Source organism: Hemicordylus capensis, chromosome 5 (genome assembly GCF_027244095.1).
Source record: "Hemicordylus capensis ecotype Gifberg chromosome 5, rHemCap1.1.pri, whole genome shotgun sequence".
In the NCBI taxonomy this organism is placed as follows: domain Eukaryota; kingdom Metazoa; phylum Chordata; class Lepidosauria; order Squamata; family Cordylidae; genus Hemicordylus; species Hemicordylus capensis.
This window is the reverse complement of record NC_069661.1, coordinates 258,122,501-258,373,210: the sequence shown is the minus strand read 5'-3', so window position 1 is coordinate 258,373,210 and position 250,710 is coordinate 258,122,501. Positions and strand designations below refer to the sequence as shown.

Here is a 250,710-nt window from a genome sequence, read left to right as displayed (position 1 = left end):
TCAACATCATGGCCAGTCGTGGCTACTCCACTGACGGGCCAACATTTTGCCCACAGTCTGGTCGAGGAGCTGGCTGGGACCGGCCTCAGTGGCCAAGCAGCAGGGAGGGGCTACCCTCTCCTGGAACTGGAGTTTGGCGGGCTGCAGTCTGACGAATGTCTGCGGCAAGAGATGGAGTTTCAAATGGAAACCGCGGATTCGCCAGCCCCCGTTTCCATGTTACGTATGAACCGGGCCCGAGTGTCAAAGGCCGGGCTTTCTTGGGCAGGGGTGGGGGCAGTGAGGAATGCTGGCGGATGTGCTTCTGGTGACTAAGTGCTGGAGAGGAAGATCTGGCTGCTGTCATGGCCAGTGTTGGCAGGATGTTGGTGCGACAATCTCTCTGGACAGGCCAGGAAGCCGCTTTCCGGAGCTGGGACTGAGATTTCCTCCTGCTCCAAAGCAACTGAGCTGAAAAGCTCCTGAAGATCCCCCCTCTGCTCCTCCACTGGGGGTTACAGCCTTCTGAAAGTGCACATTAGAAGCCCCATGCCTTCAGCAGCTGCAGAGCAGGCAGAAACCAACAGGTGAAGCTTTCCCAGCCATGGTGGCACAGTGCTGATTTCTGGAGCTCATGCAGCTGTTAAAGGCACAGAGGCCCCGCCCAGAAAAAGGTGCTCCCTGCCCTGCCCTGCCCTGCCATGTCCCTGCAGAAGCGAACAGCCGGCAGCAAACACCGCCATGCCTTTCTACCCAGCTGCCTCTGACCCTTGGCTGCGGCATCTTTCTCGGCCGTGGCCTTGGCCATTCTGTTCTCCCACCACATTGCGGATGCACAAGCAGCAGCATCTTTATGCTCATTTTGTTCCTTGTTCGCTTGCTAACCAAAGAGCAATCTCGGGCTCAGGGCATCTTACCTTCCTTCGAAGGCCTAGAAAGGGACTCTCCTCGTTCAGCAACAAGAGCCCTGCACAGTCTTCCTGAACAATCCAGCAGCAGTAGCAGCTCATGCTGAGGAGCCGGGGTGGGGGGTGGGGGGCACCACACGGAGTGCAGCTGCCTCCGGCTCCCAACAGCTCTCATCCCACCCCTTCCCAGCATGAATGAGAGCTGCCCCTTCACTGCCTGCAGGCTGGCCATTCATCGGTAGAGCTGTGCACTCACCTGACAGATGGCCAGCCTGCAGGCAGCACAGCTCTCATTCATGCTGGCAAGGGGCAAGCAGAGCTTCTCAGAACCAGAGGCGGTTCCCAGGTCCAGGCACCCTCCTGGCTTATTAGAACTTGCAAAGCATTTGGCAATGTCACGTCTTTGATCTATTTGTTTGTTTGTTTGTTTGTTTGTTTGTTTATCTAGTAAATCCACCTCCTGACTCCAAGGGCTCTAGGCAGTGCCCCCAAACCACCTAGAGCCTGCTGTTTAAACAGCAGTTTAAAGATTTAAAACATTCAGAGATTACTAAAAGCCTGGCTGAAAGAAATGTGCCTTAAGGGCTCTGTTGAAGGCTGGCATAAAGCACACCTTAGTTGCTAAATAAATATACCTTTTATGAGATTAACTGGAGGTGAAAACTGACCAGAACAGAGGCAAAGTCAAGAGATCAGATGTCCAAGGCAAGGCAGGGCTGGGAGAGGGGATCAGGCTGGACCCGTGTGTGTGTGTCACACACACACACACACACACACACACACACACCCCACTCAAAAGGCAGGGTTGGCAGGTCTGCTTGCGGGCGGTTCGAGCTGCTCTTTGCTGTGCCTGACACACACGGTCCGGTCCGGAGTGTGAATAAAGCCAGAGGCTCTGACTCTGAGGAAGTCCTGCATTTATTATGCCGCTGCTTTGTGAGGAGCCACACAGCCCCTCGGCAGCCACCCTTGGCCTGGGAAGGCGAGCAGCTGCAGCCCTCTGCAACATGGGAGCATGGAGAATCCACATCACTGGACGTGGAGCAAGCAGTCACAGGCAGGCAGGGCTTGGATGACAGGTGGCAAGGAAGCGGCGGGCGGGGGAGTGGGGGCCCTTCAAGAAACACACAAGAACCAGCCCCCATCTCCCCCCACCCCCAGTCCCAGTCAACTCATCGTCCCCACAGCCTTCTGAAAACAGCAGCTGGGCTGGGAAGACCCCTCTGGCCCTGGGGTGGTCTGTGCTCCTTCCTGCCCCCAGCCCACCCTCATGGACTATCCCATGCAGTTTGCACAGAAGTGATGATCACCATACACTGTTGTTACATGCCACTGTCCGCCCGAGTCCTGCCATCTCCTTTTGACCCTTCCTCCCCTTACCAGCAGGGAAATGACTTGACTAACAAGCCAGAGGTTGCCGGTTCAAATCCCCACTGGTACCTCCATCGGGCAGCAGCAATCTAGGAAGATGCTGCAAGGCATGATCTCACACCCTGAGGGAGGAGGCCATGGTCAACCCCTCCTGTATTCTGCCAAAGACAACCACAGGGCTGTGTGGTTGCCAGGAGTTGACACCGACTTGACGGCACACTTGACCTTTACCCCTTCCCCCTAGGGTTGCCATATTCTGGCTTTCCAAATCTGGGTGCCTAATTTGCATATTATGTAAATTGGCTTGGAAATAATTTTTGAGCAGAAGAATGACTGCCTGTTTTGCTCCATAGCTCCGCTTCTGCAAGGACTAGCGGTTAGCGTTTTTTTTTTTTTTAAATGAAATTTGAAATCCAGGCAAATCTGGGTAGGCTCAGCCATCTGGGTGAGATGCTTAAAATCCAGGTGAAACCAGGAATTTGGCGGGGGGGGGGCCTGGCAACTCTACTTCCTCCTCCTCCTCCTCCTCCTCCTCCTCCTCCTCCTCCTCCTCACTACGATCCAGGCGGACCCGGCTGGCTAACAAGCAACTCCTCCAGTGGCCACCTGGGGGAAAACAGTTTATGGGCAGCAGCAGAGTAGTCATGTGTGGGGCTGCTGCCAACCCCATTCTGGAACTGGGCAGGAAGATCTCCGTGTGGAGGCCAGAGTGGGCGGCTGCCAGGTGGGGAGGCAGGCTGTGCTGAGCCATTCCGGCTGGCCCCCAAGTTCTGGGCAGGATCCAGAGCTTCTCTGGCACGCCTGGCAATGGAAGCCAGCGGGGGGAATCAAGAGGGCTGGATGGCAGCACCTCCTCCAGGTTCAGAGTCAGTTCCTGAGGAGCAGCAGTGGCCTTCATGCCCAGAGGAGTCCGGCTGAGCCCTGTGGAAGGAGGTTGCGGGACGAGGGGGACCCACCCGGGCCCAGTTCAGCAGCCAAGCTCTTCTGAGAAAGGCTGGGACTAGGGGGACCTGAGGCGGCCTTGGCCGTTTGCTTTTCTGGCAAGTGGCCCCCAAGCATGAAGTGATCCCCCAACAGCCAATGCATGTGAGAGAGGCAGAATCCCAGAATCCCTGGGAGGCTCAGGGTGGGTGGGTGGGTTGGGGCTTGGCATTCTCCCAGCGGCCGCTCGGCTCCAACAGTGGAGCCGCCTGCCTTGCTCTCCTCTGCTAGAGGTTTCCAAGCAGAGAGGCTGGGTGGCTGACAGGCGGGGGTCCTGCAGAAGAGCCCTGCAGGGAGCAGGCGGTGGACTAGAAGGCCTCCAAGGTCCCTTCAAATTCTCATGCACTGCAAGGGACCCTCCTGCTGCCCCCTTGAACGGTGCAGCTTCTTGAGTCACCCACAGCCCATGTGAGGGGAAGGGTTATCTGCAGGGCAGAAGCTGGTGGGGAGGGGCGGGCTTCTTCTCTGCCCCGCTGCTCCCCTTACACAGAAGAAGAGCTGCTGAGAAACAGGATTCTGGCAAGCATGATTGCCAGGGACCGGATGCATGCGCACGGATCAAGCCACCTGGAGTGGGGCGAGTGGAGTCATTCAGGAGCCCGGAGGGGAGGATGACCTCACAGGTCCCTCCGTGGTGTGGGGGCAGGAAGAGGCAGCTTGGAGGAAACTGCCCGGCTCAAGGAGGCCAGCTGTCCATTGAACCAGGCTCAGGGAGAGAAGGACAAAGGGAGCTGGAAGGGGGAAGTCACACACACACACACACACACACACACACACACACACACACCGGGGGGGGGGGGGCTCACACGATGTGTCTTTTCATCCCAGAGCCTGGGGCTGTTCCAACAATAATCTCCATCTTTGCCCATCACACAAGGACAACGAGGGCCACCCTTCCCTTCCCTTCCCTTCCCTTGCTCTCGCCTCCTCCTGAAGGAGCCGCCTGCTCCGCCTCAGAGCTAGAGGAGGCAGTGCCACCCCACTGCCAGCGTCCACAGGGGCAAGGGGAAAGAGCCTCCCCCCCCCGCATCTGCTGTGGTGGGTTTTGCAGCAGCCACAATCAGGCCTTCAGGCTGTCCCAGACTGCAGGCAAAGGCCCAGCAAGGCCTGCAGCAGAAACCTCTTCTTCCCCGCGGCTTCCCTCTTCTTGTTCTGTGGAACTCAAAGGCTTGCTCAGTGTTTGGTGGCTTTCCGCTGGACTCCAGGAGGGTGTCATGCAGCTGCTACTGCTGGTGTCTGCAGAGGGAGAGCGGTGGCACACAGACACAGTTCTGGCTTGTGATGATGACAGACAAGCTTAACCCTGCAGTTAACTTCTGCAGGGCTGTACAAGTGGTCTCTTTTCAGATCAAGGTGAGAGCTAGCAGTTTGCAAAGGGAACTGATTTGTGAAAAGGAAACTAGGTTTTGACCACCTCTTGTGGCTGCCTTCGTCCAGTGCAGTCAGCCTGGCTTTCCCTGCACTCCCCCAACATTGCTGTGGGTGCTGGGTGGGAGCACCCCATGGAACACGCAGCACAACTGACTGGGCCTAAAATAGGTCATGGTCAGGACCCTGACCTACAGACTGCAGTGACTCTGCAAACCATCCACCCTTCTGTGGACACATGCTTCCCCAATCATTCTGAAACGCTTTTGCAGTCACAACACTGTTGCTGTGCACAAGGTACAATTATCCCCATTTTACAGCGGGGAAACCGAGGCCAAGGCCTAGTTCTCACCAACAGCACTTTTAAGGTGGTAAATCTGTTTTGCACCACTGTATAGCATTATGAAAGAAAAGCAGGCTGGGTGAAAGAGGTCGAAAAATGTAACCAACAAATGCAAGATCTAATAATAACACCAGACTTAATCAGCGAAAGAGCAAAGAAAATTAAAAATTGGACTGCACCAGGCAACGATCAACTGCATGGATTTTGGCTTAAACCACCTAACAAGCCTTCATAAACAACTATCAAAACAGTTCAATCACATTTTGCAAGGAGTTGATATTGAACAATGGCTAACAACTGGGAAAACTCTTCTCATAATGAAAGACCCAGCAAAAGGTGCAGTTCCAAGTAATTATAGACCGATAACCTGCCTGCCAACCATGTTCAAATTATTAACTGGAATAATAGCAGATGAAGTCATGCAACACTTATTAACTAACAAACAGCTTCCAGTTGAACAGAAAGAAATTGCCTGAACACCAGAGGCACAAAAGACCAGCTGCTAATTGAAAAAATGATTTTAGAAAATTGCAAGAGAAGAAAAACAAATCTAAGTGATGCATGGATTGACTACAAGAAGGCCTTCGACTCATTGCCTCACACATGGATACTAAAATGTTTAGAAACAACTGATGTCAACAAAAACATTCAGATATTTATTTAAAAAAAGCAATGAGCATGTAGAGTACACAGTTAACAATCAATGGCGAGACACTTGGACAGGTTAGCAGTAGAAGAGGCATTTTCCAAGGAGACTCAATATCCCCTCTGTTGTTTGTAATTGCCATGACTCCACTTTCACAAATACTAAACAAAACAGGCCTCGGATACCAAACATCTAAAACATCAATTAAATCAACCATCTGCTGTACATGGACGATCTGAAGTTGTATGGAAAGTCCCAGTCAGAAATCGAATCACTGCTACACACTGTCCATATATTCAGTAGCGATATAGCAATGGAGTTTGGACTAGACAAGTGTGCTGCATTAATAATGAACAGAGGGAAAATAAGAAAAACAGAAGGAATAGAACTGCCCAATGGAAGCAACATCAAGAACCTGGAAGAGAAAGAACCTTACAAATACCTGGGCATTCTCCAGGCGGATAACATTGCACACACTGAAGTTAAAAGAAAAATGGGAAGTGACTACATCAGGAGAGTTAGAAAAATCCTCAAGTCCAAACTCAATGGCGGGAACACCATACAAGCCATAAACACCTGGGCTATACCTGTTATCAGATACACTGCAGGAATAATAGACTGGACCCAGGCAGAGCTAGAGACGCTAATCGTAAGACCAGGAAAATAATGACCATCAATCAAGCTCTGCACCCCCGCAGTGATGTCGATAGGCTATACCTCCCTCGCAGCTCAGGTGGAAGAGGAATGCTGCAAGTCCATCAAACAGTAGAGGAGGAGAAAAGAGGCCTTGAAGAATATATCAAGGACAGTGAAGAAGATGCACTTCAAATGGTCAATAACCAGAAACTATTCAACACCAATGAAACCAAGCAGGCCTACAAGAAAGAACAAGTCAAGAACTGAGTGAAAAATAAGCCCCTGCATGGTCAATATTTGCACAATATAAGTGGAAAATCAGACATCACCAAGACCTGGCAGTGGCTTAAGAATGGCAACTTGAAGAAAGAAACAGAGGGTTTAATACTGGCTGCACAAGAACAGGCACTAAAAACAAATGCAATAAGAGCAAAAGTAGAAAAGTCAACAACAAACAGCAAGTGCCGCCTTTGTAAAGAAGCAGATGAAACAGTGGACCACCTAATCAGCTGTTGTAAAAACATCACACAGACTGACCACAAACAAAGGCATGACAAGGTAGCAGGGATGATACACTGGAACATCTACAAAAAAATACAGGCTACCTGTAGCCAAACATTGGTAGGACCATAAAATTGAAAAAGTTGAAGAAAATGAAGATGCAAAAATATTATGGGACTTCCGACTACAAACAGACAAACATCTGCTACACAATACACCAGATATAACTGTAGTCGAGAAGAAAGAAAAACAAGTTAAAATAATCAACATAGCAATACCAGGGGATAGCAGAATAGAAGAAAAAGAAATAGAAAAAAATCACAAAATACAAAGATCTACAAATTGAAATTGAAAGGCTGTGGCAGAAAAAGACCAAAGTAATCCCAGTGGTAATTGGCACCCTAGGTGCAATTCCAAAACAATTTGAAGAGCACCTCAACACCTTAGGGGCCACAGAAATCACCATCAGCCAATTACAAAAAGCAACTTTACTGGGAACAGCCTATATTCTGCAACGATATCTACTGTATAATAACAGCAACAACATTGATAATAAAATCCAGCCATCCCAGGTCCTTGGGAAGGACTCGATGTCTGGATAAAACAAACCAGTCAATAACACCTGTCTGATTGTGTAAACAAGAAATAATAATTCAATTTCTATACCGCCCTTCCAAAAATGGCTCAGGGCGGTTTACACAGAGAAATAATAAATAAATAAGATGGATCCCTGTCCCCAAAGGGCTCACAGTCTAAAAAGAAACAGAAGATAGACACCAGCAACATTCACTGGAGGGATACTGTGCTGGGGATGGATAGGGCCAGTTACTCTCCACCTGCTAAATAAAGAGAATCACCAAGTTAAAAGGTGCCTCTTTGCCAAGTTAGCAGGGATCAGGGATATACTGTATAGCAGTTTCCTATGTTGGAGAGGAGTGCTCACACATCAAGTCTCCCTTTCATATGCAACCAACCAAGGTGGACCCTGCGTAGCTAAGGGGACAAGTCATGCTTGCTACCACAAGACCAGCTCTCCAAAGGTCTTTTAGGGACATAGGAAGCTGCCATATACTGAGTCAGCCAGCCTTTCCAGCTGAACTGTGCACCTGCACAGTTCGGACATGGACGTGGACGTCATGTCCATATCTGAACTGCACAGGTGAGCAGTTCATCTGGAGAGGCCCGGAGCGGCTGGCTGTTTCTGCTAATGCATATATTCTTACAGTCTTGTGAGTTGAGTTGCTGTTTGCGCCCTCAAGAACCCACGTGTTTAAAATACTGTGTGTGCCACTCTGTGTATGTGTGCGCGCGCAGGGGGATGATGCTTAACTTGCAGTGGTGGTGGTGGTGGGCGCTCCCAGGACCTTGAGGACAGGCTCCCCACTTACCTAGGTGCTTGTTTTGAGCTGGCCTGGCTTTTCTGCTTGTTGCTTGCTGATGGCCATTTCTCTGGGCAAGGCACGCTTTGGAAACCTGGCATCAGCCGAGAGCTGCTGAAACAAGAACTGCTGGCTGCAAAGCAAATGCAGTGGCCACTGGTTGGTCTTGTCAACTGGCGCCCAGCCTTGCTCGGGACACTCCCTGGGACGGAGTCGGGGACATCACGGACTCCCAGGGGTGCCCCAGGAAAGGTCCGCAAGCTCGTTGGAAGCTTCTGGGTGCAACACCGGAGAGTCCCTTGCTGTGGAGACGGGTCCTGAATACAGGCAGTGGCGGCTGGCTCTAAGGAGCCAGTGGCGCTCCAAAGGAGGCACAGCTGCCTCTGCTCCCTGGCAGCTCTGTTTGTGCCTCTCTCTCTCGTCCCGCTCTGCACCATCCGGATGCTAACAAGAGCCATGCTGCCTGCCTGCAGCCTGGCCAGTCATCAGGTCCACACAGCTCTCTACCTGATGAATGGCCAACCTGCAGGCAGCATGGCTCTTGTTAACACCGGAGAGGGGTGGTGAGAAGAGGCACAACTGGAGCTGCCAGCAATCAGAGGCATCTGCACCTCATTTAGCCCCCCGCCCCGCCACCCGCCAGCTCTTTAGGAGGAGCTGCTCTTGTCTACAGCAGTGAGAGCCACATACCTGCAGACCTGATTCCCCCCCCCCCCCCGCATTCACCTGGATGGGAAAACAGGGGCCTGTGTGCCGGTATGGAGCCCTGCTTTTGTTCTGATCGCTATTTCACCATGTTGCATGACAGAGCCGCAGCCGGGCAGTGCTGGTTTGCTTTGGGGAGCGCGGGGTGGGGGGGGAGGCTTGCTTTTTCAATGGGCACACTTCCAATTTCTGCTGCTTCTCTTTCATTGGACTTCTACAGCTAGTCCTATGGAGCCAAAATAGCTGTGCCCTGGAAAGAAGGGTGGGTTGTGGGAGGAGGGCAAATGAGCCGTGGGCTGTGGAGAACCTCATCTGGATGCCCCACAACATCCCTCCTAGCCATCAGTGCTCCTAATGGAATAAACTGCCGTCTAGAAAGGCTCTGAGGGAGGAGCCGGGAGCAAGCCTGGAATATGCCTACTGAACACGCGCCGTCGTAGCCATTTTCTCACTGGGCGGCCTGTTTTCCCCTTTCCAGCTTCCATCCATTGTGTTCTTGCAGCGGCACCAGAGAGAGAGAGAAATTGGCGCAGAAAGGACAAAGTGCATTTGGGAGCAGCGGGTGGCGGGCAGGGGGCGGGGAGGGACGTTTAGATGACTGGAAAACTGCATATTCCACGCAAATGCCCCCGCCCGGAACATGAGCAGAAATGAGCTCCTGGGGAACCTTTTGTATATGTTGATTGATGATGAAGCACTCTGAGGATGTAAAGAGTGCCTTTCCTTGAAGTAACCACAGGGGCCAAGCAATGGGGGTGGGATAGGGGCCAGCTACTGGGGCCCTCGTCCCTCTGACACAGTCTTGGTTATAGATTTGATCTGGCAACTACACTGAGTTTTGACACTCATAAAATTACAGCACTTGGGAGCCAGATTTGTACAATGCCCCAAACGATATACTTATTTGTGGCACTTATACATTGAAAAACACACATTTAGAGGACAGGGAAGCATGCATTTTGGAGTTAAGGCTCCCAGGTGCTTCAGTGGTCCATGCCAGCAGGATCAGCCCAGACACTTTGCAGCCGGAAGCGGTGGCCCTGTGCAGCCGAGGAGTGGTTGCTGTTCTTGAGGTCCATCCACTTCCCCAGCAGCAGCAGCACCTCCTGGAACATAAGCAGCTGCCTTCTGCTGACCGAGTCAGACCCTCGGTCCATCTCGCTCAGCATTGTCTACACAGACGAGCAGCAGCTTCTCTAAGGTTACAGGCAGGAGCATCTCTCAGCCCTATCTTGGAGATGCTGCCAGGGAGGGAACATGGCACCTCAGATGCTCTTCCCAGAGTGGCTCCATCCCCTGAGGGGAATATCTGACAGTACTAGTCCCCCCTTCAAATGCAAACCAGGGCAGACCTGCTTAGCAAAGGGGACAAGTCATGCTTGCAACCAGGAGACCAGTTTGGGTGACAAGAGAAGCAAGGCAGAGAAGAAACAGGAAAGGACAACCAACCAGAGAGAAAAAGGCGGAGAGGGGGAGGCCCAGGTCACTGAGTGCTAACATGTGAGCAGAACTTGAAGGCTTCGCATTGAGGTCCATGCCTGTCGGGGCAAAGCGAAGGGTTTTCTTGTGTGCACAATGGAGCCAGCTAGCCCTGCCTGCCTGCCTGCTGGCCACCAGAAGAGGCTCCTTCACAGTGATGAGCTTCCAGGCGGGCAGGACCCCTAGCTCAGGGGGTAGAGCAGCACATGCTTGGAACCCAGGAGGCCAGGTCCCTCCCGGCCCGTCCCACCATCAAAGAGACCTCGGGGAGCAGTGCGGGTTAGGGTGAGACCCCTCTCTGCCTGGGATTCAGTGGAGCCCCCAAGAGTGGTCTGTGCCTCGGTCGGAAGGAAGCCTCCTCTGCCCTCTGTCGTGAGCCGCTGTCCCACCCGCCTGCCCACCCACCCGGCAAATACGGGGTGTGGGGTGAGGTTTGCCAGAGGCTCCTGGCTGATGGCGTTTCTCTCCCTCTTGCTGCTTGCCTTTGCCTTTTGAGCATCGTGTGGTTTGAACTGAAGGCTGAAGGGGACGGAGCTAGAGAAGGAAGGAAGCCGCAGGAAGTGAGCTCAGCAGCCCAGCGGGAAGGAAGGGCCAGGCCAAGCTGCAGGGGCTGAGCGGGGAGAGCAGCTGGCTGGGCTGTTGGGCAGGGCAGGAAGTGCCGAGCGCCTGAGACGAGTCGCGCGCGGGACCCCCTGCCTGCTGCCTGTGTCCTGGCAAGGCACCCCCTGGCCTGCTTCCCTGCAGCCTGCCTGCGCTTCTGCCCGCCCAACAAGGCCGTTGCTCCGTGTGCCGACCCTGAGGGAGGATCGGCTGTTGTGCACACAGGACAGGGCCTTCTCTGCTGTTGCCCCAGGCTCTGGACTGCTCTGCCAGTGGGGGTCTGTTCTCCCCTGTCTGTGGCTGCTTTGAAAAAACAACGGAAAACGCTTTTATTTGTTCAGGCTTTGACCCTTCAGGGGATGCCCGCCCTGCCTGCTCTGTTTTGTTTTTGCCACTGTTGCTTTGCTGTTTTTATGGTTTTAACTGATTTTGTTCTTTTAATGTAATCTGGGATTTTACTGTATTTACTTTTGTAAACCGCCTTGGGGTGAGCTCTATGAGAGGCGGTATATCATTTGAACAATAAGTAAATGCATCCCTAAAAAGGTGTGCCTCTCGTAACCCAAGCGGGCAGCGAGGGGCCCTTCTGGGTGTCTTCCTGGCAGTGCCCTCCAGGCACTTGGGCTGTGCGCTGCGCGGCTTCCACACCAGCGGAGCCTTCTTCGGCACAGCACTGGCCAGGCTCCACCCCACAGTGCAATACTGGCCGAGCCTCCCCCTCTTCTGGCCCTCTGCTTATGATGTATTCACTGTCCCCGCTAAGGCGTGCACACATGCGCGTGCTCACACGTTTCTGGATGTCCGCTCCGTTCATTTTAGATCTCGTTCAGGTTGAGTCAGAAAAGCTCCACTCTGAATGCCTGTGCACAGACAGTGCCTTGATGATGCCGCCCAGAACAAAACTCATTCTGCACAGAGATGAAAACAATGAGAGGGACCACTGGTTGTATCTGGGGAGGAGACTGCTGGTCTGGTGGCAGCAAGCAGGACTTGTCCCTTTAGTTAAGCAGGGTCCACCCTGCTTGCATCTGAATGGGAGACTAGAAGTGTGAGCCCTGCAAGAGATTCCCCTCAGGGGATGGAGCCGCTCTGGGAAGAACGTTCTAGGTTCCAAGTTCCCTCCCTGGCAGCATCTCCAAGACAGGGCTGAGAGAGACTCCTGCCTGTAACCTCGGAGAAGCTGCTGCCAGTCTGTGTAGACCAGGGCTGCTCAACTTCAGCCCTCCTGCAGGTGCTGACCTATAACTCCCACAATCCCTGGCTAGGAGGGGATTATGGGAGTTGTAGTCCCAAAACAACTGGGAGGCCAAAGCTGAAAAGGCCTGACGTAGGCAATACTGAGCTAGGTGGATCCATGTTCTGACTGGGAATATGGCAGCTTCCTCTGTTCCTCTGTTCATGTGCAGACACAGCAGTTCCTCTGGGGTGCAAGTGGCTGGCTTGATGTCAGCACACTGAGCCACAGTTCTTTGGGTGTTCGCCGTCACCCCTACCCAAACAATATTTATGTACATGCTAATGTAATGTAAGTACTAGTACAGGATTAATGTTATTACAGTATTAGTGCTAAGCTGATGAGGCATTAAGTCGTAAAACAATTCAGCTTCTTAAAAAGTGGAGCAACAGCATCTCTCCCCGCCCACAAAAATATATCTAAAAAGCCGCAGCTGGAAAGGAAAGGAAATGGCAAAGGTGTGGGTGTGCTCACTGGAGGGCAGAGGTGCGGCTGTGGGGCCCGGCCCTCTCCCCTCCGTCCCTGAGTGCATCAAAGGCATCAAGCCTAGCCAGAGAGACGGAACAAACAGCAGCACTTCCCACAGTCCACCCATGCAGCTGCAGCGCTGCTCCAAAACTTGTCTGGCTTTATGCATTAATACAGGTTGAAACAGAGAGATGCTGCTGTTATGTGAACCCCCACTAAAGAGCAACCGAACAAGGTGGGGCATGACTGTCCTGCTGAGAAGCACACCAGGCTGGCCCGTAAGGAGCTGTCTGCCTGTCTGTCGTGATGCCCCACACGCAGCCTTTTCAGGCTTTTCATCCGGCACGGAGAGGGTTGTGTTGGGGGAACATAGGAAGCTGCCCTATACTGAGTCAGGCCCTTGGTCTATCTAGCTCAGTATTGTCTACACAGACTGGCAGCGGCTTCTCCAAGATTGCAGGCAGGAATCTCTCTCAGCCCTAACTTGGAGATGCTGCCAGGGAGGGAACTTGGAACCTAGATGCTCTTCTCAGAGTGGCAGCTCCATCCCCTGAGGGGAATATCTTGCAGTGCTCACACTTCTAGTCTCCCATTCATATGCAACCAGGGCGGACCCTGCTTAGCTAAGGGGACAAGTCCTGCTTGCTCCCACCAGACCAGCTCTCCTCTCTTCAAAAAAGAGAAAGGGAAAGGGAGCTTCCCCTCTGGCTGGCTGAAAGCCCGGCTCGGACTGGCCCACAGGGCAACAGGGCATATTCCCGGTGCGCCCCAACTCCCACCCTTAATTCCGCATTCTGCTCAAAACCCGGCGCCCTCCCCACATACATTCCACCGCCCTCTCAGGGCCCCCAGTCTGGCCCTGCTGAAAGGGCGGCATCGCCACACACTCCCACCCCTCCCAGAAGTGGGGATGGGCCTGCACGGCTGTCAGCCTTGTGACTGGGCTTCCTGACATGTTCCTTGGAGAAGTAGCAAATAAAAGAAAGCAGCATTGCCTGCAGACCCCTCAGGCTGCCTTGGAAGGAGTCAGCCAGGCCCTTGGTCAGTCCAACCAGTTCTTTCGGGGGGGGGGTGTCTCAGGGCTAACTGTCTGTGACCTCTGCGCCCCAGATGTTGAAGATGCCCAGACACCAGCTTTTGCTTTAGGGAAGCTGCTTTGGGGAGTATGAGAGGCACCAAACAGGCTGCAGGGCATCGCCATTTCTCTGTCCATAGTTTCCCTGCTCCAGATTGACCTCCCAGTTTGCCCCACTCCAGGCAGGGTTTCCAAGTCCTCTGTAAGGCGTGCTTTTTAATACACCCATTTGCCAGCCGCCTTGGGTAGAGGAGTTTTCCTCAGCCTGCTGCTGGAGATCTTTGTTACTGGAGCTGCCAGCAGCAGAGGAGCCCAGACTCAGAGCCACCTGCATGCAGACCATTGAGTAAGGGGGTCCCTCCTCCTCCTCCTCCTCCGGAGGAAAACCAGCCTGCAGTGGTTGCCAGAAAGCGCCCACCATTTGGGAAATGTGAGGATGGAAGCCTAAAGCAGGTGCTGGAAGGAACCCAGGCCAGGCCTCCTAGGCACTTTCCAGATTAGACCCTGCAATGGGGTCAAGACATATCTGTGAAGTGTGCTTCCATACTTCCTGTGTTGTGTACGCTGTCCGCAGGGTACCGTTCACATTTCAGATGCCTTGTTTCAGATTCAATCGCTGCGATTTATTGCTAGAACGTTGTATGTCCAGCATGAAAAGGTCACTGTATTTTCCGCTTTTTAGTTTTCATGAGACTACTCCCCCTGCTGGTAGCTTTGCTATTTATGTTTTGAATATGGGTTGCCTGAAACAAAGCATTTTGCCACTGTTGAGTGGGTAAGCTGGAAAGTACCCTAGAGGGCTGGGCTGCTACGGGTTGCACAAGGAGGCCTATGTTGTATTCTATCCACTAATCTTTTTTGTTTTGTTGTTGAGAAGTTTGTCCCAGTGGGGATCTTGTGGAGAAGGTGGGGTGTGGTGGGGTGGAGTCAGAAAGGAAAAGAGAGGGGAAGGAGAAAATGGAGTTGTTTCTGAATAAATTCTTAGTTAGATCTACATAAGATTATTTTATGAGGGAAGCAGCTATAAAACATTTGGCGACGAGATTTTGAACCAGCTATGCATGTGAGCCTGCAAAGCTCGTGAAAATTCCTGCATCTTCCTTTCATTGCATGACTGGGCCTACATTCCTGAACTGCTGTTTTCTACTACTGCTGCTGCTGATTGTTTCTCCTGGGCGCTTTCCAGATTACCCACTATAACTGTGGCGAAATGCTTCGGCTTGTCAGGATTGAATTTAAAACAACCCCCAGATTCTACAATGGGAAAATACAGCTAATTTTTGGAACGGACATAAAGAGTTATAGCACTAAATCTCAGCAATAAAATCTGAAACAAGACATCCGAAATGTGAACAGCACCCTGCTGGGGTGTGTAGGGACTGCAGTGTCAAAACACAGGAAGTGCAGAAGCACACTTAGCAGCGATGTTGTGACACTGTTGTAGGGGTTAATCTGGAAAGCACTCAGCTTCCTGACTTGCACAGTCTCTAGTGGTCTAGTGGTCACAGTCTCTTTTTCCTTCTCTGTCCTGGACTCTGTTATTCAATAGATACCCATGCACAGAGGTGCTCTTACTCCTGGACCTCCTGGAGGAAGTCCAGATCCTCCACACTCCCTGGAGGCCCCCAAATCCTCTTTAGTCTGTTCCGGGTGGTGTGTTCGCTGCACCCCACCCCGCCGCTGGCCTGCGCTGCACCAGGTGGCTGCTTACTCTGAAAGAGGCCTCAGTGTTCACAGCTTTGGACTTGTCTTTGGCCTATCATCAAATTCCTCTGCTCAAAGGTTTTCACAAATACGCAGCCTTCATTACTCCAGACCGTCTTCGCCCCAACACACACACTTTTCAATTCAAAAAACTACCTTTTAGGGATGTGCAAATGGATTCAGGTACAAATTGATTGCCCTCTCTCCTGCTGTTACTCCCTTGCAACTGGTACTCAGAGGCATCCTGCCTTTGAGGCTAGTTTGTGATGATGTCATCCACCCTGTTCCAAGATGGCGGACATGTAAACATTTGAGGCACAAGTGGGCTAACTTGTGAAGTTCCTAACTGATTTCAACCAAATTTGCTGCAGCTGTCAGGACACCTAGGGAAAAAGGAACGGTTGTGCCATCGAGTCAGTGTTGTCTCCTGGCGACCACAGAGCCATGTGGTTTTCTTGGTAGAATACAGGAGTGGTTTACTATTGCCATCTCCCACACAGTATGAGATGATGCCTTTCAGCACCTTCTTATATCGCTGCTGGAGTTTCCCATATTCTGGGAAACACCATCGGGGATTCAAACCAAAAGCTTCCTGCTCCCTAGGCAGGTTGCTTCCCCACTGCGCCATTAGGTGGCACGTAGGGACACACAGGGATGCCCAAATGGCATGGTGTGTGGTGATGTCATCCACCCCAATCCAAGATGGCAGATGTGTGAATGTTTGAGGTACAAGTGGGCTAACTTGTGGACTGTCTAACTGACTTGAACCAAATTAGGTACAGTTGTAGTGAGTGACAGAGAGGGACACCTCAGTGGCATAGTTTGTGATGATGTCATCCACCCCAATTCAAGATGGTGGATGCATAAACTTTGGAGGTGCAAGTGGACTAACTTGTGAACTGCCTCACTGAACTGAACCAAATTTGCTGCAGCTATAGGGACACAGAGGGTGGGACACCTCAATGACGTAGTCTGTGATGATGCACCACACGGATGGTGTAAAACTGGTATAGAAAAAGTGACAGACACTACAAGAAAGGGTGAGGATCTGACTTCAAAATTGGTTCAAGGGAAGCCTTCTGGATATTTCCGTTATGGGTCTCAATGAGCAATTAGATCTATCTTCATATTTATAATAGATCTATTGAACATACATTTGAGAGACTGTTTCTGATTGTTAATATATAAATGGATTTTATCCCTTTAAGATTTTTGAGTCTGACCAGCAGATTTCACACAGCTGGTATATATGGGTCTTTGTTGAATGTGGGTTATTCAGTATCTCATAGACCTTTGAAGAATAAGGTTGTTGAGGAATTTGGTGAGATACAACATGCTTTGAGAGTATTATATAAGTTGTGTGTTACACATGTATGAGAAGAACAGTTTAGATAAGTTTGATTGGTGAGATCTTTTTAAAAGTATTGTACTGAGATTTATCATCGGTGAAGGTACTAATGAGCTATCTGTAGGGGGAAGAACCTTTTTTAGATTCAGTTGCTTTGTAATAGAATGTTATCCTATGGAAAGTTGGTTTTGTTACTCATTCATAAGATGTTTTGTAACTATTCTTTTTTAGACATGTGAATCATATGACTCAATATTAGCCCTTTAAGGACACTTAACATTATTTGAATATGATATTCTGTAAAGGAGTATGGAGAAATTTGTCTGTTTAAAATTAGTTGGTACTAATTTGATGTATATGGGTGGATATATATATTTCATAGGAAGCACTGCATTATACTAGAAGATTTAAGGTTCCTTCTATAGAAGATGTATTTCATATCTTCAAATGTCTTTTTCAACATGGTTTTGTTTCAATGAAGATGTGATTGAAATTGGTGGGAGACAATATGGACCCTTGACAAAGCAGTTCGAAACAGCTTATCACCGCTGTGCTGTCATTGTAATATCTATTATAGACTACCCAATTCTTCTTTTTTGAATGATTGTCATTTAGTGTATAATGTTTTGTTTAGCATTTCTGCCTTGCATGATCCATCATTATCTCTAGGTTTATATGACATCATAATTTAAAACATAGTTTACGTTTATATATTCATTCCTTATGTCCTTTTTTCTAATTGTATCATTGGATCCGTTGGGTTGTGTTCTGGATTTGTAGTTTGATGATGTCATCCACTGTGATTCAAGATGGCAGATATGGAAGCGTCTGAAACACAAGAGGTCTAACTGGTGGATCGCCTGATTTGAACCAAATTTAGTCCTGTTGTAGGGATAGTGAAAAGAAAGTAGGCAGATTAGTTCTTACTAGAACAATTTGTCAGACTATCAAATTGGCCGTTGCTGAAAGCCCGGCTCTCTCTTCTTTTGACACAAACAGACACCCTAGTGTAATCATTGATGCTTCTGAGTATGGTTTGGGTGCTGTATTGACCCAGCATAAAGGGGACAGGGAAGTTAAAGTTGCTGTTGCTTCCAGAGTGCTTACTGCTTCAGAGAAGATATATTCTGTCATTGAAAAAGAACCTCTAGCATGTTTCTGGGCAGTGAGGCAATTCAGGACTTACTTGTGGGTCAGAAAATTCACTTTATGGTCAGACCATGAACCCCTATGTAGTTACCAGCCACCCCTCCCCTAAAGAGTTAACTGGAAGTGAACCCTGTCCTGACTGACAGGCTGGTGAACTCCAGGGATCAGCCAATCAGCACACCAGATGGGTGGGATCAGTGTTCCTTCTAAAAGGGATTCCAAAATGTTGTTGACTACAACTTCCAGAATCCCCAGCTGCAATGGAACACAGGAAGTTGCCATATACTGAGTCAGACCATTGGTCTATCTAGCTCAGTATTGTCTTCACAGACTGGCAGTAGCCTCTCCAAGGTTGTAGGCAGGAATCTCTCTCTCAGCCCTATCTTGGAGATGCTGCCAGGGAGGGAACTAGGAACCTTCTCCTCTTCCCAGAGCGGCTTCATCATCCCCTGAGGGGAATATCTTTCAGTACTCACACTTCTAGTCTCCCTTTCATATGCAACCAGGACAGACCCTGCTTAGCTAAGGGGACAAGTCATGCTTACTACCACAAGACCAGCTCTCCTCTCCAATGGCTTTTGCTTGGGGATTCTAGGATTTGAAGTCAACAACATCTGGGAATCTCTGTAAGAGGGAACACTGGGCGGGACCTATAGAGCCGCTGGGAGGAAGAGAAGAGTTCTTTGTTAGAATAAGCTGGGCTGGAGCTGCAGAGGGACACATGTGGTCATGAGTACTGGCTGTAGGTGAATGTCTCGGCAGTTCCTTGAAAGACAAGAGGGCAGGAAACTTAAATTCTCATCCAGGGTTTGGTGAGTTCAAGACAAATGAAGCCAGGACTTTGGCTTCAGCTAGTTTAATCTAGTCTAGTTTAGTTTAGTATTTGGAATGCAACTGCAGATTGTTTATTTCGACTTCCACTTGCAGGCCAAGAGTTAATCCCAGAAGATAAGGATGAAGGAGTGATAATTGTGCAAATAGCTCCATCTGCTCATGAAGTGATCATGTCTCCTGAATGGAAAGCAGCCCCCAGTGCTGATCAAGTGCTTACTGAACTTAAACCTTACATAACTAATGGATGGCCACCCAAAAACAAGGTACCTGAACATCTTCAACCATACATGCAGGTAGTGAATTAGCTGTCCCTTCTCAATAAGCTGGTGCTGAGGGCTGATCGTTTGGTGGTGTCAACCTCCTTACAAGCAAAAGTGATAAAAATTGCCCATAAAGGTCACCTGGGCATGAGCTTGACTAAAAGCCAAATTGGAGAAATTTTTTGGTGGCCAGTTATGGACAAACACATTGAAGATGTAACCAGGCACTGTATGACTTGTGCTGTATCTGACAAATCACAGAAGAATTTTACCATCCTCTTGACTCCGGTAGGGTATTGCAATGGTCCCTGGGGAAAAACATGCTCTGGCTATAATGGGGTCTTTTGATACCAACCCACAAAACAAAGATTTGTTATACAGTAGTGATGGTGGATTACTATTCCAGGTGGCCAGAAGTTTCATTTGCTGACAACATTACTACAAACAAGGTGATCCAGTTCATGGCTGAAGTTTTTGCAATAGAAGGTCTTCCTAAAGAACTGGTGACTGACAATGGGACACAGTTTACCTCATTTGAAATGGAGGATTACGTGCATAACCATGGGATGATACAGAAGACTCCTTCCTTGTACTATTCTCAAAGGAATGGCTTAGTGGAAAGAATGAACAGGTTGGTGAAGGAAAGCTTACAACTGGCTACTATGCAGCAACAACCCTGGAAAGAGGCAATCCATGAAACTCTATTTGCCTGTTGAACTACTCCTCATTCTACTACTGGAAAATCAGCTTTTGAACCGCTGAGAGGATGCAGAGCTACCACCAAACCTACCCAAAGGCAACCACTGATAGGGCTTTGCCATCTCACCCCGAGGATTCAGATATTCATGATTTAGTAAGGGAGAAGCACCAGAAATATAAATTTTATGTAGATAGGAAAAGGGATGCAGAACAACAGACATTTCAGATGGGGGACTTGGTTTGAGTACAGCTGCCTTATAAAGTCAGAAAGGGTTGTTCCTGACATTCTGGACCAAAACAAATAATTAAAATCCTAGGTGATTCTGTGCTAGTGGATGATGGGAAAGAAATGGAACAGTTTGAGACTTTCCAGCAGGGGCGAAGCAAGGTTGGAGTGGGCCCAGAGACAAGATTTTAAAATGAGCCTCCCCACCTCACTGAAGCTCAGCTCATGAAATAAAGAAATCTTAAATGAGGCTGAACAGTGGTAGCAAAAAGCATATATATACCTATGTGCCACAACAGAACATCATCCTAAATTATTTTTTAAAGGTTTTGTAAATTGTGGACGATGCAAGTCATTTAATGGTACTAGAGAAAGACAGGCTGTTCTGGTAGCTCCAGGTTTTAACACTCGCATCCATTTCAGAGGATGAATACAACTAAAGGAAGCCCGGGTGGGTGTGTGGCTGGGGAAGTCAGTCATGTGACTTGCCTCTGGGGGGGCCCCCAAGGCAGTAGACCCCCAGACAACTGTCTCCCCTTGCCCTATTATAGTTACGCCCCTGCTTTCCAGCATGCCTACTATGAACCGCCTAATGGCTCAGCTGAGAAATGGCTTGGTTATCAAGCCAGAGGTTGCCGGTTCGAGTCCCCTCTGGTATGTTCCCCAGACAATGGGAAACACCTATATCGGGCAGCAGCCATATAGGAAGATGCTGAAAGGCATCATCTCATACTGTGTGGGAGATGGCAATGGTAAACCCCTCCTGTATTCTACCAAAGAAAACCACAGGGCTCTGTGGTTGCCAGGAGTCGAAACCGACTCAAGGGCACACTTTACTTTACTATGAGATTAGAGCGAAGGGAGTCTAATCTTGAGAGGAACTGGAGAGGAATTTGATTTTGCCTCCAACTTTGATCTCACTGATGAGGCTAATGAAAGTGGTGGACAATTCTCTGTACCAGAAGGAAAACAGAAACTGCTCCTGTGCCAGAGAATCCAAGGATCAGGAGAAGTATGCATGACCGGAGACCACATAAAAGACTTCAAGACTTTGTCACTGAATTTTTAAATTAATTCAATTCTGGTTGCTATAAAGGGGAAGGATGTGTTGTATTATATCCAGGAATTAAAATGTTTTGTTGTTGAGAAGTTTGTCCCAGTGGGGATCCTGTAGAGAGTGTGGGGTGGGATGGAGTCAGAAAGGGGAAAGTGGCGCCCTGAATAAAGTCTTGGTTAAATCTACATGGCATCCCTTGGTGTTTCTGAGGTTATGACGGCTTCCACCTCCCACAAGCCCCATTTCCCTTCCTGCCCCGCTGCCATCCTTTCCTAGGAGCTTCTCCCCCACGTCTCCTGTGGCAGCCTCTTGGTGAGAGAGTCTTCTCCAGAATGGATTGCGGTTCCCATGGTGACCTTGCCTGGGATCAGACCGACTTCTTCCTTCTGTCTCCCATCCTCAGCAATGCGTGGAAAACCCGGCCACATGTTAGAGATGGATTGATTCCCCCCCCACCACCACCACCACCCCCCCACGCTTCCTTCCAAACCTGGCTCACACTTTCCAACAGGTGTGAATCACAGCCGTGGGTGGGCGGCCTGACTCAGGGCCGGGAGAGGACGGCCAGCGGCTCCCTGCACTGACTCCTCCGGCTTCCTCCTGCCTGCCACGCGGGCCCTGAGCTGGCACACGGCACAGGCCAGAGATTCCGGGGGAGGCTGGGAGCTGCAGATGGGAACCGCTCTCTGCGCCTGCACCCTGGCAAGAGCAGCGCTTTCACTGGGGGGGGGGGGTTTGGTCTTGTTTCCTTGGAGACCCCCCCTCCCCCGGCTCCATTGCATCAGGGAAAGTCCAATGCCTCCTGACAGCCACAGAACCCCTCCCTCCCCGGCCCCCCAACATGAGCGCCTGAGAGGGCTCACTCCTCACACGCGGCTCTACTGGCATGTTTGTAAAAAGTGTGGGGACAAGAGGAAAGTTCCCTTCACTTCTGGGCCAGCTGCAGGGCCCCCTGTAACAGGGACTCCCCAGTGTTGTTGACGACAGCTCCCAAATGCCATGGCAGCTGGGGATGATGGGAGTTGTCGTCAACAACATCGGGGAGTCCCTGTTACAGGGCACTACTCTGGCCACCTGCGTCACGGGCATTTTCTGCCCAATGGGTGGGTGTGCCAAGCAGATGGAGGGTACAGGCAGCCACAATGAATTGCAGCTGGGGATGATGGGAGTTGTAGTTCAGCAACAGCAGCAGCTGGCAAGCCCAGGGTGCCTTCCCCGCTCTGCCATTCCCCTTGGGCATTTGGCTGCATTGCCACCCCACACACTGAGCAGAACATGCCATTGGCCCAGAAGGCCAGGGGGTTTCCTCTCCAGCCACCCGCCCCCTTTCCCAGGTCGTGACACTTGGCCATGATGGCCGGCGACACACAGGCACACCCCTACCTGGGCACAGCAGGCAGTAGAGCTCTGCTGCTGCCCACCAGAGGCTTGGGACCAAGAGAGACGGACTCTTCCCTTTGTGCCCTGCTTGGGAACGACCCCACAGATGCCTGTTAGGCAGGGCCAGCAGTCTCGGTCCTGCGCCTCCCGGCTGCCATTTCAAGCCGGAGGTCAGGCGGGGAGACGCCCAAGGTCCCTTCCGGCAGCTGGAGTGCCAAGGCTGCTGCCCACCTCGGCTGCTGCGCTAGAGGGACGGTTGGACTACCCTGTCCCTGACCTAGAGGTGGCCCACTCGTCCTCCAAGGCTAGACAAGCTATTCGGGGGCATGCCCACTGGCCCCTGCTCCCTTGCCGACCTCCTGCACTCTCTCGCGCCGCAAGCAGAACCAGCCTGCCATCTCCTGCCGTCCATCTGGGGGAACAGCCTCCTGGCCCCTTGCTTGAGCCACCTTTGGGAAGGGCCATTGGCCATCACCACACAGACACACACCCGGACGGCAATGTGCTCCTCCGTAGCTTAACGCCTCTGCATGGCATGAGGGAGAAATCCTGGTGGCCACACCTCATTCCTATGCATTCCATCCCTGACTTGCCTTTCTGTCTTGAGCCTCCTGGGACTCCAAGTGGTCTCCGTGCAACTTATTTCAGGCTTCGGCCAGCATGAAGTACAACAGATTCAAGCACAGTTTCAGTGCTGTAGCATGCAGCAGCAGAGGGAGGCAAGGCGGTGTCCAGGGGGTATGGGGTTCCCCAGCATGGTCACCCAGTCAGTCATGACTTCAGCAAGGTGGAGTGGAGCTCTCATGTGGTGGGACCAACTGTATTCCTCTCTCAGTCCGTTCAAGGAATTGTCCATGGTGGTCCCTCCACATATTATTAACCTCCCCTCCTACTGGCTAAGCTGAGAGGTCCCGAGAGGTCCCAAGGGCTTCATGGCCAAGTGGGGATTAGACCTGGCTCTCCTGGGTCCTCCTAAGCCAGCCAGCCCACTCCCCACTGCCTCCCATGGGCTCACTTGGCTAAGCTTTGCCAGTGAAAGACCATCTTGGAGCTGGAAAAGGAGGTCTCTGCATCTTAGGCAAGCCAGTCTCTTGGCAGTCCTCTAAGCTGGACCCCATCATCCCAAAGCCAAGGGAACCTGTGGGGGCTGGAGGCCAGTAATGGCTTATGCGGACAAGCCAGGGGGCATCAAAGGAGGCTGCTCAGGTTGCTTCTCCCTCCCCCACCCTGCCTGAGAGCCAGGCTGGCCATTCATCAGGCTGGCTGTTGGTCAGGTAGAGCTCTGCACAGCTCTACCTGATGAATGGCCAGCCCACAGGCAGTGCAGCTCTTGGGCAGGGTGGGGGAGAGAGGAGCAACCTGAGCTGGTGCCAGGAAGCAGAGAGGCAGCTGCACCTCCCCGGGCTTGGTCAGATGAGCTGCCGCTCCTGCCGGAGGCTCCCGTGACCCTGCACCCCATCTCTGCAGCACAGAAATGCAGAGGGCAGCCCTTGGCAAAGCGGTGGATCCGGAGGGACCAGGGCGCTTTCCAGGCTAGCTGCTCAACAGCAGCAAAATGCCTCCATTCGGGCATTTGAAACATAAACAGCAGGGGGAGCAGTCTGGCGGAGGCTAACAACCCGGGAAAACAGCAACTTCCTTCCACCGGATACCCGACGTCCTAGCTCTGTATCACAGCAGTTCAATCCGAAACAAGGCATCGGAAATGTGAACGGCACCCTGCTGTCAGCGTAGGGGCTGTGGTGTCACGACGACACAGGAAGTGTGGAAGCCCACTTCTGAGATACGCCGTGACCCCGCGGCAGGGTCGAATCTGGAAAGCGCCCAGGCTCTCGCGGCGGGAATAATGCAGCAGCATGCAAACTGGCTGCAAAGTGGCTGGAGCCAGAGAGGGACAAATGGCCACCCGCACTGCAGGCTATCGAGGCCTCACCTATGGGGGACACCACCTTCCTGGCTTCTAGGAAGAACTAGCCTCTGCCGAGAAGATGTGTGTGGTGGCTGGCTGGCTGGCTGGCTTTCTGGGCGATTAACTAAGACCGGCTCAGCCAAGAGAGCCAGTGCAGTCCGGCAGACAGCAAGCTGGCCTCGGCCCCACAGGCCTGGCTCCATGTCCCGCCCCTGCTGTCGTGTCCTGAGACAGGGTCACCCTACTGCTGCAGCAGCACTGCCTCACCCCGAAATCTCAAGGCGGTGTACAGAACTTAAAACAATCAATGAAACTCAAGCACACCACTTAACAATCATCACATTTTTAAATAGTTTTAGCAAAAGGCCTGAGAAAACAGGTGTTTCTTCAGTGATTTTTTGAAGGCAGTCAGAGATGGAGAAGCTTTTATACTGCCAGGGAGCACATTCCAAAGCCCTGGGGCAGCCGCAAAGAGGGCCCCGTCCCAGTTGCCACCAAACGGGCTGGGGGCAGCGGTAACTGAACCTCCCCATGTGATCTCAGGAAGCTGTGAAATTCATGACAAAGAAGGCGAGCTCTTAAATCCGCTGGTTTAGCTCCTCTCATCAATAAAAGGGGGGTGATGCCTGAAGCCTCCCTTTATTTGGGAACAGCTCCACAACCCAACAGAATATCCTGATCCTACTCTAGCAGCGCTTCCAAACCCATGGGATTAGAGGCGTATCTAGGGAAAATAGCGCCTAGGGCAAGCACTGAAATTGCGCCCCCATCCAAACATCTGACACCCATCTTTCAGATAACTTTACCATAATATCAGCTCAAAAATACTAGTCAAGCTCGTTAATCTTTTAATCTTTCAAAAACTATTTAGCAGTAGATGTAGCCAGACCAAAAAATGCTCGAAAGCAAAAAATTTCAGTATGCTGGGGCTCATGAAATACTCAAATACTGTGGAAGTGTACTTGGAAAACTAAACAGAAGTGCCTGTCTAATTCTCTACTATGCATTGTAGCATCACTATTACATAAGTTTTAAAAATAAATTGAAAATTTGACTTTTCTCAGATACTAGGGCCTTTCAGAGGCCATTTGAGCATGCGTGGTAGCCATTTTGTTTTTGGGGGCCATTTAAATTTTTTTTTCATTTTAAAAAATGGTGCCCTCCCTTCAAGTGGCGCCTGGGGCACGTGCCCTGCCTGCCCTACCCTAGATACGCCCCTGCATGGGATGCCGTGGTTCCAACTCCAGTGTGGCAGAACCTCACCCTACCACTAGCTGCCTTCTGCATTGTCTGTTTCAGACTGTAAACTCTTTGGGGCAGAGACCCGCCTGTTTTCTGCTTATGCAAACCACCTTGCCTACTGATAGTTGGTACTTGCCCACGGAACCGTGGAGAGCTGTGGAAGAAGAGTCAGTGGCTTTTGAAGCAGGACCGTGCTGGAGTCTTCAGGCCTCTTTGCAGAAACGTGTTTCTACAGAAGTTGGGTCTTATCCCAGCTACAGCCCGGGAAGGTGTTCAGCCCGCCCAGACAAGGCCACACAAGCAGCGGTGCCACCACCAGTTCTGACGCGCAGGCGCTCTCCGTGACAGCTCCACCCAAATGGCCACACACCCCACGTAGATCGATGCAATTATGGGGGGGGGGAGTTTCAGGTATGAGGAGTCAAGAATAGCCTCCTAACCCCACAGAGCTTGAACCTCCTCTGGCTCTTCACCCAGGAGAGCCATCTGGCTTGTCAGCCACAGTGGGCGGAGGGCTCTCCTCATAACAGGAGACAGAAGAGCAATGGTAGCCCAGTCTCCAGTTGTGTAGCCCACGGTTGCGAGAGCAGGAGCTGCAGGCCACTTCCACGGAGAAGGCAGAGGGCTCTGCTGCATCCCTGCTGAGATGGCCCCCTGGGCTGGGGGAGTGCCCGGGCTGTGCCCCTGCTGGCAACGGCGGATTGAGCGTTCTGCCGCCTGTAGGGGAAAAAAGATTTGCTGCCCCAGCTCCACGATGTGGGTGGGGGGGCAAGTTAAATCTCTTTTTTAACCTTTTTAAACTGCAGGAGGGATGGCAGCGTGGCAGGGAGGGTGGCGAAGACGGGGGGGCGGCAGCGCTCCAGCGGCACTGGTGGGGGTGAGGGGAGACCAAGGGGGGGCAAGAGCTCCTTCCGTGGGCCGGCCTGCCACTCAAATGACAGGTGGGGCCATTTTCAACCCCTTTGGAGCTCTCTGTGCAGGTGGGCCCATGGAAGGAGCTCTTGCCCCCACCTCCCCCTCCCCCACCTTGGTCTCCCCTTGCCCCACATCCCGCCACCTGCCCCACATCTCAGCCACTAACCCTGCTGCACAACAGTGGCTTTAAAAAGCTTTTTAAAAGTTAAGTTGCCTCCGACCCCGCCACCCCACCCCACCCCAATTTGCCGCCTCTCAACATTTGCCACGGTAGGCAGCTGCCTCCTTGGCCTGTTCCTCTAAGGCCGTGGAGGGGGCCTCCCTCCAGACAGCGGGTATAGCCAGTTTCCCAGCACCACCTTTCTCTGGCTGCTTGGGATTCACCCCACACCTCTGCGGCCGAATTGCTGCCCCCCCCCCCACAATGGCTGCTATTTTTAGCTGCTCTGCACAAAGAAGACAGGAGGGAACCCGGCAGAGGCTGCATTTGGGGACTTGCTGGAGCCTCTACTGAAGGGGAAGAAAGCGGGGAGCCAGGAACTGTGCTTCATGACTCTCCCGCAGGGGACAGTGTGCATGCTTAGCCCCACAGGGAGAGCCCCCTAGGTGCCCTCCAACTCGCCCTTCTTGCCCCCAGCTGCTCACATCTCTCCCCCCTCATCCTCCCCTGTAGCACCTCCCGTGAGAACCACAGCAGTAGCCGTCCCTCCTCTCCCCACGGCCCCGGGTGGCCAGCACTGCAAGAGGAATCCTCGCCTCCTTCTGCTAGCCTGAGATGCAGATCGAGCTAGCTCCCTGAGAACCCCCAGTCTGTGCATGCCCAGAGGCCCCCCCTTGGTGGCAACTTCAGCACCAGCATTGGCAGCAGCTGCCTGGTGGGCCACCCAGGGTTGACCTCCTGGGGTCTAGGTCCTCTCCTGTGAGCAGGCTGAGGACAACCCCTGGGACAAGAAGAAAGCAAAGCCCGTGGAGTGAGGGAGGGACGACGGGGACAGAGGAGCCCAGCCGAGGCAGGCGGAGGGCACGGCGGATCCACTGGAGGCAGCCGCATCTCCATTCCCGTCCTGTCGTGCGCGAGCAGGAGAACCTCCCGCCGGCTGCTGCCCTGCAATGCACCAGACCTGCCCCACTCCAGCTTGGCCTCTCCGAGGGCACCCAAAGGCTGCCACCGGAGTCTCCCCACCGTGCTTTGTGGCTGGGGGAGTGCCGCTCAGCCCTGCTCCGGCCGGACCCAGCGCCCTTCCCCACTTCAAGGCCAGGCAGAGCGCAGCCAAACTGTGCAGCAGCACCCAGGCCTCTGCCTTGCTGGCAGCAGACCAGAGAGCCTTCCTCCTCCTCCTCCTCCTCCTCCGCACCCCTGGCATGTAGCGGCCGCTGCCGCGTCCTCCTCCTCGTCTCCCTTGGCTGGGCGCTTATTAAGAGAGAGACTTAATAAGGGGGAAGCAGCCAAGCACAGCCACCTCCTGGATCCCTTAATGCGGCTCCCAGCCAGCTTAAGCACCCGCTGCCAGCCCAGACTGATCCCAGTGGGGCTGCCCCTCAGCCAGCTCCTGCCCATGTGACCCACACACACACACGCACTTTGATTTATCACACATGCACTGCCAGGCTTGCTTAGGAGGACTGAGCTGTCCCTTCTTCTCCCAGCCGGGAATGAGGGGAAGGCCTTCTGCATGTGCCCAGAAGAGCTCTTGAACATTCTGCTTCTGAACTTGGCAGACACTAATTTAGATTAGGTTGTGCTGATCCACAGCTTTTTACTGATCCAACTCTGATGCCTTCAGAAGAAGGCTAGAAAGCAGAAACCAAGGAGGGGAAAGCTCTGTTGGAAATTCTCTGTGGTGAGAGAATCCCTTTCTCATTATAGCAGAGTGCACAGAGGCACAACACAGCGGAATTTGCTTAGGCATGTGTGTGTGCTGAGAGTCAAGTAACTTGGAGCCAATTCATAGTTTCCAATCAACATATAAGGCATTTATTAAGGAACTCCATTCTAGATAGGAAAGTGAGGAGTTAGGATCTCTAATCTACCTATCTAGCTGGATGCAGATGGATTCTGCATCTTCTCTGCACATATGGTGCAGGGAGAGAGGCTTACCATGTTGCAAGGTAGAAGGGCAGGTAGGGAAGAGAGAGGAGAGAGGAAGTTGATCCCTAAGAGTAGCAATCTACATTTCAAAGGGATAGCATCAGAGCAGTGGAGAAGGGATGACCAATGTCTTGACTCTCTAGCCCTCTGACTCACTAGTCTGTCCTCCACTGTCTGAGACAAGAGACAGCGCAAAGTCCTTTAACTTCCAACAAGCTCTAGTCCCATGCCAGGAAAAAGGACAGGGGGGACGTCACCTGTTTACCACCAGCCAGGAGAAGCCTGTGCCTGCTCACCTTCTGCACCCCAGGTTTCTGTCAATGGCCCAGGAGGAGTCAGGCCAGTCAAGAGATGGCAGCCCTCCGTGCAGGGGAGAGCAAGGAGGAGCTTGTTCCATAGGGCTAGCGAGGCATCACGGGAGGGCTACTGTGCACTGGCGCAGCTGCACCCCAGAGCCACACAAGGAACCCAAACCCCATCGCTATGCAGTGGTGCAGGATGGAGGAGACACAGAAAGGCGTTTCATACTCAGTCAGCCAGACCCTTGGTCCATCTACACAGACCGGCAGCAGCTCCCCCCCCACCAGGTCTTCGGGCAGGAGTTTTTCTCATCCCTCCCTGGAGATGCTGCCAGGGATCAAACCTGGGACCTTGCTCATGCGAACCAGCTGGCCTGCTACTGACTTATGGCCCCATCCCCACGTAGACTCCCTTGTACCAGCCAGCTGCCCTCCCCGACTGAAGCATGTCAGTGTCGGCAGGATCATGATCAAGAGTCCTTCATCATCTCTTGTTCTCATTTCCCTTTCCCATACCAGCTCTTGAATTCTGAGAGCAAAGCACACACTCTCTGTGGAGCCCCCGGGCATGTCCTCCTTCCTCTTCCAGGTGGACCAAGAATTCTTGCAGGCCACCTGATGCAAAGGCCGTCTTAGCAGGGTTACCCCTGTGCCCTGAAAACCCGCACCGGCTGACTTCTGTGAGACCAGCAGGCCGGCCACCAGGTCTGCTTTGCTCTGTTCTGTTAGCAACCAGAGGTGTGGGTGGCTAGGCCCCTTCTTTGTCATGGGGGAGCCCTAAAACAAGTTTCTTCCCCAGTTCAAAAGACGGAGGCATGATTGCCAGCGTGGCAATGACACCCTGCAGTGTCCAAAGTCCAGTCTACTTGGCCAGCAAAGCAGGTTCTGTGGGGAACTCCCTTCTGTGGCAGCAGGCAGCTCATGCCCAAGACCCTTCTGCTTGGCCTGAGAATCACACAAGCAAGTTCCTCTGGGCTGGACGAGGCCAGCTTGGTCTAGCTAGACCAGCACCTCCTTCCCCATTCCAATAGTGCCCCCCCCCGATGAAGCAGGGCATGAAGACAACAGCCCTCCCTTGTTGGGGTCCCCAGCATTTGACAGAGGTACACTGCCTTGGTCCATGGAGGTTCCATTGAGCAAGTGTGGCTTATGATTGCTGATTAGCCCACCTGTTCGTTCTCATCGTCTCATCGTCTAAACCTCAGGTACAGGGGTTAAGCAAAAAGCATCCAGAGAGATTAACAAAACGGCAAGCGAGCCAAACAGCTTGAGGCATTCCTTGCCATTCCCCCATTCAGGGGAATTCTTTGCAGCAGTGATGACAAACCATACTGAAGTCATCCAGAACCCTTTTCAGAGAAGGCACAGAAATCGGGGGCTCCCATTCGCAGACAAAGTTTTCCAATGGAAAATCCCAAGTGCAAGCCCCAATTCAGCAAAGATTCAGTATCACTGAGCAACAAAATTTGCTGCAGGAACCATTTTCATTCCAAACTTTCATTCAGTGCTTGGGGGTGGGCGGGGCGGGGGGGGGCACTGCTCTGTTTCTGCATGGGGCCCACAAGCTCTGCAAACTCACCATCCTCTGGAGCAAGCTCTCCTTTTCTTTGCTACCTCTGCTCCCCCACTTCAAATGGCCCAGTTCCTCAGCAGCCTGGCCTGAACTAGTCTCCAGAGCCACACGCAGAAAATACCACCCGCCGTGGCTGGTGTCTGACCAAGAGACTATCTACAGCCAGGGCAGGGGGTGCCTAGAAGGGGCTGGAAATTGACGGGACTCACATGGTAGCAGAAGATGCACCTGAGTGGATTTTGAACCACCAGCAAAGTCTGCTGTTTTGGATCCTGCCCCCCCCCCCCGACTCTAAGCCACTCATTAAAGATAACTCAAAAGACACAGACTCCTGACTGCATTTGAGTAAGTATCCCCTTCCCAGGTCCAGGAGAAGCAAAACCCACTGAGGAGCAAGTCTTCCTGATGTGAGGGCGGCTGCAAAACCGAAGTGGTCCTAACAGGGCGCAGAAGTTTCTTCCTGACATAAGCTGGCGGGCCAGAAGGCCAGAGGCGGAGATGGAGAGGGGTGCCTGCTCTTGCAGTGATGAAGAGCAGCAGGACAGGGTGGTGTCGGGGGGAGGGGCCAAAGTCCCTGAGGGCCCCTGAGGGAGAGGTGTCCCCCCCCCAACTGGGTGACGCCTTGCTCCTCTTCACACCTCTCTGAAGAAGATGGCAGGGGACAGGGAGGGTCCCTGTTCTTCACCTGTTGTCCCAGGGGCCCCCGGGCCAACCTCGCCACGCCTCTGGCAGGCCAAGCAAGAGTTGCGGTGAGGAGGAGGAGGAGGAGAGGATGTCTTCTTCAGGGCTGCTCCTGCCTGGGAGTAGAGCAAGTCCAGGAGCAGCAGCAGCAGCCGCCGTGGGGAGGAGCTGGCTGCTTGCCGGGCCTCCTCATCTCTCTTTCCTGGCCTGCCCCGCCCATCTAGAGGTTTTAGAGCAGCACCAGCGGCTGCCAGCCCTGGGGTTGTGCTGAAGGCTCTCCTCCCTCCCTTTTGTGCCTGATGTGATGGAGGCTCGGAATATGCACAGGGCCCAGCGGTTTGTGGGGCTGCCAGGGACCCAGGGAGAAGGGCTTGCTCTGGGTCAGTGCACAGGTGGACACGGACTCAGAGAAGTTGGGAAAGAAAAGAAGGCACAGGTGGTGTGCTGGGCTGTTCCCGCTCCAGGCAGCGTCTCTTCAGTGGGGGAGGGAGAACTGCCCTCTGCACATGCTCAGTACTACTCTCAGGGCTCTTTTTAGCTCACCTGGTCAAGTGTCAAAAGTAGTAGAAAGGCTGTCTAGGCTTTTGAAAATAAAAGATAAAGTGTGCTGTCAACTCCTGGCACCCGCAGAGCCCTGTGGTTGTCTTTGGTAGAATACAGGAGGGGTGGACCATTGCCAACTCCCATGCAACATGAGATGGTGCCTTTCAGCATCATTTCCTCTATCGCTGCTGCCTGATAGAGGTGTTTCCCATAGTCTGGGAGACACACCAGCGGGGATTTGAACCGGCATTGTCTGGCTTGCTAGTTAAGCCATTTCTCCACAAAAATAAGCTAAACACAAACCAATACAACTGGATTCCAGGCGGGCTCAGCCGTTGTGAGCCTTGCGGAGATGTGCCAGTCCTCCTTGGCTGGGAGGAGGCCTGGGACCGGCAGGTGTACAGCAGGGCGCCTGGCTGCAAAGAGGCCCCCCACCCCATCTGGGGGAGGGGGAGGTCAAGCCAAGAAGAGCAAAGCACCAGATCCAGCAGGACCTACCTTGGCAGCTCCCGGCCACATGGGCAGCCTCCCGCCTCCGGCTCCTCCTCGCCACTGGAGAGGGCTGCCAGGGGTCCCCGGCTGGCCTCCGCGAGCCCAGGAAGGCACCTCTGACCGTTCTGGATCCTCTGCTACAGGGAGCGGGGAAGCAGCAGCTGGAAGGATGGTCCTGCGGGGCCAGGGTCCAGTCCAGCATGGCTGGCAGGCGAAGGACCCTCCCGAGAGGCTGGCTGGAGTCAGGCTGCTGCTGCAGGAATCCGCTTCTCCTCCCACCCGCTGCACAAAAAGGCCTTTCAGTGTGGGCTGGGAGAGGGCCCGGCATGCCGCAAGAGAGACGCCTCCCGGCCCCAGCCCTGCTCTCGGAGCTGCTGGCCCTGGTGGGGCAGGACGGCCGCTCAGCCACCCACTCGGCCCAGGCTGCAGGGGGCTGCGGGTGGCGGCATCGGCACTGGGCCCAGAAAGAAACCGCCTCCGTCTCCCTGGTAAACTCCAGCGAAGGCCAAGAAGGAAAACTCCCAGTTCTGCCCGGTGGTGGCCAGGGCACAGCTAAGGGCGGCGGGGCTGTGTCCAGCCCTCTCCCCAGCAGCCCCCTGGAGTGAGGGACATAATCAAGAAAACAGGAAGGAGGGATCTGGGGGGGCTCTCAGGAGCTGGGGGGCCTGAGCTCTTTGAACAAATCCACTCAGTTTTAGCTACACCCCCGCTGGTGGTGGTGGGGTGTGTGTGTGTGTGTGTGTGTGTGTGTGTGGTGTGTGTGTCAGGTGCTGCAGAGGGTACAATGATGCTGCCCCTTTCCCCAAGAGTTTTATTTAGTCCACAAATCATGCACGAGGCTACAACCCTAGCCTGGACCTTTTGTGTACCTGGAGAATGCCCAGGCATCACTGGGGAATCCCTGACCACCACCACCACCACCACCACCACCACCACCACCACCACCACCACCATGACTTGGACGTGCTCTTCCTCTTCGTCCTCCTCCTCCTCCTCCTCCTCTTCATTATCATGACTGCCAGCATGGCAATGACACCCTGCAGTGTCCAAAGTCCAGTCTACTTGGCCAGCAAAGCAGGTTCTGCGGGGAACTCCCTTCTGCGGCAGCAGGCAGCTCATGCCCAAGACCCTTCTGCTTGGCCTGAGAATCACACAAGCAAGTTCCTCTGGGCTGGACGAGGCCAGCTTGGTCTAGCTAGACCAGCACCTCCTTCCTCATTCCAATAGTGCCCCCCCCCCGATGAAGCAGGGCATGAAGACAACAGCCCTCCCTTGTTGGGGTCCCTAGCATTTGACAGAGGTACACTGCCTTGGTCCATGGAGGTTCCATTGAGCAAGTGTGGCTTATGATTGCTGATTAGCCCACCTGTTCGTTCCCCCTCATCGTCTAAACCTATTTTCAAACTTTCCCAAGCTGCCATAGGAAGCTGCCTTCTGCCGAGTCGGGCCATTGGTGGTCCATCTCGCTCAGTGTTGTCTACTCGGACTGGCAGCAGCTGCTCCAAGGTTGCCGGCAGGAGGAGGAGTCTCTCTGGCCGGGCGCTCCCCCCCACCTTCCGCTGGCTGGGCCCCCCTGCTGCTGCCGCCCCTAGCTGCCTTCGTGCTGCCGAGGGGGCAGGCGAGACGAGCTGCTTTGGAGCAGGCAGGAGCGGCCGCGGCCTCAGCCGCCTTTGCGCAGGGCGGGCGAGGCGCCAGCGGGGCAGCTGCTTGCTGGCTTGCTGCTTGGAGGAGGGAGGCTCCTCTCCCTCGGACTGCCACAGAAAGATGTGCGCCGCTCCAGAGGGCTGCACTGGAGTGGGCAGCCGCCCCGGGGTCCTGGGCAAGCATAGCCTGGCCTTCCGGCCGTCAGGCGAAGGGCCTGTGAGGTTCTGGGATAGGGCGCCCACAGCAGTCCTTGCCCAGCACCGCCCCCCCCCCCCCGGCCACCCCACACCTTTGGCTTTGCACAGACATCAGGAAGGGTGCTTGCTTGGGTTCCTGCTGCTGTGTCTCAGAAGGCTGCGGCCAGTGCTGCTGCTGCTGATAAGGACAGCCAGGGGGTGGGGGGTCAGGCCCCTCTAGTCAGGCATCCTGTTTCACACACACTGGCCCACCAGATGCCACTGGGGAGCCCACAGGAACGAGGTGAGGGCACGCCTTCTCTCCTGCTGTTGCTCTTCTGCAACGGGGATTGAGAGGCATCCTGCCTCTGAGGCTGGAGATGGTCCACAGCCACCAGACTAGTAGCCACTGATAGACCTCCATGAATTTGCCCAAGCACCTTTTAAAGCTAGTCACCATCACCACATCCCTAGGTTAATTATGCCCTGTGTGAAGAAGTATTTTCTTTTGATAGCCCTAAAGTACTTGGCAATCAGTTTCAAGGGAGGGCCCCTGGTTCTGGTGTTGCCGGAGTGGGGGGGAAATTCTGTCCATGTATAATTGTATATACCTTGATCATGTCTCCTCATAGTCGCCTCTTTTCCAAACTAAAAAGCCCCAGATAGCCTTGCCTTATAAGGAAAGTGCTTGAGGCCCCTGGCCATCCTGGCTGCCTTCTTCTGCACCTTTTCCAGTGTTACAAAGTCCTTAAGATACAGTGACCAGAACTGCATGTGCAGTACAGTACTCCAAATGTGGCCACACCATAGATTGGTTTAAGGGCAGTATAATATTAGCACCCCACCCCCCAATCCCCTTCCTAATGATCTCTAGCATGGAATTGGCCTTTCCCCACAGCTGCTGCACACTGAGTTGACACTTGCAACAAGCTGTCCACCCAACATCTCTCTACTGGTCAGTCACTGACAGTTCAGATCCCAACAGCACATATGTGAAGTTGGGTTTTTTTGCTCCAACATGCATCACTATACTATACTATTTGAACTTCATTTGCCATTTTGTCACCCACTCCTCCAGTTTGGAGAGATCCTTTTGGAGCTCCTCACAATCTCTTTTGGATTTCACCTCCCTAAATAGTTTTGTGTCATCTGCAAATTTGGCTACATCACTGCTTACCCCAACTTCTAGATCATTTATGAAGAAGTTTAAGAGCAGTACCGATCCCTGGGGGACCCCACTTCCTACCTACCTCCATTGTGAAAACTATCCATTTATTCCTGCCCTCTGTTTCCTGTCCTTCAACCAGTTACTGATTCACACATGAACCTGTCCCCTTATTCCATGACTGCTAAGTTTATGCAAGAACCTTTGGTGGGGAACTTTGTCGAAAGCTTGTTGGAAGTCCAAGGATTCTATGTCAACCGGATCACCTTTATCCACATGCCTGTTGACACTCTCAAAGAACTCCAAAAGGTTAGTGAGGCAAGGCTTGCCCTTGCAGAAGCCAGGCTGGTTCTCCTTCAGCAAGGCCTGCTCTTCTATGCGTTTAACAATTTTCAGAAAGAACTGCAGAAAAAAACTCCTTGCAGAAAAAACTGCAGCAGCCTGCCAGAAGAGGCCCTCCTCACTGGGACAGCAGGCCTGCACTCCCGATAGCTCCCCCCCCCATCCATAAGCCAGCCTGTGGCGTATGGCTGCTTGTACCTGCCTACTAATCAAAAGTTGCTGCCTTCTCCTCTGGGAATGGAGTCATAGCTCATTGATAGAGAATCTGCTCTGCATGCAGAGGGGCCCAGGTTCAGTCCCTGGCAGCATCTCTGGGTAGGGCTGGGAAAGACCCCTGAGCCTGAAACCTTGGAGAGCTGCTGCCAACCAGTGCAGGTGATCCTGAGTTAAATTCACCAAAGGCTTGACTCAGTATAAGGCAGCTTCCTATGTTCCTATGATCAGAGGAGCCTGGCTTTGAGCTGGGGTTCAATATGGCATGTTGCTTTATCCTGTGCATGTTTACTCAGAAGTAAGTCCCACTGAGTACAATGGAATTTACTCCGAAAGAAACACTGCCATAGTTCTAAAATCTGTTTTCAGTGCTAGGAAGAAGTAATGCTGACAAAGACGCACACACACACCACCCCTACCTACCTTCCTTCTGTATCCTGGGGGCGGGCAAAACAAAGGCTGGGATTTGCTGACCTCTGGGGTGGTTTGCTGTAGATCAGCAAGGGTTTCTGATGCCCTTTTAGCCCCATTGAGACATTCTGTGGCATATGCTACAGAGGTCTGCACACATGTTGTGGATGCTTTTATGGGAATGACTACACCTATGTTTATTTCAAAAATGAACCTGGGTACAAACCCTCTCAAATGCAGGGTCAGATCGGAAAGGGACTACTATTGTTATGTGTGTTGTGGACCCTAACGTATGTGCATATAGATATGTGTCCACTGTACACATATTGTTCATGCATTGAACATAACGTGTGAATGGGGCTATTGTTTAACCATCAGGACCAAAAAAGGTCTGCAGTCCTATAGTGCTGCCTTGCCTGCTGCTCTGTGGACAAATCCAGCTGTAAAATGGGGCTTGATGCAGAGGAGGGGGCTGCTGGCACAGCTCTTCAATGCCTCAGCCAGAGGAGGGTCTTTCCTGGCCCAGTTTGGAGAGAAAAGCTGCCAGGGACTGCAGCACCTGGGACCTTGTCCATGCAAAGTAGGAGCTGCTGTTGTACCATTGAGTTATGGTGCTGCTTGAAATGATGGGAGATCAGCACATGAAATTCCCTTGTACTGAGTCGGACTCTTGGTCCACTGAGCTCGGGGTTGTCCCCGGCAGACTAGTAGCAGCTCTCCAGGGTCTCTTCATGGACCCAACACTGTGTGCCTTGTAGAGATGCATCAGACAGAAACTCATCAGGTGCATTTCTAGCCAGGAAGCTGTGCCTACTGGCTTTCTGCCTGGCTGCAGCCTGCATTACAAGCAGTAAAAGGAAATGTGCTACTAGGGACATGATGAGAGTGACCTGGAGTTGTAGAAACAAAGAAGAGAAATGTCAAATAGAGACAGGGCAGTAATCATGGGTGACTTCAACTACCCACACATAGACTGGGTACATTCACATTCAGGTAATGACAGAGAGGCCAAATTTCTAAACGTGCTAAATGACTGTGCCTTGGCACAATTAGTCGCGGAGCCAACCAGAGGGATGGCAACTTTGGATTTAATCCTGAGTGGTGCCCAGGACTTGGTGCAAGATGTCACCGTTGCGGAACTATTGGGTAGCAGTGAGTGTGATCCAGTTCAGCATATATGCAAGTGGAGAACTGTCAAGGAAGTCCAACACAGATGTGTTGGACTTCAGAAGAGGAAACTTCTCAAAAATGAGGAGAGTGGTAAAAAAGGAAGCTAAAAGGGAAACCCAGGAGGGTCAAATCACTCCAGAAAGCATGGAGCTTACTTAAAACCACAGTACTAGAAGCACAGTTGGAATGATATGAGGCCAGACTGACTCCATTTTGTGTCTGACTCCATTTTGTGTGCAAACAAGTCTCTCACTCCCCCGCTTGATTCTTTGCAGTTTAAAAGTTGACAGCTAAGGGCTTTGATCAGAAAGGCTAACAGAAGGTTACAAGAATAGCTATAACGGACATGCGGGGTGATGCAGTGTCTGGAAAAAAGAGGAAGTAGGCAGTTAGACATTGCTACACGACCCCATGCCCCACAGCCAGTTGGATGTGATTGAGAGCCAGCGTGGTGTAGTGGTCAGAGTGCTGGACTAGGACCAGGAAGACCCAAGTTCAAATCCCATTCAGCCATGATGCTTGCTGGGTGACTTTGGGCCACCCACTTCTCTCTCAGCCTAGCCTACTCCACAGGGTTGTTGTGAAAGAGAAACTCAAGTATGTAGTACACCGCTCTGGGCTCCTTGGAGGAAGAGCAGGATATAAATGAAATAATAATAATAATAATAATTGTATTAACATGCTCTTTTGAACTTGCTGATATTAACACAAATATTTAGGGAGCATTAAGTAATGGTTGGGAGAAAGGAGGCGGGGAAAGCTTGTCATGTGTAAAATGCTGTAATTATTCAAAGAATGTATTAAAAACCCCTTTGAGGAAGGAGGGGTGCACTTTTGCTTTGTGAAATTATTCCCAAAGTGCCACCTTTGCTATTCTGCAGAATAAACTGGTTTTTGGTTTGGACCTCCACTCTCTTGGTGTGTTAATTGGACTTGCACGCCAGGCAAGAGCCCGGCTTTCCGGTATAACAGGAATGTATAACAAGGAGGAGGAAAGGTACCACTAAGTTCAGGAGGACGCCAGTGTGGCTAACAAGTAGAGTCAGGGAAGCTATAAAAGGGAAGAAGACTTCCTTCCAAAAATGGAAGTCCTGCCCAAATGAAGAGGACAGGAAGTAACATATACTCTGGCAAAAGAAATGCAAGGAGACAATAAGGGATGCAAAGAGAGAGTTTGAGGAGCATATAGCTAGAAGTGCCAAGGGGAAAACAAACACCTTTAAATATATCAGCAGAAAACCTACCAGGGAGGCGGTTGGATTCTTAGATGATGCGGGCGTAAAAGGGATTATTAAGGAGGACAAGGAGATTGCAGAGAAGCTGAATGAGGTCTTTGCATCTGTCTTCACGGTTGAGGATATTGACCATATACCCTCTACGGAACTGAGCTTTTCAGGTTTAGCAGCTGAGGAACTGGGCCAGTTTGAGGTGACAAGGGAAGATGTTCTAAATTGTCTTGAAAAACTAAAAATTAACATATCACCAGGGCCAGATGGCATCCACCCGAGTTCTGAAGGAACTCAAATGTGAAATTGCTGATGATCTAGCAAAAATATGTAACTTGCCACTACAATCAAGCTCTGTACCAGAGGACTGGAAAGTAGCCAATGTGACTCTGATTTTCAAAAAGGGATCCAGGGGGGATCTGGGAAATTACAGGCCGGTCAGCTTAACTTTGGTGCCAGGTGAATTGATGGAAAGCATACTTTAGGACAAAATTGTTAAAAGACTTCACATATATGCTGTTCACAACTTCACATATATGCTATTGGGATCTGAACTGTCAGTGACTGTCCAGGAGAGGGATCTTGGGGTTGTGGTGGGCAGCTCATTGAAAGTGTCCTCTCAGTGCGCGGCAGCTGTGAAAAAGGCGAATTCCATGCTAGGGATCATTAGGAAGGGGATTGGAAATAAAAATGCGAATATTATAATGCCCTTATAATCTATGGTGTGGCCACATCTGGAGTACAGCCTTCAACTTTGGTCACTGCATCTTAAGAGGATATTGTAGAACTGGAAAAGGTGCAGAAGAGGGCAACCAAGATGATCAGGGGCCTGGAGCACCTTCCTTATGAGGCTAGGCTACAGCATATGGGGCTCTATACCTTGGAAAAGAGGTAACTAAAGTGAGATATGATCAAGGTCTATAAAATTATGCATGGAGTGGAGAGGGTGGACAGAGAGATATTTTTCTCCCTCTCTCACAACACTAAAACCAGGGGTCACCCCATGAAACTGGAGATCGGGAAACTTAGGACCACAAGGGAAAGTCCTTTTCTACACAGCACGTAATTAATCCATGGAATTCGTTGCCAGGCGATGTGGTGATGGCCACCAACTTGGCTGGCTTGAAAAGGGGCTTAGACAGATTCATGGTGGACCGGTCTATCAGTGGCTACTAGTCTGGTGACTGTGGGCCCCCTCCAGCCTCAGAGGCAAGATGCCACCCAATCCCGGTTGCAGCCAGGGGAGCCACAGCAGCAGGAGATAAGAGGGCCTGCTCTCCGCTCTTGCCTGGGGGCTCCCCAGAGGCGGCACCTGGTGCGGGGCCACTGCGGGAAACAGGAGGCTGGGCTAGATGGGCCTCCTGGAGGGGGGGCCTGATCCAGCAGGCCGGCTGTTCTCCTGCTCTTATTCCTGCCGGCCAGGGCAAGGCAAGGCGCGGCTGCATCGAGCCTCGGGCGACATGGCAGAACCTGCATCACGACTTGTGCCGCCGCCGCCGCCCCCGCCAGGAGCTCCCCTGGCGCGGCAGCCCCGCCTGCTCGCCACTTTCAGCTTGCACGCTGGCCAGAGAGCGGGCGAGCGGGCAACCGAGCGAGAGCAGCTCCCCGCCGCGGCCCATCTGCGAGCCGGGCTCCTGTCTGGCGCCACAGGCGACCTCCCCGCGCCCGCACTTCTCTGCCTCTCGGAGTCTGCACGTGCATCGCCGACACCAGCAGCAGCAGCGTCTCCTCCGGCGAAGCAGAAGGTGGGACTGAGGACCGGGGCGGGGGGGGGGCGGGCCGGGTCGGTGGGGGGCTGCGGGGCCGTTGCTGCCCTGGCGGAGACCGGGGAGGGAGGGCTGGCCAGCGCAGCCGCTTCTCTCCTCCGCCCACGCCCAGGAGAGCGGCGCCCTGTTCCGCCTGCGGGGCGGGGGGTCGGGGTCTCTCCCCGCGCGGCTCCTCCTGCTCCGACCCGCTAGCCTGAGCCGCTCTTCTGCACCCTCGTCCCCTTTAAGAGCGCCCCCGCCCCCACCCCTTGAGACTACAACTCCCAGCCCCACTCCAGGGTCACGTGTCGCGGCAGCCGCTTCTCCTCACGTGACTCGGAGGCGCTGCTGCTGCTGGAGTCAGAAAACGCTTGCCCCGCGAGGACCACCTCCTCCTCCTCTTCCTCCCGCTGCTGCGGGGGAATTACCCCGGAGTCTGCCACGATTGGGGTAATTGCGCCCGCGGGGGGCGGGGGTGGCTTTCTCTCTCATGGCTCGCCCTGGGAGTGGGGGGGCTGACTCGTCTACGAGTCCGGAGGAGGAGGAGGCGGCACCACCAAGCGCTCTTCGCCGCTTGCCCGCTCGCCTCTCGAGGGTCGCTGCTGCTGCTCCGCGTCGACCGCGGGTCCGGCGTCCTGGAGATGCAGCTGTGGGTGGGGCGGGCGCTTGGATGGGCAGCCAGCGACTCTTGCAAAGAGCAGCAGCAGCAGCCAGGCTTGCTTCTGAGTAGACCTGCCTGCCTAGGATTGCACCGTGCGGGCGGATCTTAGCTAGATGCAGCAATAGCGCGGCGTGGGGCGCGGGCAGCCGCTTCTCTCTCCTTCTCTTCCTCCTGAGAGCTGTGCTGCCTGCAGGCTAGCCATTCGTCAGGTAGAGCCGTGCGGTTCCTCCTGATGGCTAGGCTAAATTGGTTTCCTTGTACTTTTAAGTCATTGCTTCTGGAACATGGGTTATTTATTGGAGAGGAGAGCTGGTCTTGTGGTAGCCAGCATGACTTGTCCCCTTTAGCTAAGCAGGGTCTGCCCTGGTTGCATTTGAATGGGAGACTTGATGTGTGAGCACTGCAAGATATTCCCATCAGGGGATGATGGAGCTGCTCTGGGAAGAGCATCGAGGTTCCAAGGTCCCTCCCTGGCAGCATTTCCAAGATAGGGCTGAGAGACAAGATTCCTGCCTGCAACCTTGGAGAAGCTGCTGCCAGTCTGTGTAGACCATGCTGAGCTAGATAGACCGAGTGTCTTGACTCAGTACATGGCAGCATCTTTATGTTCCTATGTAGCCTGTTCCCAGAGGCGTAACTAGGGAAAACGGCGCCCGGGGCAAGCACTGAAATTGCGCCCCCCCCACTCTCCTTCCCCCCCCGGCTGCCCCCGGAAATATGGAAATGTGTCACAGCCATAGTCAAATGTGGGTTGTGGGCTGCATCCGTGCAAGTATACTGGGACAGGAAAAAGGAAACATGAGGCTACAAGGCTCTTTAGAAATATATATTTTAAAGAAATGTCTTGCATACTAACAGCCTAAGTTTGCAGTCCTCATGGCCAGAAAATAAATGCTTTTAAACATAGTAATAGGTTTTGTGTCCCAAAATGGAAAAGACAAGACAGGTATTCTAGTCTTTTCCATCATAGATATTCTAGTCTATTCAAGATTTATACTTATATTATAATAGAGACTTAAATTATAATAGACATATATTCTAGTCTATCATAGATATTCTATGTTTATTAATTCTATAATAATGTCTATTTGTAGCACACTTTACGTTGGTTGTATTCCTGGGAAACTCAATGGCCACATTCAGCCACCATTATTTGAGCCATGATCTCCTCCTCTTTCTGCTTCCCTCTCATACACAGTCTTAATAAATAACCTCCTGGTTTAATTAAATCACCGTTTGCCTATGCACCTGAACAGCAAAACTGAGGTTTGGGCCCTTCATATACCAGAATTGCAAACCACACTGTGTGATCCTAGTTTGGAGGGCTTACTCAGCAGTTTATTGGATTTAAGCTGTGAATGTGAATGCATCCAATTGGATTGAACGTAAGGGCAAGTTATGGTTTGATTACGTAGGAAGCTGTCTATAGAGTCAGATATTGGTCCACCTAGCTCACTATTGCCCACACTGACTGGCAGCAGCTCTCCAAGGTTTCAGGCAGGAGTTTCTCCCAGCCCTACCTGGAGGTAGGGATTGAACCTGGGATCTTCTGCATGTTATTTGCAATTACATCTGACTTGCTTGAAATAAATACACATAAATAAATACCCCCCAACATACATCTGACTTGCTTGAAATAAAAACACAGGCAAATCAAAAAGATCATGAATAAGTAGGGGTGAGATTTTTCTTTGTTTTAAAAAAGCCTTCCCAATTTCCTCTTATTTTTAAAACTCTCTCAAAGGAAAATATAAGTTTAATATGTAAAACAAAATACACATTGAATGAAAAACCGTGATTAACTTTTAAAAAACTATTAAGTATGTAATTAGAAGGATTCCATTACATTAAGATACCAATTTCTTTAAAGCCAGAAATAATACCTACTGAAACTTTAATTATTTAAACAAGGAAAAAGGCATGTTATCTTCCCTAACAAAGATTAAAATCAATTTAATTGGTTCTCCACTGCCTTGACATGATTCTCGCTGTGAGTCAAGCAACCAAAAAGGGAAATTAATATCGCAGCTGTTAATCAAGTGATATTTGTGCACTCTATCTTATTAAAGCTACAGGGGCAGAAAGAAAAACTTCCCATTGCTACTTTTTGGACCAATTTGTTCACACTGTATTAAATGGGATTTCTCCCCCTTCAAAAATATAGATGCTGTAATTATGTTTTGGAGACAGAACATCTACAATATGCACCAAATGAACAAGGCTGAAAATGTTGTAGACTGTATGTTGCTAATAAAAATCTGCTATAAAGAAGAAACCTAGTATTAATCCAGACAGACTGAATATTATTCAAAAATTATATTGAGTTCCAAATTAAATTTGCCACCCCACCCCCAATGCTAAGGGATGATCCAGAAGTTGTAATTACTAGCAGAGCTGCAAAGATCTTGTGTACTAGTACTACTAGTTTCCTTTTGCAATCCCACCTCTGCAAAAGGAAAGTCATGCATGCAAGCCAGGAGAGTGACTTGTGGCTCCACTTGCATTGCATGAGTTTCGTTTTGCAGAGGTGGGATTGCAAAAGGAGACTCGGGCAATGCAAGTGGAGCCACAAGTTGCTCTCCTGGCTTGCATTGCGTGAGTTTCCTTTTGCAATCCCACCGGGACTCACACAATGCAAGCCAGAAACACAATGCAAGCCAGAAACACAATGCAAGCCAGAAACTCACACAATGCAAGCCAGGAGAGCCCCACTGGCTCCACTTGCAGGCAGCTACCCTCGGTTTAGGGGTGGGGGGCGGGGTGAAGCCTGCTATGCAAAGCACAGAAGAGCTAAAAGGAGGACGTTATGCAAGGGAGTAGGGGCATTCTCTCACACACAACACACACACAGGGGAGAGAGAGATTTTAGCAATGAAACTTACTTTGTTAATGCAGAACAGAAGAATAAAATGCAGCCAGAGGGCAGTGTGGTGGGCAAACGGCAGGCAGGCAGAGTCGGAGAACGTCCACAGCAGCAGCTGCTCTCTCAACTAAACCAAGCTACTCCACTCCTGCGTGCAGCAAGCAGGGAGGGAGGAACTGAGACAACCGGCATGGTGGGCATGTGTTCTCCAGCAGCCAATGGGAGCTCCCGCCCACCGGAGAGCTCCGTAATGACACACACACAAAAATAAAAATCACACACAAAATTTTTTTTGCCAAAGGCAGGGGACTGGCAGGGGCACTTTTTGGCGCCCCCTCCCAAGTGGCGCCTGGGGCACGTGCCCCCCCTGCCCCCCCATCGTTACGCCCCTGCCTGTTCCTCCTCCTCCTCTGGGGCAGCCCTTCAGATATTTGAAGGGGGCTCTCCTGTGCTGAAGGCTCTCCTGTCTCCCTTGAGTCTTCTCTCCCCCCTGCCCCCCCTATAGTTACTCCTCTGGTCCCCAGCATCTGACACCTGGAGGTAGACTGCCCCGAACATGGAGGTTCTATGTAGTCGTCATGGCTAAAAGCTGTTGCCAGAGCCTGTGTGAGGCATTTGACTTTGGCGCCCGGTCAGATTGCCTTGTACCGTGCCCACCCCCCAAGTAGCCTGGCTTCCTGATCGGAATAATCTCTCTTCTTTTCAGCCCCGCCTTGGGCAGTGGACGGGCTCTCTGCACGTGGCACCCCGAAGTCTGGACTGCGTGGGTCGGTCATTGGACTCCCCTGCCTTGAAAAGGTGCCTTTGGGCCACCTTCTGGCGCTACCATCCGGCTCTCTTCCGTGGACAAAGTTCTGGGCCCCCACGGCGGTGCCTTCCCCCCTGACAGAGGTTGGCGGTGCCTCTGCTGCTCTGGTGCCTGCCCTGGCGGAGGGCTCTGGGACCCCACCGTGGCTATGGCTTCGCAGGGGCTCCTTGCCCTGTGCCTGCTGACGGTGGCTGGGCTTGGGGCCGCCAGCCCGCCTCCCAACGTTGTCCTTGTGTTTGCTGACGACCTGGGCTTTGGGGACCTCGCCAGCTATGGGCATCCCACCTCCGCCACGCCCAACCTGGACAAGATGGCGGCCAGTGGCCTGCGCTTCACGGACTTCTACAGCAGCAGCCCCGTCTGCAGCCCCTCCCGGTACGGCCCCCTCTCCCCCCCCCCGCCCCCTCGCTGTAGGGCTTCTTTGGAGCCTGGGTTTCATTAAGGGGGCTTCGAGTCAGACCAGAGTGGGGGACCACAGCCTGGCCCTGGACCCCAATGCCTATTGTGGCTGCCGTATTACAGACATGGGTGTCCTAGAGCCGAGGCTCCCGACCTCAGCTCTAGGAGAGGAGAGCTGGCCTTGTGGGGGCAAGCAGGATTTGTCCCTTTAGCTAAGCAGGGTCCACCCTGGTTGCGTATCAAGGGGAGACTCCATGTGTGAGCACTGGAAGGGATTCCCCTTGGGATGGAGCTGCTTTGGGAAGAGCTGAAGGTTCCCAGTTCCCTCCCTGGCAGCATCTCCCAACGAGACAGGGCTGGGAGAGAGACTCCTGCCTGCGACCTTGGAGAAGCCGTTGCCAGTCTGGGTAGACGATACTGAGCTAGATAGACCAGTGGGTCTGACTCGGTATGTGGCAGTTCCTTATGACCTGTGCCCCTCCGGAGGGCTCTGCACTCCAGCTCCCAGCCTTCTCGGCTACAATTTATTCTCTAGGGCAGGAGCTCTGGAGCACTCTGTGCCCCCCTCCCTCTGCCCCCGGGGCTGGGACCTTTCAGCAGTGACAGCAGCTTGCTGTGGGGGTGGGGGTGGTGGTAGGGGTTTGGCGTGGGGCCATACCTGGGGTGGCCCTCCAGACCCAGCACGCTTCATCCCTGCTCTCACACCTGCAGGGCCGCCCTGCTGACAGGACGCTACCAGACCCGCTCTGGCGTCTACCCGGGCGTGTTCTACCCCGGCTCCCGGGGAGGCCTCCCACTGGCCGAGGTGACCCTGGCAGAGCTGCTGAAGGGGCGGGGCTATGCCACGGCCATCGTGGGCAAGTGGCACTTGGGACTAGGGCCTCATGGGACGTTCCTGCCCACGCACCAGGGCTTCGACCACTTCTTGGGCGTGCCCTACTCGCATGACCAGGTGAGGCGTGGCCGGAGGCTCGGTGGGCTTGTGGTGGGGGAGATCCTGGGAGGTGCTACAGTGGGTGGGCTGCGGCTGAAGCTCTGGGGAGGCTGGAACTCGCATCTGCCTGCACAAATGTGTCTCTCCTCCTCCTCCTCCTCCTCATGTTTGCCCTCCTTGCCGTCATTTCTGCTGTTGGCATTTGGGGCGGCTTTAGACGATGCCACGCTCCGAATTTGTCAAGTTAAAGCTGAACTTGATTGCCTTAACATTAGGTTGGGAAGACAGTAAGATCGTTTGGAAGCATGGTCCTCAGACGTGAATGACAACAAAAACCAGGTTTCCCTTAAAATGGTTCAGATTAGAACTGGCCTCACCCCGGGTGGGAGGCGGAAAATGAGGCGCAGCGGTCTCTGCTGCCAGGCAGCCTCTTTGCCTGAGAGCCGGGCTGCCTTCGGCCTGGGCATTTGCCAGCAACACAAGCTGCCTCCGTTGGCGCCCCCCCCCCCGCCCTTAGGACAAGCTGCTACCAGGGAGTGAGTGAGTGAGTGGTTCCCTTTCTGCTGTGCTTGCTCCCCCTTCCTCTCTCCGAGCTTGCGGCGCCGAGCGTCAAGATGAGGCCCCTGGATGGGGACCCTGGATGGGGACCTGGTGCCATTCCTCGAAGAGTGTGAGTGGCTGCCTCTCTGTGTGCCTGGCTCGCCATGCTCCTCCCGCTCTGAGACTGGCGTCTCTTCCGTTGCAGGGCCCCTGCCAGAACCTCACCTGCTTCCCTCCCGACACACGGTGCTTTGGGATCTGTGACCAGGGCGTGGTCCCCGTCCCCCTGCTCTGGAACCAGAGCATCCTGGAGCAGCCGGTCTCCTTCCCCCACCTGGTGCCCCGCTACAACGCCTTTGCCCGGGACTTCATAGCCGACTGCGCACGGCGGGGCCAGCCTTTCTTCCTCTATTATGCCTCCCACGTAAGTTCTGGGGGAGGAGGAAGGCGGCACACGGGGTGGGTGTGGGGGGCTGAGCAGACCCCCCATGTCAGGTTGGGGAGTAGAGGAGGAGAGCTGGTCTTGTGGTCGCAAGCATGGATTGTCCCCCTTGCTAAGCAGGGTCCGCCCTGGGTTGCACTTGAATGGGAGACTGCATGTGTGAGCACTGGAAGATATTTCCCTCGGGGTGGGTCCACTTCGGGAAGAGCATCTGCATGCAGAAGGGTCCAAGTTAGACGGCTCCCCATTTCCAGATAGGGCTGAGAGAGACTCCTGCCTGTGACCTTGGAGAAGCTGCTGCCAGTCTGCATAGACGATCCTGAGCTGGATATGGACCAGGGGTCTGACTCAGTAGAAGGCAGCTTCCTCTGTTCCTGGGACTGGGGCAAAGAAAACAAGGAAGTTGTCTCTTGTTCCTGTGTACCCTTTGTCTGATCTATCAGGGCTCTGCTTCTGTTTATTTGATTGATTGATTTTATATACTGCCTAATATATACTGCCTAATATAAAATCTCAAGGCAGTGTGTACACAATTAAAAACATAATACAAAATATAAGCATTTAAAATTCATAAGAAGATAAAAATCATAATAGATAAAAACACATTAATTTTTTAAAAATTAGATTTCAGTTAAAAGCCTGGGGAAATGGGTACGTCTTCAGGGTCCTCCTTACCAAAAAAAAATAGAGAGAGAGAGAGAGAGAGAGAGAGATGCTCTTGCTTCAGCAGTATTTACACTTGCAATACTGAAGAAGAATGTGAAGACAAGGCGGACTGCTCCTCCCTGACTGTTCTGGTGTGAGCTGCTAATGCTGGCCAGTAATTTTATCTCCTCCTTCTTCTCCCCCCCCCGCCCCCCCGCCCTACCCCAGCACACCCACTACCCCCAGTTTGCGAGCCAGGAGTACACAGGCCAGTCACCCAGGGGGCCCTTTGGAGACGCCCTCCTGGAGTTTGACGGATCTGTGGGGCGCCTCTTGCAGGCCCTGCACGACAGCGGAGTAGACCAGAACACGCTGGTGTTCTTCACTTCTGACAACGGGTGAGTGTCCCATCTGTAGCAGTGGTGGTCAAAGTGGGACTTGAAACTTTGCCCAAGGGCCGAGGAATTGGGAATGGGGTGGGGGAGAGACATCCAATCTAACTTGCACCTAATTCTGTGCCCGGACCCAGAGTGCTTGCGAGGAGGTCGCTTACAATCGCCTCTAATCAGCTTCTGCAGCAAGCCTGGCTTGCCCTCTTGCTCTTTCTCTCCAGCACTGGTGGGTTCAATTCCAGTCTGTTCTTGGAGAGTGATTCAGTTCTCAAGAGAGTTCTCAGCTTAACTCTCCCAGTGATTTCTCAGCTCTATTTTCCGCAGCTCTTTTTAACTCAGCTCTTCTCTCCAAGCCTCCCACCCAAATCCATCCCTTTTTTGTACATGCAACTCCACTCACCTTTGGTGGGGGACGGGTTTCCCCCCTCAAATCAGAACTAACAAAAACCAGACAGAATTCATAATGTAAAGCAAGCAACAAAATGGAGGATTAACCTTCGTCCTTCAGAGGCCGCATTTGCTTCCCATCCCTAAGTGTAGGCCTGGGAGAAGGAGATGAGACCAGTGCAGGCTCAGGACCATGGAGTCTTGGGGTTCCAGCCAGAGGGGTGCGGCCGAACTCAGTGGTGCCGGCAGATACTGTGCAGGCCCTGTAATTTGGAGAGCGGGGCTGGTCTTGTGGTTAGCGAGCCTGACCGGATCCTTCTGCTGAGCAGGGTCCACCTTGGGTTGCATTTGGGTGGGTGAGTGCATGTGAGCAGTGCTGTGTCTGCTGCAAGCGGTTCCCTTCGCAGGTGGGCCCAGAGCTCAGTGGCGGAGCGTCTGCTTGGCATGCAGAAGGCCCCAGGTTCAGTCCCTGGCGGCAGCAGCAGCAGCAGCCTCTCCAGGAAGGGCTGGGGGAGCTGCTGCCAGTCAGTGCAGACAGTACGGAGGTAGATTGGACCAGGGGTCTGACTCCGCATAAGGCAGCTGCCCTGTGTTCCTACCTGTGGGTGTTTGGAGACGGGGCGTTGCAGCTTCCCCTTGAAAACCTGGTGACTGGGGTGGCGAGACGCTCGCCTGGCTTGTCCTGATGCCCCCCTCCCTGCTCTTGCCGACAGCCCCTCGACCATGCGCATGTCCCGGGGGGGCAGCTCTGGCCTCCTCAAGTGCGGCAAAGGGACCACCTATGAAGGGGGGATGAGGGAGCCCGCCGTGGCCTACTGGCCTGGCCGCATTGCCCCAGGTAAGTCTGCTCCTCGTCGCCCGGAGGTCCCCAGGGCCACCAAGCTGCGGTCGTCCCAGGATGGCCCCCGCTGGCATTCGGCCTGCCCCGTGACCAGGGGTGGGTGGGGTCTTGGAAACACGCCCTTGCCAGGAGGACCAGAAATCTGCTTTTTCAAACAGCCGATCATCTCCCTCAGGGATGTGCCTCTAAATTGATCCACATTGTCCTTGGCCTGTCCTGGGGGTGGGGGGCAGGTGTTGATTTCTGGGGCTTGGGATGGGACGTAGCCTGGATGCCTGTCAGTTATATGGGGTGGCGGCGGGTGGGGGGTTACCCCAGCCGCTCTCTCTGAGCCCCTTCTCCTCCCCCCTCTGTGTGTGTGTGTCTCTGGGGCCAGGCGTGACCCATGAGCTGGCCAGCACTCTGGACCTCTTCCCTACCCTGGCGGCTGTGGCAGGGGTGCCTCTCCCCAACATCACGCTGGACGGCTACGACCTCAGCCCGGTCCTCTTTGGGAATGGAAAGGTGAGCAGGTGTGGGGCCAAACAGAGGCTCCGTTGGGGCTGCACGCGGGCGACTGCTCTCCTGCTGGGCTCTGGTGCGCTGCGTGGCTGCTGCCTCTGGTGTCCCAGGCTGGCAGGGGTTGCCTCTGGGCTCCATCAGTCTTCCTGCTCCCATCTGAGGGCCAGCAATGTGCCAGGCCCAGCCCAGAGCACGCCTTGACCCAGGACCAGGAGGGCTGGGGGGAGAGGGGTGGCTGGAAGGGGAGGATGAAGCCGGCTGGCCAGCTCTCTTCCTGGCCAGGCTCCTGTGCCTTAAGCAGCTGCGAGACGGGCAGGGACTGGACGGGCAGAGCCTTCTGCAGATCCCTGCACTTGTGCATGGCCTGGTCTGTGGATGTGAAAGGAGGGAAAAGAAGTGGAGGATTTGGAGGAGGAAGAGAAGGGGAGCCTGGCATGGAGATATGGGGGGGGGGCCCTGCTGTGCCAGGCAGCCAGCCATTGCGCGCTGCAAGGTGCGCCCCCTGCAGGCCAGCTGAGGTGCAGTTCCCACCTGCAGCTCCCGAGACGACTGTGCCCAGGATCATGTGGAGGCTTCCGGGCTGCCCCCAAGTGAGCGAACGCCTGGGTGGCTTGTGCAGTAACGCCTGCCCTGGAGAGGGCCAGCAGGCAAAGGGCTTCTGAGCGGGGAAAGGAGGGGCTTTGCTTTGGGATGGGGGGGCCTGTTCCTTCGAAGGCAGTGCTGGGCATTGCGACCAGGGTGGAAGCGCCTCGTGGGCGTCCCAGGGGCTCCCGCCCGACGGGCTGCACTCCCCCCCCCGCCCGCCCGACGGGCTGCACTCCCCCCCCCCCGCCCGCCCGCCCGCCCGTCCTGCTTCTGCTGCAGAAAGCGCTGTGGGAGTTTCCCCGCCGCACCCGTGAGGTGGAGCCCTGCCCTGAGGGCCAGACTGCCCCGTGCCCGAGAGACGTGGCTCTGCCCGCTGCCGCCCCCCCCCCCACACCTTCTGGGGACAACTGGCTTGAGCAGGCGCGGGTGGGATCTCCTCACGGCCAGCATCCCTCGGCCCCCTCAGGCCGTCCCCTCTGGGAAGCGGGATATATTGGTGGGGGTGCGCCGAACATGCCGGCAGCCTGTGTGTGTGTGGGGGGGAGAGTCCTGCTTCAGGAGACATAACCGGGGTGGGGGGGGGGCGTGGGGCAGCAGCAGCCACCGTATGGCGGGTGGCGGCCCGGAACCTGAAGCCCCTGCAAGCCACGAAGCCCCTGCAGGCCACCAAGCCCCGTGTGAGAGCCGGGGGTGGGTCTCTGCAGGGGCTTCCACCTCCGGGTCCCTGTTGTGCCTCCGGCGTGACCCCTCCCTCGATTCTGGTCCCTCCCGCAGAGTCCTCGCCAGACCATGTTCTACTACCCGCCAGCCGCCAGCCAGCTGCTGGGCGCCTTTGCAGTCCGCTACGGCAAGTACAAGGCCCACTTCTTCACGCAAGGTGAGCCCCCTCCCCCTTGAAGTGAGTGGGCCCCCCCCCGGGCCCCTTCCTGGACCAGAGTGGGTTGCCACTGACTCCCCCCCCCCGCCCCGCCCCGCCCCGCTTATGTGTCTCCAGGCGCCTTCCTCAGTGGCACGACCCCCGACCAGGACTGCCACGGACTGACCCCGCTGAAGGCCCACGAGCCCCCGCTGCTCTTTGACCTGGAGGTGGACCCTGCTGAGAACTACAACCTCCTCCGGGGGGCTGCTGTGAAGCCGGAGGTTCTGGCCGCCCTCAAGGAGGTCTGTCTGCAGAAGGCGCGTTTTGACCAGCAGATGGTCTTTGGGGAGAGCCAGCTGGCACAGGGCAGCGACCCCTCGCTGCAACCCTGCTGCGCTCCCCAGTGCAGCCCCAAACCTTCCTGCTGCAGGTGCCCGTCTGCCTCTTAGCCCCCGCGGCCTCCCCAGCCTCCCTTCCTCCCTCCCTCCCGCTGCCTGCACATGCCGGTGAGCTGCTGCTGCTTCCACTAACAGACGCCTCTCAAGCCCTGGTTTTTCTCATGGGGAATTGACCGGCCGCCTGTTTGAGGCGATCAAGCCGCTCGAAGGAGAGGGCCGCCCCTTCTGCTCGTGAAACCTCCGCTTGCGCGCTCCGTGCAGAAGGCGCCAGTCTGCCGATTACGCTGCTTCCTCCGGTGCCGGTCCTGATGCGGCCGTGCTCATAGGCCTGATGCCAGCAGGAAGCCCTGAAGGAAAGGACCAGCCTTCGCCCCAGGAGGCCGTGCCTGTGCAACGCATCCGCCCTGCAAAATGCAGCAGGCTGCAAGGCCCTGTGTGTGTGTGTGTGTGTGTGTTGGTGGGGGGCAGCTGGTGTGTGGGCTCTGGGGCAAAGAAGACACGCACCACTCCCCTGCAGCTCTTCACGGCCAGAGGCGGCTCTCCCCGGAGCACCTCGGACCTGGCCCTGCAGAGGGAAGGGCTCCTCCACCCCACCCACCCCACCGTCCAGGCAGGCAGGCATTGCTCAGGGTTCCTTTCCACACGCCCTCTCCCTCCCCATGTGTGGCCTGAAGTCTCCAGCACGGTGCGTGAGGCGCTGCTAGCGAACGTTGCCCTTGTCCACCCTGTGAAGACTTCTCTTTCCAGAATGTTTACAGGCGACTCTAACAACTGACCTGCTGGCTTGGAGCAGAGTTGTCCTCCAGACCCGACTCCCGCTTTCCCTCAGGGGCCAGCCTGCTGCTTCTGGCAGGGCACGGAGGCCGCAACCCTCTCCTCTGTCCCCAGCCCCGGGAGGTCCACTTCTGCCGTGGCTGCCCTCCATGAATGTCTCGAATCGATGGGTGATGCACGTGTCCAGCACGGTGTCTTCCTGCAGCACACTGCATGCATTCTGCACTGCCGAAACGATTTCCATTTTCTGTCCTGCCAGCCAGCCAGCCAGCCAGCTCCGTTGGGTAACTCCAAGTACGAGAGGAAGGGACGTCATCTGTGTCCTCTCTCTAAGTCAGGATTCCCAAACTCTGAGTCCCCAGAGGTGGTTAGACTACGACTGCCATCATCCCCAGCCACAATGGAAGGGCCTTGTGGCTGTGGATGATGGGTGTCATAGTCCAACACCACCTGGGGCCCCAGAGTTGGTTTTTTCACTGACCTCGAAGATCTCTCTTCCAGGTGGCAAATGCCAGCTCAGACTGCGGCATTTGAGGTGTGGAAATGGGGGTTAAAGAAACAAAAAGTCCCAGTGCATGTCACGTGGCATTTAGTTATGGTAGCTGACATCTAGACGGAGCTATTCAGCAGTTTTACTCTGGAGGTCTTCCTCCATTAGTGTCTCTTGATGTGCCAGCAGCCTCAGTTAACTGAGGCTGAAGTTAAGGCCATGCCTTATTCTGGCCAGATATAAAGTTCTCCATTACATTTGGAGGCCTTTCCAGATGGGCATCCCATGAACAAGGCCAAAGTATTTGCAGCTTGTGTGTCTGTCTGTGTGCATAAAAGGGCTCAAGGGAAGCCCTGCACAATCCGTTCAATGGGGCCTGTGCTGCCTCTCTCTGCTTCGGAGATGAGAGCAGGCGCTGGTCTTCCGGTATGATGCAACGTGATCTTGCCACCTCTTTGCTGCCGGCCTCTAAGCCTGAGAAAGGCTGCTGGGTGACTCTGAAGTGTGCTTCCTCCTCGGGGGGGGCGGCGGGATAGCTGTTCCTAATAAAAGGTGCCACCAGACGTGCTGTGTCTTCCTGGTTCTGTGCGGTGAGTTCCTTGATTCTGGTGGCTCTTTGCACCTGGAGACGCAGCCGCCTTCACACCCACACCTGCAACTGGCAACTGGGGCATGGTTCACCCTGAAGCCACAGGGCGGAATTGCTTACTTGCACCCCCCCTTCACTTCCCACACGTATGCTGTGGAAACTTGGGCCAGTGTCCACACCACAACTCCTGCACTTCTGCTCTGGTGCTGCAGATCAGAACTGCTTCCAGGAGAAAGCGCATGAGCCGTGGCTGGTCTCCTTTGGCCCAGGGCCTTGGGCAGTGCAGGCTGGTTTCTGGCAGCAGTGGGAACAAAGTGAAGTAGCACACCCCACTGGCCAAATCAGACCGGGGGCAGCAGCAGATTCCAAGCAGGCTCGGCAGGGGGTCTTCTGGAAATGCCAAGTACTCAGATTTAACCTTGAACACTGAATGTGGTGAATATGGAGAAGCGCTTCTGCTTCAAGGGAGGTTTAGGGGGGTTCCTTATGCATCCTGACTTTGCCCTTGTGGCGATATCGAGAGACTACTGAACATGCTAGTTTACATTGTGACCTCTACAAGAATGATTGATCAACACTTATTTTGCCTTATCCTGTGATGTTTCCTGGTTATCCAGATGAGTCTCACTTAAAAACTTCATTGTCAAATTTTAATTATAAATATTCCAATACAGTGGCTAAATTTTGTTATATTTTATGTACATTACGTTCTGCTGTGTGTGATAATGTTTCTGGTCAATGACCGAAATGGAGGAGGAGGAGGAGGAGGATGAGGATGGAGCGCCTCTGTGTGGGACGAAACACTTCAGGGGTGAGGGTAAAGTGGCAAACTCCCCCCCCCCCGAGAAGAACTGAGTATTCCTCGGCTTCCAAAAGCATGAGATTCAGGCAGACCCAAAATGAAGAGTAGCACACTTCAGCAACAAGGGTTTATCATCACATTTAAAAGAGACACAGGATTATGCAATGCAAGCAATTGTCTCTTCATAAAGTAGATTGTGAAAGAGAGAGTTTTCATTCAACCCTGCATCTCGGATCCCGAGCAATATGGTAAAGGAAGAAAAAATAACTTCCCTCAAGTGGCTCACTAACCTGGTCCTAACTTGTGCACGCACATGCACATGCACACACTCACTCACTCACTCAAGGCTGAAGGGACAGCTGCACTTTGCAGAAGAAACTCCTTTCTGGACCCCTTGTGTTTTCCTGCCCCTGCCCCCTCCTCCCCATCCTCTTTAGTCTGTCCCAGGTGGTGTGGTTGCCCAGTGGGGTATGATGCTCCTTAATTTGCAAGGTTGGTGTGTGTGTGTGTACGTGTGCGCGCGCGCGTGCTCCAAAGGCCTTTAAGTCCAAGCTCCAGAATTACCTAGGTGCATCTCTGAGCATAAGAACAGTCCTGCTGGATCAGGCCCAAGGAAGCCCATCTAGTCCAGCATCCTGTTTCCCCCAGTGGCCCACCAGATGCTGCTGAAAGCCACAGGCAGGAGCTGAAAGGAGCATGCCCTCTCTCCTGCCGTTACTCCCCTGCAACTGGGACTCACAGGCATCCTTCCTTTGAGGCTGGAGGTGGCCCACAGCCCTCTGACTAATAGCCAGTGATAGAGCTCTTCTCCATGAAGTTATCCAAACCCCTCTTAAGGCCAGCCAGGTTGTTGGCTGTCACCACATCTCTTGGCAGAGAATTCCACAAGTTGTCAGTAATCATTACCTAACAGGTCACATGCTAATGGTTGGTACTAGAGATCTCTGGATCATTTTGCTTAAAGTGGAGAATGAGCTAATGAACAGGTCAGTCAGAATCCCTGCTTGAAAACTGGTGGCTCTCCTCCCTAGGCTTCCGTGTCTGAGACAGAAGCGTATCATTTTTAGTTTGGCTAACCTTGAAGTGCAGAACACACATGTATACACCTATTTATGTGTTTATTACATTTATATAGGCACACAGGAAGCTGCCTTTTATTGAGTCAGACTATTGACCCACCTAGCTCAGTATTGTCTACACAGATTGGCAACGGCTACTCCAAGGTTGCAGGCTGGAGTCTCACTCCGTCCTGCTTGGGAGATGCTGCCAGGGAGGGAACTTGGGAGCCTTCTGCCTGCAGGTGGGCAGGTCCTCTTCCCAGAGGGGGCCTCTGTGTTCCAGTGCTCACACTGTAGTTTTCCATTCAAATGCAAACCAGGGTGGACCCTGCTTAGCAAACGGGGCCATTCATGCTTTCTACCAGAAGACCCGCTCTCCTGCCAAACGAGTCTGGGCAGTTCTCCTCCCACCAAAAACAAGTGTCTCATGGTGGTTTACAGAAATATAACAACAATAAAACCACAATTAAAACCAAACAAAGCAGTTAAAAATAATTTTAAAATCAACAACAGTAAAAGCTACCTTACAGGTGATCAGAGGCTTGGTTCAATAAATGCACCTTCACAAGAGCTCTTTTACAGGCCGCTAGAGGAGGTGGTGGTGACACCCTCCCTTACAGCAACAGGGAGCTCAGGCCAGAGACTCCAGGCTGCGAGAGAAGACTCCCGGCCCGGCCCTGAACTGCTGGCAGACGAGCTCCCCGGAAGAGCTTAATCCGTGGTGGGGGTCCTGGAGTCGGAGGCGCCCTCTTCGTTCCCCTGGGGGCCCCAAGCCAGACGGGCTCCTGAGAGGTACGTGGACTTGACGAGGCGTCTGTCGCCATGAGTTGGTCTACCTGGGTGTATATTAACCAAAGCCATTCAAAATACTTGTAGTAATTAATGAGGGCTGCCAAGTTTAACTGATGAAACCCTTTCGTCATCTAAAAGGGGCCCCTGAGTAATCGGGCAGCAGATTTGGTTTTTTAAAAAAAAGTTTTAATACAAGGGTCTCTAAAGACTGCAGAGGTCAAGGCCTGTCTTACAAGAGCCCCCCACCCCCCAACACACACACACAGAGTTATCCCCCCCCCGCCCGCTGACATGGAAGGGTGGGCCTCTTCTGAGAAGACGCTGCCTCTGGCACCGGCACCTGCATTCTCGAAAGGCAAAGGGAGTGTGCTTCTCGCTCCCAGAGTGTTTTTCCCCATATGCAAATGTGAAACATTTGAACTTTCTAAATGAACAGACTCAAATTCATCTGATCGAATATTTCTTTAATTGGATGACAGACCTATAATATATACCAAGTTCAAAATGCATTTTAGAAAACAATTGATCCCCGAAGGCAGAGGTTCTGTTCCCACTTGCCTCCCCACAAGGCAGCCAGGGACAATGGATGGATGGATGGATGGATGGATTGAATTTATATACCTCCTAGTATAAAAATCTCTAGGTGGTGTACAAAATTAAAACATAAAATATAACATTTAAAATTCATAAAAAGATAAAAATCAGATAAAAACACATTAAAAAGACATTAAAATTTAAAAATTGAATCTCAGTTGAAGGTCTGGGAAAACAGGGACATCTTCAGGGTCCTCCTAAAAGCAAACAGAGAAGGAGAAGATGCCCCTATTTCAGCAGGGAGCGCATTCCAAAGCCGCGGGGCAGCCACAGAGAAGGCCCAGCACTTGTTTCCCACCTGCGGGTCGCCGGCTTGAAGTCGTAGCCTCAGCAACGTGTTCGTGAGGCATGAGGCGAGAGGAGGGGAAGACTCTCCTCCTCTGCTCCTTATTGGCTGGCTACGCGCTGAAGCTCAGTGTGCCTCCCCGCCTTCAGAAAACCAGCATTCCCTTTGAAATGAATGGGACAAGCCATGACTAACTTAGGCTGGGTGTGAGCCCGTGACTGGAGTAGCCTGTCGCATAACTGTAGCATTTGAGTCGTGTGTGCGCGTGCATACATTCCTGAACTTAAGGTTTGCAACAGAAGGGGTACGCACTTCTTTTAAAGACTGGGGAAGCCTTGCACTCAGGAGCTTGGACTGGCTCGTCTCAGCAGCCCAGGAGAAGAGCATTTGCCTCCTCAGAACCTTCCAGGAAGGGCCTGGGAGCTGAGACCCTGCTTCTGCATCTGACCGGGGTGTCTTTGGGGGGGGTGAGGGAGGGAAGAGGGGACCCGGTCCAAGCCGGACTGGACCGGGACCTTCTGCTGCCTGAAAGGGTTGGGCAGTGGGGCCTGAGTGCTGCATCCAACCTGCATCCCTTGTGAGGCTGCAGGAGGTCCTGGGGAGGAGGGCAGGCCGCTTGCTGCACCCCCCAGCTGCTGCTGGGGAGGGTTGTGGGTGCAGCTGGGCAGGCTCTGGATGAGAGGACAGTGTGGCGGGTGGGGGGGGGTGTCCAAGTCCCGGTAGACCAGCCCAGCAGCCAGGCCTGGAATGGGAGGTCTTCCTTCCAGATGCTCATAGCACTCGAACCAGGGCTCATCCCACGGCACTGATGGCCAGGAAGTAGAAGACCGAGGAAGGCAAGTACTTCTTCACACAGTGCATAATTAATGGGTGGCATTCTCTGTCAGGGGGTGTGGTGATGGCCACCAGCTTGGATGGCTTTAAGAGGCACTTAGACAAATGCATGGAGGTCAGGGCTGTCAGTGGCGGTGAGTCTGGGGGCCACCTCCAGCCTCCGAGGCAAGATGCCTCTGAGGAACCCCAGTCGCAGGGGAGCAACAGCAGCAGGGGAGGGGGGGGTGCAGCTTCATCCCTTGCCTATGGGCTTCCCCGGAGCATCTGGTGGGGAGACAGGGGGCTGGGCCGTGGGCCTGTTCCAGCCAGGCTAGGATGCTCAGGCTTCCAGAAGGTCTATTGTGTGGACATTCCGTGGGCCCCGTGATGCTCACCGCTCCTCATTGAGTCGTGCCTCAGAAGCAACCTAGTTCTCAGTGTTCATCGGGGCACAGGGTGGCTAGAGCTGCTCCCCCCGAGCACCGTTCCCGGGTAGAGCCCCCCGCCTGAGCCCCACATGATGGGCGGCCCCTTCGTTCTTGCGGGCCCTCGATGGCCGAGGGCAGACCCCGTCTCCTAGCAACACAGAAGGAGAACCTGCTGATGTCGACACCCGGGTGCTGAGGCACCTCTCGAGGATGTGGAGCCGGTACCCAGAGCCGCAGCTCATGATGGGCGCCCCAGCTGGGCTGCTTCTAGGGCTTGTGGCCATGCTAAGGCTGTTGGGGACACATGGCTACGAGCCAGAGAGTAAGTGTGGCCTGGGCTTTGGGGGCGGCGGCGGTGGTGGTGTGAGGGCCCACTCCCCTCTGGTTCCCTAAGAGGGGGCTCCCCTACCAGCCCCCCTCTTGTAAAAGTCCCCCCCCGCTTTAAAGGAAGGCTGGCCTATCAATCCTTCCAGACCTCTCTGGGTCATGGAGAGGGGACTTGGGGCCGTGCCATGTTGGGAAGGGGTCCTAGAGTGGCAATTGTCACCCTGATGCCTGTTCTCGGATGGATTGGGTCGGGAGGGGGGAGCTCAAAATGAAGGCGTCCCCTTCCACCCTGGGGGGAGTCCCTGTGATTTAATCCCTTAGCGAGTGGCTTGTTTTGGCTCGGGTTTGGGACGCAGGAGGAGGCGGCTGATGGCAAGCTGGCTCTAGAGTGGGGGGTGGGGGTCTCAACCTCAGGTCCCCAGGCAGAGTTGGACTGCAGCTCCCGTCACCTCAGCCACAAAGGGCCAAACCCTTGATGTGGGCCAAGAAGATCTGGGGGCCCAAGGCGGAGAACCCCCCTTCTCTAGAGAACTGGGCGCCAGAGCAGGAAGCTGGAGAGCTTTGCTGGGAGAGGGGCATGGCCTCAGCCAAGACCCTGCCGCCACCAGGGCATAGACATCTCGATTTCGGGGGGCGGGGGGGGTACGGGGCACATGGGAGGAGAGCTGGCCTTGTGGTCGCAAGCACGACTTGTCTCCTTGCTAAGCAGGGCTCACCCTGGTTTGCATGTGAATGGGAGACTACATGTGTGTTCTCTGCCTAAGCCCCAGCCAGCCGTTGGCGCTCTTGGGAAAGGTGAAGGAAGAAGCCCGCTATGCTGGAGAAGAGGGAGGGGGAGGCATTCAAGGTTTTAACTCCCACCCTGGTGGAGAGTTTGGAAAGGTGTTTAAAATATCTGAATGTGGAATACATTACCTGCATTAAGAAATATGGAATATACCCCCTTGGTTCAATGGCAGTTCATCCAGACAGGGACAGGAAAGCAACGTTTTTGATAGTGGGTCCCCAACTGGGGCGGCAGTCCTAACCACACAGACTAGCAAGTCAACCTCACGGCAGTAGCGGCTGGTCCTTACGCCAGTCGGAGGTCCTCATGGGCTCTGCTTCCCCGGCAGTCGCTGGGGTTCCTCCACTCACTCCCACCCTGCATAAAAACTGTGCGGCCGGCAGGCTGGCCATTCATCAGGTAGAGTTGCATGGTTAACTGCATTGCTCTACCTGATGAATGGCCAGCTGAGTCAATACTGTCCCATTGACCTTAGAGGGACTTCTGAGTAAACATGCAATAGGACCAGGCAGCAATTTGGTTAGGCTGTGCTGGGCCCAAGAGGTGGCTCTTTCCTTCCTTCCTTCGTCTACCACCTCTTACAGAAGTCTCAAGGCGGCTTACAAGGGCAGTGGCGGCTAAGCCTTTGGGGAATGGCAAGGCCAGCAGTATTCTGCTCTGCCGCTTACTCTCCGTTGAGTGCAGGGAGGTCCTTAAATGCCCTACAGGCGGCTGGAGAGATCCAAGCTGCACTTGTCCTAGCTGGCCACAGGGTGTCACCCTTGACTGCCAAAACCAGAGCTGCCAGCTGTGTGTTTTGAGGGCCCTGGTGAATCCCGGCCCGCCTGCCAGGGTGCCTTGGGCCTGAAGAACACAACGAGAGCATGGCGTGTATAAAGGGGAGGGGGGCGGTGGGGAGGACGGTTCACCATGGGGCCACTCCCTATCTGCACCATGCCCCCCCCCCAATCCAGGGCAAGATGCAGAGAGCACTCCTCCCACCTCACGACAAATGATACTCTGGGCGGGTGGCACCTTTGCCCCCTCCCCATTTGTTCCCCTTTTGAATACCATTTGTATGGCGTGTGTCGCCCCTTCCGTGGCGCGGATGCACAGTCGGCACACGTGGTTCACTTCTGTCTGAGAATCCAGAAAGTGCTGGGGCTCTTGGAGGCGATCTGGTCCCGTGCTTGGGCGATGGGGGAAGTCCAGAGACTCAGGGCTGGAGCGACCCCAAGAGACGGAGGTCCCTCTGCTTGCAGAGCGCCAGTGAGGGAGAGCACCCCCCCACCCCGAGCATGAGTTCTAGCATCATATCCATGTGCACACATGCAGTTGTGTTTATTCCTGGTGGTGTCCTGGGGCGGCCCTTCCATGAGGCAAGGGGAGGCAGTTGTCTCGGGCAGGTGATTGCTGCGGCAGCAGCGAGGAGGACACAAGATGCTTTTAAAGAGAGGAGGGGGAGGGGTGCACGGAAGCGGGGGCCGCAGCATTTGGCCTCCTCCTTCCTCTGGCACACAGAGGCCGTGAACTGCCCCTGGAGCCATGCCTAGGCAAACAAAGACCAACGTGTTCCCTCTAATCTTAAAGAAGCTTCTGCCATGACAAGGGTGACTGACATGCCCCCTCCCAAGCCTGACGCCTCAGGCAGCTGCCTGCTCCTCAGGGGAGGGCGGGGGGGGGGGCTGCTCATGGCTCTGTTTGCTCATTGGCTTAAGTAGGGATGGATTCCTCACCTCCCTCATCCCAAAGTTGGAGGTGGCTTCCGATTAGCCGGAAACACTAACCATCCAGTCAAACAGCAGCAGCTGTTCCGGGCAACAGCCTGTGCCCCCAAAGCAACCGCCTGACCAGGTCAGCCTTGCCCTGCCCTCCCCCCAAACGCCAACCACTGGCACGCCTCCTGGGGGAGCTCAGCTCTCAGTTTCAGGGCCACCACCAGAAAGGCCCTGCTAGTCCTTCCTTCCTGCTGCTGACCTAACTCCGCTGGTTGTGGGAACACTGAGCACGGCCCACCTCATAGATCTGCTGCGGGTGGGGCCAGGCTCCTGAGTGGCCCCACAAAGAGACTGTCTTCCTTTTCCTGGCCTGCCCATCTACAGACAGCTGAGCTGAGTTTCTCCAAGGGGTTGGTGCTGGTTTTTGAATGCTCCCTGTTTTAGCTGCATATACTTGTACAGGTCTTTTAATGGCAATGTTATTGATGCTTTCATGATTTTCAGTTTGTCCCTAACACTTTGTTGGTTGCTTTGAATATTTTATAGAAACGTGGGATAGGAATTTGTCCAATCCAGTAAAACGGGCAGCAAGATGAGGTGCAGGTGCCTGCTTGGCTTAGCTGGAGTGGGCATCAGGGGTATTTTTGCCCTTTCCAGAACCCCTTCCCATGGCCAAGGCTCACTCAAGGCCCCAGAACATGTGAAGTGAACAGCAAGGAAGAGGGCACCTCTGAACATGTGAAAAGTGCCTTTTTATCGCTATTCAGAAACCAAATTACTCCCAGCTGGGATTTGGAGACCCATTTCCAGAGCCAAACGTGTGGCTGACAGTCCGAGCTGGGCCCTGGGCTTTGCATTTGATCACGGAGCTTCCTGCCCCCTGCATCACGGTGTCCCCTTTGGCCCTCTGAGCCACGGATCCTTACTTCTCTGGAGGCTTCCTCCAGCATTGGCACGGCCATTTCCTCTTCCGTGAGCTGGCCTGCGTTGGCTCACTCTCCTTCCTAACCTTCCTTCCTTCCTTCCCCTCAGCCTGTGGGAAACGGCCCCTGGCACCCAGCCATGGTGGCAACGTGCGGATTGTGGGGGGCGTCGACGCCTTGCCCGGAGCGTGGCCCTGGCTGGTCAGCATCCAGATCCCCACTCCCAAAGGGCCCCGGCACTCGTGTGGTGGCTCCCTCCTCTCCAACAGCTGGGTCCTCACTGCCGCTCACTGCTTCAAGACCAATCGGAGGTGAGCCAGAAGGCGGCAGCCTGGCGGGGAGGGGTGGCGGCAAGGGCCCCTGGGGGTAAGGGGACCCCCGGCGATGTCACCGAGTGGGGCTGCATTCCTGCCAGGGGCCTGCTTGGCATATTCAATGCTTCTGGCTGGATCACTGTAGCACGCTTTACGTAGGGCTGCCCTTGAAGAATGTTTGGAAACTGCAGCTAGTGCAAAATGCGGCAGCTAGGATTGTATCCGGAGCTGCCTGCTGGCATCACATGACGCCCTTTTGGAAAGAGCTACATTGGCTGCCAATTTGTTTCCGGGTCCAATTCAAGATGCTCTTTTTGACCTTGACTCTTGACTCTTAAGGGTTTGGGCCCGGGATACCTGAGGGACTGCCTGCTCCCAAGGGTGCTGCCCGCCTGACAAGGACACCGGGGAGGGCTCTGCTCCAGGTGCCGCCTAAAATGAGGGTGCCGCCGACAATGTCGTGCACGGGGGTGGGGTGGGGTGGCAGGGCCTTCTCAGTCACATCCCCCCCCCCCCAGGCTTTGGAAGGCTCTCCACTCCTCAGTCTCCATCGCAGTTTTTCGGAAGCAAGTGAAATCTTGGCTTTTTATTCAGGCTTTTCTTAGTCTTGTTTTTGTTGCTACTGCTCTGTATTTTATGGTTTCTTAAACTTTCAATTAGATTTTTATTTTTATATTCACATTTAATATTTGTATTGTTTTAACTGTTTAATTGCTTGGTATGGTTTTTAAATGGTTTGAGATTGTTTTAATGAAAGGTGGTATAAAAACCTAACCATAAATAAATAAAATAAACATGCAGAATGCCTCTCGGTCCAGGAGCCAAGCAAACAAGCCAGGAAGATCTCAGATCTTTAGGACCAACAAGAGAAAGTCCGTTTTATTTATTTATTATTTATTTATTCGATTTGTATACCGCTCTTCCGAGCTGGCTCAGGGCGGTTTACAATTTACACACAGGACATAGTTCACCTATGGAATTCCTTCCCATGGGATGGTGGTGACGGCCACCAGCTTGGATGGCTTGAAAAGGGGCTTGGACAGATTCATGGAGGACAGGTCTTATTAATGGCTACTAGTCTGGTGGCTGTGGGCCCCCTCCAGCCTCAGAGGCAAAATGCCTCTGAATACCAGTTGCCGGGGAGTAATGGCAGGAGAGAGGGCCTGCCCCTTTCAACTCCTGCCTGTGGCTTCCAGGGGCATCTGGTGGGCCACTGTGTGAGAGAGGCTGTAGGACTAGATGGGCCTCCTTGCAGGGCCTGATCCAGCAGGGCTGTGCTGATGTTCTTATCTGTCCGGTTAGCAGGGCAGGGTAAAAGAGGGCCCCCCTTCAAGGCAGGCTCCACTTCTGGCAGCCCCCTTTTTAGCACACTGCTGGGATGTGGCAGCTTCCTCAGCCATGCCCCCGAAACAACTTGATGACGCTTGAAGCAGAGAGCTGTGTTTCAAGCAGGGACCCCTTGGGAAAAACCTCTCAGTGTGTGAAGACTTCTCAACCACGCCGGCCTCCGCAGGGTGCTGCTCCTTCCCCAGCACAGGGATGGAGGCTTCAGGAGAAAGTGGCCCCTGTCTCATGCAAGGTGCACGGAGTGCTGGGAAGCGCAGCCCTCCCCAGAGCCTCCTCTGGGGGAAATGATGCTGGGAAGGACCACACTGTCCTCAGCCCTCTCTGTGCACATCACGTTTCCTCAAGGAGACTAGGCACAGCACAGCACGGCGAGAATGGCTGCCTCTCCATGGGGCCAGGAGGGCTGGGCAGAGTCGGTGGCCAAAGCTCCCCACAGGCCTAACCACCACTGAGGCAGAGAGGGAGGGAGAGACAGCTGCGCCTCCTTTGGTGCTCCACCCACCCCGAGGGGCTTATTAGGATGAGCTGCTGCTGCTTGCAAGGCCCTGCCCATTTCCGGGCTTCCAAAGCTGCCCCACCAGCTGGCGCAGACACCTAGCGGATTCTCCATCTGTGGCGTGGCCAGAGGTGGCTCGTGCCAGACCCCCTTGCATCCCAAGGCTTTCCAACTGTAGGCACCTCTGCAGGCGGTGTGTCCCCTGCGTGCCATCTCCGCTGTGCTGCTCGTCACTTACACACTTGCTTGGTGTCCTTGTCCAGCTGGCCCCAAGGTGGTCCTGGTGCATTGATGCAACCAGTGTGCCAAAATCTGCACGGAGCCAAAGGCAGTGCTGCTGTCCCAGGGGTGGGGGGTTGGTCACATCTCACATCCTTCCCAATGTTCATGAGCACCTGAGTGGCACTTACTTTGGAGGTGAGGTGCACACTCAGGTTGCACGTCAGGCCTTGTAGTTTGCACAAGCAACACTCTTTGGGCCATGTTGGCCCGAATCCCAACAGGGTCCTGGGGGGCTGGGGCTCAGGGGTTTTGAGGGAGGGCAGTTGGGGGAGCCGGGCAGAGCTCTGCTAGAAAGACGCCTGGAAGCCTCCTGCTTGCTGATCACAGTGTCCGTTGCATGTGCCTGCAGATCGCTGGCTCATTGGAGGATTGTGGTGGGGGCCACGGACCTCTCCCAGTTGCCGAGCTCCGTACAGACGCCGAAGGTGCACGGGGTGATCATCCACCCAGACTACAATCCCCGCACGGAGGCCAACGACATTGCACTGATCCAGCTGGACCAGCCTGTGCTCTTCACCAACTACGTGCAGCCAGCCTGCCTGCCTCACGCCACGAGGGACTCCAGGAGCTCCTTCTCCAACTGCTACATCAGTGGCTGGGGCACCACCGCCCAGAACAGTGAGGGAGTGAGAGTGGGTGTGGGGGGCGGCGGCGGGCAGGGGCTGCTTGGGCGGCGGGTGGAGAGGAGGACTCTGGGCTTGCCGCCACATGCAGGGCAAGGGCAGAGAAAAGAGCCACTGAGGACTGCGGGGCCCAAAGCAGGAGGTTGACCTATAGCTTTGGAAACCCAAACCACAGAGTCTTGCCAATGTGGACTTCGTGTGTGCCGGATTTCATAACTGTATGCCCATCAATTCAGGAGGTGTAAAAGGAGGGCCTTGATCTCCTTCCCCACATTTGTGGCAAGTTTCAGGGCTCTAGGACCAACCAGTAGGGATGTGCAAAATGTTTCGGGCACAGAACGATCTGTGCCCGAAACAGCGAATTTCGGGTGATTCGGGGCCGAACGGAATCACCCACAAAAAGATCCGAGAAATTTCGGGCACGAGCCGAATCACCTGAATTTCAGGCCCGAAAATTCGGGTGATTCGGACCTCCATTTTTTTGCCTTCTTTCCCCCCCTCCGTTTTGAGCTATGACGTCTATTTGAATTTCCCGCCTTTTTGCATCCCATTGACCAATGCAAAAAGGTTGGATGTGACGTCTGCTCGAATTTCGGGTGCCAGGGGCAAAATAGTGGGGTGGGGTGGTAGTTCCTAATGGGTGGAGGTTACCACCCCAATTGCAGAGGGATTGGGCAAAGGGCTGATTTTTGGTGAATTTCTGAAGTTTTAGTGTCTTTGGGGCAGATAGTGGCATAACATGGGATCTGTGCCAAAAGGATGGGGTGGGGTGGTAGTGCCTAATGGGTGGAGGCTACCACCCCAATTGCAGAGTGATTGGGCAGAGGGCTGATTTTTGGTGAATTTCTGAAGTTTACGCATCTTCAAGGTTTTCCCTGTGAAGGGTGTATCGCTTCACGTTGGGGGAAAAGGGGTGTCCTAGAGCGGGGTGGGGTTGGTGGTAGTGCCAGGTTGGGGCAAGGAAGCTACCTGAATTTTTTCAAAGGATTTGGGCAGAAGGCTGATTTTTGGTTAATTGTTGAAGTTTTCGCGTCTTTAAGGTTTTTCCTCATAAGAAGTTATAATGGAGTTTTCATCAGCCCCATAAGTGCACTTAGGGGGTGCTGGGGTGGCCCAGAGCGAGTGGTGGTGTAGTGCACATAGGGTGCCAACCACCCCCATGGGTTTCTAATCCATGGGGTACAGGGTTCTGTTGTTTGATGTTTTCTGAGTGTGGATTCTATGATAGCAAATGAGATTATCAATGAGACACCATGAATCCACTCTAATTTGCTATCATAGAATCCACACTCAGAAAACCTCTGAAACAACAGAACCCTGTACCCCATGGGTTAGAAACCCATGGGGGTGGTTGGCACCCTATGTGCACTACACCACCACTCTCTCTGGGCCACCCCAGCACCCCCCAAGTGCACTTATGGGGCTGCTGAAAGCTCCATTATAACTTATGAGAAAAAAATGAGGAAAGACACGTAAACTTAAGAAATTCACCAAAAATCAGCCCTTTGCCCAATCCCTCTGCAATTGGGGTGGTAACGTCCACCTATTAGGCACTACCACCCCACCCCACCCCACTCTTTTGACCCAGATCCCACGTTATTCCCCCCATCTGCCCCAAAGACACTAAAACTTCAAAAATTCACCAAAAATCAGCCCTTTGACCAATCCCCCTGAAATTTGGGTGGTAGCCTCCACCCATTGGGAACTACCACCCCACCCCACTATTTTGCCCCTGGGACCCGTTTTTTACCTGAATCGATTCGGATTCGGATTTAATCCGAATCCGAACCGAATCAGGGTTGATTTGGGTAGCCCATATTCGGGCACAGAACAGAACGGGGGTGATTCGGTTCGGGTCCCGAACTGAATCACCGAAATGCACACCCCTACCAACCAGTGATTTTTGGAGAACCCCCCCCCCATTTCCCCATTGAGCACTATGGGTGTTTTTTTCTTTCCAAAATTTGTTGGAATTAGGATTCAAATTCTGAATCTGATCCGATATCGCCAGAACCTGATATTTTCAAATGCAGATCAGGTCGAATCTGAATCCAAATTTTCTGAACATGCACAAGCCTATTAGGAAGACCACCTATGTTAACATAAGGAATATCTTTACAGAGGGAGAGAGAGCAGAGCTCAGGGGTGAAGCACTTGCTGGCAACATCTGTAGGGAAAGCCGAGTCTGAAGCTCTGGAGTGCGACTGCCAGTTGGTGCAGACATTCCTGAGCTAGGCGGACTCAGAGCCAGCGTGGCGTAGTGGTTAGAGTGCTAGACTAGGACTGGGGAGACCCCAGTTCAAATCCCTGCTCAGCCATGAAACTCACAGGGTGGCTCTGGGCCAGCCACTTACCTCTCAGCCTGACCTACCTCACAGGGTTGTTGTGAGGATAAATAGAACCTTGTATACCACTCTGAGGTCCTTGGAGGAAGAGCAGGATACAGGCAAACAGGATGTTCCCTTTGATGGAGCTTCCCATGGCCCCCTGTGTATGAATCCAGTGCGGCGCTGCTTTTATCACCCAGGGCACGATGCACAGCAGCCAAGCGGCATCAGCTCCAGTGCTTGGGAACAACGGCAGGAGCAGCTCTGACATGGGGCCACGTGTGCACGCAGTGGCTCCTGTTCCCGTGGGCAGCGCAGATGGGCTGTGCAGAAGCTGTGCAAGTGCTTCCCCCTTCCATGGGCGGGGGGGGGGGGGGCTTTTGTGGTATGCAAGCCAGCAGAGCAGGGCTTTGTCAAGGGGAGGGGGCCGTAGTCCCAGGTTGAATCCCTGGCAGCATCACCAGGTCGGCCTGGGAAAGACTCCTGCCTGACACCTTGGAGTGGTGCTGCCAGTCAGGGTAGATAGTACTGAGCTAGAAGGACCAAGGGTCTGAGAGCCAGGCTAGGAACATAGGCAGCTGCCCTATACTGAGTCAGACCCTTGGTCTCTCTAGCTCAGCATTGTCTTCACAGACTGGCAGCGGCTTCTCCAAGGTTGCAGGCAGGAGTCTCTCTCCACCCTATCTGCAGATGCTGCCAGGGAAGAGGGAACTTGGAACCTCAGAGATGCTCTTCCCAGAGCGTCTCCATCCCCTCAGGGGAATATCTTACCGGCTGCATCAGGCTAGAGCCAGCTTGGATCTGCTCCCCTTACCTACTCACTTAGCTGGCAGCGGAGGCTTCCTTCCTTCTCCCATTTTGCTTGTGGAGGGCCCAAGAGCATGGAAACCTCTCCACTGGTCTGTGTGTGCCACTGACCGACTGCTCTGCCACCCAAACCACATTAGGACAGAAGAAGCACGTGACTGCCGTGGGTCATTCAAAAACGAGCCTGGGGGCACTCGTCTGTTTATTTATTTAGCATATTTGTATCCCGCCTAGAGATTTTGGTAGTGGGCGGGATACAAATATGCCAAATAAATAAGTAGTGTTTCCGTGCTTGCTTTGGAATGATCCGTAGCAGTCACTGGGGGGAAGTGGGTCAGGATCAGGCACGAGGGGAGGGTCTCTAACCCTTTCCTCCGACTGCTGTCTTGTTCTGGATCACCCATCACCACCCAGGGCTGCTGCTGCTGCTGTTGTGTTGAGTCCTTGGAGTGGAGAAGAAGGATGGGGAGGGAGGGAGGGAGGGAGGGAGGGAGGGAGGAGCTGGCAGGAGCAGGCCTGGAGGAGGAGGAGGAGGAGGAGGAGGTGGTGGTGGCGGCAGAAGCTCCTCCTCCTCCTCCTCCTCCTCCTCATCATCATCATCATCATCATCTCCTCCCCTCTTTCTGCCCCCAGGTGTGAAGACATCCGATGTCCTGCAGGAGGCCAAGGTGAACCTACTAGAGGTTGACAAATGCAACAGCAGTGAGTGGTACAACGGGGCCATGAGCCCCTACACCCTGTGTGCGGGATACGAGGAAGGAGGCATCGACAGTTGCCAGGCAAGGAGGCCCAGCCTGCCCCTTCCCCCCGGCTCTAACTAGGGCTTCTCTCCTGACAGCTGGCAGGGCTCTCTCTCTCTCCGCCCCCCCCCCTCAAATAGGAATGGCTTGAGCGGAAATGCTGGCCCTCTAATGCAGTCCTGTGTGCTGAGACTAGCAGCAACCAGGCTAGATAAGATGAATATTTTTTTAAAAAAAATGTAGATTGAGGACATTGTTAACAGATGCTGGTGATAACAGGCCTGCTTTGAAAAGGCCACCTGTCCTCTCTGGGATCGGGGCAGCTCTGGGGCATAGGAACATAGGAGGCTGCCATCTACTGAGTCAGACCATTGGTCTATCTAGCTCAGTATTGTCTACACAGACTGGCAGCAGCTTCTCCAAGGTTGCAGGCAGGAATCTTGTCTCTCAGCCCCATGTTGGAGATGCTGCCAAGGAGAGAACTTGGAACCTAGATACTCTTCTCAGAGAGGCTCCACCCGCTGAGGGGAATCTCTTCCAGGGCTCACACTTCTAGTCTCCCATTCAAATGCAACCAGGGTGGACCCTGCTTAGCTAAGGGACAAGTCATGCTTGCTCCCACCAGACCAGCTCTCCTCTCCCTATGCGATTGTGCCCAGTGTGTTGGGGGTGAGGGGGAGAAAGCCCTCGGATGGTGGCAGCAGCAGCAGCAGCCACGGACTCAATTGTCGCTCTGCCCCCCCCCCATTGTTTGAGATGCATCTCAGGACAGATCTCTTGCCCCGGTTAGCCTGCTGAGAGATGCTGAGATTTCAGCTGTGTGTCCTTCCTCCATGGCCTTTCCTTACCTGCCCTCCCTTCCTCTTCCTCCTGCGTCTTTGTATTTAGATGGCAAGCTTGCAGGCTGGGTTTAATCGTACCTATATGTGTGTCTAGTGACCACCTTAAGTGGCACAGCGGGGAAATGCTTGACTAACAAGCAGAAGGCTGCCAATTTGCATCCCCGCTGGTCTGTTTCCCAGACTATGGGAAACACCTTTATCGGGCAGCAGCGATATAGGAAGGTGCTAAAAGGCATCATCCTCTCACACTGTGCTGGAGAAGGCCATGGTGGCCAGCCCCTCCTGGATTCTACCCAAGGCCACCCCAGGGCTTTTCTGTGGGCGCCAGGAGCCGGCACCGACTCGACGGCACAACTTGCCCTTTAGTGCCGTGCAATTAGGCATTTCAAGAAGAGTGCAGTGATGGCTGGGGCCATCCAGTTTGCCTTCTGCTGGAAGAAGGAGCCTGACTTGGGAGCAGGGACTCCTCCCGATGCCACGACCAGGATTCTCCCTCCCTGTTGAAGGGTGAGGGAAGTGGTGCCTGCTGCTGTTTCCCGAGATGACGGGAGAGGAGCACCATGGAGAGGGCGGAGGGGAGAGCGAGCAGGGGCAGCCAGACGGGGCCGGGATCCCGCTCACCGCTGCCAGCCAGGCCCCAACTGCCATGGAGGCCTGGGGGGGATGCTGGGGGCCCCAGCGGCTTCACCGCAGTCAGCATCCAGGCAAACAAGAGCTGGGATCGACATGGCAGGTGTGCTGGCGGGGAGGAGCCGTTTTTCACTCGCCCGCAATCCGTGCGTCCAGCAGCTGCAGTGGCGAGGGAACGGGGTGGGGGGGCGGGGGGAAATGCCCCCCTCCCTCACATTCTGTCCGGGGCCACCACCAGCCTTCCTACACCCCTGGATGCATCAAAAACCAACAGCTTCCTAAGACGCTGGTATTCCATGTTGGTCTCTAAAGCATCCCTCAGAAGACCACCCATAGGCTGACGCTGCTAAAAGATTCCTATCGTCCTTCTGAGGAAGATTTTACTGAGCATCCTCCATAAAGCTGCCATTCATGGGCCTGCCGGCCGGCCGCGTCCAGCCTGGTGCCCAGTGTGCTCCTCATGGCAGCAAAGGATGATGGCCCTCAGCAGCCTCAGCCTGGCTGATCAGGGTGGTACAGAAATGTCCCAGTCCTGAAAGATGCCGGTGGGTGGTGGCACTCCTGACCTTGGCCCAGAAGAGCGAGGGGACTCCTCCCTGCAGGCAGGATGGCCCAAGCGCAGGCGGCGGCAGCTGCTCCCGCCTTGGGTCTTGCCTGCCCCACACGCCAGCGTTGCACCCCCCCCCTCGAGCCCCATTGACACAGGCCTTTCTTCCTTCCCTCTGCAGGGAGACAGCGGAGGGCCCCTCATGTGCAAAACCGACCCCAACTCCCGATACTACGTGGTCGGCATCACCAGCTGGGGGAAGGGCTGTGCCCAGGCAAACAACCCCGGGGTCTACACCTCCACGCAGCACTTCCTGGAGTGGATCCTGGGGAAAATGGCGAGCCAGATAAAGGGAGGGGTCCAAGAGGAGACGCTGCCGCCCGGCCCGGCCTCTCTCTCCCACCACCCTCCTGGAATCACACTCCTTCCGAACAGAAGGCCAACGAGGGCTACTGCAGAAGAGCCCCCCCCCGAGGAAGTGGCCTCGTCCACTCCCCTCAAAGCCACCACCAGGTTTCGGCTGACCAATGCTCCTTCGGACGCCTCGGAGAAGGTTGCTGGACTTCCGCAGTGGCCCATGACGCGCAAGATGCCCATGAGCAAGGAGCCCGAGCCCACCATCCACGTGGGCCCCCCCTTCGTCCCTCTGCTGGCTTCACCTCCAGCCATTGAACCCCCATTTGTCCCTCAAGAGAAAATGGTCACCCTGGAAGCCCCATTTTTCCCCCAGGAATCCCCTCCCACACCTCCAGCCCCTCCATTAATCCCTAAAGATATCCCTCCGACGCTCCTCGAGGCCCCCTTCGTCCCTGCAGAGCTGCCTGTCACGCTACAGCCCCCCTATATCCCTCAAGATAACATCTTCACTACCCCACAGCCCCCGTTTCTCCCCACAGAGCCCCCATATGTCCCCTCAGAGCTGATGTTAACAGAGAGCACCCCCAATTTTTTAAAGGGTTATCCCGGGCTTCAGGCCCCAGAATACGAACCCCCGTACATCCCCTCCGAAACCTTTCCCACTCTGGACCCCCCTAACAATTCTCCAGAGAAATCTCACACACGGAGGCCCTTAAATGACCCCCCCGTGACAGTTGTCGTTGTGAAGCCCCCCACTAGCCACCCAGATCCCTCTACCTTTTCTCCAGAGGCACTAACCACACTGGACCCCCCTAACGTTTCTGAAGGAACATCTCCCACACTGGACCCCCCTAACATTTTTAAAGATGACCCCCCCACACTGGATCCCCCTAATGTTTCTGAAGAGACACCTCCCACACTGCCGCCCCCCTACATCCCCCCAGAAACACCTCCCACGCTGGAGCCCCCATTCATCCCCACAGAGCAAAGAGTCACTCTGGAACCCCCCTACACCCCCGAAGTGTCACGTCACACTCTGGAGCCCCCCTACACCCCTGAAGAGTCACATCATTCTCTGGAGCCCCCCTATACCCCTGAAGAGTCACATCATTCTCTGGAGCCCCCCTACACCCCTGAAGAGTCACATCATTCTCTGGAGCGCCCCTACAGGCCCATAAAGTTATCTTTCACTCTGGAGCCCCCGGTCAGACCCACAGAGATCCCTTTCACTCTGGAGCCCCCCTACACCCCCAGAGAGAGACCCTTCACTCTGGAGCCCCCCTACACCCCCAGAGAGAGACCCTTCACTCTGGAGCCCCCCTACACCCCCAGAGAGAGACCCTTCACTCTGGAGCCCCCCTACAACCCCCCTGAGGTGCGCCCTACTCTGGAGCGCCCATATACACCCCCAGACGTGCCTCCCCCACTGGAGCCCCCCTACATCCCCCCAGAGAAACCTCCCTTTCAGCAAAGCCAACTTTCTGGAAACGCCTTAGACTCCCCTTGGAAGTCTAAATACTTCCCGCTACAGACAGGTGCCCCCCTCCGGATCTCACGGATGCGCGCCAAGACCCGCCGGCACTCTGTGGAAGGGGCCCCCTTGGACACCCGCTCTGATGTCCAGCAGCCCCTGCCAAAGGCATCCAAATAAGGCAGGCCAGGCAGAGGGTCCGTCCCGCTTCCAGCCCACCACGTGGCTAGCCCTCAGGCTGCCCTGCCATGGCCCGGACCCCACACAGCTGTGCTGCAGAAGGTGCAGTCTCACATCCCAAAAACTCTTGCCCCACATCCCATAACTCTTGCCTCCCTAGTCCCATGGCCTCAATCCGCCCTCTGGATTTCCAAGACTGCCACAGACAAGCTAGGGGGGAACGCAGGCCACGGCAGATGCAGGCCTTGTTCAGGTCAACCAAGAAGGAGTTCCCATCTGAGAATGGATGGTTTGATGCATGCCCCCCCCCCCCGCCCTGGGCAGCAGTGTCACCTGCGGGAACGACAGAACAACAATACACAGGGTGAGGAATCTCTCTGCTTCCGCCTGGTTTGTTTCACGGAGAGTCCTGGGGTTGCTCGAGAGCTCCTTCAGAGCAAAAGGACGAGGGGGGATCCATATGTCCCTGGGATTCCCGACAGAGCTCCACACAGGCGTCCACAAGTCTGTTCTAGCAATAGAAATGCCTTCAGGCCGGAGAGGTTGTTGTGTGAGTCTGTGCACGATGGGAAAACATCTGAGATTCTCATGGCACCTTAAGGAGGAACAGATTTCCTGTGGCAGAAGCCTCCCCGGGTGGGAACCCACCTTGCCAGATGCCATGGGCAATAGCAATAGCAATAGCACTTACATTTATATACCGCTCTATAGCTGGAAGCTCTCTAAGCGGTTTACAATGATTTAGCATATTGCCCCCCAACATTCTGGGTACTCATTTTACCGACCTCGGAAGGATGGAAGGCTGAGTCAACCTTGAGCCCCTCGTCAGGATCAAACTTGTAACCTTCTGGTTACAGGGCGGCAGTTTTACCACTGCGCCACCAGTGGGCAGATATTATCTACCTACACAGATGACAAAAAGGGTGTAAATGGTGGGGCTTAAAGGTGATGGGCAGTATCTTGTGGTCAATCCAGTAGCAATCCATTCTAAGGGGCCAGCCAGGGGGCACCAGCCGTTGCTCCTCTCTTTCCCACCCCACCTGAGAGCTGCACTGTCTGCAGGCTACCCATTTGTCAGGTAGAGCTGTGTGGATAACTGCACAGCTCTGGCCAGTCTGCAGGCAGCACAAATCTTGGTTAATCGCACAGCTTTACCTGATGGATGGCCATCCTGAAGGCAGCTGAGGAGCAACCTCTGGTGCCAGCCTGGCTCCTTAGAATGAATCACTACTGGGTCAGTCTGTGGCATTTCTATGCAGCTCCCAAATGTATATACAACCTGATGTTGTATATATCACCATCCCACTTGTGAGGCTGGGTGGCACAGCTTCCTCGGGCGGCAGACTGGCCCAACTGCCTCCCTGGTCCCCTCCTGGCAGTCGCGGCTCTGGCCTGCTCACCCGCTCCTCCCTCCCAGCCGCCTGCCATCCTGCCCTTTCAAAAGGTCAGGGACACTGGAGAGGCAGGAGGCGTCTTGAATCATCCCCTCCCTCTCCAGCTTCCCTGACCTCTGCCTCCCCCAAAGGCGGGATGGGCCACAACCAGGAGAGAGAGCAGGCCGAGGATGGTAAGTGGGGCAGAGGTGCCGCTAGGTAGTTTTGGAGCCTAGACCTAATGGCCATTTCCCTGCCTCTTCAAGATAAGCATCACACACACACACACACACACACACACACACACACACACACACACACACACAGTATTTTTAGTGCAGGGGTTATTGTGGAGGAATAGCTGTCTATCCCACCACTTGCCACCCCGTGTGGAGGATTCGCCCTGCTGCTAACACGTGACCCGGATCTCCCCGGCAATTTCCAGTTTACCCGCTGCTACCAAGTAGACCTTTAGGCTTTGGGCTGAGTCAGTGACAACAGCCTTTCAAACTTCTGTGGCAAAACCCAACTTGGGTAGAGTGGTAAGGCCTAGAGGCATGAGGTGGAGTAAAGAAAAGCTACCATTTTTCTTTTAAAGATAAACAAGTAATTTTACTTTGCAATTAGTTTAATTTAAATTTAATGTTGTTACACAAGTTCAAAAAGACAAAAACAAAAACCATCAGCCATAAGAGCGGAAAGGAGAAAAGGAATGGTTGGAAAACGCATCCAACTAAACAATTCTAAACTGGTCCCTGATACAGAATCCTCCACAGTTTCCTTCCTTCCAGCAACTCCGGCTTGTTCTTTCTCTTGTCCTGGTCACAGGACAGGACTGGGGTTCAAGCCAGCTTGCTGCTTCTGTGATTTCAGCTCTTGCGACGCCACCGCACAGTAGTGGTCTGCAAGCAGGTTTGACGTTGAATGTGTTTGACCGTTTGGGGTCAAACCGAACCACCCCCTGTTTGGTCTGACTTCGGACTGAACCCCATTGGGGGTTTGCGACCCCCCCATTTTTGTAACCACTTACCCCTCCGGGGTACTTCCTCTAGATGTTGGTGGCGTTCCATGGGTGTTCCCACTCCCCCTGCTGGCCTCCTTGCCACCCTAACTGGCCATTCAGCTGGCTCTTCAGCCCGTTTGGGCCTTTCCCCTCCAGCGCAGTGGCCATTTTGGAGGCCGCCACACCTGCGCAATGGGCCTCTGCGTGGCCTGCGATGACCCAGGTTAGGGTGGCAAGGAGGCTGGTGGGGGAGGGAGGCCCTGAACCCCCCCTGCCACCTAGAGGAAGTCCCCCAGAGAGGATAAATGATTAAAAAAATGTGGGGGGAAGGAATTCGCAACCCCCCGGACTGAACCAAATGGGAGTGGGGGGGTTTGAGGGGGTGACAGATTGAACTGACCCAGTCTAGTTCAAGTCTGGTTTGGACTCGAACCAAACCTGGCCAGCCGGTTCCATGCACACTCCTACCGCACAGATTCTCCCAGCCTGGGGTAGCAACTCTTCAGCTTTGACTGGCCTCCACTTGGACTGGACTCCATTCCTTCAGCTTTCCAACATTTTCTTCTTGTCCTCCTGGCTTTGATTGACTCTGATTCACCAGCTCCAACTGTGACTTCAGCTCTGATTCTTTAGGACTCAGTGAAGCTCGTCTCATGATCAGTGAGAAGAGCTTCGGGTGGGTCTGCAGGGAGAGTGGGTTAACTTACCCCTCCCTGCAGATGATCGACAAGCTGTCCCTGGGCAGCTGGATCGGCCACCCACACGATAACTGGCTCTGTCACGGATCAGGGGCCGCCTGGCCCCCGGAAGTTCCAAAATGCCCCACGCAGTTGCACAGGGCATTCTGGGAAGGCCCCCCCGCTGCCGATGCCAGGAGGCTTGTTTTAGCCTCCCGGCCAGGGGTCTCCTCATGAGTTGCTGTGGTGCGGAACCGTGGTGCGGCAACTCATGTTCCAAAACATGGGATTAGTGGAGTGCGTTTAAAATGGGTTTAGCAGAGTGCGCTTAAACCTCTTTCCCCTGCTAACTGGGCAAAGAGGCACCTTTTTAATGTGGTGATTCTCTTTATCGAGCAGGGGAAAAGTAACTGGCCCTATCCAACCCCAGCACAGGACCTCCCGTGACTGTTGCTGATGTCTATCTTATGTTTCTTTTTAGATTGTGAGCCCTTTGGGGACAGGGAGCCATCTTATTTATTTTTTATTTCTCTGTGTAAACCGCCCTGAGCCATTTTTGGGTGCTATAGAAATCAAATTAATAATAATAATAATAATAATAATAATAATACACATGAATACTAATATGGATACTCACACATGGATACTAAAATGTTTAGAAACAACTGGTGTCAGCATAAACATTCAGATATTTATAAAAAAAAGCAATGAGCATGTGGAGTACACTGTTAACAATCAATGGCGAGACACTTGGACAGGTTAGCATTAGAAGAGGCATTTTCCAAGGGGACTCACTATCCCCTCTGTTGTTTGTAATCGCCATGACCCCACTTTCACAAATACTAAACAAAATAGGCCTTGGATACCAAACATCTAAAACATCAAGTAAAATCAACCATCTGCTGTACATGGACGATCTGAAGTTGTATGGAAAGTCCCAGTCAGAAATCGAATCAATGCTAAACACTGTCCGTATATTTGGTAGCGATATAGCAATGGAGTTTGGACTAGACAAGTGTGCTGCATTAATAATGAACAGAGGGAAAATAACAAAAACAGAAGGAATAGAACTGCCCAATGGAAGCAAGATCAAGAACCTGGAAGAGAAAGAACCTTACAAATACTTGGGCATTCTCCAGGCTGATAACATCGCACACACTGAAGTTAAAAGAAAAATTGGAAGTGAATACATCAGGAGAGTTAGAAAAATCCTCAAGTCCAAACTCAATGGCGGGAACACCATACAAGCCATAAACACCTGGGCTATACCTGTTATCAGATACACTGCAGGAATAATAGACTGGACCCAGGCAGAGCTAGAGACGCTAGATCGTAAGACCAGGAAAATCATGACCATCAATCATGCTCTGCACCCCTGCAGGGATGTAGATAGGCTATACCTCCCTCGCAGCTCAGGTGGAAGAGGAATGCTGCAAGTCCATCAAACAGTAGAGGAGGAGAAAAGAGGCCTTGAAGAATATATAAGGGACAGTGAAGAAGATGCACTTCAAATGGTCAATAACATGAAACTATTCAACACCAATGAAACAAAGCAGGCCTACAAGAAAGAACAAGTCAAGAACCGAGCAGAACAATGGAGAAATAAGCACGTGCATGGTCAATATTTGCATAATATGTGGAAAATCAGACATCACCAAGACCTGGCAATGGCTTAAGAATGGCAACTTGAAGAAAGAAACAGAAGGTTTAATACTGGCTGCACAAGAACAGGCACTAAGAACAAATGCAATAAGAGCAAAAGTCAAAAAATCCACCACAAACAGCAAGTGCCGCCTTTGTAAAGAAGCAGATGAAACAGTGGACCACCTAATCAGCTGTTGTAAAAAGATCGCACAGACTGACTACAAACAAAGGCATGACAAAGTAGCAGGGATGATACACTGGAACATCTGCAAAAAAATACAAGCTACCTGTAGCCAAAAATTGGTGGGACCATAAAATTGAAAAAGTTGTAGAAAATGAAGATGCAAAAATATTATGGGATTTCTGACTTCAAACAGACAAACATCTGCCACACAATACACCAGATATAACTGTAGTTGAGAAGAAAGAAAAACAAGCCAAAATAATCGACATAGCAATACCAGGGGATAGCAGAATAGAAGAAAAAGAAATAGAAAAAAATCACCAAATACAAAGATCTACAAACTGAAATTGAAAGGCTGTGGCAGAAGAAGACCAAAATAATCCCAGTGGTAACTGGCACCCTAGGTGCAATTCCAAAACACCTTGAAGAGCACCTCCACACCATCGGGGCCACAGAAATCACCATCAGCCAATTACAAAAAGCAACTTTACTGGGAACAGCCTATATTCTGCGACGATATCTATAACAATTGACAATAAAATTCTGGCATCCCAGGTCCTTGGGAAGGACTCGATGTCTGGATCAAACAAACCAGTCAATAACACCTGTCTGACTGTGTAAACAAGGAATAATAATAAGGGGAGGGCTCCTTTGGCAGGCTAGCCGGGCTCACCCTTGAGCCCGGTGGTTCTCCTGATGGAGGAAAACTGGGCTGGGCTCCCTTCCAGGACACTCCAGCTCTGACTAACTCTCTGCTAGAGCAGCCTCCTATATATCCACACAAATTGTCCTAACACTTCTTTTTAAACAATCCAATCCGTTTAACACAAAGTTCCCTCCATTTTTTGAAATTTCCCTGACCTCCAAAATTAAACTGTCAAACAGCTCTTTCTGGCCCTCGTGGCCCTGCGAGTTTTTTCCATGCACAGGGATTTGCAAGCATATTGGCACAGAAGCCCTACTTGCAATAATGAAGAGGTTTGTGCATATTAAGACAATTTTACAAGGGCTTATTTACAAGAAGGGGTTTGGGAATCTCAATTCAATTCAGTTACCATTCAAGGGTTTATTTTACCAAAACCAAGAAGAGGTCTAGGCCTCATTCCTCCTCAGTTCTTGAGGGCCCAAACAGCAACCGAACTCACAAGAATGTAAGTGTGTAAAACAAGTATATTTATGCAGACATGCATTAGCAGGAACATTTCAACATGTAGCAGAACATATTACCTTCCCACGTATTTCTCTCCCCACTCCTCACTCTGCGTCATGCTCTCTATCATGTTTGTGTAACACATGAGAGGGTCCAGTGATCCAGAGAAACTCATTTTTCCAAGGACACCCAGACAGCAGAAGCCGAAGCCGAAGCCGAAGCCCAGTCCAACACAGAGTGAGGGCATCTACCCAGCAGGGCTTATTCTCAACGGTTCTTCAAACTGCAAAAGAAGCCAGAGCTGCACGCCGCACCCTCACCCGCCACTCACAATCTCCCAAACAATTGCTAGAGAAAGAAAAACAACAGGGAAGGAAAACGGAGAATGACTAGAGAAAGAGACAAAGAGGGAGGAGGGAAGGGAGGATAGGAAAGGAAGAGAAGAAGAAAGAAGCTGCCTTGCAAAAAAAAAGAAAGGGATTAGATTATTTTCTTTCCCCAACTATAGTTGAGGATTGAGACATTTCGCCCCACATCTATTTCTACGACTCTGCTCCTGTATTAAATCCCCATGTTTCCAATGTGCCCAGATGTGTACAATTATCTCTTTTAGTCACCAGCCATTCTACAGCTGTGTGTGTTGTTGATGGGGAAGGGGTTGGAAAAGAAACGGGGACTGAGACCCAGCCATCCACCCCCTACCAACACTCAGAAAACAAAAGTTGAAGCGCCTGTTGGGATGCCATGTGACCTGGTGCCCTGCATGGCCCTGTGGAGTCCAGAGGAGGGCACAGCATCCCTCCTGGGGGGCTTCCGTTCCCTTCAGGGGGCAGTAGAGGTGAGAAGGGGCCAGCCTGGTCGGATCCCGGGGGGTTGAGGGGCCAGGCAGGGAGAGCGGCAGGAAACCGCTAGGCTGGGTTGGAGACAGCTAGGAAACCGGAAGCCCGGTCAGGAAGGGAGCGGGGCTGGAAGTCAGCTCGAAGCCCTGCCAGCTCTGCCCGCCTGGGGCATTTAAAGGCAAGGCAGCTGAGGAGGAGGAGGAGGAGCTGCTTCTGAGTAGGGGAGCCGGGAATTCCCCGGGAGAGGGAACCGGCGGAATGCAGCAAGCCAGGAGGAGGAGCAAGCCATCACCACATCCTGTGGCAGGGAATTCCATAAGTTAGTTATAGGCTGTGTAAAGGAAATCCTTATTTATTGTATTTATATTTATTTAGTTGCTTAGTTAGTTATTGTTAAACCTTTACACTGCCTTTCATTAAAACAATCTCAAGGCTGTTTACAAAACATTTAAAATATAAAACCATAAAAACTGCACAATAAGAATAAAATGGAATATAAAAACATTAAAACTAATTAAAAGTTTAAAAGACATATATAATATAGCCATAAGATACAAAGCCACAGCAAACAAAACACTCATTTAAAAGCCGGGGTAAAAAGCCAAGATTTTTCTTGCTTTCTAAAAACTGTGATGAAGACTGTGGAGCAGAGGCCCACTGGGAGAGCTTTCCAAAGTCTGGGGGCCATGACTGAGAAGGCCCTGTCCCACGTGCACGACAGGTGAGCCTCCCTCATTGTCAGCAAGCGGAGCAGGGCCCCCTCTGATGACCTCATCGAGTGGGCAGAAACCCTTGGGAGCAGGCAGTCCCTCAGGTATCCAGGGTCCAAACCAGCCGCTTGAATTGGACCTGGAAACAAACTGGTAGCCAGTGCAGCTCTTTCAAAAGTGGGGTAATATGGTTCCCGCAGGAAGCTCCAGATAATATCCTGATTGATCGATTAAGTGCCGTCAAGTCAGTGTCGACTCTTAGCAACCACATACTGTAGATAGATTCTCCCCAGGATGATCTGTCTTCAACTTGGCCTTTAAGGTCTCTCAGTGGTGCATTCAGTAAGCAACTCTGCTTCCTCTTACTGTATTTACCCGAATCTAAGATGAGGTTGGGTTTTTTTACTAGTTCTTGTCTGTTAATATGTGGGGTGGGTTTCCATCTTAGATTTAGAGTCTTTTGGGCAATACAAATATAACCTGTATTTAGCCTCTGTCTTTTAAGGCATCATCTTGTATTCAGAGTCACCTTCTATTTGGGTAAATACGGGTAGTTTACTTTCCTGGGAAACTTACAGATGGGAGTGAGATGGATGCTTTCTCTGAACGGTTTCATGGTTAGCAAAAGCCACATAAACTTTCACCTGGCAATCATCTTTCCACAATATGTAACCCTCAAAAATTCATCTCCTGGACTTTAATCACTATTTGAACTGCACTCCCCTAGAAACGCTAACCGTTCATATTGCCCACCATTGCAGCGGATCTTCTGGGCAGGGGGTGTCCATATTCCACCTGAATCACATCCTCCCTCGCTCTGGCTGTGATTGGTTCAGTGTTAGCAAGGGTAAAGTGATGCATATTGGACACTGATGGGATATGAGCTGTTGGTGACTGACCAGGAGGGAGATCTTGGGGTCGTGGTGGACAGCTCATTGAAAGTGTAATCTCAGTGTGTGCGGTAGCTGTGAAAAAGGGATGAGTTAGATCTTCCTGTGCTGGATGGGGTTACACTCCCAGAAGGAGCAGGTACACAGCTTGGGAGTGCTCTTGGATCCAGGCCTCACCGTAGTATCTCAGGTGGAGGCTATGGCCAGGAGCGCTTTCTATCAGCTTTGGCTGATTTGACAGCTGCGTCCATTCCTTGAACAGAACAATCTCAAAACAGTGGTGCATCAGCTGGTAACCTCCAGGCTCGACTACTGCAATGCGCTCTACATGGGGCTGCCTTTGTACGTAGTTTGGAAACTTCAGTTAGTTCAAAATGCGGCAGCCAGATTGGTCTCTGGGGTAACCTGGAGAGACCATATTATGCCTGTTTGAAAACAGCTGCACTGGCTGCTGATATGTTTCCGGGCAAAATACAAAGTGCTGGTTTAGCTTTAAAGCCCTGAATGGCTTGGGTCCGGATTTCAAGAGCATCTTCTTCTGTATGATCCCCATCGCTCGTTGAGGTCATCTGGAGAGGTCTGTCTCCAGTTACCGCTGGTACGTCTGGTGACAACTCGGAACCGGGCCTTTTCTGTAGCTGCTCCTGGTCTATGGAATGCATTCCTGGCAGATATCCGCAGTTTAGGCTCGCTGTTGGCCTTTAAGAGAGCCCTAAAAGCTTATTTGTTTGGCCTGGCCTTCCAAGGCTTGTAAAGTGTTGTTTTTTAAAAGTATTTTAATGGGTTATTTAAAAATGGTTTTAATTATTTTTGAATTGTTTTTATATTGTTTTTAGCATTGTGTTTGAATTGTGAGTTTTATGTCTTTTTAAAAAGTTGTTGTACACCGCCCAGAGCCTCTGGATGGGGCGGTTTATAAATGTAATAAATAAATAAAAATAATAATAAATAATTCCATGCTAGGAATCATTAGGAAGTGGATTGAAAATAGAAATGCTATAATGCCCTTATACAAATCTATGATGCAGCCACATTTGGAGTACTGTCCGGTATACAGTTCTAGTCACCATATCTTAAGAAGGACATTGTAGAATTGGAAAAGGTGCAGAAGTGGGCAACCAAGATGATCAGGGGCCTCGAGCACCTTCCTTTTTGCGGCAAGGCTACAGAAAACATGTGGAGCTTTTTAGTTTAGAAAAGAGGCGACTGAGGGGAGACATGATCAAGGTGTATAAAATGATGCGTGGAGTGGAGAGGGTGGACAGAGATATATTTTTTCCCTTCTCTCACAACACTAGAACCTGGGGTTACCCCACGAAATTCAAGGTTGGGAAATTTAGGATCAACAAGAGGAAGTACTTTTTCACGCAGCACATAATTAATCTATGGTTCAAGTTCACGTTCTTTTATGTTACATCCACAAGCCAAAACAAAAGAAAAAGGTTACAATTATACAACAGTAAATAGAGTATATATAATTAGAACAGGTTAAAATTAAAATTAATTTAAAAAAATTAACAAAATCAGAAATATATTGATAATAAAAATTAAAACAATAAAATGTCCTTATTAACCATCCGGTGACGTATATTTATGGCAGCAGCACAGAATTTAGCCACATTAGATGTAATTACAAACGCTGAGTCTAAAAGCAACAAAAAACAATAAAATTGTTCTTGTTGACCCGGGAATTTACAAAGCAAGGGTGTGATGAAGGATTCATGAATATCCTTATAGAACAGGCAGAATAATAAAACATAATTCATCTATGGAATTCTTTGCCATGGGATGTGGTGATGGCCACCAGGTTGGATGGCTTTAAAGGGAGCTTAGACCAATTCATGGAGGACAGGGCTACCAATGGCTACTAGGCTGGTGGCTGTGGGCCAACTCCAACCTCAGAGGCACGATGCCTCTCAATACCAGTTGCAGGGGAGCAACAGCAGGAGAGGGGGCATGGCCTCATCTCTTGCCTGTGGGCTTCCCAGAGGCATCTGGTGGGCCACTATGTGAAGCAGGAAGTTGGACTCGATCGGCCTCCTTGGGCCTGTTCCAGCAGGGCTGTTCTTATGAGCATTTCTTTTCTTCTCCCTTGCACAACAAATAAACAAACACGAAGTATCCTTCACCAGGCCCTGCGCTCATGGTATATATCAAGGGAGCTAGCACTGCCTTGAATTTGGCGAAGGCAAATTTCATTGATATTCTCGAGGAAAACTTCAAGAACTGCACCATGTTTTGTGTGATGTCATACTGCCTGCATGCTGATTGGACAGCACAGAGTTTGTGATGTCATGCAGCAAGAGCAGTGGAGGTGGAACGCGGCACCTGGTGCCACAAAGAGAATGAGGAGGTTGTTCCTCTTTCTTCTGGCCCTCATCACAGTCAGGCTTGCACTCACCGCAGAGGACTCCTGCAGGTAAGTGGCAATCCTTAGGGAGGGCTGAGCTTGGCCAATGCCACCAGCAACCCATTGCAAAGGTGCTCTTACTGGGAAGGGGCAGTAGATCTCCTAGACGGTGGGCGATGGGGCTGTAAGCTGCAAGGAGCGCCCGCCAGGGGCTGCCAGCCTGGTTCTGATGCTGCCAGTGCTGAGCAGTAGAGCACATGCATCTCGGCCTGAGACCTCAGAGAGTCGTTGCTAGCTGGAGGAGACCGTCCTGGGCAAAGCAGAACAGACGGCTGAGTTCGCAATGACAGCTTCCCTGGGGAGCCGAGCGTGTTAGACCCAGACACCCCCTTGCACACGGCACATTTCCACCCGAATCCCAAGCAGGGTGGCTTCCAAAGGAAACTCTGTTAGCCTAGAACTATGACTGCTGTTCCTCTTCCAGAAGGATTTGTGGAAGGCGGCCCTTGGCTCCCAGCTATGAGGATTCCATCGGGGTTGCAGGAGGCACCGACGCGCTGCCAGGGACCTGGCCCTGGATGGTCAGCATCCGGGCCCCTTTCCGGTCAGGTTACCAGCATACCTGTGGAGGCTCACTCATCACCACCAGATGGATTCTCACTGCAGCCCACTGCTTTAACGAAACCAGGTGAGTCCAAGCAAGTGGAGCCTAGCTCCAGGGCTGACCTTATGGCAGGGCAATCCCCTGCACCCACCCCCCGTTGCTCCCATTGAAAGTAACTGGGAGGCCCCCCCACCCTCCGCAAGCTTGCAAGCCAGGCAACTTGGAAGAGGAGGAGGAATCTCAGCCCTCTCTTCAGCCCCATGGGTGAGCGTCATGCTCTTGGAAGGAAGCTTGCCCTGGCCTGCCAGAGGATCCATGGGCTTTGGGGACTGGGCTCTGGCAGGCAGAAATGAATGTAGCACCGTGAAGACTAACATTGTTTCCTGCTCCATTGCTCAAGGACAGAGCTCCAGCTTTGCAGAGAGAAGGGCCCTGCAGGTTCTCACGCCCTGGCGGCATCTCCAATAGGGCAGGGAAAGGCCCTTCTCTGCCCGAGACCCTGGAGATCCGCTGCCAGTCAGTGCAGACAATACTGAGTTAGACGGACCAAGGGCCTGACGTGGTAGAAGGCAACAGCGGTCTGTTGTCCTAGGCAATGGCCGCATTCACATGAAATGGAAACCCTGGGTTCAAGGGACCTGCGGTTCCACCCCACCCTGCTTTGCAGACAGTCGGCATTGCAGAGAGGACTGCAGAGAGGAGGGAGAACTGGCTGCATGGGCTTCCTCCTGGCATGAAGGACCGCCCGGGCAGCCCATCACAGACAGAGGGAGGGAGGAGCTTCCTCCCTCCTCTCCAGTTGCAGCTCGCTGTAAGCCCAGTTCTGCCTTTGGACGTAACGCTGCCAAATGCAAACCTCAGGTGGGAGCAGTGAAACTCCCTACAACCTGAAGGCTCGAATTGTAGTTTGGGAAGGGAAACTTCGGGTCGCTTTTCTGAGGGAACCGTGGTTCCCCGCATTCAGACAGACAAGCAATTCAAGCTCAGGCTCCTTCATCTCCCATTTTCCGTTATGTGCGGAAGTCGCCAATGTCACCATCAAGCTCACACTGCCCTTAAAGGAACAGAGGAAGATGCCATATACGGAGTCAGACCACTGGTCCATCTAGCTCAGTATTGCCTGCCCAGACTGGCAGCGGCTTCTCCAAGGCTGCAGGCAGGAATCTCTCTCCCAGCCCTATCTCGTTGGAGATGCTGCCAGGGAGGGAACTGGGAACCTTCTGCTCTTCCCAGAGAGCGGCTCCACCCCCTGAGGGGAAGATCTTCCAGTGCTCACACATCAAGTCTCCCATTCATATGCAACCAGGGCAGACCCTGCTTAGCTAAGAGGACAAGTCCTGCTTGCTACCACCAGACCAGCTCTCCTCTAGATCAGCTCTCCACCCGCGTTCTGTGAGGGGAAAGCCCCAAGTGTCTTCCTCCAGTTCCCTGGTGCTAGTAGAACTCCACTCAAGGAAGAACAGGGAAGGCACCCTGCATGGCTGCTGCTCTCGGTGCTCTCCCTGGGCCTTTGTGTCATGATACAGGCAGGCAGCTGTCCTTCTGGTGGGGCGGGGTGGGGCGGAGGCTGCTGCTTTGTGTTCCCCCTGTTGTTTCATTTTTAGTTTCTGCACCACTTCCAGAGAAAGTTCTTGGGGTGTGTGTGTGTGCATATACGTAAATAGTTGCTTCTCTATGCTAAACACAGACATGTTTAGGAAGCTCCCCAGGTACCTGCCTGCCCATTGTCCTCACAGATCCACCAGTTCTTGAGTTGTGTGTATGGAATGTTGGCAGACACACATCACCCTCACTTGCCATCTTAAAAACCTCAGAGCCCAAGATGGGGCTGTGCAGGCTTAATTCTTGATTACTGGGGTCACCAAAGCAGAAACCAGTGGAACTGCCACCCTAACAGCATCCCCCAGTGTGCCCCTTGGCATTCTCCGGTACAAGTGCCTCATGCCCAGGGACTCCTGCGGGCATCTGTGGCAAAATGATCTGTTGCCAACTCTGTCCTGACAGCTAGCCGGCCAGGCGGGGAGCCACAGGCTTCTGTGGCACACCCACACCTCCAGGGCTTCTCGCATATATTTTTATTTGTTTATTTTATTTATTGATTTGATTTGATTTATATACCGCCTTTCCTAAAATCTCTCTCATATCATATATCCTATCATAAAGATGACAGGCATTTGTCTTGTAACAAACAACAGTGCTTCTGTGGTGCATCTCTTGTCTGCTGTGCAGGAAAGGTGTCCTAGAAGAAGGGCCTTTGTAAGACAGTGTTAGCAAGGGATATATATCACCAGAAGGGTCCATGAAGACCAGAGCAAGTGACCGGCCCCTGGCCATCTCAGTCCAGACCTCTGCTCCCGGCCTGGTTCTTAGCCCCAGCCCTTGGGGCTAGCCTTGTATCTAGTAGGGAGGAGAGCTGGTCTTGTGGTCGTAAGCATGACTTGTCCCTTTTGCTCAGCAGGGTCTGCCTTGGTTGTATTTGGATGGGAGACCATATGTGTGAGCTCTGTAAGCTATTCCCCCTGCAGGGATGGGCCCGTAGCTCAGTGGGAGAGCCCCTGCCTGCTTGCATGTAGAAGGTCCCAAGTTCCCTCCCTGGCGGCAGCTCCAAGATAGGGCTGAGAGAGATTCCTGCCTGCAACCTCGGAGAAGCTGCTGCCAGTCTGGGTAGACCATACTGAGCTAGATAGATGAATGGTCTAACTCAGTAGATGGCAGCTTCCTGTGTTCCTATCTTGTTTATTGGTTTGTGAGCTGCCCAGAGAACATTATGGTTATCTTGTGGGGTGGCTATATAGATGCAGTTGTTGGTGGTGTTGGTTAAGCCCTCCCTTCTTCCCTCCCTACTCTAGCCCCCTAACAAGCTGGCAGTTGATGTTTGGTGCTACCGAGCTCTCCCGGCCTGGCCCCGATGCCCAGGTACGCTCCCCGAAGAGAATGGTGAAGCATGAGAACTACCAGTCACACCAGGAAATCAATGACATCGCCCTGATAGAGCTGGACACGCCAGTCCAGTGCAATAATTACATCCAGCCAGCCTGCCTGCCAGGGAGTTCTGTGGACGTGTCCGCCTTGACCGACTGCTTCGTCGCTGGGTGGGGCTACACCCGAGAGCAATGTGAGAGTCCCCCTGGCCTGGGGAAAGATGCCAGCATGAAAGGCGCCCTGGAGGTCCCCCGTCCCAGCCTCCCCCCCGCTCAGGGCAGGAAATGCCCTCGGCACCCCTGACACCCCCCTAACCGGCTGCCCAGCCTTTGCTTGGAAACCTCTTGAGGAGGAGAGCCCACTACTGCATGAGGCAAACAGTTCCACCGTCCCACAACTCTCTGCAGCCAGGACATTTACAGTTAGGAGAACTACAGGGAGGACAGAAAGCAATGAAACTGGCAGGTGTCCAAAGCCCAGTCTCTAGTGCAGTGGTCTTCACTCATTTTCAAGCGGGGGCCACTTGGGCAAAAGGATCTTCCACGTGAGAGCCATTCGCCCCATTGTGCTGCTGGCGCCCACACAGTCCTGCGCTGTTCTCAGTGCCGGGAGGGCCCTTTAGGAGAGAAGGAGCCCGCTCTTAAGACTGCCCAGGGGGAAGCACTGGGGAGGCTCCAGCAGGGGGAGAACAGCTGGCCCCCTCCATTCCCAGTGGCTGTTTCTGGTGTCTCTCTCCCCCCCCCCCCGCCACCTAAAAAAAAAAGATTGTGAGCCCTTTGGGGTCAGGGAGCAATTTCATCTATCTATTTAAACCTCTGTAAACTGCTCTGGGAACTTTTTGCTGAAAAGCGGTATATACATATCCGCTGTATTCATATTCTCCCAAGATGGCTCAGAGGCTCAAGGGCTGCCCCCCCCCATCCGCCCTCACCCCTGTGCTGAGCAAAGTGTATCACTGCACAGTGAAAATGGTCACCTCCTTTTGCTAACAGCCTTCTCCTTACAGCTGTGGCTCCATCTGACATCCTGAAGGAGGCCAAGGTGGATCTAATTCCCACCGACACCTGCAACAGCAGCAGCTGGTACTATGGGAGCATAAGAACCAACAACCTGTGTGCAGGATTTGAGGGAGGAGGCATCGACACTTGCCAGGTCTGTGAATGGAGGGGGTGGGGGGGGCACCATTCCCTTCCCTGCCAACATGTCCCTGTTTCCCCATTCACCTGAATGGGGAAATAGGGACATGTTGGCAGGGATGCATTCACGTCTTCAGTCCTTCCTGGAGCTTGCTTTGAAATGCAGAGTCTTTTCTCTTGCCCTAGCCAGGGCCTGAGGAGCTGGGGCTGAGCTGGGGAATGCAATGGACAAATGCCAAGAAGGAGCAATTAGCCCTTGGGAAGGGCATCTGGAGAGCAAGTTCTCTGAATGGCCCAGCTGAGGTCCGGTGCCACAGGACGTCAGCTGTGTCTTCTAGGAGTCAGTGGGAGAGGCATCCCTCTGATTGCAATGAAACGAAACAGGACCCTCTCCCTTAACAGCTGCCACCTGGGCCAGATCAGAGCCCCAAATCAGCCACAACCCTCGTCCTAGCTGCCGTTTGGCCTTACGATGCATACGTGTGCATGCATGATGCTGCCATCACAGCCGGGAGCGCACCAAGAGCTCAAGCTGTTCATCCGGCCTTTTTAGGACTTCTGGGAGCCCCTGTGGTGGATTCCCAAGCAGTGGTGCCTCTGGTTTTCTTCATCTGTGTGCGGAATGAGTTCTGTTCTGGGCGGCAGTATCCAGGCACTGTGTGTGCACCTGCATTCAGAGGGGGGCCTTCCTGATTCAACCTGAGAGGGATCTAAAATGAACTGAGCAGGCATCAGGGAACTTCTGAGCACAGGCCTGTGTCCACGCCTTAGAGGGAACAGTGTTCCCAAGGCCTTTTAAAAACAATTTGCAGCCTGGGACACTTATACTGAAGTAGAGCAAAAGTTAACAGAAATTGCAATTTTCTAAATCTACCTCTTTAATAAATTGAATAAAAATGTATGTGATTAAAACAGTAAGTGGGTTTCCTTAAGCAATTACAACAGGAGTATGCTTATCATTAATAACAAATAAAAATCCACATAGTTTAAAACTGTTAAGCATTTTCATTAACCAACTGCAACAGAGTATTGTTATTTATAACAAATAAAAATCCACATAAACTGTAAACTGTCTTCATTAAGCCACCACAACAGGAGTACTTCTAGTTCATAACAAAAGTTTTGATGCCTTTGGAGAGAAAGATGGGCTTTAAAACTTTTAGAAGCTTTTAACCTAGTCTAAAAGCTTGGCCTAGCCACCTTAAGTGGTGCAGCGGGGAAATGCTTGACTAACAAGCAGAAGGTTGACAGTTCGAATCCCTGCTGCTACTATATCAGGCAGCAGCGATATAGGAAAATGCTGAAAGGCATCATCTCATACTGGGCGGGAGGAGGCCATGGTCAACCCCTCCTGTATTCTACCAAAAAACCCCACAGTGCTCTGTGGCCACCAGGAGTCAACATCGACTTGACAGCACACTTTACCTTTAAAAGCATGGCAGCTTGCTGTGATCAGGGCAGGCCGAGGCAAGCAGAAGAGGGTGGTGGAATTCCCCTCTCCTGCCTTGCTCCCCTGCAACTTGCATGCAGTGAGTGGCACACTGCCTCTGAATTAAGCATGGAAACGTTCTTGAACAAATGTGCCCATTTCACATATCAGAAACACAAAGGCTTAGGTAAAGGACAGTCAGAGCAAAAGTACAGATAGACAAGTCTATCAATGGCTACTAGTCTGAGGGCTAGAGGCTACCTCCAGCCTAAGAGGCCTCTGAATACCAGTTGCAGGGGAGAGGGCACGCTCTCAGCTCTTGCCTGTGGGCTCCCCAGAGGCATCTGGTGGGCCACTGTGTGAAACAGGATGCTGGACTAAATTGGGCCTGATCCAGTCAGGTTGCTCTTCAACCATGGCTCTGAATCTCACACATAGCAAGGCGGTCAGAAGGAATTCATAGCAGAGAGAAGAACAGTGACATCATTTCTTATTTATATCATGGTTTTCTGCAACACATTCCCAAAGCCATTTAAACAGTAGGGACATTAAAATCAAATTTACAAAACCGTAAAATTACTTATACATGCCAATGCAGAGCAGAACAAATCGAAAAGCTTAGTTGCAGAAAAGATGGGTTTCGAAACTTGCAGAAGCTTTTAACCCCATCTAAAAGCGTGGCTGCTTGCTGTGAGATCAGGGCAGGCTCAGACTCTGTGTCCCACCAGAAGAGGCCAGCCAGATAACCCGGGAAGTCAGCGAAGCACTCTGCATGCCTCCAGCAATCTGAACACTAAGCTCTCTCAAGGTAAATTGCAGACAGAGAGAAGGCTTATTATGTAGAGCGGAAAGAAATGCAGTATCTTCTTTAGCTACCAACCATTACTCAGCCACAGTAAACAATAGGGAACAGACAGGAAGATATTTATGAAGACTTGTAAAAGCGCCTGCCTTAGGCAAGTTGCAAATTTACACAGAGACTGAAGCAGAAGAGATTCAGGTCAGGCCTCTGTTTTGCAAACAGAAAAATTTGGGGGAGAAGGGACTGTAGCTGGGGGGGAAAGAGAAACGTATGGGGGGCTGACAGCTCCCAGCTATGGGCTCTATGGTGACAAAGCACGTGTTTCCGCACCACCATTTTGAGAACTCCTTCCAGACATGAATGGTCCTTTAGCACAAAAGGAAAAGACCAAGAACAAAATAAGGGGAAGCAACCCACCCCCACCCCCTGCCCAAACCAAGACAGGCAAGAGGGTGAACATGCACAAATACTTGTAATAAAAAGTACTTACGAGAACAAATGAACAAGCAAGTGTGCAGCAGGAACCCAGCAAAGTACTTTGGCTATCAGCTGCCTAAATGGGAAGCACAGTCAAAACCCAAAAGGACTCCTCTCTGCCCCTCAAGATGTGCTGTGTATTCTCTACAGTGAGACCCCAGCAGAAGCTACTGTGCTTGGCAGCACCTCTGCACATGTGCAAATGCTCCAAAACATGGCAAACATTTGTAAAAGAAAAAATATTGCCATCCAGTCCATATCTCAGTATGATCCTGGGCACCACACTCGTGCAGGTGTGGGAATTAGTCCGGGTGGGAATTTCTGATGAGCAGGCAATGGGGGGCAGGGATGTGGGGGTTTCCAGAGAGGACAGAAAGTGGTGCTCAGGGGTAGAGGAAGGCAGGGAGGGAGAAGGTGGGGAAATGAAACTTTTTCAATAGGAAAGCAATTTTTCAAATGGAAGAAAAGTTGGGGGAGGCAGAAAGAGAGAGATCATCCATAGTGACTCTGGTGAGCATTTATCATCCTTGCTCACACAGTAAAACTTCCTGTCTACAAACGTACATGTCCCAGAGGAGGGCACATATCTCTCTCTCTCTCTCTCTCTCTCTCTCAGATGACAAGACCTAGGATGCCAGCTTTCGCTTTCTCCCTCTGTTCTAGAAGAGTGTCAAGGGAGATTTTAGTATGCATGCAGCTATGTAACTATGGGTCCTTAACACCATCTGGGGAGGGGACCCACCCAAACCTGGGACCCAAGTCAAATGGTTTTTTGATTACAACTCTCATCATCACCAGCCACAATGGTGGAAGGGGTCTATGGGAGTTGTAGTCCAAGAACTTCTGGAGACCCAAGGCTGGGAACCCCAACCCACAAGCTAGCCTCAGTTTTCCCCCTCATGATACTGGGCATGCAGTCTGGGCTAGACCCCAGAGAAATGCACCCATTTCCTGCCCCCTACCAGCCCCCACTCCTGTGCTGGGGCCCTGCCTGGGGACAGGACAAGAGGCAGGCTGAAGGCTAAGTGTTCCCAGCAGGCAGGGTTCTGGGAATAAAGAAAAAGAGCCCATAAACGTGGCCTCACAGCAGGGGCTAGCTTTCCCTTATTAAATTGCACGTTTCCTTCCTCTTCCTGCAGCATCTGAGACAGACGCCGAATAATGATGGGGTGACATGCAAAATTATCTAAATGTAGCAATTAATTAATGGGCAGATGGCCTAACCACTATTTTTAAAAATTAGCTAGCTGTCCTTATTTTAGCTACATTAACAATGGTGACTTTGCAATCTTGACTGTATTCTGTGTAATTCAAAGGTTTGTTCTCCCACGCATTGGGAGTTAGTCTACTAAAATGCAGAACCTTACTGATTTTCTGTTTTTAATTCAGGAGACTCAGATAGGGTTGCCATATTCAAGCTTTCCTAATCTGGGTGGCCTAATTTGCATATTATGCATATTAAGAAGAAACTAATTTGCATTTTATTTAGTTAGTTAGTTGACAGATTTGTATATTTCCCCCTCCTTCTCTGCCCTCCTATGTGATCGGATCCAGAGTAAAATCTGGGCAATCCAGACAGCGCATTTGAAATCTGTGTAAATCTGTGTGGAATTTAGCAGCCGGATGGAGGAGCTGAAATCTGGAGGCTGCCCTAAATTCCGGGGGACATGGCAACCCGAGACTCAGAGGATGCTGAGCAAGCAAATGCTCTTTCTCTTCTTCCCCTGGGATGGCAACAGTCTGGCTATGCCCTCTGCATCATTCCTGCTCTCTTGGTGTCATTCTCTTTTCTGATGGGTCACATAAGAATATAAGAACAGCCCTGCTGGATCAGGCCCAAGGAGGCCCATCTAGTCCAGCATCCTGTTTCGCACAGTGGCCCACCAGATGCCGCTGGAAGCCACAGGCAGGAGCTGAGGGCATGCCCTCTCTCCTGCTGTTACTCCCCTGCAACTGGTACTCAGAGGCATCCTGCCTTGGAGGCTGGACGTGGCCCACAGCCACCAGAAAAGTAGCCGTTGATAGACCTCTCCTCCATGAAGTTATCCAAACACTTCTTAAAGCCATTCAGGTTGTTGGCTGTCACCACATCTTGTAGCAGAGAATTCCACAAGTGAATTATGCGTTGTGTGAAAAAGTACTTCTGTTTGTTGATCCTAGATTTCCCAGCAATCAATTTCATGGGATGACCCCTGGTTCTAGTGTTATGGAAGAGGAAGAAGAATGTCTCTCTATCTACTTTCTCCACACCAGGCATGATTTTATAGACCTCTGTCATGTCTCCCCACAGTCGACTTTTTTCTAAACTAAAAAGCCCCAGGTGTTGTAGTCTTGCCTCGTAAGAAAGGTGCTCTAGGCCCCTGATCATCTTGGTTGCCCTCTTCTGCACCTTTTCCAGTTCTACAACGTCCTTTTTAAGATGTGGTGACCAGAATTGTACACAGTAATCCAAGTGTGGTCACACCATAGTTTTGTATAAGGGCATTATAATGTTAGCATTTTTCTTTTCAGTCCCCTTCCTCATGATCTCTAGCATGGAATTGGCCTTTTTCACAGCTGCTGCACATTGAGTCAACACTTTCAACGAGCTGTCCACCATGACCCCAAGATCCCCCTCCTGGTCAGTCACCGACAGCTCAGATCCCATCATCGTATACTTGAAGTTGGGGTTTTTCGTCCCAATGTCCATCACTTTACACTTGCCAACACTGAACCGCATTTGCCACTTTGTTGCCCACTCCCCCGGTTTGGAGAGATAGCAATAGCAATAGCACTTACATTTATATACCGCTCTATAGCCGGAGCTCTCTAAGTGGTTTACAATGATTTAGCATATTGCCCCCAACATTCTGGGTACTCATTTTACCGACCTCGGAAGGATGGAAGGCTGAGTCAACCTTGAGCCCCTGGTCAGGATCGAACTTGTAACCTTCTGGTTACAGGGTGGCAGTTTTACCACTGCGCCACCAGTGGAGCTCCCTTTGGAGCTCCCTTTGGAGCTCCTCATAATCCGTTTTGGATTTTACTACCCGGAAGAGTTTGGTATCATCTGCAAATTTGGCCACCTCGCTGCTTACCCCTGCTTCTAGATCATTTATGAATAAATTAAAAAGCACCAGTCCCAGTACAGCTCCCTGGGGGACCTCACTTCTTACTTATTTCCATTGTGAATACTCTCCATTTATACCTACCCTCTGTTTCCTGTCTTTCAACCAGTTAGCAATCCACACATGTACTTGTCCCCTTATCCCATGACCGCTAAGTTTCCTCAGGAGTCTTTGATGAAGAACTTTGTCAAAAGCTTCTTGAAAGTCCAGGTAGACTATGTCAACTGGATCACCTTGATCCACACACTCGTTGACACTCTCAAAGAAGTCCAAAAGCTTTGTGAGGCAAGATTTACCTTTGCGGAAGCCATGCTGGTTCACTCCCAGTGGGGCCTGTTCTTCTATGTGCTTTACAATTTTATCCTTGAGGATGCTTTCCAGCAATTTGCCTGGAACGGACGTTAGGCTAACTGGCCTGTTATTTCCCGGATCGCCCCTGGATTCCTTTTTGAAAATCGGTGTTACATTTGCTACACTCCAGTCCTCTGGTACAGAGCCCAATTTCAGGGATAAGTTATATCTTTTAACAAGGAGATTGGCAATTTCACATTTGAGTTCTTTGAGAACTCTTGGATGGATGCCATCTGGCCCTGGTGATTTGTTAGTTTTCAGTTTTTCCAGACAGTTTAGAATATCATCTCTTGTCACTTCTATCTGACTCAGTTCTTTAGCCTCCATCCCTAAAATGCCTGGTTCAAGAAAAGGTATATGCTCAGTATCCTCTGCCATGAAGACAGACGCAAAGAACTCATTCAGCTTCTCTGCAACCTCCATATCCTCCTTAATAATCCCTTTCACCCCCTCATTGTCTAATGGTCCAACCATCTCCCTGGCAGGTTTCCTGCTTCTGATGTATTTAAAGAAGTTTTTGTTATTCCCCTTGATACTTTTGGCTAAATGTTCCTCAAACTCTCTTTTTGCCTCCCTTATTGTCACCTTGCATTTCTTTTGCCAGAGTTTGTGTTCCTTTCTGTTCCCTTCATTTGGACAGGCCTTCCGATTTCGGAAGGAAGTCTTCTTCCCTTTTATGGCTTCCTTGACGGTACCCATTAGCCATGTTGGCATCCTCCTGGTCTTAGTGGTAACTTTGCTCCTTTTGGGTATACAATCTAACTAGGCTTCTAGTATTCACTTGCATTTTCTCCCTGAGACAGGATTTTTCTTGCTCATGTTTCAGACCTCTGCTTATGCTTCCTTAGAAGCACTCTCTGGTCCATCATCTCTGCTTAGTAGATCAAGGGGCTTGCACTACAATTCCCATCATCCCCAGGCACAATGGCCAAAGGCAGGGGATGGTGTTATAGCCCAGAAACGTCTGGGGACTCAAGAAGGGAAACCGCTGTATTATATTAAGAAATGTAAAAAAAGAGGCCACCACAAATAATGCTTTTAAAATACGTTCCTTTAAAAACAAAACAATGAAAAGTGATTGTGCTTCGCATGCACTCAAGAGCTGTGGAAAGGTCTGTCCTGGCAGCACCTCCTCTGCCTCACCGCTTCTGCTCTCTGGCAGGCAGCCTGCTTGTGTTCCACCCACCCCTCCTTTTCCAGACTGGTCAGGTGTGCCCCCGCATTCCATGAGAAGCCCACACCTCAAAGAGGCCAACCGTCTTGCACGGCACCCTTGGCCTCATCCCCCACTTGCCTGGACAGGCTGCTGTTTCTCAGAACTCCCCTGAGAAAGATGGCGGCTGGCTGGCGGGTGCCGATTCTATTTGCCTCTGCTCCTGTCCCAGGCCCCCCTCATGGCTCCTTCTCTCCCTTCCCACTGCAGGGAGACGCCGGTGGTCCCCTCATGTGCAGGAGAGACGAGTCCAAGCTCTTCTGGGTCATTGGAGTCACCAGTTGGGGGACCGGGTGTGCCAGGGCCCGGAAGCCGGGGGTCTATACGTCCACCCAGAACTTCTACGAATGGATCCGCGGCCACGTCAAGGAAGATATCGCCCCCAGAACCACCACACACCTGCCGCCTCTGCAGCCACCGCCAGCGGGCCATTTGCAAGCACAACCACCTCCCCAATTCCAAGGAGAAGACGGGTCCAAGACATCAGGCAAGACCGCACGCCAGGATGAAGCCCAGCAGCCTGCATCCAGGGCCTCCTCTCAGGCCAGGACCTCCACCCTGAGGCCTGCAACCAGCTCTCCACCCCAGCCCCAGCGACCAGCCCCACCCAGATGGAAACAGCCCCCAAAGCGCAACAAGCCAGTTGTGTCAAGTGTTGGCTACTTCAGCAGCTGGGACGAGAGTTGGCCCAGGTTTGGGCACAGCATACAGTTCAGCTCAGCAAGACCAACCCAGCGCAAGCCCAAGGGCCATTAGCACAGCACCAGGCACTTTATTAACAGGGTACAAGTTCTTGTTTGCAAGCAGAGTATTTTACAATGGAACAGTTAGAAGTAGCCAACCTATGTAGCACTTGATAAAATAGCCACACTTAAAAATAAAATAAACAGATACAAAAGCTATGCATTGGACTTGAATTTCATTGGTGGGTTAGGTGTCACAGATTGCAGCTGCTTCAGCGGTAGTGAACAGAAGCCTATATAGTTAGGTACTATAGTGAACAGCCTCCCCTCCCTCTAAAGAGTTAACAGGAAGTGAACCCTTGTCTTGACTGACAGGCTGGTGAACTCCAGGGCTCAACCAATCAGTATGCCAGGTGGGTGGGAACTAGAGAGAGGCTGCTTGGAATTCTGGGAACAAGAAAGGAAGTCTCTGCTGGAGGAGCAAGGGGACATGTGGGAATGGAGTTTGTTGCAGCAGGATGGCTGCATTTCTTGATAGATCTGCAGGAGGCTTGAGTCTCATCAGGGGTTTGGTGAGTTCAAGGAAAAAGGGGAAGCCAGGCCTTTTGGCTTTGGGAACCCAGCATAGGGAACAGTTTGTTTAGTCCAACTGTGCATCAGGGATTTGTTTTGCTTTCTGTGTGCTTTGCATTTCTTAAATATCTGTTATTTGCAACTAAGTACCAAAGATTTTACTTCGAATAAGATGGTGTAAGGGCGATGAAATACGCATTTCCACACTGCAAAGCTTTTTCAATGACCTTCTTTAATGCGCAATAAAAGTTAAAAGTTTAAGAGTTTAAAACATTTAAAAAGTCTAAAAACATTCAAAGTTTAAACATTCAAAATCTTAAATTTTGAATGTTTTTAAAACTTTTAAAACTTTTAACTTTTACTGTGCATTAAAGAAGGTCATTGAAAAAGCTTCAAAGATTTTACTGTATGCTGTCCCAGTATAATTCGCGGTGCTGTTGAAGATATTCTTGTAACCAACTAAGTATTTTTAAATTTACCTAACCAACCAGAAGCCTCAGACGGAAGCAGTATGAGTGGCGCCCCTGGTGGCGCAGTGGTAAAACTGCCGCCCTGTAACCAGAAGGTTACAAGTTCGATCCTGACCAGGGGCTCAAGGTTGACTCAGCCTTCCATCCTTCCGAGGTCGGTAAAATGAATACCCAGAATGTTGGGGGCAATATGCTAAATCATTGTAAACCGCTTAGAGAGCTCCGGCTATAGAGCAGTATATAAATGTAAGTGCTAGTGCTAATTTAATAAAACTGGTTTTTAAAAATTGTTTTTCCCTTTTTACAAGCTTCTGAGTTGGTTTTTAACTCAAGAAAAATGGGGGCAGAAATGGGGATTTCTCTGGTGCAAAAGCATCCTCAAATGCTCAGCAGCTATCAGTTTTCTCATCACATGTAAGCATACACATGAAAGGTTGTTCAACAGCAAAATTAAGAGAGCTTTCCGTGTGATATTTCCACCCCAAATCTCAGGGGAGTTCAGGCTCTATCAATAAGGGGGTGGTGGTGACAGCATTTTAAATCTACCGGAAATACAGAAAAGTTTGGATGGTTTTAAAAGGGGCTTAGACAAATTAATGTAGGAAAGATCCATTAGTGGCTACTAGTCTGGTGGCTATAGGCTACCTCCAACCTCAGAGGCAAGATGGCTCTTAATACTAGTTGCAAGGGAGCCACAGCAGGAGAAGTGGCCTGCCTTCTGATGGGGTGTGTGAGGAGAAACATTAAAACCCTCACACAGCAGGGTATGCTCTGGTGGTAAACATGCTTAGCCCAAGAGATTATCTGCAGACATCTTCAAAAACAAAGATTTATTAAGAAACTAAACCATCACAAACTGAGAGTCATTGAACAACATACCCAAACAGGCAATAGCCTTCAACAACTAGACAGTTCTGACTGACTCTAACTGACCAAGAGAGAACTATTAACATAACTTCTTGTGCCTCTAGTGGCCAGGGAAGGTTCCTGCAGTGCTAGGAGCCATGCTTTAGAATGGCCACTTCTAACACCACCATCTCTTGCTAGTGGGCTTCCCTGGTGGGCCACTGTGGAAAACAGAAGGCTGGCCTGGATGGGCCTCGGGCCTCATTCAGCCAGCTGTTCTTTTGTTCTGTGTTCTTATAGATCTTAGGAGCAGGGGAATGGGGTGGAGGGAGCTAGAGCCTCCCTTACGTTTGGCAGGGGTGTGTGGGTTCAGTAGCCCTCTTCTCTCCTCCACCCTTCCTCTTCTGCTCTGTCCCCATCTTCCTTTTCAAATCCAGGGAGCTCAGGGTGTGTGTGTGGCAGGAGTTCCTCATGCCTTGGCACATTGCTGGGTGTGTGTGCGTGCAGGTGGCATCCAGTGTGGCAAGGCACCACCCACCACCAGCTGGGGAGGGGAGCAGATCTCCTGGGAGTGGCTTGGGGATGGGCCCTGGCCTCCAAACCGCTTTGGATCTGGACCCTGCCTCTTGCTACGGTTGCAGGGCAGGAATCCACCACAGCATCCCTGGCAGAGACGTGTCTAGCCTCTGTTGGAAAACACCCAAGGGAGAAGAGCCTGCCGCTGTGTGAGACAGGCTGCCCGACTGCCCAGCAGCTCCTCTTGCAAGCAGCAATTCTCCTCACAAAGCACATTCCTCCTCCTGTGCGGCAGCCCTTGTGGGGAGACCCTTGGCCTTCTCTCCCCCAGGGCCACCATGCCCAGCTCAGAGGACTTCTCTCTCAGAGACCCCTCGCCATCTTGCTTGCCCTCCTCTCAGGAGTGGCCCAGGGCTTGTGGTGCTGGAGCGGAGGTGCCCAATGCTGCCTAGCCCCATGCCTCTGGTGGGGGCCAGCCCTCTTTCCAAGCCAGCCCCCCTTGGAGGCATTGTGGGAGGGGCAGGAGGCTTGGCAGCAGCTTCCTCTGCTCTCCTGGGGTTTCTTGCCAGCTTGGCACGGAGGGTGCAGGGAGGTGCCGCTTGGGAGGGTCCGGAGGCTCCCAGGGGCTGTGCCGCCATCTCCCTGCCCCCCCAATCATCCCCTTTCTGAGGTGTTTGTCTCATGTGGCTTCAAGAGCTGCCCCTGAATCCATTCTGCTTTCTAGTGGGCACTTCCCTCCGGCAGCTTGGCTCATTTCCACGGATGTCATGGCAGTTCTGTTGGCGCATTTTCTCTTCTCAGGGTGTACATCACATCAGGAGTAAAGTGGAACCTCCAGCCACCAGCCCTACCTGCATCTTGCATCCTCTGAGCCATGAGAGTGAGGCCATTCTCTCTGAGCAGGAGGGATGGGATAAAGCTGGACCTTGGAAGCAAGAGGTTAACTTGCAGCTCTGTGTGTGTGTGTGGTGGCAGTGGTGGTGTTGGCGGCTGGTGTGGCATGGCCACTCTTGGCAAAGGGCTCCCTTTGTTGCCATCTTAAGCCTTGCATGCTGGCAAGATGACATGCCCTGCAGGAATCACACTTTTGGCTTTGTTTTTAATGTCCCGCTCTGTTGTCTAGACTGGACTTGTGTGAACAAGTCCATCTTGTGTGAACTTGTCCATCTAGACTGGACTTGTGTGAACCTGTGACTTGGGGCCTGGGTAGGATGGACTTTGGCCGAACTTCCAGGGGTGCCATTTCTCCATCCCGGAGAAAAGAGACCACAGCAGATCATGCCAAGCAACTCTGTGTGATGTCATACTGACTGTGTGCTGATTGGACAGGGCTTGGAATCACATGTTTGTGATGTCATGAACAATGGGAACAGGCAATGGAAGCTTGCCCCTCTTGCCACGTGTAGGATGAAGAGCCTGCCTCTCCCTCTTTTGGCCCTTCTCGTATTCGCCTCCCCATCTGCCCAAGGAGAAGAATGCCCGTAAGTGACACCACAATCTGGGGGCGGAAAGGTGAGAGGGGCCCGCACTTGGACCGGCACCCAGAGTGTGGGCAACCCTGCCCTTCCCTGCCTTCTAGCAGGCTCTCGTTTCCGATCGCACATTCCCACCATCAAGATCCCTGCTGTTCCTCAACACGCAGAGTCCCTTGCCTGGATCTTTCCATTCCTGATTTCCTTGGTTCCTCAGCCCATCACCAGGTTCTTCTGACTTGCATCCTGACTGTGTGTTGGGACTGCACAGAAAGTCTATACATAGGAACATACATAGGAAGCCACCATATTCTGAGTCAGCCCATAGGTCCATCTGGCTCAGTATTGTCTACACAGACTGGCAGCGGCTTCTCGCAGCCCTATCTTGGAGATGCTGCCAAGGAGAGAACTTGGAACCTAGATACTCTTCTCAGAGAGGCTCCACCCGCTGAGGGGAATCTCTTCCAGTGTTGCTCACACTTCTAGTCTCCCATTCACATGCAACCAGGGTGGACCCTGCTTAGCTAAGGGGACAAGTCATGCTTGCTACCATCAGACCAGCTCTCCTCTCCTCTCTTCTCCTCTGGGAAGCCCAGGCAGATGTGAGAGGTGCTTGCTGGGCTTGCTCTCCTGGCCCCCTTGCTCCCCGGCTCTCTCCCTCTTATTTTTCCTAGCCCTGGCTCTGTGTGTCCATCTACCTGGTCAGTTAGAGTGCTCTGACAAGCTGCTCTTTGCAGAGCTGCGTCCCTGTACTCTGACAGGCTCTGCTAAAGAGCTGGATCTATTCCTATAAATAAGCGAGTCATGGGCTATATAGAGCGTGAAGATTTAGAGCCCCCAGACCACTACATGCCAGGCACAGGGGAGCAACAGTGGGAGACTGCGATAGCCACCATGCCTCCCTCATGGTTTCCTCTGGGTGGCCCACTGGAATTAGGGTTGCCATGTTCTGGCTTTCCAAATCCGGGTGCCTAATTTGCAGATTATTAAATTGGCTTGAAAATAATTTTGCACATGCGAATTAGCAGCTGCACTTTCCAGTTTATTTATATTTGCTTTGGATAAATACCAACAATAGTTGGGGAAGATATCTTTGCCTGACCATTTTATTAACACCAGCAATAGAACAAGTAATAAATAAATGCACAGCTTTTTAATTAAGGCTGCAATTCTGTACACACTTATTTGAGTGAAGACAGGGGCATAGCGAGGTTGGAGTGGGCCCAGAGATGAGATTTTAAAATGGGACCCCCTCAAAATCCAGGGCCTCCGCCCACCCCAGGCCCCTAAGGATTTCAGTCTGATATTTCAAAATAAGTATGCTGTCTGGAAATACATTTCACTGAATACACACACACTCCTCAATATATAGTGACAGACATTGAGTACTATATATTTGTGCTGCTTTTAACGCCTAGAACACACTAGAAACACTAATTATTAAAATGGGCCCCTCGCTGCAGATTAGCAAAGGAGACTTTCAACCATGCAGGGTGAGCCTATGTCTGTTTTCTCAGAATTCTGAACAAATTCAGTAAAGTTTCATTCCAGGAGGTTTTTCAGAGGAGGCTTTTAAAGCCCTTTAACACACATCTCCTCTGGAATGGAGGTGCTGCATTCACAGGTGGGCCAGATTGACCCTGGAATCCTTGCGAGTTATTGGGGAGCAGTTCACACGCAAGAAAATAAAAATAAATAAAATAAAAGCACCACACATGCTTCACAGTTCTCAATCAGACCTTCTGGGTTGCAAAACAACTTGAACATAAGTGCATTTAAAAATGAATGAATGAATGAATGTAGTAAATATAATATTGTTTGTTCCAGAAGTTTTTATAATTTTTCTGCCATGAAACAAGCCAATTATAGGAGTTTTCAGTTAGTTTTTTTAAAGCCAGCAAATTTTCCCAGCTGTTTTAAATTAAATCTTCAGAGACTTCTCAGTCTCTCCCCGCCCCCCATATCAAAGCCCTATGGCAAGCAGATCCCTATATATGGGGAGGGGGTGTAACAAAGGAATTCACATTCTACCTGGCAAATGCTGGGCTGGGCTGGGCTGGGCAGAGGGTCTGCTGCAGAGAACTGTAGGGGCCACTCTGCCTGCCTGCCTGCCTGCCTGCCTCCTTCCTTGTTTGGGGCCTGCAGGCCTACTCCAGTTCAGGCTTCACTGAGGCCCACACGGAGGCCTCCCTAGAAGCCCCGCCCACCCGCCAATCAGCTGAGAGGCGCCAGGGAGAAGGGCTCTAGCTAGCAGCTGGGCTGCTGCTTCGATTGCCGGCCAGGAGGACAAGCAGGAGAGAGGCAAACAGGGCAAGTGGCTGAGGGGCCTTGGGCAGAGGCGTAACTAGGGAAAACGGCGCCTGGGGCAAGCACTGAAATTGCGCCCCCCCCGCCACCCCCGGAAATATGGAAATGTGTCACAGCCATAGTCAAATGTGGGTTGTGGGCTGCATCCGTGCAAGTATACTGGGACTGGAAAAAGGAAACATGAGGCTACAAGGCTCTTTAGAAATATATATTTTTAAGAAATGTCTTGCACACCAACAGCCTAAGTTTGCAGTCCCCATGGCCAGAAAATAAACATAGTAATAGGTTTTGTGTCCCAAAATGGAAAAGACAAGACAGGTATTCAGAGGCGTAACTAGGGAAAATGGCGCCTAGGGCAAGCACTGAAATTGCGCCACTGTCCAAGCAGGAATGATGGGACTTGTAGTCAACAATATTTGGAAATCCTTGTTAAAAGGAACACTGTACCATCTAGACATGGTTGTTGATCAAAACCTGAAAACATGAGCCATCTCTGTAAAAGACCTAGAACAACAGTCAGGAGTTCTGTGAGGATTCCAAGTGTCATTTTCTCTGTCTCATCTCATTCTTTTTTAAAAAACATGACTTTGTCCTAGAGGATCACCTGCCCAAATAGCCACTAGCAAAATAGGGGAAGAAGAAGGTGGTGGGGTGTGTGTGTGTGTCTATAAACCAGTGAATGATTCCTGCCAGCCTTTGTCTTATGATGAGTGTTGGCTCATGATGGGGTATATGTGCATTCACCACACTAGTGCTTACTTTGACACCAAGAGGGAGGAGGATACATTAGTTTGCCACACTAGACAGAGGCATTTGCAACAGGAGCAGATAGCCAAGTTCTGCCAGGGCCAAAACCAGCCCCTGCCAGACTAAGAAATCATTGTAATTTGCCCCTTCCTGTCACAAGCAGTGTGCTGTTCTTTTATTATTGACTCCAACTCTCAGATATCCCAGTCATGGATGGAAAATTCAGGGTCAATTTACAAGAGACACATTTTCTACATGGAAGTTTCTTCTGTGCAGGTGCTGTGCAGAAACCCATGTGTCGTGATCAATACATATGTAACTATTCCGCCAGGGGCATAGCAAGGTTGGAATGGGTCCAGAGACAGGATTTCAAAATGGGCCCCCAGACCCTCCAAGTCCAGGGCCTCCACACACCCCAGGCCCCCAAGGATTTAAGTCTGATATTTCAAAATAAGTATGCTGCCTGGAAATACTGAATACACGCATGCACACTTCACAGTATATAGTGATATACATTGAGTACTATATATTTGTGCTACTTTTAATGCCTAGAACACACTAGCAATGCTAATTATTAAAATGGCCCCCTCGCTGCAGATTAGCAAATGATATTTTCAACCATGCAGGGTGAGCCTATGTTTGTTTTCTCAGAATTTTGAACAAATTCAGTCAAGTTTGATTGCAGGAGTCTTTTCACACCAGGCTTTTAAAGCCCTTTAAGACACATCTCCTCTGGAATGGAGGTGCTGCATTCACAGGTGGGCCAGATTTGCTCTGAAGTCCCTGCAAGTTATTGGAGAGCAGTTCACACACAAGAAAAATAAAATAAAATAAAAGCACCACACATGCTTCACAGTTCTCACTCAGACCTTCTGAGTTGCAAAACAACTTGAACATAAGTGCATTTATGAATGAATGAATGAAAATAAATAAAATATACTTGTTCCAGAAGTGTTTGTAATTTTCTGACATGAAACAAGCCACTTATAGGCCTTAGATTTTTGTTTTTGTTTTTAAAGCCAGCACATTTTCCAGTCTGTTTTAAATTAAATATTCAGAGACTTCTCAGTCTCGCCCCACCCCACCCCCCATATCAAGGCCCTGTGGCAAGCAGATCCCTATCTATGGGGGTAACCACAAAAAGGAATTCACAGCCTACCTAGCAATAGCTGTTCTGGATGGTCTGGTCTGGGCAGAGGGTCTGCTGCCTGCTTCCTCCTGCCTTCCTTCCTTCCTTGCTTGGGGCCTACTCGAGTTCAGGCTTCAGGGAGGCCTACTGGGAGACCTCTCTGGAAGCCCCACTGCCCACCCGCCGATCAGCTGAGAGGCGCCAGGGAGAGAAGAAGAGCTCTGCAGTTTGCAGGCCTCTTTGCCCATCCTAGGCCGGAGCTGGAGGCCAGTGGCTGAGGGGCCCCCCTGGGGCTGGGCAGGTGGGCAATGGGGTGGGGGTGGCAGGGACTGGTATGGCGCCCCCACCTCAATGGCGCCCAGGGCACGTGCCCCCCCGCCCCCCCAGTTATGCCTATGGCCTTGGGGCTGGGCAGGGGGCAATGGGGAGTCATGTGAGGTGTCTCGGGGGGGGGGGGCAAGGCAGTGGGGCCCCCAGACAACTGCCTCCCCTTGCCTAATGTTGTTCCGCCCCTGAGTGAAGATCTGATTGAAACCAATGGTGCTTATTTCTAAGTAGGCATGCATTGAATGTAAAGCCAAGGAAGTCCATAAATATTACAATACACAGCCTGGTAGGCAGGTAGTGATTCACATTAAAAAACAAGCCATCCTCTCAATTGCCCAAAAGAGATCCCCTGCTGATAACAAACAAGGCAACATTCCTCAGGGGATTTCGGTACTTGTGAAAGTGAAACCCTCCCAGCGAGCCTCCTGTGCTCTTCTTCTCTTAATCCAAGTCCAGCAGTTGAGCAGAAGAGTGACTGCCCATTTTGCTCCATAATATATTCTATTCTATTTATTTATCATATTTCTATACCGCCTGATATGTAAATCTCAAGGCGGTGTACAAATCCCAACATTAACTCTCCTTCAACAAGGGCTAGAGCTTAGCGGGGGGCGGGGGGGGGAATAAAAAATAAAAATTAAAGCTGAAATCTGGGTGAATCTGGGTGGGCTAAGCAATCTGGGTGAGATGCTTGAAATCCTTGTGAAACCAGGAATTCCGGGGGGCATGGCAACTCTAACTGTACTGGCTGAGACTGATACTCCACATTCCATCCATCAGGTCCTCAAAGCAGCTTACAGCATTTTAAAGTCAAATTTTAATGGCTTCTGAGTGATGAATGCAGGAAGGAGCCAGATAATCTTCTGCCTTCCATGGTTAGGCACGGCACACAGCACTGCCTGGATGGTGCGCTCTCTCCTCCCTCCCTCCTACATAAGAACAAAAGAACATCAGAACAGCCCTGCTGGATCAGGACCAAGGAGGCCCATCTAGTCCAGCATCCTGTTTCGCACAGTGGCCCACCAGATGCCTCTGGGAAGTCCACAGGAAAGATGAGAGGGCATGCGCGTGCGCTCTCTCTCTCTCCTTTCTCTCTCTTGCTGTTGCTCCCCTGCAACTGGTATTTGAAGGCATCTTGCCTCTGAGGCTGGAGCTGGCTGATAGCCAACAGACTAGCGACCTTTTAACAGCCCAAGGCCCAAAGCCCAGAGGATCTGGCTGTGCCAAAACATAGGCAGCTGTATTATACGAAACCAGGCTACTGGTCCACCTAGCCCAAGAGCGTGTCCATTTTGACAGGTGGAAGCTCTGCAGGATCTCATGGCGTAGCCAAGCTTGCTTTCTTTGTTGGAAATGCAGAGGATGGTGAAGGGACCCTGCTGGGGCCTCTTGGAAGCCAAGCATGTGCTCTTCTGCAGAGCTACCCAAAGCCTAACCCAGAAACCGCCACAGCTGAAACAGGATTACGTTAGAGGGAATATTACTACCTGCAAAAAGACAGTGGCTGAGACGTGCTTTTAGGACAATGTGGGTGCTGCTGGGTCTTCTTTATGCAAGTTGTGGACGTGCACACTTGCGGAAATGCCAGAATTGTGCAAGGGACGTGCGCAGTTGCCCGTCCACCATTATTTCCAGTGGCTGTGTGATGATTGCACAAATCTCATCCCACAATGTCAGCATTAGCACAAGCTGAGCTTTCGCAGCTCGCATTAGGAAGACACAGCAGCGCCACCCACATTGTGCTGAACACGTGTGGGGCATTGTGCAATCTGCCAGCCAGTAATGCTTCTACATTGACTGCTCCACAAAAATGAGGATTCCCAAAAGAAAGCCACTGAGACTGTTTTAATTAAAATGTAGCATCCTTTCAATATCCTTCCCATCTTCTAACAAGATCGATCTGTTTCTCTAATTTGGTTGCTTCTGTCAGGCTTTTTATGATTGGAGGTTATTGTGTTGCCAGGTTGTTGTTTTTTAAATGTGCCCTTGTGATGTTTTGTTGATTTTTTTATTATCTAATGTCAGCTAACATTTTATTTATCTAATGTCACTTGACGTTTTGTTGGAAAATGGTGGAATAATGATGATGACATGATCCATGAGCTAAGTAATAAAGCATAACTTACTTTTGAACAGTATACTTTTAGCAGCTTACTTGTATGTATGTATGTAATTTTTATACCACCTAACCTAAATTTCTATACTGCCTAAATACCAGTTGCAGGGGAGCAACAGCAGGAGAGAAGGCATGCCCTCACCTCACCTCACCTGTGGGCTCCCAGAGGCATCTGGTGGGCCACTGTGTGGAACAGGAGGCTGGGCTAGATGGGCCTCCTTGGGCCTGATCCAGCAGGGCTGTTCTGATGTTCTAGCCCAGAGGTTAGAACAGAGGCTCTTGGTGAACCGATGAATAGAATAGCGTTTATAACATTGGTTAAAAAGAGGCCAAAATATCTGAATATTTGCATCATTGAACAGTTCATCACGGAAAGGAAAACTCTCAGGCGGAAAAGCAAAGCCCCTCTGAGGCCAACCCATTACCTCCCAGTCACCCCAGAGAGTCCCTACAGAGCCATCTTCACACTGCCCTGCTTGAGTTTATTTCCCCACGAAACAATTCTAGTCTTCCACCAATCTCTCTCTTAGAAATGTCTGCATCGTTACAGCCATCTGCTTCACAACCAAGACCAGCCCTGGGTTCCCTCTTTCCCTCTCCCCCACCCCTCTCTACTGGGCTTCCAGGACTGACAGTCTGCTAAAGCTTTTCATTGGTGGGCAGACTCATGTGGGACAAGATGTTCTTCTTATTGGGTTGGACTCTTGTTTGTAGCCTATGGCTGTGGCACTTTGCAAATGCTGGCGAGTGTCAACAGTTTGTGTCTCTCCCCAGGGGGATTTGTGGAAGGCGTCCGTTGGCCATGGCCCATGGGACCTCGATACGGATTGTGGGAGGCAACAATGCCCTGCCGGGAACGTGGCCATGGATGGTCAGCATCCAGATCCCGACGCGTGATGGGTACAGGCATTCCTGTGGTGGCTCCCTCATCAGTTCTCGCTGGGTTGTCACGGCAGCCCACTGCTTCATAAACAAAAGGTGAGTAAGAGGAGGAGGAGGAACTATCCTGCTTTTCTTCAAGGAGCGCAGGGCAGCCTGCAATGTTCTCTGAGCAAAGATGATTGGCCCAGTGCAAATGCATGGAAAGGGAACAGGCTTCCCAAATGCAGTGCAGCTAACCCTGGTCTTCCCGGTCGTCCAGTGGCCTCACCCCAAATGTATTCAGTGGCCACTGCTAACCAAGAAGCCTGGAGCAGGGGCGTAACAAGGCTGGAGTGGGCCCAGAGACAAAATTTTTAAATGGGCCCCTCGCTGATACACACACACACACACACACACACACACACACACACACACACACACACTTCACATGTGACTTGCCTCTGGGGGGCCCCCAGGCAGCCGCCTCCCCTTGCCTAATAGTAGTTACGCCCCTGGCCTGGAGGATATAATTCCACAAAACCTCCTGCAGGCAAAGCAGGTGTGCTGCCACTGAGCAGCTGTGCAGCCCATCCCCACGAAGGAGGAGGCTTCTCCAGATCAAGGAGAAGCACTTCCAGAGGGGAGGCCGCCTGCGAGTCTGTGGCAGCAAAAGCAGCCAAGAGCCCTTGTGGCACTTCAAAGCCCAGCCGTGTATTGTCACGTCAGCTGATGCTGCAAACGGGTTGAGCTTTAAGATGCCAAAAGACTCTTATTTATGCACTTTAAATATGTATACCCTGCTCTTCCAGTACACTACACTACTGTTTGGAGCAGCTCACAACAGGAACAAAATAGATGCAATATAGAACAATTAAAAATTAATAAAATTAAATAAGTTAGAAGACCAGGCTAAAACCACATTTAAAGGTCACACTTTTAAAGAGTTTCAGATTAAAAGTTCACAGGGACATAGGAAGCTGCCTTCTACTGAGTCAGACCCTTGGTCCATCTAGCTCGGTATTGTCTACACACAGACTGGCAGCAGTTTCTCCAAGGATGCAGGCAGGAGTCTCTCTCAGCCCTATCTTGGAGATGCTGCTGCCAGGGAGGCTCTTTCCAGAATGGCCTCATCCCCTCAGGGGAAGATCTTCCAGTGCTCACACATGTAGTCTCCCATTCAAATGCACACCAGGGTGGTCCCTGCTTAGCAAAGGGGACAAGTCATGCTCATCACCACAAGACCGGCTCTCTTCCCACAGGCTGTGAGTAAAAAGCTAAAAACTAAGAAACCTGCCAGATATAAGCAGCAGATAAAACCTCAAAAGATGTTTTATCCAGGAGAACCCATTTTCCTGCTCCCTCCCTTCTCTGCTCAAGGTTCCTAGAGCACTGGAAGCTGGTGATTGGTGCCACTCAGCTCTCGCGGCCAGGCCCAGATACCGAGGAGCGCTCCATCAAGAACCTGGTGGAGCATGAACAGTATCAGCGCCGCAACAACTTCAATGACATCGCCCTGCTGGAGCTGGACCAGCCCATCAACTGCAGCGACTACGTCCAGCCTGCCTGCCTGCCTGACGAGAGCATAGATGTGCCAACGCTGGACCATTGCTACGTTAGTGGCTGGGGAGTCACGGATGTGAAAAGTGAGGATTCCAAGATGCACACAAAGAAGGCATTCACTGAGAACGTCTGAGCACAGGGAGGGGCCACTGCTGAGGCAGACCCGGGGTGGTCCCTCTAGCCCCCAGGAGGGGCACAGCGACCCAGGAAGCTGCCATATACTGGATCGGACCATTGGTCCATCTAGCTCAGTATGGTCCACACAGACTGGCAGCATAGGTTTCAGGCAAGAGTCTCCAAGGCTGCAGGCAGGAGTTTCTCTCAGCCCTCTCTGGAGATGCTGCCAGGGAGGGGACTTGGAACCTCAAATGCTCTCCCCAGAGCAGCTCCATCCCCTACTAAGGGGAGGATCTTGCAGTGCTCACACATCAAGTCCCCCATCCCTATGCAACCAGGGCAGACCCTGCTTAGCTAAGGGGACAAGTCCTGCTTGCCACCACCAGACCAGCTCTCCTCTCAGGGCAGAGTGAGGTTGGGCAGCCCTGGGGCAAGATCTGAAGGGGCCTCTCAACTGCCCCCCCACCAGCTGCTTCTGCGGCCCCATGGCCTCCCCTCCCGCTGCCACCCACCCACCTATAGGATTCAAGCACTGCACACGGCCCAGTGCTGGCTGCATTGATGCAGTCTGATGATGTCCTCATGCCCTCCCTCCTGCTCTTACTACCCTGCAATTGGTACTCAGAGTGCCTTTGAGGCTGGAGGTGGCCTATAGCCCTCTGACTAGTAGCCATTGATAGACCTCTCCTCCATGAAGTGATCCAAGCCCTCTTAAGCCATTCAGGTTGTTGGCCGTCACCACATCTTGTGGCAGAGGATTCCACAAGTGGATTATGCGTTGTGTGAAAAGGTACCTCCGTTTGCTGGTCCTAAATTTCCTGGCAATCATGTCCTCCTTTGGATGTGGTGACCAGAATTGTACGCAGTACTCCAAGTGTGGTCGCACCATAGTTTTGCATAAGGGCATTATAATATTAGCTGTTTTCTTTTCAGTCCCCTTCCTCATGATCTCTAGCATGGAATTGGCCTTTTTCACAGCTGCTGCACATTGAGTTGACACTTTCAACGTGCTGTCCACCATGACCCCAAGATCCCCCTCCTGGTCAGTCACCGACAGCTCAGATCCCATCATCGTATACTTAGTTGGGGTTTTTCGTCCCAATGTGCATCACTTTACACTTGCCAACATTGAACCGATTTGCCACTTTGTTGCTCACTCCCCCAGTCTGGAGAGATCCTTTTGGAGCTGCTCACAATCCATTTTGGATTTCACTACCCGGAAGAGTTTGGTATCATCTGCAAATTTGGCCACCTCACTGCTCACCCCAACTTCTAGATCATTTAGGAACAATTTTAAAAGCACCGGTCCCAGTACAGATCCCTGGGAGAACCCACTTCTTACATTCCTCCACTGTGAAAACTCTCCATTTATTCCTACCCTCTGTTTCCTGTCCTTCAACCAGTTAGCAATCCATACATGTACTTGTCCCTTATCCCATGACTCCTAAATTCTTTTCAAGAGTCTTTGATGAGGAACTTTGTTGAAAGCTCTTTGGAAGTCCAGATATACTATGTCAACTGGATCACACTTATCCACACACTGGTTGACACTCTCAAAGAACTCCAAAAGGTTGGTGAAGCAAGATTGACCTTTGCAGAAGCCATGCTGGTTCTCTCCCAGTAGGGCCTGTTGTTCTATGTGCTTTACAATTTTATCCTTGAGAATGCTTTCTATCAATTTGCCTGGGACAGATGTTAAGTTAACTGGCCTGTAATTTCCCAGATCACCCCAGATCCCTTTTTGAAATTTGGTGTTACATTTGCTACTTTCCAGTCCTCTGGCACAGAGCCCGATTTCAGGGATAAGTTATATATTTTAGCAAGGAGGCAGGCAATTTCACATTTGAGTTCTTTGAGGACTCTTGGATGGATGCCATCCGGCCCTGGCGATGTGTTAGTTTTCAGTTTTTCCAGACAGTTTAGAACATCATCTCTCATTACTTCTATCTGACTCAATTCTTTAGCCTCCATCCCTAAAATGCCTGGTTCAGGAACAGGTATATGCTCAGTATCTTCTGCTGTGAAGATGGATGCAAAGAACTCATTTAGCTTCTCTGCAACCTCCATATCCTCCTTAATAATCCCTTTCACTCCCTCATTGTCTAATGGTCCAACCACCTCCCTGGCAGGTTTCCTGCTTCTGATGTATTTAAAGAAGTTTTTGTTATTCCCCTTGATACTTTTAGCTAAATGTTCCTCAACTCTCTTTTTGCCTCCTTTATTGTCACCTTGCATTTCTTTTGCCAGAGTTTGTGTTCCTTTCTGTTTTCCTCAATTGAGCAGGTCTTCCAATTCCGGAAGGATGTCTTCTTCCCTTTTATGACTTCCTTGACATTACCTGTTAGCCATTCTGGCATCCGCTTGGACTTAGTGGTGCCTTTCCTCCTTATGGGTATACAATCTAACTGGGCTTCTAGTATTGTGGTTGTGAGTAAACTCCATGCATACTGGAGCAAAGTGACTCTCCTGATTTTCCCTTTCAGCTTTCTTTTCACCATACTCCTCATTTTGGAGAAGCTTCCTCTTCTGAAATTCAAAGTGTCTGTGTTAGACTTTCTTGGCGATTCTCTCCCCGCATATATGCTGAATTTGATGGCACTATGGTCACTGTTTCCTAAAGGGTCCATGACAATGACATCACCCACCAGGTCCTGGGTGCCACTTAGGATTAAGTCCAAGGTCACCTTTACTCTGGTTGGTTCCAAGACCAACTGTTCTAGGGCACAGTCAGTCAGTGTATCTAGAAATTTGACCTCTTTGTCATTACCTGACTGTGAATTTACCCTGTCCATGTGTGGGTAATTGAAGTCACCCATTATTATAGCCCTGCCTCTCCTTGAAGCTTCCCTGATTTCCTCCTGCAACTCCCAGTCACTGTTGGCGTTTTGATCCGGAGGGCGATAGCACGTCCCCAGTAACACATTTCCTTTCAGCCTTTGTATTATCACCCTCAGGGTTCCTATGGAGGACCCCGGTCCTCCTAGGTTTTCTAGCTTGTTAGATACTATCCCTTCTTTAACATACAGTGCTACTCCACCTCCAAGGCGCCCCTCCCTGTCCTTTCTATAGAGTTTATGTCCAGGGATAACAGTGTCCCACCGGTTCTCACTGTTCCACCATGTTTCTGTTATGCCCACTATATCTATTTCTGTGTTAGCAACCAAGCACTCCAGCTCACCCATCTTGGCTCAGAGGCTTCTGGCATTGACATATAAGCACCTATATGCTGAATCTCTCACCAGGTGTATGCTATTTTTCTTTTGACTCTTTGACCAGCTGGCAATCCTCTGCACCCTCGCACTTTAAAGGATGGCATTTGCCGAACCAGATACTGCCCAGCTCCTGTTAGCTATTCCCCAGAGGAAGCTTTCCGTGTGTTCCTACCTGAAACTTTTGAGTGGAAATGGCAGGGGGTGACTCCAGGGCCATCTGTGTGCAAAGCACAGGCCCACCCCAGCAGGCCCTCCCTAGCGGCAGCCTCCCCGTGCAGAAGAGCCAGCTTGGCCAATGTCTGGCAGGTCCTCCTTGGTCTTCCATAAGGCTTGTGCACCGCCCAGCCTCTGGCATGGGTGTTGGGGCCAATATTGCCTTTCCATGGAGGCACCCTAGCCAAGCCAAGAAAGGTGGCCATGTGGGTGAGTGTGGGGAGGGGGAAGATCTCAGATCTGTTGCCTGGGGAGGGGAAGATCCAACTGGGTGGCAAATACCCAGCATGCCAATGGAAAGCCCCATGCTGTAAGAGCCTGGAGAGCCATCCTTCCCCCAGTACCTCACTGAGGTCCATAAGATGAGCCAAGGGCTTTGCATGAGGACCAGCCCTGGAAGGGCAACACTGTGACTGAGGAGGTGCAGACTGGCGTCCCTCATCACTAGAGCATCTGAGCCCACCAACTTACACCTGGGCTTGGGGAGCACGGCTCCCAGGACAGATGCTATCCCAAGCAGGGCTGGACTCAGGTGGGATATGAGCGGAGTCCTTTTGCTTGCAGAGCCAACTCAGACGGCTGACATTATGCAGGAGGCTAGAGTCAATCAGATCCCACTGGAGATGTGTAACAGCAGCGGATGGTACAACTCACGCATCCATTACAACAACATCTGTGCCGGATATGAGCAAGGAGGCATTGACAGCTGCCAGGTACGTGGAGCAAAGTCAGGGTTTGCTTTCTTGCTCAGGCCTGCCCAGGGAGGAATGCTGGGGCTGGGGAGAGTGGGCAGAGGAGAGCCTGTGCAATTTGGGACATTGCTAGAGGAGCCACCAAAGCACAACTCTCACGGGGTGGGGCGGGGAGCCCTTTCCTGCTCCGTCTTCAGGCAACCGATCAGTAAGATGGTGCACAAGCAGCTGAGCTGATTCTGGGCCTTCTCTCCTCCCTCTTGTAAGACCAGAATGGAGTGAGTCACCCAGTGGAACTGATATTCTGGTCAAGCACCTGAAAAGACTTCTTATAATTCACAATTCATGTAGGGAATTTGTTGCCATCAGTCATGACAGATTCATAGAGTAGGAAGTGGATAGGTCTCCCAGCAGCCATGGATGGCTCTTTGGAACTCCATGTTCAGAGTCACTCTGCTGCTTAATGGTCTGGGGGAGAAATGCCATATTTGGGGTCCATGTGGACTTCTGGAGTGCCAAACATTATAACTGATATCAACTCAATTGATAGAATAATTGATATCATCTCAATGTATAGATTCAAAAACCAGTTGCTGCCACACTCTACCCTTTGGGCAATGTGAGATATTTAGCTTCAGACTTCCATTGCCCTGAAGTCATGCAGGTAGCGATAATTAATACAGGATCACAAATGATGGTAAACCACTAGAGGATAAATTTGCATGCCCTTGAGCCTTGATGCTTGCCATGGAGTAGGTTTGCCAGCAGGAGAGGAGATGACTGCATCAAAATGATCACCAAAAGCTTGCTTAACCTTTGACCCAGAGGAGCCCATCTTCCTCCACATCACAGCAGCCAAATCTTTGAATCTCTCTGAATCAATTTGGACACTGGCGTGATATGATTTGGAGTGACTCGGAGATATGGCTATTTGACAGATTCAGCTATTTGATGTCCAGTTTGGTCCGAATCTCAGCCAAACCAAATAGCAATCTGAAGCTTTGCACAGACCTACAAATTAGGACTACCAAGTGATGGCATTGCCAAAAGGGTCAATAAGTCATTTCACCATAGTATTCTTTACGGTTTGCTACTGCTATACTCATGATACACATCTAATTTTCTAACATGGTTCCATATGCATTGTTCATAATTCTGCATGTCCTTAATGGTTATTTTTAGTGGACCATCATCTCCTTCATGTCTTCCTGATGTCATCATGTCACTGTACTATAAGTGCACAAATGGTTTCTAGCAGCCTTGCTAACTTGGCAAAGAGGCACCTTTTAACATGGCGATTCTCTCTATTGAGCAGGGGAAGAGAGAGTAACTGGCCCTACCCACCCCCAGCACAGCATCCCTCCAGTGGCTGTTGCTGGGGTCGCTCTTATGTTTCTTTTTAGACTGTGAGCCCTTTGGGGACAGGGATCCATCTTATTTATTTATTATTTCTCTATGTAAACTGCTTTGGAACCTTTTGTTGAAAAGCAGTATATAAATATTTGTTGTTGATGATGATGATGATGATGATGATGATGATAATAATAATTCAATTTCTATACCACCCTTCCAAAAATGGCTCAGGGCGGTTTACAAAGAGAAATAACAAATAAGATGGCTCCCTATCCCCAAAGGGCTCACATTCTAAAAAGAAATATAAGACACACACCAGCAACAGTCACTGGAAATACTGTGCTGGTGTGGATAGGGCCAGTTACTCTCCCCCTGCTAAATAAAGAGAATCGCCATGGTAAAAGGTGCCTCTTGCCCAGTTAGCAGGGGTAACTGGTAACCAGTTAGCAGGGGTAAATGATGATGATCTCATGAATCTGCTGCATGGCTATCACAACAGACCCACAAATGCAGTCACCATGCATCCTCTTATATAGTACATTGAGAATAAAATCTTGGGAAGTTTTTCCCCAATGCAGTCAGTGGTATGGAATACCTTTCCCATGAGTTGGGATGCAATGGGCCAATTTCCTTGCAGAGCTGAACTTCTATTATTGTGGTTTTAAATAAGTTTCATGCTTTCTCGAATTATCTGACCCTCCTGACTTCACCTTTCAGATTCCTTTTTACCAGTCCCCTCATTTTTGAGCAGTTTCCTCTTCTGAAGTCCAACACATCTGTGTTGAACTTCCTTGGCAATGCTCCACTCATACATAAGCTGAATTGAATCACACTATGATCACTGTTCCCCAATGGTTCTGTAACTCTGACATCTCGCACCAGGTCCTGGGCACAACTCAGGATTATGTCCAAGGTCACCTTCTCTCTGGTTGGTTCCATGACCAACTGTTCTAAGGCACAGTCATATAGCATGTCTAGAAATTCGGCCTCTTTGTCAATACCCGAAATGGGATTGCCCAGTCTATGTGAAGGTAATTGAAGTCACCCATTATTACAGCTCTGTCTCTCTTTGATGCCTCTCTTATTTGCGTCTCCAGCTCCAGGTTATTCTCCATGTTTTGATCCAGAAGGTGATAGCACATCCCTAGTATCACACTTCCTTTCAGGCCTCATATTGTCACCCATAATGATTCTGTGGAGGACTCCAGTCCTCCTAGGTTTTCTAGCTTGTTGGATTCTATCCCTTCTTGAACATGCTACTCCACCCCCAGTCCGCCCCTCCCTGTCCTTTCTATAGAGTTTATACCCAGGAATAACTGTGTCCCACTGGTTCTCACTGTTCCACCATGTTTCTGTTATGTTCACCATACCTATGTTTCCATTAGCAACCAAGAATTCCAGCTCACCCATCTTGGCTTGGAGGCTTCTGGCATTGGCATATAAGCACCTAAATCCCTGAGTCCCTTACCTGGCATTGGCGTGTGCTTTCTCCCTTACTGTCACCTGGCCTTTTTGAACAGCTGTCGTGTGTTACCATCTGCTCTACTGCTGGTTCTACTCTGTCCCCTTCTGGTTTATATGAAACTTTTGCACCCTCACACCTTAGGGTATTTTGCTTGCCAAACCAGATACCACCCAGTTCCTGTTGGCAATACCCCCAGGCATCATTTTAAAAGCTGCTCTGCAAACCTTTTGATTTTAATTTTAATTGCCAGCAGTTTGGGTCCATCTTGGTTCAAGTGGAGCCTGTCCCTTTTGTACTGGCTTGTTTTGTCCCAAAATGTATCCCAGTCCCTAACAAATCTAAACCCCTCCTCCCGGCACCACCATTTCATCCATGCATTGAGACCCCTCAGTTCTACCTGTCTCGCTGAACCTGTGTGTGGAACAGGTAGCACTTCAGAGAATGCTACCTTGGGGGTCTTGGAGTTCAATATGCTACCTAGCAGCCTAAATTTGGCTTCCAGGACCTCCTGACCGCATTTCCCAACATGGTTGGTGCCAATGTGCACCATGACAGCTGACACCAACCCGGCACTGCCTATCTACATGCTGCGTGACATCTGCAACCTTCGCACCAGGCAGGCAAGTCACTGTGCAATCTACATGTGGGTCACAAACACAACTCTCTATGCTCCTAATGATCGGATCACCCACTACTAGAAGTTCCCCAACCCCCAGGGGAGTATCCTTTGTGTGAGAGGCTTTGGGTGCATCACCCAAGGAAGAGGTCCCTTCTAAGAGAGCATTCCTTTCTTCCTCAGACTGATGTCCTCCTTCCCTGAGACTTTCATTCTCCATGACAGCAGAGCAGCTGTCAGCCTGGGAGTGGGATGCCTCTATCACATCCCCTGAGGGTCTCATCCACCTGCCTCTGCCTCCCTGAGCTTCTCCAGGTCAGCCACCTTGGCTTCGCAGGAACAAACTTGTTCCCTGAGAGCCAGGAGCTTTTTGCACCAAGCACATACCCACAAATCCTGCCTCTCAGGCAGATATGACACTCCATGCAATACACTGGGAAGCAGCCCCTCCCCTTCTGGCTTTCTACCTTCATAACTGGTGTATTGGCTATTTAGAAGACAGAGAGCATGTTTACTTGAAAGCTAGGTCTCTGCTGCAATTGTCAGCTAATTAAATATTTTAAGTTCTGTCCTCCAAGAAAATTACAAAAGTGGGGTATTACTCACCTTCTCCTCATGCTGGGTGTCTCCTGTGTGATAAGATAAAGAGGGACTGCTTGTGTGCCTCCGCGCACACTTCCCCACTAACCTCCATGCAAAACTCCTTTGATATTTGTTAGCAAACTTCTGTTCATAAAACCCCAAGTAGCAAAGCTCCCCTGGTCTGAGCCTTGTCTTCTCAAATGTTACTTCAAAATGGAGCCCCCACAGGAATGTGGCCCCTCCCACAAGCTGTGTGAATCACCTGCAGCGAATGCCTCACCCTCTATGCACAACTGAAACTGAAGCTGAAACTGCCCTGTGAAAAACAAACCCCTAGTGAGCCAGAAATCAAACCCCAGAGAAGACTAGCCCTAACAAGCATAGCTTGTCCTTTCTCCCTTGTTTTCTTGTTTATTTATTTATTTGCTTGCTTGCTTGCTGTGTTCTTTGGAACAGAAAACAAAGGCTTGCTGCATCCTCTGGTCAGAGCCTTGTCTTCTGAAAATCTGCTTCCAAGCTGAAAGTTCATGTGTTGAAAGTTTAATTTCTCACTTGTGAATGCACAGATGGTGCTGTAATCTCCAGCCGTTATGTAGATTGCTTTGTTCAGAAAAGAGGGGGAAATGGACCCTCCCCCCATATTTTTTACACACTCCTTTGAAGGCACATAATGAAGAAAGACTCATGACATGGCTAAGAACAGTTCTAGTCAGGTTTTCCCCATACTTGGTAGTTCTATCCCACCTTTCTAATTTAAAAGAAAAAGTACAGATAAAAATAATCTGGATGAATTAATGGTTCCTCAAGTGATTTACCATCATTTTTTTAAATTGTTCATTGGTAACGGAATAGATTTATTTTACAGTAATACCACTAACTCTGTGACTGTTTGGGGGATTCAGAGGTAAGGAAACTTTCAAACTAAATATCTCAAATTGCCTAACAGAGTGGCATCAACGGGTTTTTGTATGCACACTTCAAGAAAATATCAAAACAATGACAAAACAAAACAAAAACAAAAAAACCCAAGTAAATATAAAAACAATGAACCTGGCACACTACAAGTCCAGGTTTGTAACAGCCCATGATACTCTAGTGCAGGGGTGGACAAACCAGACCCTCTTGGGGATGATGAGAGCTGTAGTTCAATAAGAGCTGGAGGGCCAGGTTTGCCCACCTCTGCTCTAGTGCCAGATGCTAGGGAGCAGAAGTAGTGGGGAAGCACTCTTCCTTCCATGCTTCCCTGTTGGTGGGTCACTGTGGGAAGCAGAGAGGCTGGACAAGATGGCCCTTGGCCTGACCCACTGCCAAGCTCTTCTGCTCTTTCTCCGCCTTCTCACAGGAGGGCAAAGCGCGGGCCCAATGGATAGGTAGTTGGCCTCCACCCTGCCCCGCAGGCACCTCCAGATGACCACAATCTCTGAGAGCTGACAAGGGGGAAGGGACTGACTGTGCAGGCTTCCTCTGGCCCTGGAAAGACAGCCCACTCCAGCTAATAGCGTTGCAGCTTAGGGGAAGAGCTTCCTCCATTAACACCAGTTTGGCATTAAGGCAGAATCTGGATGCAACGGTAGGCGGAATGGACCCTTGGTATTCCTGGGTTTGGGGCCAATATCGGAACCACGGTTGGGTCTGGGAACCACAGTTTTGATCATTCGGATGACACAGGGTTGAACCGCAAGTGAGTTCGCCTCCAGTTTGGCATTATGTGCGAAAGTGGCCACGCGGGACAAGGCCTTCTCTGCTGCTGCCCCCAGACAATGGAATGCTCTCCCGGTGGCTATTCGCTCCTTGGTCTCCATCATGGCTTTTAGAAAACATGTGAAGGCTTTTTACTCAGGATTGTATGTGATTGTCTCCATTGCTGCTTCTTTGTATATTGCATGGTATTTTTAATGTATGTACTTTAAAAAAATGTTTAATTAGATCTGCTTTTATATTTTAGCATATTTTAATTGTGTAATATTTATAGTCTTGTTTTAACTTTTTCTATGTGAATCGCCTTGTGATTATTTTAATGAAAGGCGGTACATAAATTTAACAATTAAAAAACAACAACTTACCTTCTCCTCTGCTGCTCCCAAAGTGCCTGAGGGTCCATCAGAGCTTCCATTCCCTGAAAGCCCCCTGCGCCTCACAGCTTTACTCTCTAGCTGCCCGGCTGCCCTGCTTCCCGAGAGGCAGAGGAGCCTCCTACCTCCTGCTTGTGGCCATATGATTGGCCCTTCACCTTCCCTTGCCCTGGCAGGCCAACCTAAGGCCTCCTACACCCAGGCAGGTTAAATGTGCCTCACAGCTCCTGATGTCCAAGGACATCTTGTTGCCTTTCCCTCGTGCCAGTCTTTCTCTGACAAGCCAGCTGCACCTCCCTGTCACTGGGCAGCATCAAGCAGTCGTTCCCATGGGTGAAAGAATGACCTCAGAACGAGCGTGGCATGCCTTCCTATGACCTCTCGTTGTGCAGCAATCCTTTCCGGTGAAGGCATTCACACCATCATCTGCGAGCCACCAGACCATTGGGTGGTGACCTATCAAGTGCTGTGAATGCACAGGTGAATTGGTCCTGACAAGCGACACCGGCTTTTCATATATTATTCTTTCCTCTCCTGCTGCAGGGCGATAGTGGCGGCCCCCTCATGTGTAGGGAAACCCGGTCTGAGCGCTTCTGGGTTATCGGAGTCACCAGCTGGGGGACCGGCTGTGCCAATGTACGGAAGCCAGGTGTCTACACGGGCACACAGCACTTCCTGGACTGGATCAAATCAAAAGTCAAAGAGGACCTGGTCCAGGCCACTCTCCCAGCAATACTTGAAGAACCGCCACCAACCACACCCATGCCCAGTGTCCAGCCATGGCAGCCTGTGAGCCCCAATCCCTCCTCTTGGTACGAAAACTTGAATAATTATAGGCCTAAGCCACCTGCCAGACCTGTCCTCACAAACGCTCCCATCTGGCGACCTCGCCCCCCGCCGCAAACCCGGCCACCACTCCACAATGTTTACCAATGGAACGGCGTCGGCTGGGCTAATAACAGGCCCCCGCCTCAGTACCAAAACTGGTTCAGGCCTACTGCCCAAAGGCCCATACAATACCAGAACTGGAACCAGAATTGGAATATGGGGGCGACCAGGCCTCCTGCCAGAACACACAAGTGGAACTGGTCCCGGCCCCGCTCGGGGAGTGGCTACTGGCTCGTGCAGAGGGCCAGTCCAGTCAAATAGCCCAAACAGTTTCTGCCCTCCTTGAGGCCGCCCAGCCCTGGCCCTTGCCCCATGCTTAGTTGCTTCCTGTCCTGTCCTGCTCTTATGTCTCAGCCCAAGCCAGGCATGAACACATCATAGCCTTGGTCCCGTCCCCTACCACATGCCACATCCCAAACTGGACCACATCCCACAGATGCAACCCAAGTTATCTTCCCAGAGTAGAATGGCTATCTAAACAACAAAAGCTCCTTTGGCAAGACAGAAAGGATGCCGCATGGGGGAGGGGGGCATATAACAAGCCAGCAGCCCATGCCTAGATGGTGTTGGATTCAGGGATGAATCCCTCTCTCTCTGCTCCTCCCGAGGGCCAAATACCAGTGACCAACTATTAGTGTCATTCTGAGCTTGATTGGGACTGAAAGACTAACTGAAGGTCTTGAATGCACCTGCAACATGTCAATGTCTTGTTCCTTCACATCCAAGTGTTGGGGGGAAGACCTTCTTGGTGCCCTCCTCGGTGCCCCCTGGTGACTGCACTTCATCAATAAACTGATGCCTTCCACACAGCTTGTCCTGCTTCCTTCACAGTAGAGACTGCACGTTTTGAGGTGCTCTCATGACGCCTGCCATGAACCATCAGGGGCTAGGAAGGCATGGCGGTCTCAGAGCAGCCACTGGGGGGAAAGACCATTAAAGCAAGGATTAGTCCACATGCAGGAGTACCGGCCCTGCTGAGGAAACCTGGGCATTTCTTTGACAAAGGCGTGTCCTGCCTGCTTAGCTTTTTTAGAATTTTCGGAGAGTGGCAAGAAGCATATAGATAGGCAATATCTGATAGACCTGGGATATATTTGGACTTCAAATATTTGTCCAGATATACTTGGTGAGGAACTATTAAAGCTTCTGAGAACATTTAGCACTCATAAGATAAGAAGACAGATTTTTTTTCTCCATGGATCAGTAAAGAAATGAATCAGTACTAGCAAGGGAGAATTATCCTGGAAAAGGGTTGTTAAAGTTAAGGTGAGGGGTTGCTTTAACATTCTGCCATGATAAGTCCTGGTCATTCTGTTACTGAAATGCATGAGCCATTTTCACAATGGGAGGGAGCCACCGATGGTGTCCCGCAAGTATCTCTACTGCGACTGCTGCCTTAAGAACCTAAGAACAGCCCTGCTGGATCAGGCCCAAGGAGGCCCATCTAGTCCAGTCACCTGTTCCACACAGTGGCCCACCAGACGCCGCAGGGAAGCCCACAGACAAGAGCTCAGGCATGCCCCCTCTCCTGCTGTTACTCCCCTGCAACTGGTACTTTGAAGCTGGAGGTGGCCTACAGCCCTCCGACTAGTAGCCGATGATAGACCTCTCCTCCATGAAGTTATCCAAACCCCTCTTGAAGCCATCCAAGTTGCTGGCTGTCACCACATCTCGTGGCAGAGAATTCCACAAGTGGATTATGTGTTGTGTGAAAAAGTACCTCCGTTTGCTGGTCCTTAACTCATCCATAAATGATCTGGGTCGCAGTAAGCTTTGAGGAGAGCTGCAAAGCAGTCGTGATTCAATCTAACAAGCCAGATGGGCACCCAATGAGGTGCAGCTGCCTCTGGTTCCTGGCAGCGCCATTTGTGCCTGTCATTCCCATCCCACCCTGCCCTGGCATGAACAAGAGCCATGCTGCCAGCCGGCTGGCCATTCATCAGGTAGAGCTGTGTGGGTGGAGCCTGCCCCAGCATTAGCGAGAGCTGCGCTGCCTACAGGCCGGCCATTCGGGAGGAGAGAGGAAGGCATGAACAGAGCTGCCAGGAGCCAGAGGACCCCACACACCCTGGTTCCTTAGTACAAGCCACCACTGCTGCAGAGATGACCGAGGTGTTTATAGCAAGCAAATTAGGCAAGCAAAGAAGATAGAATGATATATTGGGATACTAATCTACCTACCTATCATATTTGAGGTCATCTGGAGAGATCTGGCTCCAGTTGCTGCCAGCTCGGCTGGTGGTCATGCGGGGACTTCTCGGTTGCTGCCCCGAGACTGTGGGATGTGGAATGCGCTCCCGACTGAAACACGATCCTCCCCATCTCTGGCAATTTTAAAAAAGCATTTGGAAACCCACCTCTTCACCCAAGTTTTTTCCACGTTGTAAATTGTTTAGGTTTTAATCTGCGTTTGATTTTAAATTGTCTAAAATTGTTTTAAGTTTTTCTGTATGTTTTTAACCTGTTTTAATATAATTGTTAACTGCCCAGAGACGAAAGTTTGGGGTGGTGTACAAATCCGATAAATAAATATTTTTATAGTACCTGAAATGTACAATTCTAGGCAGTGTACCAAGTTAAAAACACAATATAAAACCAAGTAAAAACAGTTAGAATGTTACAAAATACAGTAAAAGCAGTCTAATTTTTTAAAAAAGTTTAAAATTGATTTCAGTTACAAGCATGTGAAAACAGGTGTGTCTTGAGGGTCTTCCTAAAAGCAAACAGAGATGGGGATGCTCTTATTTCAGTGGGGAGCATATTCCAAAGCCCTGGGGCAGCCACAGAGAAGGCCTGGTCCTGAGTTGCCACCAATCAAGCCTGCGGCACCTGTAACTGGACCTCTCCAGAAGATCATGTGACAGGGTTAGGAACATAGGAAGCTGCCATCTACTGAGTGAGACCATTGGTCTATCTAGCTCAGTATTGTCTACACAGACTGGCAGCAGCTCCTCCAAGGCTACAGGCAGGAATCTCTCTCAGCCCTATCTTGGAGAGGCTGGCAGGGAGGGAACTTGAAACCTTCTGCTCTTCCCAGAGTGGCTTCATCCCCTGAGGGGAATATCTTCCAGTGCTCACACATCAAGTCTTCCATTCAAATGCAACCAGGGCAGACCCTGCTTAACTATGGGGACAAGTCATGCTTGCTACCACAAGACCAGCTCTCCTCTCCTATTCATGACAAAGGAGGCGCTCTCTTAAATACCCTGGACCCAAGCCATTAAGGGCTTTGTAGGTAATAACTAGCACTTTGTATTTTGCTTGGAAACATATTGGCAGCCATTGTAGGTCTTTTAAAATCATTGTTATCTGGTCCCTCCACATTGTCTCAGAGTCCAATCTGGCTGCCACATTCTGTCCCAGTTGTGATTTCTGGACTACATGCAATGGTAGCCCCATGTAGAGTGCATTACAGTAGTCAAGCCTGGAGGTTACCAGCATATGCACTACTGTTTTAAGGTCTTTTGCCTTCAGAAATGGACATAGTTGACGTATCAGTCGAAGTGGATAAAAAGCACTTCTGGCCACTGTCTCAACCTGAGAAACCAGAGAGCGTTTGGGATGCAGGAGCACTCCCAGGCTACATAGCTGATCTTTCAGGGGGAGACTAACCCCATCCAGAACAGGCAGATCTAAACCAGTAGCTGCCAGTGTAGACCACACTGTGGGGGGATGGTGCACAAGAGGCACCTTTAAGGATTAATAAGTGGGTGCTTACCAGCATTTAGGCAGCACCTGCAAGCTGCAGAGGCTGCCCACGCTGCTGCCCTGCCGGATGCCAGGCGGAGCGTTGCCGCCCCGTGCGGAGCACAGCAGCTTGCCTAAATGCTGGTAAGCACCCACTTATTAATCCTTAAAGGTGCCTCTCACTGCCCCCGCCCCCTGGCACTGCCCTCACTGGCCACTACTGATCTAAACCACCTTTGGGTCCCGGCCCCTCACAGTCAGTACCTCTGTCTTATTTGGATTCAGTTTGTTATCACTCATCCAGCCCATGACCGCCTCCAGCAGTGTTCCCTCTAACAGAGATTTCCAGATGTTGTTTACTACAACTCCCAAAATCCCCAGCTACAGTGGCTTTTACTTGGGTACTAAGGGAGTTGTAGTCAATAACACCTGGAAATCCCTGCTAGAGGGAACATTGGCCTCCAGGCAGGTATTCGGGGAAGTTATGCCATTTCTTGACAAGGTTGATTGGAGAAATAGATTTGGGTGTCATCAGTATATTGAGTCTCTGGTGGGAACCAAGGGAGGTATGTGGGGACCGGGCTCGTGGGAGGGCCTTCTCTGTGGCTGCCCCCTCCTTATGGAACACTCTGCCTCCTGAGATTTGTAATGCCCCCTCTTCTCTGTCCTTTAAGAGGCTCCTGAAAAAGGAGAGGCACCTCCTTAAAGGTGCCTCTCTAATTTGACAGGCTTTCAGTTTTTAACATGTTTTTTTGGGGGGGGATCTCCTCTTTTCTTTCTCCCCCCCATTCCCCCCTTCTTCTCTTGTCTTCATTGTTGTTTTAATTTATGTGAACCGCCTCAAATCTAAGGAAGTCAGGCAGTCAATAAATTTGATAAATAAACAAATAGCTAAACAAACAAACAAACAAACAAACAAACAGCTAAATAAATAAACAGATAGATAGATAGATAGATAGATAGATAGATAGATAGATAGATAGATAGATATTGATGACACCTTGCACCAAACACGTTATAGAGCATTGGAGACAGTATAGAGCCTTGTGGGACTCCACACTTGAGTTGTCACTTAGCAGAACAACAGTCTCCACCATCTGGAATCTGCCAGAGAGGTAGGAATGGAACCACCGTAAAACAGTGCCACCCAATCCCACCTCCCTCAGGCAGTCCAGAAGGATACCATGGTCGATGGTATCGAAAGCCGCCATGGGATCCAAAAGGATAAGCAGAGTCGCACTCCCTCGGCCAATCGCCAATTAGAGATCATCCATCAGGCTGACCAAGGCAGTCTCAACCCCATAGCCCACATGAAACCAGTTTGAAATGGGTCTAGATAATCTGCATCATCCCAAACTGACTGGAGCAGTGTTCAGTTACTGAAAGGGAACCACACACCACACACACACACACACACACACACACACACACACACTGAGTTTTCCTAAACAGACTGGCTGGCATAGGTCTCTGGCAGTGCTTCTGAAGTGACACTGCTTTTCCTGCAAGGGAGGTTCATCTTCAGAGGAATGGGGCTCTCATATCTGCATCATCTCAAAGACAAATATTGGCCAGTCTTATAGTTGGAGACAGCATGCACATCCTTGGGAAATGATCAAGCAGGTCTGGTGGGGGAAACAAGGGGGTAATTCATGGGGTATGAGGAGGGGAGCATTCTTTGGAAAGGATCGATTTGCCAGAGGAGAAGGTACACGACAAGCCCCTAACCACCCTCAATATGATTTGCCTTGCCAGATCAGACCCAATGTTTGCTTAGCACTCCATCTCTGAGAATGATGGGTCAGATGATCCCTTGCTCAATAATTTCCAACCAATGCTTTATTAAACTTGGGGTTCTTCAGAAGCTAATCAGGATGCTTTATGAGGAGCTCATTAAAGGTGGACAGCTTTCCCTATCAAACAGCTTAGGAACATAGGAAGCTGCCATATACTGAGTCAGACCATAGGTCCATCTAGCTCAGTATTGTCTTCACAGACTGGCAGCGGCTTCTCCAAGGTTGCAGGCAGGAATCTCTCCCAGCCCTACCTTGGAGATGCTGCCAGGGAGGGAACTTGGAACCTTCTGCTGCTCTTCGTAGAGTGGCTCCATCCCCTGAGGGGAAGATCTTCCAGTGCTCACACATCAAGTTTCCCTTTCAAATGCAACCAGGCTGGACCCTGCTTAGCTAAGGGACAGGTCATGCTTGCTACCACAAGACCAGCTCTCCTCTCCAATATAAGGCAGCAAAGTTAATGTGGCCAAAATGAGCACAAAGTTTGTCTAAGCTTCTCAAGCTCCAAGATCCAGCAGTATCCATGCCAGGGAATGTTGAAAGGAGATAAAACTTGGGAAATACAAATCTTGTGTACTGCAAGCAGATTTTCAGCAAGAGGATGTCCCCCTATTGCCCATCAAAGTCTCATAGGAACACAGGAGGCTGCTTTCTCTCGAGTCAGACCAGTGGTCTGTCCCACTCAGGATTGCCTACACTGACTAGCAGCAGCTTTTCCAAGGTTTTGGGCAAGAGTTTCTCTCAGCCCTGCCTAGAGATGCTGCCAGCAGGAGTTGAGCCTGGGGCCTTCTGCATGGAAAGAAAGCAGGGGTGCTGCTGCTGAGTGATGGCCCCAGCATTGTGCTTCTGTTTGCCGGCCAGAAACGGAGCTCTCCGTCTTCCATCAGTGGAGTTCTGAGGCACATCTACTGCAGGCGGCAGGCTGAGCCCCTGCAGTCCCTGCAGATTCCGTTCCAGGCTGACCAAGACAGTGCCGTGGAGAGCATCTCACTCAGTGTGCAAATAAGCAGGAGAAGCCAGGCATCTTGTTCCTCACTTTCTTGACAAGGAAGTCCCACTGCAGAAGAGCTGCCCAAGCTCCCATGGAACTCCAAAGGCTCCCCCTCAAGACGGCATCATGTGACTGAGACGGGTGCTTAAGGAGAGCTCCAGATCCCAGACGAGTGTTGGGGCTGAGGTAGGGCAGAGGCGCATCCCCATGATGCTGCACCCAGCCCAGGCTCCGACACGGCCCATGGCAGCATGCCAGTGCCGTGCGGCATGGGCCGATGCTCACAGCTGTTCTCCTGGTGGCAGCGGTTGTAACTGAGCTCTGGGAGGAGGCCTGGGACTGGCAAACCATGGGCTGCCATGGTGAAAGGATGGGTCTCACCATGTGGCTCTGCGGCTGTGGCCACGGACAGAGCTGGGGCTGAAGCTGGGGAGTCTTTTCCCAGGACGGAGAGGAAGAGGCCTGGGCCTACTTGTGGGCCTCAAAGCAGGTGGGAGAGACTTGTACCTCCAAGGAAACTTTGGTTGCAACTTGTCTGCTAAGCTAAGGGGCTCCTGGCATCTTCTACAGACCCACGGCAAATGCTAAGATTTCTGAGGCACATTTCAAGAGTCAAACGTGTTATGGTCTGTGTTTTGCCCCAGGCACTTTTAAGCATGCCCCCACTATCCTCTCCTTGGGTTGAACACAGGGGCGTAACAAGGCTGGAGTGGGCCCAGAGACAAAATTTTTAAATGGGCCCCTCGCTCACACACACACACACACACACACACACACACACACACACACACACACACACACACACTTCATAATACATAGTCATGTGACTTGCCTCTGAGGGGCCCCTCGAGGTGTGGGGCCCCCCAGGCAGCCGCCTCCCCTTGCCTAATAGTAGTTACGCCCCTGCTTGAACATGAGAATTTCAGCAGGTTTGTGTGTAAGAGAGGAGAGCTGGTTTTGTGGTAGCAAGCATGACTTGTCCCCTTAGCTAAGCAAGATCTGCCCTGGTTGCATTTGAATGGGAGACTTGATGTGTGCACACTGGAAGATATTCCCCTCAGGGGATGAAGCCGCTCTGGGAAGAGCATCTAGGTTCCAAGTTCCCTCCCTGGCAGCATCTCCAAGATAGAGCTGAGAGAGATTCCTGCCTGCAACCTTGGAGAAGCCGCTGCCAGTCTGTGAAGACAATACTGAGCTAGATGGACCTATGGTCTGACTCATTATATGGCAGCTTCCAATGTTCCTATGTTCCTATCATTATTTCCTTACAGTCTCAAATCTGCATGACTCTACATTTTGTTTGTAAAAATGTACTTTCAAAATGCAGAAAATATCTGAAATTTGAAAATGTTCAGTTTTGGATAGAAAGCTGAAAAACCAGCTAGGCTTCAAATGCATACAAAAAGTACACCTTCAGCACAGAGGTGGTATGCTTTGGGAGGGAGGTGGGTGGGCTGGCGGAAAGGGGAGGGTCAACCTAGCCTGTGGGGGTGGGGAAGAGAAAGGCTGGCACTTCGGAGGGAATGGAAAGAATGTGGCTGAGGGATGTCCAGTGAGGCTTTATGCACAAGACTTTTCCTTCAAAGCTGCTCCAAAGCTGAATGGAGTGGGCCAGTCCACATATTGGCTGCATTTTCCCCGAAGTAGCTGCAGGCAATCAGGGACCAGGACAGACAGGACTCTGTTCCCCACCCACACCCGAATCAAGGCTGCACATTCTGGCTTAGCCTGAATTATGTCTGGCTTTTAAAAATTCATCAATTTCCAGAGGCTTTGGAGGGAAAAACCTGAAGCTTCTGTTATGCCCCCAAGTTTCTCTGTGATGTGTGGAGGGGTTTCTTTCCAAACTCACACTAGAAATCCACCCAGGTGTCAGCAAAGGAGATTTGCAATTGCAATCTCTGGGGACGGGGTGTGTGGTTGTGGCAGATTGCTGCAATTCTGTGGAGGGGGTCCTGTCAGCTCCCGTTTCGGTCAGGTTAGATTAGAGCTGCCAGGCAGCCTGCATGATACACACACACAGATGTTCCCTCGGGTGGAGGCTATTCCTCACAAACCCCTCTCAGTGGAGAAAGCCCTCTCCAGCCCCTGCGGAGGTGCTGTGCTGAGGTCCCAAACTGGGAGCAAGTGAGACATTGGCCAGAAGTACAGAAGGCACCCCCAACTCTGCTGAATCACAGAAGCATTTCTGCACTCTGGTGTGGACCCAGCTGTGGTGCACATGTCCCTGTCTGCAGAACACTGCCAGGAAGGCTTGCTAAAGATGAGTAACATTTCACACCATCCATGGGGGAAAGAAGTAGAATGAAGTAGAGGAAGGAAAGAAGTAGAGGAAGGAAGAGGGGCCACAGGGAGGAGAATGAGAGAGTCCAGAAGGGAAGGAGGAGGGAAAAATTCTAGAGTTAAATGCTAGATATCGAGCCCTTGCATTCTGTTGTTTGATCCCTGGCTGGTTGGTCTTGCGGTCTTCCATAACTAACCATCAAACTAACAACAACAACAACAACAAACTCTCTTGCCTCCTCCTGATGGGATTGGTTGGATTAAAAACCCGGAGCAAGCGGTGGGAGCACACACAGGAAAAATATCCGCAGGGAATGCGGAGAGGAGCCGACCCTATGTGAACTGTCCATTTAATCCCCCAAATTAAACATCTGCGTATCTGCTGCAAAGCAGATTCACTCTTCAGATACCCCATGGCATGAAGCCATGTGTGAATAACTCCAGTGAGCTCTCTTTTGATATTGCCTCTGCCATAGGAGATTTCCCAGACAGGGGCTCCCCGGGAGCGACAGAGTGAGTTCACACTTCAGCCAGGTTCCCTCTGTGGTCAATTCGATGACTTTTGGAGTACCCCACGCAGAACTCGGGCTTTCCATTCTGAATGTTGGCTTGTCCAGGATTATCTCCGGGTTATTTAAATGCTGTTTTGAATGAGTTTTCTGTGTAGGTAGCAGATTTAACCCAGCCTTTGTCTCAAAGCAAGCCCACATGAGGGGAAGAAAAATGCTGAATTATCCCCTCTCTTGCTTTCACCCACAAAGGCTGTTCCTTTAAACTTAAACCATTCATAGCTCAATCACTGCCACCACGCCCACTTTTTAACAGAGTTAAAGCCCCCCCACCCTGGTGAGGGCAAAATTCCAGGGAACTCTCCTTCTCTTTACTATTGGAAAAGTACACAAAAACCTCCATGTGCAAACCTATACATGATGAGAAAACCTGGTAGAGTTTCTGAGCCTTCAAATTTGAGATGTGTATTGCACCAGAGTAAGCCCTTTCCCCAGCCCCCACTTTCCTGAGTTAAAAATCCACTCAAGAGGATGGTTAAGATTTGCAAAAAACCAAAAAAGGAAACAAACTTCATTCAAAATACTACAGACAGTTTCTGTCTGAGACTTTCTCAGCTTTTAGTTACAGGTAAAATAAGCACTCAGTAGTTGCAAGAATACCCCAAAAAGCACCCTCAGATGGTATTGGGGCGGTAAACTTTAAAAATTGTGGTTACCCAGTTGCCTAGAACACAGATGTTAGAAAGTACAAAAAGCACCTTTGAGAGTTTACAGAGACTTTTACAACACCTTCGTTGCGGAGCTGGATCCAGGCTAGTGTTTCGTAGCTGGTTACATTACAGATAAAACAGAATTGACCAGTTGTAAGCATTTGCAAAGCACACAAAAAGCAAAATAAGAAGTCAACTGGCTAACAAACTGTTCCCTAGGTTAAACTTTCAGAAGCCAAAAGCCCCGGCTTTCTTCCCCCTTGAACTCACCCCAAACTCCAGGAGAGTATAAAAACTTCCTGCAGTCCTGTCTCTCAAGGATCTGCATATGTCCTTCCATGAGAGAATTCTCCAGGCTACCTGTTGACCATGAGGCAGCAAAACTCCATTGCTGCTCACTAAGCCGTCCTCCTGTCCTCTCTCTCTTTCCCGCCTAGCTCCTTCTGCAAAAAGACATGCTTCTCTTCCTGCCTCATGGCTCTCAAGGTCCTACCCACTGTGTGTTGAGTGGCTGATCTCTAGAAGTCACTGCCTGTCAGTCAAGACAGGGTTCACGTCTGGTTCACTCTTTACAGGAAAGGAAAGGCTGTTACTGCCTGATTGTTACATGGGACTTTTACGCACAGCAGGTTTTACCACAAGTTTACAGGGAAGCTTTACAGAGAACTTGAAGTCGTCCCAAAAAACCCAACCCAAATAGTGGATTTTTTTTACCCTGGATATAAATCGGTTTACACTCTACTGCTCCCTGATAACTCACAGGGACTTTGGGGTAAATCTAGCCAATATGTGAACTCACCCCCTCCATTCTGGAGGAAATGCGAGTTAAAGGGCTTCAAAAGCCCGGGCTTCCTAAAAACTTGGCTTGCCTCTTTGTTGCTTTAGGGTGGACTTCCGGAAACTGAATGCCAGGAATGTTGGAAGTGAAGGACTATGCGCTGTCTCTTGTCTCAATGACAGTGGAGGACAGACTAGTGAGTCAGAAGGCTAGAGGGTCAAGACATTGGTCATCCCTTCTCTACTGCTCTGACACGATCCCTTTGGAATGTACTGTAGATTGCTAATCTTAGGGAGTTTCTTCCTTCCAGCCACTTCCTTCCTCTCTCCCTTCTCTTCCTGTTTCTTCTACCTTGCAACATGCAAGCTCTTCTCCCCTGCACCATGTGTGCAGAGATGCAGAACCCATCTGCATCCAGCTAGCTAGCTAGATTAGAGATCCTAACTCCTCACCTTCCTATCTAGAATGGAGTTCTCTAATAAATACCACTTATATTGATTTGAAACTATGAACTGGCTCCAAGTTACTTTACTCTCAGCATACACGCACGCCTGACCAAATCTGCTGTGTTGTGCCTCTGTACACTTGGCTATAATGAAAAGGGGATTCTTTTACCAGAGAGAATTCCCAGCAAGGAAAGGGCGCCATTTGGCAACTTCTCTGGCCTGCAAGGGCTGCTTGTCTGAATATATTGCTAGCTGATTACTTTTTGCTGCAGAAGAAATGATATATCACTTCTCTTGTAATTATTCTTTCCACCATTGCTCTCTTTGTTTGCCTGTCTTTCAACTCTCTGGCGGCAGTAGAACTACCGGTTTTTACTGCCCTGAGGCTTTGGAGTTGAAGTAAAGATAAGTAGAGTGTGAATTGTATCAGCAATTTATCCATAGTTGGTTTCATTTGTTAATTTCTGTTTTCTGTTCATTATTCTACACTTGGTTTTCTTTGTAACTCACACTAGGGATGTGCACAGACCCGGCTCAGAGGTCCTTTATGGGCCTCTGAACTGGTTTGACAGCAGCAGGGTTGCCGCTTTAGGAGTGGGGGAGGGTGCACTTACCCCCCCCCCCGGCACCCATTTCTCTAACAGCTAATTGGGGTGGCAATGTACCTCCCTGCTGCCCCGTTGCCCCTGTTGGCCAAATATGGCTGAAAGTTCCATAAAGGGCCTGCATACCTCCCTGCCGGCCCATTGCTTGCAGCCTCCCGGCCGGGGGTCTACTCGTGTGTCACCGTTCACTGAGGCGGCACACAAGCAATAAAATTATCTGCAAGTTCACATCCGGTGGAGTTGTTCAGGGTTGTGAGAGGGCTAGTATGTGCCCCTCTCTCCAAATTAGGAGAGGGGAGCTGGTCTTGTGGTAGCAAGCATGACTTGCCCCCTTAGCTAAGCAGGGTCTGCCCTGGTTGCATATGAATGGGAGACTAGAAGTGTGAGCACTGGAAGAGATTCCCCTCAGGGGATGGAGCTGCTCTGGGAAGAGCAGAAGGTTTCAAGTTCCCTCCCTGGCAGCATCTCCAAGATAGTGGGGCTGAGAAAGACTCCTGCCTGCAACCCTGAAGAAACTGCTGCCAGTCTGTGTAGACAATACTGAGCTAGATAGACCAATGGTCTGACTCAGTATATGGCAGTTTCCTATGTTTCCTCCTTTGAATCAGGATCTGGAACCATCGGTTATCTGCTGTGACATGTTTAATAAATTCTTTGTGGGGAAAATCTCTCATATTTGGGCCGACTTAGACTCCGTCTCCACAATTACTTCAGTGTCTGATGTGGAGGTGTCCAGCGACTCCTCTTGTGTGGTTAGGTTGGATCAGTTCCAGTTTGTGACTCCTGAGGATGTGGACAAGCTGCTTGGAGCGGTGCGGCCTACCACCTGTTCTCTTGACCCTTGCCTGACATGGCTTAGCTTATCTCGCAGGGGGATTGTTGTATGAGGCCTAGAAGAGATTATAAATGCTTCTCTGAGGGAGGGCAGGATGCCTCCTTGTCTTAAGGAGGCAATTATTAGACCACTTCTGAAGAAGCCTGCTCTGGATTCCTCAGAGTTGAGCAACTATAGGCCTGTCTCCAACCTTGTGTGGTTGGGCAAGGTCATTGAGAGGGCGGTGGCCTCCCAGCTCCAGACAGTCTTGGAGGAAACTGATTATCTAGACCCATTTCAGACTGGCTTTTGGGCGGGCAATGGGGTGGAGACTGCCTTGGGCGGCCTGATGGATGATCTCCAATTGGCAATTGACAGAGCAAGTGTGACACTGTTGGTCCTTTTGGACCTCTTGGCGCCGTTCAATACTATCGACCATAGTATCCTTTTGGAGTGTCTGAGGGCATTGGGAGTGGAGGGCACTGCTTTGCAGTGGTTCAGCTCCTACTTTTCGGGCAGATTCCAGATGGTGTCCCTCGGGGACTGTTCTTAAAAATCTGAACTTTCATATGGTGTCCCTCAGGGCTCCGTATTGTCTCTGTTGTTGTTTAATATCTACATGAAACCGCTGGGAGAGATCATCAGGAGATTTGGTGCAGGGTGCTATCAGTATGCTGATGACACCCAAATCTATTTCTCTATGTCAACCTCATCGGGAGAAGGCATAACCTCCCTAAATGCCTGCCTGGAGTCGGTGATGGGCTGGATGAGGGATAACAAACTGAGACTGAATCCAGATAAGATGAAAGTACTTATTGTGCGGGGTTGTAACTCGGGAGATGAGTTTGATCTGCCTGTTCTCGATGGGGTTACATTTCCCCAGAAGGAACAGGTGTGTAGTCTGGGGGTGCTTCTGGATCCAGGCCTCTCCCTGGTTTCCAAGGTTGAGGCAGTGGCCAGAGGTGCCTTTTATCAGCTTTGGCTGATACACCAGCTGCGTCCGTTTCTTGAGATGAATGACCTCAGGACAGAGGTACATATGCTGGTCACCTCCAGGCTTGACTACTGCAATGCACTTTATGTGAGGCTGCCTTTGTATGTATTTGGGAAACTACAGCTGATTCAGAATGCGGCAGCCAGGTTGGTATCTAGGTCATCTCTGAGAGACCATATTACTCCTGTACTGAAAGAGCTACACTGGCTGCCGATAAGTTTCCAGACAAAATACAAGGTGCTGGTTATAACCTATAAAGCCCTAAATGGCTTGGGCCCCGGGTATTTAAGAGAACGTCTTTTTCGGCATGAACCCCACTGCCTATTGAGATCATCAGGAGAGGTCCGTCTGGCGCTGCCACCAGCTCGTCTGGTGACTACTCGGGGATGGACCTTCTCAGTTGCTGCCCCAATGCTTTGGAACGCGCTCCCTGCTGAAATAAGAGCTTCCCCATCTCTGACAATTTATTAAAAATCTTTAAGGACACATTTGTTCACCCAGACTTTTAATTAAATACTATTTTAATAGTTTTAACTTCATTTTAAAATATTGTTTTAAGGTTTTAAATTCTTATAACTTTTTGTCATTTGTTTTAACCAAGGTTTTAATTTGTCATTTATTTGTTTTAACTGATGTTTTAACTTTTTGTTTTTGTTGTAAATCGCCCAGAGATGTAAGTTTTGGGTGGTATAAAAATGTGTCAAACAAACAAACAAACAAACAAACAAACAAACAAACAAACAAACAAACAAATTGAGGTTAACAGAGCACTTGCTCGGTTAATCTCATCTAAGGGGAGAGTGAATTAGGCGGGCTTGCCACCTGGGAACTACCAGGCTTGCCCATGAGCCCGGTGCTTCCCACGATTGCTAGAAAGCGGGCTAGGCTGGCTCCCTTAGCCCACTTTCTACCGATCATGGGAATAGCTTCAACAGCTTCTGATGCAAGGAGTGGTCTGACTAGTATCCGGAGCTACAGCTATAACAATTTTTTTTGTCAGCTGGACTTGCAAAGCCGATTTGCTTCCTTCTGCCCTACACTGCATTTCTAAACTTTCTGCCAAAATTCATCCTGGGCCTAAGCACTCTGGAGCAGTTCCAATAGAAGAACTCTGTGTATGCACCTTGGGTTGCCAACATTGTTGTTTTTATTGTTTTGTTATGAACCTCCCAGAGACTTGCGTTTTGGGCCATATAGAAATGTGTTAAATAAGTGTGCATGTTATGTAAATTGGCTTGAAAATAGTTTCTGAGCAGAAGAGTGACTGCACGTTTTGCTCCATAACTCCGCTTCTACAAGGGCTAGAGCTTAGCTTAGCTTTGCTTGAAAGAAAAGAAGAAGAAAGCTGAAATCCGGGAGAATCTGGGTGGGCTAAGCAATCTGGGTGAGATGCTTCACATCCGGGTGAAACCAGGAATTCCGGGGGGCCTGGCCACTCTCCATGGGACGTTGGCCTTGCCGTCACAAAGCAAGAACAGCAAGTATGGCATGCAGCCCGCAGCTCTCCGAGTCCTTTGCAAGGCAGATGGACTGAGAGTGAGAGGCGAGAACTCCCTTAGCCTGGACCAGGCAAGTTACATTATTTGCCATGTCCCCCATGGCTCCCATTGTCCATGCAAACATAACAGTGCTTAGGCGCAAAGCCATGCCGATGCCTTGGAGGCTTCATGTCTTGGGCCGTGCACGCCATCTTTTCATGGGTGACAGTTTCCCGTTCCATGTTTTCCATTCCAGAGGAGAAAAGGCAGCACAGAACTGACTGTTGTGTATGATGTCATATTGGCAATGAGCTGATTGGCTGAAACCTGAAGACAGTTTATGATGTCATGAGCAACAGGAACAGGTGGTGGAAACTGACACCATGCAGCATGAAGAGGCTGCTTCTCCCCATTTTGCCTCTTTCTTTCTTCTGGTTGGCATATGCCCAATATGATGGCTGCACGTAAGCAACACCCATGGGGAAGAGAGGTGGGAGAGAGGGTGGGCCTTGGTGATTAGTCATGAATGCTATTTGGAACCTCCAGATTCAGAGACAGTCTATCTGGGTGCTGGGCTAGATGGAAGCACTCGGGCCTCTTCCTTCTGCAGCTGGTCTGGTGGGCATCCCACCACAGCCACCACAGAGAGAGAGAGAAAACAAGCCCACTTGTGGTGCCTTCTTGCAGTCCAGAGCCCTGTTGCACAAAACAGTCTCTTCCTAGTCCCTTAGTCTTCTGAGTCTCTGCCTCCCCACCATTCATCCCACAACTTTTTCTGTGGCTCATGGCTGCTAGTGCCTCACCCCCCGTCCTGGCTGACATGGTTGCTCATGCTCCAGTAGCTGCCTACACGGGACATCTAGCTATCTAGCTCAGGGTTTCTTAACCCTGGCCCCCCAGATGTTGTTGGGCTACAACTCCCAGAATCCTCGGCTGCAATGGCTTTTGCTTGGGGATTATTGGAGTTGTAGTCCAACGACATCTGGGGACCCCAGGTTGAGAAACCCTGGGTCAACCTATAGAGAGAACGGACAAAGAGAGAGATGTCTCCCACTTTCATAATATTAGGATTCACCTGGTGGAAATGAAGGGCCATGGATTTAAGACAGACTAAACAATGAGCTTCTTTGCACGAGGCATTATTAGCTTAGAGAATTCACTGCCACAAGATGTGCAGATGGCCAGTAGCTCAAAGGGCCTTAAAAAGCATTACACAAATTTGAGGAGGAGAGGTCTCCACAGTATTTAGGCACCCTTAGTAAGGAGGGAGCTCTATTTTCAGAAGCAGACCATCTCTTCTGGATACCATTTGCTGGAGGCAACTAGAGGGGAGTCTGTGGCATTCCTGCCCTGCTTGTGAGCTTCCTGGGGGCTTCAGGTCAGCCAGTGTTGGAGGCGGGCTGGACTCACCTTGGCCTGCTGCTCTATCCGGGCTCCTCCTCTGCTCTGATCGGCAGTGGCCTCGGCTGCCCTAGAAGGCAGAGTGCGGTCTCCAACTTCGCCAGGGACCCGAGAGGGAGTATGTGCTTGCTGGTTCCCAGAATCTCTCCACTCCCCTGTGCTAAGCAGCATCTGGGTCAAGTTGGAGGGGAGTGAGTCTGCTGGGGTCGCTTTGCCGTCGCACTGGCCTGAGGCCAGCTGCCTGTCCAAGCGGCATGTTCGGTGTGTCTTGGCCGGATGTCCTGAACGGCTGTCTTTTTCCAGCGGTGCGTGTGGAAGGCGGCCTCTGGCCTCCAGCCATGCTACTTCCACACGGATTGTGGGAGGCAACAACGCTCTGCCGGGAATGTGGCCCTGGGTCGTCAGCTTCCAGTTCCCAACGCGGAAAGGCTTCCGGCATTTCTGTGCAGGCTCACTGATCAACTCGCAATGGGTCTTGACGGCAGCTCACTGCTTTGCGATCAAAAAGTAAGCCAAACTAGACCTCCACCGTAACACCAGGGGAACTCCAGGGCTCCTGGAATCAGAGCTGTCCTTAGAGAGCCCTGGCAGGGTGCGGAGCCTGGGGCCAATCAGCCAGTGTGGGGCCCCCTTCCAGTTAATTCTAATGGGGGTTAAAAGAGTGGGGCCCGGGGCGGTCGCTCTGCTTGCCATGCCCCAAGGACAGCCCTGCCTGGAATCCTGTGCCAGCTTCTCTGGGTGGAATCCATGGCCCAGGCAAAGCAGAGACACACCTACGGTGACACCATCTCTAAAGTGGGGTGGGGGCTGAAAGAAGGCACAGCTGGGGTTTCTGGGCTAACTCTCAACACAGCAGCCCAAGTTATGCTGCCACCCCACCCCTCCTAAGGAAAAATCACACCCGTTGAGCAGGGTTTCTTAACCTTGGGCCCCCAGATGTCTCTGGACTACAACTCCCATCATCCTCAGCCACAAAGGCCATGTCTGGGGGTGATGGGAGTTGTAGTCCGACATCATCCGGGGGCCCAAGGTTAAGAAACCCTGCCGTAGGGCGTTTGATTTCCATTGGAGCCTCCTTCCTTCGTCTCAGTGGAGCAGGACCCAGGCTAAGCTTACCCCACAATGGATTTACTCACGAGTAGTAAGTGGCTGGACGGGCAGCTACCTAGGCATGTGGGAGGGCAATAGTCTGCATGCTGACTGTTTCCTGCCGCCGCAGGTATCTGAAGGTTGAGTACTGGAGAGTCCTGATTGGCGCCACCCAGCAGTCCCAGCCGGGGACCGATGCCCAGACGCGCTCCTTCAAGCGGATCCTGCAGCACGAGCAGTACAAGCAGTTTGGGCACCGCAACGACATTGCCCTGGTGGAGCTGGACGAGCCAGTGATTTGCAACGACTATGTCCAGCCAGCCTGCTTGCCAGACGACACCACGGAGTTCTCAGGCCTGACGCACTGCTTCGTGGTTGGCTGGGGCATCACCGACGTGTTCAGTGAGTCACGGGGCCACCAGAAGGCCGGGCTCCCAGCGACCCCACAGAGGCCCAGCCCAGCTCCCAAGCCCCCTGCCACTGCCAGGCTCCTCTCTTCTGGGGCAAGAACTGGGAGCCCCCTCGCCCTGGGGCTGGGGCTCAGGGGAGAGCATCAGTTTTGCAAGCAAAAGGTCCCAAGCCCAGCCCTCCTTGCCATCGCTCGATAGGACTGGGAACGGCCCTGTCTGAAAGCTCAGAGAGCTGCTCCCAGTGCGGGTAGGCAGTACTGAGCTGGTGGACCCAGGGGGCTTCCCATGCGTGCACCCAACCTCTTGCTGAGAGCTGGAAGAATGCCTTCCAAGCCAAGGCTTTCTGAGCAAAGGACAGGACAAGATGGTGCGGGCAAAGGGACATTCTAAGAGGAGCACAGGAACAGGGGTGGGTGGGGTGAGGAGGAGGAACTACACCTCCTAAGTGGCCCTTCAGCGGAGATGACTCCATCATTGGAGGCCGCACTGCTGACAGGTGGAAACAAAAGGTCTGTCAGGCTCCCCCCGCCAGCAGCAGTCGTGTACTGGAGGGGTGGCGTGTAAATATCTTAAATAAATACATTCTCTAGAACCTTAGACTTGGTGGGAATTCTCTCTGGTAATAGATACCCTTCTATTACAGCAGAGTACACAGAGGCAAAACACAGCGGAGTCTGCCCAGGCATGCGTGTCTGCTAAGAGCCAAAAGAAACTTGGAGCCAGTTCATAGTTTCAAATCAATATGAGGAGTCTTTATTGGAGAACTCCATTCTAGTAGGAAAGTGGAGAGATAGGATCGCTAATCTAGCTAGCTAGCTGGATGCAGAGAGATGCTGTCTGCATCTCTGTGCACACATGGTGCAGAGAGAGGCGTGTGAGGGAGAAGAAAGGAAGGGAGGAGAGGAGGCAGGCAGGCAGGCAGTCCCTGAGAGTAGCAATCTACATATCAAAGGGATAGTGTCAGAGCAGTAGAGAGGAGGAATGACCAATGTCTTGACCCCTCTAGCCCCCTGACTCACTAGTCTGTCCCCCTCTGTCACTGAGGCATGAGGCAGCACAGAGTCCTTCACTTCCAACAAGACTATCATGAGGTCTTCAGTGCTTTGGAAGGGGCTTGACTCCACTGATTCTGTTGGGGGGGGGTTTCATTTCACCTCCAATAGATAAACAGCAGAGCACTAAGGAAGAGAGCACACTCCAGTTACAGAGTAGGTAGCAGAGGATGGTTTGGATATTGCAGCTATTTAGAAAGAAGACATGGAGATCTTTGTAGAACTCAGTACTAAATATTTACTGGTTAGGTATGCTTGGATAGGAAAGTCCTAACCCTAATCTAAAGCACTACATAATGAACAGGGAAGGAGAAAGAGAGATGTTTCCATCTGTTCTCTAAGAGGAAAGGGAGTATTGTGACTTAGCACAGGAAGTGCTGAAGAGTCAGATCAGGGGTCATAGATAGGGAGACCCTGACTCACTGCCTCTACTCCCAAGGCCCCTAGTAGTCATTAGGATAGTTGGTGCAAAATGTCGATGCACTGGAACTCCATCTCCAACCAATTCCACATATTGAAACTGTCCAGCCAAAGGGATGTAGTGGGAACTGTGCAGGAAGTGCAGAGTTCAGGTTTTTAAAAAAAATTTCTTTTTTTAAAATCTTCCTTTCCTGGGGATCATTTGAACTGGAATCTTAACCGGGGCTGCTCTCCAGTGCCTGCCTTTATAAGAACAGCCCTGCTGGATGATGCCCAAGGCCCATCCAGGCCAGCATCCTGTTTCACACCGCATCTAATGGCAGAGAATTCCATAGGTTAATTATGCATTGTGTGGGAAAGTACTTCCTTTTGTCAGCCCTAAATTTCTTGGCAATCAGTTTCATAGGAAAATAGGAAGCTGCCACATTCTGAGTCAGACCATAGGTCCATCTAGCTCAGTATTGTCTACCCAGACTGGCAGTATTGTCTCCAAGGTTGCAGGCAGGAATCTCTCTCAGCCCTATCTTGGAGATGCTGCTAGGGAGGGAACTTGGGACCTTCTGCTCTTCCCAGAGTAGCTCCATCCCATAAGGGGAATATCTTACAGTGCTCACATGTGGTCTCCCATTCAAATGCAACCAGGGTAGGCCCTGCTTAGCTAAGGGGGCAAGTCATGCTTGCTACCACAAGACCAGCTCTCCTCTCATGGGATGACCTCTTATGCAAGAGGGAGAAGAATTTCTCTCTCTCCACTTTCTCCACATCATGCATGATTTTATAGACCTCTATCATATCTCTCCTTAGTCATCTTTTTTCCAAACTAAAGAGCCACAGGTGTTGTAGCCTTGCCTCATAAGGAAGGCACTACAGGCCCCTTGATCATCCTGGTTGCTCACTTCTGCACCTTCTCCAATTCTACAATGTCCTTTTTTAGATGTGGTGACCAGAATTGTATGCAGTACTCCAGGTGTGGCTGCACCATAGATTTGTATAAGGGCATTATAATATTAGCAGTTTTATTTTCAACCCCCTTCCTAATGATTCCAAGCATGGAATTGGCCTTTTCTTTTGTCACACTTTGTGTTCCTTCCTGTTCTCTTCATTTGGGCAGGCCTTCCAGTTTCTGAAGGAATTCTTCTTCCCCTTTATAGCTTCCTGGACTTTACTTGTTAGCCATGCTGGCATCCTCCCAAACTTGGTGGTAACTTTCCTCCTTTTTGGTATACAGTCAAACTGGGCTTCTGTTATGGTGCTTTTGAGTAAGCTCCATGCATTCTGAAGTGATTCTCCTGATTTTCCCTTTCAGTTTTCACCATACTCCTCATTTTAGAGAAGTTTCCTCTTCTGAAATTCAAAGTGTCTGTTTTAGACTTCCTTGGCGATTCTCTCCCTGCATGTATGTTGAATTTGCTCACACTATGGTCACTGTTCCCTAAAGGTTCCATGACACTGACATCTCGCCCCAGGTCCTGGGTGCCACTCAAGATTAAGTCCAAGGTTGCCTTCTCACTGGTTGCTTCTATGACCAATTATTCTAGGGCACAGTCATCCAGTGTGCCTAGAAATGTGGCCTCTTTCTTGGGCCCTGCTGGATCAGGCCCAAGGAGTCCCATCTAGTCCAGCACCCTGTTTCGCACAGTGGCCCACCAGATGCCACTGGAAGCCACATGCAGGAGTTCAGAGCATGCCCTCCCTCCTGCTGTTACTCCCCTGCAACTGGTACTCAGAGGCATCCTGCCTTTGAGGCTGGAGGTGGCCTATAGCCCTCCGACTAGTAGCCAATGATAGACCTCTCCTCCCTGAAGTTATTCAAACTCCTCTTAAAGCTGTTACTTTAAGCCATTACCTCTTAAAGTCATGACCAGACTGTGAATTTACTCAGTATGTGTGGGTGGGCTGAGCTTGGGAATATGTGAAATCCTAACTGAGTACCACCGCTGTGTAGATGCAGAAAGAATTTCCCTTTTTCTGAGTAACCCACCGGCCAGCAACCTCCACCTGGGTTTCGGGCTCCCAGGTAGGCCTGAGCCCCAGCACCTCTTGCTTGGAAACGAAGCCCCGATTGTTGGGAGGGAGTTCCACACCCAGGGGTCTTGTGCCTTCTCTTCCCAGAGAGCGAAACGTTTGAGTATGCTGATATCCTGCAAGAGGCTAAAGTGGACATTTTGCCCAATGACATCTGCAACGGCAGCTTCTACTATTTCACCCGCATCGAAGACAGCAACCTGTGTGCCCTCTCTGAGACAGGAGCCGTGGACAGCTGCCGGGTAGGTGTGCCAAGGCCAGGGGCCATTTCCCGTGACTGGAGCCTGCCCGGCTTGCCCAGGCCTCTCCAAGGGAGGAGGTGGGGGGCCCGCCTGCATGGGGCTGTCGCTCAGCGGCTGGCAGAGCCCCTGCTTGGTTTGCAGAAGGTGGTGCTCCCAGGTTGGAGCCCTGGCCTGGCGGCAGCATCTCCAAAAAGGGCTGGGGCCGACTCCTGCCTGGAGAGCCACTGCCAGCCCAAGGGTCTCACTTGCTCCAAGGCAGCCGCCGCCTCTGTGCCTTTGAGGTCTGGCACGTTGTGCTTGGAGCTCAAGAACCTTCTCTGCCCAGAGCAGGAGCTCCCCCCGCAGAGGCCTTTCTGGCCCCTCTCAGACCTAGTTCTGGACCACCCTTGCCCATTGGGAAAGTGACCAGAACTGGCTGGAATGCCCTGGTTGTCTCCCGGCCTCATGGGCAGACAGCCCTCCCTTTATGAGCCGGACATAGGGGTGCGGCGGCCCTCGGGAGGCTGGGCTGCCAGTGTGGAGACTGGCCTCCTGCCACTGCGGACAGTGCTCTGGAGTCCCCCTCCTGTCTTTGGAGAATATTGCGGATGTGGATGGGCCAGTGGCTCCCCTGGCGCCCCTTCAGGGCCTGGCTTCCTTCTCTGGGTCTCGCTGGCCAAATCTCTCAGTAGGGAAATGACACAGCTGGTCTCCTGTGCATTCACCTGGCCACGAAGGTGCTATGAATGCCCAGAACGCATGCCGGCCATTGCATTCACAGCAGCCGCTGAGGGATGATTGATTGAGTGAGTGATTAACTCACACATTTTTGTAGTGCCCCATATGCAAGTCCCTGGGCGCTTCACAATCTAAAATCACAATTAAACATAAACACAGTGAAAACCAATTAAAAGGACAAAACAGGTATGTCTGCATACTTCATTTTGAGCATTTAATTATAACCTATTGCAGGACAATTATGTTTCCCTAGTCTATCTAATCTATCTATCTATCTATCTACCTATAGCTAAGCAAATGAGCCAGCCCCTTCTTGGCTTTTAAATCAGTGGCAGGCAGGTGGTGGCAGAAAAGCCTTTGAAAACAACCCGGTGCAGCGGAACCAGCAACAAAGTGATATTTGGCATGAAAAGCAGGGTGGGGGTGGGGGATGCAAGGATGCCCGGGCTGCTGTCATCGGTGACGGAGTCGGGGGTGTCGTAGGAACGGACTACACCCGTGATCCGAACTGTTTAACAAGTGGAGGCCACTTTAGGGGCGGGGGGGGGCGGAAACACTCCCATGTCCGAGCTGTTTTCCACCGTGGTGACTCTGCTGCACAGGACGGCACAGCTCTCAGTGCTGGGAGGGCTCTTCAAGAGCCTTTTCTCTTAAGAGCTGTGGGAGGAAAGCCCTGGGGAGCAGTGCTCCCCATCACAGGGGAATTCCAGGGGATTCCCAGATGTCGTTGACTAGAGCCCCCAGAATCCCCAGCTGCAATGGCTTTTGGCCAAGGATTCTGGGAATCCCTCTGACAGGGGACACTGCTGGGGAGCATGGCCCTTCTCAGCACTCCTCTGTGCACCCCTGCCAAGATGGTGCCGCTGGGGCTCAAGAGAGCTCAGCTTCCCTTAAAAGAGCCCTCCCACCCCCTGGTGCTGGGCAGGGCACAGCACTGCACAGCGGGAATGGTCCTCTACGGTGCCAGACAGCACATGGCTTTAGCCAAAGCCTCACACAGACAGGCCGAACAATCAGGGAGCCACATTTAGGGTTGATGGGGGCTGCCACTGACCCCACCCCCAGGCCTAAAGGACATAAGAACAGCCCTGCTGGATCAGGCCCAAGGAGGCCCAGCATGCTGTTTCCCCCAGTGGCCCACCAGATGCCTCTGGGGAGCCCACAGGCAAGAGCTGAGGAGGGCATGCCCTCTCTCTTGCTGCTACTCCCCCTGCAACTGGGAGGCATCGTGCCTCTGAGTGGCCCACAGCCACCAGACGAGTAGCCACTGATAGACCTCTCCTCCATGAATTTATCTAAGCCCTACTTAAAGCTGTCCAGGCTGGGGGCTGCCACCTCATCTTCTGGCAGAGAATTCCAGAGGATAATGATGTGTGGTGTGGGAAAGTATTTCCTGGCCTTCCGTTCCATGGGGTGACCCCTGCTTCGAGTGTTGTGAGAGAGGGAGCAAAAGGTCTCTCTGTCCGCTCTCTCCTCCTCCACTCCATGCAGAATTCCAGGCTGCACTGACCAGCCCAGCCCTGAGAAGCCTCTCCTCCTCTCATTCAGCCGTCTTTCCTCCACACCTAGGAGACCGTGCATAGTCCTGATGGGGTAGGGAGGGCATCCGGAGCACGGGTGTGTGGATCAGACCCCTGCGTCGTGACCCCTCAGGCACTGCGCATGTTTGTGTGACTGGGTTAGGGTTAGGGTTAGGGTGACTCCCTGACCCTTGTCTCTGCTGCTGCTACTGCAGGGTGATGGTGGTGGCCCTCTCATGTGCAGGCCTGGGAGATCGGAGCGCTTTTGGCTCGTTGGACTCAACAGCTGGGGAAGCGGCTGCTACAGGGCCAAGAGACCAGGCGTCTTCACTGCCACGCGGAACTTCCAAGACTGGATCAAGAAAACCATGAAGGAGGCGCCTGAACCCAAGACCACGCCCCCCACGACTCCTCCTCCGCGACCCGTGACCCAGCGGCCCCCGTTGTGGAAGCCACTGCGGCCTCCCATGATGCCGACCCGGCGCCCGCTGATATTCCGACCGGCAGACATCGTTGCCAAATACAATTTGCCATATTATGTGGGGTATTACCGGCCTGCCCCCACCTGGCCCACACGGCCCACACGGCGGCCCACAACCAAGCGGGTCACCACCCGGCCCCAGCAGCTCCAGGGCTGGAACGCCGTCTCTAGCGTTATTTACAGGCTGCCCAGAACGAAGACCACCCAGCCCAAGCCGCGGGTGATCGTGCTGCCAGGATATGCAACCGGCGATGAAGACGAGGACAGCTGACTCCTGCACCCAGCCTCTTGCAAACGGACCCCTCCCTGCCAGACGCCCTTGTCTCCAGACACTTCCTCCACTTTGCAAGTGTCCTCTTTTACACGTAGACCGTATGCTCAAGCAGCTGAGCTGGGGCACCACAAGTCCCGCCTTGATCTCCGCAGTGGATCTCGGGTCAGACCAGGGCCTGGCCACAAGCCCTGGCCCCAATCCTTAGCATGCTCCAGACACCTCAACTCCTCCAGCACAGACCTGACCTCCAAGCCAGCTACTGCCTCTCATCTCATCTCTGTGGGAGGGGCCGCCTAACCCCGGGATACGGCGCAGCCTGGCGGCCCTTGTTGGAGAACGGCCCCATCACACTCTTAAGGAGCCGGCTCAGAGGCCAAGCTGGCCAGTCTCAAGCTGGACCCTGCCCGAGGACAAGCGGAAGATCCCAGAGACACCTGGAGCTGCTTTCACTCTCATACCACAGTCTTGGTTGGAAGATGGCTCAATTTGAATAAATCAAATTTAAATGTTCCTAGTTTGATTTTTATTTTATTTATTTATATATATATTTTAAAAATATAAAGTATTATTCATTGTGGATACTGTTGGATATGGAGATTTCCCTCAGGCCAGCACAAGGCATAGGCACCTGGAAGTCCGTGGCAATCGACTTCTGTCCTGGGCAGTTGGCATGGGGTGTGAAGTGACTTCATTGTTCATTCTTTCAAGCATGCCTCTCAACAGTAACATTTGAAATTCAAATGTAAACATTGGGACTGTCAATCTCTAAAAACTGGAATTTTGGGGAAAGCAGGCATACATTTAATGTAAATAAGGAGACCTATTCCACACCCAGCTTTTGTGGGCCATTTGGAGCCACACGGACAGAGTCAAGGAGACAGAACTGTTTTCTTTCTTCCATTGGTAATTCTGCTCCTCTGCCTGTTTGATTGTTTCTGTCTCTCACTTTGCCCACATTACATCTCATTCACAGGCAGCGGCGTAGCTACAACTGAATGGTGGTTGGCGGGGGGGGGGAGTGTCTCTGCCCCCCCCCCAGGGAGAGTGGCAGCTTGCTCTCTGCCCTCCTCGTAAGAACATAGGAACAGCCCTGCTGGATCAGGCCCCTCAAGGAGGCCCATCTAGTCCAGCATCCTGTTTCACACAGTGGCCCACAAGATGCCGCTGGAAGCCACAGGCAGGAGTTGAGGGCATGCTGTCTCTCCTGCTGTTACTCCCCTGCAACTGGTATCCAGAGGCATCCTGCCTTGGAGGCTGGAGGTGGCTTATAGCCCTCCGACTAGTAGCCGTTGATGGACCTCTCCTCCATGAAGTTATCCAAACCCTTCTTAAAGCCATCCAGGTTGTTGGTTGTCAAAACATCTTGCAGCAGAGAATTCCACAAGTGGATTATGCGTTGTTGAAAGAAGAATACTTCTGTTTGCTGGTCCTAAATTTCCTAACTTTCCTGGCAATCCTCCTCATGCTTCCCTTAAGAAGAGGGGGGGGGGGGGGCTAGAGTGCACACAGACACATTGCTGAAAAAGAGGATATTCATCATCAACAGAAAGGACACTTTTACATAAAATGTGCACATGCTAATTTATATATATGGATGCAAGTTTAGGTAGAGGGCCCGTGTTTGGCAGGTGTCCAGGGCGGGAGGTGCCTGTGGTTAGCTGCTCTGTCTCAGGCAGCAGGAGCACCTGGGCCTGGAGGACACCCCTTCAAGGAGAGGATGGTCTGGCATTGGAGGACAACCCTTCAGAGAGAGGACTCTAGCAGGGGCCTCTCTCCACATTGGGTCCCAAGGCACCCACTCCCACCTTGCTTCCCACCCACCCCATCCACTGGCTTCCATTTCTGTTCTGTCGCTACTCTTTGTTTTAAATATCTCTACTCCGTGGCTTCTCGTCTCGTGTCTGTCCCGTCTCATCTCCTCCCAAGCCCCTGAGCTGTAGTCTCTGCTTTTCTCTCCTTCTCCCTTCTTTTGGGGCCTCTCCTCTTTCTTTATGGCCTCTCTTTGTAGACGATAGGCCTGTGGGCAGGGGCTGTTCCCTTTAGCATAATCACGGCACATTGCCAGGTCATCATCTTTCCCCTAGTAATAATAATTCTCTGCTTACCAAAGATAATTGTCAGGGCGTAAGGAGGAAGGTGGTCTCTAGATTAAATTATGACCCTTTTGTGGACAGAGTGAACCACCTTCCTTCCTCTTATGCTTTTTCAGTATAGCCCACTTGGCAGACTTTTGTTGAAAAATAAGTGGCAGATGCATCGTGCTGCTGAGCATTGCACCACCAGTATGATCCCCAAACAGGGCCCAAGACATGGAGAGGCTGAGTGTGAAAAGGCAAAAGGTCGAGGGTGGTCTGAGTTTTGCCCAGCAAGTGAGGGGAAGCCAGTTCAACAGCTGCAGCAGCAGCAGCATGGGGATGATGCACTTATAGCAGGTCACACCAGAGGCCAAGAAGCCATGCTCCGCAGAAGCTGACCCTTCCAAATGCCTTCAGAGTCCGCCCTGCCTTCCATGGCCAGGCCTGGCTCTCGCCTGCAGCAGAATCAGAGGTGGGAGGAGTTGCACCACTTCCGATTGCGATTGCCAGTATGCAGGACCAGATTTTGAATGCTCCCCTGCGTGGATCACTGTTGGGAAAAGGGAACTAGCACAAATTAGCACCAGAGGCAATGAGCTGGGCTAGAACCTCTTTCTCTGAGGTACAATACTTACCTGCAAGAGGGGGGCATTCAGAACCAGAGCCATGGCCTGTCGCTTGGAATAGGACAGCCCAGCCCACCCCCTCATGATTCTTCCCACCTCATTCTGCTTGCACACATGGACCAGGCCTCTGGCCCTGAGCACCCCGGAATGCAACGGACGTGCTGACTCCGGCAACAGCCAGCAAAGGAGATGCCAAGTGTGAACATGCCCTTTCACTCAGAGACCAGGAGGCTTTGCACAACATGGCGTTTGGTTCGAATCTCCTTCGGGATGGAGAGTGTGAGTCCACATATCATCTGCCTTTTAAAAACTAATGTATTTATTCAACATATTTTTATACTGCCCCAAACATACATCTCTGGGCAGTTTACAACAAGAACAACAACAGAAAAGTTTTTTTTAAAATTAACCAAAAAATTAGTTAAAACAAATAATAAGAGAGAAATTAAAACATTGGTTAACAAAAATGACAGCAAAAAGTTAAAACATTACAACAATTTAAAACCTTAAAACAATATTTTAAAATGGTGTTAAACTATTTAAATGGTATTTAATTAAAAGCCTGGGTAAACATATGTGTCTTTAAAGATTTTTTTTTAAAAAATTGTCAGAGATGGAGAGGCTCTTATTTCAGCAGGGAATGCGTTCCAAAGCTCTGGGGAAGCAGCAGAGAAGGCCCATCCCTGAATAGCCACCAGACGAGCCGGTGGCAACTGCAGACAGACCTCTCCTGATGATCTCAATAGCTGGTGGGGTTCATGACGAAGAAGGCATTCTCTTAAATACCCAGGGCCCAATCCGTTTAGGGCTTTACAGGTTATAACCAACATCTTGTACTTTGCCCGGAAACATATCGGCAGCCAGTGTAGCTCCTTCAATACAGGAGTTATATGGTCTCTCCAGGATGACCCAGAGACCAACCTGGCTGCCGCATTCCGAACCAGCTGTAGTTTCCGGACTACATACAAAGGCAGCCTCACATAGAGTGCATTACACTAATCCAGTCTGGAGGTCACCCAGCCCCCTCAGATGCTCCAGAAGGATACTATGGTCGATAGTATCGAAAGCCGCCAAGAGATCCAAAAGGACCAACAGAGTCACACTTCCTCTTTCAGTTCCCAATTGGAGATCATCCACCAGGCTGACCAAGGCAGTCTTCACCCTATAGCCCACCCAAAAGCCAGTCTGAAATGGGTCTAGATAATCGGCTTCTTCCAAGACTGTCTGGAGCTGGGAGGCCACCACCTTCTCAATTACCTTGCCCACCAACCATGGAAGGTTGTAGACAAGCCTGTAGTTGCTCAGCTCTGAGGGATCCAAGGCAGGCTTCTTCAGAAGTGGTCTAATAATTGCCTCTTTAAGACAAGGAGGCACCCTACCTTCCCTCAGAGACGCATTTATAATCTCTGCCAGGCCTTCTACTACAACCCCCCTGCCAGATATTATAAGCCATGTCGGGCAAGGGTCAAGAGAACAGATGGTAGGCCGCACTGTTCCAATCAGCTTGTCCACAGCCTCAGGAGTCACAAACTGGAACTGATCCAACCTAACCACACAAGAGGAGTCGCTGGACACCTCCACATCAGACACTGAAGCAATTGTGGAGACGGAGTCTAAGTCAGCCTGAATACAAGAGATTTCCCCCACAAAGAATTCATTAAACACGTCACAGCAGGTAACCGATGGTACCAAATTCTGATTCAAAGGAGGAGGGGCACTCACTAGCCCTCTCACAACCCTGAACAACTCTGCCGGACGTGAACTTGTGGATGCAATATGGGCAGAAAAGAATCACTTCTTTGCTGCATGTATTGCCTGAGCATAGGTCTTCAAATGAGCTCTATGTTGCAATCTGTCGGATTCAAGCCGAGTCTTTCTCCACTTGTGCTCCAGTTGTCTACTTCACCGCTTCAGCCCCCATAGTTCTTTCGTATACCAAGGGGCCAATTTTGAAGCTGGTCGGAGAGGACGCTTAGGAGCAATCATGTCTACTGCCCCAGTGAGTTTGCTGTTCCAATTCACCACCAGGGCATCAACAGGATCGCCAGCAGAGCCAACACTAAATCCCTCCAAGGCTTCTTGAAATCCTATTGGATCCAATAACCTTCTCGGGCGGATCATCCTAATAGGTCCCTTGCCCCTGTGAAGTGATTGTGAGTCTAACCTTAACCAAATGGTGGTCCGTCCATGACCATGGGGAAATCACAGGATTCCCCACCCACGGAACACCCTGATCAGAGTGAAAGACCAAAGCAAGCGTGTGACCAGCAATGTGCGTTGGCCCCAAAACCACTTGGGATAGGCCCATAGTCGTCATGGTCGCTATGAACTCCTGAGCCGCCCCGGACAAATCGGTCCCAAAGTGAACATTGAATTCCCCCAGCACCACAAGCCTGGGGGACTCCAACACCAAGCCCAAGACAAGTCTGTCAGTTCAGTTTGGGACTCTGTTGAGCAGCGGCGCGATCGGCACACCAACAGAAGTCCCAGTCTATCCCTGGTCCCCAAATTTAGGTACACACATTCAATATGATCCAACATTTTGACAGGGATCCTGGTAAGGGAGCTGTTATTCTTATAGACCACAGCCACTCCACAACCCCACCCGCGGTCCCTCACCAGCTCCTCAACAAAGTACACTGGAGGGGGAAGCTAGGACCAGACTGGGCCATCGGGCTCCCCCAACCCAGTCTCTGTAATATAAACTAGGTCAGCTCCTGCATCCAGAATCAGATCATGAATGGTTTCTGATTTGTTCTGGACCGACCTGGCATTACAAAGGAGCAAGGTGAGATTCCAAGGGTGCTTGGCACTGCTCCCTGAGGTCAAAGAGCTGGCAGGACATCTGAAAGGGGAAACAGATATTAGATTTCTGATCCCCCCTATAATGATCCGCTGACCTGCCAACGTTACTTCTTCTGTTCCTCACCACCACCAGAATTGCTGCCCCATAATCACTGGGTACGCCCCGTTTCCCCATCGCCAGCCAAACCCAGACACATCATAAAAATCTCACCCAGGTCTCAATTAAAAACAGAAGCCAAATTATCAAATGCCCCCCCCCCATGCGAGTACTTGAGCCAGGAGGCCTGGCCCACACCCTCGCTGACCCCCGAAGTGGCTCCCCCAAAGGGCCAGCCCCGCTGGTGGCAGGCCTGCTGCCACTGGCAGCACCCTAAATAGCCCTGAGCAGGCAGCTCTAGGCAGATGGAGTCCAGGAAACGGCCAAGTCACCCCCTGGGCCCCAGTCCTGCAAAGCCTCACCACAGTTCAGCAGACAGTCCTGGGGAGCAGATGGGGGAAGAAGGAGAAGCAGACAGGCCGGCACCCAGTGCCTCACCCTGGGGTCTGCCTGGGAGCAGATGCTGTTTACTTTACTTCAAAATCCCTCCGGGCTATCAGGGACCAGTACAGACAGGACTCTGTCTGCCCCCCCCCCCCCGCTGCCCAAGCGAGGCTGCGCATTCTGGCTTAGCCCGATTTATGTCCGGCCTAAAATAACCCTCTAGTTCCAGCGGCTTTTGAAAAAAGCCTGTTATGCCCCACCACTTTCCCTTGATGTGTGGAGTGACGTTTTTCAAAACTCAAGGAAGGGGACTTTGACAGCTGCTGGGTATGGTCTGCTCTGAGTATTTGAAATTCAAGCGCTGATGCGGGCGGGGTGAAAAGGTTTTAGCAGATTGGTGAAATTCTGTGGAGGGAGTCCAGAAGGGGAGGGAGAAATTCTTGTGTCAAATGCAAACACAAACTGCAAAATGTGGGTCTTAACATAGGCTTTAGTTATGCAGAATGGAGACTACAAGCTGCTGTAATCTGAGCCCTCCCCCCATTTTTTAAGCTGATTTGCCTGCATTTTTCTTCATGACAGAGAATGCAATGATTTCTGCTTTAAACTTCCCTGCCTCTGGGGTGGGGGGTGGGGGGCATGAGGTGATGAAAGCATCCACTCACAAAGGCAAGTTCATTCTAAAAATCCGCAAAGATTTGGCTCAGTTTAGGCAGGCTCAGGTTAAGTGTCCTGCTGTTTGATCCTTTAGCAACCCATCATGCTGTTCTTCTGCAAGGCTGTCAAACGAACATACAAAAACAAAAGGTCTCTCACCTCCTCATCTGTGAGGATTGGTTGGAGGAAAAACCCGGAACCAGCTTTTGGGAATGCACAGGATAAAGATCTGCCAGGGATTGCAGAGAGGAGCAGACACTATGTGAACTGTCTGCTTAATGCCCCAAATTAAACATCTTGTGAATCTGCTGTGAAGTAGATCCGCTCTTCAGATACTCCGAGGCATAAAGCCATATGTGGATAACCTCCTGGAGGAGATGAGAAAGCAAAAGAGCAAAAGGAAGGACAGCATGCTGGAGAGGACGTCAAGGTTTGGACCCAGGGAAGCGGAACTTCCTGCTGTTTTTGCAGCATGTTCCAAGGCAGCAAACCAACAACACCATGATGGGGTTAGTACTAGAGCGCTCTTGATAGGAGGTCTGGCCCAGACGAGTCTCTTAATGCTGCTGCTGCGTTCCAGAGAAAACAGAATCTTCAGGGAGCAGGGAGTCCTGTGTGATGTCATACTGCCCAGGTGCTGATTGGATGAGGTCTAACTACGTGCGTTTTGTGATGTCACGACTACTGGGAGAATGTGGTGATCAGAGCCACGAGGAGGATGAGATGGCTGCTCCTCGTACTTCAGATCCTTGCCACTTCCTGGCCCAGCCATGCCATAGTTGATACCTGCGAGTAAGTGACCGCCCAAGCCTGGGGCCAAAGCAGCAAGCAGGGCCCTGGTGCTCCGCATGAGCATCCCTTGCAACAAGGCCATGGAATTGCTCCCTGGGGGGGAAGAGGGCACCAGGCAGAGGTAGGAAAAGGGGGCAGGGCGTGAGAACCCCCAAGCATCACACCAGGGATTCCCAACCTTGGGTCCCCAAATGCTGTTGAATGACAGCTCCCATCATCGCCCATCACAAGGGATGAAGGGGTGATGGGAGTTGTAGTCCAACAAGATCCGGGGACCCAAGAAGGGTTGCCAACTGACCTGCACTGTGTGGCATGTCCTGCATTCCTAGGGAGAAATTCTCGTCCCATTCGGGACTCAATTTCTCCCATTTTTTTTACCACTTTAAAAAAATATTATTTTTTAACTTTTAAAGCCACTGCTGAGTGGTAGCAGGGTGGAACGGTGGTGAGAGCTCTCCCGCCTCTCAATTTAACGACATGAATGGCTGCTGCTGAGCTGCTCGCTGGCTGGGGCAGGGGCAGGCTCTCTGGGAGGGATGGGCACGCTGAACTGAAACCAAAGCAAAGCTCTCACCAGTCAGTCAGTGAGTGACTGGCCAAGGCGAGGAAGGGATGGAGTCTGTCAGAGAGCAGGCAGCAAAAGACTGCTTTCCTCGCCCCCAGCCAATCAATGTTGGCAACCCTAGACCCAAGTCTGGGAACCCCTGGAGAGGACTGGTCTTCAGGTCAGAACAGGCCCCACCGCAGGGCGGGGGGTGGACCCTCAGCTGCCCCAAATCAACATGCAGTGCAAAAGCCCCAGGCCTTGCAGGCGGAGGGATGGAGTTGGAGTCAGGCAGGGGTAGGAATCGCAGCAGAGGGACGGGGGCCAGGGCATCCCCAGGAGAGGAGGCAGAAGCCTGGCCAGACCAGTGTCTAAGAAAGGTGAGGGCAAAAAAGGGCCACAGCAGGAGGAAACTCGGCCCACAGCCGCACTCGTGGTGGAAGGACGTGCCGCCGCTTCCAGCCGGTGCGTGATGGGCTGGGAGCAAGAAGGGAGCCCTGACCATGTCTCTTTCCAGCATTTGTGGAAGACGTCCCACAGTGCACGGCCATGCTGAACACATGCGGACCGCGGGCGGGTCCGATGCCCTGCCGGGGGCCTGGCCGTGGATCGTCACCTTGCAGCTGCCCACCATGACGGGGCACAAGCACACATGTGGCGGGTCCCTCATCACGGCCCGGTGGGTTCTCACAGCAGCTCACTGCTTCGGAAACAAGAGGTGAGCCAGGGCCAGCGAGGGCGGGGGCAGAAGTCGTTACCTGGGGCCACGTGGCTCCGTCCCAAACCGGACGGTGGGCCCTCCCTGATGAATGGCCAGCCTGCAGGCAGCTCGGTTCTGGTTAACGCTGGGGTGGGGCAGGGTGGGGGAGAGAAGAGCAGCCGGCACGGCCAGAAACGAGAGGGAGCAACCGCCTCTCATTTGGCACCCCCCGCCCCAGTTCGCCAGGACAAGCTGCTACTGCTCCGTTCAGCACCCCAGCCACGCTCTTGCCCCTTCCTCACACTGCCTGCCTGCCTCCTCGGGTCTTTATCCTCTTTGGCCACTGGATCCATTCCCGGAGCCCTTTTCTGCTTTCTGCCAGGACAGGAGCTCTGAGCAGCAGCTCACACAGCCCAGCCCAGCCCAGCCCATGACCTGGACCTCGGCAGGCTTCCTAGCCAGGATCCTAGCGGATTAGTCTTTTGTGGAAGAAGGGCCAGCCCTGTCTTTCTCCCCCCCGCACCCGCCCCAGCTTTTTAACAAATCACATTAACAAGCTGAAAGTCATCAACATGGTTCTTGGGGTCTAAAGGTATGGGGGAAAGCATCTCCGACCGGTGGGCCCCTGTGGCAGGTCGGAGTTGCCCACAACCCCTTCCAAAGCATGAGAAGAGCAGAGTGGGGTGGGTGGGGCTGAAAGCTGCCTTGCAGACAGAGTGCCCCCTTCGCTGTGCCAGGGGCTGGGGTACTTTGGGCCCATGTCCGAAAAGGGTGCTGGCAGGCTGACCTCTGGCCAGTCACTCTAGCCCTATCCGGACACCATGCTGTACGCGTGGACAGATGTCTGTGCATGTGTACAGGTCTTTGTGTGGATGACTGTACCTGCGCTCAGTTTCAAAAATGAACCTGGGTTGAACATAATCTGTGAGGAGGGCTTCTCTCAGCCTAATCTGAGGGAATTAGGCTGGTGGTTGGGGTCGGGAAGCCGCAGGGTTGTTGGACAAGGAAGGAAAATGCAACAAGGAAAGCAAATGTTTTGAAGGGGCCATCAGCAGATGGGTGGGAAGGAGCATCCTGCAAGCCGGGGTGTGTGTGACCCAGCCACTCCCTGGAGCTGACCGGCGCCCGCCACCCCCTCTGCTCCTGCCCCCAGGAATCTCCCCCACTGGCGCGCAGTGATTGGTGCCTCGCAGCTCTCCGCCCTGGGCGCAGAGGTCCATGTGCGCTATGTCAAGCAGGTGGTCCTGCACGAGGAGTACCAGCCAACCATGGAGGCGAACGACATTGCCCTGATGGAGCTGGACCAGCCGATCAAGTGCAGCGACTTCATCCAACCGGCCTGTTTACCCGACAGCACCGTGAGGGTGGACACGCTCACCCACTGCTACATCAGTGGCTGGGGCGTCGTGAGAGACCATGGTGAGAGTCCAGGGACCCCCAGCCCCCCACCCTGCCCTGGGAGCTTGAGTGGTCCAGCCGTGAAGCAGAAATGCCATCGGTCAGGCCCCCCGGGGATGGTCCTCCTTTGGGGGCTGTTCTCAGCCTTGCCCTGGTGGCCTCCAGATGATCCCCCACAGCAAACACACCCTCCGGGGTGTGAGGAATATTTCGCTGTGTGGCCTCAAAGCACCCAGATGCCATGCAATTGCTCCTGTCCAGTGCCCCGTAGGAGCACTGGGGAGATGCCTTCCACCGAGTTGGGCCATTGGTCCATCGAGCTCAGGACAGAGCCAGAGATCTTTTGCCTGCCAAGCAGGAACTCTTCCCTTGAGCAAGCATCTTCTCGCCAGCCCCGATGGCAGTCCAGGGGGTGCTGCCTCCAGGCTGGAGATGCCTGCCTGCATTCAAAGGTCAAGCTGGCCCTGCAGCGGCTTGACCTCACAAGCCAGGAGGGGGCCAAAACAGGCAGCTTGGGTCACTCCTCTCCCCCCCACCCCAGCGTTAATGAGGTCTGTGCTGCCTGCAGGCTGGCCGTCTGTCATGAAGAGCTGCTGCACAGTTAACTGCACAGCTGTACCTGACAAATGGCCCTAAGAACATCAGAGCAGCCCTGCTGGGTCCGGTCCAGCCTCCTGATTCACACAGTGGCCCACCAGGCAGCACAGTTCTTCTCGGGCCGGAGAGAGAGAGGAGCAATCGGAACGGTTGCTGGAAAGCAGGGGCAGCTGCTCCTCTTGGGGCGCCGTTGGCTTGGAAGGGCGAGCCGTGACTGAGCTGAGCAGAGACAGGGCTGTCGGGCGCCCGGCCAAGACTGAGCAGCTGCCTTCTGCTACTCCCGCCCACAGCCAAGCCGCCATCGGACATCATGCAGGAGGCCCAAGTCGACCGCATTTCTTCGGAGAAGTGCAACAGCAGCAGCTGGTACAACGGGGCCATCAGCCTACACGACGTGTGTGCAGGTCTTGAGGAGGGAGGCACCGACAGCTGCCAGGTAAAGCACTCTGCGCGGGGGGCGCAAGGACGGCCTCCTCCCGCGTGACCCTGCCCGGGAAGTCAGATCCTCCTCTGAGGGTCCCACTGCTGGCTGACAGGAGGCGGGTGGTGCTGACCCACAAGAGGGCCTTCTCTGAGGCGGCGCCCCGCCTTTGGGGCCGGCCTGGCATCAGCGCTGCCTGCTTTGGCACCCACCCAGGGAAGGCCTGTTTGCTTGCCGGGGGGCTCTCTCGCTGGTCTGACTGCGATGGCTTGGTCTTCCGCTGTGGGAGTCTATGGGCTTACTGTTGTTGCTATGGATCAGTTTACTGGTTTCTTATAAATCTCACCTCAGGAGACAATTTTTATTTGAAAAGTAGTATGCAAATCTATGAAAATAGCAGGGGAGTTGACCGGGCAGAGTTGTTTTGTGTTGATATGGGACAGTTCAAAAATTAAATATATGTCATAGCATTTTTAAAAAATTAATGTAGGGGAAGTAAAAGATCTCCACCAGAGTCGCCTCTGGTTTCGCCCTGCTGAGGCAAAGTTCACCATCTTTTGGGTCAAGGGGTCAGAAACCCCCAGGTGCCATTTTGAGGGCTGTCATCTCAAGGCCACCACTCAACCCTGAGGTGATGAATGACACAGAGAAAACAGCCTGTAAATTGGATGCCCTCTTCCGACATGCCCTAGCCTTTTATTTGATTCATCCCTTGAGGAGAGCTACTCTTGTGGTAGTGAGTATGAATTGTCCCCTTTGCTAAGCAGGGTCTGCCCTGGTTTGCACTCGAATGAGAGACTAGAAGTGTGAGCACAGGAAGGTATCCCCCTTAGGGGATGGGGAAATCTGCTCTGGGAAGAGCCCCAGCCTGCTTGCTTGCAGAAGGTGCCCAGTTCCCTCCCTGGCTGCAGCATCTGCAAGATAGGGCTGGGAGAGACGCCTGCCTGCCACCTTAGAGAAGCCGCTGCCAGTCTGTGAAGACAACACTGAGCTAGATGGACCAATGGCTGGACCCGGTAGAAGGCAGCTTCCCATGTTCCTAACACCTAAAAATAAAAGCAGAGGCTGAACTGATGTTTTGGGGATCCTTTCCCCACTTTTACATCCCAGGATAGCTGGATATGTCATCAGGCTCAAGATCCCTGCTTCATTTTGGTTGCTGAGGCTGCAGTCCTCCGGGGCACAGTCATCAGGGGCTTAGGGACCAGGCATAGGACTGGGCTGTCAATTCCTTTTTCTTTTGACATTAAAAACATCAAGAAGAGTTCCTCAAAAACAGCTGACGACACTGGCAAGAATGAGGGAAAGGCTCTTGAAGAAAGTGAAAAACAGGTTTTTTGGTGGGGTGAGGACTTTGCTTAGCATTAAATGTTAAGTCTCGCTTAACATTTAAATTTTTAAAAAGACATACCTCAAAAATCATTTTCCAAAGAGAACATTTGAATTTTTGTGGTAATTTCACACAATTCATAATAGAGATTAAATTTAATTAATAATCCATTAATTCATAATTAGTTTTTCTGAATGTGGGAGGGGGTGGTGTTTGGTTTTTCACTATTTAACTCCTGCTCAGAAGATGCCATAGAGCTTTGGAGCCTTTGCCTCCAGTTGTGCATTCATTGTACTTACTAATAGGTGAAGTGTTATTATTTTTATTTTACACAGTCAGGCAGGTGTTATTGACTGGTTTGTTTTATCCCGACATCGAGTCCTTCCCAAGGACCTGGGATGGCTGAATTTTATTATCAATGTTCTTGCTGTTATTATTATAGATATCGTCGCAAAGTATAGGCTGTTCCCAGTAAAGCTGCTTTTTGTAATTGGCTGATGGTGATTTCTGTGGCCCCGATGGTGTTGAGGTGCTCTTCAAGGTCTTTTGGAACTGCACCCAGGGCGCCAATGACCACTGGGATTATTTGGGTCTTTTTCTGCCACAGCCTTTCAATTTCAATTTGTAGATCTTTGCATTTGGTGGTTTTTTCCTATTTCTTTTTCTTCTATTCTGCTATCCCCTGGTATTGCTATGTCGATTATTTTCACTTGTTTTTCTTTCTTCTCGATTACAGTTATATCTGGTGTATTGTGTGGCAGATGTTTGTCTGTTTGAAGTCAGAAATCCCATAATATTTTTGCATCTTCATTTTCTACAACTTTTTCAATTTTATGGTCCCACCAATCTTTATTTTTACATTTTATCTCCCACTCTTCCTCCAAGGAGTGGTGTACTAAATACTTAGGTTTCTCCTCACAACAACCCTGTGAAGTAGGTTAGACTGAGAGAAGGGACTGGCCCAGAGTCACCCAGCAAGCCTCATGGCTGAATTGGGAATTGAACTCGGATCTCCCCAGTTCTAGTCCAGCACTCTAACCACTACACCATGCTGGCGTTCACCGGGCAAAGTCACTTTGCATAGATTACACTTAGAGAAAGTTTCAAGAAATTAAATATATGTCATAGAATTTTTTAATTGATGTGCTTGCAAAAGAGAAGAACAGTTTGAAATGTGCGGGATTTCAACTTCAAACATTATTGATTTTATTGAATAATGACCATATATGGTAAATTTAAATCATGGTAAATGTGAGAAAGATCTGCTTCTCTTGGGCATGATGCTGTTTTGGAATTATTGATCAGATTATTTGAGTGTTTAAAATATGTTGAGAACAATAAGTTTAAATATGATGATTATATTCAGAAGTTCTTAAACAAAACATTCCTTTTTAACCTTTCCACAAGGTCTGGTGTAAAAAGTAGTATTGGCAGGGCTGTCCACGCAGACTTGGTATTTGTAGGTAATTGGGTAGTATGATATTCAGAATTTCTTCTAAAAAATACCCCCCAAAATTTAAATTTTAACTGAGCATATTCTGGTGTAAAATGTAGTACGTCAGCTAATTTGTGTGTGAGGACTGTGTATGCAAAATTTGGTATCTTTAGATCATCCACAAGTATGACTTTAGTTCGCATAAGCAAATCAATTCTTCAATATATATAATAGATTATACATTTTGAGGAGTTTATGGGTGTGTACAGAAACATTTTGGCATTCACAATCTTGCCACTGAAATTAGCTGAATGAACTATTTTATGCTGGGGAAAAGGTTTATCTCACCCCCCCCACAAGGTTTTTCTTTTTTAGAATAAATTCTAAATATTGTTCTGAACAGATTCTTAACCCTCAATAATCAGATCGATAATTCCAAAACAGCATAATGCCCAAGTAAAGCAGAAGGTCTTTCTCAGATTCAGATTTACTATGATTGAAACTTACCATATATGGTCAATATTCAGTACAATGAATAATGGTTGAAGTTGAAATCCTTCACATTTCAAACTGTTGCCCATGTGACGTTTGAGAAGAGGTTTCCGGACATGCCGCTGTCGGTCCTTTGCAAGGCGGCAAGCCAGACGGATGTCCCATTCCTTGCCTCTCACTCCCTGTCAGCCCACTGGTCCCGCACAGCTCTCTGCGCTGGGAGGCCACAATCCTGCGTGTACGGCCATCCTGTGACCGGCTGCCTGTCCGTCACACTTCTCCCGCACCTCCCTTGCACGCCTCCTGCTGCCTGGCAAGCCATCTGAACCAAACGTGGGTGCTCTCTGCATTACGTCTTTTTATTTATTCCTTACATTTAAAACCGCCCACTCAATGCATCTCTAGGTGGTTTACCTTTCTTTTTAAAATCAACACTAACCAGCGTGGTGTAGTGGCTAGAGTGCTGGACTAGGACCGAGGAGACCCGAGTTCAAATCTCCATTCAGCCATGAGACTTGCTGGGTGACTCCGGGCCAGTCACTTCTCTCTCAGGCTAACTTCACAGGGTTGTTGGGAGGAGAAAACTAAGTATGTGGGTTGGGCTCTGGGCTCCTTGGAGGAAGAGCGAGATATAAAATGTAGAAAATAAACAAAACAAAACAACCCAGCACTAAATGCCTGATTTAGAAAAACAAGTCACTGGCTTGGTGTCTGGGGAGGGCCCATCCTGTAGCTTTGCACGCAGGGGGCTCCCGAGTCCCTGGCATTGCATGTTCTCCCATTCATGTTCTCCCATTCATGCTGTCTCAGACAGCAATGCTGGGAAAGACCCTGGAGAGCAGCCACGGCCAGTCAGAGTTGACAGGGTCGCTTCCGGTCTCCATACTTCAGAAGCTGGCACTGCAGTTCAGGGTGTTTGCTTTCATTGCTAATCTCAAACTCTGGCTGCCTGATAAGCCACCCTAAAAGGCGGGTGAAGCCTCAAAATGGAATCTCGGAGGGAAACACCCCCCCCCTTTTACCGGATGGAGAGAAGTCATCTGTGAGCAGCCTGCTGAACTCCACCGCATGGGGAGAGCACAGGAGGGGAGGCTGTGGGCACAGCTGGCCTCTGCTGCCTGGGGCCTTCTCCCGCCCTCTGCAGGGGAGTGCATGCGGACGCCTCCTGGAGCCGCCTCTGCCGCCCTGCACGCGGCTGCTCCCACTCCGTCCCGCAGGACAGCGCCTCCCTCCCTCTCCCCCCCACCCCTTGGGCGGCCTGCTGCTCTGCCAGCCACCTCCTCAGTGGCAGGCGGGTTGTGCCTCCCGCGTGCTCCAGCACACATCCTTGCCTCCCCCCAGCACAGCCCTCCGCCCTGCTGCAGAGGCACTCTTACCCCTGGACCTTGGGGCCAAAGTCCAGGGCCCCCACACCCTCTTTCGTCCGTCCTCTGCTTTAGAGACCAAGGGGGGAGTGGGGAAAGAAATATGTGGGATGGGACTATGTTCAGTTGCACGTTGAAATGTTTCTGCCCATGCTTATTTGCATAAAAATAGACCGGTTTTCTATTCCTACGTTCTTGTGGGTTCGGTTGCTGCTTGTGCCCTCAAGAACCCACGTGTTCCTAATACTGTGTGTGTGTCATGATGTGTGTCTCTGTGTGTAAGGGGATGATGCTTAATTTGCAATGGGGGGGGGACCTCCAAAGGCCTGGAGGTCTAGGCTTAAAAACTACCCAGGTGCACCTCTGCCCTGCTCAACAAGGCAGCTCTTCCTTCCCCACCCCAGGAAGACCCACGGGCGGCTGCTCCCTCCCCCTCGTGCTCTGTGTCGGATGCACACTGTGGCTCACCCCTTTGTCTGCCGTCTGTCTTGTTGCTGCAGGGAGACAGCGGAGGCCCCCTGATGTGCCGGGAAGACTCCTCGCGGCCATTCTGGGTGATTGGCGTCACCAGCTGGGGCCGTGGCTGCGCTCAGCCTCACAAGCCAGGAGTCTACACCGCCACGCAGCACTTCCACGACTGGATTAAGGGGTGGACTGGACCCATGCCTCAGCCCCCACCCACGACAAAGCCCCCATCCTCCACCGAAGGCACTCAGCCTTCCCCCACAGCCCACTCCTCATCCACTGTCACCTTTCATTTGGAGCCCATGGGGAGCATTGAGCCACCACACACACACTGGCCCCATTCCTCCCTGCCCCCTACACACGCGCCCCGGCCCACAGCAGTACCCACACCAGAGCCCTTGCCCACCACAGCATCAGACATCCCGCCCCCATCAAGGCCTCCCCTGAAGCCCCTTTCCTGGCCCTGGACATTTTCTTCTAACGTGGTGAGCAGCACTGAGCCCAGCACAAATCCTGCAGCCCCCCACCAAACCAAGCCCCACCCAGAGTCCGCAGCCCCACATCAAAATGAGCCCCGACCCAAACCTGAAGCCTCATCTCATCCAAAACCCCAACCTGAGCCCTCAACCTCCCCTGAGTCCCAACGTGAGCCTGAAGCTCCCACTCAACCTGAGCCCAAACCCACCACTCAGCCCAAATCCCAAACCCAAACCACCACTCAAAACGAAGACCTACCTCGGCCCGAAGCCACCACCGAACCTCAATCTTTAGCCGAGCCCGAAATCACCACTCAACCTGAATCCCAAACTGGGTCCAAAACTACCACTCAATCCGTATCCCAAACCATGTCCAAAACCACCACTCAACCTCAATCCCAAACCATGTCCAAAACCACCACTCAACCTCAATCTCAAACCTGGTCTGAAACCACCACTCAAACCGAATCCCTTCCTCAGCCCGAAGTCACCACTCAACCTCAATCTCAGTCTGGGTCCGAAACCACAACTCAGCCTGAATCCCAAACTGGTTCTGAAACCACCACTCAACCTCAATCCCAAACCATGTCCAAAACCACCACTCAACCTCAATCTCAAACCTGGTCTGAAACCACCACTCAAGCCGAATCCCTTCCTCAGTCCAAAGCCACCACTCAACCTCAATCTCAGTCTGGGTCCGAAACCACAACTCAGCCTGAATCCCAAACTGGTTCTGAAACCACCACTCAACTTGAATCCTCATCTCAGTCCAAAGCCACCACTCAATCCAAATCCCAAACTGGGTCTGAAACCACAGCTCAACTTGAATCCTTATCTCAGTCCAAAGCCACCACTCAACCTCAATCCCAATCTGGGTCCGAAACCAGCACCCAACCTGAATCCCAAACTGGTTCCGAAACGATGACTCAACCCGAATCCTCATCTCAGTCCACAGCCACCACTCAACCTCAATCCCAATCTGGGTCCGAAACCAGCACCCAACCTGAATCCCAAACTGGTTCCGAAACGATGACTCAACCCGAATCCTCATCTCAGTCCACAGCCACCACTCAACCTCAATCCCAAACTGGGTCCGAAACCAGCACTCAACCCCAATCCCAAATTGGGTCCGAAACCACCCTTGACCCCCAAACTCAGTCCGAAGCACGTCCTCAACCTGGGCCTGAATCTGAGCCTGATGCCCCCCCTCAACCCAAGCCCCAACCTGAGGCTCAACCCCCCGCTCAACCCCAGGCCAAAGCCCCATCACAAACCAAACCCTCTCTCACAGATGCCAACAGCACCGTGGTTGCCTTCTTTAAGATGTTTGAAAAGTTCTTGCAAGCCATAAGGAAGGAGAAGGGCAAGACATGGTCAAATCCCGCAGTAGTGGAAATCACCGTGCACAAGCAGACTCCCCCTCCCCAGACTACGCCCCCCCAGACTACAGGACACCCAACAGTCCTCAACCCAGGTGGGGAGACAGAGAGCCCATGCGGAGAAAAGAAGAACTCAGCAGCACCTGTGCCCGAGCACAAGTGTGGCACTGACATGAACAGGTCTTAGCAGCACCAAGTGCCCCCGAAGGAACTCCTGTGGCACTTTCTATAGCAAACCAAGGTGGAAATAAATGTATGTTTATTGCAGTGTGCTGCCCATCTCCTCACAGCCTGCCCCTCGGAGGCTGTGGCCCTTTGGCTGCCACAGACCCTTCCACATGCCCTTGTGGTGTTGCACGTACACCACCTCTAGAGGTGCAGAGTGTAAGAGAAGACCCCGGTCTGTAAACACACAGGAAAACACATACCAAACACGGCCGGCATGATCTCTGCTGCCCTGACACCAACCTGGCGGCTGGCATGATCTTCCCGGTCTTACAGACTGGGACTGCCCAAGAGCTGTTCTGGAAGTTCACTGGTCAGGTGAGGGCTGAGCTGGGGGCATCCCATCTCACACTCTTGGCCAGGATACTATGCAAGCTTATTGCCTCTCACGTACCCATTCATAGTGAGAGACATGGAGAGAGGAGGCAGGCCCTGTGGTGGGTCACTTGAGAGGCACTGAGGGGCCTTGTGTGTGCCCACAGCCACTGAAAGGAGCAGAGCCCTTGGCGGAGTGAAACTAACACTGTCCCCCACACCCCACCAGTAATTCTAGCTGGTTTCTGGAATAGCACCATTGTGCGTGGAGAGAAATATGGCAGCAGGGCCCAGAAGCCGCCCTCCCTGCATCACTGGGACAGCTCAGCTTGCAGGTGGAGGAAGTGGCTGCCCTAAGCCTTGCTACTCCACAGTGCCCCCTCTGCTGGTGGTGAGAGAGGAGATTGCAGCCCTTTGAGCTAGCCGTTATCAGTCTCTCTAGTGCGCCCAAAGAGCCCACCTGCCTCCAGTAAGTGACTAGGGCTTGGCTTCCCGGTCCGAGCTATTCATCACCAGAGGTAACTGCTAAGCGTTAAGAAAAGCCCTGTTGGCTCAGAGCCCAGGCCCATCCAAATCCAGCACCATGCTTCCTATGGCGGCCAGCCCATCTCTGGGAAGCCCGCCAGGAGATGAGAAATACTGAGGTGCGCCCTCCCCACTTGCAACCGCTTGCTAAGAAAAGCCCAGGCAGGCGTGTGTGTGTGTGTGTGTAGGACCATCTGTGAGAGAGGAGCTGTTGCGGGGGGCAGATGTCCCTCCCACCTTGCTAAGGTGCTGGACCCCAGAGCTGGGCAGACCGGGGAGAGCCGGCCTCACAGTCACTCCCTCCCCTCCCCTCCCGCTGCTTAGGTTTTTGTTAGCGTGCAACTGAAAATTGGGAATACATACCCAGTCCCCAAAGCCAGGGAGGAACTTTGTCCTACCCAACTGACCACCACGTGAACCACTTCACTTCTTTCCATCTCTCCTAAATCTTCTGCCAATCGGATTCATTACGAGGGAGAAAAACCTCACTTTCTCCACGCAGTGCATCATTTTGTAAAATTCTAGCATGTCTCCTGCTTGGTCATATTTTGCCAAAGTATCATTACTTGGGATCATGAGTCCCAAGTAGCATTATTAATTATTATGAATATTTATATACAGCTTTTCAGCCAAAAAAACCCCCAACACCACCGCCCAACTGCTCAAGGTGGTTTACACCGGAAAAAAGAATAAGAATGTGAAGGTCCTCTGTCCCCAAAGGGCTCACAGTCTGAAAGGAGAAATGAGGCAGACAACCAGCAACCACCACCGGAGGGGTGCTGTGCTGGGGCTGTATAGGGCCAGTTGCTCTCCCTCTATCAAATGTAAGAGAACCCCCCCTTTGGAAAGTGGCAGCCTTCCCTCGCACAGAAGCCCCCCCCCCCCTCAGGCCACGCTCCTCTGCAGCCACAGTTGCCACCTGCAGACTTGAGCCTCCCCTGGGCCGTGCGGCTTGCCTCTGGCTCCACTGGGCGCTTAGAGGCAGGGAAGATTCAGACGCCCCCACCAGTTTGGGTGGCTTGGCCTAGTTGGCCTTTCCTGGGTAGTTTGAGTTTGGCAGGTGTCCAATATGGAATTTCCATGAGCAGTGGACTACCCGATACGCCTGCAAGGCACCTATCAAGTATTGGTCAAAGACTGAAATCAGGCATAAATGTTGTGTGAAAATTCAGATCTTTTCTTAACATTCAGCACCAAAAATTGCGGATGAGAATTCTGGGGAGCCAACATTTCAGTTCTACTTTAGACTAGAAAGTGGTGTGTGTGTGTGTGTGTGTGTGTGTGTGTGTGAGTGTGCGCGTGCTGTCTCTGGCAGAGGCAATGCCCAGGCAAGCCACCTCCGAGTGGTGCTGCAGTGTGGAAGGCAATGCTTTGGACCCCAAACGTCACCCAGAGGTCATTATCTGGCCACCCCTAAAACAGAGCGTGGCGGAATCCAACATGCTTGAATGGCCCGTGCTGTGGGTCAGGAGCAGCCAGCTGGCGGGGAGGGGCCCAGCTCAGGGAGTGGCAGAGCCCCCGCTGGGCACACAGGCCGCCCCCAGCTCAATTCCTGGCAAGCTCTCCAGCAGCCGCAGCGACCTGGCCGGATGAGCCAGTCCTAATGAACCCTTCCTGGCTGCTCGGTTGCACCTCTCTTGCATGCCCCCTGCAGGCTGGCCATCCATCAGGCAGAGCGGCACAGTTAACTGCTCAGCTCTACCTGATGATTGGCTCATTTGTAGGCAGTGCGGCTCTCAGGCGAGGCAAGAGAGAGAGAGAGAGAGAGGAGCAACCTGAGCTGCGGCTGGGAGGCAGGGGCCGCCTCGCCTCCTTGGGCACCCCCCTGGTCCTTTAGGACAAGCCGCTACTGCTCTCCAGGTAAGCCTGGCTGCCAGTCAGTGTGGATGATACTGAGCTAGAAGGACCAGTAGGCCGATGCAGGGTAAGGGAGCTTCATATCTGGGAGGCAGTTTAGATTCAGATGATGTGGAGGGCAGACAAACCCTCCTTGTCTGCCCTCCACATTTGACTTGTGGGGAGGTTTGGGTACAAGTGAGAAGAAATGGCACTGAAGGGGTCAACCCGCACCATCCAATACAGCAGCGCAGCCAAATATAGCAGGCGTGATCAAACCTGGGTCCTCAGATGTCGTTGGACTATCCATTTATTTATTTAGATGTGCATACTGCCCAACGGGGCGGTTTACAATCTGAAGAAAGACAACGTCCAGCTCACAGCAACGACAACACAGCTTAGAAAATGCACAGCCTCTGCTGCCACTCCCCTCGTCCGTCCCCAGCCACAATGGCCAGAGGCCAACCACATCTGGGGACCCAAGCCTGAGCACCCCTAGATTCGCTTACATGCCTCTGAAATCCAGCTGCCAATCGGGGGCTCTTCATAGGAGCCCGATGCTGGAGAGGCACCAGGCAGCAAGGGGCTCCTGCCTAGCAGCCAGAGGTGGGACTAGACAGAGCCCTCTGGGTCAGATCCAGCAGGGCGCTGAGTAACTCAACCAGAGCCTTTTTGCTCTCTTGGGGCAAGTACAAGAGAAATGCCAGCATTTTGCCACAAGTCCTTGGGTGTTTATTTCTGAAGGGGGGTGCCATCCTCAGCTGCTTGGGACCCCAACCGGGCCCTCACGGAGCAGCCTGGGAGCCCCCGGGAGGCCAGCCCCCACCACGGCCCTCGAGGGGAGGCGGCTGCTACAGGTGTCTCCTCAGCGGTCGGTCCACGCCACGACTACCTGGAGCACCGGCGCTGGTCTTCGCTGGGTGACTTTCTCCAGGAGGGCTGCCAGGTGCCTTTGGGGAGAGGATGCCCGCCTGCCAGCCTCTTGCAATGCGGGGGAGTGGGGCCAGGCTCAGGCCGAGGGGGGCATTTCCTTGGGGCCGTTCTCCTCTTTGTCGGCGGAGTCCTCTCCCTTCTTCTCCAGCTCGAACTTCTGGAGGGGGCAAGCAAGGCGGAGGCTGAGCTGCCAGCAGCAGTAAGCAGGCCCAGCTCCTTTCCCCGGGCTTCTGCCTGGAGCGCTCAAGAGGCAGCTCCACTGGGGAGCCACAGCTCCCTCCCCGCTGCCTCCACAACCAGACTTGGTTCCAGGAAGGAGGGAACCACCACTGCTGCCAGGCATTCCCACCGCCCACCTGCCTTTCGTGACCAGAGGGAGCACAGAGCGTGGCCGCTCCAGGTCTTCTCTTTGCCTGTCCTGCAGGAGCAACCAGGAAGTAGCCGTGTAGGAGAAAGCAGCTGTCAGCAGGGAGAACGAGGGAGGGACCCAGGCAGAGTGGGGCCAGCAGCAGCCAGGCACAGGGGGCAAGGAGAAGGGCAGAAAGAGGCTCTCCAGCTCCTGGAGTGTCCTGGCCATGAGCACCACAGCTGGCGACCAGAGGGGGGCAGAGGTCTGCAGCCTGGAGTCCTCAGATGCTGTGGGGCTGAAATCCCCACTCTTCTTTGGCCATGGTGACTGAAGGAGGAGTTGTGATCTGACAACATCTGGGGACCCGAGTCTGGGAACCCCTGACAAGGGGGCTGGGTGCACCCCTCACCCTCCTCAAGGGCAGAATGCTGAGGCAACCAAGGAGCAGCTCAGGGGAGATTCTCTTACTTCCAGTTCCTTCAGGACATCATCCATAAAGTCCCCCGAGTTCTGTTTATAGGCAACTGCCAGTTTGATGGCGTCATTAAAGACCTGTGGAAGAGGAAGTGAGCCAATCACTGGGAGAAGAAAGCCGACCCATCCTGCCCCTTGCCAGAGGAGGGTGGGGAGAGGACCGGCCAGCCCCACAAGAAGGCAGTCCCTCTGCCTCCTCCTCTGCCCAGGAATGCCCCCCACCACAGGAGACAAGGGCCTTCTCTCACCTTCACCACGTTGGTGCCGTCTGCAGCCGACACAAAATAGAAAGGCAGGTTGAACTTCTGGGCAAAGTTGAAGCTTTTCTGAGTCACCTTCATGTCCGCTAGAAGAGCAACGGAGAAGGTTCTTGGTTAGGGAGCCATCCCAGGAATGCCCACCACCCACAAGTCGGGCTACCAACATGACACCCAAGCTGTGGCGGCTGCTGCTGCCCCCCACCGCCTCTCCTCCCCCGAGCAAGTCCGGGCCAGCAATGCCAGCCCTTGCTGTAGTCCAAAGACGGGGCATTGCTCAGTGGCAGAGCATCTGCCCTGCATGCCAAAGGTCCCCAGCTCCCTCCCTGGCAGCATCTCCAGGGAGGGCTGGGAGAGAAAGCTTGGAGGGCCACTGCCAGTCAGTGCAGATGATCCTCAGCCCGATGGACCAAGGGTCTGACTCAGTAGAAGGCAGCTTCCTGTGATCCCATGTCTTGTCTGCTGCTCATGCTTCAGGCAAGCTTCCCGCCTAAACATCAACCCAAACCAACCCAGGTGCTTGCAACCCCTTGGGGGCCCCAGAGGCTGCCGCACTCCAACTGCTGGGAGCTGGAGGCCAGCCAGATCTGGGGAGCCCACCAAGTGCCACATGCGAGTCTGCTCCATTCAGCACTCCACTCCCTTTCTGGAAAAGCCCAGTCCATAGAATGAAGTTACGGAACTGCTCCAAGGACGGGGAGGCGGGTCCGTGGGGCGGAGAAGCGCTCAGCCCAGCCAGTGCCTATGGAGACGCTCAAAACTGGTTTTCACCTGGAAGCTGTTTGTGTGACCAACAGGATCTACCAGCCCCAGGAGCAGCTCCGTGCCATCTGGATGCAGCCCAAACGATCAGCGCTAGAAGGGTTCTGCCCTGCATCCGGAAGCCCAGAGGCTGAGCTCTGGGCCGCAGAGAGACACAAAAAACAGTCCCTGCCCAGCAGCACTTTCGGATGCCTTCCTGCCCTCTTCAGTCTGAGAGAGGGGTCTTGTCCATGCTGGGTTCCTGTACAGCACAGGGCCTTTTCTGTGGTGGCGCTCACACTGGACACCGCTTGTCCCAGGGAAGGCCACATGGCCACTATGCTGACACCATTCACTTGGCAGCGGAAAGGACTCTTCTGGTTCAGGAAGGCATTTGCTGGCCACGGAGTATCTCAAGAGTCCTCAAACTTGGGTCCCCAGATGTTGTTGAACTACAATTCCCATCACCTTTGCCATTGTAGTCGAGGATGATGGAAGCTGTGTTCCGACAACATCTGGGGACCCCTATCTGAGGATGCCGGGATGAACAGATTTCCTTGAATTCTGCCACTGCTGCTGTTGCTCTGCAGGTGCTTTCAACATCTGCTTTTTGGTGGTGGGCGTTGCTTTTATGACTCCTGGACAATGTTTGGATTTGTAGATTATGATTGACTATGCTTTGTGCTCCTTAGTTCTTTGTGTGCAGCTTTGGGTTCCACTTTTGGGCAAAGGATGTGACTCGTACATCTTAAAGCTTAACAAACAAGGAAGACCGGCCACCTGTCTGTCTCATCTCTCCCAGCATCTTGGCCCTCAGAGTTTAAAAGCTGGTTTCCAAGTTAAAATTTGATCCCAGAAGGCGACAGCCAGCCAAGTAGGAGTGGCAGAATGGGGTTCCCAACTTCCAGGGCTCCCCACCCCGCTGACCCCACAAGGCCCACATGCAGCCTCATGGAGCTCCGAGGATCCCTACCGTCAATTTTGTTGGCAACCACAATACAGGGGATCTGGGGGCGGAAGTCACGCAGCTCCTTGTACCAGTTGCTCAGGTTCTTGTAGGTGATCTTCCTCTGAACATCAAAGACCTGGCCAAGGAGAAAGGCCCGTCACAGCCTGAAATGCCCCAGGCGCTGCAATCACCTCAACAGTAAGCTCAGCTGATTACCTGCAAGGTAATCACATGGGCCGGTGTCCTTCCAGAGGCTGCACTGCAGCTTCTGGCCCAGGGTGACCCGCAGCCCCCTTCCTCTCCCAGCTCTTCAGCCAGATGGAGCTGCCGGCTCAGGCTTCCCTCTGCCACGCGGCCGGTTCCCTTACCATGATGCAAGCGTGGGCTTTGTGATAGTAGGAGGCGTGCATGCTCTGGAAGCGCTCCTGCCCAGCCGTGTCCCAGAAGTCTGAAAGGAAGGAAGGCAGCCAGGGGCTCAGAGCAGAGCAAGAGGTGCAACGGGCCTCCTGGGCTGGCTGAGGGCGAGATCTGCTCTCCCCGGCTGGAGCTTCTGTGGCAGTTTCCTGCCCTGAGCAGGGGCTGGACTAGAAGACCGGCAAGGTTCCTCCCACCTGGACATTCTGCGATTCGTGGGCCCACAGCATCGGCAACCTCTGGACCTCCCTCCCTCCCGCCCTCCGCCGGACCCTTCTCCTCTGGGCTCTTCTCATCTGCCACGACGGGCAAAGTGGCCTCCGCCGCCAAGTCCAGCCTCGCTCAGATGGCTTGCAGGCCCTGCCCTGGACAAGCCCTGGTGTGGCTCACCCTCGGGCCCCGGCCCGCTGGGGGGGATCCCTGTTCTCGCAGGGGCAGACTGAAGAGCTCTAACCAGCCCTGGTGCCCGCAAGGGGGAGACGGGAAGTGCGTGCCACAGTCAGGTGGCCCAGGGAGGCAGCGTCCAGCAAGGCCTTACCTACGAGGACCGTCTTGCCCTCCACGGTGGCCGTGTGCTTGTAGAGCGTGAGGGCAAAGGTGGACAGCTGCTGAGGCTGGCTGCAAAGGGAAGTTAAGGAGATGCTGACAGAGGTTAGAGGGATGCAAAAGGCTTGGGAAGGCACAGAGGCTGGAGAGCGCCATGGAGAGTGCAGCAGATGCAGGGGGCTTCTGCAATCACAAGAGGAACATCAGCTGCCCAGTAAGCCTGCTGTGCTCATCAATGGGCTGGCAAGAGGGCGGCTTGCTCCCAGACCCTGCAGCACGAGCTTTGGGGGGAAATGGCCATTTGGAACTATGCTGGTGAGAGAGAGGAACCAGAGCTGTGAGGGTTTACTTGAGACCAACCAGCACAGAATCCAAGGATTTCAGCCCCCAGCTGACCCACACAGGGTATATGCTAAGCTATACCCTTTCATCTGAAAGCCTTGTTCTCAGATGCCAAGCTTTGGGAGGCAGCTGTGGTTAGACACTCTGCACATGCTTAGAGCAGTTTCGTTCTTCTTCTGACAATTGCTTTAGAAAATCCTGAGGTTCCAAATGGGGCCCAGGGCTGAACTTGGGAGGGAGCAGTTGCCTTTACTTCCTCACTATGGATCCAGCCACTGGGAGCTCCAAAAGAGCCCAAGGAGGGAAGGGAAGGAGGCCAAGGGCCCTCCGGGGGGAAGGCAGAGCAGGATGGAGTCCACTCTGCAGAGGGTCAGTTCCTCCCTCCAATGCGACACCAGAGGGGGGACCATTGGCAAGGACTGGCGTGGGCCTGGTCTTGCTCCTTTCCCATATGCCAGCCTGTGCCCAAGAAGCTATGCCAGGAGCCAGGTCCCTTTATCACGCCAGCCACAGGCGGCCCTTTCACAAGGCCAGGCCAGGCCATCGCCGCAGGCATGCGCAGGGCAGCGAGATGCCCCTGCAGCTGGCAGAAGAGCAGCCCTTGGGGACCAACCTGACCCCTGCCAGCTTGGCCAGAAGCGCCTCGCCACGTCCTCCTCTCCCCACCTACGTGCCACTTCCCAAGCCTGCAAGGGCTGCTTTCGAATGGGGACAAGGAAGCATTGGCGCCCCGTCTCAGGTCCCTGGGCCACCCCGGATGTCAGCGGAGGCATCTGGTGACCAGGAAGACTGACTCATGGCGAGGTCTGAAGCGGAATGTCGGGTCAAGCCGGGGTGGGCCATGAGCAGCTCTCCAGATGCTGGGGACCTACAACTCCTCTCCCTCACCCCTGCCAGACACCGTCTCTTACAGGCGGGGAAGGCAGGCGTTGCAGTTCAGCCACAGCGGCAGAGCCACACGCTGCCCACCCCGAGGCCAACCTTTGATACACAGAAAGAGCAACGTCTCTTGTGTTTCTTGCTCTTTATGCGTGGAGCACCACCAGCACACATGGCACATGCTCCAAGAGACTGACAATCGAGACACTGAGAGGAGAGAGGGAAGGGGACGGCGATGGTGGCCGTGGAGGGACACATACTACTTCTGCCCACACACCCTTTCTCCCCTCCGGTCCCGTCTTCCTGCTTAACTCTTAGCCCGATGAAGACCTTGGAAGCTTGCTGCTTAACACTTCATGACTTTTTAGTTGGTCCCAAGAAAAGCATTGGCCTCCTCGGCTTGTGGATTGACTGTATTTCCCCCAATGGACCAGCACAGCTACTTATGATTTTATGTACTGAGGCGTAGCTGCAGTAGGCCATGGGGTCCAGGGGCTTCTGTCAAAGGTTTCACAGAAGGGGTGCGTTTTGGGGAGGAGCACAAAGGCAGGCAGGCAGGCAGGCAGAGACCTCTGCAGTGCAGAAGACCTTCCAGTGGCCGAGGGTGGGTGCTGCAGGGGTAGCAAAAGTCATGGACAGGTATGTCCTGGGAGGCAGGAGCGGAGAGCGAAGGGGAGGCTGCGGAGGGCTTTGAAGTGAAGGATGAAGAGTTGGTGAGAGATGCAGAAGTGCACTGGGAGTCCGTGTAAGGAGAGGGCCGGGGGGGGGGCGCGGGCGGCAGCTGGCCCAGGATTTGGCAGCAGAGTGCTGGATAGCAATAGCAATAGCAATAGCACTTACATTTATATACCGCTCTATAGCCGGAGCTCTCTGAGCAGTTTACAATGATTTTAGCATATTGCCCCCAACATTCTGGGTACTCATTTTACCGACCTCGGAAGGATGGAAGGCTGAGTCAGCCTTGAGCCCCTGGTCAGGATCGAACTTGTAACCTTCTGGTTACAGGGCGGCAGTTTTACCACTGCGCCACCAGGGATAAAGGTGGTGAGCAGGTCCAGGTGCACAATGGAAGAAGAGAGAACATTCTAGCAGTCAAGGCAAGAGGTGAACCACACTCGAACCAGCGTTTTCACCAAGAGGCTCACATTCTGCTCAGCTTTTGCCTTGACTACAACAGCAAACTCCTCCTTCCTAGTCTTCCGTTGCCACACGGAGGCCCACTCAGCTCCACCCAGAGCGATCCCAGATTTCTGGGGCTATTCCATGATACATTTCTAAAACAAAAATGCATAGATGGATCTGAATACATGCAATCGTTACTGACCTCACCTGCATTGTAAGAGTTCGTTTTCCAGGAAAACATACAGGCTTCCCTGAACAAGTACACATTCTATACACCACCTCTCAGAATCAGACTCAGATGCAGAGATAAATGGAATTGGCTCTTGGCCTATGAAATCAGGATGTTTTGGGGGGAAACTAGAAAAAACGGAAGGAGAGGAGGGGAGCAAAAGATGGCAGCTCATGCAGCGGCCCAGCAGAGATGCCCAAAGACAAAGCCCTCGCTGGGCCACCAAAGGCCTCTGTAGGACAAGGCAGTGGCTGCCTGCCATGGCTCTCCTTGCCCCACCTTTTCTCTGAGAAGGAATGGAAGACAAAAGGCGTTCCAGACAAGCTTGACCTGACGGGCTAACCACTTGGGGATACACCCACCAAGTAACGCAGCCTGATAAATTGCCATAGGCCACCTCCAGCCTCAGAGGCAGGATGCCTCTGAGTGCGAGTTGCAGGGGAGTAACAGCAGGAGGGAGGGGGTGCCCCTCTTCGCTCCTGCCTATGGGCTTCCCAGCAGCATCTGGGGGGCTACTGTGTGAAACAGGATGCTGGACTCGAAGGGCCTTCTTGGGCCTGATCCAGCAGGGCTGTTCTTATGTTCATATGGAAGGGTGCAGGGTTTGGCTCACTAGCTTGCTCTCCTCGCCCCGCCCCAAATTTCTACTGGCCAGGGAAGCGGGTGGGTGCCACATTCGGAGTGTGTATGTTGATACTGGCTTTTCTTATAGGTTGTGGTTATAAGACTGCCATTACTGCATCTCATAAAAGCTCAACGGACTCTGAATAACAATATACAAATAAATGCATCTTCCTGTGCAAATCCTCAAAGGATACAATCCATCCAGGAGAAACCGTTCCATTAACCTGCAAGAGTGAGAAAGCAAAGTCCAATAAGGAACAACCCAGTCCTACAGAGACAGATTAGTTTAGATTAGTTTAGCTAGAGCTAAACTGCAGAGCTAGAGAGGATAACAGGCCAGATAGTCCATCCGCGCAAGAGTGACCCATAGCACCCAGCCTGAGATGGGGCACCTGCAGTGAGCTTTGAGCACACAGTGGGGCTGTCTTGTGCTGAGCGTTTCTAATTCCACTCACAGCAGCTCTCCAGGCTTTCAGGCAGAGGAGTGGACGGGACCGGGGTCTGTGTGCACGCAGCGTATGCTCTGCCACTGAGCAGCATGCAGATGCCCATTGAGGAAACCGCTCCAGGTGCAATATGTTAAGCCAGGCTCCAATTCCTTCCCGGCTCCAAAGGTGGCCCACAAACAGGTGCAGACTCACCCAGAAAAGACAGCAGGGCTGGATTATTCAGGTACCCAGAATAGATGTTTGGTGTTCTATTAAGAGGGCGTGGACTTTGTCTTGTCTTTTGGCTAATTCAGTAGATGATGAAGAATAGATGAATGATGTGATTGTTAATTGTTCGTTTTCAGTTTCACAGAATACTGAGAAAATTGTGTAATGAAGTTAATTTAAGGTCTGCTCATCTTAAGTGGCACAGCAGGGAAATGCTTGACTAACAAGCAGAAGGTCGCCGCTTCGAATCCCTGCTGGTACTAAATTGGGCAGCAGCGATAGAGGAAGATGCTGAAAGGCATCATTACACACTGTGTGGGAAGAGGCAATGTTAAACCCCTCCTGTATTCTAACAAAGAAAACCACAGGGTTCTGTGGGTGCCAGGAGTCAACTTGATGGAACACTTTACCTTATTAATCCAAAAGAAAATGGGCGTTCATGGCATGAGCCATGAACTCTCTGAAAGGCCAGTGGAAATAGAGGAAACTACCCTCTACTGAGTCAGACGACTGGTTCTTTAACAATATGTCCTTATTAATAACGACAAAGAATATTTATATACCTATTTATATACCGCTCTTAAACCAAGTTCTTAAAGCGGTTTATATAGGAAAATAAATAATACATAAATAAGATGAACATAAGAACAGCCCTGCTGGATCAGGCCCAAGAAGGCCCATCTAGTCCAGCATCCTGTTTCACACAGTGGCCCACCAGATGCTGCTGGAAGCCTACAGGCAGGAGTTGAGGGCATGCCCTCCCTCTTGCTGTTGCTTCCCTGCAACTGGTATTCAGAGGCATCCTGCCTCTGAGGATGGAGGTGGCCCACAGCCACCAGACTAGTAGCCATTGATAGACCTGTCCTCCATTAACTTGTCCAAGCCCCTTTTAAAGCCATCTAAGCTAGTGATCATCACCATATCCCATGGCAGAGAATTCCATAAATTATGTGCTATACGAAAAAGTACTTCCTTTTGTGGGTCCTAAATTTCCTGGCCATCCGTTTCCCGGCATGATTCCAGGTCCTAGTGTTGTGAGAGAGGGATAAAAATTTCTCTCTGTCCACTCTCTCTACTCCATGCATAATGTTATACACCTCAATCATGTCTCCCCTTAGTCGCCTCATTTCCAAGGTAAAGAGCCCCAGATGCCATAGCCTAGCCTCATAAGAAAGGTGCTCCAGGCCCCTGATCATCTTGGTTGCCCTCTTCTGCACCTTTTCCAGTTCTACAATATTCTTCTTAACACACAGTGACCAAAACTGTACGCAGTACTCCAAATGTGGCCGCACCATAGATTTGTATAAGGGCATTATAATATTAGCATTTTTATTTGCTGGCCCTATCCACTCACAGCACAGTACTTCCAGTGACTGTTGCTGGTGTTTGTCTTATGTTTCTTTGTAGATTGTGAGCCCTTTGGAGAGAGGGAGGCATCTTATTTATTTATTATTTCTCTATGTAAACCACTTTGGAAAACATTGGTTGAGAAGTGATATATAAATATTTGTTGTTGTTGTTTTCAGTCCCCTTCCTAACGATCCCTAGCATGGAACTGGCCTTTTTCACAGCTGCCACACATTGAGTCGTCACTTTCAATGAGCCTTCCACCACGACTCCAAGATCCCTCTCCTGGTCAGTCACCGACAGCTCAGATCCCATCAGCATATATGTGAAGTTGGGGATTTTTGCCCCAATATGCATCGCTTTACACTTGCCAACATTGAACTGCATTTGCCATTTTGTCGCACACTCCCTGTTTGGAGAGATCTCTTTGGAGCTCCTCACAATCTCTTTTGGATTTTACTACCCTAAGTAGTTTAATGTCACCTACATATTTGGCCACCTTGCTGCTGACCCCAACTTCCAGATCACAGCAAGCATGACTTGTCCCCTTAGCTAAGCAGGGTCCACCCTGGTTGCATATGAATGGGAGACTTGATGTGTGAGCACTGCAAGATATTCCCTTCAGGGGATGGAGCCGCTCTGGGAGGAGCAGAAGGTTCCAAGTTCCCTCCTTGGAAGCATCTCCAAGATAGGGTTGAGAGAGATCCCTTCCTGCAATTTCGTTGCCGCTGGGCAACAACTGGGGGGGGGGGGCGGCAATGTTGAGCAGGCCTGGTGTAGACAGTACTGAGCTAGATAGACCAATGGTCTGACCCAGTATATGGCAGTTTCCTATGTTCCTATGTCCCAGTACAGATCCCTGGGGGACCCCACTTCCTACTTGGTGAAAACTGTCCATTTATTCCTACCTTCTGTTTCCTGTCCTTCAACCAGTTACCTGTCCAAACATGGTCCCCTTATCCCATGACTGCTGGGTTTACTCAAGAGCCTTTGGTGGGGAACTTGGTTAAAAATTGTTTTCTGTCCCCAAGGGGCTTATAATCTAAAAAGAAACATAAGGTAGACATAAGGCAGCTACTAGAGGGGTGCTGTGCTGGGGTTGGGTAGGGCCAATTGCTCTTCTCCTCCTAAATATAAGAGAATCACCACTTTAAAAGTTGTCTCTTTGCTCAGTTAATAGGGAACTATTATTATTATTGATTAGGAGGACAAGTCCATCAATGGCTACAAATATTGATGGCTACAGGCTGCCTCCAGGCTCAGAGGCAGGATGCCAATGAATACCAGTTGCAGGGGAGCAACAGCAGGAGAGGGGGCATGTGCCCGTCTCCTGGTTGTGTGGCTTCCCAGAGGCATCTGGCGGGCCACTGTGGGAAACAGGATGCTGGACTAGACGGGCCTTTACCCAGATCCAGCAAGGCTCTTCTTATATTCTTATGGCTGGTCCATCTAGCTCAGTACAGCCAACAATGTCTGGCAGCATCTCTCCCAGGTTCCAGGCAGGAGTCCCTCCCAGCCCTCCCTGGAGACGCTGCCGCCCGGGACTGGACGTGAGACTTTCTGCACGCCAAGCAGATCCTCTGCCACTGAGCTATAGCCCCATCCCTATATGCCCATATCCATACAGATATGGAAGCAAAACACAGAAGTTTGCAGGACAGCAAGGAATCTGGGGCTTGTTACATCAGCCAAGGCAGCTCCTCTAACTGCTGCTGTCCAGAGAAGAGGCAAAGACGCACTGCACATTCTCTAGAGGACCCTTCTGTCACTCACTTGGACTTCCCCACCGCGCTGTCGCCCAAGCAGATAATTTTCACGTTCTCATCAGCATCGTATTTTTCCTGGTCCAGCTCCAGGCTGGCATCTCCACTGGACATCTCTTGGGTCCTGACTGCAGGATCAGTGCTGGTGCCGCTGTAAAAGAAGCAGACAAGTCACAAAAGCAGAGTTCAGGAGCCTGTTGTGACCGGTGCCCTACGGCATGACTTCCCCACTTGACGTCCCAGCCTGGAGATGCTGCCAGCACCGCCAGCTGCCACTGCCTGTCTCTAGAGGAGCTGAGCCAGTTGAGCACTGAGCTCTCCACCCATCCCCAATCTAACAGTCCCCAGCCCTCTTCCGGCGACCACTTCCTTGTGAACGGGCAAACCAGCCTTGCAGTGCCCAGCTTGGGCCACATCCCCATGGAGCACAGAGCCCATCTGGTGCTGGGTGCCCCCTACCCCCCCCCCCTTTTCATGGTGCTGCCCCTTCTTCTGGGAAGGCAGCTTAGAGGGCAGTAACTCTGCCTGCCAACATTTGCTCAGACTTGCTCTATGGAGTCAGACCTTCGGTCTATCTCGCCCAGCGCTGTTTACACTGACTGGAAGCAGCTCTCCAAGGCTCCGGCAGAGAAGGGCATTACCCAGCCCTCTTACCTAGAGATGCTGCCAGGGTTTGAGCCTGGGCCCTTCTGCATGCAAAGCAGGGATTCTCCTGCTGGTCTGGTGGGAGCAAGCATGACTTGTCCCCTTTGCTAGGCAGGGTCTGCCCTGGTTGGCATTTGAATGGGAGACTAGAAGTGTGAGCACCCTAAGAGATTCCCCTTAAGGGGATGGTGGGGCCACTCTGGGAAGAGCAGAAGGTTCCCAGTTCCCTCCCTGGCAGCATCTCCAAGATAGGGCTGAGACACAAGATTCCTGCCTGCAACCTTGGAGAAGCTGCTGCCAATCTGGGTAGACCATACTGAGCTAAATAGACCAAGCCTCTGACTCAGTACATAGCAGCATCCTATGTTCCCTAAAAGGCTTAGTAGATATGAACATTGGAAGCTGTCCAGAACTGAACCATAGCTCAGTGGCAGCACATCGGCTCTGCATCTAAAGAAGGTCCCCGGTTCCCTCCCTGGCAGCAGCATCTCCAGGTAGGGCTGGGACAGACTCCTGCCTGAATCCTTGGAGAGCTGCTGCCAGTCAGTGTAGACAGCCCTGAGCCAGATGGACCTACGTGGTCTGACTTGGTCTAAGGCAGCTTCCTGTGTCCCTGTGGAAGTCCGGCCCTTGGTACACCCTGCTCAGGACCGTCCGCACTGATCGGCAGTGTCTCTCCAGTGTCCCAGGCCTTCCCAGCAACCTCTCTTGGAGACACTGCCAGGGACTGAAAGGGGACCTTGTTCTGCACGCAAAAGCAAGGGGGCTCTTCCATGGAGCGATGGGGGTCTGGCGCTGCCTTGGACCCACGCAGCCCTTTGGGTTCAGCTTGCAGTCTTGCCTGCTCTACTTCCTCCATCGCTGCGATCTGCGTCCAAACCAAGCTCTCAAAGCGTTTACACAGGAAAATAAAGCATAAATAAAGAAGAGGGTCCCCAAAGGGCTCCTGGCTCAGAGGCCGGCAACGGGCACCACGGGAGGGATGCTGTGCTGGGGCTGGAGAGGGCCGGCCGCTCTCCCCCTGCCTGCCACCACTTAAAAGGTGCCTCTTTGCTCAGTCAGACTCGGGGGGGGGGGTCTACGGGGCCTGGTGCAGAGAGGCCCCCAGCCTGCCCCCCCTCCACCCCCAGGAAGACAGCCAGGGGCGGCTGTTGAGAGGGACGAGGGGGCGGCGGCCGCCCTGGAGGTGGGTTCCCGCCCCCCCCCCCTCCGCCCGGCTCAGCCGCGGCAGCGGGACCTGTGGGGCGCGCGACCCCCCCCCCCCCCCCGCCCTGCAGGCTGGCCGTTCGTCAGGGAGGGAGAGCTGCCTGCGGGCGGGGTTCACCGAGGCGAAGGGCAAGCCTCTCCCGGGCGAGCTGAGGGCGGCCCGTCCTGCCGCTGCCCGGGCTGGGCTGGCTGGGCGTGGGGGGGGGGGCGCCCTGCGCGGCTCCTCCTCCTCCCTCCCCCCCCCCGCCCAGCGGGGCCCTCCTGCTGCCGCCCCTCCCCAGTCCCCACCTCTCGGACTCCTTCCTGCGGCGGCGGCGGCGGCGGCTGTTTCCCGGGCGCGGCGGCTGCTGCTACGCAACGGGAGGCGGCGGCGAGGGCGAGGCCTAGTCCTGCTGCTGCTGCTCCGCCGGCGCCGGGAGAGAGAGAGAGAGAGAGAGAGACGGGCCGCCGCCGCCGCGGTGAGCCCCCCCCCCTCCGCCATCTGGATCCGGATTAGCCGCCCCGGCGCCTCTCCCCCCCCCCCCCGGGGACTCATCCTCCTGGACTGGATCTCGGGGCGGGGGGGGGGGGCTGACCCCAGGCAGGCAGGCAGGCAGGCAGCCCCCGCGGCCGCGCCTCCCCCAGGGCCGCCCCCCAGCGCCAGCCCCTCCACCTCCCCCGCTGCCCCCGGGCCCCAACCCCCGGCCGCCGCCGCCGCCCGCTGGGCCTGAGGAAGGGCGGGCTGCCTGCGGGCCACCTGCTGCTGCCGCCGCTGCCGCTCCAGCCCCCTTGCCCGTCGGCCGAGGCGTGTCCAGCGCCCGCAGCCAGCCAGGAGGCCCCGCTCAGATGCCCAGGAGGCTCCCCCGCCGCCGGGCCCCCTTCGGCCCCCCAGGAGGGAGGCAGGTGCAGCCATCTACACAGACCTGCCTGGACCAAGCGGGCGGCGGCGGCGGCGATGGATCTGCACCCCCCCGCCCGTGCAGCAGCAGCAGCAGCAGCAGGGCTCGACTTAGGCCGACTCAGCTTAAGCCGCCCTGCTGGTTTTGGACTACAACTCCCATAATCCCAAGGCACAGTGGCCAATAGCCAGGGATTATGGGAGCTGTAGGCCCACATCTGCAGAAGGGCCGGAGTGGAGCAACCTAGGGCTACTCACCTGTGGAGGCATCACAGCGTTCAGACATGCCCCCACCCTGCACCATTAAGTGCCCCACCCATGCTGCTCCCCACACACATGATGTCGCATCTCAACCAGCCCAAAACAATGTGCAGAACAGGGAGTGCGGGGACTTGCAAGACGACTGCGGGGAGACATGATCGAGGTCCTTAAAATCATGCATGGTGTGGAGAAAGTGGAGAGAGATAAATTCTTCTCCCTCACTCTCACACAACACTAGAACCAGGAGTCACTCCATGAAATTGACTGCCAGGAGGTCTAGGACCAACAAACGGAAGTACTTTTTCACACAACACGTGATCTACTTGTGGAACTCTCTGCCACGAGATGTGGTGACAGCCAACAACCTGGATGGCTTTAAGAGGGGCTTGGATATCTTCATGGAGGAGAGATCTCTCAACAGCTACTAGTCGGAGGGCTGTGGGCCACCTCCAGCCTCAGAGGCGGGATGCTTCTGAGTACCAGTTGCAGGGGAGTAATGGCAGGAGGGAGGGCATGCCCTCAACTCCTGCCTGTAGGCTTCCAGCAGCATCTGATGGGCCACTGTGTGAAACAGGATGCTGGACTAGATGGGCCTTCTTGGACCTGATCCAGCAGGGCTGTTCTTATGTTCTTATGAGTGCAAGTGACTCACACTTCCTGCTCCTCCCTCTGTAAAATGGGCATAGCAGTGACCCATCCCTGAGTTCTCAAATGTTGTTAGGAAGGTGCATCCCACCATTACCACCGCTACGGATATTTATTATACCATTTTTGAATAATAGTTCTCAAAGAGATCTACACAAGGAAAAAGAATAATCTATAAAGATGGTTTAAAGGTAAAGTGTGCTGTCGAGTTGGTGTTGACTCCTGGCAACCACAGAAAAGCCCTGTGGTTGTCTTTGGTAGAGTACAGAAGGGGTTTACTATGGTCACCTCCCGCGCAGTATGAGATGATGCCTTTCAGCGTCGTCTTCTGTTGCTGCTGTCCAATATAGGTGTCTGGGAAATCATAGTCTGGAAAACAGAGCAGCAGGGATTCGAACCGGCAACCTCTGGCTTGCTAGTCAAGTCATTTCCCCACTGTGCCATTAGGTGGCATAAAGATGGTTTACATACTACAAAATAAGGTGTCAGTTCAAACTGCTATAGAAATGGTGCGTGCTGTCTGTGCTGGTTCCCCTTCCCTTCCTGCCCTCCTGCCGGCTGCTCAGCCCCTCCAACCCTCTCGATGTTTGTTTCCAGGGTGATGCTTTTGGGACAGGTGCCCATGCGAGTCCCAGCTTGGCAGGTGCAGCGCCCACTCCGAGGCCTTCCAAGAGCAGGATGAGGGCCGTCTTGTGTGCTCCGCAGCGTGTGCTGCAGCTGACCCTTGCCATCATTAAACCGGATGCCGTCGCTCACCCTCTCATCCTGGAGGTAAGACCTTCACGTAAGAAGAGCAGACCAAGATCCAGAACAGCTGGATCGGGGCAAAGGCCCACCTCGCCCAGGGATTCTCGACCCTGGGTCCGCCAATGTTGCTGGACTGCAGCAAGCAAGGTGCCTCTTCTGGGAAGGTCTCCAGCGGGGTGTGGAGGCAGCAGTCCGGACCCAGCGGAAGGACATGCTGATGGGAGGCAGGTCTTTGTCGGACAGGTGTGTCCCCCTTTGGGGTCTGGGGGGGGGGAAATCTAGAGCCCCTTTTTGTTGACATATGTGAGTGTTATCCCGTGCCTTGGCATATCTGTTTGTAGCCAGTCTCCAGGTGGGTGACAATTTTAAAATGAGTCACAGTCAGATTTAAGGAAAGACTGCATGGTATCACTGAAGGCCCTTAGCAGCTCAGTGCTTACATTGGGTAGCCCAGATATCAAAAAGGTCTTGCGATGTTTCTTAGGCCAGGGGTTCTCAATTTCGGGTCCCCAGATGCTTGGCTACAACTCCCATCCTCCCCACCCACAGTGGCCTACTTAGTGTATGGGGATGATGGGAGTTGTAGTCCAGCAACATCTGGGGATCCAAGGTTGGGAACCTTTGGTTTCAGCTTTAGCAAGTCTCCAGGGGCAGGGAGTTCCACAGATGTGTGCTTCCCTGTCTGTACATGGTGCATGGAAAGTATTGCATGGGAGTCCTGTTGACCTGAGCCGGCATCATGGGATTCAAGGAAGAGGGATGCCCTGGGTATGCAGGGTCCCAGCCAGCTCGGGATTTATTGTTAAAAACCAGCAGTTTGTGTGAACCATGTGCAGAAAGTAATAAGAAAGATGGTGAGCTGTTGGCCCATGGCAGGAGGTGAAGCCCCACACTTTTCAGGCTCCTTACAAGTTATGCGAAATTGACCCCCGTCGTAGACCTGACTGTGGTTTAACTTCAAGGCTCCGAACACATGAATCAGAGGTCTGGGGGAGAGCAAAAGAGGCTGAACTTCTTCACCACTCAAAGGGCACTTCTGGCCACCACACCAGGTCTCTGGAAGCCGCCCCAGAGTAATTGGGGAGGCTGAGCCTTGCCAGCGGCACAGCCCTTCCTAGCTCCCCCCAAGTGCTCTGGATGGTGCCCAGTGTTCCCTCTAACGGATTCCCAGATGTTGTTTACTACAACTCCCAGAATCCCCAGCTGCAATGACTTTTGCTTTGGGATTCTGGGAGTTGTAGTCAACAACATCTGGGAATCCCTCTGACGGAACACTGGTGGTGCCCTTTGTGCTGAAGGGGTATGGTCCAGGGGTCTTGAAGCTGCTTCTGCAATCTTATTTACTGGCCTGCTTCATACAGTCGTTTGAATCTAGATGTGAATTGAATTGATGAATCTAGATGTGAATTGATGGCTTGATGTGAATTACTGGCACTAGTGTGATTGTGTGACCCCAGGCCAAGGTGGGAGTCTCAGATTCATCTCGGACCATAAACCACCACAGCATGGATTCACACAGTCACACCAGTTTGGGTAACCCACGTTAAGCCTCGATTTGGATGATGGTGTGAACCAGGCCGCTGTGTCCCAACTGCATGAGCTGCTTTCTGGATCCCTCTGGCTAACTGCAGAAGGCATTGCTGCAGAGGTCCTCCTGAGGGGTGGTGTGTGACACTGTGGCCCCACAGACCCCGTCATGCCTGCCCTTTGCAGGCCCACAGCTGCCCCTTCTGTCCTTTCCCTTGTCCCTTGTGTGGGCCCAAAGAGTATACATCTCCTCCTCTTCCTTGTCTTTCTAGGCTGTGCACAAGACCATCCTGAGCAAGAGATTCTTGATCGTCCGGAGTAAGGATCTGGTGTGGAGCAGGCAGGACAGCCAGCAGTTCTACCAGGAGCACTCAGGTCAGGATCCCAGCAGGCCCCTACAACATTTCCCCACTGATCCCACCTGGCCTGCAAGGGGGGCCGAGGGCCAGCAGAGAACCTAGGAATGGCCATGAAGAGAGGGCCCCAAAGAAAGAAGCTTCCAAGCTTTTGATGGCTGAAGTCCAGGCGTTTCAGCTTATTTAGCTTGTGGTGATCCCTTCTAGTCCACACAGCATACAGGGGCAGGGGCAGATCCCCGCAGTGTGTGCATGGAGCAAGACAGACCCTTGTCCGGCACTCATGCAGGATAGGCTGCATTTCCTACACAGAAGTGGTGTATCTACATGGGAAAGTGGTCCTGAGCTGCGAAGCCTAACTGAGTGGTTCCTGCCTTGGAGGAACTCCTGTCCTCAGTTGTGGGACGGGAGCAATAAAGTTCTTTGGACACAGAAAAAACTGGATGGTGCTTATGGTGGGCAGGGTGAGCACCCTAGGAAAGCTCTGAGAGCCCCCGTTGGCAGCATGTCTTTCTCTCACCTTCTTGTTCCAGGGCGTTTTTTCTACCAGAGGCTGGTGGAGTTCATGGCCAGGTATGTCCACAGCCCCCTGGCAATTTCCCTCCCAAAGGCTCCTGGAAGACCTTGCCGCTCCTGTGTGCTGTGATTGTTGGACGTCCCCCCAGCCACGTTTACCCTGGAGCCAGAGAGAAGGGCTTTGGCCACATTTACCCCCCCCCCACACACACAACTCCATTTCTAATGCCCGGTGGGCCAGTAGACCCTCCGCTAAGCTCATCATCTGAGGGCCAAAGTGGACAAGATCCTAAATGTGACTCTTAAAATCGCAGCTCTGGAGGGAGTCGGCAAGGATTGGGTCAGAGGTGCATGGACAGGGTGTTTAGCCATCTCCCCTCATGGCATGGCCCCACTGAAAGCACCCCTCCATCCCCTCCCAGAGCTGCTCCGGTTGATGCAGACGGAAGCTTCCCTCCTGGGGCTCAGAGCAGCCTCCCCAGGAGTGCTTTCCTCAGGACTGCTGTGTGAGGGGGATGGGTGAAACGCCCCCTTCCCGTGTGCATTGCAGTCCCCCGTCCCCACAGTTGCTCTTTTCATGAATAAGAAGGAGGAGGAGAAAACCCACAGTCCCAAATGATGCTGCATTCAGGCTCTTGTCTGGTTCGGGCCCTGGCTGTGGACTGAGCTGCTCTCCCTGCCTGCCGCCAGAATTGGCCTCCTCCACAGGCAGGCCTGCTGCACACCTTTTGTGCACAAATGGGGCAGGAGCCTGGCTGGCACTCTCTGTGGCTTGCCTCATTCTCTTTCTCCAAAAGCTAAACGCCCCTGGGATGGTCATAAGCATGGGTGTAACCTTGGAGAAGCCACTGCCAGTCTGTGTAGACAATACTCGAGCTAGACGGACCATGGTCTCTATGGTAAAGGTGACAGTATTCCTCTGTGACATTCCCTGAGCCTCTAGTTTCCCCCGCTGCCTTCTCCTCTTGCTCTTGTCCCAGCCAGTGAGCCCCTGATTCTCTAGGGGGCCCAGCAGCCCACTCTGGCCACTGATTGGTTGATGGCCCACTAAGCCTTTTCCTTCTCTCTCCCTCTGGGCTCCACATCCGCCACTCTCAGCAGCCACCAGTGGCTCTCCAGTCTCAGGGGAGAGTCCCTTTCTTAAAGATACTGTGTATGCTCAGGGTTTTTAAAAAATGGCACTGCATACCTGCAAATATGATGGCACCCTAGTCCTGCCATGTCTCTCTTGTGGGAAGAGTAGGCTGTAACTGGTGAAGTGGGTTTTGCGGTCTTCAGAACGAGGAGGGGAACCGAAAGAGGGAACGTTGACCCTTTCCGCTAAAGAGAACCCTTCATGGTCTGTGTCTCTCCACCTCTCCCGTCCGTTCTTCTCCAGCGGCCCCATGAGGGCCTATATCCTGGCCCACGAGGAAGCCATCCCGCTCTGGAGATCTCTGATGGGCCCCACCAAGGTGTTTCGGGCCCAGCACACTGCCCCGGAGTCCATCCGCGGGGCATACGGCCTCACTGACACGCGGAACACCGTGCATGGCTCAGGTGAGTCAGAGAAAGGTAGGCCTTCAGTGAGAAGGAGTACCACTTGTTGGGCAGGTTTTGTCTCCAAAAATATTCTCCAGATAACTTGCAGCCTTCAAGGCCTTTGAATGGAAAGCCTGCATCATAGACATCACCCACTGAGCCAAGGACTGATTACAGAGGAAGGAGTGGAATTGTGCCAGGGTGTTCTGTAGCACTCAGCACAAGGAAGGCATGTCCAAAGCTAGCATGAGGTCTCTCGTTGGTACTTCCTGAAATTGTCATGTTGAGGATGGAAACGGTCATCAAAGCATATTTAGACATTGATGGGGGCGTTTTTTGGATTAAGTTCACGAAGAACCACACAGAGGCAGCCCGGATAATACTTGTGCCTTTAAAAAGCGGCAAGAGTTAGAAGCTGCCAGACCGGCTTCATTAAGGCATGGGGGTTATCAGCCTTGGGTCCCCATGTGTTGCTGGTTCACAACACACCAACCACATCTGACCACTGTGGCTGCGGCTAACCCTAACGCCTGTGTTAAGGGCTAAAGGGGTGACAGCAGCAGCCCCAGAAGCCTCTACTGAAAATACAGCTTGGCTGCCAGAGCACACCTTTTGGTAGACAAGAATGGCTGTTCTGAAGCGGAAGAGCTAGGTCCAAATTCCCACGCCAGGCGGCTGCTTCTGTTTGAAGGAGGGAGAGCCCTTGTGTCCCTTCACTGTCTGAACACGAGAAGCTGCCTTATCTGGAGCCGGGCCACCTGGCTGTGTGTCGCCTGCTCTGTATGGCAGCAGTGCTTCAAGGCCCCTGGGCGTGGGTCCTTCCTCGTGGGGACAAGGCCGTAGCTCAGGCACAGAGCATCTGTGAGCAGAGGCACCATTTTCTGAGATGTTCTCCACACCTTGGGAAGCTTTCCTCTTCTGGACCATACTGTCTGTGGACTTGCATTGTTATATATAACAAATACACGACTGAGTATTCAGAGAGTCTCGTTATGTACCAGCCATCAAATTCCCCATTGGCATAACTCAACCACAGCTATAAGTAGAAAGCATATTGCTTGGCGACGGTGTTCTCAGCTGTGAACTGAATTCTCTCTTAAAATGTGTCCCTGGTTTGTGTGGGCTGCCCTTCCCCTCCTCTTCATCCTGAGCTCAACCCCAAGATCCATCTCTGTCATCCCTGGAGGCCTTCAAGAGAGCCATAAAGACCTACCTTTTTCAGCATGACTGTTAAGCATATTTAAATGGCTTTCATAATTGTAGTAGTTGTTGTTTTAATTATTTTTGTTTACACAGTCAGACAGGTGTTATTGACTGGTTTGTTTTATCCAGACATTGAGTCCTTCCCAAGGACCTGGGATGGCTGAATTTTATTATCAATATTGTTGCTGTTATTATTATAGATATCGTCGCAGAATATAGGCTGTTTCCAGTAAAGCTGGTTTTTGTAATTGGCTGATGGTGATTTCTGTAGCCCCTATGTATTAATAAAAATGAAGATGTCAAAATATTATGGGACTTCTGACTACAAACAGACAAACATCTGCCACACAATACACCAGATATAACTTTAGTCAAGAAGAAAGAAAAACAAGTCAAAATAATCGACATAGCAATACCAAGGGATAGCAGAATAGAAGAAAAAGAAATAGGAAAAAACCACCAAATGCAAAGATCTACAAATTGAAATTGAAAGGCTGTGGCAGAAAAAGACCCAAATAATCCCAGTGGTAATTGGCGGCCTGGGTGCAGTTCCAAAAGACCTTGAAGAGCACCTCAACACTATAGGGGCCACAGAAATCACCATCAGCCAATTACAAAAAGCAGCTTTCCCGCGAACAGCCTATATTCTGCGACGATATCTATAATAACCAACAGTACTGATGATAAAATTCAGACATCCCAGGTCCTTGGGAAGGACTCAATGTCTGGATAAAACAAACCAGTCAATAACACCTGTCTGACTGTGTAAATAAATAAATAATAATAATAATTCAATTTCTATATCGCCCTTCCAAAAATGGCTCAGGGCGGTTTACACAGAGAAATAATAAATAAATAAGATGGAACCCTGTCCCCAAAGGGCTCACAATCTTAAAAGAAACATAAGAGCGACCCCAGCAACAGCCACTGGAGGGATGCTGTGCTGGGGGTGGGTAGGGCCAGTTACTCTCCCCCTGCTCAATAAAGATAATTGCCACATTAAAAGGTGTCTCTTTGCTAAGTTAGCAGGCGCGCAGTTTTCAAGTGAGTGTTATGTTAATATTTTAGATGGTTTTATTTTGATTGTGAGGCCTTTTGGAAGGGGCGGTGCATCCATGAAATGAATGGAGCACCCGTCCACATTTTCTCCCCGCTCTGGCTTTGACAGATTCGGCAGCATCTGCCAGCAGGGAAATGGCCTTCTTCTTCCCGGAGTTCAGCGAAAGGGAGTGGTACCAGCACGAGGAGCCGCAGTTGCGTGGTGGGCCGGTTTGCTACGACACCAAGGCAGCAGTTCACCGAGTGCCCAGAGATGGCTGGACACCAGAGGCGGACTGAAGTCAGGTGGGGGTCCTCTGCTGGGACTTAGGGGTCCCCTGCCTCCTGCCAAAGGAGCAGCAGCAGCCAGCATGTGAACATGTCCTTGGAGGGTGAACAGGCAGCTGCTAGGCACGGCAGACTACTCCGAACAGCCTCCAGAATTGGAGTTTCGCCCGCCCAGGCTCTGCCAGGACCTGAAGAATTTGGGCACACAAGAAGGACAGAGAAACGGTGCCATTTGCACAGGTCTGTGCCAAAACAGTGTGTCCGTCCACCCAGATTTCCCGTTTCTGGTCTTTTTTAACACCGTGGGCCAGGGTTTCAAAGGAGACGCACTCTGGCTCAGAGTTCTCTGGAAGCCGGGCCTTCTAACAGTGAGGTAACAGACCTCTCATCCCAAATGTGTGGGGACCCTTGGTGGTTCCTCTGCCTTCTGCAAGTGCCCAGAGGACCTCTTGTCTTCCCATGTCCCACGGTTGAGATCCAGCACTGAAAGCAGATTCTGGGGCTGAATCCTGGCCTCAGCTTTGTGCCAAATCCTGCTGCCAACCAGGTCAAGTGGAAGTGAGTTTGACATGAGTGCAGCCGTGCTTGAAAGGCAGGCAGGAGGAGAGGCCTGGGACCCCAGATCAAAGGGCTCTGCCTGTGAGGTCTGCTGGCTTTCTGTTCTGCTCCTGAGCTGGAAGCTCTTTAACGAAGCCTGCCACGACTCCTCCCTCTTCCGTCTTAGGGAGACCCCTCATATGCTCCCCTTCTGGCTCACCTGTTGGAGATCGTGATGAGCTGCACTGTGTTTGGGGGATAATTCTGTTCTCAGCATCCGGCATAGATTGGGCTACCTGAATTGAGGCCAGGTCGCTAAACGTGACCTCATGAGCGCTGTGCAGTGCATGATGCATCTGTGATACAGCCTAAAAAGGTATCGGCCTTTTGGGCCACAGCATTCCTTGGCTGACTTATGTCCAGCTTGCTATGTGCTCTAAGCTAGGGGTTCTTGGGAGAAAATGGCTGTTGTGGCTGGGAATGATGGGAGTTGTAGTCCAACAGCAGCTGGGGAGTCCAGGTTGAGCTCCTCTGCTCTCATCCCTGTAGAAGGCAGCAGGTGGATTTTAGAACACCAGAAAAGGTGCAGCGTGACTTGCCTTGGAGAGGGAGACTGCCTGGGAGCAGTGCAAGATGGGGACGGGGGCGACTCCTGCCGGCAACCTTGGAGAAGCCACTGCTAGTCTGTGTAGGCCAGGGCTGCTCAGCATCGGCCCTCCTGCAGGTGTTGACCTACAACTCCCACAATCCCTGGCTTGGGGGGGGCGGATAGTGGGAGTTGTGGTCCAAAAACAACTGGGGGGGGGGCAAAGTTGAGCAGGCCTGGTGTAGGCAATACTGCGCTAGATGGATCAATGGCCTGACTCGGAATATGGCAGCTTCCTACGTTCCTAAAAGCCCTGCTCGTTCAGACCAAGGTGGGTCCAGCCAGGCCAGCATTCTGACAGCCGGATGTCCATCCCCGTTTCCCCCCAGACAGTCACTGTACGACAGAACCGATGTGCAGATTGTTCTCACTGGCTGTGCAGGATCCAGCCACCTTCTCTCAAGGGAGCAGTGCCGTCTCGGGGCCATCTCATTTCCCAGGAGTCTGACCTGCAATACGCTCTTAACTCAGAATGTGCAACGCAGCGTTGCACGTTTCCTGGGCCACCCTCATCACGGGGGAGAGCACACAGACTCTCCTAGCCCTGTCTTTGCCACAGTGAGGTGGGGAGACCCCCGTGAGAGTTGAAAAGTGCCCCCCCCTTGCTGGTCACCAGGGGTTAGATGTTGCCGGAGTGGCCAAGTGGATCTACCTGTAGAAGTGCCGAGATTATCTTGACCAGGCAAGTCATGCAGCATCTCTGTACATCCCTCTTCACTGACTGAGTACTCCTGCACTGGAGCGCACATAAGAAACCGAGGATCTTAAAGAAAATGAGGTTTCGGGAGCAGGACTATTGCCTCCCACCCCCACCCCCACCCCCCTGCCTAGTAAAACAGCAAGGCCACTGAGCCTGTTGGGTGTGGCTGGGGTCCGGGCTGCTGCTCCTGCTGCCTTTGGAAAGGGCTCTCTCGCCAAAGCTCATGAGAGATACAGCAGGCTGACTTGGAGGGGATTGTCCAGCCAAACCATCAGTCTTTGCCTCCTCCTGAACTCTTGCAGATCCCGGCTGCCTCTTATAGTTTTGTGTGTGTGTGTGTGTGTGTGTGTGTGTGTGTAAAAGTGCTGGTAGTTGGAAGGCACTTCTTGGTGAGGAGCAGAAGGAGTGGCTGGGATCGCTCCACCTGTCTCTCTCTCTCTAAGCCGGCCATAAAGGTTGTGCTCATGGTGGAAAGAGAGCAAGGGGACGAGAAAGGGCCAACACCTTCAAGGCTAACAGACGCATGAGCCGGCTGAGCAGCAGCAGGCTGGTCTTTCAAGTGCTGCCAGCCGGACTCTCCTGGGGGCTTATCCGCTCTCTCCCTTGCGTCAGCGTTTCCCCCCTCGTGCCTCCTGTTGGTTGAACAGCAGCAGCAGCAGCCGCCTGTGGCAATTCCCTTGCCTGTCTCCTGCCAGCCATATGTCAAGAGCCAGAGGTGAAGGCTCCTGCCTCCTTCTTGGGTGGCAGATGGAACTCGAGGTGGTGCAGCCTCTCTCCTAGTGGAGGGCCCGGCCCCATGGCCAGGGGCGGGATGGAGAGGCCGACTGAGCAGCCCCTGAAGGTTGGTGGCTAATCGCCCGGGATGTGAGAAATCGCCCCACTCTGCTGGCTCTCAACCACTTTCCCCCAAATGCGTCCGCTTCTGAATCTTAGTCCAGGGGCAGTGGGGAGGGGAGGGGCAGAATTCCGGCCATCCTTAGCAAGAGTGAGCACCCCAGACCGACGCCCCCATCTGAATTGGGCATTGAGGAAGCTCCGGTGACGCATAAGAGCCCAAGAACCCCAAACTCAGAATAAAGAAGCCCCTTTGGGTTTGCTCAGCGTGGATGCTCTTCCCGAGCCACTAACGCCTGCAGTGCCTCCCTACCCCCAAGATCACAAATGCAAGTTAGGGACACACATGAGTAACCTTTCCCATCCCAGGTTGCTATAAGGGGGCTTCTGACTGCTCCCCAGCCATATATGTGATGCATTCGTCCCTTGTTCTGCTTGCACTCCACACTAGTGATTGCGAGTACGTACAGAACGAAGGCGTGATGGCTACGCTGAACATGCACACTGCACAAGAGCGACTGTGTGTCTGCAGCGGCAGTCCTGCTAGGTTTGCTTGTCATGCTGAGCCTGCCGCGTCCTGGGCAGGGGTTGATAGCGGCAGAGATGCTGGTGGCCTGTGGCTGCACGTGCACAGACTCACCATGCCCTACAGGCCTGTCCACCTGCACTTCCAAGCTAAGCGTGGTGCTGCCAGGGAAAACCTTTTCGCAACTACAGCCAACCCGACTAGCTGGTGAAGCATGTGGCTCTCCCCCATAGAGAAAGCCCAGAATAATGGGCACCAAATCTGCAAGCGCCAGCAGCAGATGGATCCCAGTCCAGGCAGGGGCATATGACTGCCATGTTGGTGTACAATTAAAATATAAGCTAAAATATAAAAACATAGAACTGACTAAAAAGATTTAAAATACAAGCATAAAATAACCATACAAAATACAAAGAAGCAGCAGTAGAGACAATCCTATAAAAGCCATTGGCAAGGTGTTTCCAGCACTGGTTTTCCAGCCTGGTTGGGAGCACCTTTCCCTGCCTCAAAAGGCATTCCCAGCTCAGCTGGAAACCCAGCACTGGCTGAAGCACGTGGTGTGCCTTGGGCTCCTAGGGGCTACCGCTGGAAGGTTGCACCCATGCTGCCGGTGGCTTCCTATGTGCCTAACTATACCCCGTCCTCCTCCTCTTCTTCTTCTCTGCCATTAATGATTAATAGGGGGTGCCCTTCCACCTGACCAAACTGCAGGCTTTAGGTGTGGGAACATGGCAAGCCTGAAGCCCACAGATTGAACATGCGGGTGTGCTATGTCTACAAGGAGGAGGCGTGAAAAAAGGGTCAGTGCCTCCTTTTGGGGAGCCATTTTTTAAAATGTCGTTAAAGTCATTCTCTTACTTGTCTAAGATAAATGGCCCAATTTCCCTAAATGCCCACAAGGTGGAAATGGCCTCTGGCCTAAGAGGAGGAGATGTTAAACGTGGGAGGATTGCATGAATTGAGCTCAGAGGAGGAGGACGTCTGGTCTACCGTGACTAGCTACAAATGAAGCCCACATATACAGAGGCAGCTTACCTCTGCTTACCAGCTTTTGGTGAGCTTCCCAGGATTATCTGGCTGGTTAAGAATTTCAAGGATCTGTTTTCTTTTGGTTTCATCCTATTTTAAAATTGATTTTTATCTCTTCTGAGTGGTTGGAAGGAGAGAGTCTTGGGACCCCAGCCCAAGTGTGTGTGTGTGTGTGTGTGTGTGTGTACACACACACACACACACACACACACACACACACACACACACACGTACGTGTGTAGAGGTGCACCTAGGTAATTTTGGAGCCTGGACCTAAAGGCCTTTGGAGGCCCCCCTCCCCTCCAAATTAAGCATCATCATGCTCTACCAGGTGACCACACCATCCAGGACAGACTAAAGAGGTAAAGGTAAAGTGTGCTGTCAAGTTGATTTCGACTTCTGGTGCCCATAGAGCCCTGTGGTTTTCTTTGGTAGAATACAGGAGGGGTTTACGATTGAGATTGGCAAAATGCTGTTAAGGCTTTACAGAGCTCTGTTCACTCTCCAAAATATCAGATCTAGTCCAATACAATCTGATCCGATCCAATAAGTATCAAAGTCAGATCTAGGGACCTTTAACCATATAGCATATTGTATTATCAGATTCCGAAAAAATCAGAAATATTCACCATAGAAATTAGTAGGAAAATATAAAATATTCAATAATCAGGAAAGTCTGGGCAGAGAGCTCCTAAATTTGGCACACATGTAGTACATGTTGACTGGACTCTCTTTATTTAATTTTTACGTAAATTGATCAATTCCTTGATTTTTAATTATTTTATGCTTGCCTTAGATGGACTAACAGCAAAGAATCCGGACAGAAAAGTGTGTATATGTCCAAGAATTACAGGGAAAGGGATGTCACATCTGAGAATCCAGCACTAGTTTTTTTAAATTGGTTAAATACCATATTTTTGTTAATATAACTCACAAGTTATGCAAGATTTTGCATCTCAAGTAGAGTGATGTGAGGAAATTAGTGGTTGTGGGGTATACAGGATAATTTTTACATAGATGGCACCCTTAAACACACACACACACACCCCGGCATAATATGCATTCTCTTTATATTGTCTGTTCCTCCTGAATAAGTTCAGATAGCAGCAGCTGTGATTACCACGATTGTTTGTCAAGGCAGCAGCCACAATTAGAGGTATTGTTTGCCCGTTTTTGTTTAACAAGCTGTTCCTGTGAACACTTCTGCAAAAGGATCTCCTTCATTCATATGGAGGATCTCCTTCATTTGGGAGGTGTGGACAATAAAAAGAAAATGTGTATTATGCCAGGGTGCGAACTATGTAGGGTTGTGGATAATGCAAGAGATGTTTTCTGTAACAGGTGATCAAGCGTGGGTTATATTCATGAAAATGTGGTAAATAAATAAATGCATAGGCAGATGGCAGAAAATGGCCACCATTTTTCAAACAGTCATTGAGTTAAAAAAAATGCTTGTTTCAACTTTTGTCAGGGGCTGAAAGCAGGCTGTAGGTGCCAGTTGGTATTTCCAAGATTTCTGAGATTTTCTGACAATTTTCATGATATATTGAGAGCAATGCCAATATGATATGGGCTTCTAAATATCATATCAGAATTATTGCTGATATAACTGATACCGCTGATCTCATTCCAATATTGATATTGGATATATCCAACTGCACAGGCCTAATAAGAACCACTTGTATTACATTTGAGGCATTACTGAATTGCCGTTTAATTAGTCAATGGTTGTTCCCTGTGGGAAGGGGCTTAAATTACTGGTTGCCTCTTATAATGTTTTCCTTTCTAGTTCTATTTCACAATTTAAAAAGAAGAAAATGGAGGAAACTAGTAACTAAAGGCCCATCTGCAGAGAAAAAGGTCTAATTAAAAGATTAACCAATAAACAGACTAACCAATAAACAGATTAATGCACCAAACAGGAAGCATGCAAGGAGGAAGCTTCTGATTAGAATTCCAGGGGGCCTTAACGGAATGGAACTTGCTTCTACGTAAACATAACAGCAGGATCTTGGCCATTGATACTAGCACGATATTGTGCCCTGTGGAACTTCCAGTTTCAATTCCAGTTCCAGCTGCAGAAAGGCAACGCCTCAGCAGTGTTAAAGGGCCCCAGTGTGGATACAGCCCCTGCTTTAAAAAGGCCCACTTAGGTGGAGGGTGAAAAAGAAAAGACCACAAGTATCCATTGAAACACCAGGCGGGTGCCGTTCTGTGTGAGGGAGTCCCTCAGGCACTGGCTGCCTCCCTCACCCCTCCTGCCTCCCATCTTGTAGGTGTTCCGGCCAAAGCTGCCCAGGGCCAGGCCAGGTCCCGCTGCCCATCAGGCTCCTACTCCTACAGTGAAGGGGTGCGGTGGTACTGCTTCGAGTTCTATGAATATCCCGTCTCCTTTGACGAGGCAGAGGTGAGTCACCCGGGCCAAGAATTATTATTAAAACATTTTTATGACAAGAATGACTGCTGGCCAGCAACAGGATCTCTCCTTAGGGATGTGCACAAAACCGGTTTGCCCGGTTCGGTTCGAATATGAACTGGGTTCGAACCGGGAGGGGAAGGCTCAGTTTTGGTTTTTCTTGAACCGCCCGGTTTGGTTCAAATTTGAACCGGTTTAAATTGGTCTGAACTTCCCAAAGTGGGTGGGGTGGTAGTTGGCACCCATGGGTGCCTACCACCCAACCCCCAAAGCAATCGGACACTCATATGGTTTTTAGTAATTCTGAGTGTTGATTCTTTGGTAACATATGAGATTTTCAATGACAAACCATCAATCCACTCTCATATGCTACCAGAGAATCTACACTCAGTACACCTCAGAAACAACAAAACCCAGAACCCCATGGGTTAGCAATGGGGCCACCCCAGTGCCCCCCCCCCTGCAAGTGCAATTACAGGGTTGCTGAAACCTCCATTATTCCCTATGGAGAAAAACCTTAAAGATGCGTAAACTTCAAAAGTCACTTAAAAATCAGCCCTTTGCCCAATTCCTTTCAAATAATTCTGGTAGCTTCCTTGCCCCCCAGGCACTACCACCCACCACACTCTGCTCTAGGCTACCCCTTTCCCCCCAATGTGAAGCTATATATTTGATGGAATCCTCATTATTCCCTATGGGGAATTCAAAAATACTTTAAAAATTCATCAATAATCGGAGGAGTGTCTGATTGCCTTGGCACACCTCACTTTTGTGCCCTTAGGTGCTCCACATAGGGGATAATGGGCTGGTTTGAGTCTCATTATATTCTGAAAAATAAAAATATTGCAAAGATTCATTAAAAATTGTAGGAGTGTATTGCTTTTGGGTTTGGGTGGTAGGTGGCACCCATGGGTGCTCCACAATAGGGAATAATGGGCTGGTCTGAGTCCCATTATACTCTGAGGGGGGAAAATCAAAAATTCATAAAAGAAATATCGTACGAGTGTCCAATTGCTTTGGGGGCTGGGTGGTAGGTACCCATGGGTGCCAACTACCACTCCAGCCACTTTGGGAGTTCAAACTGAACCCCCCAGTTTGGTTCAAATTCAAACCGGCAGCTCGAACCTAATGGCTGGTTCGGTTAGAATTCAAACCGTTGAACCGAACTGGTTCGAATTCAAACCAGTTTGCACATCCCTATCTCTCCTTCCTTGTCAGCTTTGGAACACCCAATGAGGATTTCAGGGGCTGTTCCTCCCCTACCTTCTCCGCCAACCTGTACTGCCTGCCGCCTTCATCCATGCTTAGTGGAGGGCCAGTGCAGTGAGGTCAGGGGTGCATTCCTTGAGACCACCCTTCTAAACCAATGTTGAAAGCACCTGTGCTGAACACTGTTATTCCACTGAGAAAATGTAAAAAGAACATCTGCTGTGCTGGTTGTATGATGCTCAAGGCCTCAGGAAGAATTCCACCGGAAACCCCACCCGTGGTGGTGCTGATGGTGAGGGATCAGCTGGCCCTTTCCTGTCTCTCTCCAACAGCCCAGACAGCCTGAGCAGCACAAGGGAACTCCAGCCTCCCCCTTTCAGTGGGAGAGAATTATTCCAGTGGGGGAGGCATAGCCTGAAAATGCTGGAATCAGGGGCTGGCCAAGTGGCCCGAGAAGGGGATCTGTGCATCTCTTGCAGAGGGTGCATGTGGCACCACCCTCCCTGACAATGGGAGCTGTCCATCCTCTGCTGAAGAAACCCTCCCTTGAATCCCCTGTTTGATCATGACCAGGCAGTCCCCCACTCGTCACCATTCGTGGGCCCAGTGCTTGAGCTCCAGGGAAACTGGGGGAGATGGAGTACAGTGACCCATTTCAGTCGGGCTTGCAGTCTGGCTCAGGGATGGAAGCATCTCTAGGGGGGTGGATGGCTTAACCTGCAAACTGGACAAGCCATAGGAACATAGGAAGCTGTCATATACAGAGTCAGACCAATGGTCCATCTTGCTCAATATTGTCTACACAGACTGGCAGCGGCTTGCCCAAGGCTGCAGGCAGGAGTCTCTCTCAGCCTTATCTTGGAGATGCTGCCAGGGAGGGAACTTGGAACTGGTAGATGCTCTTTCTAGAGTAGCTCCCTCTCCTGAGGGGAATATCTTACAGTGCTCACACTTCTAGTCTCCCTTTCATATGCAACCAGGGTGGACCCTGCTTAGCTAAGGGGACACATCATGCTTGCTACCACCAGACCAGCTCTCTTACTGGTTCTGCTGGACCCCTGAGTGACTTTCTTTATACTCTCTGCTCAAAGATAGGGACAGAGGAAGCTGCCTGGTACTGAGTCAGTTGACCACACTGACTGGCAGCAGCTCTCTAAGGTTTCAGACGGGAGTCCCCCTCCCAGCTCTGTCTGGAGATACGGGGGTTCGGACCTGGAACCTCCTGCATCAAAGCAGAAGGTTTGACCATGCTGTGGCCCCACCCCATTCTTGACTGGGCAAGAGCAGGAGCAGGAGGAAGGCTATGTCACCTTTTTCAATTTTCCTGCCCCAGAATATTCCAGAGCTGCCTCCCCACCATTAGCTCAGTTAAGAAGCATGCCAGGCTCAACCACCATGAACTATTTTGTAAGTTGTAAACTGCCCTGAGCCATTTTTGAGGGGCGATATATAAATCAAATAAATAAATAAATTAAAATGACCTGTAGCTGGATCCATCAGTGAAAGAGCAGGCCCCTTAGGAGTACAGGAAGCTGCCTCCTACCTAGTCTGACCCTTGGTCCATCTAGCTCAGTATTGTCTACACCAGGGCTGCTCAACTTCAGCCTTCCAGCTGTTTTTGGACTACAACTCCCATAATCCTCAGCCACAACAGTCAATAGCCAGGGATTATGGGAATTGTAGACTGACATCTGCAGGAGGGCCAAAGTTGAGCAGCCCTGGTCTTCACGGACTGGCAGTGGCTTCTCCAAGGTAGCAGGCAGGAGTCTCTCTCGCCTCATCCCTGTCTTGGAGATGCTGCCAGGGAGGGAACCTTCTGTGTGCAAGCATACAGATTTCCCCCCATCCTCTACAGGGACTAATTTACAATGCTCACGCATGTAGTCTCCCATTCAAATGTAAACCAGAGCAGACCCTGTCTAGCAAAGGGGAGAATTCAAGCTTGCTACCACAAGAAAAGATCTCCTCCTTCCCTATACTAGGATGACTTGGGAAATAAGTAGGACCTGCTGGGAAGCAGGGTCCAAAACAGAGGACTTTCTTCATGGGGTGTCTGTGACTCCTGTCTCCATACAGGCCATTTGCCAGCAAAACAGGAATGGCGGCCACTTAGCTTCCATCGCAAGTGAGACCCTGGTGCAACGTATTGGCGGTTACCTGTCTCAAGTCAACCTGGAGACGGATTTTGTGTGGATTGGGCTGCAGAGGACGTCGACTGCGAACATGGTGAGAATTCACTCCACATGGTTCCTGCACGGCACGTGGACTCACTGGCTGCCTCACCAGAACCCTTGTGGCCTGCACTGGGATTCTTCTGAGAAGCGGCTGATTCCGTCAAACCTTAGAACATAATTGGATCCCTAATGATGAATGGAAAAGAGGGAATTAGAAGACCATGCATTACCACCTTTGCAAGCAATCTTTAATTCGAGAACTTGTTTCAGTTCTTGTTGGGATTCCAATGTAAACTCCACTGGGGGTGGGACATTTGTCCATCAGGTTTCCACCCCTTCTTAGCATCTGGCTCCCTCTACTTACTGACTGGCCCATTTCTTTATCTGCTCCACAGCAGCGTGGCTGGCGATGGACTGATGGCACACCATTTAGGTACAGCAACTGGTTGGGTGGAACACCAAACAATATTGGTGGGAAGCAGTACTGTGTGGTCCTCACACCTGGGTCAGGTAAGGAGAGAACTGTCAGGCATCTAACATTGAGAACAGAGACCAATGCTTTGCTGGGGGCATATGTGAATGGGGAGGGTACCTCAAGGGGCTCTGGAGGGGCCCAATCCCATTTGAAGAGCACAGTGGGATGCAGGGAGACATATGTCGGAGTCTAGATGTTATTCTCTCAGATCTGTCCAGCTTGCTAAAGTCATTCTCCATGCCCAGCTGACATTCCTCTGTCTCTCCCTTGACTTTCAGGGTATAAGAGCTGGGATGATGCTACCTGCAGCATTGTAAGACCTTTTCTCTGCAAGTGGAGAGCCAGTTAGGCCTCCTATCGGGGCTCTCTATGAGCCAGAGGAGCTCAGAGATCCTGTTTGGAAGGAAATGATGGCGGCTGAAAGGAAGCCTTTCCTCCTGCACCTTCTGAGACTCTCTCCACATGAGGAAGCCTCTTCACCAGATACCTGGAATCCATCTGGAGTTCTCTTCTAAATATCACTTGAACCTTCCCTGTCTGTCTTTCTGGGGAATGTGCTTCTTTGCTTGGCAATAAACTTAGTTAGAATCTTCCGTTCTCCTGGGTCTTTCTTTTCACCCCACAACAGGAGGCTTTACAAACAGGGTTTCTAGTTTGCATCGCCTCCAGAATGGAGGGAGCGAGTCTACATATCAGCTTGATTTCCCCAGAGGTCCCTGCAAGCTGTCATGGACCAGTACACACCTGATTCTGTCCCTCCCCCCCCACCCCCGCCGAATTATTGCTGCGCATTCTAGCTTGGCCCAAATTATGTCTGGGGTAAAGAAAATCCCCTATTTGCGGCTTCCTTTTTTTGAAAAACCGAGCTTTCTGGTATGCTGCGGGACTTCTCTTGGAATGTGTGGAGTGGCCATTGCCAGTATAGGCATTTTTCAAAACGCAGTGAAGGAGAGTTTGTCAACCATTTTCCATATGGTCTGCTCTGAGTGTTTTACAATTGCAAGCGCTGGGGGTGGGTAGGGTTTGGCAGATTGGTGAAATTCCTTGGACATGTTTTGCAATTTGGTATTTTTATTCATTTATCTGAAATCCTTACCTGATCATCTGTGAGCGCTTCTCTTGGCATCTCCCATTTAAGCCTCTTCCTATCTGAAAGTATGGGGGAGGGGTGGTGCAGGACCCCAAGACCAGACCACCTCTCTAAAGTCATACACACACACCTACGTACACCAGCAGCCCTTCCAGACACATCCCTATGGCTACCTTCAGCCCTCGACTGCCCAAGCCTGATCTCTCCCTACCCCACAGCTTTCTTCCCACTTCCCCATTCACCTCCTCCACTCACACACCACCTACCACCACTTCTCTCCCTGCACACACAAACACGACAACCCTGCATCAGTCTTGACACCTCCGTCTTTCCATTTCACACCCTGCACCTGCGCCTGCCCTCCAACATCCCCTTCTCTTGCAATCAAGCACCAACTCACAAACCTGCTGCCCTCCCCACAGTGCAACAAGCCTCTCTGCTCGAATCAGTCAGTCCCTGTCACGCCCCATGCAGCACCCCCCTCAAGCAATTCCTGTTACACCCCCTTCATTCCAACACCACTCTTGCCCCAGAGCACCTTAACCACTCCCCACCCACAAACATGCGCCTCTGCTTCCAAGCCTCCCACCCTTTCCCAGAGATGTCACAGAGATATGGGGGGGGGGGACTCTCTCACCTCCTCCTCTCTTGGATGTGATTGGTTGGATAAAAAAACTGGGAGCAAGCTGTGGGGACAAACACAGGAAAAAGATCTTCAGGGATTGCTGAGAGGAGCCAACCCTATGTTAACTGTTCATTTAATCCCTTGACTTAAACATCTGCTATGAAGCAGATTCGCTCTTCAGATACCCCACGGCATGAAGGCATGTGTGAATAACTCCCAGGCAGCTCATTGGTCTTCAAATATCTGAAGAGCTGTCATGCAGCTGAGGGAGGAGAAGACCTGTTGCTCCTGAGAACAGGAATAGAACAGATCAGCTGGTATTGTGAGGATTTAGGCTAGACACGAGGAGGTGTTTCCTAACTAGTAAGAGCTCCTTGATTGTAGAAGAGTCTGCCTCGTACACAGGGGCATATCTAGGGTAGGGCAGGCAGGGCACATGCCCCGGGCGCCACTTGAAGGGGGCGCCATTCTGTAAAATTAATCTTTTTTAAAAAAATGGCCACCGAAAACAAAATGGCCACTGTGCATGCTCAAATGGCCTCTGTGAGGCCCTAGGCCATGCCAGGCCTCACAGAGGCCATTTGAGCTTGCATGGCAGCCATTTTGTTTTCAGCGGCCATTTTTTAATATCTATCTATCTATCTATCTATCTATCTATCTATCTATCTATCTATCTATCTATAAATGGCCACCGCACATGCTCAAATGGTCCCTGTAAAGTCCTAGAGGCCAGCGAGGGGAGGGGGAACCTTTGTAGACCCACCCCACAGCCTTTAGGAAGCCCCCGAAGGGGCTATAGGTATTTTTTAAAATTTAATATAATATAAGTCACTGTACACATATTCAGTTTGGCACTATGTACAGAGAATCAGGGCTTGTAAATAATGAGCTGAAGCTTATGAGCTAGGATTGTATTCATTTGCTTTTACTTTGCTTCTTGTGATAAGTGAGTTAAATGTGATGTCTTAATAATATGGCTATTAATGGTGAGTTTGTCTTTGAATCAGTGTGAAATCCTTAGTATTAAGGCCCACTGGGAGTTTCTTGCTCTCTTTCTCTCATTTTAACTGTCTTTCTGAAATATATTATAGATATATAAAATAGAATATATTCCAAGCAGTGACACAGTTCACTCTGCATATCCTTTAATTATTTTCAGAGTATCTGGGAAAAGCCAAATTCTCCATTTATTTTTAAAACTTATGTGATAGTGATGCTACAATGCATAGTAGAGAATTAGACAGGCACTTCTGTTTAGTTTTCCAAGTATACCTCCACATAGTATTTGGGTATTTCATGAGCCCCAGCATACTGAAATTTGTAGTTTTCCAGCACTTTTTGGTCTGGCTACACCCACAGCTAAATAGTTTTTGAAATATTAAAAGATTAACGAGCTTGACTTGTATTTTTCAGCTGATATTATGGTAAAGTTATCTGAAAGATGGGTGTCAGATGTTTGGTCAGGGGGCGCAATTCCAGTGCTTGCCCTAGGCGCTATTTTCCCTAGATATGCCTCTGCTCGTACAGTGATGGGCTCCCCATTCACTGGAGGATTTCAGACAGAGGGTGGATGGCCCTCTCTTGGGGAAGCTGCAGCAGATTCCTGAACTGAGCGTGGGGGGGAGGGGGTTGTGGTTGGGCGGGGTTGGACCAGTAGATGCCCAAGTTCCCTTCCAAATATAACATTCCATGATTCTATGACCCTCTTCCAATGAGTCCCACTAGAGTCCTCCATCATTATAAAAAGAGAATAACTGGCTGTGTTGATTTTGAAAAGGGCAGTTAGCCTGAGGTTTTGTTGCAGAGAAATTACTTATCCTCTAGAAGTAATCTTCCAAAAATCCTTTACTGTGCAAAAAAAAAAGTTGATACTCATCAATAAAAACATTTTGGCGAACACTCCATCATCAGTTAAACAAACGTGCATAGAAAATGCTGATGTATCAACTTATCCTTTATAAGTAATTGTACAAGAAGCAACTTTGACTGAGAAACAAGAGTTTGATATTTATTACTAACTAAAACATAGACTAAGAAAACAATAAACAGACTAACAGTCTCTTATGCAGAGAGAGGAAGAGAACCTCTCAGTTTGAAATTCAAGTGAGGAGCAGACAATACGAATACAACGAATATTATATACCGCTTTTCAACCAAAGTTCACAAAGCGGTTTACATACAGAAATAAATAAGTTAATTAAATGGCTCCCTGTCCCCAAAGGGCTCACAGTCTAAAAAAGAAACATAATAAGAGAGACACCAGCAACAGCCACTGGAGGATTGCAATGCTAGGGATGGAGAGGGCCAGTTGCTCTCCCCTTTCTAAGTAAAGGGAATCACCACTTTTAAAAGGTGCCTCTTTGCTCAGTTAGCAGGAGACAAACAAACACTGTGCCTGCACCCGCAAGCCCATAGACACATTCAAACAGAGAAGCATGTCCCATACAAATAACAGAGACCATGTCTATGGCAAAATCCCAACAGGTTTGTGGCCCAAAGTGAGTCACCAGAACATCTGAAAAAACAACGCTGGCTTCCAGACACGACTTCCAAGCAGATGAAGGTCTCTTGGCGATAGATTTCCATAGTCAAAGCATGGACTTGCGAGTGGTGATTGCACAGGACAAAAAGGTCCCGCCTTGCTTCCCTAGACATTCAGACTACTTTGAATTTGACTTGGAATTGGTCTAGCCACTGTTGATCCCAACAAAGAACCTTGGGCAATGTAGTTTTGTGAAGATGCTGAGAATGCCTTTCTTAGAAATTCCTAGAGATAAGAACATAGCAAGAGCCCTGCTGAATTAGACCGAGGAGGGGTCCATCTCTTCCAGCCTCTTGTTCCCCATGGAAGCTCTCCTATCAGCCATGATAATAGCAAAGTGCAAACTCCAGATTTAACACCTGCTAACTGAGCAAAAAGGCACCTTTTAAAGTGGTGGATCTCTTTCCTATTGATCAGCAGGTGAGCAACTGGCCCCTTCTAGCCCCAGCCCAGCATCCCTACAGTGGCCATGCTGGTCTTTCTAGCTTATTTTCCTTTTGAGACTGGGAGCCCTTTGGGGAGCCCTGTGCAAATGGCTTTGAGGTCTCTCTTGTTGAAAAGTAGCATATAAATATTTGTAACACCACCACCACCAGCAGCACCACCACCACCAGCACCACCACCACCAATATATCACCAGATGATTGAGTCAAAGAACAGGGAAGTATTTTGCTCTCATGCCTGTTTTGTGAGGTTCTCCTTGGCATTTGGCTGACCACAGTTGGAAACAGAATGCAGACAGAGACAGATGGCTGACCTCAGGCAGCAAACAGAGGGAAAGGCAGAGGTGGGAGTCTGGATCCCAAATGCCAACCTACTTCTTGGACTCAACTTTCCTGCGACTGCAACACACACAAAAATTGCACAGAGGCAAACTAGTGAGGCTGACAGACTTACTCAAGACCAGAAACTGAGCACAGTTTTGGAACTTTGCTAACAGGAGTTTGCAAACAGATTTTGAAGCGATCTAGTGGGAGGGTGGCGTGAAACTCTGTGGAGAGGCACACAAGTGCTCCCCCTTTATAAGGAGAAACACAGCACAAGGAGAAGGTAAGTACTATCCCACTTTTATACTTTTCTTCGAGGACAGAGCTTAAAACCTTCCATGGCTGGGCAAGGTGATTGAGAAGGTGGTGGCCTCCCAACTACAGGTGGTCTTGGAGGAAACTTATTATGTAGACCCATTTCAAACTGGCTTTCGGGCAGGCTATGGGGTGGAGACTGCCTTGGTTGTCCTGAGGGATGAATGAGTCTTGGACCTGGTTTTTTATCAAACAGAGGAGCTGTGGTTGGTTGGGCTGAGGAGGTGTGTCTGGGAGAGCAGAAATGTGGGGGTGGTCTTGGGGCAGCAATATCACAGGTAGTGGGCAAAGGGTGGTATGGTGGTGGGAGTTGGGCAGGCTGTTACAAGGGGAAATGGTTCAGGCAATTGAGGCCTATTCCTTTTTCCGGCCCTTCTCCCAACCCTCTGACCCCAGGGAGCTCTGAGAACACTCTCTTGAGGGAAGTATTTAAAGTGTGAGGCTGCAAAGAATTCAAATAAAACAGATGGGGACGGAGCAGAACTGCATAAAGAGCAGACGGAAGGCTGTGCCAGCAGGTCAAAGAGTCAAAGGAATAGCATACATCAGGGGAAAGATTCAGTGTATAGGTGCTTGTATGCCAATGCCAGAAGCCTCCGAGCCAAGATGGGTGAGCTGGAGTGCTTGGTTGCTAATGCAGAAATAGACATAGTGGGCATAACAGAAACATGGTGGAACAGTGAGAACCGGTGGGACACTGTTATCCCTGGGTATAAACTCTATAGGAAGGACAGGGAGGGGCGCCTTGGAGGAGGGGTAGCACTGTATGTTAAAGAAGGGATAGAATCTAACAAGCTAGAAAACCTAGGTGGACTGCAGTCCTCCACAGAAACCCTGTGGGTGACTATACAAGACCAGAAAGGAATTGTGCTACTGGGGACATGCTATCGCCCTCCGGATGAAAATGCCGACAGTGACTGGGAGTTGCAGGAGGAACTCAGGGAGGCGTAAAGGAGAGGCAGGGCTGTAATTATGGGTGATTTCAACTACCCACACATGGACTGGGTAAATTCACATTCAAGTCAGGACAAAGAGGTCAAATTTCTAGATAAGCTAAATGACTGTGCCTTAGAACAGTTGGTCATGGAACCGACCAGAGAGAAGGCGACCTTGGATCTAATTCTGAGTGACACCCAGGAGCTGGTGCGTGATGTCAGTGTCATCGACCCTTTAGGGAACAGTGACCACAGTGCCATCAAATTCAGCATACATGCGGGGAGAGAATCACCAAGGATGTCAAACACAGACATTTTAAATTTCAAAAGAGGAAACTTCTCCAAAATGAGGAGTATGGTGAAAAGAAAGCTGAGGGGGAAAATCAGGAGAGTCACTTCGCTCCAGAGTGCATGGAGTTTACTCAAAACCACAATACTAGAAGCCCAGTTAGACTGTATACCCAAAAGGAGGAAAGGTACCACTAAGTCCAGGAGGATGCCAGCATGGCTAACAGGTACCGTCAAGGAAGCCATAAAAGGGAAGAAGACTTCCTTCCGAAATTGGAAAGCCTGCCCAAACGAAAAGAACAGAAAGGAACACATACTCTGGCAAAAGAAATGCAAGGTGACAATAAGGGAGGCAAAAAGAGAGTTTGAGGAACATTTAGCCAAAAGTATCAAGGGGAATAACAAAAACTTCTTTAAGTACATCAGAAGCAGGAAAACTGCCAGGGAGGCCATTGGGCCATAAGACAATGAGGGAGTGAAAGGGATTATTAAGGAGGATATGGAGGTTGCAGAGAAACTGAATGAGTTCTTTGCGTCTGTCTTCACGGCAGAGGATACTGAGCATATACCTGTTCCTGAACCAGGCTTTTTAGGGATGGAGGCTAGAGAGCTGAGTCTGATAGAAGTGACAAGGGATGATGTTCTAAACTGTCTGGAAAAACTGAAAGCTAACAAATCACCAGGGCCGGATGGCATCCATCCAAGAGTCCTCAAAGAACTCAAGTGTGAAATTGCCAACCTCTTTGCTAAAATATTTAACTTATCCCTGAAATCGGGCTCTGTACCAGAGGACTGGAGAGTAGCAAATGTAACACCGATTTTCAAAAAGGGATCCAGGGGCGATCCAGGAAATTACAGGCCGGTTAGCCTAACGTCCGTTCCAGGCAAATTGATGGAAAGCATCCTCAAGAATAAAATTGTAACGCACTTAGAAGAACAGGCCCTGCTGGGAGTGAGCCAGCATGGCTTCTGCAAAGGTAAATCTTGCCTCACCAACCTTTTGGACTTCTTTGAGAGTGTCAACAAGTATGTGGATAAAGGTGATCCAGTTGACATAGTCTACCTGGACTTCCAAAAAGCTTTTGACAAAGTTCCTCATCAAAGACTCCTGAGGAAACTTAGCTGTCATGGGATAAAGGGACAAGTACATGTGTGGATTGCTAACTGGTTGAAAGACAGAAAACAGAGGGTAGGTATAAATGGAGAGTTTTCACAATGGAGGGAAGTAAGAAGTGGGGTCCCCCAGGGATCTGTACTGGGACTGGTGCTTTTTAATTTATTCATCAATGATCTAGAAGCAGGGGTAAGCAGCGATGTGGCCAAACTTGCAGATGATACCAAACTCTTCCGGGTAGTGAAATCCAAAATGGATTGTGAGCAGCTCCAAAAGGATCTCTCCAAACTGGGGGAGTGGGTGACAAAATGGCAAATGCGGTTCAATGTTAGCAAGTGTAAAGTGATGCACACTGGGACGAAAAACCCCAACTTCAAGTATATGCTGATGGGATCTGAGCTGTCGGTGACGGACCAGGAAAGGGATCTTGGGGTTGTGGTGGACAGCTCGTTGAAAGTGTCTATTCAATGTGCGGCAGCTGTGAAAAAGGCAAATTCCATGCTAGGGATCATTGGGAAGGGGATTGAAAATAAAACGGCTAACATTATAATGCCTTTATACAAAACTATGGTGCAACCACACTTGGAGTACTGCGTACAATTCTGGTCACCACATCTTAAAAAGGACATTGTTGAACTGGAGAAGGTACAGAAGAGGGCAACCAAGATGATCAGGGGCCTAGAGCACCTTTCTTATGAGGCAAGGCTACAACACCTGGGGCTTTTTAATTTAGAAAAAAGTCGACTGCGGGGAGACATGATAGAGGTCTATAAAATCATGCATGGCGTGGAGAAAGTGGAGAGAGAGAGATTCTTTTCCCTCTCACACAACACTAGAACAAGGTGTCACTCCATGAAATTGATTGCCAGGAGGTCTAGGACCAACCAACGGAAGTACTTTTTCACACAACGCGTGATCCACTTGTGGAATTATCTGCCACAAAATGTCGTGACAGCCAACAACCTGGATGGTTTTAAGAGGGGTTTGGATGACTTCATGGAGGAGAGGTCTATCAACGGCCACTAGTCGGAGGGCTGTGAGCCACCTCCAGCCTCAAGGGTATGCCTCTGAGTACCAGTTGCAGGGGAGCAATGGCAGGAGAGAGGGCACGCCCTCAACTCCTGCCTGTGGCTTCCAGCGGCATCTGGTGGGCCACTGTGCGAAACAGGATGCTGGACTAGATGGGTCTTTAGCCTGATCCAGCAGGGCTGTTCTTATGTTCTTATGTAGGGTGCTGCTGTTGAATGCCAGGTCAGTAAATGCTAAAACATCTCTCATCCACAATTTGATTGTGGATGAGCATGCTGACCTGGTGTGTATGACGGAGACCTGGTTGGATGAGCTGGGTGGGGTTGGTCTCTCTCAGCTCTGTCCTCCAAGTTTCCTGATCATGCAGCAGCCCCACCTGGAGGGTCAGGGAGGGGGCATTGCAGTCATCTATCAAGAGACCTTTCCCATTTCCAGGTGCTTGGCCAGGGGTATACATTCAGACCGCTCACTCAGCACTGCACTGGTTTCAAATGATCGCTTTGGTATGCAGTTCCAGCTCCCTGGTCTTGAGTACCTTGCTCCTGTTTGCTCCTGTGATCTTGACCCTGTGCCTGGCTATCGACTTGTGACTCTTTTCGGAACCCCCTGGACTATGGAATTGACAACTGACCACTCTCCTGGCATTGAACCATATTGGAACTTGACTATGATTTATGGACTGACAGTTCAAATGTGATAATTTCCATTGACTTTGTTCGACGTACACTTGCTTCCACTTTGCTGCTAATAAAAACTCTAACCCCATGCATTCCAGCTGTTGCTTTGATTTATTGCAGGAGCGTGTGCCCTTGACAATTTCAATGTCCATTCTGAGGCCCCCCTAGTAGGAGCGGCTCAGGATTTCATGGCCTCCATGGTAACCATGGGCCTATCTCAGCTGGTATCGGGCCCTACCCACATGGCAGGACATACTCTGGGTCTGGTTTTTGCCAACGGGGGAATAAATAATTGGAGGTGGGGGAGTCTGAGGTAATTCCTTTGTCATGGACAGATCATCTGGTGGGGTTTAGTCTGACTGCTCCATCTACACTCTGCAGGGGTGATGGACTGATTAGAATGGTTGAACGATTAGAAGATGTCGCCCGCACACTGCCCAGGATCTTGTCCACATCCTGAGGCTGCACCAATTGAAAAGACTCTAACACAATAGGACCAGATAGTACCACAGGCATGTCTGCTGGAACTGCCAAAACTCTGGAGTCCAAATCAGCACGGATACGAGTGGCTTTATCTGTAAAGTGACATGCAAACTGATCATAATGGGCTGTAGATTATTCCTCCCCCATTACCTGGGGGGGATGTATGGAGCAATGTCTTTGCTACATGAAGCAGCTCCAATGGTCTGCACTGGGCAGATGCAGTGGAGGTGGAGAAAAAGCATTCCTTTGCTGCCTCCACCACCACAGAGTAGTCCCTAAAATGGGCTCTAGCCTTTGTTTCATTGGATTCATCATGACTCTTTCTCCAGTGTTGTTTCAGTTGTTGCCCGAGTTGTTTCATCACCATAAGCTCTGAGGAAAACCAAGGAGCAGAATGGGCTCCACCAAGCCAGAGAAGGCATTTAGAAGCAACTGTGTCAACAGCCCGGGTTGTCTTTCTGTTCCAGAGATTCGCCTCGACAGAATCACCAGTTCTAGACACTGGAAACTTCACGAGGGCTGTCTGGAAACCAAGCAGATCCATAAGCTTCTGTGGGTGGACCATTCTATTAATCCTGTGTGGTGCCCAGGATCTGGTGCGAAATGTCAGAATTTTGGAACCATTGGGAACAGTGACCATAGCATGATCCAATTCAGATTATATGTGAGTGGAGCATTGCCAAGGAAGTCCAACACTGATGCGTTGGACTTCAGAAGAGGAAACATCTCAGAACTGAGGGGACTGGTAAAGGAAGCTGAAAGGGAAAGTCAGGAGGGTCAAATCACTCCAGAAAGCATGGAACTTATTCAAAATCAAAATAACAGAAGCTCAGTTAGAATGTATAAAAAGGAGGAGGAAAGGTACCACCAAGTTCAGGAGGACGCCAGCACAGCTAAAGAGTAGAGTCAGGGAAGCTATAAAAGGAAAGAAGAGTTCCTTCAGAAAATGGAAGTCCTGCCCAAATGAAGAGAACAGGAATAAACATAAACTCTGGCAAAAGAAATGCAAGGAGACAATAAGGGATGCAAAGAGAGAGTTTGAGGAGCATATAGCTAGAAGTGTCAAGGGGAATAAAAAACACTTCCTTAAATGTATCAGAAATATCTTTAAATATTTCAGAAGTATACCTGCCAGGGAGGTGGTTGGGCCCTTAGATGATGAGGCAGTGATATTAAGGAGGACAAGGAGATTGCAGAGAAGCTGAATGAGTTCTTTGCATCTGTCTTCACAGTGGAGGACACTGACCATATACCCTTTCCGGAACTGAGCTTCTCAGGCTTGGGGGCTGAAGAACTGGGACAATTGGAGGTAATGAGAGAAGATGTTCTAAAATGTATTGAGAAACTAAACATTAACAAATTGCCAGGGCCAGATGGCATCCCCCCCAGAGTTCTGAAGGAACTCAAATGTGAAATTCCCTGTCACCTGGCAAAAATATGTAAATTCTCCCCAAAGTCAGGCTCTATACCAGAGGACTGGAAAGCAGCTAATGTAACTCCAGTTTTCAAAAAGGGATCCGGGGGACATCCAGGAAATTACAGGCCGGTTAGCTTAACTTTGGTGCCAGGTAAAATTGATGGAAAGCATACTTAAGGACAAAATTGTTAAACAAATAGAAAAACAGGCCTTGCTGAAGGAGAACCAGCATGGCTTCTGTAAGGGCAAGTCTTGCTTCACTAACTTTTGGAGTTCTTTGAGAGTGTCAACAGGCATGTGGATAAAGGTGATCCAGTTGACATAGTATACTTGGACTTCCAAAAGGCTTTTGATAAAATTCCTCACCAAAGGCTCTTGAATAAACTTAGCAGTCATGGGATAAGGGGGCAGGTTCATGTGTGGATTGGTAACTGGATGAAGGACAGGAAACAGAGGCTAGGAATCAATGGAGAGGTTTCACAATGGAGGGAAGTAAGAAATGGGGTCCCCCAGGGATCTGTACTGGGCCCAGTGTCTTTAACTTGTTCATAAATGATCTAAAAGTAGGGGTAAACAGCGAGGTGGCCAAAGGATATCTCCAAACTGGGTTGTGTGTGACAAAATGGCAAATGCGGTTCAATTTAAGCAAGTATAAAGTGATGCACATTGGGGCAAGAAAACTTCACATACACAATGATGGGATCTGAGCTGTTGGTGACTGACCAAGTGGGACAACTTGGGGTCGTGATGGACAGCTCACTGAAAGTGTTGACTCAGCGCCACGCAATAGCAGTGAAAAAGGCTAATTCCATGCTAGGAATCATTAGGAAGGGGAATGAAGATAAGAATGCTAGTATTATAATGCCCTTATACAAATCTATGGTGCGGCCGCACCTAGAGTACTGCGTGCAGTTCTGGTCACCGTATCTTAAGAAGGACATTGTAGAACTGGAAGAGGTGCAGAAGAGGGCAATCAAGATGATCAGGGGCCTCGAGCACTTTCCTTATGAGGCAAGGCTACAGCATCTGGGGCTTTTTAGTTTGGAAAAGAGGTGACTACAGAGAGGCATGATTGAGGCATAAAAATTATGCATGGAGTATGGAGAGTGGACAGAGAAATCCCCCCCCCACAACACTAGAACCAGGGGTCATCCCATAAAACTGACTGTCAATAAATTTAGGACCGACAAAATGGAGTACTTTTTTTGCACAACACATAGTGGTTCCGCTCCTACCTCTTAGGCAGGTTCCAGATGGTGTCCCTTGGAGACTGTTGTTCTTCAAAATCTGAACTTTTGTATGGTGCCCCTCAGGGCTCTGTATTGTCTCTAATGTTGTTTAACATCTACATGAAACCACTGGGAAAGATCATCAGGAGATTTGGTGCAGGGTGTTATCAGTATGCTGATGACACCCAAATCTATTTCTCCATGTCAGCATCATCTGGCGAGGGCATAACCTCCCCAATTGCCTGCCTGGAGTCGGCAATGGGCTGGATGAGGGATAACAAACTGAGACTGAATCCAGATAAGACAGAGGTACTCATTGTACGGGGTCAGAACTCGAGAGACGATTTTGATCTGCCTGCTCTGGATGGGGTCACACTTCCCTAGAAGGAACAGGTATGCAGTCTATTTATTTTTATTTGTTTTTATTTATTTTGGGGTCCTCCGGAGGGGTGCTAGGGGTGCTTCTGGATCCAAGTCTCTCCCTGGTGTCCCAGGTTGAGGCAGTGGTTAGAAGTTCCTTCTATCAGCTTTGGCTGATACGCCAGCTGCATCCATTTCTTTAGATAGACAACCTTAAAACAGTGGTACATCTGCTGGTAACCTCCAGACTGGAATCCTACAATGCACTCTATGTGGGGCTGGCCTTGTATGTAGTCCAGCAACTGCAGCTGGTCCAGAATGCGGTAGCAAGGCTGGTCTCAGGGTCATCTCGGAGAGACCATATTACTCCCGTATTGAAGGAGTCACACTGGCTGCCGATATGTTTCCGGGCAAAGTACAAGGTGTTGGTTATAACCTATAAAGCCCTAAACAGTTTGGGCCCTGGGTATTTAAGAGAGTGTCTTCTTTGCTATGAACCACACCGCCCATTGAGATCATCAGAAGAGGTCTGTATGCATTTGCCAACGGCTCGTCTGGTGGCTACTGAGGAATGGGCCTTTTCTATTGCTGCCTCGGGGCTTTGGAATGCACCCCTTAGTGAAATAAAAGCATCCCCATCTCTGACAACTTTTAAAAAGTCTTTAAAGATGCATCTGTTCACCCAGGCTGTTAACTGATATTGTTTTGATTGCTTTAATGTTGTTTTTAGAATTTATTTATTTTTAAAAATTCAATTGTTGTGTTTCAAATTTCTTGTTTTTGTTTTTAACTAATGTTTTAGTTTTGTGCTAGATCAAAATCGAGTTTGTAAGGTTTAAGATATATGTTTTGAATTATTATTATAGCAAGGGTTAATTCCATAGTTGGTGATTCACGAGGAGGTGTGAGCGGGAAGTCAATATTTGTTTAATATGAAGTGAATGTTAAGATATTGTTAAAATCAGTAAACAATTTAAACGAAAAAAAATGTTTTAGTTTTGTTTTTATCTTGTTGTAAACAGCCCAGAGATGTAAGTTTTGGGCAGGGGAAAAATATGTTAAACAAATAAATAATAAAAATAATAAATAGTTAATCTATGGAATTCACTGCCATAGGATGTGATGATGGCCACTAGCTTGGACGGCTTTAAATGGGTGGCTTAACCTCATGGAGGACAGCTTTTTCACTGGCTGCTAGTCTAGTGGCTATACGTCACCTCCAGCCTCAGAGGCAAGATGCCTCTACATACCAGTTGCAGGGGAGCAACAGCAGGAGAGAGGGCATGCTCAGAGATCTTGCCTGTAGGCTTCTCAGAGGCATCTGGTGGGCCACTGTGGGAAACAGGAGGCTGGACTAGATGGGCCTCCGTGAGGGGCCTGATCCAGCAGGGCTGTTCGTATGTCCTTATGCAAAGCCAGTTCAAAATTTTAGCGCCCCTGTGTGCTTTCAGTGGGGTGTTACTTCTGAGCCTCCTGCAGTGAATTCCTAGTGGCCAAACAACAACAACAATATTGGGCCTAGTCTCCCTCCAAAGTCACTCCTAATCTCCCATCACTCCATACAGGAACAAGATGAAGATGATGAAATTCACTGTATTTACATCAAACTTTTGAAAAGTTCCTGATTGGACACAGAAGGCAGCAGTGGCTTTTGTCTCTGGAAAGCAAACTTCTCTTAACAACTCCCTTTGCCTCTCATTTGGTTGTTACATAAAAAAGCTCGGGCTAACGAGGCCCCCAGCGGCAGGCATGCTCTCTCTTCCCATTTAGTAGCCCCCACTGTGGCCTGGTCCATGGAGATAGCTTCTTCCAGCTCTGAGGTGGAGGTCCCGAGGGGAGTTGACTTGCAGGTGGTGAACTTACCGCTCCAACTTCAGCCACTAACTGGCCTTTAACCCACAGATTAAAGATCAAGAGGGTATCTCTGCAGGTGCAGCACCATCAAAGGACTGGATGAGGCCAAGTCCAGGGTTTTCTCAGGGCCCAGTCAGCAAATGACTGTGGTGCTCAGCTGGCCTCATGAACTGTTCAACACAACAAATCCTAGCCTGCTCGTTGGGTGAATGTTGTACATTTCCAAAGTGACAACTTAGCAAGCTGTGCATGGATTGATTAGGCAAGTCCGTCAGCAGTATCATGCTGGCAAACAGTGAGCAGAGTCTTACTACTCCCCTGCTGCATCTTTTATGGATCTGGTGCAGAATTGGGCTCAGATTCCCCACACTATAAAAGGAGGATGGCCATGCAGACAACTGGCTGCTTCCCATGTGGTCTGTATGTTGTCTGCATTTGAGCATTGTCAGAAGATGTCGTCATCGTAACACAAGGAGGGGCAGGAGGAACCAGTTGCAGGGCCAGCCCCACACATGCCTTTCAGCAGAAGAGTTGGCTCCTGCTCACAGACCTAGAGCAAAAGGGTATTGAATCCCATCTCCCCCCACAGTACAGGGCCTCCTCCCCCACCCCTGCTAGCCTCACTGAGATGTGCTGACTGGGCAAATGGCGCCAGATGGTGTGCGCAAGGAAGCCCAGTCTGTTCCAGCTGCACAAAACAGTTTAAGACAACACAAAATATCAGTGATTGGGAAACATACCAATGAAACTAAATATGTAACACTGGAGAGTTGGTAAAGTCCATAGTGTGGAGAGTGGTATTCTTGAGTAGTTTTGCACATTACAAGAACCTGTTTTTTGGAATGAATTCTCTGGAAGTAGTAGAGGTGGTTCCCAACACAAAAGTTGGAGCATGTGGAGTAGTATTATTTTGTGAAGAACATTCTCCACTTGAGATAGACTGACAGGAGGTCACTGGGCCACTGTGGTGGATGTATGGACTCATCTGTTTTGTATCACATTCACATCACTCTCCACACTATGTACTTTACAAATCCTCCAGTCTTACATATTTGGTTTCATTGATATGTATTCCAATCATTTATGTTTTGTCTTATCTCATACTGTAAATATTTTCAGTTATAGTACTACACTACCACAAGTTGTGGCTTACTTTTCATTCCATGCTTATTGTATAGTGTGGTGGAGATCTTATTGTATCTTCTTGGGAGTTGTAGTTCCATGACGTCTAGTAGGGACCCACAGTTGATTCAGACCCTGAGCATTAACAGGAAAAAAGAAAAGAAAGAAATCAGCACATTTTGTCCAGGAAAAAATCATGGTGGGGCAATTCTCCTCCACTCCACATCCTGTCCCCAGTGATGGTTGTTCTTTATGGCTCCATTGCTCATTGGTGGAGCACCACCTTAGCCATAAAAGCAGCAGGGGTCAATCCTAGGCAGCATCTCCAGGCTGGGCTGGGAGGATCTGCCCTCTGAAACTCTGGAGAGCCACTCACAGTCAGTGTCGGCAATATGAGGTTAGATGGACTCAGGGTCAGGCTCAGTAGAGGACGGCTTCATTTGTTCATGGGTCTCTCGGAGGAAGGCAGGATGCATCTGCAAAGACCTCTTGACCTCTATGTAAAGTCTCAGATCATCCCAGAGAGGCAAACTCTACCATGCAGTTGCACTCAGTATGAAATCCAGGGAAGCTAGAGCAACGATGGCCATCTGCATTCGCCCACCAATCTTCAGCAGCTCACTTCTCCTTTTCCCAAGACTCTCTTGGGAAGCCTCCCAACACCAGGAATGGAATGAAGACATACATGGGGAACTGGTTTCCTCAGATCAACCCCCACTCCACCTGCATCTGGCTTCTCAGGGCTGGCCTTCGATGGTACCTAGGCCAAAAATCAAGATGGCACTCCTTCCCACTTTCCAAAATGATGCCTTCTCTTCCTCTTAAATAGAAGCAGGAAAATGGCATCCACTCCAGAAGGGACAGCTTCATATGGCTTCTTAGCAAACCCAGCTCCATGGATCCCATCAGGTCTTTCCCGATTTCATTCTCCTCCACTGTTGACTTGAGCCGTAGAAGAGCATCTCAATTGGGGAGAAGCTCACAGTGATGGAAACCAGGCAAGGACTCCCTGGCACTGTCCCAAAGGGATGCCCAAGAGCGGGTCTAGAATGCTTCGGATGTTGCCCAAATTTGCGCAGCAGGGAAACTTAAACTTTGAGAAAGACATTTACAGAACAAAAACTCAAGCCTTGATTAAATGTTCAAGCAATCATCTTTATTATGATCAGAACCACCATAAGATAGAGGAGATGAGTAGAATGCAAAGTGCTACAATGAAAAAACATATGGAGACATTAAAAGGTCTTTTGGCACAAAAAAGGACATCAGAATAGCATTAAAAGGTCTAAATAGGCACGGAAAGACATTAAAAGGCATAAAAGTTATAAAAAGGATAAAAGGTATAGAAGGTATAAAAGCCTAATTAAAAAATGACTAAATAATGACTACTACAAGACTATGTGTAACTTAAAGGGTTCTTACAAAGTGCGGGAGCCCAAGTCATTTGGGTGGTGCGCTGTGTTGGATGAGTGCATTGTATCACGCCGAAGCCAGTGGGAGATCAAACCAAAAAGCTGCTTGGACTCACTGCTTACCGATGGTGCCCGACGGATTCTGGACACTGCCACACAGAACCTGGCAGCGCTGTATGCAGTCGTGGGCGTAGAGTCAGAGAGCAGCATAGAGACATAGCAGGGGCATAGCAAGGTTGTAGTGGGCCCAGAGACTGCTGCCATTAAACTCTTTGCAGCTAATGTACATCCACAGCTTATGTATGGTGCACAATTGGGCCCTTTCTGCAATTTTTCACCTCTGGAGGCCATACAGACAAAATTTCTTAGATCCATTTTCCAGGTCCCAAATAGTGTCTCAAATGCCGCTTTTAGACGGGAGGCAGGCCTCTATACTTTGGAATCGGTTTATTGGAAATGTATTTTCCTATTCTGGTTAAAATTGAAGTTCTCACAAGCGGGATTAGTCCCTCTCACTATGACCGACTCCTTTGATTCGAGATGGAAATGGTCGCTCAAAATAAAATCTCAACTTTATGGGATCCCACTTGAAGAACTCACTAGGATGGGCATCACCACAGCTATGAAGGTTATTAAACAGTGAATAATTGATACTGACCTACAAGTTGAAGCCTCCAAAATACCTAGAGGTTTGTTTATAGGTAACCAGCTCTACAATCTTAAGCCTGCTGATTACCTAAGTCACATAACATTTCCTGAATTTAGGCGTGCCTTGACCCTTGCATGTCTTAATGTTCTTCCAACATCTGTTCTTAAGGGAAGGTTCAAGGGGACTCCTTACGTTTTGCGCCTCTGCCCTTGTAGCTCAGGTGCTATTGAGTCCACTGCACATTTTATTCTTTACTGTGACCTCTACAGGGATGCCCGTTTAGATTTTATTTCACCCTTGTTGAAGTCTTTTCCTGGCCGTTCAGATGACTTTTATCTTGATTTATTACTGTCTAAATTTGATAGTATGAGTACTAATTCTGTGGCCAAGTTTTGTTACATTGCATGCAAGCTGCATATTGCCATTTTATGATGTCTCTCTCTCTCTCTCCCTCTTTTTTGTCTTCTGGTCATTGACCGAATTAAAAGCTTTTTTCTGGGCCGAGAGACAAGGTTTTGTAAATTGTAGACGATGCAAGTCATTTAATGGTACTAGAGAAAGACATGCTGTTCTGGTAGCTCCAGGTCTTAACACTCACATCAGTTTTGGAGGATGAATACAACTGAAGGAAGCCCGGGCGGGTGAGTGGCTGGGGGTGTCAGTCATGTGACTTTCCTCTGCCCCCCTCCCAAGGCACTGGGCCCCCAGACAACTGTATCCCCTTGCCCTATTATAGTTACACCCATGAGACATAGATATGGCTCCAACCTAACTAATAGCATAGCAGTGGGTGGGTAAAGGAAAAGTGACTGTCTCTGTAATACAACAGAGAAGTAGGACATGCTCAGTTGTTTAAACCTGCCCAGAGCCGCAGGGGCATAATAGCTCTGCATATGGGATCTTCCTAAAGAGGTCCGCCCGCCCAGATTTCTCACCATGGTTGCCTCAGTGCTGGCCTTGTGAGGGAGTGTCTCTCTGGGCCACACAGAGCATTAAATTCCTCCCCTTCAGTCATTACCTGCCTCACAGTGCGGAGAGCAACGGATCTGGAGCGTAAGCAGGTAAGGCGAGGGCAGCAATGGGGGACTCTGCTGGTGACTTCTGGGCAGGGACTTTGGGGCTACCATGTGATCGCTGGCTGGGACTCTCCAGCTTGCTTTGTCCCTTTGCTGGACGGGGAAGGGAAGGCTGCACCCTGAAGGGCTGGAGGATACAGGAGAAGCATTGACTTGTGGGCCAGAGGGCTGGTGTGTGCCCCTTAAGATCCTCTTCCCATCACGCTCGGCCTCTTCGCCAAGCAGCTTCTCACTGGGAGAGGCAGAGGAACTCTTCTGGACCTCTTTCTAGTTCCTAACCCTGGACAGCCAGATGCCTCCCAGAAGCTACAAGCAGGTCATCAGGGCAACAGCCCTTGCCTGCTCAACGTGCTAGAAGCTGCCACAGAGGGAACTGGAAACCTAGTTGGTCTTCCCAGAGCAGCTCCATCCCCTAAAGGGAATATCTTACAGTGCTCACACATGTAGTCCCCCATTCCTAAGCAACCAGGGTGGACCCTGCTTGGCTTAGGGGACATGTCATGCTTGCTACCACAAGACTAACTCTCCTCTCCTGTCAACAATAGAACAATTCCTATAGTCATGAGATTCTCCCTAACGTTGTGCCAAAATCTGTTGCCTTGTAATTTCAAGCTGTGGGTTCTTGTCCTGCCTTCAGGAGCAACAGAGAACAAGCCTATTCTTCCTTCTATGGGGCAGCCCTTCAGATGTTTGAAGGGGGCCATCTCATGCCTCCTGAGGCTTCCCTTCTGTAGGCTAAACATGCCCTGCTCCTCCTCCGACTGTTCCGCACAGGGCTTGGTTTCCAGACCCCTCCCCATCATTAAACCTTTGGCCATGACTACATCTGGACCCTTTTCAATCTGGCTTCCACCCCAGATATTAGACTGAGACTGCCTTGGTCACTCTAGTGGATGACCTATGCTGGGAACTAGACAGTTGGAGTGTGTCACTGTTGGTTCTCCTGGACCTCTCAGTGGCATTCGATACCATTGACCATGGTATCCTTCTGGGCCGCCTCTCGAGTATGGGGAGTAATGCGTTGCAGTGGTTCTGGTCCTTTCTTGGGGGGAGGGTCCAGAAGGTGGTGCTGGGGGACTACTGCTCAGCTCTGTGGCCATTTCCCTGTGGGGTCCCGCAGGGTTTGGTCTTGTCCCTCATGCTGTTTAACATCTACATGAAACCGCTGGAAGAGGTCATCCAGAGACCTGGACTGAGTTGTCAGCAAATATGCAGATGACACTCAGCTCTATCTCTCCTTGTTACCTGATCCTAGGGAGGCAGTAGATATCCTGAATCAGGGGCTGGAGGCTGTGATGGGTTGGACATTGGCTAATAAACTGAGATTGAATCCAGACAAGACGGAGAGAATGTTGGTCAGTAGGAGAGCCAATTGGGATGAGGAGATTTTACTGGTTCTGGATGGGGTTGCACTCCCCTTGAAGGCGCAAGTACGCAGCTTGGGGGTACTACTGGACCTGGCTCTGCTTTTGGAAGCTCAGGTGGAGGCGGTGGCCAGGGGTGCCTTTGCACGGCTTTGGCTCGTGCGCCAGCTGCGTCCCTTTCTCAAGAAGGTAGATCTGGCCACGGTTACCCATGCCTTAGTCATGTCACAGCTGGATTACTGTAACACGCTCTACATGGGGCTGCCCTTGAAGCATATCTGGAAACTACAGCTAGTGCAAAACGCGGCAGCTAGGGTTTTATCGGGAGCTGCCCGGTGGGAGCACATCACACCCATTCTGAAAGAGCTGCACTGGCTGCCAGTTTGTTTCCGGGTCCAATTCAAGGTGCTGGTTTTGACCTTTAAAGCCCTTAATGGTTTGGGCCCAGGATACCTAAGGGACCGCCTGCTCCCAAGGGTGGCTGCCCACTTGACGAGGTCATCTGAAGGGGCTCTGCTCTGGGTGCCGACAATGAGGGAGGCTCGGTTGTCGTGCATGTGGGACCGGGCCTTCTCTGTTGCTGCCCCCAGACTCTGGAATGCTCTCCCAGTGGGTATCCGCTCCTCAGTCTCCATCACAGTTTTTAGAAAGCATGTCAAATCGTGGCTTTTAACCCAGGCTTTTATATGATTGTCTCCACTGCTGCTTCTTGTATTTTGTACTGTTTTTATGCTTGTATTTTAATTTTTTTTACATCAGATTTGTCTTTATATTTTTAGTTCAGTGTTTTAATATGTCTTTTTTATAATCTTGTTTTTTAATTCTATTGTGAGCCACCTTGGGATTTTCTTTATGAAAGGCGGGGTATAAATTTAACAATACATAAAAATAAATAAAATCTTGTGGCAGCAAGTTCCATAAGTTAAGAATTCATGCCCTGAACTTACTGCCAGTCACTTTCATTGAGTGAATCTGTTTTTGGTGATCAAGATTTAGTGATGGAATCTGTCAATCCCTGGTGCAATAGGGGAAAAAGAGTGCCTCCTGCCTCCCACCCATTAGAAATGTTGAGTCCTCTTGGAAAGAGTCTGTTTTTGACATTTAAGTAGATGCTTAAAGTGACAAGAATTATCCATAGGAGGCTGTAGAGCAAGTATTGGGCAGTTTTGATGCTGCTCTTCATATGGAAGAACCCTCCCTTCAAAATGTCATGGACACAGAAAGAGGCTAGCATGAATGATCCCCAAAAGGTGACAATTTGCGGTTACCCTTTGGATATTGTCTTTTAATTATTGATATTAGTTCAGGATATTAGCTCAGTCCAGGGAGATCTGAATCCCATCTTCTGTTAGCTGCTGTTTTGGGGAGGAGATTGTTCTATTGAGATTTGCCCAAAGCAAATCTGCATCTCTGAGCTTGCAAATTTTACTCTGCAAATTGGCATCATCTCTTGTCCCCAGATTTCTGGCGTTAAAAGCAAAGAAGAAAAAGAGGGATAGGTGTAAGACAATGATTAAATCATTCCTAAAGACAGCAATTGGGTGTAACAATACTACTAATTCCACATAGTGGATTGCTTAGAGAAAGAGACAGGATTATCCCCTTTGTGCAGAGCAGAGCAATCATTAACAAGGATTAACATAGAATTTTTGCAGGAGGAAATGCGAGCTCAGCTCCTAGCTTCTTCCAGAGACATTATCTGACAGTAAGTTAAAGTTTAGCACTTAGATAGACCAAGCCTGGACATTGATTTTTGAGTACCCATTTCACAAACATTGAGAATGCAGTGCTGGATTGCCTCTTCCTTCACAGAGCAATTACCATCGGTCTCAGAGGCAAGTCACGTACTGGTCAGTTCACCTTGAGTTTAGGCATTAATCGATCCCTTAATAAAATGGAATCAGACACAGGCCTGGATTCCCTATAACTCTGGGTTGGTGACTCTGGGTTTAATGTTGGGGTCAGGGTGTCCCCAACACTGAGCTGAGTTGTCCCCTGAGGAGTACTCTCAGTGATGAGGGAAGACTCATCACCACAGCAAGGACTGAGGGGGGAATTGCCCTTAAAGGACATGCACCCACCCTCTCCTCTGTGCCCAACTTGGGGGCTTCAAGATGTTGCTGAACCACAACTCCCATCAACCCCAGCTACAATTTATTGTGGCTGGGGCTGATGGGAGATGTAGTTCAGCAAAATCTGGAGGTCCTCAGCTGGGGAACCACAGCTCTAGGGTAATGTCCTGCAGTCTAATAAACAGCAAGGCAAGGCAAGGCAAGACAGCCAGGGTTGCAGGACCATGGAGAGCTCCAAGTGAGAACTTGCTCTGACTTCTTGGAATGAGGACTTAAATGCCTCCAAGTTGAGACTGCATTCCCAGGCTCTTCCTCCCTGCTGGAAAAGAGTAAAAGGAGCACCCCTCTGGGTTGGAGTCTTGCATGCCTTCTCCATCATACCCTGCTTGGCCCATTGCTGGCACTGGTGTGCAAACGCTTGGGAATGCAAAGTTCTTGGTATGAATGGGGCTGGTCCTTCAAGGGGCTGAGGCTCAGTGGGTGCTGACTCCAGGATATTGGTGTTCATGGGTTCCTGTCTCTGGGGTCTCCTGGCTGGCAAGAGCAAGTTCCAGCCTGGTACCAGTGCCTAGCCATGTGGACCAGAGCACCCACAGCCAAGAGAGCAAGAGCATTCAAAAGAGGAACACATACCTCCAGATCAAGCAGCTAAGCCAAGCCACAAATTAGAGTGGGGAGGGAAGCAAGCCAGCACTCCATCCTGAACCACGGGCCAGTTGCTGATAGGAGATGGCAGGCCATATTTATGCCCAAATATAATCTCCTAGGGAGGGTTTGGCTGCTGTCCCTGATGTCCTGGGTCCCTCTTTGTGGCAGTTCCCGGTCACAAAGGTAGAAAAAAATGGTGGGAAATGTCAGGTGTAGTGAGGAGAAAGGCAAGTGCTGGAGATGGTGTTCAGTCCCCACTTCTTTTCACATGAGACAGCACAACTCGCTTTTGATGCTTCTACGCCTTCTATTTCTCCTTGTTTTTTTCTGCACAGATCACCTCTGTGGGCCACATGGATGTCAGGAATCAGACACGGGTGGCAGAGTTCATTTTCCTGGGATTCTCAGGGGTTCCACATGGCCAATTCTATCTCTTCTTGGCATTCCTAGCCATCTACATGGTTACTGTCATTGGGAACTCTGTGATCTTCACCCTGATCCAACTGGATTCCCACCTTCACAGCCCCATGTACTTTTTCCTCAGCCATCTGTCCTGCCTGGACATCTGCTACTCCTCCGTCACTGTCCCGAAGATCCTGGCGAACTTCTTGCGCCAGCGGCACACCATTTCTTACCACCAGTGCATGGCACAGATGTTCTTCTTGATGACCTTTGCAGGCTCTGAGAATGTGCTCTTGGCCGTCATGGCCTACGATCGCTACGTGGCCATCTGCCAACCGCTGCACTATAGCCAACTCATGAGCAGCCAGGTGCGTGTCCCTCTGGCTGTGGCTTCGTGGATCTGGGGCCTTCTGAACTCTGTCCTCCACACCGCCCTGGCCACCAACTTGTCCTTCTGTGGAGCCAACCAGATTCACCACATCTTCTGCGATGTCCCGCCGCTCCTGAAAATCGCCTGCAGCGACACTTACATCAACGAGGTGGCCCTTCACGCCGCGACTGTTTTTGTGGGCGTGAGCCCATTCATGCTTGTGCTCATCTCATACATCTACATCCTGGCCGCCATCTTGCGCATCAACTCCAACACTGGTAGGCATAAGGCCTTTTCCACCTGTGCCTCCCACCTGATTGTGGTCATCCTCTACTTTGGGCTGGCCAACCTGAACTACAACCGTCCCAGCTCTGGCTACTCCTTGGAGATGGACACCATGGTCTCCACCCTGTATTGCATCATCACCCCCATGCTGAACCCCCTCATCTACAGCCTCCGCAACAAGGAGGTGAAGGGAGCCCTGTGGAAGGTGCTGGGGGGGCAGAGGAAGAAATACACTTCGCCAGTCAGGCAGTGACAGATGAGCTTAGCAGGAGGGCTCCTCTGCTCGGACCCCCACCCTAGTGATGAGGAGGCTAAGGAAGACTGCAGCCCCTTGGCCTTCTTGGGGAGACTAGCTTCATTGCACATGCGCAGAGAGGCACATCTCCTGTAGGTCTGCTCTCATCCCAGCCCACAAACACTCATTCAGAAAGCAAGCCAGGGAACTGCAGAGACAGATGAAGGCCCACAATTCAAACCAGAGACTGTGGCTTGCTTTATTCAGTAGCATTGAAGAGTTGTAGTAATATATCTTTTGTTCTGTAACAGCCCTCACTTTAAAAAAAAAAAGCTTTCCCAGATCCTTCTGCTTGCTTAGGCCACTTCCATCTCCTAGAGAGATGGCCAGAGGCAGCCACTTGATGGGTTGATTTATGGCTTCCTATTAGCCAAAAGGCTTGTTTTGAGCATGAAAGATAAACAACAACCATATGACTATGACCACTTCAGTCCACAGCCTCCTGGTGAGCCCCTCGTGCCTTCTAGAAGATCCATGCATGACAGTGTTTCATTCTAGATCATAAAAGGAAGGGACATTCTTCTCAGCATTAGCCAGAAGCCTGCCTCCGAGGCTCTGCCTGGTTTCCTTGCAACAAGAGGGTGACTTTGGCTCTCTTCTGGCTACAACGAGAAGCAGTCCAAGAGCCCACCGTGCATCTGGTGCCTGGGCTCCGTGCACGGTCATCTTCCCAGAACCTCCTGCCTTCTTCAGCCTCCTACATAAGGACAGAACGCTAGCCCTGCTGGATCAAGCCCAAGACCTGATCTGGTCCAGTACACTGTTTCACACGGTGGCCCACCAGATGCCTCCGAGAAGCCCACAGTCAAGAGCTGAGGGCATGATGCCCTCTCTCCTGTGGCTGCTCCCCCTGCAACTGGACTCAGAGGCATCTCACTCTGTTCCCACAGAGAAAGAAGCCTCTAAGGATGCCGAGGAATCTTTAGATTCCTATAGAGGTATCTCCTGGGATCCCAACTCTTCTCCAGCAGCACCCAGCTTCTCCTCCTGCCCCTGGCCGTGGGATCCTTCCTCCCTCTCCCGCCTCCGTGTTCCTTCCTCCCGCTGTCCTTTCCTTTCCCAGAGAGTGAGCTCCTGTCCCTTCTGGGCCTCTGCCTCCCAGACACTCTCCTGGGTCCTGCACTTGCACAGTACGAAATGTGGCCCTTGGCTTTTGGCCAGAGCAGAGGTGGCAGGGAATGGCAGAAGGGTCCTCTTAGGAAGACCTCTTCAGGGCTCCTGCCACGCTTAGCGAGAGCTGAGAGTGTCCTGCTCTCTGGGTGTGGCGCTGCTGTTTTACAAAGGGGCCTGCCTTCTTCCCACGCTTCCCTTTGCTTTGAGACCAGGAGGGCCTTTGCAGCAGAAGATCATATGTCCCAAGAAAGCAAAGTGCTTGTGGCCACCATGGAGCATTAGCAAGATGGCACGTTCCCCCAGGCATACGTTTCAGTGCACCTGTCAAAGCACCCGAGGCTGTCATAGGAGCTGGCTGGGAGACCATCTCTGGGTCCAGGGCAGGGACCTCCTCTAGCATGCCAGACAGATGCCAGCCTCTCTTTGAACACTTCCCATGTAGGAGAGCCTGTAGTCCATCACTGCATGTCTCCCTAGTGGATCAAGCCCTGTTTCTGCAGTCCAAAGTCAGAGCAGACATACAAAAGGCAAAAGGGGTTTCTTCTAAATGCATGTGCAGAATCTGTGGGCCTTCAAAGGTGTCATGGATGCAGGTTTGTAACTCCATGTTCGGCATGTGTTTTCGGGTTGATGGGGGAAGGAGAGCGGGCAGACCTGCCCTTAATCCCAGGGGCAATGAAACCCGGGGAATCACGGACAAAAGACCAATGTGTAAACAAAGATCTGTGAAACAATCTTAAAGAAGGTCAAGATATATTAAACATGCACATGAAGAACGTGTGAACATGCATCATATACAACTGGTCATAGAACATGAATAGAACCAGCAAAGTACAACAAATGCAAAAGTACAAGACGTGAGGAATTTGAATGTACAAAAAGTTGAAGATCAAACCTTCACAGCTGGAGTACAAAACATGCAAAGTACTTCAAAGCCGGAGATGCCAAAACATGTCTTCATTCTTTACAAATATAAATCCCTTTACAGGCATCCTAGGTTATCGTGCCAGTTTCAAAACAATCTTCCACAGAAGTACATCATCTCTATATATGAACAAAAAATATTGACACAATATACATTCAAAATAAACTATCTTACTCTTTCAACCTCTACAAGCAAACCTTGTATCTGGAACAGCCTTGCTCTATCAAGCAGCCCATAACAAATGGCTGCACGAGCATGCTTGCCTCCTTAATGAGCTCTAAGCACATTCAAGGTTTAAATACACCACAGCTGAATCATCTACTTAACAACCCGTGGAGGGAATATACTCTATACAATAGTCTCTCAAACAGTGATCAATCACATATATCTACTATAAAAAGCTATAAAAATCACCATTGACATTTCACCCTGTAGGTGAGCACACTGTAAACTTGTAAATGAACCAAGCTTCTTTTTGGAGAAGAATCCTTGGAATATCCTGCTTTTCACAGGAACGTGGTTAATATTTAAATAAAACAAAAAACCTGAGATTGTCAGGTGAATGAGACATCCACAAAGTGTTGAACTAATGGAGCATCCTGTACCTTATTCTGAACCCTCGACTTATGTTCAAGTGTACAAGTCTTAATAGCTCTAGTACTGATCCCAATGTACCATAAATCACATGGACAGATCACAACATATACAGTCCATTTGGTTTTACAATTAGCGAAAAAATTCAAAGGAACACATTTCCTTGTGCTTGGATCGCAATATTCAGTGGTCTGAAGACCCAAAGGACAAGCTACACAATTACCACATGGGTAAAACCCTTGCGGAACATCTTTATCCAATGGTTTCTTAAGAAAATCTGAATGGGTCAAAAAATCCCTCAAACTTTTAGTTTTCCTAAAAGCCACAATTGGGACATTACTGCACCCTGACACATCCACAATTAGATGCCAATGCCTATAGATCACCTTTATAATCTGGTAAGATAAGGGAGTATAATCAGTGGACCATACTAACTGGTTCAGTTGCTTCTTAGGTTGATCCTGAAGTAATTCACTACGCCTAGCCCTGTTGGCTCTAGATTCAGCTCTATCTACCACTTCTCTAGGGTACCCTCTCTGAATAAGCTGCAAAGATAAACTTCAAGCTTCTCTTCTATAATCTGCTATATCGGTTGAATTCCTTTTAACCCCTAAAAATTGCCCAATGCATAAATTATCCTCCAACTATCGAGGGTACCTAGAACCATAGTGCAGGTAAGTGTTCTTATCAGTGGGGTTTCTATATAAAGAAAAACTCAACCTGCATTCCACATTAACCCAAATAGTAGTGTCTTAAAATGGGACCTCACTAAAATTAGAATGGCTAGTAAATTTGGTGTTAGCATGAATCTCATTTATTCAGAAGACAAATTGTTGAAACAGTGCAGCATTGGCAAACACAAAGCCTGTACATGCAGAGGGATGGGTCACCCTGTCTCATCTCTCAGCAATGTCTCCCGAAGCCACCACAATCAGCCACATCCAGGGGCATGATCCTGGCAAAACACTCACAATCCAGCAAGACTGCTGGCATTCTAAGCTTGATAGCATGCTGAGCGCGCTAGACAAGCCAAGTCACGTCCCCCCACCCCCGTTGAGCCCCAGGGAAGAGAGACAGGACAGATATTGAAGGAGTCAGTGCGTTCCCAGAGTGACACATCAGAGCCCCCTGGGAGGACAGGAAGGGCACTAACAGAGGCTTCTCTACCCACTATACCCTGGCATGAACTGCCACCCCCACACCATGGACCTGCTGACGAACACGCTAATCTCACAGCCGCCCTGACCTTGTGACATCCTCCAGACCAGCATGGGATCAAGCTCACATCATGGAACATTGCCGGGTGGGTTCATTGCAGTGACACAGATTGCTACAGCTTCATCTCACAATTTGACATAATCCTAGCTCAGGAAACCTGGACGGCAGCCGACCTTACACTGGATGGACTCCACTCATTCTCTGTAGCAGCGGGACGTGGGACTGGGTGTGGAAGTCTCAAAGGAGGCTTGGCAATACATGTCTCCATCTCCCTACGGGTAACGCTGACACCACTCACCTCATTAAAACAATATGCTCTGGCCTTGCTAATCCATTTTGGTACCAGTTCACTGCTGTTAATTAATGTATACCTACCACCTCAGCAATGGAGACCTTTAATTAGCTCTGTATGGACTGAGCTTGAGGAGTACACAAATGATCTACTGCTGGCCAACCTTGAAGCGTTGGTGGTGATGGGAGGTGACTTTAATGCTAGGATGGGACCAGATGAGCTCCTACCCCTGTCCCACCTGTCAAAGGATCAGAGAGCGGATTTTGAGGAACTCTGCCTAGCACAAACGACTGACAGACTTAATCTTCAAATCCTAAATGGCTCACTGGAAAGGGGTCACCCAGGGGAATTTACATATCTATCCGGTACAAAAACAAGCACCATAGACTATATTGCTGTTACCGGGTACCTGCTCCCCTCTGTTGTGAACTCTGAAGTCATGCCCCATGTTGATAGTGACCACTTCCCACTCCTCCTCCAACTGGCCCCTTTGGCCCATCAGCTACGCTTGGAGACTCACTACACTCCCAATATTCTGCCAGAGGGTCAGGGGAGATGTCGTGACAATTGGACACCTCAGCTTGACCAAACAATAAAAAATTGCTTGCAGTAGAACCCCTCCTGACCTACCAGCAAGACCTCACTTCAAAGGATACGTCTTTTGCCCCTTTGGAAAGGTATGACGAGCTTGTACATGAACTCCAAAAACATTTAACTAGGGAAGTGGACTACACTTCAAAGCCACCCGGGCATTCATCCAAACCCTGGTTCGAAAAGGACTGCATAGAAGCAAAGAAAACCCTTACATCTGCCTACCTCTCCTACAGCACTAGTACTGGGGCAGACGCCTTAGAAGGCCTCTCACATCTTTCACAACTCAAGAAACAATATAAACATCTATTGACAACCAAGAAGAGAGAGGCCATGAGGGCCACTTGGTCACGACTCATCCAGGCAGCCAAAGATAAGGACTCCTCCACATTTCGGGGCATTATGGCCAACTCTTCCTACAGTGGCATAATCCCAATAGATTCCCACATCCCTCCAGCAACCTGGGAACTGCACTTTCAGAGCCTATAAGAGGACATAACGGCAAACTCTGGTCCCCCTGCAGAGGACATAAAGGACTTGCCTAGCTGGCCACCAGTCACGGCAGCAGAAGTTGAGTCCCTTGTTTTACAATCTAAAGCAGGAAAGGCCCCAGGAGAAGACCTCATCCCTATAGATCTTACAAAAAGTAACCCGGAGTGGTGGGTCCTAGACCTGGCCTCGTTATTTACCCATATTGACTGCCAGGGCCACATCTCCAGGGATTGGGGGCGGGCGATCATCATCCCCATATTTAAAAAGGGACAAAGGGATGACCCTGCCAACTATAGGCCCATTAGCCTGCTCAACACCATCAGCAAGCTGTGTGCCAGGCACATACATTAGAAACTCAAGGACTGGCTAGAGCAAGAAAGGATGCTGGCAGATGAACAAGCAGGCTTTAGGGAAGGCAGATCTACAAATGATCAGTGCCTGGTAGTCCAGCATTTCATTGAAAGGTACTCTTCTAACAAATCTACCTCCCTTTATGTTGCCTTTATAGACATTAAGTCTATATTTGACGCTATCTCCCATGTTAAGCTATGGGGAAAGCTTGAATCCTCCTCAATTGATTGGCGTCTACTTTATCTGATCCACAACCTCCACACAGACACATCTAAGATTTAGATGTCAGTTCTCAACTACTAGCTCAAACTAGCCACCTGTCCGTAGGGCTTGACCCCACTAACCCTGCAGGACAACTTCCAATCCTCATGGAAATGGGTTGTCTTCAACAAAGTGGCGCATCTGGGCTTCTCCCCATCCCTTCCGTCGGCTATGGGCTGGGACAAGGCGAAAATGGCCATCAAACAGAGGATTCTGGACATGGAACACCCGGCAGATTTAAGTAAGGTGCCGGGCTTTCTGGCCCCGGATAATAGTAGATTTGCCGTCTCTCCCTCTCCATATCTGGTGCAATTGGAAATATCAAGCCATAGAAGGGCGTTCACCCTTGCCCGGTGTCATGCCCTTCCCTCTGCCGTTCTGGAAGGCAAATACAAGAAGATCCCTCATGGAAAGGCTTTGTCCTTGTGACTCTGGGGAGGTGGAAACCATAGAGCATGTGCTCCCTTTTATAAAGACAGCCGGGACAAGCTCAAATCCCCCCTGCTTCTCAAATACCCTGGTTGCTCCAGTCAAGCCTACGCCAAGATGCTGCTCTCAGATGACAATCGGACTTCCACGTACAATGCTGCCAGGTTCTGCGGGGCAACATGTAAGATCCGCTGGGTCCTGATCGCCAGTTAATATCCCTTGCAGCAGACTTTCAACTACTGATCATTTTACTTGGTAGCATAATTTTAATTTGCTCCTCTACCTCACGTGGTAGCTTTTATATGTAATCTTAACCTTTGTATATTTTTAGAGGCCTCACTTTTAAAGATAGTTGTATATTTACTCCTGTTTCATCCATACTCTTTTAATCTCCCTACAGCTTCTAGGCTTAGCCTGCAGTATCCTATTTTATTACCTACCCCACAGATTGTAGAGTTGTATTTTATCATAACCATAGTGATCATTCACAGCATTTTAGGCATATCTATCTGGTTTTTAATAATTTTAATGTTTTATTTCAATTGTCTATGCTCTACTTTCAAAGTTATTTTTACAGTTTTAGAGTTGTATTTCACTAACCATAATCATTATATATATGTGTGTGTGTGTGTGTGTGTGTGTGTGTGTGTATAATTAATTTATTACATTTATAAATCACCCCATCCAGAGTCTCTGGGCGGTGTATAACAACTTTTAAAAAGACATAAAAACATACAGTGCTATAAACAATATAAAAACAATTCAAAAACAATTAAAACCATTTGAAACCAATTAAAATACTTTTTAAAAACTACAACACTGTACAAGCCATGGAAGGCCAGGCCAAACAAATAAGTTTTTAGGGCTCTCTTAAAGGCCGACAGCGAGCCTAAACTGCAGATATCTGCCGGGAGCGCATTCCATAGACCAGGAGCAGCTACAGAAAAGGCCCAGTTCCGAGTCGCCTCCAGACATACCGGTGGTAACTGGAGATGGACCTCTCCAGATAACCTCAATGAGAGATGGATATCATACAGAAGAAGGTGCTCTCTAAGGTAACCCGGACCCAAGCCATTCAGGGCTTTAAAGGTAATAATCAGCACTTTGTATTTTGCCCGGGAACATATCGGCAGCCAGTGCAGCTGTTTTAAGACAGGCATAATATGATCTCTCCAGGTTACCCCAGAGACCAATCTGGCTGCCACATTTTGAACTAGCTGAAGTTTCCACACTACATACAAAGGCAGCCCCACATAGAGCGTATTGCAGTAGTCGAGCCTGGAAGTTACCAGCTGATGCACCACTGTTTTGAGATCATCCTCTTCAAGGAATGGGTGCAGCTGTCGAATCAGCCAAAGCTGATAGAAAGCGCTCCTGGCCATAGCCTCCACCTGAGATACTACGGTGAGGCCTGGATCCAAGAGCACTCCCAAGCTGTGTATCTGTTTCTTCTGAGGGAGTGTAACCCCATCCAGCACAGGAAGATCTAACTCATCCCTTAAATTCTAATCCCCCACAATGAGCACCTCTGTCTTGCTTGGATTAGGCTTCAATTTATTATCCCTCATCCAGCCCATTACGGTCTGTAGGCAGGCATTTAGGGAGTGAATGCCATTTCCTGATGGTGATGGTGATGATGGTGATGATGATGATGATGATGATGATGATAAGGAGAAATAGATTTGTGTGTCATCAGCATACTGATAACACCCTGCACCAAATCTCCTGATGACCTCACCCAGCAGTTTCATGTAAATATCAAAAAGCATTGGTGACAGCATGGAGCCCTGAGGGACTCCATATAATAGCTCCCTTTTTAAAGAGCAACCATCACCAAACTCCACCATCTGGAATCTGCCTGAAAGATAGGAGCGGAACCACTGCAAAGCCTCCTATCCCCAATTCCTCCAGGAGATCCAGAAGGATACCATGGCTGAAGGTATCAAATGCCACCGAGGGATCCAAAAGAACCAACAGAGATACACTCCCTCTGTCGATTCCCTGGTAAAGGTCATCCATCAGACCGACCAAGCCAGACTCAACCCCATAGCCCACTCAAAAGCCAGTTTGAAATGGTAATATAGTTACTATTTTATAGGTTAATTATAGCCATGGACTTTTTAGCTGTATTTATCTGGCTTATATTAATTTTAATGTGCTTTAGTTCATTGTACTATATTCTGTGCTGGTCTTTGACCGTAATAAAGATGATTGATTGGGAATGCTTGCCCAAATGAAGAGCACAGAAAAGAACACAAACACTGGCAAAAGAAATGCAAGGAGACAGGAAGGGATGCAAAGAGAGAGTTTGAGGAGCAGATAGCTAGAAGTGTCAAGGGGAATAAAAAAACACTTCTTTAAATATATCAGAAGTAAAAAACCTGCCAGGGAGGCGGTTGGGCCCTTGATGAGGCAGTGATATTAAGGAGGATAAGGAGATTGCAGAGAAGCTGAATGAGGTATTTGCATCTGTCTTGACGGTGGAGGACACTGACCATATACCCTCTCCGGAACTGAGCTTCTCAGGCTTGGAGACTGAAGAACTGGGTCAATTGGAGGTAATGAGAGAAGATGTTCCAAAAAGTCTTGAGAAACTAAACATCAACAAATGGCATCCACCCAAGAGTTCTGAAGGAACTCAAATGTGAAATTGCCATTCACTGAGCAAAAATATGTAAATTCTCACCAAAGTCAGGCTCTATACCAGAGGACTGGAAAGCAGCTAATATAACTCCAGTTTTCAAAAAGGGATCTGGGGGACATCCAGGAAATTACAGGTCAGTTAGCTTGACTTCGATGCCGGGTAATTTGATGGAAAGCATGCTTAAGGACAAAGTTGTTAAACACATAGAAGAGCAGGCCTTGCTGAAGGAGAACCAGCCTGGCTTCTGCAAGGGCAAGTCTTGCCTCACTAACTTTTGGAGTTCTTTGAAAGTGTCGACAGGCATGTGGATAAAGGTGATCCGGTTGACATAGTATGCTTGGACTTCCAAAAGGCTTTTGATAAAATTCCTCACCAAAGGCTCTTGAATAAACTTAGCAGTCATGGGATAAGGGGGCAGGTTCATGTGTGGATTGGTAACTGGATGAAGGACAGGAAACAGAGGCTAGGAATCAATGGAGAGGTTTCACAATGGAGGGAAGTAAGAAATGGGGTCCCCCAGGGATCTGTACTGGGACCAGTGTCTTTAACTTGTTCATAAATGATTTAGAACAGCTTTTCTTAACCTTGGGCCCCCAGATGTTGTTGGACTACAACTCACATCATCCTCAGCCACAAAGAGCATTTCTGGGTATGATGAGAGTTGTAGTCCAACAACATCTGGGGCCCCAAGGTTGAGAAAACCTGATCTAGAAGCTGGGGTAACCAGTGAAGTGGCCTTATTTGCAGATGACACTAAACTATATAGGGTAGTGAAATCCACAACAGATTGTGAGAAGTTCCAAAAGGATCTCTCCAAACTGGGTGCGCATGTTACAAAATGGCAAATGTGGTTCAGTTTAAGCAAGTGTAAGGTGATGCACATTGGGACTCAGCATGCAACAGCTGTGGAAAAGGCTAATTCCATGCTAGGGATAATTAGGAAGTGGATTGAAGATTAGAATGCTAGTATTATAATGCGCTTATACAAATATTTGGTGTGGCCACATCTGGAGTATTGCATACAGTTCTAGTCACCATATCCTAAGAAGGACATTGTAGAACTGGAGAAGGTGCAGAAGAGGGCAACCAAGATGATCAGGGGCCTCGAGCACTTTCCTTATGAGGCAAGGCTACAGCATCTGGGGCTCTTTAGTTTGGAAAAGAGGCGACTACAGAGAGTCATGATTGAGGTATATAACATTATGCATGGAGTAGAGAGAGTGGAGAGAGAATTTTTTTCACTTTCTCACAACACTAGAATCAGGGGCCATCCCATAAAACTGAATGTCAGGAAACTTAGGACCAACAAAGGGAGGTACTTTTTCACACAGTGCATAGTCAATCTATGGAATTCACTGCCATGGGATGTGATGATGGCCACTAGCTTGGACGGCTTTAAATGGGTGGCTTAACCTCATGGAGGACAGCTTTTTCACTGGCTAATAGTCTAGTGGCTATACGTCACCTCCAGCCTCATAGGCAAGATGCCTCTACATACCAGTTGCAGGGGAGCAACAGCAGGAGAGAGGGCATGCTCAGAGATCTTGCCTGTAGGCTTCTCAGAGGCATCTGGTGGGCCACTGTGGGAAACAGGAGGCTGGACTAGATGGGCCTCCTTGAGGGGCCTGGTCCAGCAGGGCTGTTCGTATGTCCTTATGCAAAGCCAGTTCAAAATTTTAGCGCCCCTGTGTGCTTTCAGTGGGGTGTTACTTCTGAGCCTCCTGCAGTGAATTCCTAGTGGCCAAACAACAACAACAATATCTCCCTCCAAAGTCACTCCTAGTCTCCCTCCAAAGTCACTCCTAATCTCCCATCACTCCATACAGGAACAAGATGAAGATGATGAAATTCACTGTATTTACATCAAACTTTTGAAAAGTTCCTGATTGGACACAGAAGGCAGCAGTGGCTTTTGTCTCTGGAAAGCAAACTTCTCTTAACAACTCCCTTTGCCTCTCATTTGGTTGTTACATAAAAAAGCTCGGGCTAACGAGGCCCCCAGCGGCAGGCATGCTCTCTCTTCCCATTTAGTAGCCCCCACTGTGGCCTGGTCCATGGAGATAGCTTCTTCCAGCTCTGAGGTGGAGGTCCCGAGGGGAGTTGACTTGCAGGTGGTGAACTTTCCGCTCCAACTTCAGCCACTAACTGGCCTTTAACCCACAGATTAAAGATCAAGAGGGTATCTCTGCAGGTGCAGCACCATCAAAGGACTGGATGAGGCCAAGTCCAGGGTTTTCTCAGGGCCCAGTCAGCAAATGACTGTGGTGCTCAGCTGGCCTCATGAACTGTTCAACACAACAAATTCTAGTCTGCTCGTTGGGTGAATGTTGTACATTTCCAAAGTGACAACTTAGCAAGCTGTGCATGGATTGATTAGGCAAGTCCGTCAGCAGTATCATGCTGGCAAACAGTGAGCAGAGTCTTACTACTCCCCTGCTGCATCTTTTATGGATCTGGTGCAGAATTGGGCTCAGATTCCCCACACTATAAAAGGAGGATGGCCATGCAGACAACTGGCTGCTTCCCATGTGGTCTGTATGTTGTCTGCATTTGAGCATTGTCAGAAGATGTCGTCATCGTAACACAAGGAGGGGCAGGAGGAACCAGTTGCAGGGCCAGCCCCACACATGCCTTTCAGCAGAAGAGTTGGCTCCTGCTCACAGACCTAGAGCAAAAGGGTATTGAATCCCATCTCCCCCCACGGTACAGGGCCTCCTCCCCCACCCCTGCTAGCCCCACTGAGATGTGCTGACTGGGCAAATGGTGCCAGATGGTGTGCGCAAGGAAGCCCAGTCTGTTCCAGCTGCACAAAACAGTTTAAGACAAGACAAAATATCAATGATTGGGAAACATACCAATGAAACTAAATATGTAACACTGGAGGGTTGGTAAAGTCCATAGTGTGGAGAGTGGTATTCTTGAGTAGTTTTGCACATTACAAGAACCTGTTTTTCGGAATGAATTCTCTGGAAGTAGTAGAGGTGGTTCCCAACACAAAGGTTGGAGCATGTGGAGTAGTATTATTTTGTGAAGAACATTCTCCACTTGAGATAGACTGACAGGAGGTCACTGGGCCACTGTGGTGGATGTATGGACTCATTTGTTTTGTATCACATTCACATCACTCTCCACACTATGGACTTTACAAATCCTCCAGTCTTACATATTTGGTTTCATTGATATGTATTCCAATCATTTATGTTTTGTCTTATCTCATACTGTAAATATTTTCAGTTATAGTACTACACTACCACAAGTTGTGGCTTACTTTTCATTCCATGCTTATTGTATAGTGTGGTGGAGATCTTATTGTATCTTCTTGGGAGTTGTAGTTCCATGACGTCTAGTAGGGACCCACAGTTGATTCAGACCCTGAGCATTAACAGGAAAAAAGAAAAGAAAGAAATCAGCACATTTTGTCCAGGAAAAAATCATGGTGGGGCAATTCTCCTCCACTCCACATCCTGTCCCCAGTGATGGTTGTTCTTTATGGCTCCATTGCTCATTGGTGGAGCACCACCTTAGCCATAAAAGCAGCAGGGGTCAATCCTAGGCAGCATCTCCAGGCTGGGCTGGGAGGATCTGCCCTCTGAAACTCTGGAGAGCCACTCACAGTCAGTGTCGGCAATATGAGGTTAGATGGACTCAGGGTCAGGCTCAGTAGAGGACAGCTTCATTTGTTCATGGGTCTCTCAGAGGAAGGCAGGATGCATCCGCAAAGACCTCTTGACCTCTATGTAAAGTCTCAGATCATCCCAGAGAGGCAAACTCTACCATGCAGTTGCACTCAGTATGAAATCCAGGGAAGCTAGAGCAACGATGGCCATCTGCATTCGCCCACCAATCTTCAGCAGCTCACTTCTCCTTTTCCCAAGACTCTCTTGGGAAGCCTCCCAACACCAGGAATGGAATGAAGACATACATGGGGAACTGGTTTCCTCAGATCAACCCCCACTCCACCTGCATCTGGCTTCTCAGGGCTGGCCTTCGATGGTACCTAGGCCAAAAATCAAGATGGCACTCCTTCCCACTTTCCAAAATGATGCCTTCTCTTCCTCTTAAATGGAAGCAGGAAAATGGCATCCACTCCAGAAGGGACAGCTTCATATGGCTTCTTAGCAAACCCAGCTCCATGGATCCCATCAGGTCTTTCCCGATTTCATTCTCCTCCACTGTTGACTTGAGCCGTAGAAGAGCATCTCAATTGGGGAGAAGCTCACAGTGATGGAAAACAGGCAAGGACTCCCTGGCACTGTCCCAAAGGGATGCCCAAGAGCGGGTCTAGAATGCTTCAGATGTTGCCCAAATTTGCGCAGCAGGGAAACTTAAACTTTGAGAAAGACATTTACAGAACAAAAACTCAAGCCTTGATTAAATGTTCAAGCAATCATCTTTATTATGATCAGAACCACCATAAGATAGAGGAGATGATTAGAATGCAAAGTGTTACAATGAAAAAACATGTGGAGACATTAAAAGGTCTTTTGGCACAAAAGAGGACATCAGAATAGCATTAAAAGGTCTAAATAGGCACAGAAAGACATTAAAAGGCATAAAAGTTATAAAAAGGATAAAAGGTATAGAAGGTATAAAAGCCTAATTAAAAAATGACTAAATAATGACTACTACAAGACTATGTGGAACTAAAAGGGTTCTTACAAAGTGCGGGAGCCCAAGTCATTTGGGTGGTGCGCTGTGTTGGATGAGTGCATTGTATCACGCCGAAGCCAGTGGGAGATCAAACCAAAAAGCTGCTTGGACTCACTGCTTACCAGCGCCCGACGGATTCTGGACACTGCCACACAGAACCTGGCAGCGCTGTATGCAGTCGTGGGCGTAGAGTCAGAGAGCAGCATAGAGACATAGCAGGGGCGTAGCAAGGTTGTAGTGGGCCCAGAGACTGCTGCCATTAAACTCTTTGCAGCTAATGTACATCCACAGCTTATGTATGGTGCACAATTGGGCCCTTTCTGCAATTTTTCACCTCTGGAGGCCATACAGACAAAATTTCTTAGATCCATTTTCCAGGTCCCAAATAGTGTCTCAAATGCCGCTTTTAGACGGGAGGCAGGCCTCTATACTTTGGAATCGGTTTATTGGAAATGTATTTTCCTATTCTGGTTAAAATTGAAGTTCTCACAAGCGGGATTAGTCCCTCTCACTATGACCGACTCCTTTGATTCGAGATGGAAATGGTCACTCAAAATAAAATCTCAACTTTATGGGATCCCACTTGAAGAACTCACTAGGATGGGCATCACCACAGCTATGAAGGTTATTAAACAGTGAATAATTGATACTGACCTACAAGTTGAAGCCTCCAAAATACCTAGAGGTTTGTTTATAGGTAACCAGCTCTACAATCTTAAGCCTGCTGATTACCTAAGTCACATAACATTTCCTAAATTTAGGCGTGCCTTGACCCTTGCACGTCTTAATGTTCTTCCAACATCTGTTCTTAAGGGAAGGTTCAAGGGGACTCCTTACGTTTTGCGCCTCTGCCCTTGTAGCTCAGGTGCTATTGAGTCCACTGCACATTTTATTCTTTACTGTGACCTCTACAGGGATGCCCGTTTAGATTTTATTTCACCCTTGTTGAAGTCTTTTCCTGGCCGTTCAGATGACTTTTATCTTGATTTATTACTGTCTAAATTTGATAGTATGAGTACTAATTCTGTGGCCAAGTTTTGTTACATTGCATGCAAGCTGCGTATTGCCATTTTATGATCTCTCTCTCTCTCTCTCCCTCTTTTTTGTGTTCTGGTCATTGACCGAATTAAAAGCTTTTTTCTGGGCCCAGAGACAAGGTTTTGTAAATTGTAGACGATGCAAGTCATTTAATGGTACTAGAGAAAGACATGCTGTTCTGGTAGCTCCAGGTCTTAACACTCACATCAGTTTTGGAGGATGAATACAACTGAAGGAAGCCCGGGCGGGTGAGTGGCTGGGGGTGTCAGTCATGTGACTTTCCTCTGCCCCCCTCCCAAGGCACTGGGCCCCCAGACAACTGTATCCCCTTGCCCTATTATAGTTACACCCATGAGACATAGATATGGCTCCAACCTAACTAATAGCATAGCAGTGGGTGGGTAAAGGAAAAGTGACTGTCTCTGTAATACAACAGAGAAGTAGGACATGCTCAGTTGTTTAAACCTGCCCAGAGCCGCAGGGGCATAATAGCTCTGCATATAGGATCTTCCTAAAAAGGTCCGCCCGCCCAGATTTCTCACCATGGTTGCCTCAGTGCTGGCCTTGTGAGGGAGTGTCTCTCTGGGCCACACAGAGCATTAAATTCCTCCCCTTCAGTCATTACCTGCCTCACAGTGCGGAGAGCAACGGATCTGGAGCGTAAGCAGGTAAGGCGAGGGCAGCAATGGGGGACTCTGCTGGTGACTTCTGGGCAGGGACTTTGGGGCTACCATGTGATCACTGGCTGGGACTCTCCAGCTTGCTTTGTCCCTTTGCTGGACGGGGAAGGGAAGGCTGCACCCTGAAGGGCTGGAGGATACAGGAGAAGCATTGACTTGTGGGCCAGAGGGCTGGTGTGTGCCCCTTAAGATCCTCTTCCCATCACGCTCGGCCTCTTTGCCAAGCAGCTTCTCACTGGGAGAGGCAGAGGAGCTCTTCTGGACCTCTTTCTAGTTCCTAACCCTGGACAGCCAGATGCCTCCCAGAAGCTACAAGCAGGTCATCAGGGCAACAGCCCTTGCCTGCTCAACGTGCTAGAAGCTGCCACAGAGGGAACTGGAAATCTAGTTGGTCTTCCCAGAGCAGCTCCATCCCCTAAAGGGAATATCTTACAGTGCTCACACATGTAGTCCCCCATTCCTAATCAACCAGGGTGGACCCTGCTTGGCTTAGGGGACATGTCATGCTTGCTACCACAAGACTAACTCTCCTCTCCTGTCAACAATAGAACAATTCCTATAGTCATGAGATTCTCCCTAACGTTGTGCCAAAATCTGTTGCCTTGTAATTTCAAGCTGTGGGTTCTTGTCCTGCCTTCAGGAGCAACAGAGAACAAGCCTATTCTTCCTTCTATGGGGCAGCCCTTCAGATGTTCGAAGGGGGCCATCTCATGCCTCCTGAGGCTTCCCTTCTGTAGGCTAAACATGCCCTGCTCCTCCTCCGACTGTTCCGCACAGGGCTTGGTTTCCAGACCCCTCCCCATCATTAAACCTTTGGCCATGACTACATCTGGACCCTTTTCAATCTGGCTTCCACCCCAGATATGAGACTGAGACTGCCTTGGTCACTCTAGTGGATGACCTATGCTGGGAACTAGACAGTTGGAGTGCGTCACTGTTGGTTCTCCTGGACCTCTCAGTGGCATTCGATACCATTGACCATGGTATCCTTCTGGGCCGCCTCTCGAGTATGGGGAGTAATGCGTTGCAGTGGTTCTGGTACTTTCTTGGGGGGAGGGTCCAGAAGGTGGTGCTGGGGGACTATTGCTCAGCTCTGTGGCCATTTCCCTGTGGGGTCCCGCAGGGTGCGGTCTTGTCCCTCATGCTGTTTAACATCTACATGAAACCGCTGGAAGAGGTCATCCAGAGACCTGGACTGAGTTGTCAGCAAATATGCAGATGACACTCAGCTCTATCTCTCCTTGTTACCTGATCCTAGGGAGGCAGTAGAAATCCTGAATCAGGGGCTGGAGGCTGTGATGGGTTGGACATTGGCTAATAAACTGAGATTGAATCCAGACAAGACGGAGTGAATGTTGGTCAGTAGGAGAGCCAATTGGGATGAGGAGATTTTACTGGTTCTGGATGGGGTTGCATTCCCCTTGAAGGAGCAAGTACGCAGCTTGGGGGTACTACTGGACCTGGCTCTGCTTTTGGAAGCTCAGGTGGAGGCAGTGGCCAGGGGTGCCTTTGCATGGCTTTGGCTCGTGCGCCAGCTGCGTCCCTTTCTCAAGAAGGTAGATCTGGCCACGGTTACCCATGCCTTAGTCACGTCACAGCTGGATTACTGTAACACGCTCTACATGGGGCTGCCCTTGAAGCATATCCGGAAACTACAGCTAGTGCAAAACGCGGCAGCTAGGGTTTTATCGGGAGCTGCCCGGTGGGAGCACATCACACCCATTCTGAAAGAGCTGCACTGGCTGCCAGTTTGTTTCCAGGTCCAATTCAAGGTGCTGGTTTTGACCTTTAAAGCCCTTAATGGTTTGGGCCCAGGATACCTAAGGGACCACCTGCTCCCAAGGGTGGCTGCCCACTTGACGAGGTCATCTGAAGGGGCTCTGCTCTGGGTGCCGACAATGAGGGAGGCTTGGTTGTCGTGCATGTGGGACAGGGCCTTCTCTGTTGCTGCCCCCAGACTCTGGAATGCTCTCCCGGTGGGTATCCGCTCCTCAGTCTTCATCACAGTTTTTAGAAAGCATGTCAAATCGTGGCTTTTAACCCAGACTTTTATATGATTGTCTCCACTGCTGCTTCTTGTATTTTGTACTGTTTTTATGCTTGTATTTTAATTTTTTTTACATCAGATTTGTCTTTATATTTTTAGTTCAGTGTTTTAATATGTCTTTTTTATAATCTTATTTTTTAATTCTATTGTGAGCCACCTTGGGATTTTCTTTATGAAAGGCGGGGTATAAATTTAACAATACATAAAAATAAATAAAATCTTGTGGCAGCAAGTTCCATAAGTTAAGAATTCATGCCCTGAACTTACTGCCCAGTCACTTTCATTGAGTGAATCTGTTTTTGGTGATCAAGATTTAGTGATGGAATCTGTCAATCCCTGGTGCAATAGGGGAAAAAGAGTGCCTCCTGCCTCCCACCCATTAGAAATGTTGAGTCCTCTTGGAAAGAGTCTGTTTTTGACATTTAAGTAGATGCTTAAAGTGACAAGAATTATCCATAGGAGGCTGTTGAGCAAGTATTGGGCAGTTTTGATGCTGCTCTTCATATGGAAGAACCTTCCCTTCAAAATGTCATGGACACAGAAAGAGGCTAGGATGAATGATCCCCAAAAGGTGACAATTTGTGGTTACCCTTTGGATATTGTCTTTTAATTATTGATATTAGTTCAGGATATTAGCTCAGTCCAGGGAGATCTGAATCCCATCTTCTGTTAGCTGCTGTTTTGGGGAGGAGATTGTTCTATTGAGATTTGCCCAAAGCAAATCTGCATCTCTGAGCTTGCAAATTTTACTCTGCAAATTGGCATCATCTCTTGTCCCCAGATTTCTGGCGTTAAAAGCAAAGAAGAAAAAGAGGGATAGGTGTAAGACAATGATTAAATCATTCCTAAAGACAGCAATTGGGTGTAACAATACTACTAATTCCACATAGTGGATTGCTTAGAGAAAGAGACAGGATTATCCCCTTTGTGCAGAGCAGAGCAATCATTAACAAGGATTAACATAGAATTTTTGCAGGAGGAAATGCGAGCTCAGCTCCTAGCTTCTTCCAGAGACATTATCTGATAGTAAGTTAAAGTTTAGCACTTAGATAGACCAAGCCTGGACATTGATTTTTGAGTACCCATTTCACAAACATTGAGAATGCAGTGCTGGATTGCCTCTTCCTTCACAGAGCAATTACCATCGGTCTCAGAGGCAAGTCACGTACTGGTCAGTTCACCTTGAGTTTAGGCATTAATCGATCCCTTAATAAAATGGAATCAGACACAGGCCTGGATTCCCTATAACTCTGGGTTGGTGACTCTGGGTTTAATGTTGGGGTCAGGGTGTCCCCAACACTGAGCTGAGTTGTCCCCTGAGGAGTACTCTCAGTGATGAGGGAAGACTCATCACCACAGCAAGGACTGAGGGGGGAATTGCCCTTAAAGGACATGCACCCACCCTCTCCTCTGTGCCCAACTTGGGGGCTTCAAGATGTTGCTGAACCACAACTCCCATCAACCCCAGCTACAATTTATTGTGGCTGGGGCTGATGGGAGATGTAGTTCAGCAAAATCTGGAGGTCCTCAGCTGGGGAACCACAGCTCTAGGGTAATGTCCTGCAGTCTAATAAACAGCAAGGCAAGGCAAGGCAAGACAGCCAGGGTTACAGGACCATGGAGAGCTCCAAGTGAGAAATTGCTCTGACTTCTTGGAATGAGGACTTAAATGCCTCCAAGTTGAGACTGCATTCCCAGGCTCTTCCTCCCTGCTGGAAAAGAGTAAAAGGAGCACCCCTCTGGGTTGGAGTCTTGCATGCCTTCTCCATCATACCCTGCTTGGCCCATTGTGGGCACTGGTGTGCAAACGCTTGGGAATGCAAAGTTCTTGGTATGAATGGGGCTTGTCCTTCAAGGGGCTGAGGCTCAGTGGGTGCTGACTCCAGGATATTGGTGTTCATGGGTTTTCCTGTCTCTGGGGTCTCCTGGCTGGCAAGAGCAAGTTCCAGCCTGGTACCAGTGCCTAGCCATGTGGACCAGAGCACCCACAGCCAAGAGAGCAAGAGCATTCAAAAGAGGAACACATACCTCCAGATCAAGCAGCTAAGCCAAGCCACAAATTAGAGTGGGGAGGGAGGCAAGCCAGCACTCCATCCTGAACCGAGGGCCAGTTGCTGATAGGAGATGGCAGGCCATGTTTATGCCCAAATATAATCTCCTAGGGAGGGTTTGGCTGCTGTCCTTGATATCCTGGGTCCCTCTTTGTGGCAGTTCCTGGCCACAAAGGTAGAAAAAAATGGTAGGAAATGTCAGGTGTAGTGAGGAGAAAGGCAAGTGCTGGAGATGGTGTTCAGTCCCCACTTCTTTTCAAATGAGACACCACAACTCGCTTTTGATGCCTCTACGCCTTCTATTTCTCCTTGTTTTTTTTTGCGCAGATCACCTCTGTGGGCCACATGGATGTCAGGAATCAGACACGGGTGGCAGAGTTCATTTTCCTGGGATTCTCAGGGGTTCCACATGGCCAAATCTATCTCTTCTTGGCATTCCTAGCCATCTACATGGTTACTGTCATTGGGAACTCTGTGATCTTCACCCTGATCCAGCTGGATTCCCACCTTCACAGCCCCATGTACTTTTTCCTCAGCCATCTGTCCTGCCTGGACATCTGCTACTCCTCCGTCACTGTCCCGAAGATCCTGGTGAACTTCATGTGCCAGCAACACACCATTTCTTACCACCAGTGCATGGCACAGATGTTCTTCTTGATTACCTTTGCAGGCTCTGAGGGTGCGCTCTTGGCCGTCATGGCCTACGATCGCTACACAGCCATCTGCCAACCGCTGCACTATAGCCAGCTCATGAGCAGCCAGGTGTGTGTCCCTCTGGCCATGGCTTCGTGGATCTGGGGCCTTCTGAACTCTGCCCTCCACACCACCCTGGCCACCAACTTGTCCTTCTGTGGAGCCAATCAGATTCATCACATCTTCTGCGATGTCCCGCCACTCCTGAAAATCGCCTGCAGTGACACTTACATCAACGAAGTGGCTCTTCACGCCGCGACTGTTTTTGTGGGTGTGAGCCCATTCATGCTTGTGCTAATCTCATACATCTACATCCTGGCCACCATCTTGCGCAGCAACTCCAAAACTGGTAGGCGTAAGGCCTTTTCCACCTGTGCCTCCCACCTGATTGTGGTCATCCTCTACTTTGGGATGGCCAACCTGAACTACAACCGTCCCAGCTCCGGCTACTCCTTGGAGATAGACACCCTGGTTTCCACCCTGTATTGCATCATCACCCCCATGCTGAACCCCCTCATCTACAGCCTCCGCAACAAGGAGGTGAAGGGAGCCCTGTGGAAGGTGCTGGGGGTGGGGGTGAAGAAATACACTTCGCCAATCAGGCAGTGACAGGTGAGCTTAGCGGGAGGGCTCCTCTGCTCGGACCCCCACCCTAGTGATGAGGAGGCTAAGGAAGACTTCAGCCCCTTGGCCTTCTTGGGGAAACTAGTTTCATTGCACATGCGCAGAGAGGCACATCTCCTGTAGGTCTGCTCTCATCCCAGCCCACAAACACTGATTTAGAAAGCAAGCCAGGGAACTGCAGAGACAGATGAAGGCCCACAATTCAAATCAGAGACTGTGGCTTGCTTTATTCAGTAGCATTGAAGAGTTGTAGTAATATATCTTTTTTTCTGTAACAGCCCTCACTTTAAAAAAAAAAAAAAAGCTTTCCCAGATCCTTCTGCTTGCTTTGGCCACTTCCATCTCCCAGAGAGATGGCCAGAGGCAGCCACTTGATGGGATGATTTATGGCTTCCTATTAGCCAAAAGGCTTGTTTTGAGCATGAAAGATAAACAACAACCATATGACTATGACCACTTCAGTCCACAGCCTCCTGGCAAGCCCTTGTGGTTTCTAGAATGCGTGGCCTTGTTTCATTCTAGATCATAAAAGGAATGGACATTCCTCTCAGCATTAGCCAGAAGCCTGCCTCCGAGGCTCTGCCTGGTTGCCTTACAACAAGAGGGGGACTTCAGCTCTCTTCTGGCTACAATGAGCTGCAGTCCAAGAGCCCCCCGTGCATCTGTTGCCTGGGCTTCGTGCGCAGTCATCTTCCCAGCACCTCCTGCCTTCTTCAGCCTCCTACATAAGGACAGAAGGTTAGCCCTGCTGGATCTAGCCCAAGACCTGATCTTGTCCAGTACCCTGTTTCACATGGTGGCCCACCAGATGCCTCTGAGAAGCCCACAGTCAAGAGCTGAGGGCATGATGCCCTCTCTCCTGCGGCTGCTCCCCCTGCAACTGGACTCAGAGGCATCTCACGGTTCTCACAGAGAAAGAAGCCTCTCAGGATGCCGAGGAATCTTTATATTCCTACAGAGGCATCTCCTGGGTTCCCAACTCTTCTCCAGCAGCACCCGGCTTCTCCTTCTGCCCCTGGCTGTGGGATCCTTCCTCCCGCTCCCGCCTCCGTGTTCCTTCCTCCCGCTGTCCTTTCCTTTCCCAGAAAGTGAGCTCCATTGATTATACTTATCTTACCAAATTATACAGGTGATCTATAGGCATTGGCATCTAATTGTGGATGTGTCAGGTTGCAGTAATGTCCCAATTGTGGCTTTTAGGAAAACTAAAGGTTTGAGGGATTTTTTGACCCATTCAGATTTTCTTAAGAAACCATTGGATACAGATGTTCCACAAGGGTTTTACCCATGTGGATTGTGGTGGCTTCGGGAGACATGCTGAGAGATGAGACAGGGTGACCCATCCCTCTGCATGTACAGGCTTTGTGTTTGCCGATGCTGCACGGTTTCAACAATTTGTCTTCTGAATAAATGAAATTCATGCTAACACCAAATTTACTAGCCATTCTAATTTTAGTGAGGTCCCATTTTAAGACCCTACTATTTGGGTTAATGTGGAATGCAGGTTGAGTTTTTTTTAATATAGAAACCCCACTGATAAGAACACTTACCTGCAATATGGTTCTTGGTACCGCATCTCCAGGGATTGGGGGCTGGCGATCATCATCCCCATATTTAAAAAGGGACAAAGGGATGACCCTGCCAACTATAGGCCCATTAGCCTGCTCAACACCATCAGCAAGCTGTGTGCCAGGCACATACATTAGAAACTCAAGGACTGGCTAGAGCAAGAAAGGATGCTGGCAGATGAACAAGCAGGCTTTAGGGAAGGCAGATCTACAAATGATCAGTGCCTGGTCCTCCAGCATTTCATTGAAAGGTACTCTTCTAACAAATCTACCTCCCTTTATGTTGCCTTTATAGACATTAAGTCTGTATTTGACGCTATCTCCCATGTTAAGCTATGGGGAAAGCTTGAATCCTCCTCAATTGATTGGCCCCTGCTTTATCTGATCCACAACCTCCACACAGACACATCTAAGATTTAGATGTCAGTTCTCAACTACTAGCTCAAACTAGCCACCTGTCCGTAGGGCTTGACCCCACTAACCCTGCAGGACAACTTCCAATCCTCATGGAAATGGGTTGTCTTCAACAAAGTGATGCATCTGGGCTTCTCCCCATCCCTTCTGTCGGCTATGGGCTGGGACAAGGCGAAAATGGCCATCAAACAGAGGATTCTGGACATGGAACACCCGGCAGATTTAAGTAAGGTGCCAGGCTTTCTGGCCCCAGATAATCGTAGATTTGCCGTCTCCCCCTCTCCATATCTGGTGGAATTGGAAATATCAAGCCATAGAAGGGCGTTCACCCTTGCCCGGTGTCATGCCCTTCCCTCTGCCGTTCTGGAAGGCAAATACAAGAAGATCCCTCATGGAAAGGCTTTGTCCTTGTGACTCTGGGAGGTGGAAACCATAGAGCATGTGTTCCCTTTTATAAAGACAGCCGGGACAAGCTCAAATCCCCCCTGCTTCTCAAATACCCTGGTTGCTCCAGTCAAGCCTACGCCAAGATGCTGCTCTCAGATGACAATCGGACTTCCACGTACAATGCTGCCAGGTTCTGCGGGGCAACATGTAAGATTCGCTGGGTCCTGATGGCCAGTTAATATCCCTTGCAGCAGACTTTCAACTACTGATCATTTTACTTGGTAGCATAATTTTAATTTGCTCCTCTACCTCACGTGGTAGCTTTTATAGGTAATCTTAACCTTTGTATATTTTTAGAGGCCTCACTTTTAAAGATAGTTGTATATTTACTCCTGTTTCATCCATACTCTTTTAATCTCCCTACAGCTTCTAGGCTTAGCCTGCAGTATCCTATTTTATTACCTACCCCACAGATTGTAGAGTTGTATTTTATCATAACCATAGTGATCATTCACAGCATTTTAGGTGTATCTATCTGGTTATTAATAATTTTAATGTTTTATTTCAATTGTATATGCTCTACTTTTAAAGTTATTTTTACAGTTTTAGAGTTGTATTTCACTAATCATAATCATAATATATATATATATTTATTTATTATTAATTTATTACATTTATAAATCACCCCATCCAGAGTCTCTGGGCGGTGTATAACAACTTTTAAAAAGACATAAAAACATACAGTGCTATAAACAATATAAAAACAATTCAAAAACAATTAAAACCATTTAAAACCAATTAAAATACTTTTTAAAAACTACAACACTGTACAAGCCATGGAAGGCCAGGCCAAACAAATAAGTTTTTAGGGCTCTCTTAAAGGCCGACAGCGAGCCTAAACTGCAGATATCTGCCGGGAGCGCATTCCATAGACCAGGAGCAGCTACAGAAAAGGCCCAGTTCCGAGTCGCCTCCAGACATACCGGTGGTAACTGGAGATGGACCTCTCCAGATAACCTTAATGAGAGATGGATATCATACAGAAGAAGGTGCTCTCTAAGGTAACCCGGACCCAAGCCATTCAGGGCTTTAAAGGTAATAATCAGCACTTTGTATTTTGCCCGGGAACATATCGGCAGCCAGTGCAGCTGTTTTAAGACAGGCATAATATGATCTCTCCAGGTTACCCCAGAGACCAATCTGGCTGCCACATTTTGAACTAGCTGAAGTTTCCACACTACATACAAAGGCAGCCCCACATAGAGCGTATTGCAGTAGTCGAGCCTGGAAGTTACCAGCTGATGCACCACTGTTTTGAGATCATCCTCTTCAAGGAATGGGTGCAGCTGTCGAATCAGCCAAAGCTGATAGAAAGCGCTCCTGGCCATAGCCTCCACCTGAGATACTACGGTGAGGCCTGGATCCAAGAGCACTCCCAAGCTGTGTATCTGTTTCTTCTGAGGGAGTGTAACCCCATCCAGCACAGGAAGATCTAACTCATCCCTTAAATTCTAATCCCCCACAATGAGCACCTCTGTCTTGCTTGGATTAGGCTTCAATTTGTTATCCCTCATCCAGCCCATTACGGTCTGTAGGCAGGCATTTAGGGAGTGAATGCCATTTCCTGATGATGATGGTGATGATGGTGATGATGATGATGATGATGATGATAAGGAGAAATAGATTTGTGTGTCATCAGCATACTGATAACACCCTGCACCAAATCTCCTGATGACCTCACCCAGCAGTTTCATGTAAATATCAAAAAGCATTGGTGACAGCATGGAGCCCTGAGGGACTCCATATAATAGCTCCCTTTTTAAAGAGCAACCATCACCAAACTCCACCATCTGGAATCTGCCTGAAAGATAGGAGTGGAACCACTGCAAAGCCTCCTATCCCCAATTCCTCCAGGCGATCCAGAAGGATACCATGGTTGAAAGTATCAAATGCCACCGAGGGATCCAAAAGAACCAACAGAGATACACTCCCTCTGTCGATTCCCTGGTAAAGGTCATCCATCAGACCGACCAAGCCAGACTCAACCCCACAGCCCGCTCAAAAGCCAGTTTGAAATGGTAATATAGTTACTATTTTATAGGTTAATTATAGCCATGGACTTTTTAGCTGTATTTATCTGGCTTATATTAATTTTAATGTGCTTTAGTTCATTGTACTATATTCTGTGCTGGTCTTTGACCGTAATAAAGATGATTGATTGGGAATGCTTGCCCAAATGAAGAGCACAGAAAGGAACATAAACCCTGGCAAAAGAAATGCAAGGAGACAGGAAGGGCTGCAAAGAGAGAGTTTGATGAGCAGAAAGCTAGAAGTGTCAAGGGGAATAACAAACACTTCTTTAAATATATCAGAAGTAAAAAACCTGCCAGGGAGGCGGTTGGGCCCTTGATGAGGCAGTGATATTAAGGAGGATAAGGAGATTGCAGAGAAGCTGAATGAGGTATTTGCATCTGTCTTGACGGTGGAGGACACTGACCATATACCCTCTCCGGAACAGAGCTTCTCAGGCTTGGAGACTGAAGAACTGGGTCAATTGGAGGTAATGAGAGAAGATGTTCTAAAATGTCTTGAGAAACTAAACATCAACAAATGGCATCCACCCAAGAGTTCTGAAGGAACTCAAATGTGAAATTGCTGTTCACTGAGCAAAAATATGTAAATTCTCCCCAAAGTCAGGCTCTATACCAGAGGACTGGAAAGCAGCTAATGTAACTCCAGTTTTCAAAAAGGGATCCGGGGGACATCCAGGAAATTACAGGCTGGTTAGCTTGACTTCGATGCCAGGTAATTTGATGGAAAGCATACTTAAGGACAAAGTTGTTAAACACATAGAAGAGCAGGCCTTGCTGAAGGAGAACCAGCCTGGCTTCTGCAAGGGCAAGTCTTGCCTCACTAACTTTTGGAGTTCTTTGAAAGTGTCGACAGGCATGTGGATAAAGGTGATCTGGTTGACATAGTATACTTGGACTTCCAAAAGGCTTTTGATAAAATTCCTCACCAAAGGCTCTTGAATAAACTTAGCAGTCATGGGATAAGGGGGCAGGTTCATGTGTGGATTGGTAACTGGATGAAGGACAGGAAACAGAGGCTAGGAATCAATGGAGAGGTTTCACAATGGAGGGAAGTAAGAAATGGGGCCCCCCAGGGATCTGTACTGGGACCATTGTCTTTAACTTGTTCATTAATGATTTAGAACAGCTTTTCTTTACCTTGGGCCCCCAGATGTTGTTGGACTACAACTCACATCATCCTCAGCCACAAAGGGCATTTCTGGGTATGATGAGAGTTGTAGTCCAACAACATCTGGGGCCCCAAGGTTGAGAAAACCTGATCTAGAAGTCGGGGTAACCAGTGAAGTGGCCTTATTTGCAGACGACACTAAACTATATAGGGTAGTGAAATCCACAACAGATTGTGAGGAGCTCCAAAAGGATCTCTCCAAACTGGGTGCGTGCATGACAAAATGGCAAATGTGGTTCAATTTAAGCAAGTGTAAAGTGATGCACATTGGGACTCAGCATGCAACAGCTGTGGAAAAGGCTAATTCCATGCTAGGGATAATTAGGAAGTGGATTGAAGATAAAAATGCTAGTATTATAATGCGCTTATACAAATATTTGGTGTGGCCACATCTGGAGTATTGCATACAGTTCTAGTCACCATATCCTAAGAAGGACATTGTAGAACTGGAGAAGGTGCAAAGAGGGCAACCAAGATGATCAGGGGCCTCGAGCACTTTCCTTATGAGGCAAGGCTACAGCATCTGGGGCTCTTTAGTTTGGAAAAGAGGCGACTACAGAGAGTCATGATTGAGGTATATAACATTATGCATGGAGTAGAGAGAGTGGAGAGAGAATTTTTTTCACTTTCTCACAACACTAGAATCAGGGGCCATCCCATAAAACTGAATGTCAGGAAACTTAGGACCAACAAAGGGAGGTACTTTTTCACACAGTGCATAGTCAATCTATGGAATTCACTGCCATGGGATGTGATGATGGCCACTAGCTTGGACGGCTTTAAATGGGTGGCTTAACCTCATGGAGGACAGCTTTTTCACTGGCTAATAGTCTAGTGGCTATACGTCACCTCCAGCCTCATAGGCAAGATGCCTCTACATACCAGTTG

The 250,710-nt window shown here is 50.9% G+C and overlaps 11 protein-coding genes across 20 annotated transcripts; 9 read left to right on the top strand and 2 right to left on the bottom strand.

Annotated features, from left to right (window-relative positions):
• Nucleotides 1–17,354: 17,354 nt before the first annotated feature.
• Nucleotides 17,355–33,900, bottom strand: LOC128327473 (translation initiation factor IF-2-like). Its single transcript, XM_053256269.1, has 3 exons — nt 33,627–33,900; nt 32,080–32,600; nt 17,355–17,607 (listed from the first exon to the last, which is right to left on the bottom strand). The coding sequence occupies exons 1-3, from the start codon at nt 33,898–33,900 to the stop codon at nt 17,602–17,604; spliced, it is 801 nt and encodes a 266-aa protein (XP_053112244.1). The 3' UTR covers nt 17,355–17,601.
• A 5,768-nt stretch (nt 33,901–39,668) lies between these two features.
• Nucleotides 39,669–53,955, top strand: ARSA (arylsulfatase A). Of its 3 annotated transcripts, none has more exons than XM_053255580.1 (9): nt 40,031–40,165; nt 44,396–44,872; nt 45,608–45,848; nt 46,576–46,794; nt 47,686–47,855; nt 48,950–49,074; nt 49,454–49,581; nt 50,938–51,040; nt 51,158–53,955. In XM_053255580.1, exons 2-9 carry the CDS (start codon nt 44,646–44,648, stop codon nt 51,469–51,471), a joined length of 1,527 nt encoding a protein of 508 aa, XP_053111555.1. In that variant the 5' UTR covers nt 40,031–40,165; nt 44,396–44,645; the 3' UTR covers nt 51,472–53,955. The 3 variants fall into 3 exon arrangements, with proteins under 3 accessions (XP_053111556.1, XP_053111555.1, XP_053111554.1); XM_053255579.1 differs by lacking the exon at nt 40,031–40,165 and adding an exon at nt 40,485–40,615; XM_053255581.1 differs by lacking the exons at nt 44,396–44,872; nt 45,608–45,848 and having other exon boundaries at nt 39,669–40,165.
• Nucleotides 53,956–58,018: 4,063 nt separating this feature from the next.
• LOC128327184 (uncharacterized) lies at nt 58,019–73,119 on the top strand. Its single transcript, XM_053255578.1, has 5 exons — nt 58,019–58,368; nt 61,890–62,091; nt 64,569–64,837; nt 68,610–68,755; nt 70,917–73,119. The coding sequence occupies exons 1-5, from the start codon at nt 58,257–58,259 to the stop codon at nt 72,741–72,743; spliced, it is 2,556 nt and encodes an 851-aa protein (XP_053111553.1). The 5' UTR covers nt 58,019–58,256; the 3' UTR covers nt 72,744–73,119.
• Nucleotides 73,120–83,435: 10,316 nt separating this feature from the next.
• On the top strand, nt 83,436–96,506 carry LOC128328408 (acrosin-like). The gene is made up of 5 exons (XM_053258373.1): nt 83,436–83,632; nt 84,048–84,251; nt 87,017–87,282; nt 88,096–88,241; nt 95,815–96,506. The coding sequence occupies exons 1-5, from the start codon at nt 83,475–83,477 to the stop codon at nt 96,358–96,360; spliced, it is 1,320 nt and encodes a 439-aa protein (XP_053114348.1). The 5' UTR covers nt 83,436–83,474; the 3' UTR covers nt 96,361–96,506.
• Nucleotides 96,507–100,053: 3,547 nt separating this feature from the next.
• On the top strand, nt 100,054–145,650 carry LOC128328407 (acrosin-like). Its single transcript, XM_053258372.1, has 9 exons — nt 100,054–100,173; nt 107,565–107,768; nt 109,029–109,294; nt 113,318–113,466; nt 120,077–120,345; nt 137,214–137,417; nt 138,130–138,401; nt 141,994–142,148; nt 144,601–145,650. The coding sequence occupies exons 1-9, from the start codon at nt 100,100–100,102 to the stop codon at nt 145,135–145,137; spliced, it is 2,130 nt and encodes a 709-aa protein (XP_053114347.1). The 5' UTR covers nt 100,054–100,099; the 3' UTR covers nt 145,138–145,650.
• A 6,794-nt stretch (nt 145,651–152,444) lies between these two features.
• Nucleotides 152,445–163,444, top strand: LOC128326159 (uncharacterized). Its single transcript, XM_053252451.1, has 5 exons — nt 152,445–152,576; nt 153,638–153,838; nt 154,974–155,239; nt 156,106–156,251; nt 161,358–163,444. The coding sequence occupies exons 1-5, from the start codon at nt 152,503–152,505 to the stop codon at nt 163,362–163,364; spliced, it is 2,694 nt and encodes an 897-aa protein (XP_053108426.1). The 5' UTR covers nt 152,445–152,502; the 3' UTR covers nt 163,365–163,444.
• Nucleotides 163,445–166,370: 2,926 nt separating this feature from the next.
• Nucleotides 166,371–180,472, bottom strand: RABL2B (RAB, member of RAS oncogene family like 2B). 5 transcript variants are annotated; one of them, XM_053252454.1, is made up of 10 exons: nt 180,457–180,472; nt 179,843–179,952; nt 177,714–177,854; nt 174,132–174,161; nt 170,734–170,813; nt 170,150–170,229; nt 169,806–169,917; nt 168,083–168,180; nt 167,829–167,912; nt 166,371–167,168 (listed from the first exon to the last, which is right to left on the bottom strand). In XM_053252454.1, the coding sequence occupies exons 3-10, from the start codon at nt 177,815–177,817 to the stop codon at nt 167,088–167,090; spliced, it is 669 nt and encodes a 222-aa protein (XP_053108429.1). In that variant the 5' UTR covers nt 177,818–177,854; nt 179,843–179,952; nt 180,457–180,472; the 3' UTR covers nt 166,371–167,087. The 5 variants fall into 5 exon arrangements, with proteins under 5 accessions (XP_053108429.1, XP_053108431.1, XP_053108430.1 ...); XM_053252456.1 differs by lacking the exon at nt 180,457–180,472 and adding an exon at nt 174,579–174,670 and having other exon boundaries at nt 179,843–179,988; XM_053252455.1 differs by lacking the exons at nt 179,843–179,952; nt 180,457–180,472 and adding an exon at nt 179,586–179,713.
• Nucleotides 179,430–188,807, top strand: NME6 (NME/NM23 nucleoside diphosphate kinase 6). Of its 3 annotated transcripts, none has more exons than XM_053252460.1 (6): nt 179,430–179,534; nt 181,935–182,108; nt 183,884–183,986; nt 184,501–184,540; nt 185,862–186,022; nt 188,376–188,807. In XM_053252460.1, the coding sequence occupies exons 2-6, from the start codon at nt 182,016–182,018 to the stop codon at nt 188,543–188,545; spliced, it is 567 nt and encodes a 188-aa protein (XP_053108435.1). In that variant the 5' UTR covers nt 179,430–179,534; nt 181,935–182,015; the 3' UTR covers nt 188,546–188,807. The 3 variants fall into 3 exon arrangements, with proteins under 3 accessions (XP_053108435.1, XP_053108434.1, XP_053108433.1); XM_053252459.1 differs by lacking the exon at nt 179,430–179,534 and adding an exon at nt 179,881–180,012; XM_053252458.1 differs by lacking the exon at nt 179,430–179,534 and adding an exon at nt 181,506–181,528.
• Nucleotides 188,808–192,611: 3,804 nt separating this feature from the next.
• LOC128326162 (lithostathine-like) lies at nt 192,612–199,672 on the top strand. 2 transcript variants are annotated; one of them, XM_053252461.1, is made up of 5 exons: nt 192,612–192,830; nt 195,082–195,212; nt 198,507–198,656; nt 199,000–199,114; nt 199,358–199,672. In XM_053252461.1, the coding sequence occupies exons 1-5, from the start codon at nt 192,782–192,784 to the stop codon at nt 199,426–199,428; spliced, it is 516 nt and encodes a 171-aa protein (XP_053108436.1). In that variant the 5' UTR covers nt 192,612–192,781; the 3' UTR covers nt 199,429–199,672. The 2 variants fall into 2 exon arrangements, with proteins under 2 accessions (XP_053108436.1, XP_053108437.1); XM_053252462.1 differs by lacking the exons at nt 192,612–192,830; nt 195,082–195,212 and adding an exon at nt 195,227–196,722.
• A 22,825-nt stretch (nt 199,673–222,497) lies between these two features.
• LOC128327472 (olfactory receptor 1F1-like) lies at nt 222,498–223,457 on the top strand. Its single transcript, XM_053256268.1, has one exon. It carries the CDS (start codon nt 222,501–222,503, stop codon nt 223,455–223,457), a length of 957 nt encoding a protein of 318 aa, XP_053112243.1. The 5' UTR covers nt 222,498–222,500.
• Nucleotides 223,458–243,217: 19,760 nt separating this feature from the next.
• On the top strand, nt 243,218–244,177 carry LOC128327471 (olfactory receptor 5V1-like). The gene has a single exon (XM_053256267.1). The coding sequence runs from the start codon at nt 243,221–243,223 to the stop codon at nt 244,175–244,177; it is 957 nt and encodes a 318-aa protein (XP_053112242.1). The 5' UTR covers nt 243,218–243,220.
• Nucleotides 244,178–250,710: the final 6,533 nt, after the last annotated feature.

What these genes read in the sequence shown, in the direction of transcription:
- LOC128327473 (XM_053256269.1), bottom strand. Translation starts at nt 33,900, where the DNA reads ATGCTTGCCCAGGACCCCGGGGCGGCTGCCCACTCCAGTGCAGCCCTC. An exon ending in GGGGGCCCAGCCAGCGGAAG is followed by an intron (nt 32,601 to 33,626) that starts GTGGGGGGGAGC and finishes ACCACCGGGCAG; the next exon opens with AACTGGGAGTTTTCCTTCTT.
- LOC128327472 (XM_053256268.1), top strand. Translation starts at nt 222,501, where the DNA reads ATGGATGTCAGGAATCAGACACGGGTGGCAGAGTTCATTTTCCTGGGA.
- LOC128328407 (XM_053258372.1), top strand. Translation starts at nt 100,100, where the DNA reads ATGAAGAGCCTGCCTCTCCCTCTTTTGGCCCTTCTCGTATTCGCCTCC. An exon ending in CACTGCTTCATAAACAAAAG is followed by an intron (nt 107,769 to 109,028) that starts GTGAGTAAGAGG and finishes TCTCTGCTCAAG; the next exon opens with GTTCCTAGAGCACTGGAAGC. An exon ending in AGCCCCAATCCCTCCTCTTG is followed by an intron (nt 120,346 to 137,213) that starts GTACGAAAACTT and finishes GTCTTTTTCCAG; the next exon opens with CGGTGCGTGTGGAAGGCGGC.
- RABL2B (XM_053252454.1), bottom strand. Translation starts at nt 177,817, where the DNA reads ATGTCCAGTGGAGATGCCAGCCTGGAGCTGGACCAGGAAAAATACGAT. An exon ending in ACGGCACCAACGTGGTGAAG is followed by an intron (nt 167,913 to 168,082) that starts GTGAGAGAAGGC and finishes CCTCTTCCACAG; the next exon opens with GTCTTTAATGACGCCATCAA. An exon ending in ATGTCCTGAAGGAACTGGAA is followed by an intron (nt 167,169 to 167,828) that starts GTAAGAGAATCT and finishes TGCCCCCTCCAG; the next exon opens with AAGTTCGAGCTGGAGAAGAA.
- LOC128328408 (XM_053258373.1), top strand. Translation starts at nt 83,475, where the DNA reads ATGCTGATTGGACAGCACAGAGTTTGTGATGTCATGCAGCAAGAGCAG. An exon ending in ACCGCAGAGGACTCCTGCAG is followed by an intron (nt 83,633 to 84,047) that starts GTAAGTGGCAAT and finishes TTCCTCTTCCAG; the next exon opens with AAGGATTTGTGGAAGGCGGC. An exon ending in CACTGCTTTAACGAAACCAG is followed by an intron (nt 84,252 to 87,016) that starts GTGAGTCCAAGC and finishes TCCCTACTCTAG; the next exon opens with CCCCCTAACAAGCTGGCAGT.
- NME6 (XM_053252460.1), top strand. Translation starts at nt 182,016, where the DNA reads ATGAGGGCCGTCTTGTGTGCTCCGCAGCGTGTGCTGCAGCTGACCCTT. An exon ending in GTTCTACCAGGAGCACTCAG is followed by an intron (nt 183,987 to 184,500) that starts GTCAGGATCCCA and finishes TTCTTGTTCCAG; the next exon opens with GGCGTTTTTTCTACCAGAGG. An exon ending in GAACACCGTGCATGGCTCAG is followed by an intron (nt 186,023 to 188,375) that starts GTGAGTCAGAGA and finishes TGGCTTTGACAG; the next exon opens with ATTCGGCAGCATCTGCCAGC.
- LOC128327184 (XM_053255578.1), top strand. Translation starts at nt 58,257, where the DNA reads ATGTGGAGCCGGTACCCAGAGCCGCAGCTCATGATGGGCGCCCCAGCT. An exon ending in ACATGGCTACGAGCCAGAGA is followed by an intron (nt 58,369 to 61,889) that starts GTAAGTGTGGCC and finishes CCTTCCCCTCAG; the next exon opens with CCTGTGGGAAACGGCCCCTG. An exon ending in GAGGCATCGACAGTTGCCAG is followed by an intron (nt 68,756 to 70,916) that starts GCAAGGAGGCCC and finishes TTCCCTCTGCAG; the next exon opens with GGAGACAGCGGAGGGCCCCT.
- LOC128326159 (XM_053252451.1), top strand. Translation starts at nt 152,503, where the DNA reads ATGAGATGGCTGCTCCTCGTACTTCAGATCCTTGCCACTTCCTGGCCC. An exon ending in GCCATAGTTGATACCTGCGA is followed by an intron (nt 152,577 to 153,637) that starts GTAAGTGACCGC and finishes GTCTCTTTCCAG; the next exon opens with CATTTGTGGAAGACGTCCCA. An exon ending in CACTGCTTCGGAAACAAGAG is followed by an intron (nt 153,839 to 154,973) that starts GTGAGCCAGGGC and finishes TCCTGCCCCCAG; the next exon opens with GAATCTCCCCCACTGGCGCG.
- LOC128327471 (XM_053256267.1), top strand. Translation starts at nt 243,221, where the DNA reads ATGGATGTCAGGAATCAGACACGGGTGGCAGAGTTCATTTTCCTGGGA.
- ARSA (XM_053255580.1), top strand. Translation starts at nt 44,646, where the DNA reads ATGGCTTCGCAGGGGCTCCTTGCCCTGTGCCTGCTGACGGTGGCTGGG. An exon ending in TTCTTCACTTCTGACAACGG is followed by an intron (nt 47,856 to 48,949) that starts GTGAGTGTCCCA and finishes TCTTGCCGACAG; the next exon opens with CCCCTCGACCATGCGCATGT. An exon ending in GGCCCACTTCTTCACGCAAG is followed by an intron (nt 51,041 to 51,157) that starts GTGAGCCCCCTC and finishes ATGTGTCTCCAG; the next exon opens with GCGCCTTCCTCAGTGGCACG.
- LOC128326162 (XM_053252461.1), top strand. Translation starts at nt 192,782, where the DNA reads ATGAAGCCCACATATACAGAGGCAGCTTACCTCTGCTTACCAGCTTTT. An exon ending in GGACGTCGACTGCGAACATG is followed by an intron (nt 198,657 to 198,999) that starts GTGAGAATTCAC and finishes TCTGCTCCACAG; the next exon opens with CAGCGTGGCTGGCGATGGAC. An exon ending in GGTCCTCACACCTGGGTCAG is followed by an intron (nt 199,115 to 199,357) that starts GTAAGGAGAGAA and finishes CTTGACTTTCAG; the next exon opens with GGTATAAGAGCTGGGATGAT.